The 243,793-nt window shown below is 40.1% G+C and overlaps 4 protein-coding genes and 1 long non-coding RNA gene across 12 annotated transcripts; 4 read left to right on the top strand and 1 right to left on the bottom strand.

Annotated features, from left to right (window-relative positions):
* Positions 1-11,469: 11,469 nt before the first annotated feature.
* Positions 11,470-98,887, top strand: FAM135A (family with sequence similarity 135 member A). Of its 6 annotated transcripts, none has more exons than XM_061358557.1 (22): positions 11,472-11,975; positions 26,735-26,820; positions 30,724-30,844; positions 52,404-52,483; positions 55,381-55,520; positions 55,637-55,707; positions 56,028-56,201; positions 58,635-58,761; positions 59,129-59,282; positions 61,740-61,817; positions 63,701-63,750; positions 65,410-65,565; positions 71,615-71,688; positions 71,985-72,139; positions 72,404-74,681; positions 76,938-77,098; positions 78,433-78,524; positions 80,512-80,609; positions 86,131-86,282; positions 87,578-87,688; positions 96,461-96,574; positions 97,314-98,887. In XM_061358557.1, the coding sequence occupies exons 3-22, from the start codon at positions 30,768-30,770 to the stop codon at positions 97,517-97,519; spliced, it is 4,548 nt and encodes a 1,515-aa protein (XP_061214541.1). In that variant the 5' UTR covers positions 11,472-11,975; positions 26,735-26,820; positions 30,724-30,767; the 3' UTR covers positions 97,520-98,887. The 6 variants fall into 6 exon arrangements, with proteins under 6 accessions (XP_061214545.1, XP_061214541.1, XP_061214543.1 ...); XM_061358558.1 differs by lacking the exon at positions 11,472-11,975 and adding an exon at positions 12,528-12,621; XM_061358559.1 differs by lacking the exon at positions 61,740-61,817.
* A 4,456-nt stretch (positions 98,888-103,343) lies between these two features.
* Positions 103,344-109,216, top strand: SDHAF4 (succinate dehydrogenase complex assembly factor 4). The gene is made up of 3 exons (XM_061358571.1): positions 103,344-103,424; positions 106,152-106,304; positions 108,942-109,216. The coding sequence occupies exons 1-3, from the start codon at positions 103,385-103,387 to the stop codon at positions 109,049-109,051; spliced, it is 303 nt and encodes a 100-aa protein (XP_061214555.1). The 5' UTR covers positions 103,344-103,384; the 3' UTR covers positions 109,052-109,216.
* A 9,777-nt stretch (positions 109,217-118,993) lies between these two features.
* On the top strand, positions 118,994-119,817 carry LOC133214992 (uncharacterized). Its single transcript, XR_009726292.1, has 2 exons — positions 118,994-119,314; positions 119,448-119,817. It is a non-coding gene; the product is annotated as an uncharacterized LOC133214992 (long non-coding RNA).
* A 13,480-nt stretch (positions 119,818-133,297) lies between these two features.
* Positions 133,298-220,149, top strand: SMAP1 (small ArfGAP 1). Of its 2 annotated transcripts, XM_061358566.1 has the most exons (11): positions 133,298-133,595; positions 162,535-162,668; positions 163,385-163,470; positions 167,295-167,370; positions 181,605-181,682; positions 183,145-183,225; positions 202,086-202,170; positions 212,340-212,467; positions 215,783-215,948; positions 216,572-216,900; positions 219,179-220,149. In XM_061358566.1, exons 1-11 carry the CDS (start codon positions 133,478-133,480, stop codon positions 219,311-219,313), a joined length of 1,416 nt encoding a protein of 471 aa, XP_061214550.1. In that variant the 5' UTR covers positions 133,298-133,477; the 3' UTR covers positions 219,314-220,149. The 2 variants fall into 2 exon arrangements, with proteins under 2 accessions (XP_061214550.1, XP_061214551.1); XM_061358567.1 differs by lacking the exon at positions 181,605-181,682.
* B3GAT2 (beta-1,3-glucuronyltransferase 2) lies at positions 219,897-239,819 on the bottom strand. 2 transcript variants are annotated; one of them, XM_061358568.1, is made up of 4 exons: positions 238,901-239,819; positions 227,745-227,889; positions 220,824-220,972; positions 219,897-220,744 (listed from the first exon to the last, which is right to left on the bottom strand). In XM_061358568.1, exons 1-4 carry the CDS (start codon positions 239,447-239,449, stop codon positions 220,658-220,660), a joined length of 930 nt encoding a protein of 309 aa, XP_061214552.1. In that variant the 5' UTR covers positions 239,450-239,819; the 3' UTR covers positions 219,897-220,657. The 2 variants fall into 2 exon arrangements, with proteins under 2 accessions (XP_061214552.1, XP_061214553.1); XM_061358569.1 differs by lacking the exon at positions 238,901-239,819 and adding an exon at positions 228,411-228,542.
* Between the last annotated feature and the right edge of the window lie 3,974 nt (positions 239,820-243,793).

Here is a 243,793-nt window from a genome sequence, read left to right as displayed (position 1 = left end):
ACTGAAGGTCTGCATTCTTCTTCCTTTCACTCCTTTTGAAAATATCACAGTGAAAATGGGATACTGCAGCAGTGGGGACCTGAAATTTCTGCAGTGATGAAACTTTTAGGGGGTTTAACCGTTGTGCTAACCACTGCTCAGAAATATGTTGCTTTCACTCTGTGAGCCTGGCAAAACAGAATGAAATGAACTGAGTGTTGGCAATTCAACTGCTGGCTCAGCAGTCACAGATGTTTTCAAGGCAGCTCATGCTGTGCTGTCCACAAGCATAGTCAAACCCTGAAATATTCCCCAAACAGCTGTCTTTAATTGGGTTTAAATGGATGGGCTATGGACTGATTGCATATGTATCACCAGATATGAAACAAGAAAGCACATTAATAGAAAAAAATATTATTCTGAAACTTGGGGGATACTGTTCTGGGTGAATGGATTAACGGGATACAGTATGCCTTCATTTTCCAGAGATCTGTTATATTCCATGCATGCCAAGATTTTGTTCTCTCTTAGCAGCATCATAAATGATGTGTCCATGCCAAACTTGGTTTAGGTGACCCAAAGAACCATCTGCTGCCTTGATTGCAGGTGCCTTGTCCTGACATGTGCCAGCAGGACAAGTGACAGCATAATGGTGCTTGGAGTACCGTGGTGGAGTGTGATCCTGGCCAACTGACAACAAAAGGGGCTGTTTGCTTTCTTGTTTGGCACTGGGCATGTTTTCCTCTTCACAGTACCTTCGCAAAGAAACAGCTTTGCAGCCACCAAATATTTAAGGCTGTCAAAGGTACATTGTCTATCTCAGCAAAGATGATAAGGAATACCTGCATGTATTTAAATTCTCAGGCTTATCAGTAATGTGTTGAAACTCAGTCAGTGTAAGTACAGTTCACTGGTGTACTTGGTTTGTATTTAAACTCAGCATTTTTGCAGGTGCTCAATGTGAGTGAAATAGCTGTCCTACTGAGGTGAAAAATTATGGAAACTTTACATATAACTTTGTCACATCCTGGTTTTCCATTATTTTGACCTCACTCCTTGAAGCATGTCACAAACAGAAGGACTTGATCCTGTTGCATGTGAACCTGATAGAGCAAAATAGAATTTGGAAAGTGACAGTGTAATTCCCTACTCATAGTACAAAGCCATTACTGAGAAGTAATGTTTCTTATTTGAAAAGGAATTCATTGTGCTAGCTGAATCTGAGTAAGTTTCTGCACATTGTGAAACTTTGTAATAGAACTGTTTTTCCCATTAAAGCAACTGGAAAATTAATCATTCATTATCTGTGAATTATCCTTCAAGAATATAAATTAGCATAATGGTAGGGCCTAGACGTCAAGAGGAAGAGCAGTAACTGTTTAAAACCCTCTTCAATATGCTACAACTTCATAAATACTGTGCTGTTCAGATATGATCATAGACGAAAGCTCTTACTTAAGAAAGGAAGCCACCCACTTGTGCAGGCAAAACCTTCCCATGTCTTGTCATATAACTAGATATTGAGTTGCAGTGATAGTGAGACACTTTCTGTATCAAAGACACTCAGAAATACATTGGAATTTTTGATGATCCAAGAGTTACATTTTATTAATCTCAAGGAACAGGATGAGAAAGAGCAGCAGTGAGGGGATAATGTCTTAATACCACAAGTATGGAAACATCTCTAAGGACTGTTACAGTAAGTCATGCTTTGCTGGGGTATGCTTCATGAAGCTTTTTATTTTTTCATTAATGCTTTCCATTAAAAGATACTATTGCATTCACCCACTGCCTGCTGCCAGTTTGCAGGAAGGCTTTTCCCATCACCGCTGTAAGCAGAATAATAGCATGAACAAGGAATAAAGGCTGCACAGACTTGGCCTGTAGTATGGGGAAAACATCCTCTGACTACTGCTGCAGCAGCAAGGGATTGTGGAACAAAACCCACCCACAAATTTCACATTCTTTTCTAAAAAATAAATATAGGTGAGTCTATCATACCTCATGGTGATGATCATTTTCCCCTTCTCTTCTCCCTCAAGCTCCCTTACGTTCTTCCTTGTCTAAATTGAGTACGAGGTCATTTGAACCAAGTGGTCAGATCAGCCTTTCTGGAGGGCTGCATGGAAGGAGAGGTTGGGACATATATCTTTGCAGACATCCCAGTTTTAAGCATGTGCCCTTCACTAAATGAGATTTATCAGGTTTCTAAAGGTGTACCTACTAGCAGCAGTCCTGGGGCTGAGACGTTCATGTTAACTCAGTGCAAACCCCAGCAAATTAGTGCTGTCAGTGCTAGCTCACACATCAGTAAGTAGTATAGACGTATCTGCATACTATAATTCTAGTATTTTGTACCCTCTTTACCTAATTCTTGGACTCATGCCTAGTTGCCTTGACACCATTAGAATCCCCTTAGTGTGAAGACGTTGAAGAATTAAAACCATGTTTTATTTCTCCCTTTGGTCCAAACTTGCATCTTGCTTGTATCCAGCTAAGTAGTTGCATGGTATCAGTCCCAGGCGCACAGGATGGATGGACAACAATTTGTGAAGAAAACACCCTTTTGATCTGATTTTAGCAACAGTTAATTTGATTTACCAGAGGCAAGATAAGCTTTTTCAGTGTATATACATGTGTATACAATGATAGGGAAGCTTTGTAAGCATTCAGAAAAAGATCTCTTAATTCAGATTATATTATGCAGAAGACTAACTGCATGATGTCTGCAAAGAAATTAACACACCTGGATGTGATGGGCTCTGTGTGTACTTTGAGGTACTATACTTTGCAGAAACCCTGTTGTTCATTTATCTCCTTCTATATATCCTCTGAGAGGTTAATAGCAGCCTGCTTTGGATCTGGACCAGCAGTAGAGAAAGGCACCTGCTGCTGGCCCTGTGGTTCTGGATGGGAAGAGCCAAGGTAATGCCCATTTCAGCTACACCTGCTATGATAAAAAATACAAACAGATGCTTAGACTCAATGTCTGGGCATCCATAAGCAGGCAGAAAACCAATTATTCTTACCTTCTTGTCCTGGCAACAGTAAAAGCCATGATCTTGCCTGGAACTATTTTGCTTACCTGAAAAAAAATATTTTCCATAGTACCACTTAAATTATCCAGAAGATCTGGCAATTTAAATGAACTCACGGATGAATTTCATTTGCTTTTCAGCTTTCTCAGCTTTTGGGGCTCATGTTTTCCAGACTGTTTTTAGAAGTCGAGGAGCAAGAGACATTTGGTTTACTAAGAACTGACAGTACCTAAGAGTGTGTGTTTATATTCATATTTCTAGGAAAGGTGGTATTTAAAATCCCAGATAATGTGAGACTTGTAATAAGATGAGAAAAAATTACATTTTGTAGCAGACATGGAAAAGGACAAGGACCTTTCTTCCATTTTACTAGTTGGTTGCCAAATTAGTTTTGTGTCAGAACTGTCTGAAGCAATACAGTAGCATAAATTTGAACAATAACCTGCAAAACCTTCTTCTGTATTTGTAAGCAGCAGTATTTGTATGGCTTTTGGTTGTGAGTAGAATTTGTGATGTTCTTGCTTATCCTGCTTTATAAAATGAGTCTAATAGCTTTCCACTTCGGCAGATACCTGAACCAGCTCATATGTGACATAGATGAAGAGAAAAATGAATAAATGTTCTAACAGAGACACAAGGTGATGCACTCCAACACAGCATCATTCATTTTCCCAAACCTTATACTCACTTTTCTCCAGGGCAATTGAAACCTATACCACTTTCAGAGTCACAGTGGAGATGAGAAGACTTCAACGGTTAGAGAAATTTGGAAGTAGACCATCTGTACTAATAATGAAAGTATTTTCCCTCTGATGCACTTCGTTTTCACCTTGTAATGACTTTTAATGGCATGCAAGGGCCAGAGACCTTCAGAATAGTTATTTCTCATCTAGTAACCATGAAAAAAAACAATATTTTATTGCAAAAGCTCTTTATTTCCACTGAGTCTGCTGAATGCTGCCTTATACTAGGAAAAAGAAAAAACATAAAAGGTGTCTCTTTTAACTTAGCTGTTTCAGGATGGCATTTCGCCTCTGAATTTCCATTTTCATACCTTTCTAATTGTTTTGATCATTAGGATCTTAAACATAAACCCAACATTTCAGATATTCTTATCTAAGTAATTGTTCCTCTCTCAGGACATCAATTCATCCAAAATATACGTACAGCTGTGGTAGATGTAAATAAGCAACCTGACATTGTGCAACATACTTAAATTCTGCATTTTTTTAACAGTTGAGGTTGTAAACTTGACAGCAGCTTTTAAAAAAAAATGAATGAAAGACCACTGGGATGTCTAGGTGAATTTCTCATTCTAAGTAAATATAAAATAGGAAAAATGAAATAGAAAATATTTCACAGCTATTTGTATATAAAACCTCATATTAAAATATTTTTAAAATCAACTATAATAGATTTGAAATTATCTACAATTGTTCTACTCTATGCTTTAGAAACTTCATTGTTGACTGAAAGATGTTAGAGACCAAAAAGGTACACATTGCTCTTAACACATTTCCACCAACAAAGCTGCATTTTCAGGAAATCAGGTAATTATCTGAGGCATAGGCTTCACTCCACTTTCAAATCTCAATAAAGTCTTGGTTTTTCGCTTTTCTTTTCGTGGCTGTAATTCCAGTGGTGGGGTTCTTTTGTACCAGTCCTACAACAAACCTGTACAGGAGTCATGTTCCTAAAGCCTGTGGCCTCAGGGCATACATGACTGTTTAAATCCTCGACAAACACAAACAACTGAGCAAAACATGATTGAATCCCAACAGGTTTTTCTTCTCTTCTTCATGCTTGTTACACCATACCCCTCTCTTCTGTTTTCAAGCTTATTATGACAGCTGAGAGCTCATTTTAACCATCAGTCACATGCTGTAGAATAAATTCATGTGGATTTATTGTACTGCTGGGCTCCCTAGCTCTCAAAACCATATACTCGCATTCTAAAAAGAATAACAGCAAATCTTATACTACATAATCAGACAAAAATTTGGGAAAGATACTGTACAGAAAAGAAAATGATAAACAGCAACATGGAAAGTTGAGGAAAAGCATCTAGTTGAATATTTTAATCACTGGCTTTAGGTTTGGTCCTAACAATTTTCATGTCTATTTCAGAAGCAAAACCAAACAATACATTAATGAATATTAGAAATTATATCCGAATTAAGAAAAACAATCAGCACAAAGAAACTAGCTATATGGTAGAAATAAACACAGAGTTCAGAAAAATGCAAGCAAATACAAGAGAGAAAATACTTAAAGGAGGTCTACAAGAAATCTGGAGAGGAACTTTTTACATGGGCATGTAGTCACAGGACAAGGGGGAATGGCATTAACTGAAATAGGAAGATTTGGATTAGACACTAGAAAAAAAATCTTTGCACGGAGAGCAGTGAGGCACTGGAACAGGTTGCCTGGAGAAGTTGTGGCTGTTCCATCCCTTGCAGAGTTCAACATTGGATGTGTCTTTGAGCAACATGGTGTAGCGGAAGGTGTCCCTGCCTGTAGCAGGGAGGTTGGAACTAGGTGATCTTTAAGGTCCCTTCCAACCCAAACCATTCTGTGATACTCCAAAATATCATGGATTTGGCAAGAGATATAAAGTTATCCTTAAAGGTCTCATTTGATATTGCCAAAATGCAAATTAAAAAGTTTTGAGGCATTTGACTTGTATACACAGACCAACCCAACAGTACCTACGGTTTCTCTCTCCATCTGGCACCAGCAGGGTTACATCTTGAACACTGTATTTTCTTCCATATAAATGCCACAAAAAATTGGAAAGAATTCAGTGACCGTCAGTTACCAAATGAAGTGATCTTATGAGAATGGCTGATAGCCCTAAACTTGTGCAGCTCAACATGATAAAGCAGTGATTTCTAGTGGGAACATCAGTATCAACAGTACTCAACACAGACTGCAACAAGAGAACTGTTAATGCTAAGTGAAAAGACTCAGTATTAAGGTGGGACCTGTTAGGCTATGAGATATTCTTCCAACAGCCAGGTCAGTAGGCTCCAAGGTAAAAACCACTGACCTGGCTGCAGGCAAGCGCACTTTCTGCACCGATGGGTGTTAGCAGGACCTGGCCCCAGAGGACGCTGAGATGAGGGGGAAATTTCAGTGTGGGTGCAGCTGGGACAGAGACATGAGAGCCACGTCCCTCCCATGACAGGACCAGGGAATGACCTGGAGAGGGTAGAGTGCCTCTACTCTGCACTCGTGAGACCTCACTTGGAGTATTAGGTACAGTTCTGGTGTCCTCAACATAAAAAGGTCATGGAACTGTTGGAACAAGTCCAGAGGAGGACCATGAGGATGATCAGGGGACTGGAGCACCTCCTGTATGAAGACAGGCTGAGAAAGTTGGGTCTGTTCGGTCTGGAGGAGAGAAGCCTGCGTGGAGACCCCATAGCAGCTTTCCAGTATCTGAAGGGGGCTTACAAGGGTGCTGGAGAGGGACTCTTCACTAGGGACTGTAGGGATAGAACAAGGGGTAACAGGTTAAAACTTAAACAGGGGAAGTTTGGATTGGATATAAGGAAGAAGTTCTTTACTGTAAGGGTGGTGAGGCACTGGAATGGGTTGCCCAGGGAAGTTGTGAATGCTCCATTCCTGGCAGTGTTCAAGGCCAGGTTGTTACAGAGCCTTGGGTGCCATGGTTTAGTGTGAGGTGTCCCTGCCCATGGCAGGGGGGTTGGAACTAGATGATCTTAAGGTCCTTTCCAACCCAAACTCTTCTATGATTCTATGATTCTAAAACCATTTTCAGAGGCTCCATGAAAGAGCATACCCATACCCCACAAACAGGCACTTAGGTCTCATCACTGTCTAAGAAAACTTCCTCTGAAAGTACTGCTATAGCACTGTGGAAGGTGTAATTATATCCTAATGCTGCTTTCCTACAAAGGACAAGAAATAAAATGGTTAGATTGAGATACTTAGGTTTGGTACGTCATAACTTGCTAAAGAGGAAGTTAATGCAAATGTGTCTTCTGCAGCCTCTCTTGAATCAGTGTTTTTAAATCAAATTTTCAAGCAGATTACTTTTGTAAGTCCTAGCTAAGAGATTCAGAATTATTTTTTTACCCTACTGGCTTTGACTTGATGAACACTAATACACTGTGCCCTTGACTCTTGCAGTTCTGTTTTACTAACTTCTAAAGAAAAGCAAAACTAAATGCAGATCTCTCTGTAGAATCTTTCTTCCCAGCATTTATGACTGACTGTAGGCATTTTGTGCCAGTGTCCTACTAATTGTATTTCTTCCATATCCTCGTTTCTCCTGTTTTTGAAGGATAATTAACATGGTGTATTTAAAATCTTTTTCTGCAAGCCTCAGGTTGCTGTCTTCTTGTGCTTTCTCTCCTTCTCTTTTCCCTTTTTGAATGAACTTCCTTTGCATCATTTCCTCTCCCTCCCCAACTTCAGCCTCTTATTGTTGATCTCATTACATTAATTCTGTTCCCATCTTTGCTTGCTCATTTCCAACACGTGTCCGTGCACTTAATACTGTCCCTAGCCACTCTGACACCTCCTGAAGGCTCCTTATTTAAAGTCAATGCATCTAAAGCTAAAATCCAGTTACTACCTCTGAAACAGCTGACTACAGGAGTGGTGTGAAAGGTTCCCTATATCACTGTTGGAAGGCAGTGTTTTAAAAAAGCAAGTTCCTTATTTCTGCATTAAACTAACAGCATGCAAGCTGAAGGTAGCTGCAGCAGCAAGATCCCCATTTTGAGCAGCCTCTGCTGACAACTGGAGGTCAACCCTTTAAATCCTGTACCCATCTTTTTATATCTCCAGATTGTTCTCTATACATGATTCATGATTCTTCACCCCTTTTGCTTTGCAATCCCCAAATGATCAAAAATCTGATTATTTGTCATATGAGGAAACAATCAGGGCTGTTAAAATGAGCTTTTAACCAACCTTCTGTGAATCTCGTAACTATATATATTGCACACATTTATTATGTAATAAAGTTTAAAAGCTAATTTTAGATTGTACTGATCAAGTTCTTTAAAGCAAAAATCCACATTGCAATTGTAATGCTTTCTATTTTAGCAGCATACTAGTTTAATTATGATTTTGTAATTATATCTTCTGATGAGAACTCTGCAGTCCCTTGCAGTACACAAAAGCATCTTTTCATTCACTGTTTTCAACACACAGTTATCAAAATGTTCTCAAGATGTAATTACTTTCTATGTTTTCTTATGATTAAAGCCATTGCAGAGGATGTTTCTCACAAATCTGTTATCTGAAAATGAACATGCTCAGTGCTGTGTATCCTATATCTGGATATTCATTTGGGGCACACAGCCAAATCTGGCAGTTGTCTAGAATTTTATTTTCATTGAGCAATCAGTTGAACGTTCATTCAGCATTTTTCCATATTTTGACAGCAAGGAAGCACAATCAACAGCTGCTTCTCTGTCAGGAAGCGTTCCTCAACTCACGCTAACTCCATCTTAAATCCTAGCCAGATGAACTATGATACAATGTTGACTCAAAATCTGACAATCTTTGTCACCCTATTCTGTATCAATTTTTTTCTTCCCTGGCAATTTTTCTGAGATTCAACATTTCTCTTTGTCTACCTCTGTAGATTTCTCAGCAAGACTGTTTTCTCTGTTTATTTACTCCAGACTCTCCTAAATGGCCTTCTGATACACCAATCACTCGTGCACACTGTTCCCAAGCTTCCTCGCCAGATGATCCATTGTGTTTTCTTCTCTCAGGAACCAAGATTAAGCTTCACCCAATTTCCCGAGACTTGCAAGGCTCCATCCTGCCTCTTCTCTCACAGGGTGCTTGCTATACTACGCACTGGAGTGATGTAGAGAGATCCCCAGGTTATCACTGCTCAGAGCTGCCCTGAAACTGGAAGCAGTGCAGTTGCTTTCACATAGTATCACATCTGGCTTCAGTCCTGCTTCTCGGTTCATCTTCTGGTAGCTACACAGCTTTTGTTTCCTATTCTGTACACATTTGATGCTATCTGGAGGATACAGACCAGTATTAGTGATGTATTGAGCCATACACACATACCCATAAATCTGGGAACTATTCTTTAAAAAAAAAATCCTGTACTAGTGAAAATACTCAGCAATATGAGCTTAGGATTTAATTTCCCATAGAAAGAGAGCTTAAGCAGAACTCAAATAGCAGAAGTGGGCTTCTAGGGTCTCCTGTATCATACCTAAGCAATGAATTACGTCTCTACGGATCTTGCTAGTGAGGGTAATCCATAACTTCCCAGTCAGTATCTCTGAACTGCAATGCTTACCAGTGCATCAGTCTTGAGCGGGGTATCCATTTTGGTTTTATGTTTTTATATACAGCACTCAAACTTTGTTTCTGGAAATGAACGCAGCTTTGTGCAGAGATTGCTCCAGAAGGTTGTCTTCACTCAGAAGGGCTATCTGACTATCCTTCTTTACATGAACAAATAGGGGGGCACCAGAATGCCATGAGGGGCGCAGTGGACCCCATCCAGTAAGGCAGTATTCACTGCCACATGCAAGAGAAGGCATCAGCAGTTGGGCTGATTGATGGCAGATCTTCACAAGTGGATTTTGGTGAGGGAGCAAATTAGATTTCTCTAATGGGAGCTCTGCCATTTATGGGAACAAGCTGCCAGTTTTCTGCTCATATCAGAGGAAAAGACTGTTGCCAAGAAATGCTTCCCCCATTTAATGGGAAAGAAGCTTGCAGGATACATTTTCCTAATAGAAGTCCAGGCAAGGCTTAGGAGAGATAAAATAACAAAAATAATGAGTCAGACCAGTATTTATCTGTGCAAATACATAAAGCCCATCCAAACTCTCAGCCTGGCCTTTGGACTACTCAGAAACCAGAGTATCTTCAGGAAAATCTGGCTCCTGATCCACAGGCACTATCTGGTGTTGAGCATCTTTTAGGAGTACAAAACTACCAGTACTACAAAACTACTAACTTGAGTTAGTACAAAACTCCTGTATTTCTGAGACAAGTTTGAGGTGTGCCATGGTTAGGCGTGGTGGGGCCTTCTGTGAGCCACACACAAACTGCTCCAGTATGTTTTTGGTATGTCAGAACTCACTCTGTGGGACCACAAAGCAGTTACTCAAGCCTATGGGACCACAGAGCAGTTACCCAAGCCTATCCTGAAACAACTCAGGGCAAAAAACTGCGAAACAGCAGTCATGTGTTTTCTGGTTCAAGGATCAATACCGATGCTTTCAAAACTACTTTTTTAAAAAGCCTGGAGGCACTTGCATGGCCCTGATAAATCAGATGCAGGTTTCATCTTAACCATTAACCTCCTGTGAACTGGGATTTCTTTCACAAAAATTAAATTCCCAGATAGCTGTGAGTTCAGCCGGCAGTAAATTTCTGCTGGCAGTGATCAGTACAGCCTCAATCTGATGCCACACAAACATACAGGAGCTAAGAGCTCTCACAATGTCTCACAAAGCCAGTCTTGGTACTTCATGGTGATCAGCTTCTCATTCCTCTGTCATTTATCCCAGCATCACTCAGGCTTCCTGCTGTCACACTTAATTACTTCTCTGCATTTTTGGATGCCAAATCACTCAGAGACAAAATTACGGAAAGAACCCTATCTGCAGACTAAGGGATCAAATTCAACATTGCTGGCCACCTGACTGGCCTGAAAGACTCCCTAAATTAAAGCAGATCTACTGCTTTGCAACCACTCTTTTCTGTGAAAACAAGCTACAGCCTTGGGTTCGGCTTTCAGATAGAAAGCCCACGTTGGAGTCTGAAAAACTATCCAAGTTTTCTCCACATCCAAGCTTATTTTTTTAATTTTTTTTTTTTTTCAGATGAAGGCAAGCTGCTGGAAGTGAAAGAACAGCATTTTATTATTTTTTTTTACAGATAGACCATAATTTTGTTTTTGGCAGTTCTCTGAGCCAACTAACTTCAAGCTATGCATCACACTTGTTAATAACTGCAGTACCCAGCATGTCTCCCCTTCAAAGACTATCAATTTTATTAGTGCATCTTATAGCCGATTTACTTGTATTTTGCTATCACGTACTGATAAAACGGTATTGCGGAAACGAGAACTTTTTCCCTGTAAGGGCTGAAAAGCAGCTCATTATCACCACTCCCGCACTCGGCCAGGTGGGCCCGACCCCTACAGCACCCTTAGCCTCTACACAGCAGCCCGGGGGCTCCATGCCAAGGCCAGGGTACAGGGTCCCGAAGGAGCGCGCTAGGTGCCCAGGAGGAGAGAGGCCTCCTCCGCCTTCCAGTACGCGCCATGAAGAGGGCTCTGGGGGAATGGAGCTACGGTGGAAAGCAGCCAGGGGCAAGCCCTCCATGAGTTACGACCCTCCCGGTCATGCCCGGCAGCCACCCCGGGGGCTGCCGGCTTTTCCCCTCCGGGGTCGCCCCAGTCTGGCCCCGCGGAGCCGCAGGAGGAGCCCGAGCCCCGGCCCGGTGGGGCAGCAGGGGGAGCACGAGCCCGAGCCGGAGGCAGCGGCGCAGCGAGCCGGGGCTCCGGCTGCCAGCACCGGCCGCGGGAGCTGCGCGGTTGACTCCTCAGAGCCGCAGGCGGCGCGGAACACCCGGCGCAGAAGCCGAGCATGCGGCTGCCGCGGGATTCGCCGCCGGCGGCGGCCTCTGCCTAACGTGGAGCGCAGTCCCCCGGCGGTAGCTGCGAGGCTGCCGCGCTCGCCGCCCCTCAGCGCCGGGGAGCAGGAAGCGGCTCGCGGCCGGCGCCTAGCGCCCCCCTCCTCCCCCCGCCACTCCCCGCCCAGTGCAGAGCGGGCGCCGGCGGCACGGCCCGCCGCGGGAGCAGGAGGCGCTGGCGTCGGATGCCTGCGCTACGCCATCCCGGTGCTGCCGCGGCCTGGACTCCGAAGGGAGCGCGGGCGAGGAGGAGGCGGCGGGCGATCGGCGGGCAGCGGCGGCCACGCTTTTGTGTCCCAGGTCGGTGCTGGGGGGAGCGGCGAAAAGGCACGGGGGCCCTGAGGGCGAGGGGCAGGGCGGGATGGGACGCCCGGCGGGAGCGCGTCCTGGCCCTTCCCGTGGGGCTGCGTTGGGGGCCGGCGGGCGCCAAACACACCCCTCTGTGTCCTGCCTGTGCCCGCCGCGGGCATGGTGGTCGGGGGGCTTGTGTCAGGCTGACCCCGCTCCTCGGCAGCAAAACTCCGAGAGCTTCTCCGCAGCCTGGCCTCGGGAAGGGGGGAGCGGCGAGGCAGAACGGGGGTCTGGTGGCCGTCCAGGGGCTGTACCAGTTCAGCCGTGGGGCAGGGGACGACGCCGCCCCCCGCCTTGTCCCCTCTGGCCTCTCGCCTGCCGCGGCGTCCCCTCGGGGGGGGCGGCATGTGGCCGTCGGGAGTGGCTTGTGTCGGGGGAAGTTTCAGCCCGGGCACCGCGTCGCCGTTGTTGATTGTTTATCGCTGTGAGGCGGTGCCGAAAATAGGTCAGAAATAACGTCCACCCAGTCCCCTCCGTGAAGTGCAGCTCGAGTACCGGCCGCGGTGCTGGGGGGCACTCGGAGGCGTTGCTGCCTTCTCCCTGCTTGCCTTCCTAAGAAATGCCGGATTCTCCCAGCGTTTGAAACGGTGCTCGTGTGGGTTTCCATTTATTTATATATTTTAATGTCGTTTCTTAGTGCGGTGTGGAAAGTTGCTGGCCGACCTTAGGAATAGCTGCCGGCTATTTCCTGGTGCTCGGAGGGCGGTAATGCCGCCTCCCCCACCACCGGCGGTGGCCGCTGCTGCCAGCCCTGGCTCTGCGGGCCCACTGCGAACCGAACCGAGCCGGGAAAAATCCTGTTTCTCTGCTCGGAGCAGCGGGTGTGCGCTGCGGTGTGTGCGCAGGGCAGTGTGTGTGTGTGTGTGTGTGTGTGTGTGTGTGTATGTATGTATGTATGTATGTATGTGTGTGAGGCTGGGCACCGCAGCTACGCGGTGCCTGCTCTCCGCAGATGACAGTCGCGACGACTGTTGCCATCTGTAGGGGTGAAATACCTCAGGACGCTAACGGCAGAATTTGCATGATGTGTAAGCGCCCTCGTGGATAAGCTTTTCTTTCTGTTTGGTGTTGCTTTAAGCAAAATAGAACTTAACTTGAAAACTTTATTTAATGATTATGTGCCGCGGACATGCCACTTCGAAGAGGAATTTCATAGCATAACATGTTAAAAAATTATAATTGGGGGAATTTACAGTCATGTTGTTATTGTAAGTAAAGAGGTCGTTTGTGCTGAAGTGTTTAAGCCAACTTCCCGTTTACGTTCTTGCAATGGGTTCTTCTCATTGAAAGGTAAACAAACTTTTGTTTGAAGTCTTCTGTTTCATCAAGAAAGTGTCCATAAATGCCTGTTTTCTTCTACTAGGGTTTGCTTTGTTTTACAGAGTTTTCAGTCAGCTTATTGTTGTTTTATACATGGGAAAAGCCTGAGCTAAAACCCTCATACACTTTTTTCCTTGTTTGCTGGACTCAAAGCAAACAGGGAATGCTACTGGGTGTGATCTTTATTACTTTGGAAGGGAATGTATTACATTTTCATCCCTAAAATATCTTTTACTTAGCATTTTGATTGTGAAGAAAAAGCTGCTTGGCCTTTGCTAAAGGATAACTGTCCCTGTCCAAATCTAGTTCAGTAAAATTGTGTTTTGCTGGCAATTTATGTCTTTTTTCAGGATGTAAGAATGCTGGGTTTGTGGAGGAGTAAATCAGGTACTTCTGATGTGCGGATTGACTCCACAACTTGTTAAAGTTGTAAAGTAGGTATGCTTTTATTCAGCACTGAGACGCACGGGGATAATTCCTCAAAGTCATGTGTGCCTCAGTGTTGTTTCCCTCTACATTTATAAGGTTGCACCATACGCCTATACATATTCATGTCCTATCCCCACTTCGTATTACAATGAGCTAGAAGGTCCTTTGCACCTGCGCAGTGCCCCCTCTGGTCATGGGCAGGGGTCTCAAGATGAAGTAAATGAGTCTTCCTCCTGTGGATAGGGGTCTTCAAGATGAAGTAAATGAGTCTTCCTCTTCTTGAACTTTTCACCTTTTAGTCTTCACACATATGGCCTTAGGGTTTGGTCCCAGCCATAAACCATCTGCTTCTCCGCCTTAACAGATTCAGGGGGCTGCTTTTCCCTATCAATAGATGCTTATCGGTTAGAATCAGGTGTCTGCTTTTCCTTGTCAATAGAACCAAGTGTCTGCTTTTCCTTGTCAATAGAACCAAGTGTCTGCTTTTCCTTATCAATAGTTACTGCCTTTGTTCTGCTTACTAGGCATGATAGGTACAGACAGTACCTATGCTTAAGCAATGGAATTCCTCTAACCCCCCTGTACAACCCCCCTGTACACCCCCCCAGTACACCCCCCAGTACATTGGTCAACCCTCTGCATCACTTCAGCATAGTTTTAATTATTTCAGTCAACAATTCATAGAGCATTAGAACTGAAAATAGTGTTTTGTAGCAAATGAACAATAATCCAGGCTCTGGCTGTATCTTTGTGAATACTTTGCATGAATGAAACACAGAATCATCTTACTCTCTTTCTTCCATTTGACTCTGCCAGTAGTCACAGTCTGAGTTACCTCGATTTGGTGTGTAAGAGTACAGCTGTAAATCTTAGTCGACGGTTTCTGTGGATGGACCAACTTGTTCTCCTTTTCCTGCCTTTTTCTTTTTTTTTTTCTTTTTCTTTTCCCCCTGTAAGCAGCGTAAATCAATTCTTAATTTTTTCCAGTAATCAATAAAAATCAGATTTTTACGTCATTTGAGCTCATTCTTTGGAAGGCTTTAAATTTCCCTTATATTAAATACAGTCCTACAAACCTGGTAAGAATTGGCTGATATAATATGTGAAAGTACTAGTTTTGTTCTTGAATTAACACTTATCAAGAAAATTGATCTGTTAACCTTCACTTCAGATTACAGTTGGTACAACTGGCCCAGTTAAGGTTTGGCATGCACCGTAATCAGTAACAGTAAAGTGCACACAGCAGCCGGAATGTGTCTTCGAAACTTCTTTGGAAAATGTGTCAGACAACACATTTGTTGGTTCAGTTTAATTCCATTGCTATAGAACTTAGTTCAGGAAAACCTCAAAAATAACAGCACTGGTTCTTCTCAGGTTTCAGATGAGCAGGTGTCTCTTCTGAAGCCAGGGAATCTGCAGTAATGGATCTGAAACTGTTACCTGGCACTCTCCTTTTTTTGGTTTTAATGTTTCCCTTGGAAGTACCAGGGTTCTGAAGCCCAGTTCTGGAGATGTTTTTTGCATTTTTATCCCACATAGTGGACACAGTTCCCAAGCAGGGAGAAATGTGGCAATTGAGATCCATTGCTCTCTCTAGCTCTCCTTGTTGATTTTGCTACTCAGCTCTCCACTGAGGAAGACTCTTGACAAGTCCTGGTGGACTTTGTTGTGATTAGAATGGGATATGTATGCCACAACAATCTGGCTGGCTGTGGAGATATATAGGAAAGCAAATTCTGGCAGAAAGGTGGGGCAGATTACTGAGTGACAAGGTTTTGAGCTGCTGCAGGTAAAGTTACGGGAGTCCTGCCTAGGCTCTGACTCTTGCGGTGTTATTTCTTTAAAGGGAACCTAGCTGTCTGCACCAACTTAGGAGGCAGCACCTGAATGTTTCTTAATGCAGTGCTTAATACTGGTGTCTGCGTCCCTCTCTGGGCCTGGGTGCTGTCCTGAACAAATGTGGAAGCTAAACTGGTTACAAAAATGGACCTCAGTGTGAGAATTATAATAAATGGTTGACAATTCTTGTGCTGTTGACCTTGTTTCAGTGTCTGAAGTTACTATTGATGTGGACAGGTGCTTCTCACCCCTGCCTTCTTCTTCAAAGCATAATGATGCTTTGTGTTTTCTGTCTTGAAATCCTTTCATTCTTTCTCAGCCCCCATCCCTACAGACTGTGGGATAGGCTTGGCAGAATATATCCTCTTGTTAACTAAGGTGGAAGGTTGCACCCTTTTCCTCCATATGGAAAAATACAGTCTCACTTAGTGCTTTAATTGTTTTCATGACAGGATAGAGGAGTAGCATCTGTCCGCTGACCAGCAATTGTTCCTGATGGGTATTTGTTTTGCCAGCCTGCTGTTGTATGTCAGGTACCTCTGCCAAGCCCTGGGCTCAGGGAGCTTGTAGCCAAAATAAGTACCTGTGTGAAGTACCAGCACATTCAGTTTCTCTTTTGGCTAAACTATGAGCTTAACTTAAAGAGTTTCTTGAATTACAAATTATTTAATCTTGCATTTATTTTCCCTCCTGGTGAAGCAGCTTGGAAAATGTGATTTAAATTTTTTTTTTTTTAATTAAAAGTTTGTTTATATAGCAACCTTCAAATGCTTTGTATGTAGGATATAGGATCCTATATAGGAACTTTCAAGTCACAATCTTGCTGTTTTAGATCAGGAGTGAGACACAGCTTGACTGGTTAAATCCACATAAAAGCCACTGTTTCTTGTCCCTGTGAATTTGCTATGACCAGACCGTGTTTCTGAATAAATGCTACTTCTGTGTTTTTCAGCCACAGCTAGGCAAACCACTAAAGTATGTCCTTACATTTTGCCAACATTCATGCACTGTGTGTTTTCTGTCTGGCAAGACATGTGCTTTTTTGTTTGTTAAGCATCTGCTAATTTTGGCTTGCTCTAGTGTTTTACCAGACACCTTTTGATCACTTTCATTCATAGTATGCATCTCCTGAAGTATTGTGTATGGAAAACTACATAGCTGTAGAAGTATGAACATAGCAGTTAAATATTTATCCATTCATTTCTAGTAAAAGCAGTTGGTATGTTGGTAATGCAGTGTCACTGGTATTTATAGAAGTCTGTTGCACAAATTGTTTTCCTCAAAGAACAATACATGGAACATTCTAAGTAATAAGAGTATACAACAGAGAGTATACAAGAAAAAAAATCAGAAAGGGGGGAAATAATTTTGATGTAGTCTGGGGTCAGGGAGAAGTCAGGTGAGCCAACTGTGTTTACTTCAAGCAGGAAATTGGTGACAGCACTATTCTTGGAAAGAACAGGCAGAGAAATAAGGAACAGAATGAAACCTCACAGTGCAACTTACAAGCGGAACAAAAGTTGCAAATGCTAAAGCAGACTGAAAGGAAATCAGTTCTGGTTTTCGTTAGATGGTTCCAGTGCTATCTTTTTTCTTTTTTTTTTTTTAATGGATTTTTCTATAGAAGTTTTGGAATTGGAAACATTTTCAGTACTAAGAATCTTGAACTTTGTATTTTGCAAGCAGTTTTATTGGAAATAAGATAAAAAGTTTCCCTTACCAGTATTTCTGAATTTTTCTGGGCAAACTCTAAGGTTATACCAGCTATTGGATAATTCTAGGACCAACTATCTGTATTTTACTGCTTTACATGTAAAACAGCATTGAGGGAAAATCTTAACAGTTGGGATCAATATTACACCTCAAGGATTGGATTTCCAAGTTCATGGCCATTCTGTTAGGCTGGACTTCTCTTTCTAATGAAAGCCCTTGCTGCTGGGGCAGAAGCTCTGAGCTACTGAGTTTCACCTGCTGTTAATTTTACATAAGAGATGATCTTTTCTGTGGAAAGTACATTGAATGGCTCTGAAATATGTCTGAATGCCAGCTAATGCTACAGATGTTTGGTCTGGATTTGGGTTGGTGACTACCGGCTCTCAAAGTTGTGTACCTGCCTTTTAACTCATGAAAGGTGTAAAAGCTGAGAAGAGTTTAGATGGAAGGATGAATTCTTATGACTGGCTAGTATGGTCAGCTACCAGTTTGTCCTTCTAAGATAGAAAACTAGGACCTGTTTGAAAACAAACAAGCTACGCTGTTGGCAGGGTACGGAAAAGCCTCTGATGACTTTGGTTCTCTGTTGTTGGGTCTTTTTCCACTGGATGTGTTATGTTGTATTTAATAGGTTTTTTTGCTTGTAGCAAGTTTGAAAGTAGCGTATAAGGGATTTAATGGTAACCAAACGTTAGTACAAGAATTTCTGACTAAATATGACAAGGAAACAGTAGGAGAAAAGGAGTGAACAAAGCCTGTCCCATATAAAACATTGTCAAAATTTGTTTATATATTGTTGGTGACAGTTCAAGCTAATTCAGAAATCAGTTTACTGCTCTGTTTTGATGTAACCTTTCAAGTATTCCCATTGAAGCTACTGAAGGTGATCATTAGACTTCTTCTATTTTGAATGTGTAATTTCAGAAACAGAGCTATGCCATTTTAGGTTTGTGTCAGTTACTCAGTGGTTTCTCATGCAGCAACCTTGTTCTGCCAGTTAAATGGCACACAGAGTTTAACTGACAGAGGGGCACAAAGCCTTCAAGCCGCAGAATAAACAAAAGCAAAACTTGAATTTGATAAGGCTGTTACATCTGTCTAATAGCGACTCTTTAAGCAACTTCTATTTTGGCAGTATAGCGAGGGGGAAAGCAGCACCAGCCCTGTGTCTCTCTTCCTCCACGACAGGGAGCAGAAGAGCGCTCCTTTAAGAGAAATAGTTCCTGTTCCCCAACACTGATCTGTTGGTTGGTAACTGTGAGATGCTTCTGGGCCTGTTGGGGCAGAGAGCTGCTGGAAGCCACTTGGCTTTCCAGCCTCCCATGCCTCCTTCAGGAAAGAAACATCCCTGACCGGGTTGCCAGGGCGGGTTCCCAGGTGAGCGGTTGCGTCCCTGGGAAGCTGAGCTGTAAGGAGGGGGCAGGACAAGCCCTGCTGAGCAGGGGAAAGGTTAGACTGGGCTGGCAGTCAGGCGCTGGGACTGTCCCCTTCCCTGAGCAGGAGGAGTACTGTCTCCATCCCCTTTCAACTTGGAAAACTAAATATAAGGAAGAAATGGAGGGTATTTTACCTCAGGAATGTCTGTGAGAAGGACAGTTTCTATCACCCTGCCACTTAAACTGCCTTGCTGCACTGAGGCCATGGCCTAAGGAGATGGGCATGCTTGGGGGATGGCTGGTTAGAGGATCCACTGTGTTGTGCTGCTGCTCACCTTCCTTTCCTCATTGCTGTGTTGTGCTGCTATTTGTGGAGCTGTGCTCTGAAACAGGATAAGGAAGTGATCTGATCAAGCCCTGCAAAAATAGAGTATTCTAAAATGGTAACGAATTCATTTTAAAATGCTGTCCCACGAGAACTGTGTTGGCAGTGTTGCAGGGGCGATGAGCTGATGCTGTGAAGATGAGAACGAGCACCTGGGGAAGGAACTTCTGAAGCTGTTGATGGTGTGGAAGACACTGTGTAGTTTCATGGCCAAAGCTGGCTGAAATTCTTGCTATGCCTTTGCTCACTTCGTCAGAGTTAGATATTAATATTGGCTTAGTCTTTCAGAGGTATCAGTGCAGCTGTTTGTGGAGGCCGTACTGCTTTAAATCGGTGAAATGTTGCGGTTTAAATTGAAGACAAACAAACCGACCCAAAAAATTCATAGAGTAGCCTCCAAAATACCCGTAAAGGTTTGTTGTGATGGTGGTAGGCTTTTTGCCCGTCCCAGCTGCCCGCACAGAGATGACTGTTCATGGAGTGGGTGGGAGCAAGTCTCCAAGGGTAGCAGAGGGAAATCCTTTGAAGACTTTGCTGCTAATAATACATAATGTGCTTACTGATACCCATTCTTCATATACCATATATGCTGAGCTGTGCTCAGTTTGTTCAAGCTGCCATCACAGTTGTCCACTGTTACTGGTCAGCCTTCTTTACTTGACTCTTGTTTCTTCAGAAGCTTCTTTTGCTGAACATTTGTCCATCAAAAAGCACAAAAGCACATAAAGTACTGTGTTTAGTTTGTTCTCTTCTAAAGCAGATGAAGGAAAGCAGGGAGTGATTTAATTTTATTTTTGGGTTGGAAGTGTGTGTTCTTGGTTGGTTGGTTTTGTTGTATTGTTTGTTTTTCCTAGTAGCTGTTGGGTCAGATCTGGTTTGCTCCAGGCTCAAATGGTAGAAAAGAAGGTGAGGGACATCAAGGGTAGAGCACTAAAGTCTGGTGCTTGACTGGTTTTGGTAATAGCTAAGTAAACTTACAAAGCTAGGAATTTTTCAACTTGATGCTTTTAGATTTGGAGATGAGCAGGGAATAATTTGCTGGAGGTGCTGCCTGAGGTTGACAGAGAAAAGTATAGCTCTTTCTCACCTGGTCAGTATGAAGGTAAGCAGCAAGAGCTTGAAGTCTTGCACCAAACTGACATGTAGGTATTTGATACAGTATGTTCTTGAAAAGCTTTAAAGCACATTCTGAAATACTTTCCTGTGTCCATGTTAGGTCATTGCTTGCAATGGCAGTCTGCTTAAATGTTGTTCAGCCTTATGCTTGTATCATACAACCATAACTAAATTGTGCTTTGTAGTAGACTAATACAGATTTGACTTTAAAATTAATGCATGCTTTGTGGACAAGAATTGTTGCAGGGAGGGTCTTAGAAGAGCTATAGTCAGAAACTCATGAACAAAGGAAGAAAAAAAGAAGAATCTGTGACATTTTTCTGGTGAGTGGCAGTGGACAGAAATTATGAGAAGGTGAAATCAGTGTTCTGTATTTCCATAGTTTTTAGATTTTTCTTTTGCATTGCAAATCAAAGAATCAAACTTCTAAAATAAATTTATTTGCTGTAATGCTTGTCTTGAATTGTTTTGTGAAAATGGTAGGAAACTGGGAGCCAAACCACAGGAAAAAATATGAAATAAAGGATTATGTTTTTAAAGATGTCGTAGTGTAAAGTCAACCCCAATCAGCTGACTTTATATTAGGTTTGTAACATTAGGTGTTCTAAAATAAAATAGGCTTTGATACAGGACTCCCATGGGTTTCTAAATTAACTTTAATGTGCATGGAAGTCCTAAGGGAGTCACTGTTTTTCCATCTTGGCCCATCCAGCCTATCACCACAGGTGATACTAGTGTAGAAACTACTAAAGGAGTGGTTTTGTGACTACTGATGCTGCATCAGATTTACTGTCAGTTTATCTCCTAATGTAACTTTGATGAGGTAGGCAAACTATCACGTTTCTTAATAAGAGTACACAATATATCATTTCCTGACTTAATGCCTACTGTAGGAGGAAAGACAGTAACTATTTGGCATAAAGACAAAATCAGCCTGTCAAGTCTGAACTGGTTTTACTGTCTTGTCAAATCATAACCTTGGAGCAGGTACTGGAACTCAGCTCTGTAAATTGTGCTGTTCTATTTACAGAGGACAATAATACAGAATTATATATTAAAAATAATCTGAATGTACAGTTAGATTTATTTTTTATTTCTGTTGAAATCAGAGTTTATTTTGCAGTAATTTCGCGTGAGGTGGGAGAGAAGTTGTAATAATTTTCTTTTAGACACTATTCTGATTCACAGAATATGGCACAGTAATGACAGTCGTTGTAGACATTTTAATGCCAAGTTCATCCATCCATTTGAGAGTTATTTTTCATTTGATGTCATTGCTTGGGACATGGAATTCAAAGAGATACTGCATTCTTTGTATAAGTAGGAAAATGAAGTATATTTAAGTATATTAAGAGCCCTAATATTTTATGAAGAACCTATTCAGTTGGGCAGAATTAAAATTATTTTAGTAAGCTTTCCTTTCCTACTTTACTAATTCTTACCTAGCACACCTTTCATAAATTGTTGAGATTATGAGAAGGTGAATGTATTAAGCTATGCAATTTGTTCTTTAAGCCAACATACTGCACGTTGCAATTTATTTTCTTTCTAGTTTACTAAAGATCATTACATTTTTTAATGTAAATTCAGAAGACTTTTTTTCAGAATAGATCATTAGGAAAAGATAGTTTGATTACATGAATTGAAAATTGTAAGCAAAATGTAAGTAATTAGTTGATTTGCAGATGTATTTCTAGTTACATCACTTCTGCTTTAGTTAGAGGTATTTATCTTTCATCACTGTTGTTAAGGTGGCTTGGTAGTGAATGGACAGCTTAACTGCTGATTTACACTGTCCACTCTCGTTGGTAGTAGTGCATTTGTTTTTCATCAAAATGCTGCATTTTCGTGGTTTTCACTCAAAGGCAGTCACGCTTGTGCCAGTTATTTCATTCCCTTCTAATCATAGCTTTTAAAATGTGGGTTTTCTTTTTAGGGGAAGGCTTTGCAGAAGGGAAGTAAAGCAGTTTGGTTTGCTCATGTTCTGTTCCCTCTTTCTTCGCAACTTGCTGTTGAAACCATTGCTCAATTCAGGCTAATGTGGAAGAGGAGGTGGGATCTTGAAGATGATGGGGTTTTTGTCCAGTGTAAATTGGTGGCTGAAGAGAGAAAACACAGTAGTGCCCATACTGGGAGTTAAAATACACAGGTCAGCTAGCATGAGGTCTGTTTTGCAGCAGCTGGCCAGTTGCTGTGGATATAGCTTCATCATACCTGCAGGGTGAGTGATTTGTTTTGCCTAGTCATGGGCCCATGAAAGGTAGGGGATTATTGTGGCCAAGGATGAAGGACACATGAGAAGGAAAGCAAGCTCTTAACTGTGCTGCTCACGGAGCTTTTCATGTTAAACTTTTTAATGAAGAAGCTTAGAAGTAACACGTCGTTTGTCAGATGGACAAAGACCAGTGCTAAGGTAGAAGGGAATAAGGCTAATTAATAAATGTTCAAGATGAATTATTGAATCACAGACAGGATCTATTAATATGGGAGAAAAAAAGAAATAAATGCAACATATTAATGACTTCCGTGCTCAGTGGGAATAATCAAGTTATCAGCTTAAAATGTGTTGTTATCAGCATGATGCATGGATGACCAGTTATTGGTGCTAAATTTAAATTTTAATTTTTAATTAAAAAAAAGTTTTAATGCTTTATTAAGCTGGTTGTTTATCTAGTCCATTAAAATGTCATAGATACCTTGCATTAGGTTTATTAGAAATGGTGAAACAAATCTTGTAGTGGCTGTCTGGGAAGTAATATTAGGCTTAGAGAACCAGGCAAGAAGAAAATTATAATAGTTGAGTTTTGCCCTGAGCCCATGAAATTAGGTCATTGTTTAACCATATTTAAGTAACTGTGGTTATTTACATTAATATAATTTTTTATAACTGTGAAGGTTTTAAAAGAATGTAATTAATAATTCCAGATATAAAGTAGTCTATTCTTCTGTCTTTTTCTGAGTTGTGGTCATGTTGCTTTTTAAAATTGGGATAATGGATTGAAGAAGGTATCCTGGGTATTGCAGTTTAAGTTTGTTTGTTTCCTTGTTTTACAACATTGTTTTCGCAATCCAGAATTTAATTAGTATTTCTTTTCTACCCCTTAACCTTTTTAATTATGGAGAACCAGGGTTTATTTGTAGTGCTGGAGAGCTCTGCAACCAGAATGCTGTGATACCTGGTGCTGCACAGCTGTGAAAGGATTTCAAAGGAGAACAAGACAGTTACGCTTGATGCAGTAGTCCAGGCTGTCTCTGCAGGGAATGCAGACAGAGAGGTGAAATGATCAAAATAACAGACTGGTTCTTTGGAGCACCATGCTGAACTGCTGCACGCAGTGAATTATGCTTTTTCAGCCTCACGGTGACTTAAACAAAAGACGATACTAGCTTGGGTGAGTTTTAGCTATATGGATAGATGGAATATATTTCTAACCACATGCAGAAAAACTTGGCAGGTCTTGTGTATATTCTTGCCAAAGTCTGTGAGAACCCAGAGAAAACTAAATGAAAAATACTGTCTAGGTTTACAGTCAGATTGTGCCATTGTGGGTGCTCAGGAAGTAGCTGTTAGCCTTGCAGGTCAGGTCAAAAACTCTGTTTTGGCCTGACAGTTTCAGCTGAAGGCTGCGTCCAAGAAACAGATAAAATTGGAATTGAAGACAGTTCTCAGGTGGAGGGGCAAACCTATGAGTCATTGGCACAGAGGTGGATGGTGGCTGAATTTGTGTTGGCAGGTGCCGGGTCTCTGGGTGTAAAGAAGAGGACAGGGAAGAAGAGATCAGAGGTGGAGCTGCACAAAGCTTCTACAGCAACCTACAAGAAAAAACTATCTGAAGACTGTGTTAAATGAGCAGCTAGAGGAAGACTGGGGGAAAATAAACATTTTGTATTTTCATTTATAGGATTCTGTATTTTGCTTTGACTTCTACTAAATACAAAATATTAAAACTAAGGCTGGAACAAGTTCAAATACTTAGAATTTTTCACGTTTTCTCTATTTAATAAAGTACGTAGTCTTTTTTTTAAGGAGAACTGGTGTGATACAGGCTGTATTGCATTGTTAAATGGAATGAATGTCATTGCCATTTTGATGCCACATTATGGTATCAAGATATTACTGGGGCGTTATTGATAATTTGTGGTACCAAAGATGCAATATCACACATCACATGCACTAGTGACTTCTATTTTTAAAAATCCCAGAGAATGTATTTTTTATGCTCCACTTGCTCTGTCACCTTCTCTCTGAATCTGAGGCAAAGCCAGTTCAGTTTCGTGGCTTGCCTGCACAAGCTGTGGTAGATTTTGTGTTTGTAATTCTCTGAAACTTACAGAAAAGGATGCAAAGCTTCTTTAAGAAGGGCTAACTAAGCATTCTCTTTTCTTTCTGTCAAACATCTAAAGGTCATCAGGGGAAAAAAAAGGGAGACTTTGGTTGTTTTTCAGGGTGTTTTTTAAATACCCTAATGATTTAAGAATACTGGGGAGATAGACTGATTCTTAACAAACGGTTCTAAGGTAGAGGTTTAGCAGGAGCTTCAAGGGGAATTTCAGAACGTTAGGTGGTGTTGATCTACCTGTAATGTTTGCTCTGAGAAAGTGAATTCTTGGTCTTAGAGTTCTCCCCCTTGTCTCTTGAATTTCATCTCCTGAGTAGCAAGGAAATGAGATTTTACCAGCAGAATTTCACATGACCTATTGTAATTTGTCTCCTTCTTGGTAGCTATATAGACTACGTGGGGGCATCAGCTGTGTTTGAATATTCAGGCCAGAATATCCTCCTACCTCCTCATCACTGTGTTGCTGCTGGTGAGCTGAGAGACACTCTGGAGGTCATAGAATCTGCTAGGTTGGAAAAGACATTTAAGGTCATTGGGTCCAACCATTGTATCAGGACTGCCAAGACTGCCACTAAACCACGTCAGTAAGAGCCTCATCTATACAGTTTTTGAACATTTCCAGGAGTGCTGATTCCACCACTTTTCTGGGGAGCCTGTTCCAATGCCTGATCACCCTCTCTGTGAAGAATTTTTTCCTAATATCCAGTCTAAACCTCCCCTCGTGCAGTTTGAGGCCGTTACCTCTTGTCCTGGCACTTGTTACTTGAGAGAAGAGACCGACACCCACCTCACTATAACCTCCTTTCAGGTAATTGTAAAGATCAGTAAGGTACCCCCTGAGCCTTCTCTTTCCCAGACTAAACACCTCAGTTCCCTCAGCCATTCTTCACAAGGCACATTCTCCAGACCCTTCACCAGCTTTGTTGCCCTTCTCTGGACCCTTTCCCTCAGTGTCTCTCTTGTAGAGAGGGGCCCAAAACTGAACACTGGATTTGAAGTGTGACCTCACCATTGCTGAGTACAGAGGGATGATCACTGCCCTGGTCCTGCTGGCCACACTGTTGCTCATACAGGCCAAGATGCCACTGGCCTTCTTTGCTGCCTGGACGCAAGCTGGTTCATGTTCAACAGCCATCAGTCAGCACCCCCAGGTCCTTTTCCTCTGAGCAGCTTTCCAGCCACTTTTTCCTAAGCCTGCAGTGTTGCATGTGGTTGTTGTGAGCCAAGTGCAGGACCCAGTGCTTTGCCTTGTTGAACCTCATACCGTTGGCCACAGCTCATCAATCCAGCCTGTCCAGATTCCTCTGCAGAGCCTTCCTATCCTTCAGCAGATCAACACTCCCACAGAACTTGTCAAATGCTTTAGTTAAGTCCAAATACACAATGTCCACGGCCTTTCCCTTATCCCATCAACCAGGTAGGTAGCCATATCATAGAAGCAGGTCAGGTTGGTCAGGCAGGACCTGCTCTTCACGAATCTGTGCTGACTGGGCCTGATCCCCTGGTTTTCCTGCATGTGCTGTGTGGTCGCACTCAGGATGATCTGTTCCATGATCTTCCCTGGCATGGGGGTCAGGCTGACAGGCCTGTAGTTTCCAGGCTCTTCCTCCCTGCCCTTTCTGTAGAAAGGCATCATATTGGCCAACCTAATCCTCTGGGAGCTGCCTGTTAGACCAGGACTGCTGATAGATGATGGAGAGTAGCTTGTTAAGCTCCTCTACCAGCTCCTTCAGTGCTCTTGGGTGTAACCCATCCAGCCACATATACTTGTATGGGTGGCTCCAGGGTATGGGTGACTGGGGGTGTACAAGAGTTCTCTGGGAGCTGTATTTTAGAATTCCTTGCTGAAGATGGGGGTAGTTTGTCTGAGCATGGCAATGTCGGCCTTGCCAGAGCATTGGCTGCACAAGAAGTTGTATTTTTTCACTTTATTTTGAAAAAATAGGTGTCAGACTGCTATATATGCAGAAAGCTGCAAACTGCAGTGCAGGAACTGAGGGCAGATAGGAGAATGGTGGTAGGTGGTATATATGTGTAGTTACTTCAGTAACTATACGTGTATAGTTACTGGAGAGGACATGATAGGCCTGTTATTAGGATGCAGGAAGAGAGAATGAAGAGCATGAGTACTGAAAAGCTCTAGAGATATTGCTCTTAGTAAAATGTTCTGTTTGTTTGTTTGTTTTTTAGTTCAAGCAGTATGTTTTTGACAGCAGTAGCGAAGAACTGGAAGACGGGTTAATTAACATACTGAAATGGAGCATTTACCAATGGAGGTAAGAGATTCTTTGAATGTACTGCGAGTTTGTTTCTTTGCACTGTCTGGCAGTTCCCAACAGATCAATGGCACTGTTACACAAGTATTTCTCTGAGATCAAAGCTGGTTTAGGAGTTTTCTATAAACTGGCATCCATCTTTCCATTGCACTGTTAGCTGCTCTGATGCAGCTGCTGTGAAGTATCACTAAAATTATCAATTAAAAAAAACCCCAAAACCAGAATCAATAAGCATTTTTTCCTTCTGATAGTCTATTAAAATCTGATATCCTATGATCCATTTTGTATTGTTGTCTTAGAAGAGATTAGTTTGGATAACTAAAGAAGTGGTGAGCTAGTGTAGGGACAGCATGACCTGACTAGGATATGTAGGAGGTTTTCCAAGTTATCAAAATAAATAAACCCCCAGAAGTGTAAAGGAAAGCAGAGTTTTGGGCCCTCAGTATAGGATCAGGTGGCTTTAACTGACATTTGAACTATTGGAGATGTTCAGTCTCAATGATTAAATATTTTTTAGTATTGAAATGCTGTTGACTTTATATGTTAAGTAACTGCCAAGTTATGACCCCCTCCCCCTTGTTCTAACTTGTATATTAGGATTTTTTTCTCATTTTCATCTTCTGATACATGTTTATATGCTGCATTAACCTCTGTTGCTCATATGTAGAGACCTGCTGAAGGAGTCTTCTGCTTCTTATATGCAGACAGGACAAATGTGCAGTTCAGTAGCTTGGCTTCTGAATGCTAATTATATGCTTCAAAATACAACAGTAAGCTCATTAAGTATTAAAATGAGTGGCGAGGATTTAATGTCATTGAAGTTAGTGAAGTTTAGCTGTACATTTTAATGGAATCTATACAAATCAATACTTCTGCATGTGTTTAACTATTTTGTTTGCTTTCAGTTTCTCCTTAAAAATGTTTAATCATTGCATAACACTTTCTGTTGTATGCTTCAGAGAACACTGTTCTCCTTTGCATTGATATGAAAGACCTTGACAGAAAAGTAGTGATTTGGTTTATGTTAGCCCAGGGCAGTAAATGCTCCCCTTCTCCCACGTTAAGATGCATGTGGAACAGGTTCATTCTTGGTGAAGAAAAAGCCATCCTCAAAGGTCAGCTGATGGACTGCAGTCCTGGGTACCTGCAGTGGCATGCAGGATTGCTTCTGGACACACTGAACTGTGGCTCAGTATTTCTTACTAGTTCTGCAGTTGATACTGGAGCAAGGCATGAGTGATGGTTTTGCCAGTACTGTTGGTAGTTGAGCAAGGGCTGTGTTCCTGGAATAAAACTCACGGTGCTCTGTTGTGCAGGCCTGTGTTTGCTGGAACATGTGTTTGGTCTGCAGGGGTTACCTGCCTATGCAATGTTTTTGGTGGACTGGCTGGGGATGCCAAGTCAGCTCGACAGAGGGAGGGAGTGGTCTCAGCTAGAGCCATGTTAGGTAGACCGGAAATACCGCAGGGTCACTCAACAGCCCTTTGGCAGTAATGCAAGATGTGGCTCTCTCCTAGGGTTTTTTTCTGGTTAACTCATTCATGAAGTGGGCCTTTGAACTTGTCTAACAGGACTAGTTCTGTGTTGTTCTGAGTTTTCCTACTGGGGGCTTGTGGGATGCTGAAGCATTTGAGGGAGTGATTGCTCGGCCCATCAACTCCTTCAGGAACAGATTTCCTTCTGTTAGTGAAGGCAGGCTGCTCAGGGACATTGTGCCACTCATTGTGCTGGGGAGTCAGAGGCATGTGGTGTCTTCCTCCCTTGAAAATGTAGTTTCATCAAAATGTAAGCAGGTTGAGACTACCCCATGTCATCCTGTGTTTAAGTCCTTTTGCTTTTTCCTGACTGTTTTAAGGTAGGCTCTTTTCTGAGGCAGTGGACAGTTTATCACAGGTTTTTATGCACAAGGTTTGTTGCCCAGCCAGTGAGCCAAGGATCATGGCAGGTCTAGGATCTCTGGATCTCTGCTTAGTGGCAGGTTAGTGTTCCATTTGCAGAAGATACATTTGCATTTGGTAGGTGAAGTACATAGAGTCATAGAATCATAGAATAGTTAGGGTTGGAAAGGACCTTAAGATCATCAAGTTCCAACCCCCCTGCCATGGGCAGGGGCACCTCGCCCTAAACCATATTACCCAAGGCCTCGTCCAACCTAGCCTTGAACACTGCCAGGGATGAAGCACTCACAACCTCCCTGGACAACCCATTCCGGTGCCTCACTACCCTAACAGGAAAGAATTTCCTCCTTATATCCAATCTAAACTTCCCCTGTTTAAGTTTTAACCCATTACCCCTTGTCCTACCACTACAGTCCCTAATGTGAAAATCTGTTATGACAGTCCAGGAGAATTAGAATGCAGAACTTCTTGGTTCTAGATTTAAAGACCACTGAAGACATCTCTACACAGTCCTATCAACAAAGCAGTGAAAGAGGGAATTGTTCCAAAGCCCTGTACATTATCAGGGGCAGTCCTAACACTGCATACTGTAGAAAACTTGTGGCATCACTCATTTAATCTGTTTAAATCCCTTGATTGAAATTTGAATGATGACAGGATTTTTAGATAAGCTGAGTTAGTAGCATCATCTAAATGCTGTAGTTTTGATCTTACAGTAAGGGCCCTTGATATGAGTTCTTCGTATTGTCATAACAGCTTCAGAAGCAAAATTCCTCTTCAGTAACATACTGTTCCATGGTTTTGTAAAGGGCATGCAAAGTCCTCTCCTGTTAAACCAAGGTCAGAATTAACTTCTTGTTTATAGTTAAAAACCTAGATCTGTGCTATGATGTTTGAAGCCTTCTGGCTTCTCTAGAGAGTACAGAAAGGTAAATCTTACCTTGAGTTGTATGCCAAGATAATTTAGTTGGTAGGCTAGAGGTAACTTTGCTTTCAAGTGACTGCTAACTGCTGTGGTGCTGACTTTTTTGCCAGCTACTCTTGTTTCAGTCTCAGTAGTACTGCCTGCTGCTTCACAAACACCCAAATGTTCAGAATTTTAGAAACTAAAACCCCCATAATCCACTCAAGCTCCAGGCTAAGTTTTTGTTTGCTGTTTCTGCATTAGACCCAGAAGATGGACAAATGTGCGTGGAGCATAGTCTGGTTTAGGTCTTCTGGTTAGCTTATTCTTCAGTCCAGATGGTGCTTGTGGGAGCTGCGAAGTTTGAAGACGAGTGTTTGCAGAAAGTGTGACCTATTTTATTAATCTGGTTGGTAGCATTGAAGGAAAAACAGCAGAACTTGGTAAAGTCTGTAGAATTTTAATTTAAGCATCAGCAGGCAGTTGTAAATTAGCAGGAATGTGCCAGTCTGTGAGTGACTGAAGAAGGCAGTGAGAATTAGCACTTTACTACTGACAAAGACTGACTGAAAATGAGCATGTTGGACTCCCTAGATCCTGCCTGGATCTAGAGATCTTCCCTCTAGACCCTCTCCACGTAAAGCACTACATGACCTGGTTATGCACTTCCTCTGTACTGTTTGGCCATGCTGTAATTCAGCTGTCCGTGTCCTCATCAGAGTTGAGGCACTGCTGCCTGCATAGTCATTCTGTTTCAGCAAGGGCTGGAAGGAGACCATGCTCTTTTTCTCCTTGTCAGAAGTAATTTTCCCTTTCCAGCCAAGTGCCAGAGCAAATCTGCAGTGTAGAGGTACCGGCAAGTGCCAGGATTGTATTATGCTTATGGTGTGTTGTGATACTCTCTGATAGCATTTGATTCCTTTGCAGCAAAAACAAGTTACTGTGGGCCAGATTTAGTACACCCTATATTCTTGTTTATTCCTGGGCCTGTGTTTTTAAGGAAGCTGTGCAAAATTGTGTATAGCGTTGTCCTTTTTAGGGACCAAACAGGCATTATCCACAGCTTGTGTTCTAAAAAGTTTGGTTTCTGTTTGTTTTCAGTAACTAAGGTGCTGACAAGTTTTGACTTCTTCACCCTCCTAAACATGAGTGAAGTTCAGGCTATGGTAGAATTCTCCGTGGAGCTCCACAAATTCTTCAATGTGGATTTGTTTCAAAGAGGGTAGGTAGTACGTTCTTTTGAACTTTGGTGGATGGCTGATGCTGGAAAGACCTTAATGGGTATTGTCATGTAGCGTTGCTTCATGTGTTACTGACTTGTTATAGTAACTGGAGAAATTTTTAGCCCTTACTGGAAAGGCATATACTTTCTAGGAATTAAATGCTCAAATAATTTGTCCTAAAACTTAAGTTGTAATAGAATAGTTTGTTTTGTCTAATTGAAGGAGACGGAAGCTTTTATCCTTTCGTATCTTAGTTTCTGTGATCCCTTTTGTTTGAAATCTGACAGGTGTCTCTCTTGAATCTTTAAAAAGTGTTGCTGCCCCAATAATGTACTCATTTATCAATTTGGCAATGGAGAACTTTACCAGCTTCTCTCTTCCTCACCCTGTGCTGTGCCTCCACAGTTACAGTTGCATACTGCCTCATTAGACTCTCCTGACCTCCTCTGAGTCCACCTGGTCTCTGTAGAAGGCTTTTTCACATTCCTTTTATTTGATATTACCTGATTGTTGCCAGATTACTTTCTAAAGTTATCCTTTTCCATGGCCACATAGGAAATAATCCTTTGTAGTTTATTTTTGAATTATTTAAGATTATTGGTCAGCCAGTATCGTGGTACATTGCCCTTCTGTCAGTCTTCTAACAGACTACAGTAAAAATACCTGTCAGTGTTGTAGTTCTTAGGATGTTTGTTTTAGATAAATCTGGTTGAGGCTGTATCAGTATTTACAGACAGGAGACAATATATATCAGTGTTGATTTATGATAGCTCCTTTTTCCAGAGCATCATAGAATAACTTTGCTTAGGAACACTTTAGTAATAACAAAATTCATTCTTGGTTTTAGCCTTGTTCTAATTTGAGGTGTGGGGGTGGTATTGGTTTTGGTAGGGTTGGGTTATTTGTTTGAGCTTGTTTTATTGTTTGGGGTTTTTTTGACAGAGTGAAATGATGAAGGTAAAGTAACTGAAAAATTTCATTGCTTTGGTATGTACCTAGTTTCCCCACCTAGTATTAACCCTCTGAGGTGGGTCCTGGGGAAGAGTGGTATAAACGGTAGGATTGAGAAGTTGCTCAGGAGAAAGAGGCATAAAATAATGTTATAAAACATAGCTATCTAGCCTCTATTTTTGCCATGTTACTGTTAGTTTTTATCTATATTTTATTAAAGCTAGCTTCTCTCTAAATTTGACCTGAAGCTGGTACTGACAGAAGTGATTACCTGTTATGCTTGCCACCATTTGCAGTCAAAGTATATGCAACAGACTGTGTCCCCTCTTTAGGGAAAATTGTAATTTCTCTCTTCATTGGAAGAGGAGGGTTAAGGAAGTGTTAAGATGACTGGGAAAACACTGAAAATGTTCTTATTACTTCAAGAAAAAGCACAGTCTGTTAAACTGTAGCCTTTTTTAATCTCTGAAATCAGTGGGGAAGGAGAGGGTAGAATGTTAACATGGCAGCATGTTAACTCTAATAGAGAAGAGCTTGAAGAGAAGAAAGTGGTTTTGGTTGTCTTAACTTTACAGTTCAAATGATTCCCCAGAAATGTAGTTGAGAAGCAAAGCACAGGAGTGTAATTACCAGTGTTCTATTTGACATGTTTCTTTTTAGCTTACTCTTTAAAAGGCAGCAAATTCACAGGGCAAGTTCAAGAGAGGTAGAATGCTGACATAGTGAGAAAAGTGACATCAGTAGATACTACCTCTACTTTCAAGCTAAACCTTTAACTCTGGGCAAGATCCCTTAGAAAGCAATGTTGGGAAGGAGAGGGGGCTCGCAGGATAATTTAAAAGAGTGAATAATGTGACTAGTTTGATAATTTCTGTCAATTTGGGTAAGTTCTAGTATTTTTCTAGGGAACTGTCTTTGTTTCTACTGGAGACAGGATGTAGTATTTACATTGCCGGAGGAGCTCTTGGGTGAAGGATTGAATTAGCAGAACAGGAAATCTTTAGCTTTATTGTTAGCCTCCTATTTTTGAGATACTGTGGTGTTTAGCATGGTTTCTCTCTCCAAAAGTCAGCTATATAACTGACTGTATTCTGGGTTTGTGTGCATTCAAGCAATTCTTAGCATGCCTGTCTCATGGTGTTAAAAGCATTCTGAATTGTGTAAAATAAAATGGCAGCTATTGTAAGTAATCACATCAAGCTGATCAAGCTCCTTTTTAAAACTTAGTTGATTTTTATACAAACTAGTTGGTTAGAGAGTAAGTCCAGATTCTCACTCATGCGATTGAGACATCATAATTTCCAGCTAAAATTCCCTTCTGATCAGTTTTGTTTTTCTTAACAGCTTTGCCTTATGCTTTCAGTGGCTCTGTCAGTGCTTACCCTGATCTATTTTTAAATGTCAGTCTTGTGAATCTCTTATTAAATATGAACTGAGTCAGTTTGGTCATTTGAATTTGTGGCACATTCCCCAACCCTTCCTGTAAAGCCCACATATGCCAATATCCAATCAAAACCAGATATCTTTTCCTGGGTTTATAACTAGTTAAATAAATCTGCCAGCTGTACCATGTTTTCTTAGATCTGTACCTTTAGTGACACTATTGCCAGAAGCAGTTATGACGGTATTTACACTAACCATTAATTTGGTACTTTAACAGTGATTAACTAGAAGCAGTGTTGATGTCTCTGTATCGGTGTGGTTCCAGGGTTACTTCAGACTAAATTTAATCTCATCCTCTGGACCAGTTATTTGGCTTCATGAGTATATTTTGAAATTGTTCATACCATAGTTGGTTGAGATCTTTTTGTTCTGCCTCCCCCCCCCCGGGCTGAAGTACATTCCGTGACATACAGATTAGAGCCTGTGGTTTAGCTTTCTCCAGGAGACTTTTAGGTTATGTACATGGAAAGCTGTCAGTGAATTGAACCAGTGTGCAGCAAACCCGGATCACTGGGGAAAGTGGCTCAAAACCACTCTGCTGACCTAAACCCATCAGTAGCGCAGACTCAGTTCCACTCAATATCAAATTTACCAGAAGGGTCCTCTGACAGACCCACTGTTACAACCATGTTATTCTTGTAACTGACCCTTTAAAGCAGACTCTTCTTTTCTTTGTGTTTTATAACTTACTATTGTAAACAAAAGAGAACAGACACTTCGTTCTAATACATGAGACTTGTCTTTATGTGTGGCTTCCTCCTTCTCATCTAGGTCAAGAAAAGTTGTTCCTGTGTCTGTGGTGATTCTGGTGGTTAGCGTCTTCTGAAAGTTGCACTGTGGCTGTAATCACAGAACTATGTAGTATAATAAAACAATAGTTAAGTAGAATTCTTATCTAACACAGATACTTCCTTGTATTTTCTTAGAACTCTGTGCCAATTGCTTAGAACCCAACTTGCTCCAGGTAGTTGGGCTAATTTATTTTAATCTCATTCTGTTACATTCAAATAAGGCTTCACGTATTTTCACTTTTTGAATTAGTGGGCTGTGATGATGGGAATTTTTGCCCTAGCAGGGATTCATATGTGAGTACTGTGTGACAAAATAAATAAAAGAAATGCAATTGCTTGGGACCTGTGAGAATGACGCTCTTGAGATAGCAAGGCTTCGGGCTGTTTTGTCATTTTAGCTCATTAAAGCTCCAGTTAGATTTGGACTTTGTAGTGCTAACCTTTTATAAATACAAAGGGAAACATAACAAAGCTTTAGTGAAATGTGGACCACAGAAGTGGTGAATGAGTTGAGTGGAAAACTGGCTAGATGATTGGGCTTAAAGAGTTCTTGTCAGTTGTGTGAAGTCTGGCTTAAGGTAATGCCTGGTGGCATGCCTCACGGTCAGTAGTTTAGTGTTTTGATTAATGACCTAGACAGGGTGTCTTCTCAGCAAGTTTCTGAATGATAACAGGTTGCAGGGAATGGTTGGATACCCTGGAAAGCTGCTCTTTGGAGGGTCTAGCCAAACTGGAGAACTAGGCTTATAGGAGTCTCAAGGGTGAATGCAGAGTACTCCAGATGGGATTGAATAACCCCATATGTGAGTGTACCTTGGGGGACAGATGGCTAGAAGGCACCTTTGCAAAAAAAGCATGTGAGGGTCCTGGTGGAATACAGATTAAACATGAACCAGCAGGGCACTGTGGCCTGTTGCATACCCAGCTGTAACAGCCAGAGTGTAGCAGGAAGCATAGTGTGGAAAAGCAAGGACTGCATCCTTACTGTGTTATGCTGCCTGACTCCCACCAGTAGCTGAGCAGTGCTGTCAGGGTTGCTCAGTTTTGAAGCCAGGATGCTAATCTCTCCACACTGATTTTCGTCTTTGGAAAAGTCTGCAAAATAGGTCACTAGTGCATGTATTTTTTTTTTTTTTTGCAAAAATATTGTCTTGCACAGTTGAGAGCTATGAGAGATAAAGGGTTTCTCTATGATAAGAGTTACTGACCAGAGTGTGGGGTTTCTGGACATGTTAGAACGGTTATTATCACTTTCTGTGCTGGAGATGGGGAAAATGTTTTCTCTTTTTTTTTCCTGTTTGTCCTGTATCTTTGGACAAAAGCTGTTTCCTGAAATCTTTTTTTGCCACACTGACAAATATTATGTCTGTGTCAGTGTGCTTTCCCTATTTATAGTTCCATTCACATGTTGTCTCTTAAGTCCTTTAGCATAAGGACTGTTCTCTGTTTGCACAACAGACAGCTAGTTAATTTAGTAGGTTTGTTAATGAAAGGCCTATTCTGCCCACTTACAATAATCGTTAATAAGAATAACCTTTTAATACTTTGTGACAGGCTTGTTCCAGGAAGCTGAAATGCAAATCAGTTGACGTAGAACAGATGACAATGTTCTCTTGAAACTTTCTCATATGCTCTTTGAGGATTGCATGATGTTAGCAGCTTTAGATAGACAGAATATATGATGTCCTGGTAACATGATTTTGGTCTGTCTTTTCTTGATGTTTAAAAGTTTGTGCTGGTAGAAGGCTGGGGGACACCGGTGGCAGCTTTATCGCTGGTTGTAACAGAAGTTTCTTATAACAACTTTCTGCTCTACCTCCTGCCACTGCCTTCTGATGATTATAGATGTTATTTACAATGTTCTTAAAAGACACTACTGGAAGAGCAAGTTGTCCCTTACCTGTTTTTCCTCTGTGGATGCTTATCCTCCATGTTTACATATATGTTTTGTGTGAGTCAGCATCCTGAACTGAGGTACAGATGTATTGAGCATTTCTCAATTCAAACAGCTGGTTATCGAAGGTGTAATAGTGTTGTAGTGTTTCGGTTAAGATGCAGCGTTCCACCACCGGGTGATAAATCCTTATGTCTAACTTAGAATAGTTACATCTTTTCTTTGGGTAGCAAGAGAAATTTCCTGGTAACCTCAGTTGTGAGAAAATGAGATTTTCATTGTTTTAGAGCTCTCTATTGCTTTTTCACCTGTGAAATGTCAAATTAAGCTAAAGAAACGAGTGATGGTTTGTAGTTTAGCACAGCGCACACATTGCTGTGCAAGCTCTGCTTTGAAAACAGCTTTAGTCTATGTTTTTCCCTGTCTCTGTGCATTCTTGTAATCCCAATGCTAACTTCTTACTTTTCCACTAATCATTTGTTATTGTGTCAGTAGTAGCCATGCACACACATGGCCAAAGCTGGATTTACATGATTTTTAACAGTAATGTTTCCATGTGGTTTTCAGAAACGGAACTTGGTAATGGTTATTTCAGCTAAGTGTAAATTCTTTGTTAACCCAAGTAGACTGTGAATGGTGAAAGTATTAACCATAGCTTGGTATTATAGCTGCAGGTTTACACTTGTTTTCAATGCATCTAGTTATCTGCTATTTGACTTTGGTTTGGGTTAAAGAGTTCTTTCAAAAGCATATCAAGAGTTTACATCAGTAACGTAAGTCTACCACACTTTTTTTTTATGTGGTTTTGCTTTATAAATACTGACTAACAGATGGAAAAATAATATTAAATAGCTTCCACAGAAGAGACTTTCGCAGATTCTAACGTAGACCACCTTTTTGAGGTGTATCATATCTGAAGTTAGGTTACTGGTAGGATTTCAGTAGCACTAAGTTGCTTGTGAACCTAAGTCCTATTGAAAGTTGAAGGAATTTTGAGCATCAGAGACTACTGGAAATTCAGCCTTACAGTGTTCATTGTTCCACAGATTTATGTTTTTTCCATATGCAGATACTTACTGATCTATCTCAGCAGCATTGACATTTTATGCTTCCATGTGTGTGGTTGTCTAATGTAGCGTAAAAGAAAATGCACTGAATCACAGTGTGAATTTTAATGAATCCTGCTATGATTACACAGTAATTGAGTAAGAAATAATGCAATATATGAAAAGTAGTCTTTTTTTTTTCTTTTCCTGGACCCAGTGGGTTGTCTACATCAGTTTTATAATTTATTAACAAGAAATTAAAATTTGAAGAGTACACTTTCAGTAGGACCACTTTGCTTTCTCCTGGCTATGTCGAGAGTCCTTAAATAAAGAAATAGCCTCTGCTGATGTTTTATGTTGTTAGCATATAATCAAGTAACAAACTCTTAATCACAGAATCATTAGGGTTGGAAGGAATCTGTAGATATCTAGTCCAACCCCCCTGCCAAGGCAGGGCCACCTAGAGCAGGTTACACAGGAATGTGTCCAGGCAGGTTCTGAATGTCTCCAGAGAGGGAGACTCCTCAGGCTCACCTGTTTCATTTTCAGTTCATACAGCCCAGTCATACTTCTGCTTTCCACCTACATTTCTGTATGATGCAGCTTTCTGGAAATACGTGTGGTGAACTGCCTTCTGAATATGTAGCTTATCTTCTGAAGTATTGTACTATGATCTTTACTTAACGTAATATGGCCTTTACAAGAGGAGAAGAAAGCTGTCAGATTTGTCTAACAGTTGCAGATGAGCTCTATTCTTCAGAGTTTTACAATATGGTTCTTACAGTTTTGCAGTAATAGAAATAGCAGAGATATGAGTGTAAGGTTTGGGGCTGGTCTGTAAACTCAGCCCCAAATATGGAGGAATAAATCTATCTAAGAAAAACCAAACACTTTTTTATTTTTCTTTCTTAAAAGTGGACCAGGTTCTGGTTCAACAGTAGAGGCACACACACGGGTCCTAGTTGCTCTGAGACAAGAATGGGTAAGACTGGGAATGAGTAGTGGGGAAGCCATGTTTTAAGCTGGTATTGCTTCAGAAGTTGAAAGCTAATATCATCAGATAGCTCATTAGCCCTTCTGATGCAGGATGTCAGAGAATCAATGACATAATCTGGTCCTGAAGGGCACTGACAGTTTGAAGTACCTTATGATGGTATTTCAGAATCTTGTCTTTTTGAAATAAAAAGCCTTGTATTTGCTAAGTGGAAACCTGAACACTGCTTTGAGTTAGCTGGGAAATTAAGGCTTTTGAAGTACTCTGCCTTAGCTGTGAGTGGAACTGAAGAAATATACGAGGGTTGTACTGCATGCCTTCAGATACCCAAGTACAATGCCTGTATTAGACTTCTAGACACACAGGGAAACTTATCTGGGGGTCAGCTGGAGCCATGGTAAATTGGGCTTCTAGTCTGAAGCCTAGAGAATCCTGCCTCCCCACCCCATATTAATTCTTAGAAGAGTAGCCTCCAATTCAAGACACTAAATCAGATCCTGGTTTAGGTACACATTCTGTTATTTAAAGATGATGGTACAGGTGCTTATTTCTTCAATCATTATTCACAGAGGTATAGCTAACAGTTGGTTATTGCAGTTGTCCTGAAAATATGTTTTATAAAAACTCAGGTGTGTTGGGGTTTCTTCCTGCATAATCTTTGTATTGGTTAAAAAATATACATTAATGTTTATAGATACTCATTGCATATTACAGACTTCTCAGATACTGGGTAAAAATTTCACATCACCTGGATTTTGTTCAGATGTTAGCTCTTAGACCCATGTAGTACTTTTGGGAATTTTAAAACATCGTAACTTTTGCAACTGAAATTGTGACTTTGCAATTGAAAATATTTTGTCAGCTCAGAAGTCAAGCTGTCTAACAGCATCTTTTACCCTCCAGGCATTGAATTTGGCAAAATTCCTTTTCTTTAAAGAAGAAAAAAATAAAGACCTGAGATGTGTACTTACACTATCTTAACGTCTTGATGGAGACTGACAGCACTGTGATAGGTGCAGCTGTTTTGTGTGACAGTGAGGTTATATATAACTGTAATACAGCTTTATCTCGTTTGCCCTCCTTTGAGGACTACTGTATCTGGTGGGGTCTGTGTAATTCCTTCTTTCTTCATTGTAACAAAGAAAGATGTGTTTTGTGTATGCAAGACCAGATACCCATTTCACATTGTAAAATAAAGATTGTTTATCAGCATGCCTTGCCATGAAGGCTTAGCAGAAGCATGACCAGTGAGTTCTGTCTAGTGAGGTACTAAATGACAGTGTAAGACAATACTGACTACAAAAGGAGTTTCTCTGGAGAAGGCCTATTCTTTTAAGCTGTAGGCAGCTAGTTTCTGTGTGTAGTATTGAAGGTAGAATGGGAGTAGCATGAGTTAAGACATCAGGATAATGGTTTCTTGAGTATGTAACTTCTAAATCTGAGTTTTAGTGAGTTCAGTATTCTGGAATGGTATGTAACAGCAATAGCAGTTTTAACTTTGTATTAAATACATTTTCAGTCATTAAAGTTGCTTATTTTGAGTCTTTTTCATAGGTTAGCACTCTTCTAAGTTAGTTTACAATCTGCTGCTCTCTGAAGGAAGGGAGAGAAAAAGGTACTCATTCTGTGTTCTAAAGTCTTGACTGCCTCGTGGTACAGGCAGAAATTCCTGGTATGGTGTCTTTCTGTGTCTTTCTGCTGCACTTTCATCTGATCATACCCATATGTATACCTGTATCTGTAGTCACAAACAGCAGTTTACTGGATAATCATATACTCCAGAGAACATATTGCTTTGTCTGAATATGGAACCAGGCTCAGTCCCACCACCAAACTCAGACTTACTGCCTCTGCTTTAGTCAGGTTCCCTCTCCAGAATATCTTCCTCTTTTGCTCCTTAAACCTCTTGTTGTACTCCACATAAAGTAACTTCTCAGATTTTTGAATTATTTTTAAAACTTATGTTTAACCTTATAAATGCTGATTCATGTTTTAATGCAAGAAGTAGCTTCCAAGCTATTGGAGATCAGACTGGGGAGTAAAAAAAGCATGTTACTCAGTTGTGCCAATTTCTTTGCTGTGGATGGTTGTGTAACTGCATGGGCACTGATTTTGTTGCAGAGAGAGAGAAAGTGCACCCAGTGACCCAGTGTGACCCACTTGTAGCACTATGAACCTGAATGTGTTGTGAAACAGCATTCTCACCCATGGATCTGTAGTTGGCTTGAGCCAGTACAGATGTACTTCTGGCACATATCTGCCAAAAAGTGTGATATGCGTGGTCTTCTGTTTTGTTTGCTCTTGAAGTTATCTTCTGTGGTCAGTAAGGTAGGCTTGCTTTTGGCAGCTGTATAGTCAGAAAGTGGGTTAAGCTGGCAGGAACACTGTGCTAAGTGTCTAGATGCTACAGGTAGGGAGATAGTTGGATAGCAGCTGCCTGAACCAGTGTAGTCCTTCTTCAGGTGTGCCGAGCGTGCCTACGGTAGTCTTCTTCTACCTTACAGTTGGTCAGTTCAGAATGGTAAGCCAGCAGAAAACAGAATACGATTTAGGTTTATCTCCCTGGCCCACATCAGAATGAGATATTCTGTCAGTGCAGGTACAGAAGTATAAATTACACAAGAGGAATGGGATCCTGTCGTAGTTTAAGCCCAGCTGGCAACCCAGGACCACACAGCTGCTCGCTCACTCCCCCCTTTCCTGCCCCCGCTCCCGGGTGGATGCGGAGGAGAATCAAAAGAATGTAACTCCCACGGGTTTTGATAAGAACAGTCCAATAACTAAGGTAAAACACAAACCACTGCCGCTACCACCAGTAGTAATAGTGATAAGGGAAAATAACAAGGGAAGAAAACCCAGGACAGATCCCTACTTCTGTCAACTTCAGGTTGGTTTAACTGTAATGCTGGACCTTGTCCTGAGAGAAATATCTGTAAAAGTTACAGCTTCCATGTTAGAAAGATACCTCTTGCTCAGGAGAGGCCATTATATCAGTATGACCTACCGAGTGAGAGCAGCCCACAGATAAGCATGGTTTGAAACAAAACCTCTGTTTGACCTTCTGCATTCATCTCAGCTGGCATCCCTGCCCCTAGGATACAGATAGACACTAGATATGTCAATTCTGATTTCCCTAAGCTCTCCTGTAGGGATACAGAGCTTGCCTGGCAGTGCCTATTCACAGAGCTTCCATCTTCATCGCTGCTGGCTGCTTCATGCCACTGCCCTCTCAGTTGTGTGGCCTGAGCGGCTGTGGCTGCCTGCTCTCAGTTGAGCTGCTGAGTCGGGCCAGTTTGCACAACTGCTCTGGAAGTACCATGTTGGTGTCACTGAGGAAGGTTCAGTGTATTGCAGAAGAGGGGCAAGAATGAGTGCCTGGGAGGACAGGTTAGAGGAAAAGTGGAAAACAGAACCCCATAAACTTGATTTCTTGCAGAAATTCTTACATTGTAAAAGTAAAGTCTCATTTTCAAAACATTGTTCTTGGTATTTCCTTATTATGGGAAGGGGCAGGATTTCCCAGTTGCCAGCTTGCATGAGTGACAAGGAGAGGGACTCAAGACAACTGCAGAAGACAGAGGGACCCACCCCTGATACTTGCTGGGAAAAGGACCCTACATTCCCAGAACGCTAAGGCACTTTTGTAGGTCAGCTCTGAAAGGAGATGTTAGAAAGGCAAGTCTGTAGACATCCAGAGCAGCAGAGACCCTCAGTTTCCAATTCCCTGGGGAGAACTTGGATTCTTCTACAGTGAGTTTTGTAGAACCCAGCTTTTAGGGAGCAGTAGTGGGAGGTCAGCCTCATAAGGGGAACACAAGGGTTCAGATACGCATGCCCATGGAAAAAGTTAGGCTCCTCAATGTGCATGTATTCAGCAAATCACACTGTCAACTTGGTGATCACTGTCACCTTGATTAGACACTAGGAAGAAGTTCTTCACTGTGAGGGGGTGAGACACAGGCACATGTTGCCCATAGAAGCTGTGGCTGCCCCATCCCTGGCAGTGTTCAAGGCCAGGTTGGATAGGGCTTGGAGGAACCTGGTCTAATGGAAGGTGTCCCTTCCTGTGATGGGGGTGGGAACTAGATTATCTCTAAAGTACCTTCCAGCCTAAACCATTCTGTGATTCTATGATGATCATCTCCACAGTTCAATCCTATTACTATAGTTAGTGCTGCTTCTATGGACTCTTTCCCTTTTCCCCATCATACTGTTCTGCCCATCTCAGTATTTTTGCATACCTTCCCTTCATCAATTTGTTTCCTACCTTTCCTGAATATGTGCCTGCATAAAATTATTTCAAATTATTTTGGATACCTTCTAAAGTTTTCTGCAGTGCTCATTAGGGTTTTCTGAAGGCAAAAGCCTTTGACAAAATGTAGACTTCAGAAAATTGTTTGATTGTTTAGTTTTTTACACTTGCTAAACAGGTTCAGTGGGCACTGTGTGTCTTTGGGGTATACAGGTTGTGGAACCTGGCAGGAGAAAAAGGGGTTTGGCTAATTTGTTTGTGCCTATGTAATTTGTTTATTTTATTTAAACTGGGATCAGAAGGTTAACTCTTCTGAGTTTGGATTTGTAACTTTGTTCTTTTAAGGGTGTATTTGCTGCCATGTACTACATGGGGTATGTGTTGGGAGACCAAAGATATTTTTGCTGTAGGAGGTGGCTCTACTGGGACAAAAGCAAAAATTCTATTCAAGAACAGCAACTTCCTCCTTTTCTGAGGGCATAAGAAGTAGAGTGCTTTGGAGTCTCTTGCTTTCAAATCTTGAATGTTAACCTTACTCTTTGACATTCACGAGCTTTCAAGAACATCTTAATAAGAATTTGAATTTTGGAATTTAGAGAAACAGGTCTTGACTTCTGCTAACTTTTCATACTTTCTTGTAATGTTACTCTGGTAATAGTGTCTGAGATTGTTCCTTATGAATTAATAACAAATGCGTAAATACAGTACACAGTGAGCAGATCTGCTTCTCTCAGTCTTTTTGGAGTTGAAGCAATTGAAGTTGAGATAAAAAATATTTTCCAGGAAGTGGCAGTATAATTTCACTTGATTTCTGAGTGTGGAGGCCCACCAGTAGCTCAGCTGGACCTAAGTACCTGTCATGTCACTGAAGGGAATGGTTCCGCTGTCTCCTGCGCTTGTGCAGTCCTGCCTTCTGTAATAGCCCCTACTGCAGTTGCCATCCAGGTGAATGAACATGTTCATCTGATTTACCATCCAATTTGTTTGAGGAGGGGCAAAAACATATAAAAGGGGTTTTGGTCTGCAAATCGCTCTTGCTGTTGGCAGCACTGTCTTGGGCTAACTTAAATGAATCATGAAGCAGTGCCTTTCTTGAAGGAAAATAGAGGCTTCAGATTCTGAAAGACTGCTTTTCTTTCTTAGTGACCTAATAACATTTCAGAGCGGTATGTCATATTTGAAACTATGGTGATTCAGTTTAAAATATTGAACCGGAGGAGCTAATGTGACTTCCTTGAATGACGTAGTTGGTAAAGTGGTGAAGTGATGATCTTTATTTGATGTATCTTGCATCAGACGCAACAGTAGAAATGGGATTTTTTGTCATTATTTTTTGCAGGAGTTTTCTTCATGGTACCTGAATTTCCATCTCTGCTTAAATGTATGATTTATTTGCTATTTAAACAGAGATTGCCTTTCATTAAACTGCAAACAAACTGAATTGTAAGGCTTGAGTACTTGCTTATTGACAGATGAGAGGAACAGAATTGCACAGCTGCAAAACTTAAAAAGTTTGAAAGACCAGTAAATGCCAGAAAATGATTTGTCAGACTCATCTTCTGGTCTCCTATCTGCTGTGTTTGCTAACCCTTTATTTCAAAACGTGTATGTTATGTGTCTGGATAAAAACTGCTGCCTGTTTGCAAGGAGGGGGGGGGGAACTTTGAAAAATTGTGATCCTGCCTACCAGGAAAACCCGATGCCCCATATATGTGTCCCCACAAAATGGGTATGTTCAAGACACTTGGCTGGAAATAGATGATCTTAAGGTCTTTTCCAGTCCTAACCATTCTATGATTCTGTGATTAAATACTTGCGATGTGTCATTTACAAGGCTAGTGCTGAATCAAAAAGTCAAATGAATATTTTCAAGCTAAATAAAAAGTTGTCATTCAGGAGAACATGGGGAAAAAGTAACCCTGAAGATGAGCTTCACGGAGCTGTTATAATTTAAAGATGAAAGGTCATTTAGTATTATTTCTGTCCTGTTCCCTTCAGTAATAACAGGAGATAAAAAAGGAACTAAAATTATAAACATAGACTAATATAAGTTAAGATATATTTGATTAACTAAGAGATAATGTAGTACTGTATGTTTTTATGGCTCTTAAAAAAAAGCCGTACTTATTTGAGATTGTTCTCATTTCAAGTTTTTAAATAAATATTCATAACCCCAGCAGAATTCTGCTGGAGTGTATCTGTGGTAAGAACATGGAGAAAATACTTTTGTAATAATAAGGCAAAATACCTACCTGCATTTGCTTTCCCTTCTCTCCTGTCTTATGTGCTTGATTGTGTTTCGTAACAAGCTGCTGTGACTTACTTGAGGTATTGGTCTTCCAAATAGTTCTCTCAAACTTTTGGTCCAATAACTGTTTTGTTTATATCTTTAATTGTTAGACATAATGTGTGCCATAGACATGTGAGGTACTGTTAAATTAAAAGTAATTTACTTTCAAGGAAGTTTGTTCTCAAATAAACGGGAACTTTTAATCTGTTTCCTGTAAACTTGCCCTTTGTTTTATTTGTCTTAATAAAAATGTTAGCAGTTGGGAAACTCCTGGGTTGTTCGTAGAAGGGATTGATAAAAGATTTTAAACAAAGTCTTCTGGGCATCGTAATTTTCCTGCTTCTCAAGTATCTGAATTAGGATTTGTTAAATGAGGCAAACCCCACAATTACAGCAGATGTGTTGGTCCATACAAGAAGTACGTATTAAAAAGTGTTTGCAAGATAAGAATCTTTCTGTGTTTTCTGTACCTGTTTTGTTCCCTCTCTAGCTATTCCCTATAACTAGTTTGGTGGCCATGTAGTAGTCTGTGGGTCCCAGCTGGGTTTGGTAGGATTAAACTTTTATAGATGAGTGTGCGTGTGTCCTGGTGGGGAAAATGAAGGAACAAGTCTATCCAAAGCTCTTCTATTTTTACATGTAATTTCCAGATACAGCGTTTCATTGCCTGTGCTTTATTCAGTGCCTTTTTCTATTCTCTTATTTCTGTTCCCTTACACCTTATTTTACTCCCTTATTTGTGCCTTTGCCTGGGTTGCCGTTTTGCAGAATACCTACAAGGTTAACAGAAAAATTCTGACGAATTTGTGGTAATGTTTAAAATAGACTGTTTGTGTTTCATGACCATTTGAAATGCATTACACATCAGAAGCATATCCAGATTGCCTTGAAAAGTGCATATATGCTGGCATTTGTCAGTACAGGCTTGTGACACAGGTTGTGTTGAGTTGCTAAATACCTTTACTGGTTTTAAGATGGATTTTTATAAAGCCATGAAATAATAGTTATGTGGGGTCTCCGTAGTAGGAAGGGGCTTATCTTATAGAGCAGGGGGATGTTGAACAAAAATACAACGTTCTCTCATTCTCTGGGATTCTTTCAGTGTATTGCTGACTCAACCTCTCACCACAGCAGTAGTTTCTGTCAGTGGGGGTTGCTTCTGTGGGAAGAGGTCTGACCTGAAGAGCTCTGCTAGGGTCAGTCTGACACAGCTATTACAGCAGCATTGCTGCTTCCAGAGCTGCGGGTTCCTCAAGAGACTCTCTCTTCTATCCAGTTTTCTCACAGTTCCTCACTTAAGTGCCACATTCCGTATTTACAGAGCACTGCTGTATCTCCAGCTCTGTTTCTGCATGCACCAAATGAAGCATGCTTGCCTGAGCCCACTGCTTACCTTGGGAAAACGAGAAGTCTTAGTGGTGGTCTGCAGTAGAGGATGCCTTTTCAGCAGGGCCTTGCATTCAGCAGATCCCAAGAGCTCCCTGGAGGTTTTGCCTATGCAGGGTCACAGCTGTTGCTTCGTTTGGTGAACTGATAAATTTAGAGTCTGTCCTGCAGGTGACCTGATGTGCATGTGAATTTTGCAGTCCACAATGTTCAATGCTTGCTTGTCTTCATGTGGCTGAGCACATTAAAGCATGCAGTGAGTGCACTCGGATTCAGGGAAGAGGAAAGGTTGGACTCTGGCATGTGCACTTCTGCCTTTCCTCTGCCTGGCAAGAGGAACTGCCAAAAAACTTTCACCTCGGGGATGAATTAATTGTATTATGCAGCTTTTTCAGGACATACATTTCCCTTGGAATGAACTTTAACTGGCAAAGTGAGCGTGTTTTCAAGTAAAAGCTTGCAGCTATCTCTGTAAAAGTATGTGTGCTTCTTTACTGCCTGAGATTTATTATTTTTTTTTAATAATGGTTATCCTTTAACACTGCATTTGCACACATTACTGCCTGTGACTCCATGTGACAGCATTAAGAAGTCAAATAACTGTCACTTCCTACATTTCCTTTTTTGTTAGTACCAAGTTACATTCCAGCTATTCATAAACCTACTTCTTGCTCAGATTATAAATTACGTTTTTCAACAAATGTGATGGAAAAAACTTACTTATGCCCATATAAGTGATGATTCTAGTGAAAAAAGAAACCTGTCCATTTTCCTATGTGGGAAATAATTTTCTGGCACATGTCACATTTTGAATCTTTGAGATTTTAACGAAACTCATTGGAAAAGATTTAATCCCCCATGAAGTATGGACAGTAGTGGTCTCCTCTGCCTAGAGGAGAGCAGTAATTCTAACTACCTTTCTTGGAAGACCCTTCTCCTATGAGGTCTGTAGTAAGGACACTAAGCTTCAGATATCCTTGAACCTTTTCATAGTGTGTTTGTGGATTTGCAGGACTATATTGAGAACCAAATGAGATAAATGGACATCAGCAGGTACATTTATTTACTGAAGAAAGACTGCATAGGCTAGGGTTGTCAGAAATCTCCTGGCTATTTATAAGCTCTACACTGATGACTTTGGCTTTGCTTATGTGTGCTGTCTCAATAAACATCTCAGACATTTAGAGTGTCTTACACATTGTTAAGCAAATGTGAAGGTATGCCTTGGGGGATGGATGTGGAACTGTTTCCAGACAAAGCCTTTAAGCAGTGCAAACAGGGCAGGAGACCTGTGTTCATCCTCAGCATCATGTCTGCAGATAAGTAAAAGTAAATGCTGGAAGCATTTAGAGAAGGAGAGGTTGGTGGATTTTCAGAGATACTGTTGTAAATTGTCTTCTTTTTTCCTCAAGTCTATGATACTGGAAACTTAAAAGGAAGTGGGAGATGCTGCCTTTCAGAGAAGCAAGCACATCAGCTGTGGGGAAGTATTTTGACTGTGTACATGAATGTCTTCCTGATTTTAGATGTGGGAAAGACAGGAGCTGGAGGATGTTCTATTTGCAGATGTGTCTCAAGCTTGTTGTGTGTACCAGCTCCCAGCCTTATACACTTCTTGCTGTTATCATGTTGAAAATTGGTGAACCCTGTTTCCTTTAATCTCTGAGATCATAGACTGATTGATTCAGGGTGGAAGGGATAGCAGCATGTCATACAGTCTTCCTTCATGCTGAAAGAACCGTGAGCACGGAGTCCAAACCATATTGCTTGAACCTCTGTCCGCTCAGGTCTTGAAAGTTTTCATGGGTGAAGATTCCACAGTTTATCTGGAAGAGCTCATCTGGACAACATGTTCCAGTGCTTAAGTATCCTTAAGACTGTTTCAAGTCTCAGTGTACTCAGTCTTTCTTGGGAGACTGTCCTTCAAATCATTCTTACCCTAGCAACATGAAAGTCAGGCAGTTGCAACCTGCTCATTGTCTAGACAAAACGGTGTTAAAGACTCACTTGGAATCTTTTCTTTGTGTGGTGTCAGACCTTCATCCAACAGTCAGTCTGCTGTTCATCCCAAAGCTGTTCCTTGCACTGCCCATACTGCAGTGCCCTTCATTAGCTGCTGTTGCAGCCAAGGCTTTTAAAATGCGGAGCTGTAGTTGTATCATCAGAGATGATCCAAATGCATCCTGCTGAATTATTAGGTGGTGATTGTAAATAACACAGCATACTCTTATCAGGGTAATTTAGTAACTACTGTATGTCACGTTCTTTCTTCTGTTGCATTTTTAGTACATTTTTCATCGTATATTTAAATTGGTTCTTGGTGGTATTTCTGTTAGCTTATTCTGTTTAGTGAAGTACTTAGCTATCCTGCTTCAGGTAGTGTAGGAAAAGATAACAAAAGGTCCTTACACTGATGAATGCTGCCGTTCCCATGCATGATTAATGTGTGTTTTTACAGTGTACCACCTTCTGAATACAGTCGTTTATTTTCTTCAAAACAGGTAGCTTTAAAGCATCTTTACCAAAATATTCCTCTCTTCTTTGTTATCTGAAATTTGCAAGCCGTGATAATCTGAAAATGGTGTTTTCCCCATTTAATGCAGTTGAAAGAGAGATTGAGGGACAGGGAACACAGATTTTTATTTATTTGTGTTTCAAAAATCTGCACAAAAAATCACTACTAGTGTAAGCTTTAAACCCCAGCCCTCTTCTGGAATCTTACCGCCAACTGCAAAGCTTCATCTATTTCCTGTCTTAATATTTCTGCTCTGGAAAACAGTTGTACATAAATCTTGAAGTGAACATAGAGCCCCTGTCTCTGTTATCAGCAAGACATTTTTCAGGTTGCCGTCAGTGAGGACTTGGGAAGGACCACACTGCTGCAGCAGGGTCAGTTTGGTATTACTCTGTCATGTTCCTGGGACCTACAGTTGCATGTAAGACAACATGTGCTGTAGCAAGGTTGGGCATGTGAATCTTAATGGCTGTGCTTTAGCACAGGCCATGCCACTTGAAGTAGTTTTAGCATGTTCTTCATTCCTGTGGCCTTCAGAAAGGCATTTTAGTGTATACATATTGATAGACCCAAACTGTTACACCCTCTGAAAAGTTGTGGTAGTCAGCCTGCAACTGCCTGGTTAGGTCTGCACATGCTATTTCTTGGGAGACACTGGGCTGGGGCTTGAAAGTGTTGGTAGACCCAAGCTGCTTTAGCTAATTGGGTACATCTGTTGTACCACTGGGGGCATGCTCTGTAGCATTGTTACTGTCTGGGATTTTCGACTACCCAGGATACCTTCATTCTCTCATTATATAGGATAATGGAGAGTTGATTGTATTTAGATCTAATTTATGGAACATTTTAAGGATGTTTGGGATAGATGAATGTGATAGGTGAGTAGCAAGTCTTCACTACTGATTTGTTATGTAGAGGCCCAAGCAAGTACAATACAGTAGATCAAGTTTAGGGGTCAGTTGTGCATATGAGAACTAAAGAGTGTTTATGGTACAGCTGGGAGATAGGTGAAGGTGACTTGGGGTTTTGGGGGGTTGTTGGTGGTTTTTGTTTGGTTTCGGTTTGTTTTTGAATAGAAGAAGAAGCATTGGAACACCAGTTGACTGAGTTGAAGAGGAAGATGAGGAAGGCAGGGCTTGGGGGCAAGAGAAAAAAAAATTGCTGTCATCTTAACTTCAGAAAGCATTCCCTTATTTTATGTATTACAAATGTAATTCCTTTGTGAATAAAGTACCCTGCTTCTGTATCATAGCTTTTCATTTGCAGATAGATCCTTAATATATATGGCATTTAAAGATGAGTGACAGTGAATAATTTGACAAAATACTTTGTAGGAGGTTGTTTGTTCATTTAAATGCCTTAATGCAGTTAAATGATTGTTTCAGAGATCTTGGCACAAGATTTTGAATTAATGTTTACATATTTGCCCTGAGCTGAACTGTGAGGGGGTTTCATTACTGAGATTAACAGGTGAATGTTTTGTTATAAACTGCTTAAAGTGTAAACCTGCTGAAAGTCAAAGCCACCTGTCTCAAACAAACAAACAATATACCTTTATTTCCCCATTAACCCAAATCAGGCAGGTAAAGTGCTTACTGGATAAAGAGTAGAATAGTGTGCTGTTGATTAATTGCTAGCAAGTAATAATAGGAGAAGAAGGATGTCCTAACAGCCTTCTGATTTCACAAATTACATTCTAAGCACGAACAGTTCTGTTGATTGCTTTCTTTGAGGCCCAGATTGTAAACAGTCACTTAATAGAATCTTTAGGGCATATGGGTCTTACTTTATTAAGTATTGGAATATCACATTGCACTTCTGTTGGGTCCTCAGGTTTTATTTTGCCTTTCATTTTACCCTGTTACAGTCCTAATTCATTAATCTATCTGCAACTGTTAAGCATTAGTTGTTAAGCATTAGTTAAATTTATGCTCTGCAGAGCTGTCATGTGGTTCTAAGCGAGAAATGAAAATGATGCAGATGTTGGATATTTTGAAGACAAAGTTTGGTAGGTTAGGAGGAGATGAAGTAAAATATCTGGCATGTCTCTAAACTACGGAGATATAATATTTAATATAAACCATACCAATGATTTTGCATTCATAATACCTGAAGTAACAAGCAGTATGCTCTGCCATGACAGGCATTTGCATCATGGGAGGATACAGGTTATAATGGTAGGGTGTCAAGCTTTTGATAAATGTTTACTGTTGATGCAGAAATGACACTATGAAGTTGGGGCTGGTGGAAGGTATCTCCATGCTGAGGCTATTATACATTAGAATGTTTCATGTGTCATGACCTCAGTGAAGGTGAAAAGAGTAACTAACTGAATGATGAATGTCACATCTGACCCAGAGAAAAGGAGTACATCAGTGTACTTGGTTGCATCCCCATGGGTTAATAGTTGAAAGGACTCTCTTAATCTCCTCAATTCCTTACACTTTTAGAGAAGATGACAGTGAAAGCTCATTATTTTATTTGTTTGGGTTTTTTTTTAATCCAATAAAAAATTAATTCATTTACTGTTTATGAATCAGCTAAGTGGTATGGAATTGTGTTTGACATGTGGATTTCTAAAAACAAAATACTTTATTGCTGGTTAACAATAAGTTGTTTTATTTGATATTTGAAAGGATAGGAATAATTTTGCTGTCATCTCTTGCCTCTAGCAATATAGTTCATTAGGTTCACTAGTTCATTAAGTATCTTCTATTATAAAACATTCTTTGATACATAGTTCTGACCAGACTAAAGTTGACTTTTTAATTTTGTGGAAGGGTTAGATTAAGAACTTTTTTTACTGATTGATTGTTAGGCTAGTACACAGTTGCATCAGTTGCTAGCAAAGTTCTGGATGGTCAGCTTTAGTTGATGTGTTAGAAGTCAAAATCAGAAAACCACTATGGATTAGTAGAGTAGTTTGCATTTGGATAATGGCAGTTATGATGTACTGTAAGACTATGAGCGCGTGTACACATACTCACGAGGGCACTTAACACTCTGTATTGCATTCACATGGTCCATTCACTTAGGACCATGTGTTTGCCTAAAAAGGTGTTTTAGTCTTCCTGCTCTCTCCTTGTGAATGTTGTTGCTTCTTCCCTTTCGTTGGTATGTTTGTGGAGCATGTGGCAGGTCACTTCAGCTCACTGAGGAGCTAAAGCTAACCCCTTCAAACAAAAATAAATGGTCCAAAAGGGGATGAGATGGATGGAATGTGTCCTTTAAGTGTATTTATGGGTTATGTAAAGACTACCATGAAATCAATATGGGGGGCAATTAGGGTTTTCAGAGATGAAAATCAAAGTTGTAAACAGTATGGAGCTGAGTAAGATTGGAAACTGTTTAAAGATGGGGGCAGAGACCCAAAATACTTTTGTGTTTGTTTTTTGATCTTAGGCTTTAAGTTTGCAGTTCGTGCCTTTGGTAGCAAGTATTGTCACATTTTGCATAGTGTTACCCTTTATTTGAACTTTTTAGTACCCAGTGGCCACAAGCAATGTAGAGAGTGTCTGGTAAGCGGTGTGTGTTGTACGGATCCTGGAGGGATAAATGGGGGCATGTTGCAGTTTCACAAGTAGATCCTTCAGCAGCAGAACTGACTATAGCAGCCCTATACATGTGCTGTGTGATAGATCCTTCTGAGATGGTTATGGTGTAGCCAACAATCCTGATTTTTCATTCATATCAGTTCTTCAGTGTAGTTTACCATGTGTCTCATAAGTTACTTGCCCCAACAATGAGGGAAATGGACAGACTAGCCCTGTGTGGAGGCTTCCTTCTTCCATTCATGTTTGGCTGCTGCTCTGGTTAAGGGTTAACAAAAAAGCCAACAGGATGAAGAGTCAAAATAAGAGTTTTAAGCGCTGTAGACTTCCTTGCCTTGTTCTTCCTTTGCACTCCCTGATCCTGCCTTTGTCATTCTGTGTATCTGTATGTGGTTAATGAGATGTCTGTGCCACATGTGTTACAAATCAGTGTCTTTTGCTTTAGTTTTTACCAGATCCGTGCATCTATGAAAATTCCTCCAAGAATTCCACACAAATTAGAAGCTAGCTTGTTACATGCAACTGGTAAGTGCAAAGTCTTTTAGTAAATGATGTCATTGTTTTGCCTTGCTAATTAAGAGAGTGTGTTTTTTGTCTTACATTGTGGTAACTAATATAAAAGTGGTTTGGTTTTGTTTTTCTTTTATTAACACAGCAAAAAGATAAATTGTTTTATGATGTCCTGCTGAAAAGCTAGCCTGTGCTTAGCAGTGAGACTTAAGTGTTCCTTACAGAATTTGTATTACCGTTTTTCTCTGTTGATTCTCTTTGCTGGCTGGTAGCAAAACATGGTAATTCCTTTATATTAGTGTCCTGTGATTCACACTGATCTGCTCAGCCTTTTCCATGTTTCAGGATAAGATGATGAAGGGCAGATCTCATTTAAGTAGATATCTCAGAGTAATGGAGACCTTCAGGTACAGACTCTTACGCAGGTTTCTACGCCCATTCTTTCTGAAAAGACGACTTTGAAAGGATCCATTGTTGTTGTTTTGAGACTTGCTCTGTTGGTGTCTGGTGGCAAAGCTGAAAATTGATTTAACCTTCTGAACAGAATTACCCACTCCCTCTTCTGTTTTTTTAACCTGGCACTCGCTTTTGGTTTCTTTGTCCCGGCAAACTGAGCCCAGAGGAACCTGTTAATGCTTTCCTAATTTTGTGAAGCCCACATCTCAGCATGCTACAAAAAAGAACCAAACTGAGTTTTCAGATGTTAGGCAAAATTCTTGGAATTTCAAGGAAGAAAAACCTACTGCAGTCTGAGAAAATGTGGTAAGAGATTGTAATTGATTGGAGGCTGTTTTAAAAGTAACTCTGAGTAGAGCACCAAGGTAGATAGGAGTTCTTGTCAAGCTTCCTGAATATTTCTTGGATTTTTGTGAAATAAAAAATTCTTATGAGCCAAGATTACTCCAAAAACAAAGTTTAGTGTGGTTTAGGGAATTTAGCTCTGCTAAACTGATCCTTTAGTAAAACACACCTTTTTTTAATAAGGGCGCTTACTGATCTGTCTGATATTTCATGGTATATTTTAGAATGTACTTGAAGTTTGGTTTTTTGGTTTTGGTTTGTTTTTTTTTTTTTTTATAAAGCTTCAGTCTTGTTAGTAAATTGTGGCACATGTTAGCCTTTCTGTCTCTTACTAGGCATAAAGGATGTAAACATTAAGACTGCAGTTCGATGTGAGTTTAGGTCAGCAGTGCTGTCAAAAACTAAATCAGGCCGTGACTCCCCCTGCCCATTCCTTACCTTCATACAGCTCTGTGCCTAGCTGACTTCAAAAATAGTTCAGCCTTGTTGACTTCACAATTGTGAGACCTTGCTCCCGGCACAGATGTGGCTGAGCCTGTTCCTGGTGTCAGCGTTTCCTCTTTAATTCCTCTCTCACTTCTGAGGGTGCTGTTTCACGTTACACTAAAGTCAGCAGAACTGAGTGCTGTAGTTCAGAGTTGGATGCTGCATAGGAAGTGGGACCTCAGCCACATGTCTCCATTGCTTCTGTATCAGACTGGAGTGACAGATCCCTTCTGCTGATGCTGTGTGGCTATATCAGATTACGTGTCATGTGAAACCATACCTGCTCTGCCCTTCACCTGTAACAGATTAGATGGATGGATACAAGCTAAAAGTGGCATTATATATAGGAGAATTACACTTTAGTGATTAAGCCTTTGTAAGAATTTTGTCCGGAACACCTAAATTGATGATATGTGTGGAAGCACTTAAACAAAACCCCGTATTTTACTTGTTTCTAGTTTCTGAAGGGCCATTGAACTAAGATATTATAAAGATTAATTATAGGGTGAGAATGTTTGCCAGGTGCAGTGATTTTATATCAGAGACCTCTAGGTCCCAAATCTGTAAAGGACAAACTTTGCAGGTTTTTATTTTCTTTTGTGGATTCCTTTGACATAATCTATTAAGTAGAATCAAAAGAATCAATTCTACCCCCACAAAACACCCCCCCCCCCAAAAAAAAACACAACACAAACACACACACACAAAAAAAACAAAACAAAAAAAACTCTGGAAAAAAAACCGAGAAAAGACCCAAATATTTTGCATTTACACCATTTCTAAGACTTTGGGTTCTGTAAGAGGGTGATGTTATTGAGCCTGCTTGTATATGAGTAATAAGAATGTCTCAGTATTTCTGTTACTTCTGTTCTATCCTCTTTATGTGTTGTTTCAAAGGAATAGTGCCCATCATGATATTTCCTGTCTGATAACCCCTTGCTATTAAGCTAAATGATTCCTCAGTAACTGTTTTAAACCATTCCCTTTCTCATTTCTTCTACAAGGCTTTTAACCTTTTCTTGGCAAAGGATTCCCTAACAATTTATCACACTTTTGTGAACAATTTGTGATGAACAGCCACTCGACTGAAAGCAGAAGTGTCAAATTGAATGAGAAATGTTAAGGTGATACACTTAGAACTGGTCTGGCTAGAGTAGTATCCAAAGATCTGGAAGGAAAGAACAAACCACCTTTGTTCTTCATTAATTCAGTGGAGTGGTATATGTCATTTAACCTCTCTGCTGCATCTGTGGGTAATTAAGAGTTCTCAGCGAGGTTAAACTTTTCAAAATCAACATGAATACTGGATGAAACAAGACAGATTTCAAGATTTTTATTACAATTTTTGGTGCCTAGAATGTTTTACTCCAACTTGGAGTAAAGATGAAATTCTTCAGAACTTACATTAAAGTCAAATTATGTTAAAAATATCAATACAGTGTTTGTTTGAAACAAAATGCACTCCTTCAAACTCCAGCAGTAGCTGACTAAGATGGAAACTGCTGATATTGGTGGTGTTAAACAGTAGTCATGAAACTCGTAGGAATGATATTTCAACTCATTAGCCTCTCTGGGTTTCCAGATTCTAGGCCAATTATATTAATACTTGTCTCTCTTCTTTTCAGGCACAGGTCTTGCCTTTCCTGCTTCAGTCCATGACAATATAGTTTGCAGTAAAACATTTCAGATTCTTTACAAAAATGAGGAAGTTTCTGTGAATGATGTGATGATTTTCAAAGTAAAAATGCTGTTAGATGAGAGGAAGGTAATCTGCTGTTCAGCTTTACTATACTCAGCTCATTAAGTCTTTGTTATGTACAGTTTGGACTTGTATAAATAAGGCATCTGAAAACATTTCATGCTTCTACAATTTCTTTTTAGATTGAGGAGTCTCTTAATGAGATGAATTTTCTACTAACATTAGATCTGCACTTCACAGATACAGACTATTCGTAAGTTTAAATATAGAAGATTTCATTAAATCCGCAATATATGTTAACTTGTTAAACTGATTAAATCATGTAGATATAGTATGTTCATATTAGACATATATCAGGGTAAAAAAGAAACCCAGCGCTGAAGTCTGTTAAGATTTCATAACTGGTGTGTCTCTTTCTAATTTTTTATTTTAATTTGCTTTTCCTGGGGGTGATATCATTGCATCCCAAAGTATAGACGTGTGCTGAATTGCTGTCTGCATCAGATGTTAAGGACTTGCTCTTTAAATATGATCGTTCTGATTGTATGTTGTTCTGTTTGAATTTCTCTTTAGACCAGATGACCTGAGCACACTACAGCCAATTAGTAGCCGAACTTTAAAGTTGCACTTTAACTTACACCGGGGCCTTCATCATTACATCAATGTTATGTTTGATTACTTCCACCTTTCTGTCATATCGGTTATAGTTCATGCTTCTTTGGTTGCCCTGCATCAGCCATTGATAAGGTAATCTGTTATTAATAAAATGCAGATAAATTATTGAATGTCCAAATAGAAACGTTACAAAATTAGAGTACTTAAGGAGTTAAATTCATAGCAAATACAGTTTTCTTAATGATGATTTTGGAGCTCAGGGCCCAGACAGATGAGAAACTTCTTGTTTTCATGGAACAAATTTTGAGTTTGCTTTTGTTAGAAATTAGAGTATATAGTGCAGGAGAGAGATACCGAAGACCAGGGAAGAGGAGGAATGTATAAGTATATGTATTTTTACATATATATTTGTAGGTATAAATATTTAACATTTTCTTAAGCAGGAAGATCTGTTGCTCTCTCTAGTTAGTAACTGCAATAGGTGCCATTTAATACAAATAGGGTGGTTTCTGTTAGCTGTCTTCACAGTTTTCAGTTATTATTGTAATGGCAACTATGTTGGCAAATGCTGCATTTACTGTTTCCTAAAAAAAAAGCTTTTACCTAATTTTTACTGAAGCCTGTTTATTTCATTGACTTTTGTCACCCTTTGCAATCTCTATTTACTTCACTTCTCTGTCTCAAAAGTGAGTGTGAAAAAGGGCCGTGCAGTCAGCCACATATAGGAAGTGTTCTTGGAACAGCTTTTTCTTTATCATATCTATCTTTGTCTTCTTTCACAGCCTTCAAATACTACATGTTACTCCCCTCAAGTTCCTTCCTATTCAAATTCTGTTTGTGCCGTAAATGTCCAAACTCTTCGCTTAAAGTATTCCTGCTGCTTGTCCCTGTCTTCGCATCATGGAAAGCTGTGTCTTTATGTGTGTTAGACAGCTGGCCTGTGGTAGTTTGGGGGATGCAACTGGATTTTTTTCTTTTTTGACTATTTTTCCCCTCCAAGTTGGATCGTTGTGGTAATGGGTTTTAGGAACAGTTATATAAAAACTGAACCGGCACATCTGAAGGGATGGTGTTCCATTATCTGGGAGAGGAACAGTTAATGAGGAGGTGGGAATTATCTGAAGCTAGTATTGTTGCTGAAGATGCCCATCTAATAAAATAATGCACTTAAAGTAGCAGTGTGTGTGTAAAGTAAAAATTTTCACACTGTACCACAAGTCACATTCAGACATTTCACTTGTATTTGTCCCATAGCTGCAGAGTCAAACTTTACTTCATTGTTAGAAAGCAAAAACCAGGTTTCATTGCTGATTCTCAGTCAGAAATGTATTTGTCCCTCCTAATGAAAATCAAAGCATTTTCATACATTTTTCTCCTCTGTTTCTGGCTTTTCAAGTTATGATACAATTATGCGATTTAATTTTAAACCAGAACTTGATGCGACTTGTGTAAGGAGATAATGGAACAAAACAGCAACTTCCATGATACTTCTGTTATCTTTAGAGCACAATGTTACTGCTGGCCACAGAATTATTTTGAGGATCTGAGTTGTCCTTAAAATCTGTCTGGAGGGGGAAAGGAAGAAACCTTCAAATTTAGTGTTTTATTTCAGCTGGGCTACCCCATATCCAGCTCACTTTTCTGGAGCAGTTCTTTCTGAAGAACCTGAACATAGCAGACTTCACTCCCTTTCATCCTTTGGGCTTTCCTGAGGTGACAGTTTACTCTTCTGTTTGGGTCACACATTATTGGCACCCCTTCCTTTTATAGGGGTTCATTTTTTGAGTATTTTCTTTTTCAGGGTAGCATCCACGTTCACCTTGTCTTGGGAACAACCAGTATTACGCTTTCCTTGAAAAAGAGGAGATAATTCCGTTTGGTTACAGCCTTGGAGTCCTGTACAATCTGCTCTTTTTATTAAGCTGTCATTGCTTATCTCTTTCTGCCCATTATCTAAAAGTCTGCACTTTTCTGTGTTCATTCATCTTTCACTCATTTTTCCTAGTTCTTTGTTCTTGCAAGGTGGCTTTGTTGCAGGAAGCTCTGTTCTCCCAGGGCTCAGGATGGGCTCTTCTCCTCAGTAGGCAAAGGTCAGGTATCCTGTAGGAAAACAGCAGCGGTAGTTTGTGTGAAAGCTTTCCAGCTGCTTGCTACTGCTTCAATTTTATCGTTTCAATTAGATGAAGTTTGCATTGGAAATGATGAGGAAGAACTGGCACAAAGTCTCCTGACACAAAGTCTGCTGACCTTCATGGTGAGAGATGGCAACAGAACAGTTGAGGGTAATAATTTCTTACATTTCTCCAACTAGCTGGAGACTTGCTTTGAAGAAAACTGTTTCAAAAGTGTTGCTCCCTTAGCGCAAGCACCAGAAACTTAACTGAGGTATCTGGGCCATCCTAAGGACTTTTAAAAGGGCAGCCAACCATGCTAGGAGCTTCCAGGATCATACTGAGGGTCCTTGTTTATCCTACCTTTCAAGAAAAGTCAAGAACGTGTTTAAGTATGATAGTTTTGTGGCATACAGTATGTTGAAATTATTGGTTCATTTGTGCTTTTTTGCAGTTTTCCTCGCCCAGTGAAGAATACGTGGTTGAACAGGAATGCACCAGCACAAAACAGGGACTCTGTGATTCCTTCTCTTGAAAGTGTGGTCTTTGGCAATAACTACACAAAACAGTTATCAGCAGATGTAAGAGTGGATCAGTTTAAGATTTTCTTTTTATGTTGTTGGGCAGTGTGAGTTTTCTATTCTGCAGAAATATTACTTGATAAAGAATGAACTCTCTTGGAGTTACTCTGGTTTGCCCTTTGATACGGGAAATGACAAAAATTGTTCCAAAAGCCAATGTTACATGCTTCAGAAACACGCAGATGAAAGCTTACCATATTAAGTGTTTAACCTATTCTTTAATATATTGCAGTCCATTGAAAATCATAAAAATACAGATGAGGTTTGTGAAAAGAAGCAATTTGCTTATCTGTCTCTTTAGTCATTCTGTTAACACTTTATGTATTATACAAAATTAATATAAGCCTTATCTATCTCCTTTTTTTAGGGTTGCAGTTTTGTTGTTTCAGAGTCTTTTCTCAGCCATGCTTATAATTTCCACTACACGCTTTGTGCCAGTTTGCTGCTTGCTTTCAAAGGATTACATAGCTATTTTGTTATGATAACAAAGGAGCTCCCCTCTTCTCACCGCATTGAACTGGGTATGTAGAATGTAATAAAATGCATCACTTTCTGTCAATGTTTATTAAAAATAACACTCTTTTAGCGTAAACTGGCATTGATTTCGTACATCTTGTAGATCTAAAATCTTTTTGCTTGAGCTGAGCTGGAATTAATAACTTTTTTTTAAAAAAAGAAGCAAGTACTGTCAACATTACTAATAAAATGAGGAGACAGCAGCCTGATTTCATGCAAATATTTTCTTGTTGGTCTCGATTTACTCTGTTATTTTAAATCACTGTGGTTAGTGGTGAGAAAGAAATTTTTAATCTGAGTAGCATGCTGTATTTGTTTGGTTTTTTATACGGAAACATTGCATATTTGTATAAAAATTGGAGCTCTGTAAGCTTTGATTTGAGAAGAATATTATAATGGAAACTTACCTTAAAAAGACCTCCAAGAAAAAATTGCTGCTGGCTCAGTTTTTAGTGTAACTTTTAGGCAGCCTTAGTTACCTAAGAATTATGAAAATATTTGAATAGACAAGAACTGTTTCCATAAAACTGAGTAGTTAAAATACAGTTTCAGAGAAGCTGTTTCTTCAATAAAGTTAAAATTAAACTCTTACAGGGCAGTCTCATAGAAAGAAGCTTAAGTTCTGTGGCAAATAAGACTTCCGGTAACTACATTTCTTAGAAGTAACTGTAAAATTGCTACATTAAATATATAGAAATGTACATTACATTTCTGTAGAATGCAGGTATATTAGAGAGCTTAGCCTCAACTTGTGAAATAAGAGAGGAGTGGAAATCAAAAAGAAAAATAATTAGCATTATAAAGGATGATTTAGACTTTCTCCTCATCAAGCTTACATATTTTTAATCATGTAAAGTTCTATTTAAATCTGAAAAATAGGTCTTTTGGACTTTACATTGATTTCAGGCAGCATTTATTGAATAGGGGTGTGGAAGTTTTTTTTGGTATTGGTTAATTTTACCAATGTCAAAACTAAACATTATGAAGCAATAATGTTGGAAATTGAGATATGAAAGCTATTTTAAAAATGTGATGAGATCAGTTGGTGATTCGAACAAAAAAATGTTTCACTTGTATATTACAAAACACAAAGCTATTACAAAAAAAAAAAAAGAGGGAGGGAGTGCATTACAAATTTGAGCATAGAAAAATACCAAAAGCTGAGGCTTTCTCTTTACAGAAGCAGAAATACTGCTACAGTTACAATGCAAAAAGTATTTCTGTGTCAGTTATCTTAATCTTGATATGGAGGGGAGCACCCTATTAAAGGAATGACTCAACTCTTAGTCTTCCTTTTAAGGATAAAATGTGCTTTTTCCCAAATAGAGTCTAGTGGCACTGTTGTTGTAAGGCTAGGCATGCACTAAATCTTCATACTTCGGTGTTTCAGATAGGACTTTCAATTCCTCTAAAATGTTCCTGCAAAATATACCTGTAACAGAAAAAAGCCAGCCATTGAGTTTCATAGTTGGATTGTATCTTTCAAACCTCATTGAAGTCACTGAAAATATTTTTGTACGCTTCCGTGAACTTGAGTCAGACCTTCTGTCATTTCTGTGGGTCATTTAGCTTACCTTTAGAAATGTAAGCTGGAACAGCAATGCTTAAAATAAATACATGAGGAGAAAATTACTACTGACATTTAACATTCATTGTACATATTTTGCTGATGGTTTGTTTCTTGTGGAGTTTTTATTTCTTTTTAAATCTCTGCTAGAACTACTTTGTTTTCTTATTTGTAAATCTGTTTCATTTATTTCTGTTAATTTTTATATACATTGATTGGGACAATTGATAGAACAAAAAGGACTAATAATGTAAAAGTTAAGCTACTTTTGCTCATGAAAAATAACTCATGCCTACCATTCATGCTAATTTTTCTAAACTTCATCAGCATTAAAATGTAAAAGCTATGTTTCTGTAATGCCTGCAAAGAAACTGAAGCTCTTTGGACTTTCCAACGTACACAGTTGTCATTTGCATTTATTCTTTATTTTTAAAGTAGATGAACTGTTTTATAGCGGAGATCTATGTCTGAAGTTTAAATGCGCATTGCAGAAAAAAAGTTTCAAGTCCTGCTTAAATCCCAGAATAATCACTCTTTGTTTTAAATTAAATTATTACCTCTTTAATTTTGTTTCTTCTATTTGCTTTGCTGTTGCTCTGTTATATAATTTTAACACAACACAGTGATTTTGCAGAAGCATGTGCAGACAACTGTGGGACTCCATAAGCGTAATTGAGCATTTAAGTATTATTGGTTTCAGGCAACAAAATATGCTAGCTCAATGTATATCACAAGTGTTCTAATCTAGAAACTACATGCTTTCATGTACTGATCTAACTGCACTAATTGCTAGGCTAGCAATAAGCTTTTTTACTAACTTTAAGGCAAATAATAAATCTCAGATGAAAAAAAGGAGTGTAGTAACTAGCCATGTGTGTGCAATCCCTATAACTAGCCAAGGCCAGCATGCAGGTCCTTTATGAACGCCTTCTCAGAAGAAAATATCCACGAACCCAGAGAGACGCCTACCTAGGTATGTTTTCAAAGCAGGTGATATAACCCCTCAGCTTTTATTAATACCATAAAATACTATATTCTTACTCGTAATATAAAATATTACATTATTTTCTAAACAGGAGCACTATTTCACTATTTGGCCAGAGTGAACATATCTTGAACTCTGATGAAATCTGCAGAATTGAGCTGCTTATTTCTAGGCTGAATATAGATAATAAAAATGAGAAATTATTGCTAGTTTTTTATTTAGTGTTGTCCTAAACAAAAATGATTAAAGAGGTCAGTCAGTTGTTACCACTTAAATAAAATAGCTAATTATTAAAGTTTTACATAATTTATCACATGCAAATTTTTTAGGTTATTAAAGACTAACACCTTTTCTTCCTGAGAAATCTTTCAGGTTGCCTCTGGTATCTTAAGGCTTGATTCTTCCAAACATTGCACAAAACATTTTCAAAGTTTGACATGAATTTGTCTGTATCTATATTGCCAATTTCCCCTTTGGAGAGTGTCAGTGTCAGCCTGGACAAAAGATGACAGTGGTGTTCTTAAGCACAAGGGAGTTTGTGATGGGAAAAGAACAAAATGGCAATACAGTCTCATATTAAGTCACCAGCTTAATCACTTATAACTGTATTTTGGTTTTGTTTTTAAAAAAAGTTAAAACTGGCTTGTAGCAGAACCAGCAATATTGCATCAGATATTTGCTGTGTAAACATTATTGCTGTAGAATGTTATGATTAATTTCCTTTTGTCTTGTATTGCCTCTATTTTTTTTTAATATATATATATATTCTGCAGTTTGCATATTTTCTCAGAACTTTGAGTTGTGTGAATTAGATTTAAACTTAATGCCAAACAAATTAAGTGTAATGGATGCAATTAGTTGAAAATCAACATATACTTACCAAATCTAGGTGGTATCATTGGAAGACAAGTAATCACCCTGTTGCCTTTCTGTAAGCCCATGTTTATTACCTGTATCCTAGATTTATTGTTGTGGGTTTCAAGGCATGTTTTGTTATGTATGTTTTCAAGAAATATTGTAGGGTTTTTTTCCTTAATACTGTCCTTCAGAAATGAATTTAAATATAAATAGTTGTTTCAGACAATTTTAGGGCTTATAAAGTGTTCCCTTCATGTAGAAGAAAATCAAAACATAGGACTAAATTTTTTGATTAATTAGATTCCCTTAAGTAGACTAGGGATGACTAACAAGAAAAAACATCTTACATGAATGAAGAAAGGTTTTCTTTATATAGAAGTCATTCGAGGTTCAGATTGAGTTTAAGCTGCCATATCATGGAAGACTGATTTGTTCTTAACATTGAGTTGTTGAGAGAAAGGTCAATTAATGAACAGTATTATTTGACTAAAACATGATTCCTCAAACAATTAAAGAATTGTATTAATATTAATGTAGCTATCAAATCAGGTAAATAATACACCTGTGGAAAAATGGTTTTGGCATAAGGTATCTCTGGAAAATCAGAAGTAGATGAGGAATTGCATTACCTTGGTTGTGAACAGTGACATTGCTGCTGAATAGCTGAACTCTGTCAATGCATAATCTGCAAACTGTATCATCTAAATAACAGTATTTTCAGGTATAATTTTGAAGGAAAACTTGGTGTTCTTGACAAGGGATCATGAGTAATACTCAATTGCAACCCTTTTTTTTTAATCAATTCTATCCTCAGTCTCAGAAATTGCTAAGAAATTATTTCAATAGGAATTTATTATTTACTTGATTTAAAGTAGACTGTGGCATTTATTGCAGCTTCAAGCTTTATTTGATGGGTTCATTTTCTTGTTTTAAAATTATTTTGTGGGATAATTGGTTTTATTCTGCAAATTGGAAAATACATGTTTCACGGATATGTCTTCTCATCTTTCCAGAAAACATAGATGTAGAAGTTCGTCTTACAGAATTGTGTGAAGAAGTAAAGGTACAGGGGTTTTTCATGTATTAACTAAGTGAAATAACTATAGAGTATGCTCATTTCATGTGCTACTTGGAAGTAAACTCTTTGTTTCAGTGATTACATTCTAAATGGTTTTTGCCAACACTTACTTCAGTCTTTTCTCATTCAAAGAGAAATGGCTCAACTGACTCTGAAACTTGGCTATTGATCTGGTGGCTTGGTATGTCAGTAGTAGCCATGGTAGCCTTTGTATATCATGAAACTGAAGCTTATAGAAAGGTAGATTACTTGTATTAAAATAACATTTTGAATTTTCTACATTTAGAATTTGAATTCTTTGGTTTTGATGGCATTAAATAACAATGTTAGAAAATCAAGCAGTAATAGTAAGTTGTACAAAAGCAGATTCTTCAAGTGATCCCCTCACCTGGAAAGACTTGTCCTGATGCTGTCTTGTTCTGTTTTCCTCCATTTGCAAGGAAAAACTGTCTGTTTCCAATCCCAATGGAGAATCTCCCCAGCTCTCTCCTTAGTCAGAACTAGGCCCAGTGAATAGCTAATTTCCTTGTCACAGCAAAGTTTAAACCACAGATTTTAAAACTTTTTTGAAAGATTTTCCCTGCTTTGCTGGCTAGTGGGCCATCTGCCTGGCTGTTGAACATTATGCTTAATTTTCATTACTGAAGTACTAGTATAACTTAAAGGGTATCATTAGTGTATGCAAAGCCAGCAGTTAGCTCTATGGCCAGCTAATAATCTTGCTTTATATATCAGGTTTTTTTACATGTACATTCTTCTGTTACTCCCTTAGCTTGCTGAAGTATGTTCATATTGTTTCCCTTTTCTCCATTCTCTTCTTTTGTGCAGTTCTCATCAAAAATTCCTGTTACTTCCTCTGTCATCTGCTAAGTTGGTATTTCAATGTTTGCAGTCCTTTTTCTACTTGCTGGTAATATTGCCAGGTGTTCAGTCTTTGCTGTCTTTACTTTTTAAACCCTTTGCCTCAGTGCCTTATATGCCAGCAGTATGTTTCTGAAAACTGGTGTTTTTTTGTAAAATCGCAGGGAACGTACACCTGGCAGGCTACGATTGACTGCTGTGAGACCATAGCAAAGTATTACACTGCGTTGTTAATAAAGAAAACCTTGTTTCAGTGTTTCACACCGAGTTTGTCTTGGTGTGATCTGTTTCTAGGAAGCCTGTACTATAACACTGAGTATGCTTAAAGTGTATGTAGATACATAGCACCATATAAATGTTATTGGGAGTTGGGACTATTGGAGATGTGTCTGTTGAATTTTTACTATTGTATCAAAGTTGTACTAACACAGTGAGTATAGATTTTCTGTTTCCTGATTCCTTTTCCTTTCAGGCATACTGCATGTTAGAAAACGCAACTGTTGTAACTCAGTTATTGTGGCCGTAAATTGAATTGTGCATTAATTTAAGGTCAAGAGTCCTAATTCTAAAAGACAACTGGATAATACTTAACACAACTTAAAATAATCTACTAGTGTTGTATCATAGGTTAATTCAATTCTGATACTTGGGCAAAGCAGTTCTCATTTGGAAGTTACTTTTTAAATTGAAATTCTCACTGAGATAAAGTAACCTTTTTATGATTCTTGTCAGTAGATTATGGTCTCATCTGTTAGTGATGTAAATATTTTTTCCTGACTTTAGAAAATGGAAAATCCTGATGAACTGGCAGAACTTATAAATATGAATCTTGCTCAGCTTTGCTCACTTCTGATGGCTCTCTGGGGGCAATTTCTGGAGGTCATTACCTTACAAGAGGAGGTCACAGTATTACTAGCACAAGAGCATCACACTTTAAGAGTAAGTATTGACTCTGTCTTTAAGACCTCTGAGACACTCATACTCTTACTGTGACCCATTGTTGTGGAAATGTATATCAAAATGAGACTCCAGATTCTAATGTTTCTAGTTTTATTTGGGAAAGTTAGTTGGAATCATAAAGGGAGCTGTCGTATTGTGTATGTTGCTTGTGTATCATGTTGTTAGAGCTTATTCTTGAAATACAGTTCATAAAATACATTATTTATGTTTACAAACCAACTAATTCATTCATCTTTTGAGTACAAAATGCAATTCAGAAGGCAAATTGCAGTCTGTGGAGTAAGATGTATTTGTGCAGAATGATGTATTTTTCTGTAGGAGGTATGCCTTGCGTGGCTCCCACCCTACGTTTGATTTCCCTGCTGTATTTAGGCTACCTGCTTCCATCATAAAACAAAGCGTACTTTCCTTCTGAATTAAGAATTTATGATGTTCATAAGCTCTGAAAAGTCTCTCAAGTGGGAATTTTAAAAAAGATATGTATTAGAAACTATCTGGCATGTAAGTATTTGTATATGTGTATAAAAACATGCATATAGTATGTACCTACACACACAGTTGATCTGTGTATATGTGTATACAGCTGCTGTGGGCTTTTTACATGAAAAACACAGCAATGCTTTTTCCAGTAGTGAAATATTTTCAGATATGAGCTAAAGTGTTACTCTTACTTTCCAGTGAATGTGTTTTCTGTCCATTCTTTTGTGGGCAAGGATTTGAAGAAACCTGACATTCTAAAGTTTTCAAAGAGTATGATTCATTAAAACAAAAAGAGATGAACAATGACACCCACCACCCCTACTCATCAGACGTACAGCTTGATCTTTGGCTGGTCTGGTATTGTTACTGTCTGACTTCACAACCTGTGCCTTTGTATCACGTTATAGAATAGGTGACTTTACAAGATTATCTGAAGGTGGCTCTTGTACAACCTTTTACAGAGAGCTTTTTATAAGGTCTGGTTAATAAAAATAGACATTATCAGTGCTTCATAATAGTCTCAATCCAGAACAAAGTCTATCTTAAGGCCTTAGCTTTCAGAGATTTGATTTGTCTCGTCAGCATTTCTGTCACTTGTATCAAAACTGTTTCTCTTCTAGTTCTGGAGGGAAACGTATGAAGGATACTTTGACTGTGGTCTTATGTACAGACCTGATAAATCACATTGTTTAATTAGGGAATCATGGTTGTGGAAATGTCGTATTTTGGAGAATAAATGGAATCTCAGGAAGAGCACAAGGCTTATTTGTTAGATGTGCTAACCGGAAGAAGGTATAATCACTGTACTGGCTATCTGTGAAGCTCACCTTTCTTCGCTTTTCATGTGAATTCTGGAACCTTTTCACTTAACTGTTGGAAGCTGTATGAAACAAGAATTCTGTTTCACTTAGCCTGCACTTGCATTCAACTGCTGGCACTTTAGTGTTTGCTCAAGTATTTATTTAGTAAAACCAAAAGAAGTATTAATATTTTTATTTCTACTGCTCCAGTGTTGGTGTTTTTTTTAAAGGTATAGCTAATGATTAGGTATTTAGCTTCTTAAATGTGGGTCCTTTCAAAATCTGTGACGGAATTAATTCTCTCTAGCTCTAAAATACCTTATTTATTGAATTTTACTACAGTTGGTTTTATTTTTTAATTTTTTATTTTTATATATTTTAGGGAGTATAAATCAAAATAGTTGATTATGCTATGTGAATTGGGATAGTGCAGATATTCAAAGTATTTCAGTGATGCTTTTCAGTTTGCACAAAAGTTGAATAAGGGTTCCCTTCCCCCTTCTTAAATAAATAAATAAATAAATAAAGGTAGAATTCCAATTTCTTGCCTCCATTTTTTTCTCTTTCAAGTTTCTGTTATGCCCACTTCTTTTGTTATCTGTCACTATGCATAAATAAACTTTCCTAAGCTGAGCCTCAGGGGTGATCTCTCTTATACCTGAAAAGCTTGTTTACTTTTTCAAAGAAGTGCCTGATTGCTATTTCTTACTGAGTTCTGCAGTTACTGGATACTTCATTATCTACCCAAACATCAGAGAGTGAAAAGGAGATGCAGGACATGGGTAATCTTACAATTACCTTTTTATTTAGGGACTGATAGCAAAGAGCAAACAGGCTGACTCTTTAAGAACTGAATAAGATGGCATTGGGAAGGGAATTTTACCTGAGCTAACTTAGAGCCAGCAATGTGATGGTACTTAATTTTACAAACAATTTGTAAAATTGTTTGACAAATGTGACACTTGTTTTCTGTTCTCCAAGATGTGAAGAGCTTGTGTGAATACTTTGCAAATATATGTAATTAAAATTCATATAGTAAGCCATAGCTCCACTGGATTTGCCACATGGCAGTAGAGCAGGAGCCAGCAGTCCATAAACTTAGTAAACCTTGAAGTTAAAAAGAGATGGTAAATTTGAGCCTCTTCTAAGAGTATGCTCAGTTGTTGATTGTGGATTCTGTTTTGCAGTGCTTAGCATAATTGTAATTTGTATTAATAGTCTCTTGAGAATTTATATTCCAAGGGTTCGTACGAACTTCTTTTGGGAAACCTACAATGATCATGTTTCACCAGAGGCATTATCTGCACATATCAAATGATGCATGCTTTCTGGTTACTGAATGCAGTTGAGATTTGAGAGGTGACCTACTAATTCTCCCCTTGAGAAAGTATCTGTCCTTTGTAGAATACGAGTTTGGTACTATACAAAACTGTTATAAATAATCATTTTTATTTTGGAAACTAATACTCTGATGTGTTTACCACTGGATGGATGTCTCTTTTTATTTTGCCTTTTCATCTTGCAATATTTCCAGACTACACTCTCCACTGTAAACGTATCTCCAGGGAAGTTTAGTATTAATCTAAGATAAATGAACCCTTTTAGAAAGTCATTAATCTGACTGGTTTAGATATTTGTGTTAAAGTACCTCTAGAAATGTCTGTCATCTCTGTTTGGTAAATTGCTTTCACCCTCTTTGTATGGATGCTTATAAATCAAGTCTGCTGAAGTGTTGTTAGAAAATAGAGTTATAATGAAATAACATTTTTAAGTATTTAAAATTATTATTTTAATCACTAATTTTTACTTGTTTACTTAATATTTAAATAAACTTTTCAAATACTGTGAATGTTGAGCACTACATTAAAAAAACAATAACATTTCAGGTATCCTTGAATATCTGTCGACTATATTATCACACCAACAAGGTTTTACAGCTGTGTTTTATTGGGAAAAAAATACTTAGAGTATGTTTTTTATATTACAGTTTGAACACTAGTTCACCTCTTTGTTCTATAGTGACATCTTCTGGTAGGTCTGAACATGATCTTCCAAAATGATTTCTTTCAGTTGGATTAGTCATAAGATAGGAGAACTGAGAAATAAGATCTCAGACCTTTACACATAAATGTGCAGGGACTCAATATATTCCATGGCAGGTTTTCTGTACAAATTTTTCTCTTATTTACACTGGAAGCACCATAAAAAACATAATTTGGGTAAGTCTGTAGGGACTAGGATAGTGGATACAATTTCCTCCTGCAGAGTCACTGTGGAGTCAACCCAAATTGGTAGTGCCTCAGTCAGTGTCACCAGCTGGTAGTCATTCTGTTTCTGCAGAGCCTGTTTAACATTGTGCTAGCAAATGCCTTGGTCCTTCCATTAGTTAAGCACTGATTAAATGTAATAAACTACTGTTGGTTTGGTGGTTTTTTGTCTCCTTAATACTGATTTATGGGGCTTTCAGAGTTTGGTTTTGGCTAGTTTTATACCATTGCTATTGTACTAAGAGCTGTCTGGAGCTGGTAATCAGATTTTCTTCAAAAACACTGGAATTACTTAAGCAATTATGAACAGGATTTATTGCAAACAAAAAAAAAAAGCATCTTCCTTTTTCTCTTTGAGAGAGTAGCAGAATTCTAAAGATCCAGTGTCCATATAACTCCATTTGCTTTCTGTGGTAAAGTGATTGCTTGCATCTAAAGTCAAAACTACCTGGCTTGAATCCTGGGAAACAGCTTTATGCTCTTCTCTGGACTTGAGCCAGATACACCTACTAATTGGGCAATATTCCTGTTACTGCTTTATTTCCTGTTACCTGATTGATTATGATCTTTAATTCATTTTAAAATTGCTTAGTTTAGAATGATAACCAGTCCGCTCTCCATGATCAGTTGTTCTCAAATCTAGATTTTAACCTGTAAAATTTTCTTAAAGTCTATTGTGCAACAGTCCTCTCTTCCTGGGGGAAAGATTGGGGATTAGCTCTGACAAAATAACGTATTTGGAAGATACATGTCTGTTCAGGAAAGCCAGCTGGGAAAATGTAGAGGAATGCGTGGGAGCACCAGTTCTGACCCCATATCTCTATGCATGAACGCCATTGTGATTTCTGAAGGAAATCTTTGTGTCTGCTCACTGCTGAGTGGAAGTTGCATTTACAAGAAAGTATCATATTTAGTTTTTTCTTTTTACTTCAAAATACTTCCCGTGACTATTCAGAGATGATGTTATGACTGAGATTAGTTTCATATAATACAGTAAATTGAATTCTGGGAGGTTGGGACAGGGCTTTCAATTTCTGTTGCAGGTTAGAGATTGGAGAATTAATGTTTGTGATTTGGGCTTGGGTTTTTTTCTTACACACTGTGGAGCATTTTTTTTTTCTGGGTTTTTCTTCTACCAAGTTAAAAAGTAGGAAAAAGTAGAAGCTACAGAACATAAATCTTCATCCAATCCAAACAGTACCCTTTAAGTGTATACTGGGCAGTGTATCAGGAGGGAAAACTAACTCCACTGCAAGTGTTTATCTGTGAACAAAAGTTAATGTGGTCCTGAAGGACTGCTGTTTGGCAGGTAAAACACAGGATTTTTCTAGTGCCATCAGTGCTCAGGGTGGATGTGGATGCTGGCCGCAGCTCTGAGTGAAGTGAAAGAGCTGGGGGAGCTGAACTGAGTCTGCCAGGTACACTGCAAACTCATTATCTGTTTGGGAAATAGGTAACTTAAGAGGAAGACCAAGAGTATATTGAAGAAATAAAGGAGTAGGGGGCCAGTAAGTGGTTGGTAAATTAAGTAAATTAGCTACGTATATGGTATCCAAGTGGGATAGAAATTTTGATTTAATAATACAAACAAATGGATGTTTATGCCAAAGTTACTGCACAAGCACTTGCGAGCAGCCACTGTACAGCACATTCTTTTTTTTTTTAAATGCATGTAATTGGGCAGTTGCAAAAATAAAAATTCTAAAAATGCATCTAGATTGAATTAATTTTTTTTATGTAACATCAGGTATGTGAGAAATCTCATCTTGCAAAACTAATTTGGGGGTTTCTAGATGCTGCATTTTCAATACTTTCATTATGTTTTTACTTGTAGTAAATTGCTGTATAATTCACACTATTTGATGATAAAAAAAATACATTCCCCTATGTTACAAAATACCATTTCAGTATTGTATGGTTTATTGATTTCAGGCATACAATTAAGTCTTGACTACAGTCCTTGTAAGTAGCATACATTTTGTTACTGTCTTTAAAATGTGCATGTGAAATCTTTAGAAACAGAAGATTTTTTTTGCACAGTATTTTACTGTGAGAAGTTTGAAACACCTACCTCTGTATTTGAGACTGCAGGATACCTAATGGGTTTCTACTTCTAAAGGTAATCCTCAAACACGTTCAGAAGTGTACATCAGTCTTTTCCTTCTTATAAACATTTCTTCTAATATATTTGTGTGTTATTGTTTCAGATGATCCCGATTTGGATAATTGATTTCTTGGTAGTCAAGCTGTCAGTAGGCAGCTGAATCTAATACAGTTCCCCTCAGTCCCAGTGCACAAAATACACATCTCAGTCACTAGTCTTGTCTGCGGCATCCTCTTCCCTCCCCCTCAGGCTGAACGTTTTTTGAAAAGTAACTGTCTATACAATATGTACATGTTAATAACGTGTGGGAATGCTGCTGGGGTTTCAGAAATTGTGTGTAACATAAAACAAACTCTGACTTTATTTGGATCTTACAGGTGCGCAGATTTGCAGAAGCATTCTTTTGTCTTGAGCATCCTAGGCAAGCTGCCCTTGCTTATCAAGAACTACAGTGAGTAGCCTTTAAAGTGCACAGCATGTAGCATTATTCTGTAGCTTCTGTTGTGTAGAAGTACTGTCTTGCAAAAATTCTTACATAACAATTTCAAGAGAAACTTGCATTCTAAATTGAGATTTTAAATCTTTAATGAAAATTATATAAGAAGCTTTTAAAGAACTATTATAGCTATCAGATAATTAATTACTAGAAAAGCTTTCTCTAAAGTGAATGAAACTACTGCTAATTTCTCTTAATGTAAAACCAAATAGTTCTATTTTTTTCATATAGAACTAATTCCTTTTTTTCAGTGCTCAGAGTCATCTACAGATGTGTGCAGCTATCAAAAACACTTCCTTCTGCAGTTCTCTTCCACCCCTCCCTATTGAATGCAGTGAACTAGATGGAGATATGAACTCCTTGCCTATAATATTTGAAGATCGGTATTTAGATTCAATTACTGAAGGTAAACATACCTCACAGTGTGTTTCTTTTTGAAAAAATGAAAAAAAATATATGTAAAACCTGAGTATTTTTCTTTGCATTTCTTGTTGGCTTTAAAGCTTTTTATTTGCTGGGAAAATTTTCTTTAGTTTGAGTTTTGAGGATGTGTAGAGTTCTGTAATGACTAGTGTCTTATAGCTTCAGTTACCTGCATAATCTTGTTATAAACAGTCCTTTTTCTTTTCTTTTTTTTTCCTTTTCCCCTCTTCCTTTTATGTGGTGAAAGATCTGGATGTGCCCTGGTTGGTAGTTCAGAGTCTTCCAAGGTCAGAGTCCAATAAACTGGATAAATTTGAAGCTGAAGAAGGTTTTGTAGCTGGTTTTACTAGCCCGGAGCTGAAAATAAGAGGTGCCTCCAACATTTGGTATTCAGAAAGTGAAAAGATGCTAACAAAAACTTTGAAAGGGAAAAATGAAGATGCCAGTAAATCCAAAGTTAAGGTTACTAAGCTCATGAAAACAATGAAACCTGAAAACACAAGAAAAGTTGTGAAACAGAACTCTAAGGACTCTGTGGTCTTAGTAGGCTACAAATGTTTGAAAAGTGCAGCACTGGAAGATGCCTCTAGAAGCTCAGAAGGCAGGCCTTCATACAATGCTAACGAAGGGCTGGACCCTACATTAGGTGGACTTCCTTGTGATACAAAGACATGCACCAGACAAATAAGTCAAGGAGAGCTTCCATTTTTGCCATCTGGAACTGAGGAAAAGACAGCCAAGAGTGAAGGTGTCCAACCAGGTCCAGGTAGCCCTGTGCACTGTGAAAATGTGGCTGGTTTTGACAGACTTAGTATCTCCCAGCTGGGCTCTGGAACTGTACAAACAGATAGTGCTCTACAACCCATAGGTGCACTTGAAGGTTGTCTTGGAGGGCAACCAGCTTCCTCAGGAGTCAGGACAATTGAGGTTAAACCAAGTAATAAGAATCCCTATGAAGGGGGGAAAGTAACTGTCCACATTGGATCATGGGCAGAGTTTCCACAAGATGGAGTGCAAGGAGAGAATTTGCAGACACACAATATTCAGTGTTCAGAATCTGGAAATAAAATGAATTTGGGAGAACAGGAACCAGTGCTTGAAAAGGAAGATGTCCATGAAAGAAACTTCCAACATACCAGTGACATCTTGACAAAAAGTAAAAGTAATCAGCCTGCCCTTTCTACAAAAGAAAGTCAACTTTCTGCAAGTGGAGACATGACTAAATTGCTAGAAGTCAGTGTGACATATGCCTCTTCTAGGTTTTCAGATTCAGGTGTAGAAAGTGAACCAAGTTCTTTTGCAACCCACCCCAACCCTGATCAGGTTTTTGAAAACGTTCAAGGGCAAAGTGCATACAATGGTGAGAGAGCATTTCCTCAGCTTTTACTAAAACCAGACTGTGCTATAAAAAGCACAATAGAAAGCCATTGCACTGAGAGTACCAGCGCTGTAAGTGAAATACAGTCATCCCTCACATCCATAAATTCTCTGCCTTCAGATGATGATGAGCTGTCACCTGATGAAAATTCAAAGATATCTATTGTACCTGAGCTCCAGTTAAGCGACAGTAAAATGGTATTAGATCTTGGAGCCACTGACTTGCCAAAATCAAACACCAGTTTGCAGCAACAGTGTGTTGTATTTTCAGGGCCTTTGGATAACAAAACTCTATCTATACATTCCCCACTCTCAGGAACAGCAGAACTTTTGCACTTGGTTGTTTCAGATGAAGATACATCTTCTCATGTGAAAAGTTACAGCCCACAGGCAGACCTTGGCACAACCTGCAAGGACTCTCAGGACATTGAAAGGCATCTTAACATTAAAGAAGAAACAGTTAAATCGCATTTGGAAATTACTTGTATGGGTGAGCCATCTGTTTCAGGTTCTTCATCCGTAAATGCAGTGAAGGAGGTTGAAAAAAAAAGTGAAGGAAAGCATAATGAGCCTTTAGAACTAAAGGAGACTGCTGAAGAGCTGTCAATAGCTCATACAGATAATCCTTCTCCAACCAGTAGTACTGACATGGTAAAGCAAGGGCTTGTTGAAAACTATTTTGGGTCTCGAAGCAGCACAGATATTTCAGATATTTGGCCTGTGGACAGCAGCAATCCTGTTAGCCCTCAAAAGGAAACATATGAAAAACAAATAATTTGCTCTTCCCAACAAGATGAAGAAGAAGAGGATGATCAGGAAATGATTGAAAACGGGTATTATGAAGAAACAGACTACAGTGTATTAGATGGAGCTTCCAGTGCTGACCAGGGTCATGGCTCAGCAGAAGAGAGAGGCCTGAGGTCTGAAAGGATTGATAGCGGGCCTCTGCGAGACGGAATGAGCATGCCTCCTGTCTGTACTCCTGGTTGTCTCTCTTTTCCTTCTTCTCTGAGAGACTCTCCTTGCAATGTTATCTGTTCCTCAAGGAATAAATCTGATGCAATTACACAACAGCCATGCAGCACATCCTACAGCTCAGCTTCAGCAGTATCCTGGTATGAAAGCTCCCCAAAACCTCAAATGTTAGCGTAAGTGACTGTTTTAAACCAGTTTTTTGCTTTTGGAAATTATGTTAATATGGCATAAAAAGAGGAAGAGTTGTTAGGTTCTTAGAGTTTCCCCAGGACTGTGCTTGTAGATTCTGCATGCTCAGTAATACCACATTTTAGATGTTCAGATAGAAAGTGTGTTAGCACTGAATTCCTTCTAACATTATCTTGTCATTTCATGTGGTTTGACAAACTTGAACCAAATCACAATTATTTTTTTTTTCATTTCACTGATACATTGCTTTTAAAAAAAAAATCATATAAATCAAAAGTGATGTTGTAATAGCTACTGAGCCATAAAGATGGTGTTTTATGAAATGGAAGCTGTTACAAAGAGGACTGGAGCACCTCTTCTATGAAGACAGGTAGAGCTGGGCTTGTTTGGCCTGCAGAAGAAAAAGCGGCTTTGGGGAGACTTCAGAGCAGCCTTTCAGAACCTAAAGGAGTGCTACAAAAAATCTAGAGAGGGGCTTTTTACAAGGACGTGTAGGGAATGGCTTTAAACTGAAATAGGGTAGATTCAGATTAGACATTAGGAAAAAATTCTTCACTGTGAGGGTGATGAGACACTGGCACAGGTTGCCCAGAGAAGCTGTGACTGCCCCATCCCTGGCAATGTTCAAGGCCAGGTTGGACGGGGCTTGGAGCAACCTGGTATACTGGAAGGTGTCCCTGCTCATGGCAGGGGAGTTGGAACTGAATGATCCTTAAGGCCCCTTCCAACCCAGACCATTCTGTGACTCTGTGATGATTCTATGAAAATAGCAAGCATAGGAAAATACACTTTGAGTTTAAAAGCATAAAACCCAAACCAGTCTGTAACTAGTTTTCCATCTACCTAGTGAAGTGAAGCAAATGTGCAATGCAAGCCAAGGTAAGGGACTTATTTTTAAATCTTAACACAAAATGTAACACCTCAGAGCCCATAGTGCTCTAAATTACACTGCAGTTTGGATACCAGAAAAGCCAAATTTAGAGGAACATCAGGGATCCCAGGTTTCACCTCTTCTTGCTGATACTCCCTGCTGCTAACAGAACATGGGAACCAGCAGTTTAATGTGTTGTATTGGAAGTAAAACGTTGCTGTTGGAGAGAAGAAAGCTTAAGAAGAGAAGTACAAAAAAGAATGCTGAGCAGATAGAAGAGATAAAAGACCAGATAGTTTGTGGTAAGCAGCTGAGAACAGGAGGGAAGGTTTTTAGCAGTAAAAGAAAACAGTTTAAAAGTGGTCAGAAAAATAGTATGTGAAATACTGGAGAGTAGGTACTGGCATGGAATGGAAGTATTAAAAGCAGAGGCTATTTCATGTGTTCTGTAAAAATAAAGGAAAGGGGCAACTTGGAGTAAAATCAAGGACTTCACCTTGGGGAAAGCAGAGAGTCCCGAGGCATGGGTTAACTGGGATTTCTAGATGGCATGATCTGCTCCACAGAGAATCAGCCTTTGTACGTGCAGTTCAGAAAAGATGCCTGGAGTGCAGACTCAAGTAACTTCTGTTGCAGAGTGATAAGACCAGCTGCCTGTAGTGGTTTCTCTTTAGGCTGACTTCATTGAGGCATACTCCTGCCAGTTAATGGGGAATGAGCTAAAGATAAAGCTGGGGAAACAGAACAAAAATTAGAATGGGAGGAAAACAGTGAGCAAGCAGAAGAGGATAGTATACAGCATGATGCTGAGAGGGATCATGTGGAACAGACAGATTAAAGAGGGAAAGAAGCGTAAGGAAGCATAAAGCCTGAAGTGCTGCAGAGAAACTGATACGCAGTTAATTATGTAGGGAGGTCATACAACTGCAACAAAAAAAAAAAAACAACGAAGGGAAAAAGAAGCAGAAAGGGAGGAATGCAAGGAACTCCCAGCATGTCACAATTCCTGTAATTTTGTTACTACATTTAAACAAAGCTGTTGCTCACTGAAGACCAGAACTAAGCCAGAATCTTCAGTGGTTCCAGAAGTACCTCATAGTTTGCAGAGATGTTGAACAGAGAGAGGAGAGTAAAACTTGGGGTATGGATTTTGTTACAGAAGAAAAGGGGCTGTAGGAAGCTGCAGTAAAAAATATTTAGAAGGAATTGGTTTGTTTTGTGAAGATACTAATTTGCTAAATATATTTTCCTTCTTATCAATTACATAGAAAATAAAGTAAAAACCCACTATAAAACAGTGTTCTAGGAGACCTTACATTTGTCTGTCAATAGTAAATGTTACTTTATCATAAATACGGTTTTGTTCCAGTTTCCTACAGGCTAAAGAAGAATTGAGGCAACTTAAACTTCCTGGATTTATGTATAGTGATGTTTTCAAACTGGCTTCTTCAATACCTTATTTCAGTATGGAAGAGGATGACTGCTCAGAAGAAGGAATACATCTTATAGTCTGTGTTCATGGCCTAGATGGTATGCTGGGAAATGTGATACTGAATGAGATAGCAGTTCGATTAACGGTCAGGTTTAGTGTTTGTCATTCGAACCCTGAACTGAATGCTTCTGAAATAGGTTTGCTGGAAGGAAATAGGAATCTGACATTATATGGCTGCATTTGACAGTATGTTCCATAAGTTCTTTTAAATTAAGTATCTTATATAACATTTGTTTTCTGCAAAACTTTTATGCCATTAAAGCCATTTTATGCAATAGTGTCTGTCCATATCATGGGAACAGAATGAAGTTACTAACAAACCAGTTTTGATTAAAATTTGTAATATTGCAGTGTAAAGGAAAATGAAATGTATGTGTGTTGTTAGGAAAAAAATAGTGTATGTAAAATGCAGTCAAGTGTTTATAAAGTTTTAAAAAGTTGGCTTTGTTTAATCACAGAATGGTTGAGGTTGAAAGGGATCTCCGGAAACTCTCTAGTCCAACTCCCCTGCTAAAAGCAGGGTCACCTGGCAAGGACCCAACCCACTTGGGGTTTGAGTATTTCCAAGGGCAGAAAGCAGCTTTTGTTAAGCACTTTTAAAACAGAATTACCTCTTCTTACTGCTATAGTTGTTCAAATGCTGTTGTATGCCTAGAAAGGACACTAAATATACATGGGGCAAAAAATGTGGTGTTAAAAAACCCCGTGTATTTTAAGCCTTAGAAAACCCCATATGGTTAGTATTTTCTGATTAAATGGTGGGTTCATACAAGTTCTTTCCTATTAATAATAGGTTTAAATAAAAATCTTGTGCTCTAATTAAGGCAGAAAGGGTACTCTTAAAAGCATTACAGGATCATTGATGTAGAGAAATCTTCAGGATGTCATTGAAACTAGCATTTGTTAACTTACGTACCAGTCTAAATGCACCTTTATCTGCTAACAGTCCTCTCTGCCTTTTATGCCATGAAAATGTTCATGGCTTGCCCTTATTCCTTGCTCCTTCATGGAATTATTTAAGCTCTTTAGCTGACTTTTATGAAAATTGATTAGATTTTCAAGAATATAATGTTCACAGTGCTATGTATGTGTTGGATGCTAGGACAGAATCAAACAAAACTTCCTAAATCCTTGCTTTTTAAAAACAGTGTCTGCATTGAATGTCATTTTTATAGACCATTTTGGCATTGCATTTGGCATTGCAGTTTATCTGTTGAGGCTTACTGAATTTTAATTAGGGCTGAGAATATCATTAGCTGTGCTTAAATAGAAAATTCATTTTGGTATTCTAAGTGCTTTTATTGCAAGTTAACTTCACAAGTTAACTTGTGAAGTGTTGCAAGTCTAACTCTTGGTTGTTTTTCCTTTTAAGGTAACAGCGCAGATCTAAGATTAGTGAAGACTTACATTGAACTAGGGCTGCCTGGAGGGAGAATAGATTTTCTTATGTCCGAAAGGAATCAGGTATTTGCCAACAAACCAAGAATTTTTGTAAAGCAATAAGCAGTGCACATCTTCAGATGTGTTTATTTAATGGCACTGTCATGTGCCAGTTTACCACATTCTCTGTGTTTTTATTGTGTTCTCACGGAATCCATGATCTGATCTGTGGCTTGAGTTAAAGTAATTACAAAGCATACTATGATGCTGAAGGTAAATATATAAGGAGTAACATTTATTGCTGCCATTTTGTTGTGTGTACTGATATATCCTAAGTTCTCAGCATAATCAGTTAGGACTGTAGATAAATAACCTCAATGGTAAAAGTAGCGATAGTGAAAACTGGTGTGGCAAGAAGGGAGATGTGTCATTTCAGAGGATCTGAGAAATACAGCATACCTGTCTCTTGGTCTTTTATCAACTGTAGGATCCTGTAGGATCCACATTATGACACTGAACCGATATCAAATTGCCTCTTGTGTTAGACTTTTATGAATTTTATTATTTTCAGCTGAAGTAAACTTGCCAAACTGCAGAAGACTGCAGAATACTTTTTGTGTATGAGTTACATATTGTATTAGACATACTTCAGGGATTAATTAGAACAAAGAGTCTCTCCGATGGCTCAAATGAAAGGTTCATTTAGTGCAGTAGTGTTTTTCTGGCAATAGCTGCTGGGACAGTCTGGGCAGGCACCAAGCCGTGCTCCCTCTTCTCTAGCCCTACAGTTTTTGGCAGTTTGCATTTCTGAAACTTTCTGATGTGGGAATTCCATTGAGACCACTGAGCCTAATAGATACTGACAGATGTTCCTCCTTAACACTGGCTCATTCTTTATGAATGTTTTTACTTGAGTTTCCACGGCATACAGTCGAGATTGCTTCTATGGTACATACACGACTAATTAATTCAGTAGCAAACAAGGGTATTTAAACAAATCCCCTTACAGCCTGTTTTGGAAAAATAATAGTTAATAATTGTTCCCCATTTTCCACTTCATTTAATTAAGTATTTTATAAACAAGTACAATTTCTCCCTCTGGAGGCAACGGAAGAGACTTAGTCCATTCAGTATTTCTCAGGATCACATGAGAAACAGTTTCTGGTCATCTGTAATACCCTTCCCTGCCCCTTTTCAAGTTTCTTGTCATTTAAAATAAGATGATCCAACCAGACAGGGCATTTAAGATGCTTTTTTTCTGTACTTCCCTTACTTTCCTAGTGTAGCTGATTATATAGAGCAGATGTATAGCTTATTGTTTGCATATATGTTTAGGACTGTTCCCCTGTGTAATACTGTTTTGCATTTCTTGCCATTTAATCACCCAGGCTTTTTCTGAAAATCTGTTTGGTTCTAGATTTGACTATTCTGGATATTTGCTTTTGTCTGCAAACTCTCACCTATCATCTCCTCCTTTTCCTTCCCAGATTATTTATCAGTATGTTGAACACTACAAATTTTAGCACAGATCCTTTGGAACTTGTGTTGAAAAGTTTAAGGCATCCTTTGCCTATCTCTTTTAGTTCCTTGCTGCTAATCATTGTAGAGAATCAGCTGTGAACTGGCAATAAGGCTTTAGGGGTTTTGGTTTGTTTTGAATAACCAGTACTAATGTAGACTCTTTCTGCTGTTGCAGTAATTGTCTCACTTCTGTTTCATGGGCAGTGTGATTTAGTTCTGAATATGCAGTTTGGTCTTCTGTTTCACTACAGATAAGATTATGTGTATGGGAAGGCTTAGAAGTAAGGCTGGCTATGTAATGTTAAGATTTGTTTTGGTATATTAGAAGAAAGTAGTGTTACAGTAAATTGTGTATCACTTTATTCCATGTTACAAGAAAAAAACCCTTGAATTATGATAACTAGCTGTAGTGTTTGTGTTCAGAGTTAATATGGATGCTTTGTGTGCTGTTGATCAAAACACTGGGGAATAAGAATTCAGACTGAATGCAGAATGTATATTGCTGCATTAGAAAATACAGTTATTATTTTTTATTTCTTTTATTTTACAGAATGATACCTTTGCTGATTTTGATTCCATGACAGATCGCCTTTTAGATGAAATTATACAGTACATACAAATTTATAATCTAACCCTTTCAAAAATCAGGTAATATCTGTTCTATACTATTTATAGAAATAAAACTTAAAACTAGAGCCCTGTGTTGTTCTGAACTGTGATGCTCAGGAGCAAGCTAAAATAGAGATGGTAAAGTGAAATTCAGGGAGGGGGAGGAATAGGGGAAAAGAGTACAAAGAAAAGAAAGGGACTTCCCAGCTGACTGCAGTGTTGTAAGCTCACCTAGTCCTGTTGGTGTTTTTTAAGGCAGAGCTAAGCATTACATATAAGGAACTGCCGTCCTGTACTTCCTCAGATCCTGCATGATAGGGTTCTACAGAAAAAGAGATAATATTTTGAAGGAAGTCAGAGGAAACCGCAATAGTGCTCTGTTGAAATGCAGTTAGCTTTCTTCTGATTTTATAGTCTCTTCACCAAGTATGACATAGCAGACTGTCTGTTTTGTCATTCCTACAGGGAAATTCCATCTTATCAGTGATGTTGAAGGGCAGCTGCATGAAAAAAAAAAATCATCATTCTGATGTTTTCTGATTGTTTCATCCGCTAAAAAGCATGTTTTACATCTTAATAGAAGGCTCACCCCAGTCTACACATTCCTGCATCCTTTATCAGTTACTTCCAGGGAAATACCTGTTCCATTTATTTTCCTAAAATACAGTACACCATTTGGGCAGACTACCTTACTAACTCAGCTGTGCTGCTGAGTTATTTCATTGATAGATGAAAGGGGCAAAATCAAGCCCAACTTCATACATTTGTTTAGACATCTTCGAGTTATACATCTGGAAGTTTTTTGACGTGAAGTCACATGAATTTACTACAAGTTTTTGAGTACTTGTGCTTTTGGTAGGCCCTATTCAGCTAGAGAAAACATCTAACATGTTTAAACATAATCTTGCGTTTTAAACAAATGTTTCTATTTTGAGAAAGGCAAGATTTAATTAACATGGTGAATTTTGTCTAAATTTATTTATTATTTTACATCACTGTGTGGTCGTATTTGTGTCAAGAGGACTGCGTGTTAGCAGCCTCAGCACAGGAGAGGAGAGTTCTGTAGCCCCCCAGGCCATGCTGATACCTTCTCTCCCGTGCTGTGGTCTGAAGGCTGTAATGAGCGCACTCACACTATGACCTTCTTGTTGTTCAAACCTGACAACTGAATTCTGTTTTGCTTCTCTCATAATACTTTAAATTTGGAAATATTTTTTCAGATTCATCTATTATTTGTCACTTGAAAGAAAAAAGAAATTGTCAATTTTTATTTTAGCTTCTTCTTCAAGGTGTATACTTGTCTTTGGCCCTTCCAAAGCAGAATCTCCATTTCTCAATGGCAGCTTGTCTTGTGAGAAAGTTAAACCTATCAGCTAATCCTGCAGCTGTTTCTTAGCTGCATGAGAGAGCTTTCAAAAAGGTGTGTTCATATGCAAGTCCTTGAAGGGTCACCCAGAAAGCCCAGGAAAGTACTGTTGAGAAATCCTCTGCTCAAGTAGCCAGTGTTTTTCTATTTCATATTGACTGCCCCGCTGTAAAGAAAACAGACTTTGTGCTAGTTACCATGGTCCCCTGAATGATGCTAGTTTCTTCTAATAAAATTTCCATGTCCACTGAAGGAAGTGTTCCCTATACAAATGTTGATCAATAGCTGAGTCAAATGAGATCTATACTGATTTTGTATGACAAGAAAGCTGACAGCTTTGTGTGTCAGAAGTACTTGTTCAGCCCCTTTTAATCTCCAAGACTTGTTATGGGGAAAAAGAAACACACTTCACATGCAGAGCTAAAAGTTTATTGCTAGTCCAGTTAGTGATCTAATAATCTCATTAAGAGTGCAGCAAAAAATTACTGTTAGTCTAGTTACAGTACTACTAAAATTCATAGCCTGAATTAATGCAGAAAAGTCCTGTTAGTGATATGGCTAAAGTTGTTATGCAGAAACTTCGCAGTATCTTTCTCAGGTGATAGGCTCCCCTTCTAGCAGCCATCTGGGTCCTAAGACTGGTGGTTTCTGTCTTCCTTAAGCAGTGGGACATCAGCATCTTGGGGCTTCAGTGCAAGGAGAATGATGTTCACGGTGGGTGGTTTTACCTCCTTGGCCTTGGGTCTGACTGGATTTATTTTCATGCCTTCATATTTTCAGTCTGCCCACATGCTCTTTCTTTTGATTCCAATGTATTCTTTCCCCCCATTCTTTGTTATCTCTAATACTGCCTTCCTTTTGTGAGCTGTAAGACTGTGCTGCTGCAGCGACCATTAACAGACAGTTGGGGACCTCTGGTATACAATACCTCTGTTTGCACTCTCCCACACCACACTTTCTTCTAGTGATACACAGTTCAAGCCACACAGAATAGCTAATTGTTATTAATAGAAACTATATCGAAACTAAAGCAGTTTTAGGCCTGAGTTGTTTCTTCACTGTACCATGATTGTTATCATGGCTAAAACAAACTGCAGTCAGCTCAGGCCAAGACAAAAGAAGTTCTGAGATTCTGCACTGTCAGGTCAATGCAAAGTCTCATGCCTTCAAGTAATGGCAAAATCCTGTTTATTGTGCTATATTCTTGTACTGAGAAAAGGTGCTCCCTGTACCATCAGGATGCAGAGCCTTATGGTAGTGCCAGCTTTAGTGAACCAACTGATTTTGCCAAAGCTACTGCCAGTTACTGCACCAGGACGCTACCCAACATGTGCCTTGATCTCTCCTCTGAACAAAATCTTTGCGCTCACTACAAGTGTGTAGCAAGCATGAACTGGAAACTTGATTCAGACCAGCTGTCTTATAAAACAGCTATTTGGTAAAGAATCAGGGAATACTTTAGGTTCAGGGGACCTTTGGAGTTCATCTGGACCAGTTAATGCAACTGAAGCAAGTCAAATTGCTCAGTCATACCCATTCACGCTTTGAGTACCTGTGAGGATGGAAGCCTTTCCGGGTCAGCAATAGCTAGGAAATCACCTTCTCTTGCAGTATAGTTTCAGAAACTATTTTCCTCAGGTCTTACATAAATTTCTGATGACATGTGTTGTAACTTTAACCTCAGTTGGATTAATCAGCTCATCATCCTTTTCTCTAAGTAACATTGGTTCACACGAAAAAGAAGATTTTAATGCTATGCATATATTAAAACATCTGTTCATTGTTTTAGCACCTTTCTGATGATGGCTTTTGATGGATTTCTTTTTTCTTTCATGAATTCTTATAGTTGAATAGGATTTTTCATGTGTTAGGCCAAAATAATGAGGTTTTGCTGTGTCTAATTTCCAGTATGATCTGAATGGGCAGATTTATGCCATAAAGCACATAAAAATACGGCAGTATTATTCTGTTACTTCAGCGTGTTAATGTCTTGTATTCTAAAGGTGGCAATATTGCCACCTACTGTTAAGAAATGCATTGTTTTTTGCAGAGCATCCCAGTTGCAGGTATCTGAAGCAATGAGTAGGATGGGTTGTGCTTATGTTTTACACAATCAAAACACTTTTTTGAGGGGTTTTCCTTTTCCTCTGCTTTTCTTTCTGATTTGAGCGAATCCTTAAGCCTTTCTCTTACTAGAAAATAATATTAAAGGCATACTACATTTTCACCTAAACATCCGAACTTGAACACAATACATTACTGTAACCTTTGTTATTTTTCTGAATCTTTCCAAATTAAGGAGTGTTTAATCTTTGAGCTCTAATTCGCTTATCTGATTGTGACCACCCTTTTTTCCTCAAATGGATCTTCCCTGTTTCTGAAGTTGTGGTTCAGGTATGCCCATATTCCTGAGGATGGTGGGATTGCTGGATCAGTTTGGTGTTTTTTTCTAGTGATGAAATTGTTCTTTACTGTGGTACAGTATAAGAGTTTCTCATTCCTTTATGACATTTAGTAAATAGTGGATAGACTGTCATGAGAACATCTCTGCTAGTGTTCAGATCTTCTTGAGAAAGTAATCTCTTTTACTCAAGAGCAGTCATGTCATGCAGATCATCTTCAGGATAAACTCAGTTTCTATGGACATTTTCTTATTCCTAAAGAAATCTACAAGTTTTGTTTTTCTTGTGCAGACTTTATTATATACTCTGAGGAAATGGTTTAAATTCTATTATTCAAGAGATTCAGCAGCTCAGTACTTTGTTTTGCAGATGCAGTGCTGTTGTGCTGACAGCGCAGTGGGTACACGTCTTTCATTTCTAAATTACTTAGGCAAACATAGCAAGCTGCAGCAAAAAATTTCTGATGTTGCAGCAGTTTTGAAAATCTAGTAGTACAAGTGAATGGGAATCATACACACATACACTTCAGCTGTGCATTGGTAAGAACAGCCAGCCTGCTGTGTCATAGAAATGTATGGTTGTGTCAGAGTATAGGGGCCCAGGGGTGGTTCTGTCATTCTGTTCCCTAATGCTTGAATTTTTTCATTTGGCTTTAAATTGGAATTTTCAGAGTCAGTAATTCTTGCTTGGGAAGCCACTGAACAGTCAAGTCATTTTTTAGCACTGTGTTTTACACTTGGAGCTTTGTTTTAGCTGTTTTTGTTGATGAATATAGTGGTACAGAGCAAACAGGAAGGACGATCTTACAGGTTTAATGTTGTGGCACATATGTGATCCAGCCATGATAGTTCTGCTATGTATTTTTGAATGGTTGTCCATTCTCTCCATGGCCTGAGATTACATTTTAAAACAGGAGGGTGCTTTTTCCCTCTAATTTTGTGAGTCTTGTCTCTGCAATATCATGTGTAAGTCAGTGCATAGGATGGTGTAGTCCTTCACCTCAGCAGGGGTCTGTAAGCGTAATTGCAGAGTAACTAGAATTGTTTGATCTTGTAGTGGCCCCTCTGAAGAAATGCTTTATACAGACTTGTGAATATGACAGCACCTCAGATTGAGTAATAATTATTCTTAGATATGTGAAGCTGAAGAGTCCCATCCATCTTCCTCCTAACACACTTAACCAGGAAACAGCTGCATGTGCCATTCTCCTGTCAGATACTCTTCAATTGCCTTGCTCAAGCTGATAATTATTTCTTTTGCTGCTAAGCAGGTTTGAGGTGTCACTTCTGTTTTAAAGTAACTAAATTCAGTTAAATAATGTTTCCCCTCCTTATAGGAATACTTTTGGAATTCTTCTCCAATAGGTTTTCACGCATTTACCGTATCGAACACCATCACATGCCTAAGTAGTGATTTATTCAGTCATGCAGAGTTCATAAAGATATGAATACTTGGTGCAAAGAGAAATACACCCAGAAATAAATCTTGGGATTGAGTGGGGGATGCTGGTGGAAGGATAGTTTGTCTTGACTAGCTTTTCAAAAACCATGTATGAAATAATTCTGGAGGAGCTCAGAACATGCTTGTAATGACGTTGTGCAGCTTGGGAGATCTGAACAAGCTATGCTTTCTGTGTGACCTAAAGTACACGCTTCTGAATGGAAACTTTACATTAATATTTTCCCTATGCTCTTTCAGCACTGTATTACATCAGTTTTATTTTTCTCTTGTTTAATGGAAAAATAGATTGCCATCACATTCTGTGTTATACTGTTTCTTCCTTTTTAAACAGCTTTATTGGACACTCACTGGGTAATTTAATAATCCGTTCAGTGCTCACAAGACCTCGATTTAAATATTACCTCAACAAACTTCACACCTTCCTGTCTCTGTCTGGACCACATCTTGGTACCCTCTACAACAGCAGTGCTCTTGTTAATACAGGTAAAGTAGTATTTTCAGTTGTACAAGTTTAGATTTTCTTTTTGAAATGCACTTAGAAGTTTCAGGTGGGGTACACATTTCTGCAGTACTTTGATTATGAGAAAGTGCATGTTTCACTGTCATGTGAAGAGTTACAAAAATATCAGTATCAATATAGGAATGTGCAAAAGATGGTTGACATAAGTGTTTTCAGTGTGTTTGATTCAGGTTTTCTATTATACCATAAACAAACTCCAGTTTTAGTGTGTTGAGCTCAGTTTATTTAAAAACTGAATTTTAATATACTTAATTGCAAAACCAATAGGTAAAATTCATTAAAATAATTCTGAACTACTAGTAGTGTCTTACAACCTCATAACCTGCAGTGTGTTTCTGCAGATGCGTTTGTACCTTATGAATGTGTGTCTGTTTTCTAAAGAGTAAGTGTAGCTCTCGGAGAACTTGTCAAAACTGCTGACGTTTGAAATAAACATTAGAAAATATTTTCAGGTAGCATCAAATTTTAAAGTGAAAACTTGTTTCTGAGATTAGCCCCTTGGAGAGCCCAAACCCCAGTACATGACACTTTCACTAAAGAGGAACATGCTCATTAAACTTTTTAAATACTTTGTTTAGTGCCAGTTTATTTATTGGTTTATTATCTGGTTTCATACAAAAATGAGGAGGCAAAAAACTTGTGTTGCGCTTAAGAGAAGTGGATAGGCATTGTGGGCTAGCTGGAGTTACTGTTGGAGTTTATAGAAGCAGGGGAAACATGAGAACTCTTTGAGTTTTGTTGAAATGGTACCATTTATAGCCCTCAGTATGCTACCAGTGAGATTCACTTCAGGTTTAAGACATCTATAGTATTATGCATTATAGGCATCTGCTGGGTATTTAACATAGTGTATCATTGGATAGCTTCTTTCAAGTGTTTTAATCTGTAACTGAATCACTTAGCATTACTTTGCTTTTAGAAATGGCAGTTTTCCATGAGACAAAGAGGTAGGGCTGTTTGCTCATTTATATAGTCACCAGCAAATGGCTTTCAGTTAATTTACGATTAAAACTATCAAATTATAATCCAGAATATAATCATGTACATTAGCTGAAATAACAGTCTTCATGCTTTGTTATATATATAAACAGGAAAGAATAATGAACAAAAAAACTTCAGGGTTTCTGGGCTTGACAGTGCTGGCATGAAAAATAAAATTAATATCTGAGAGGCTAAATATACAGACTTTACATATTGTACTTAAATTAGTTTTCATATTTTACTCTGATGTGTACTCATGTTGTACCTAACAATGCAGGACTGTGGTTTATGCAGAAATGGAAGAAGTCTGGTTCTTTATTGCAATTGACATGTCGAGACCATTCGGATCCACGACAAACATTCTTATACAAACTCAGTAAAAAAGCAGGTAAGCTTTGTTAACACTTCCTATCTTTTAAAGCCCACTGTACATAAAAGTGAATAGGAAACTTAAAAAAAATTAAAATGTTTCAGACAAGCTCCTGATTCAGTTTATTTAAGAGTTACTTTCACTTTAGTCTCATATTCTTCAAGTAAAGTAAACAGTAACCATTTTCGTTGCAGAGGTGCATCATTACTGTGTGACTTTCCTTCCAAGCTATGAGCAGAAGTTGCGAGTGCAGCTGCTAGACTGCTGTAGATGTATCAGCTTGCTCTTGAGCCACTGAAACTGGTTATTTCAGTGTGATGAGTCAAGTACCTTCATTACCTCTTTCTGTCTGCCTTTCTTACGTGCTCTATAAACATGAAAATCTGCCTTACAGTTTTTGCTAACTAGTTGCTTATTACCTCATTGAGATTCTTAGGTAAAATAAAACTAATGTTGTTGAAGGAGTTGTAGTTGCTATAATAGCTAAAAAAATACCCAGGCTAGATTATTCATATGATGTCATTCATTCCATTTTCTCTGGTTTGAATATTCTTATTTCAGCTTTTGGCTGTGAGGAAGTTTTGCAAAGTGGATAATGTGCCAGTTGTGGGGTAGTTTCTATTAAGCATTGTAAAGTTACTGAGGATTCATCCCACAGGTGTTTCTCAGTATGTGTCAGCCAAGCAGTTGTGGAGCTAGAGATGCTTATGGAGCTCTGTGAAAAATCCATGCGTGGTTCTCCCTCAGAATATTCGTAGGTTATCACAGGTGATACTGTGTTGAAAGCAAAGCAGTACAAAGGTACAGGCAGGAAAAGACTGACATCTAGCTCTTGAGATGTTTGAATGTAAAACTGGGGTGTTGAAAGAATCAGAAAAGAGTAACGAGCAAAAGAAATGTCATGGATTAAGATATGAATATTGATCAAAAACTGATTTTGGAAAAACTGTGGGATTTTTTTTCCCCTTCTGTTCAAAACCTTCTATCAGAAAGTAATTTTATTGCCAGTTAAGTAAAACTTAAGGCTGAACTAGTATTTAAAGATTTTGAAAAAAAGTATTTCCTTCTGAACCGAAGTTACAAGCTGATGAGAAGTTACACAGTGGATGTTGGGTACAGCTGTGGGACCTCTGTTGTAGAAATAATCAGATGAATTAGTTGGCTTTAAGGAATTTGATAGTCCTTGCTTTTATGTGTATACCTCCCAACATGACTAGAGACATTGTTGAGTATTGTTGTCTATTCTAGAAATACAACATACATTTCTTACGACAGACCTCTATATGACAGGCTTTTTGAAAGACATGGATAGCATCATCTTAAGAGTCACAACATGCATTTCAGACTTCATTCCCCATAAACTGTAGAAGGAGCCTAAAACTCTTAGGGCTCAGTCTCTGATTTCTGCCTTCTTACTGAAGAGGTGGAAAGAGCTGTACCTCAGGCCACAGCCTCATACAGAGTCTTGTTTCCAGGTCCTTCAGTAGGCTTGGTTTGAGGGCGAAGAAAAGGCTGGGGGAGAAGGAGAAAGAAATGTGGAAGTTTGATAATTTTATTTCTGGAGAACAGAAAGCAGGCTTTATGCTTCCCTGAAAGAGAAGGAAGAAAGCTTTCCTTTGAGGGGTGAGTTAATATGCTGTATGTACACTGTAGGTGTTGCTGCCTTTAACTCTTGATACCTGTACAGTGCATGCTTCAGTCCTGTCATCAGTTTGTTCATTCAGTGGACATACAGTATTGGCCATGTTTGACTCTCAAAACATCAGGAGAGAGGAGTTTGGGATACCCCTAACTGTACCATTCCTCTTCTCAGATTTTCAATGCAGAATTTGCGTATCGTTCCCTATGGGGATTCTAAGCATAGCTGTTCACAGGCATCACTTTGCCCCAGGCTCCATTCAAGAGATGGACAACACTGTTGGGAGGTATAACCCTGATTTTGCAGCATCTGTTTTTCTCTATCCTATAGGAAAATAGGAGTTTAAGATGCTGAAACATCTGTTGCTGCTGCTTCATGTGGTGTCTTCTTCAGATGTTGGCTTGCAGCTGGGAAAGTCCCTAGGGCAGCAAAACTTGCTGCTGTTTCAACTGTGCTGTGGTCTAGCTGATTTTCAGATCATCCCTAAAGCTGGCTGTGGATCCACCAGGTTATGTTTTGAGGACCAAGGTCTCAGTCACATTGTTGTAGGGTGCTTTGTGGCTCTAGTTCTCAAATTTGCCAGAGAACGTACTGTTAAATATGTCATCTTGTTGCTTAGACTCAAAATGGATGAAGTTCCTGCTTTCTGTCAGTCACTGTAGGTGGAAGTACAGTATGGTATCTCCTCTTCCACCCTTTAAAAGAAGCTCTAGTACATGCTGATGCTTGAAGCCATTCAGAAAAAAAGATTTGTGCTCATTTCTGTTCTCTGTTCTGAATTCTGGAGTAGTACCAGTTGACAGCAGAAATTTTGCAGTCTTGAACACATTTCTGATAACTCCTTTTCAGAGCTGCTTCTATCACAGTAGCACATCTGGGAGGATCTATGACAAACATTTTTGCCAAACTTGCTCTTTTCTCAAAGTTTGGGGCCAGGTTGTGCTTCATGGCTGAAGGTCAGTCACCTCAGACTCTTGGGTCTCACCATCAGAAGAAGCACTGGTTATCTTCCCTGCCACTCCCAAATTTTTTGGATTCTTTCTCTTCCCAGATCTCTCTCAAAGAACCTGTTCTGGAAGGAGTTTTAATGCTTTAATGCTGAGGGCTTGCAGAATGAGCTTCTCCTGTTAAAAGTGTTTGTGACAATAGAAAAAGAAGAATTGTGAGTCTTCTGAACATGTACAGCATTCTCAGTAGTAGCTTAGGACTTTAAAAGAACCTTTGCAACTGAAAAATGAAACTGAAAAATTATAAATATACCATTAATAAATCTCTTCCATCTATCTAATCATGCAGCTCTTCCTTTGTATAGTGTAAGTCATTCTGTCATTACTGGTCCAAGGAACAGTTACCCAGAACTTGCTCTTTGCAGCTTCTTTAAGTTCTCTACCTCAGTTTTCCTGTACTCCAAAAAGCTTTTGATAGGGATTTTTTTTTTTTAAGTGGCCCATAAGAAATAAATAGGTTCTTGTACAGTTACAGTTGTTACAGTGCTGCCATTTGTTTATTTAGTTCATCCTTTGATATGAGTGAATGATAGTTACCCAGTTCTGAGATAAAAGCTGAAAGTGTGACTGGCGTGTGTGGTTCAGACTCGAGCAGTAGATGCTTATTATTGTTAGTCCTGATCACATTAATTTTTGGTTTGAAAATAGCTGGTACTACCTCGAGTTTGTTATGCACACCAGAAAACTTGGTGTGAATTGGTTGACATGTTCTGTTGCACCTCGTAAATATAACTATATGCTATATAGTGATTGATCTAAGTGACAAAACCTAAGTTACAAAGTTGTTGCTGTCATTAATGTTGTTAGTGTCCTTAAATTAAAAGGGAATGCATTCGCTGCAGCATAGCTATCTGTGATTCAGAAGGGGCTCACTAGAGTGTTCTCTCAGAAGTATATAAAGGTATGTTTTGTTTGCAGAATTTCCTCAGATGTAGTATTGGAGGTACAGTTAGCTTTCATTTACAGGTGAGCTCTGGGAACATTTCAGTTCCAATCTGTCAAGGCAGAATGACAGATAACTTATTTTAACAATTCTCTTTATCCTTTTCTGGTGTATAAATAGGAATTGATTCTTAAAATGTAAATGCCTTTTAAGGTGATGCATAGATCACAGCAAATGACAGGTGATGATGGCAGTTAATTGTCTGCTTTTGTGTAGCATTGTATGCAGTTTGTCTGTCAACTCATTTTGCTTTTATGCATTGAGTGTTACACTTGTAGAATATTTTTAAAAGTCAAGTACAGCTCTTCATTGCCTAGCTGTCAAGTTTGTTAAAGCAGAAAGAGTGACCGTGTTAACTTGTTACAGCAGCCTTAAAAGCCTACATATGTGTTATCTTCAAGTGTAAGTTATGACACAGTATTTTTTCAGGCCATGTAATAGTTCATCCAATGAAAGTAAATCTTTATTTCAGAGAATGATACCAGGTAGCAGCGAGAGAACAGTTTCATTGATACATAGGCTGGTTTTGGTGTTCTGATAGTCTAAAACAAATGTCAGTGACATGTAACATTTGGCTTTACTTTGGTTTCAGACAAGACTTTTTTTGTGTGAATACCTTGTTTAGGATGCCAGTACACTGCTCAGAACATGTACTAAAAACAAAGAGTCCAGTTCCATCAGTTGGTCTTTGCCTGCAGAATCTTGAACTTATCAGTCCCTTGAAATAATATTAAGTGAAAACTCAGGAGGTAGATCCTAATTTGATACAAAATATGATTGATCATTTGCAATTAAGGACTTGGCAAGTAGACTGACTCCAAAACTTCGTACAGAACTTATTATCTTATCATGCATAAAGATGTGTGTCAGAAACATGGTTTGCTGAGACAGGCTTCCATAAAGCAAACCTCAAAATGCTGTTTTCTGTCCAAGTTATAATTTCTCCTTGGTGGAAATGTTTCCTGCAACAATCTTTGGACCAAAAACCTTCAGCAAGTTTTTCTACCTCAGCTTTAATTCTGAACTTAATTTAAGTCCCATTTCTCAGACTTAGAATATACCCACATTAGCACTCAGGAATGCATCCAGAAGCAAATCTCTTCATGATCCCTGTTTACATCAGAACACAATGAATGGCCTTAGGAGCATGTTACAATCACAGGATCAGACTAGACCTAGTCTTAGAATCATACAATGAATCATAGAATAGTATGGGTTGGAAGGGACCCTAAAGATCATCTACAGGGAGGTTACAACCTCCCTGCCATGTGCAAGGACACCTTCCACTAGACCAGGTTGCTCCAAGCCCTATGCAACCTGGCCTTGAATACTGCCTGGGATGGGGCAGCCACAGCTTCTCTGGGCAACCTGTGCCAGTGTCTCACCACCCTCACAGGGGAGATTTTTTTACTTAATATGTAGTCTGAATCTACCCTCTTTCAGTTTAAAAAGTTCAAAGTAAACTCTTCTGAAAATGGGCATTATGATGGATGAGGGATTTTTTAATACCAGGAGGTTTGCTCTACAGTCCTGATACTCTTGTGCCTTGGAGTTCTCAAATGTGAATGTACAGCCATAGTCTCTTCCAGGATATGTTTGTACTTCATAGAATCATAGAATAGTTATGGTTGGAAAGGACCTTAAGATCATCAAGTTCCAACCCCCCTGCCATGGGCAGGGACACCTCACACTAAACCATGTCACCCAAGGCTCTGTCCAGCCTGGCCTTGAAAAAGGTCAAAGTAGGTGGGTTTAGATTCGTATGTCTTAGTACTTCCAGAGGTCTCAATTAGAGTGGAGTTCTGGTGTGCTTTTTTATTGCCTTATCTTTCCCCTTTAAAATGAGCATTTTCCTGATCTCTGAAAGGAGGAAAAGATACTTGTTTTGTTTTTTGTTTGCATCCATGTTAACAACAGATGAGCTTCAGTGATAAAGCATGGTTGACATGTTTTCTTCTTTGAGATGTCTGTTCTGTACAGGATGTCAGCTTAGCTTATTTGGTGCTGTTGAGCTTTGCGGAGGCGAAAAAGCATTTCAGCTCTTAACTTGACATAGTTCCTCTTTGTAACTCATGATGAGGATAAGGCTAGAACTGAAACAGCATCCCTATTGGTAGCACGGCATGGAGACTAACCTAATCAGTTCTGCAAAGAGGAAGGACTTCCCCGCCCTCCGTAGCTCTCTTCCAAGAATTCATTATGGTCAAGAACTCTGTGGCACCCCACAGTGAATACTCTCCATTTCAAATTACTTGGTTTGGATTAGTTAAAGGGCAGTGGTATGGAATTTTGTCATCCTTTTTGTCGCACAAGCCTCAAGAGATTATCAGAAGCCCATTGTGCAGTGGCTGCACCTCCCGTCACTCCATCTCCCATCACTACTTGGATTTTGGCTACAGCTAGAGGACAGACTGAACATCCAATTCTGGTGCCTGAACATATAAATAGATTTATTCTTCTGTGATTGCAGTTAGTTGTGAGTTACCAGGTCTCCAAACCACCTGTTCCAGACAGATTTTTCCACTTGACCTATTAGTTGGAAAAATTGTAAATGAATTTATAAATATAATTAATTTAGTAATGACCAATGCAGTTATTCAGAATTCACTGCTGGACATAAATGGTACGGTGGTTGTACTCTCTGTGTATGCTTAAATTCACTTTGGCTGAGACTGAGATTCCATTAGGTGACAGGAATCACCATAAACATTTGGAAAGCCAATTAAAGGTTCATTACTACAGGAAAGAACATTCTATTACATAGGACAAAGGTTGTTACTTCAGCAGTGATCTTTCCCTTGGATTGTTCTTTTACAAACTATCTCAAATCCTATTAAAAATTTTAGTCAATACTTTCTATTTAATGACAACCTCAGTGTTCTTTACAGTACTCTGTGAAAATGTGTGATCTATTCAGTAGGTGATGAGTTCAAATGTATGTGTTCTGACAGAGTTAGGTTTTAATCTTCCAGCATTTCTGCCTAACGACAACAACCTGAAAGTGTTAGCCTCATGAGATTTTGGGAGTGAATTCACTTAATTCAGTGGCTGAAAATTTTGCTGCACAAGAAAAACTGGTTCATTAATTACTCAGAATAGTTTTAATATGGTATTCTTTTTTTTAATCCTTACAGTACGCATGACAGTATTATGTGGGGTGTGGGAGAATAAAGCTGTGGATCATAGGAATTAACTGAGCTATATTCTTGTTCAGAATTTACTGATGTAAACTGTTACGAGGCAGTAAGTGAAAAGAACATGTAATGGTGACTGGTGGTCTAGTTTTTACTGCTGCATAAATGAAAGATCGTGATACGTTACTTCTTTTTCCACATGCACACTTAAGTACGGTTTAGCACTGCACACTTCCATATTAGAGATTGTTCTATGCCTGTGTCCTAAGTAGTCCCATAGCTTGCCTAGAGAGCAGGAGGGATGCTGTGGAACACCATGCAGTTCCTTCTCATTGGCAAATGGCTTGAGTTATCTCACGTTGTAGAAATCCATGGAGCTGCTAGCCTCTATACATTTTTATACACCATGTTGACTCCTCTCTCTCCCGTCTATATAATCATATGCAGTCTATATATATCACATGAACCAGGTCAGAATAAAGAACTTCAAGATACAAGACTAGGACTTTTTTCTTCACAATAGGCACAAAGAGCTGCTGAAAATAAATATTTAACAATAAAACTTGTGTATGAAATACCCTCCTGGCTCCTACTGAAGAGTTCTTTCAAGCACTTTTTTCATAATGAAGGATTCCTGGTAGGGAAGTGCAAGGCATTATTTTTATGAACCAGAATATAAAGCATAAAAATGAGTCACTGTGACCAAAAGGGGATGCCTAATTTATTACTCTGTGATGTCCTAAGCCTAGTTTTTGTTTTGTTGTTATATCTGTGTTATATCACACACACTGGTGAAGACAGTCTATTTCAATATTGATTGATATAGTCTGATGTTCCTCTGAAGATCCCCCAGGATATCTCCTCCTCCTTCAGGTTGATTAAAACATCTAGGCAGTCCACTTAGAATCAGAGAGAAGCTTGGTTTGGAAGGGACCTTTAAGGATCACCTGGTCTTCTTTCTACCTTTATATGAATGCTGATGGATATTTCCCTAGGGAAAGTGCATATCAAAAAAGATTAATACAAGATGTACAGCCTCCCAAAGAATTTACAAAGCTATTACAGATTAGCCTGCAGAGAATTCCTATCGTTCTTTTCAACTCGGTACAGTTTCAGAACTGGCATCCTTGTCTTTGTGTGATTTGCTGCAGTCATTTTTCATCAGATGTCAGATAAAAAACTCCCATTGATTTAGGTGATCTTCCGAGAACATTGGTTCTTCAGTGAGCACAGGCAAAAAGCAAACAAAAAGCCCCAAACAAACAAAACAAAATAAACAAAAAGGATGCTGGGGAGGGACTCTTCATTAGGGACTGTAGTGACAGGACAATGGGGTAATGGGTTAAAATGTAAACAGGGGAAGTTTAGATTGGATATAAGGAAGAAATTCTTTACTGTTAGGGTGGTGAGGCACTGGAATGGGTTGCCCAGGGAAGCTGTGAATGCTCCATCCCTGGCAGTGTTCAAGGCCAGGTTGGACGAAGCCTTGGGCAAGATGGTTTATTGTGAGGTGTCCATGCCCATGGCAGGGGGGTTGGAACTTGATGATCTTAAGGACCTTTCCAACCCTAACCATTCTATGGTTCTATGATTCTGTGATTCTGTGAAACAAAACACAAACAAAACCCCAAACAAAACCATAAAAACCCACCTAAACTGATTTCCTATTTGAAGACGACTGAAACCAGGATCTAGTTTGGATGTCTCTTCTGTACACTTATAGATTTGATAGATTTTGTTGTTGTTTTTTGGTTTTCAATTTTCTGTGAAATCCTGGAAGATGTATTTAGGTTTTTACATACTGAAGTTGTTCAGTGTTGTTTCTGTAATTGACCTGGTTTGGAGATGTAGTCTTTATCCCATGGAGTATACAAAATACTGAAAACTAGGAAATAACCTCTGAAAAAAATATTTTTTTTTCACTTTTATCTCTACCAGCAGGTTCAGGAACTTGTAATGTACCTTATAATAAATGGGTACTGAATTTCGGTTGTAAAATGTTCTATTATTCTGTAGTATTTGTCAAGGGATTTGTTATAACAGATCCCTTTTTCTCTTTTCCTGTAGGTCTTCATTACTTCAAAAACATTGTGTTGGTAGGATCTCTGCAGGATCGTTACGTTCCTTATCACTCTGCTCGTATTGAGATGTGTAAAACAGCTTTAAAGGATAAACAATCAGGTAATAAATATCCTGCAAAATAAGCAGACTATGCAGGTTAAACCTCATCGTTTCAGATTCATCCCACTTAATTTTGCTTGCTTAACTGAGTCACCTCTATTATGTGTCTAGACACCCTGGGCTTACTTTGTAGTACTGGAGAGAGAAAATCCATGTGAGAGCTGAACTGCTTTCTGGATCTGTCCTGTTCTGTTACATGTAAAAAGATACGAGTCTGAATAAATTTTGAGCTTACAGACTTCATTGAAAATTAGGTGGGATGAACACAGCCCCTGTTTGTTTCCAGAATAGGGAAGACAAATAGCTTTGAGTTCTGAGGACGTCAAGTTACAGCATTGAGCACATGGCCTGTATTTAGCTGAGGCTTAATACTAGCGCTGAAAGAAAAGATGGTTTTCCCATTTCCAGTGATAGTTGGTTGTTGTATTTACTGTTGAGACATCCTAGCACAACCGGATTCCAGCATTACAGGTTGACACATAAATACCTTTTACAGTGTAATAAATTAATATTGATGAGCTCATTCTCGATATAAATGCACAAAATTAAAATGCACAGCTTAAAAATATTTTTCCAATATTTCTGGTAAAATTAAGCTTCCTGCATATTCTAACAGAACACCAGCATAACACGTATCATTGCCCCTCTTACTGTGGAACGTATTAACTTTTGGGTTCAAGGTCAAAGAACTGTTTGTTTCTGGTGATTCACTCAGTATAACTTTTCTGTTCCTCTGCAGGACCAATTTATGCTGAAATGATACAGAACCTGCTTCTGCCAGTTCTCCAGAATAAGGAATGTAATTTGGTTCGTTATAATGTAATTAATGCATTACCCAATACAGCAGATTCTCTCATAGGGAGAGCTGCACACATTGCTGTTCTTGATTCAGAAATATTTTTAGAAAAATTCTTTCTTGTTGCTGCCCTAAAATATTTTCAGTAGAGAATAGCATTCTAAGAGACTTGGTTATTACCTCATTAACAGATGAATCAAATAGTGTGTGGTATTGAAGTATAGCTGCAGCTGTATTTTAAGAGATATTTATACTTTTTATATGGAAGATAATTTATATCATCCACACTTAAGGCTTTTTAACATCAACTTTACTTTCTAGGTAATGTGGCTGTGCAATATTTTTTTATTTTGTTCTTTTTACTTTTCTATTACTTTTTCTTAATTTGGGGTACCTAATTATTTGGACATTGAAGCACAGTGTGTACTTCTGGTTGGTTTATTATTGGCTCTCAGATGACAAAAGTCAGTGTCACTTGGCTACCTTTTACAAGAGGCTTTGGATGCCAAAATAAATTGGGGTTAAAAATCCTGATAAGGTCGTACATGTTCAGTTGTCGTATTTTAGCACTGTAGGAAGTTTAACTGGAAACACGATGAGCTGCTAAAATACTGGATATTTGAAAACGACTCTACCCATGGGTCTGGCAAAGACCACTGCCACGTTGTCTATCCAGATACCACTACAACGTAACAGTGTTCTACAAAACCATTATCATTGTTGTTAAATACATCCTGCCTGTGGGAATATATTTTCTACTGATCTCAAAACCATGTTAGTTTACATACACGATTACTGGAACTTTAGTTTTCAGAAGCAAATGGCAACTAAGGATTTTTGAATGTTTCATGATAGCTGCCTTCAAATAATTGGAGTTTTGCAAACTGTATTAAAATTGCTCCTTACTCTGTCAGTTCTTCAGATGAATATGGACAGTTTTACATGGACTTCCTTGTATGTACGTAAAATAAGTACATGTTAAAAATTTCTGCAATACTTTTATGAATTAAGCAATTTTTAAATATTGTTAAAATGTTTTATTGACTACAAAGTATTGTAAATATAAATCGATCCATCTTCAAATGGGACAATATTGTAAACTTTACCTGTTTAGTGATACAGACAAAATGTTTTTGATATACAGGAATGTTAAAGGTCTATTGACTTTCTACTGGTGCTGAATAGCATTAAGTTTGGTTTCTCCTCCCTTCCCTTTTCTTTCAAACAATAATTCACTAAAGGTGGGGGGAGAAAGAGTTACCTGTGCATTCACTAATTGTACACTAATTGTAATGAACATTTTTTGAAAGATATACATTTGTTGTATAATGCATGTTTATTTTTAGCGTTGTGTTATTGCATCTGGTGTTAATAAAATGAACAAATTACTCTAATAGAGGCAATTAAAGAAACTGAAATGTTCTGCTAAATACCAAAATTCTGGGTAGGCTTTTTTGTATATAAGTACTGACTTTGTATTATTTGAAATGAATATAGCAATAATAGTTTATAATGAAGTGATTTGGCATTTGATATGGTTTGTTGTACAATACAATCTTTGTAGTAATTTTTTTCTCTCTACAGCTCCCAAGGTGCTCAGATGAGCATCTACAGTTCAGTGACATGCACATTTGAGAGGGTATTTTATTAGAACTGTGTTGGGCAAGTCCTTATGACACAAAGATTACTGAAATACATTCCCACTATAACAATGTCTACCTTTATTAATAACTTTTATGATGGTGCTACTAAGTTTTAAATACTTAAATTACGTTCTGACATCTCAACTGTCTTATTTAACAGTAGTATAGTAGTCAGCTAGTGGCTAAATTTTGAATATCAGTTGAGGAAGGGAGATACACAGAATTTCCCTTGGTTCACAGGGAGGAAGGTCAGCTGCTCTTAGTGTATAAGCATTTGGATGTTTCTGTCACTAGTGAAAAATATGTGTCTTGCTGCATCTGTCTGAAAATCCGGAAGTGTAAAGTGTGCTTTTGTGATGAGCAAAGCAGAAATATCCTGGCAGAAATAACCATTTTATTTATTTTTAATAGTAGATCCTGACTAGTTAAGGAGGTTTGAATTTGCTTTGTGCTTTGAGGAAAATGGGTGGTGCAGGAATGAAATCATGTGGTATTTGCATCTAAGTTTTATCAAGCAACAGGGAAAATTAAGAGAACATTAAATTCATTTCTCTTGCCTAATTTGTATTGCCCACTGCAGCCCACATGTGGTCTGGTACCCCTCTCAGAGCTGCAGCTGTTTGACATCTCCAAGTCCCAAAGGAATGTGTTGTAAGAAAGTAATGACCCAGACATGTCCTGAAAGCATATGAAGTCCATATTTGCACTTGCAGACCTTCACAGTTGCAGTTGCTCTCTGAACAACACATGCAGTCTTGGATATTTTGGACAACTGCACATGTGTTGCATAGCACACTCCCCCTACTCCCACATATTTCTATTTACTGGATGGGAATATGGACTCATACATAATTCAGTGTCATTTGATGCAGTAGCAGCTATGAAGTGTTCCATCTCGCCCCTCTTCTGCTTGAATGAAGGCTTCATCTTCCTGTAGTGATGGTGACCTCTGCTTTATGTAGGTATCCAACAGCAGCTTGAAAGAGAATTATGCTACTTACAGAATGAGAGATAAAAATTAAGGTCTTAACATTCCTTTAGATAGCTTCCAGTCTCATACTCCCTGAAGGCAGTAGCTGCTGCTGTTACTTCACAAAGCTCTCAGCAATATTATTAGGAGGTCACTGCATAAAATGAGCGTCAGAACTCTTGTTTGCATGTAGTGTATATAAAGAAATTCAGTGGTTTGTGTTTGAATCTTCCATCAAAATCAAGCTTTCTGATCCCACAAATCTAGCAGTGGCTGCTACTTGTAAGAACTCATGTTTTACTGTGGAAATCACCAGGCTTTGCTGCAGAGCCAAGAGATTTCATTATGGAAAACAAAACAGCTTTCATTCCAAGTCAGTCTTGTTTGCACGGTCCTGACCAGGTGTGGTACTGGATAACCAAGCTTCTTGAGTTGGTAAAGGGGAATAGGAATCATTTAGGCAAAGTCAGCACACTTGCTGCCTGGCTAACCTGCCTTCTGCTCTGCTGAACTGACCTGCTGCAGAGTTTGTGCTAGCACCAAGTCTTTTATTCTTGGCTTTTTAGAACAGCAAAGCAAAATACAGTATCGTTTGAGTCTTCCTGGCAAGGCAAGCTGCAGTGTAAGAGAGAAATGATCAGTAAACAGAGGCAGGGAAACAGAAAACATAGCATTGAATCATAAAGTAAAAAATTCCTGTGGCATGTGCTACGTTTGTATTTACCAGTTTTCACGCTTACTATCTTTCAGCCACAAGATCTAGAAATACATAATTCAGGAGCAAGAAGTGAATTTTGCATTTTTACAGCGATACAATAAATGTAGACTAGAAAAATATCTTGAAGACCTCAGCTTATTTTTAGAATCACAGAATGGTTTGGGTTGGAAAGGACCTTAAAGATCACCTAGTTCCAACCCCCTGGCATGGACACGGACACCTTCCACTACACCAGGTTGCTCTAAGCCCTATCCCGCATGGCCTTGAACACTGCCAGGGATGGGGCATCCACAACTGTGGGGAACCTGTTCCAGTGTCTCACCACCCTCATGGCAAAGAATTTCTTCCTAATGTCTGATCTGAACCTACCCTATTTCAGTTTAAAGCCATTCTCCCTTGTCCTGTGACTACATGCCCTTGAAAAAAGTCCCTCTGCAGCTTTCCTGTAGGCAAGGTAGTGGAAGGCTGCCATAAAGTCTCTCCAGAGCCTTCTCTTTTCCAGGCTGAACAGCCCCAGCTCTCAGCATGTCTTCATAGGAGAGGTGCTCCAGCCCTCTCATCATATTCATGGCCCTCTGGACTTGAGTAGGTCCATGTACTTCCTATGATGAGGACACCAGAGCTGAATGCAGTTCTCCAGGTGGGGTCTCATGAGAGCAGATTAGAGGGGTGGAATAGCCTGTCTCAACCTGCTGATCATGCTCCCTTTTGATGTAGCTCAGGACATGGTTTCTGGGCTGTGAGCACACATTGCTGGCTCATGTTGAGCTTCTCATCAATTAACATGGCCAAGGCCTTCTCTTCAGGGCTGTTCTCAGTCAGTCTCTCCAACCTGTAGCTGTGCCTGGGATTGCTCCAACCCAGATGCAGGGCCTTGCACTTGGCATGGTTAATCTTCATGAGGCTGGCATCAGCCTATCCTCACAAGCGTGTCGAGGCCCCTCTGGATGGCATTCCTTCCTCCAGCGTATCAGCCAAAACTCACAGCTTGGTGTCATCGGCAAACTTGCTGAGGGCGCACTCAGTCCCACTGTCCATGTCAGTGACGAAGATGTTAAACAAGACCAGTCCCAACACCGATCCCTGAGGGACACTACTTGTTACTGGTCTCCAGTCAGACATTGAGCCACTGACCACAACTCTTTGCGTGCAGCCATCCAGCCAGTTCTTTATCCACCAAGTGGTCCATCCATCAAATTGATGTCTCCAATTTAGAGACAAGGATGTCATGCAGGATGGTGTGGAACAGTTCCTAGTTAATCTTACATTGCTGTTTCGTAACATTTGAGAGTATGTATAAGCATTATCTTTTGGACTGTGTTAAGCTGTTTAGGAACAGCTTAGGATTACCTGATACCTGCAGACAGCTTGGTATGCATGTTTTTAAGGTAAGGATTTCAGGACGGTTTTTACTGTATTGAGCACATACATAAATTCTTGAAGTTGGCACAGATGTTGGGTTTTTTCTTGCTGCTTTTGGCCAGGGGGTGTATTTTTTCTGCATGAACCACCAAAATTCCTCTTTCTGAAACAGAGGCACAGTATCTTGCTGTCAGAATAAAGAAGGGGGTTTCCTATTGTTTCTGGTCTCTAATGTCCAATTAACCATGCTATAAAAAGCTGATTGAGAAAATCTCACACATAAAGCAGGGTGTTAAATTCAGTCCCTTTCGGTGTGTAGGCAGTGCCAGATGTAGTGCAATAAACTCAAGGGAGTGTTGCTGCTGTTAATTTACCAAGGACATTCACTTTCTTAAACTCTAGATTTGAACACAAAATGCTGTTTTAGACTCCAAGAAGGGCTGAATGAAAGCTACCTTCTGCAGCTTAGTACCTGTGGACAGAGTGTTTTGAATTCTGTTCTATGGAAGAGCAAGAGAAGTTGGGAATGACAAAAAGCAAATGTTTCCATATTAAAAACAGTAACTGGAGAAAATTAACTGCAGCTCCAGCCCATGATTAACCTGTGTTACTTTTTCCAGGGGCAACTGAGAAGACTTGGTCTAAATGTTCTGGGTCGGCTTTTGGGTTTGGTTGCTGCTTTCTTCCTGGGAGGGTGATGATGCCTGTTGGAGTGCAGAAAAGCCACCAGCTGGGGCATAGGACAGAGAGAAAGTTTATTATTAAATTACTGCTATTCAAGTGGTTTTCTGGTAACTTTGATTATATTAAAATAATTACAGTATGTAAATAATTCTCTGGTAACTTTGAATTTATTTCAATGATTACATATTTATTTCCTCGTAACCTTTTTTCAACAATGATTTTAATTTTCATTTTATATATCTATATGCAGACGTTTGGGAAAAAATAGGTGCTTTCAGCCATAAACTATTGTACGGAAGAGACGAAGACGCCTTTGTTGCGGGTTTTGGGGGTGGCGGGAGTGGGGAAGGAGAGTTAGCTTATTTCCCGAGCATCTCCAGGAGCCAGGCGTTGCTTCCATCAAGCACTTGGATCCCCAGGCTCCGTTCCGCTCCGTTCATGGGAGACGGAGCGCGGCGCGGGGAAGACTGGTGGTCCAAGCTGCTTAAAACCACGCCGCTCCAAGCCACCGCCATCACCTCAACCGCCTTCCCCCCCCCAAGGCCGGCGAGCACCGCCTCCTGCTTCCGCATGCACATCGCGCCTGCGCCGTGCCTTCGTCGTCCCGCTCTTCCGGGTGTTTTGAGTCGGCGGAGCTATGGCTCTGCGAATGCTGCGCGGAGTGACCGGGGTAGCGAGTAAGAGGCGGGCGGAGGGCGGGAGGGGACGGCCTTTGCCGTTGAGGGGGTACTCAGCCTCTCCTCCCCTTCCTCACTTAGGGAGTTACGAGCGAGAGGCTGTGGGGTGATTACTGCCCGCGACTGTTGGCGCTGGGGCTGCTGAAGGGTGCCTAAGATGGCGGCGTGTGAGGGGGGACGTTCCCGATCCCCGCTTCTTCAGCCCACAGCTCCCTCCCCCTCTTATTCTGTTTTTTTTTTTTTTTTTCTACAGGATTTCTGTTTGGGGGTGGGGTTTTTTATTAATTCCAGATACTAATATTCTCCCCTATATTGCAAATCTATTGCTGCCCGGCGTCATTGTTCTGAAGGTTTTCTGTCGTTGCTACAAACTTTTAAACTCTAATAAAATACTAACGCGTGGTTTTATATTTGTAGAGTAGCTGGAGGGAACTTAACTGAGGCTTTGGAAGCTGGTCTGTGTCCTTTATGTGAGGAAATAGGTGATTTGTTCATGGAGAAACCCAGGCTGGAGGGCAAATAAGATAGCCTGTAGCCTGCCTAACAGTGTATGTCCCACATGCACACACATCTTAGGCTGTTCCAGAGCACTACAGCTCAGACCACTTCTCCATCCGGTTGAGACTTCTGTGATCTCTACCGATACAGTATTCCTGAAACAGACAGGAGGGGTGTGCAGAATGTTAGATGTCTTTATAGGCTCTATTTGGCCATCAGGTTCATGGCAGGATTTGGCTGGTGCTCCTCTCTTCACCCCGAGCATGCCCCGAGTGCCCAGCTCCTGCCACAGGGATGGCTTTGTTTTGATAAATTGTGATCTGAGGACCACTTGGAAAAACTGTATATTACAGGTGTTGGTTGTGCAGCAGCTTTAAAAACCTGCAATTCTCAACTTCTTTTTAAATTCAGGCATATAATAAATAAATTGGTTGGGTTTGTGATAGCTCATAAAGGATGAAGGAGTCAAAGATCTGCTTATAGAATGCTGTTTACTGACAGTAGATTGTTGCTGTCGCCTTTTTCAGAGGTACTTAATGCTGAACTTCTGTCACCTCTATGTCAAGAAAAATTTTGATCAACAATATCAAGCATTACAAATAGGAAAAGGGATTTTGCTGCTTCTCTGTTGACTGAGATCATCAGTTTCATATCAGTACCTTAACCTGACTTTTATTTGAACTTGGTCTAGAATATCAGCTATAGTTTAATTTTGTAGCTAGCTTCTCTTTCAGCTTGCTGAAGAATGACAAGATGCTTGGCAGGAGTAGAAAGTGCCCATGTTTGTGGAAGGAGTAGGTTCCTCACTGTTGATAGTCCATTATGTCATGCTTAAGGCAAGAAAAAGTTACTCATTCCAGGGATTGGCAGCAGTTGGCAGCATAGTACTGTTTATGTGACTGTACGGTTTAACCTTAAGGCTGTAGTATCTTAAGATGAATGAATATGCTGATTGTGGGAATACAAGTGGATTGTTAGTGGGTGTGTATATATAGGTGAGTCAGGTCCACACTGCTTGAGAAGGTTTCCTGATACAATCTCTTCAGCAAGGTATAATAATAGTTCTTGCAAGTACTTTGCACCAAGGCCGGTACAGGGAGCATTTCTGTTTGAGTCTTCCTTCTTAAGTCAGACCCCCTTTAGGCACTTCGATGTAGCTGAAATACTTTTAGAGGGTAGTTTATGTTCACTGCGGACATTTGGCTTTTTAACCAAATGAAGAAATAGAAGTCATTTTCAGTGATCTTTGTAAGTACTTGTTGGCTTCTTTATGACTCCTGAATTGTTTCTTGAATTTATTGGAATTACATTATTATCAGGGTGGTGAGACACTGGCACAGGTTGCCCAGAGAAGTTGTGACTGCCCCATCCCTGGCAGTGTTCAAGGCCAGGTTGGATGGGGCTTTGAGCAACCTGGTCTAGTGGAAGGTGTCCCTGCCCATGGCAGGGGAATTGGAACTAGATGATCTTTAATGTCACTCCCAACCCAAACTATTCTGTGATTTATGACTTGCAGTATTTGTGCACCTCCATTTTTATTCTACTTGTGAGAACTTTAGGTATGGATATTAATAGGTTTTCTCCTACATTTATGTTATAAAAGTAGGGCTTTAAAGGAAAGATGTTTATGTTTGTAATTAAAGCATTTGCATGCAGTTACATAATTTAACTTAAATGTACCGGAAGGTTGTCCTGCTTTTGACTACCAGCTGAACTCTTTTACCATCATAAGGGAAACCTGGCTATTCTCTACCAGCGTTCTGGAAAAGCTCTTACTGAGGGGACAGCGTTTTTATTTTTTAAAACTTTCTTTTGGGAAAGCAGAAGCTTTTTATGACTTCAGAGCTGCTGGAAATGAGCCAAGACCTGGAAATCGGCAGGTTTCTTGGGGGAGGTTAGGACTTTTCCAGGAAAACAGAATGTACTGGCCTATGCTAGCATAATTACTATTTAGAGTCTAAAATACAAGAAGATAACAGTGAAGATAAGTTTAAAATACACTGTTTATGTGAACACAACTCACACAGTTTTGCCTACATATGTTTCTAGGGCCAGAAATAATTATCGGTGCTGATTGCTTAGGTGTTTGTGAGTTGAATGTCAAACTAATATTTGGAGTTTGTTTTCCTTCCCTCTGCTCCCTGTTTCTCAAGTTTTCTGAGTTTTTCAGAGGTGCTCTGAACAGTATGACCCTCACACTGATGCTGCACATGTCCTTTTGTTTGATAGAGTTATCACTGTTGTGCAGTTCTCAGAGGAGCACCAGCTGTAAGACAGGAGGAAGATCGGAACCTGCTAAGCAGCCACTCAGGAAACCAAAGTTACCAGTAGGTCGATTTGATGAACCGGAGGAATTCAGTGTAGAGAAGGAACCCTTGGAAAGTAAGTCATATTTTACAAACTGCAAGGCGTGTTTTAAAAGCAGAACCTGAGGTGCAGTGCTGATGTTGGTTTCAGAAGAGGGATAGGCTTGCAGCACACTTCATATTCACTTGTTAAGCTTAATGGCTCTGAAAAAAAGAGGGGGCAGTGGGGCCAAGCTGCAGTAAATGGTGTATAAAGGAAAAAGTCTTCAGGACAAGGGTGGTGGAGCACTGTGACAGGCCACTGAGAAAAACTGTAATCCCTCTCCTCTTGTTGCTACTCAACTTTGAGCAAGGCTGGAGCCAGATGTCTGCCAAAGGTGCTTTCCACCATGAACCATGGCATGATTCCAAGTAATGTAGCTGGTATTGGTCTGTTACAGTACAGCTGTAAATTGTGGTGCTAGACTGATGAGGGCACCAGTTACTTTTTGTCATCCAAAAAGCCTGTTCTGTTTCTTAGTCCACAAAAGATTTCTGATTCATGCTGTATTTCATGGACAGCCATTCTCCTAGGTAGTGTTTTGGAAGGCAACAACAGATACTGAGTTGATTGAGCCACCAAGAGTGTCAGGGGAGACCTAATGAACTGCTGCTGTTCGTGTTGTGTTCCAGGGAGCTTAGTGGGGCTGCCTTTAGAGAACCTGACAAGATTGAAGTACATGTACATCGCTGCTGAAGTCACTGGAGACAATACTCTATTTTCATTAGAGAGGAGAAGAAAGAATCTCTTTCTTCCTTGGTTTTAATTACCCATATTCCCATATTTGTTGGGTTGACCCTGACCCAATACACCTCAACTAAAAGTGCTGTCATGCTTTGTCTTATTCACCACAATGTGATGTTCTGCTGCTGTTTGCTAGGAGTGATAACATATTTATCTATTTCGAGCCTCTTGGACAAGCTTTTTTAATACATAAGTAGATTACTGTGAATTACCAGATGACAAAATGACTGAAAAATTATAGTATCATCTCCAAAATAGTTGCAGTTTCACATTGTGACTCACTAGAGAACTGACTCAGAGTTGGAGTTACTGTGCAAGCAGCTATTTAATTTCTTGTCCTTTTATTCCCAAGAAGAAAAATGTCGCCACTGCTTCATTTAAAACAAATGCATAATCATTATATTTTGCTTTTTGCTTTGTTCTAGGTTTAGTACAAGACTCAAGGCTTATTTTGGCTTTAAATTTAGTTGTACCTGTATATTTTTCACATGTAATGCCAGCGATGGTTTGTTATAATGACTTCCCATTGTGTTGTTAGGGAAAAGTGTAAGGGTTTCAGCTGGTGATTTGAATTCCCAGTGCTGTGCAGCTATCATGGAGAAATGTTTTGAGCTTCTGCATCTGCTGTCAGCATATCAGTAGTAGTGCATATTGGGATGATGACATCTATAAAACAATATTGGATGCATTTGCGCTTCTTGTACTGCCAGAGGAGTTCATACACTGACATTTCCTGTCCTGATCCACATGAATTTTTAAACAGGCATCCCAGTATATCATTCTGTACAGCCTGTAGCTGCATGAGTTTCCCTCCATCACTGTCCTTTTTCTCTGCTCTCCAGGATTTCTGCTGTTTTTTCTCATTTTCAACTCTGCTTCTCATTACTTGTGTTGCCCACCAGGGCTGAATGAGGAATACAGCTGAGGGAGCCCCAGGTTATGCATGTGTACGGGAGGCTCTGGGGAATCAGCGGACCAGGGAGGTTGTGGGATACAGCAGCTTTGGGGAGCCCTGCCGTCTAATGCAGGATGAGAAAACACTCAGCCCAGGATGGTGCTGTGCCAGAAACTACTACATGGCTTGGTGATGCCTGGTGGGATGGCCACGGTGCAGCACAGGTGGCGTGAGTTTACTACTCTTCAGAGAGAGCCCTGAGTAACAAAGCACTGAGTAGCGTAACAATATTGAATGTGAGGTGCAGAAAGCTCCATGGTGTTGGAGTAGGTGGCATGAGCTAGGAGGGTATTGGGAATAGAAGCAGCACCTGCTCATATGCAAGCTTAGCATGTTGCTTACCAGAGAGATCTGAGAGCCCCATTCATACCCCACTAACGAAGAGTCGCCCTCTCCTGAATGGGCATTGCAGGAACTTACAGAGCTTGAGCTGTGTTTTAGAAGGTAAAAACTCTAATTTTAGCCATTTAGGATTTCATAGTGCCTCCTGTGAGAGGGACGTCTAGTCTGGTGGTGATGAACAAATCAACAACCATGAAAATACAGTGCTTTAGAGACAAGAATAATAAAATCTTGACTAAAATTCAAACAAAAAACCTAAGTGCTTAAAATTAGAACCTAAGCAAACACAGAAAGTGAGCTGGTGGTTGGATGTAGTGAGCATAGGTACAGTGTACCTGAAGAGCATGAGTTCTCTCTCGCAATTAATGAGAAGCTGTGGTGCTCCAGTGCCTTTGGACAATGAGTTGCTTTTTATTTGCATAGCTGAGTATGATCACATGTGTTGCTGACTGGAGTCAAAAAACTCTTTGACATCACTTTTCTATGACTTGGAAATGTTTAACTCAGGATTGCCTTTAAAACAAGAGAATTTATTTTGTATTTGAAAATGGAGAAGGCAAACATCGTAGGTGGTGACATTTTATATTTGTCAACATTATAGGTGTTTTAACAAACTTCCCCTGTCATTTTAGAATTCCCTGATGGAATCAATCCTGTCACAAAAGAGAGGGGTGGACCGAAAGGCCCTGAACCTACACGTTTTGGAGACTGGGAGCGAAAAGGACGTTGTATAGATTTTTAATGTATAAATGTGTCTGTATAGCTAATAAAACATTTCTAGTTGTTGAAAAATATAATGTACAGAAAAATCTTACCTGTGTTTATTGTGAAGCTGCTTGTTTCTGTCATGTTGATGATGAATTTTCTGAGAGGTGTTATGTAAATAAACATGATGGTGCAACTCAAATCTTGGAGCCATTATTTGCTCAAGGTACACCTGATCTTTAATGCTGTTTCTTTACATTATGCAGATGTAAATAGTGATCTGAAATTAAGAGTGAAATGAGATGTTTAAGGGCTTGGATTTCTTTATGTATTTCAACATCTATGTAATGTCTCAAAAGTGCTGGCAGAGTTCTGCAGTTTGTGACTTCAGATGCTGTTTATCAGAAGTGCAGCCACCTCCAAGTAGATCAGAATGGGGTTGATCTCAACCTTTTGCACAGTGGTTCATTGGTAAAAGTGACCTTAGGCAAGAACTGCCCCCTCTGTCTCTGTGAGAACAAGTTGGGGTTCCTCTTGCTTGTGGGGAGGGAAGGGAAACTTAATCTCATCTGGCTGATGGCTGTGAATGGCAGGATGGAAATGGAGGCTTAATTCTGAGAGGATCAGCTTCTGATGCTGAGTAGTGTAGGGGTGCTCTGTGCTGGTTTAAAGTACACTGCCTGTTTGTCAGTGCTATTTGCAGTATCTTTTCCTTGATGAATGGAGATGCCAGCTTGAAAACAGGCTAAATACTGCTTGGAGAAGGATACCATTGCTTTCTGACACCGCCTGGTGAAAGAGGACTGAATACATTAGAAGATCTGATATCGTAGGTCTTAAAACTAAGTTACCTGGCATTGAACTAAGTATCTTTCAGTCACTCTGAGATCAGTTCATAAATCAAGACTTTGCCCAGTTGAAAATAATGTAGCAGAGTGCAAATTTCCCACTTGTGTGGGTACTTACTAATATGATCAAGCTGTCATTATTAAAATGTGTGAACATACGCCCAATTTGTTTCTGTGCTAGTTCTTTTTGATAGCCTAAACAAATGGATCTTCTCCAGTCTTCAGCTGTAAATGTTTTCTTCATCCCTTTGTCTTTCCTTCCTAGTGTTTTGCAGATTTTTCAACCTCTTTTACTGTACATGCTCCAGCTGATATATTCACAGTTCCTATTAGCTGGTTTTGCCACAGTACCACAGTGGGCATTAAAGCTGCATACATTTCCTGGAGAGCCCGGGACCACTTCCCTTTCTATGACCCACGTTTCTTTTCCCTATATGTACTTTTTCCCTTTTGCTGTGCCAAAGCAAGTTGTATCTAAATTGAAAGACAGCTTTACTTCGTGGTGTCTGTTCTGCATTGCTCTGGCTATGTGTAGGCAGGCATGGCTTTGTTCTGCTTTGCCTTTTGCATTATTTTATTAGAGCATTAGGGTGTGTTAGTCCTATCACAGATGTGTACGAACTCCCTAGAACTCACTCAACTTGCAGCCAGTGGGGGAGCTCCCCACTGAAATCTACCTTGTTTGTATACCTGATGTGTGTTTTATCAACATAGTATTGTCCTGGTTGCAAGTCAAGATGTTTGTCTCACTGCAGCGATGCTCTACTAAAGTATTAAGACTGTTCAGTGAGGCTTATCAACCAAGTACCTCGCTGAAGAGCAAAATGAGGTTTACTAAAGCCTGTTTTCCATACGAGATGGTAACTGGTGGTGATTACATTTTGAACCTTTAATCTTCTACAAATTTAAATTCTGCAGCATGGTTTGGATGGTGTGTTTATTTGACCAGAGTTGGTCTGTTTTCCTGCCAAAGCCATTTTAGTTCCTCTTCGGTAGTGTAATAGTTACAATTTCACAAAATCTGTTGTCATTTTCATTTATCTCAATATGTGATGGGTCAGCTGTCTTTAAACCTTAATATATACAGTTCATTAAAATGCTGCTAGTAATGCTTTGCCTCTTCACTTGCTGGTGGGTTGGAAAATGCTTCATCACACAACACGCTATGTTTTTAAACAGGAAGCAGAACTTTTAATTGGAAACTTCTGCCTTTTCTGCATCATTATTAACAGGCAGAACATCTTAACTGGGGAAGAGGCAGTAATGCTAACACAGCTATTGTGGTTTTGAATTCTGAATCTGACTCTCCTCATCTACGGATGGTTGCATGAGTTCTTGCCAGGTTCTCACCTTCCAAGCATACACTGTAAACCTTTACCTACCTCAACTTCCTCACATTCCTGGTTTTCAGTTCGAGTTGCTTCCTTCAGCACGGACAGCAGCTGCAGAATTGCACCTGTTTAAATTAGCACATAAAGGACCGGCCTCACTTTTCCTTGCTTTCCTTTATGTTCCAGTTAGTTCCCTCCCACCTCCACCTGCTTTGTGATTAAGGAAAGACCTGAGTGCTGTCCAGGCCCCTCCGTATCTGCAGATGCCTGCCTCTCAGCACTCCTGGCACACCCTCCCATCCAAGGAGGATATGGGATTTGAAAGTTACTTCTCAGTGCTGTCTGTACCAGCGAGAGTGCCTCAGAAAGGGAGGGGTCTTGCTTCCTTTCTCAGAATAAGAAGGCCCTTGCTATCAGTGTTGTGAATAGCTGTCAGGGAGTCTGTGCTCAGGAAATGGAGGATACTGCTTCAATCTTGAGGAGCTTCAGGCCCTCGTTCCTGGCCAGTGCCAGTAACCACCAAGTATTTGTTTCATTTGTTTAGGGAATGTGTCAGGAAGAGATAAGAAACTGAGCTTTTGGGCAAAATAACACATAACCAGCAAAGGGGAAGCCAAGGCTCCTTTCTATGTGCTCTGTCAGTCCAGCATTACCAAACAGAGCAGCCCTAGGCTCTGGTCATGATTAAGTCTAAAATAACATCCCACAAAATCACTTGTCCTACCTGTCAAAGCCAGTCATGGTTTGAAGGTTTGAATGCAACAGCCAACACAAGGATAGGGCATGAACAGTTGTCTCTGCATCATCTGCCAATGCAAAAGCACTCCAGCATGTTTTAAGTGCTGCCTTCCTCCTCTTCCCAGATGATTAATGTTAGTGATTCAGTGGGATACAGCATTAGGCTACAACAATGGCTTATGGCACTAGCCATTAGATTGGCCACAGCAATGTTTTTATCATAAACACTGATTGAATCTATTTTTGTAGCTCTCTGTTGGTATAAACAGTGCAAAGCAACAGGGGTTGTATCTGCTTGCTGTTACATTTTTGGGAGACAAAGGAAAGTTGTTCTGCCAGCATGAGCAGATTCTGGGAGTACTGGAGGATGCTTTTGCTGCTCCCTTCTGGTTTCTTTACCGAAAGCTGCATTTCTGCAGGAGGTTTTCTGTTTTAAAGTTTAACTTGTTTCTGCTAGTTTGCATAGATACATCTGGCACATTATTAAAATGACAAAGCCTTTATTGTTTGAAGGAATTGCTCTGTGATTACCTTATTACAAAATACATAAAGTTACACTCTACAGTTAATGTTTGCTTTATATTGCCTTGTTTGGAAAGTACATATTTCAGTGCTGATTTTACTGAGTTATAGCGCAGGGTTTATTGTCTAGTGAATCAGTAAAATTACCCTTTATGGCAGCAGATGTTTGTAAAGAACTGTAGAATGTTGTTATAAAACTTTACTGCTTTTTCAGTTGACTGCAAGAAATGATCACAGATTTGAGCGATCTGTAGTGATGGCTGTTACATGCCTTGTCATGACACTTTGTTTGGTATAGTCATTTAAAAAGGACCACAACAGTTTGTTCTGTAGTGTCAGGAAAATAGTAAAACTGTATTCATTCATAAGAGAGGAGGACTTGGAAGTCCTGTGGGTTTTGTCATTGTTCATTAATCGCTAACATACCAAAGCGTAAGGAAATGGTTTGAGGTGTGTTTCTGTGTGCTAATGGCGATCAAAACCATCAAAACTTGTGGCTGCTTTCATGCTGTTGTAACATGCAATATGACAATACTTCTGTGTAGCTGGTGGTTGGTGTTTCACGTCAGATCAGCTGAGATGTGCAGTCTGCATTGTAATGTGGGCACGGCATTTCTCACTCTCACATTGTGGTAGTGTGTAAGCTTCCCAAGGACTTCTGCTGCAGAAAGGGTGGCACAGTAGAAACTGGAGCATCATTATAAAATCAGGTTTTGGCAAATCCTGAGAAAAGATCTCTATTTAAAACAAGTGCTGTGAAGAGCAGAACTAAAGAAGTCTTGTTGCTTGTGAATGTCCTACATCTCCTGTAGCTCCATTGTCTTCCTCCATGTTTCTCTGTTGATTGACATTGTCCCCACCAGGCAGGAGAGGGAGCATCTTTCTGCCCATCCTTCCCTGCCTGGGGCATTACTTGTTCCTCATTCCCAGCTATGGTAACTTAATTACCTTGGAAACTACTCTCCTTGACACCTTTTCAGAACAGTTCAGAAATTACTCACTGGCTTCTGGAGTCGTGGGGCAGTGCAGATATTGGCTTCCCATCCTCTGGAAACCAAGCTGATGGATAACTTTGACCATATATATTTTCTTCAGAAATATTCAGCATCTCTCTGCATTTTTCTACTGCGAGCAGAGCTTATTTTTTCCCTTCAGAGAACATCCAGAATGCCAGTTAAAGCTTAGAGCAGTAGGACTTTGACATCATTTTCCAGGCATTAAATCTCCCAGTCAGCTGTAGTCTCTGGCCTGTAAAATACCATATATTTTAGTGTTGCCATTTTTAGGATGAGAGTGTTCAAATAAGTTCTTTAAGGTTCATACTTAACAAATAAATTTATAATAAACTGACATACCTGGCCATCAAAACACCATTATAATTTTCAAATGTTAGTCTCTGACAGAATTAGGTGAGCTATGAAGTGAACTGGTGTTCAGGTTAATTCTAATAATGAGCTCTTGTTTATACTGGGACTCTCTCCTAATCAGCTCTTTTAAACCAAAGTGACTTATGTAGCCATCTGTGCTTGCTTCATAATCAGTTGCAGTGGAGCCTCTGCAGAGTAGTCCATCTTAGCACAGGGAGATGAATTCTTCATTACAGATGGTGAATGGGAGGAAGTTTTAAGTGCATCCCCTCCGTTAAACTTCAGAGGCTGCCTAAACAGCTGTCCTAAGCAAGATGCCATTGGAGAGCTGTCAGCTTTGTGGTGGGGACAGCAGAGAAACTGGGGTGTTCGTGACACCGAGGTGGGAATTGCCCACTGCCTTCTCCAAAGGAGGGAGGGTTGCAGCGAGGCAGCGGGACCTGCAGCTCTGCTGCTGCCTGTGCCCATCCCCAGCACTGCTGGCAGGAAAGGGGGCGCTCAGGGCCAGCTCTTGAGCACCTTGCCTTAAAACGAGAGGAAGAACGCTGAAGCAGGGACTTTCCTTCTGCCTGTCTACCTCCCAAACAAATGTCTACCACATGATACAGCCAGGAGGGTAACACTGAATATATTTATACTGGGTGACAGCAAGTATCTCAAACCTAGGAACTGATGGGGATTTTTTTCCCCAGTAGGGAGGGGATGGAGTGTCAACCTAAAAACTAAGCTGCCTTCATCTGCTGTGCTGCTGAAAGAGGGGGGGCCAAGATCAAGATAAAACTGGCAGACTAGGAAGAAAAATACATATTTGCTCAGCAAAGCCTTGGTCTGTGTGACTTCCCTGCGAGAGGTCAAAGAACAAAGGGTGATGTGTTTACCATTTGAAAGCTGGCGAAAAATTTACCATCACCCAGAAGATACATAAGCAAATGTTGCTTGGCTCAGGGAACATCCTGCTTTTAGCCTACTCTTTACCTCAGGGCTTTCACTTGCAAGTTCTACAGTATGTCTGTGATCTTCATACAGGGGTTTTTTTGCAGATGTTTTCCTTGCGATAGGACTGCAGTATAATGACAGGTGAGTGTTTGGTCTGGCAGGCCTCTTATATCATCCTCCCTGTATACGGTGAAGTAATTTTTTCTGCCTGGTAATGACAGCTACAGCTCTTTTATTATGAAATTTCATGCTATTTAATCCTGCTTTTGATTTTTGCCATCCTTGCAGCCATTTCTGTATAGGTACCTGTAGTTCCTCTCGAGTAGCAACAGGATACCTCATAAAATTAATCCGACATTGCAGGTGCTTCTCCCTCTTCCTCCTTTCTCTAAAGGAAATCTTCTGATAATTTGTATTTTGTATGTGAAGATCTTGTTGATAGTCAAAGAAAAGGATAAGCCCATGGACTGGAACTCCTCCAGTTGCTTGTGACTCTCAAATACAAATTCCTCATTAAAATGTAGCTTTTGTGGGAAGTCAAGGATGCAAAGAGGGAGAGAGAGATGCCTCTGAGAAATAGCACCAGTCTTCCTGAAAGTTTTACACATAAACACAAGCTCATGTTAAGGTCTCCTTGCACTGGCCATTGATGAAGGTCCCAAACAAGCTGGGACAAGGGCAGTGCCAAAACAAGTCACTTGGGTGGATTTACAGGTTGATGGCTCTGTTTGCAGAGAAATCCCATGCTAAGGTAGGACAGTCTTGGCTAGCAGTACATTGTAGGGTCACCTGTGAATGACTACTGTGGGCAAAACCATCTCTTAAAAGGCACAGTTTTGAGTAAATGGGCTTCACAGAACAAAGTGATACCATTAGTGATGCACATGGCTGCTGTGTGTGATGTCAGCTCAGGCGCTGGGCCTGACCGTCTCATCTGAGTACCAACACAGTTGTTTGTAATAGTGCAAGGTCGCTCTCTGGGCCAGGCAGCTATCTTCTGGTCCTGTACATCGTCTCCGTTTCGAAGACAAGCTGGGCTTTATTCCTTCTTAAGAACAGGGGTCTGGAAGAGGTCCCTCCACCTGCTGCTGTTTTGGGGGTGCTGCATCCTCTTGTCCCCTCACCCAGGAAGACTTCTGGTGGGAGAGCACCTGGCAGGGAGAGGTTGAATGACACACTGAAAAGGAGAAGGGGACAAGCAAATGCGCATTGGGCAGCTGATGACCAGATGGTCGGTCCTTCCTGTAAAACCATTTGTGGTGAAGTGTGGATAATACCTGTTTCACTGCAGCAGCTGCTGCTGCGCTCCGCAAGCCCTGTGCAAGGAGGAAAACCAGAATGCTCTGAGCAGGATTCGCACAGTGATTGTGGTGCTTTGTAGGAAGCCAGAAAGCGCAACAGTGCAGGGATGCAAAGGAAGAACAAGTATTTTATTTCCCATATTATTGGAAATAAGGAGAGGAGAATGAGATGACCAGAGCATTAAGGCAGCATGCTGTGTCATCATACCTATCTGAGGTAACCCTCTGTGTGGATATACTACTCACTTGTTACATGCTGCATTGTATCTTAAAATGCCTCATTGTTTGATTTCTACCCCCCAGCCTCATTCACTTTGGAGCTGAAGAGAAAATAAATGTTTTGATTGTTGCCACCAAAGGCAGGTGAGTTGTGCCAGGGCAGGAGAAGTGGATGCTGGGGAGGGGATCACAACCATTCATCTATGGAGTGTTGTGGGAGCACCTCTGCTGCCTGCCTTATGTGTACTGGGTAGAATCCATGAGCACTTCCAGCAGTGCTGGGCTGATCTTTGCCAGCGGATGCTGGCTGAAGGCATGGAGAGCAGAGGAGGGGAGGGAGGCAGGAGCAGGCATCCCTGCCTCAAGTGGCACCAGGCCTGGGCTGAAATGCTGCAGGGGCTGTACCCTGAACCCCAGCAAACAGTTCCTTGTTTCTGGAGTCCTTGCTTCCATTGCTGAATGCCAAGGTCACTGTAACATCTATTAGAGAGTTTCCCCTAGCCTTTTCCTTGTTGTATGAAGTCCTGCAACCCTGCACTGGCAGGGATTCCTTCAGTTCAGAAACCCACAGCTGACCAAGGAGGTCGCTCAGCATGTTCATCAGCAGTGTCACTGGTGGCATACACCAAGAACAAGTTCTGTGGGAAGCCAGTCAACTTAGTTCCCTGTGAACAATAAGACGTGCACAGTATGACCTAGCATACCACTAAATGTCACAGCTCCCTCCATGCTGCATCCAATTCCCAGTACATCATCCTTTCCCACCGCCTCACTCCCAGGACTTTCAGCTCTCTTCCCCCATTCCTTGGCTGTGGGCTAGGCAAACCCAAGCAGCTGCAGACAGGATGACTCACTGATCTTTCCTGCTATCCCATGTGGGTGCAGGATAGCTGAGTCTGGCTTAGCTGCACCCCCACATTGTCCTCTCCAGGGGCAGGCAAGCTGCAAAGCCCAGGTTGTCCCTGGAACTACCCGAGCACTCGCGGCTACCCTACAGACAGTGGGCTGGACTCCTGCATCTCTGGTACTCTGGACAAGTCCCAGATATGTGGTTCTCCTCTCTGGTTGTCTCTGGCAAAACAAAATGTGTATGTTGTTCCTCTCCATGGAAAGAAATTCTTTCAATAACAGCCTCCCACACAGAGCTGAAACTGAAACTGTAACCATTTCTAGAACATGAATATCTACATACATTTGCATATCCTTATTCACGTATATATACACACCTAATCCAGAAGTGTTGGCAGATTTCATCCTTGTGTGGGAGGTTGGCACTTCATGAAACCATTTCACAATGTATCAAAGCTCGATAGCTAACAATTATAATAAAATATTTTAGGTAGTAAAACTAAAGCTAATGGTGTTTCTTCTGCAGCTTGGTTATCTATAAATATTTGATACCATTTTAAAAACTGAAAAAGTTACAGGGAGATTAAGACTGGTGTACAAGGCAAATACTGATGTCTCGTCTCCACTGCTGAGGAGTTGTTTAGCCAATGCATATTTTTGTGGTCATGAGAGAGGAAACCTGATGGCAAACACCAAACTAACAGAACAATATCTGCTGGAACTATATTCCAGATCCAGCTCAGCCGGTATCCTTCACCTGACAGAGGTATCCCCCAGTGCTCTGGGAGAGGTCCCCCCATGGCAGACATTGTAGAGCAGCGGTGGAGTCATTTTCTGTTTCAGTCTTCCATTACCTCTTACCATAGTCTTATAGTTCAGCTATTTTGCATGCATAGTTTTCAGTACAATTCTTTCAGGTCCCATGTTGCTCAAGCAGTCCTATGTCTGGTACACAAAATTGACTGGCAAGCAACAGAAGTAATATACAAAAGTATAAATTGCCTTTGGAAACAATTTAAGGAGCATTTGATCAGCTTCTCCTTTGAAATGGCTTCTTACAGTTCATTTTTTAATGCTTTAATTAGTCAAGAGGACTTGTAGTGTTTCCTGAGTGGAAAAACATAGTAAATAAAAAGATGAACATCATTAAGGAAAGTAGTATAGAGAACAAATTTGAGATACCAGAGACCTGAGTAAGTAACATTTCTACTGACTTTAATGTACGTGAGGCTGGATCCAATGTGAATAAAGAGTTTGGTTTTTTCCCTTATTGTAAATACTCAACTGAAGCCACAAGAAGGCATGTCAGGTATTTCTTACTTGCAATAACAGCATCATTCTCTGCCTCTGCTCCTCTCTGGTGGCACCCCACCTGGAGTTCTGCATTCAGCTCTGAGGCTTCCAACACAAGAGGGACATGGACCTTTTGGAGCAAGTCCAGAAGAAGGCCATGAAGATGGTCAGAGAACTGGAGCACCTCTCCGATGGAGACATGCTGAGAGAGTTGGACTTGTTCAGCCTGGAGAAGACAAGACTCTGGAGAGATCTTAGAGCAGCTTCCAGTACCTAAGGGGGGGCTACAGTAAGTCTGGGGAGAGACTTTTTACAAGGACATGTAGGAAATGGCTTTAAATTGAAAGAGGGGAGATTTAGATTAGACATTGGGAAAAAAATCTTCCCTGTGAGGGTGGTGAGACAGTGGCACAAGTTGCCCAGAGAAGCTGTGGCTGCCCCATTCCTGGCAGTGTTCAAGGCCAGGTTGGACGGGGCTTGGAGCAATCTGGTCTAGTGGAAGGTGTCCCTGCGTGTGGCAAGAGGTTGGAACTGGGTGACCTTCAAGGTCCCTCCCAACCCAAATCATTCTGTGATTCTGGATTATGCTTCAGAATAACGGCAGAACAAAATTTGAAATGCTGTCAGATGCAGTTTTACTTCTCAGTGGAGAAGTGGAGATTATTTTAGTCTTTTGCTTAGTTCTGTTTTAAAAATTTACATTCATAGGTGAATCCTCACTTTTATGTATTCACATGGCATTCAATCCCACTCATATATGTTATTTAATTACCTTTATTTCCACCTGAAATTCTAATATGAACAGCATCTTATTTCCATGATCTTTATCCTGCCTTTTAATTGCATGTGCCAAAACAGGAGGTTGGAGGACTACGTCATTCTCAGTTTCTCCCCAGGTATGCACAGTCTGCTGTATCCCTGACATTAAAAAACAATTCCTGGCCAAATATAGCCCATACCTTAACCTTCTTATCCAGCTGTGGCTTGTGCAGCTTCTGCACCTCGTGGTGTTTGCTCTTCTACTTACAGGCTGCACTGCTGTTCTGCAATGGTCACAGAACTGGCACAAAACACTTCCTTTGCATCATCAGGAAACAACGGGAAGAATTTGGAAAATACATAGAGCCTAACACTCAGTAATCAGTGTTCTCTCTGTTAATAAATGGTCAGCAGTGCTCTGAGGGCTGGGTCATGTGAACTCAACCACGTCAGTTGTGGCTGAAGTGTGTTTAAGAACAAGAAAAACAAGAAGAGTGCAAGAACAATGAAGATTGTGTGAATGAATTTATTCAGGCTGGCTGATGGTGGGGAATGCCAGTTACTGCATGGGGTAAGGAACGAGGGTCTGCAGAGGACAGGAGTAATTAAAACTTTCTTTGGAAATATACCTGTACATATACCCCTTGCTTACTACTTGAATAAGAATCAACTCAAATGTGATACATTCACATCTCTAAAAAGTGCTCAGATGTTAGTACTCTTGGATATTTTTAAAGGCAAAGAACCATGGATACTGTGTACAGCCTGAGAAAGCAGCAGGGCAAAGACTAAGTCCCACCCTGCTCCACAGGCTGCTGACACTGTTGCTTGGGGGTTCATTGTTGCATTAACATGTGTTTGTCCACTCCCTCAAAGAAGAAATAGGTATCAACAGAATTATGGATAAATTATTGATCTAAAACCTTACAGTAAGAAGATAGGATTATTTTCACTGGACACACAAGACAATGCAAGCTGAAATACATGAGGAGAATCAATGCTGAATGCAAGCATCCTGGCCAGGGTGACACATAACATCGTAACATGGAGACATCTGAACAACATCTGAGGTAACGCTGTTCAGAAGGGTGCAGATCAACTTGTTTGTGAAGAAAAGAGTTTGTTTCTCAGGCTTCCTAACAGTCAACATCTACAGGCTGCTCCATGCAGCACAGGGGCATGCCTCAGCTACAGCTGTGTAACAGGGCTCCACTAAAGGCCACACAGGAGGAGAGAGAAAGAGAAGATTGGTAGGCTGCATCTACCAGTTAGACTGAGGTGAAAACAAGCACAGCACCCTCAGCACATGACCTCTTGGAAGCATCAACTAAACCCCTGATTTTGACACACTGAACCACGGTGTCACATTCACAGACTGTCTACAGTGTGTGGTTACTTTGTTAGTTCCTGCGTGTCTTCCTCAGATCAAGTATGTCTGTGACCGATATAAAACTTGGAAGGAGCAATCTCACCAGTGCTTGTGCAACACCTTAGGCTCTGTTAACCACTTAAAAGCAGTTCTTTTCTGTAACATTCAGTATTATTCCTCAGTTTTTACCCTTCCTGGGGATTTTTTTTTTTTTGTCAGGGTTTCATTAACATTAAAATCAGGTTAGTTGCAGGAGGAGAAATCCCATTTCTTAACTTCAATTGACTCTCAAGTTCTTCACTTTTCTAATAAAAGCCAATATTTTTTCATAGTGTTTATGATAAAAGTATAGTTTAAACAAGTTGCAGCTATGGAAGTTCTTTATCTTCAAAAGTTTAAAGGAAAAGAGTAGGACTCCTCACAGCAATCGTGCCCTAATAACAAAGCACAGGCAGATTTCACCTGATATATTTTAAAATATTCTCCTTCATCCACATTTGTATTAATAAAAATAAAAATGCTTTAAAAAAAATTGTTCTCTCTTTTTAGTTAACCAACAAGGGGCTTTTCCATAGCAAACAATACGACCTTTTGGTTCTGACCATAGATGAAAGGTGGTAGCTTTAGGACTAAACCAGAAGGCTCTGCTCCACACATATAAGCACCACAGCCAAAGCAAGACATAGAGAACCCAGCATGCATTTTCAAGCCCAGCTAGCACCCACTGACTGGGTACCTCTCAGCTGCAGACCAGCTCTGCAGTCTCTGCAGCTTTCACCCTGCTTTTTTGAGAGCAAGAACTTCTCAAGCATCATGAAATACTGCTGGCTGCAAGCTGGCTGTAGCTGTAGCTCAGGGTCCTGCAGCCTCCTCCCAGGTACTCACCTCAGAACACTGGGGACTCAGGAAGCATCTTTCCATAGATCCCCTGCCTAAGCTGGCCAAACTGTTCACATGTCATCAGGCAGCCGCAGCATTTTTCTGTCATCTGCTATTTCTCATGCTGATGGCTCCTGTAGTATTTCTCACAAAGTAATCTGGAAATATGTGCCAGGCTACTTCCTAATGCCCCCAAACTGATTTGTGAATTACGTACATCAAGAGTACCAGTCTTCAACTTAGGCTGTGTGGAATACAAGTCACATGGGGTATTTTAGTCTCAGCCAGAAATGGGATCAGAAGTGAGAAAACCTGCTTACCTTCCAGTTCTGCTCTCCTGATTCTTGGGAGCTTCAGTTCTAAGATGAGTCATTGAGTCATGCCAGAAATACTCCTATATCTGAGACAGGTTGATGCCATAAAGGGTCAGCAAAGGAAGACAGAGGCTCTCAAGTGCAAGAAGCATTTCCTTGAATCTCGAAATTCATGCTGTCTTCTAAAAATAAATACAAAGCAGATAGGTATTTCAGGAAGAACAAATAAGCACAAGGCAAATGCCTTCAACTTAATCCAAGCTCCAAGGATGCAGAACTTGATAATAAAGTGTTCTTTAGCAGCACTTCACCTCTATAAATCTGGTAACACTTTAAAAGGAGGTCAGTACATTATCTTCATCATATAGATGGAGAAACTAAGCTGTTGGTGGTGAAATGACTTGGCTAAAAGCAGACCTGGGTCTGTCTGTATTGGATTAGACCCATTTCATCCAAAGATGCTGTCTCTGAGTACAACCCCCAGACACATCACAGGGAAGTACAAGAAAACCCACGTTACGTGTGTTGACAAATCTTCCTGTTCACAATATTGTGCAGAGCAGAAGTGAGGTAAATTAAATCTTCAGTCAAAGAAGAAAGCCATAGGAAATTATTTTTTCTATGATACTAGTAGGTTTTGGAAATGCGTGATATGAAAACACGGAAAAAGCTCAGAATTGTATTTTTAATTACACCATCAATGTCAAGCAAACTACCCTGAAATTAGGGAGCAATTTAAACAGTTTAGTTAATCTGTCATGTCTCTGAACATTGCAACTCAAAGGACATGAAACCTTGTCTTTAACTATTGGAATGCAAAGCAAGTAAGTTATGGAGAATATAAAGAACTCTCATAACACTGACATGGATAAATTTCAGTACTGGTGTGACACCCAGGGCCATTTGCTGCTTGGTTATCTGAGGCACAGCTGAAACCAGAGGAAGTTATGAATTGCTTGCAGTGTTTTGACTTACAGAAGACTTCAGAATCATCCGGGAAACAGAAAAACTTACTGCTGATCTTGTGAGATTTCATGGAAAATAGACCCAAATTAGAAATGAAACTAAATATTTGTTAACATCCAAGTCTAATCAAACTGGAAAGCACCATCTCCCATGGAAACAGCAGAGGAAGACACCTGTCCAACAACAGCTTTCCATCAGATGCAATTTTAATCCATTTCTATTCTGTCTTTTTCCAATGGTTAAAAGTCACACAATGATCCTAAGTCTCCCCTGAGTGAGTTGAAACGATTCAGCAGTACATTTTAGCACTCCAATTAGGATTTCTACTGGATAGCGTGGCAAAAGGATGACAGTTTACATGGCTGCATGATTATCAGAATTTAAGAACTGTTGCACTTAGGTAAAATCTCAGATTTGTTAGAACTATAAATTTGTATTACTTGACATAACTTAAAAGTGTATTATTTTATATACTTTTGTATATTATATTTTATGTCTTTGTTAAAAATAGATACTATTTACTTTTATATTTATATATTAATATATATCATTTTATGCTCATTTTATTTTAATCTTAACTATTGTTAATTTGCTTGTTAAGAGCCTTCTGCTAAGGCTGACCACTTGTACTGCATAACAAAGAGAACACCAAAAGTCTTACCTGGCACTGAAGAGCTGTCATGGACACAAATACTCTATGCATGGATTAAGACAATTAAAGACAATTCCCATCAGGCTAGAAGATAGCACATGATAGTCCTATCAGACTGTACTGTGAGTCTTATCCAACTATATGTATAGAATACAGTGCGATAATGGCTGGCCTTGGGTGTGTCATTTAAACTAAAGGTTCAGGGATGATCTCAAATCAAAGTTGTAAGGGCAACATTGCGCATTACAAATTATCCCCCAGAGGGCAAGCAATTATGTCCTGCCTAGCACTAGTCTATTATTAAATGTGCTGTATTAACATAACAATCTTTAAATAGAGCTTTGAGTCTAAATTATCCTAACACACAATATCTTCAAGTGTTGCACTGACACTGTATTTCAATAGTCTGCATGTCCCAGGTCATTCCTAAAACTGGCCCAATTAAGAAAGGCCCTTTCTGCACAGCATCCAAGAACATGAGGAGGGTCTAAGCAACACACTAAAGCTGTTAGTATGAAGGAGCAGTTGTTACAGCATCACAACAGATGCCATAGGAAATGTAGAAACCACTCCATATGATAGGATCTGACCTGCACTTTGTGAGGAACAGAAAGGGTAAATTCTGTTGCTCCACAACCTTAATCTGCCTTCACAGAAACACATACTGAAATGAAAAACCCAGTGCTTATTAAACAATGGTCCTCTTTAGTAGACTCAACATCACATAGAAGACACACTTCTTTTTTTTACATTCTTTTCTTTTAGCCTAGAATCTCTCTGCTTTCTTTTTTCTTCAGTGTTTTAGAGTACTCAATAACATGCTTCATATATTTCAGGAGACAAATCCCTCCTCCAAAGACCTGCAGCGCATACTGGAACTCTGCATGGGAGTAAAGCCTGAAAATAGACCATCTTTCTGCACTTCAAAGGCCCTAGAATAGTCTGGCAGATTAGTGACATTAAAGAACACAAAATGAAGATTCAAAAGCAAGCAATGAGTTATGGAAAATAGATCTTGATTTTGCAGTCGAACAAATGGACATTGTGTAGATCGTTTTTAGAAATAAGACACGGGACTTGTTTTGGAGGCTCTACAGTCTTTTTTATTACTAAAAACTGCCTTTAAATCTGCCCTGTGATTTTTATATGCTGAATCTTTTCCTTTTTATCTCTGTAACTTCTGCACCCGTTATCTAGCTGGATTTTTTTGTTCTATAACTTTCTCCTTTCACTTGCTAAATAAAAAGATCATTTTATATTCAGTAAATTAAACACATGGCTTTCAATGTACTTGGAACAGTACACTTTTCTCCAAGAAAAAGAAATATGGTTTCTAGATAAAACATCAGAATGAAATAAACATGGAAACAATGTGCCTTTGGGGAATAAGAAAACACTCCATGGCTGATTGTTTGCCAGAATGTTGAACATGGACTCATCAGATTGATTAAGTCTGTCATAACAACAAATCACTAAGCCATAAAAGAGAAAATTCAATGTAGTTTCTAGAGATAGAAGTCTATTTTTAAACAATCAAAATAGTGTTGCTTTTAGAAAATCCTTGTTGCTTTACTGTACTAGTATTTTGAGCAGGACTTTGATGTCAAAGATGCTGTAGTGATATAAACACAGACATTGCAGCATCATTTTTTCTTTTTCACTGTATATCTCTCTAGGCCTGTGTCAGTAAAGACAATACGCCAGGTAAGGAGTAACCAGTGCCATGCAGCATAACAGGGAATGGAAACAGCTGTGGGGTAAACCACCAACACAGATTCTGTATGGAGAGGAAAACTGCTGTTGAAAAGCAATGCTGTTAAAAGGGAGTTTCTACAAAAAAAAACCTCTCTGTTCTGTAAAAAACTGATCTATAGTGGGAGAGAATTCCAGAGTCAGCCTAAAGTGAGGCAGTAAAAAGGTGAAGCAAGTTAAGGAGCTGGAGGGAATCCCAGTCAGATGCCTGTGCAAAGACCGCAGTCTTGCACACACTGTGTAGGGACATGCAGCTCTTCAAGAGCTGCAAATTCTTGGAGTCAGAGCTCAGACTCTCTGACATCACATTTCCTGTGCAGTGTAACTGCACGTTTTGTACACAAAACAAGGAAAACATCACAGTAACCATCATTGACTCCATGATGCGAGGGGCAGTCACTCAGGAGATTTCTTCAGTTGCCAGATGTAGCCACTGCCCTGTGAACACATCCAAGTATGCTTCTCCTTAAGTGGTGGATCGCAGTAGGGCTGAAGGAAGAGATTACTTTTTCCTCTTTCTCACAGCAAATCACTTTTCTCATTTTTTTTGTGTATCCAGTGGCTAGGGCAAAACATGTTTTCCTGCAGATAGGAGCTCAGCTCGTGAGTGCTATGGACATACTTTTATTGATAAAAGACTCGCTGCTCACTAAAAATATCCAGCTTTTGAAGCATCTCTGGACTTCAGAGAAACTCAGAAGCCAGTATGATTTGCTACGACCCACCCCCTCTGTCTGCCCCAGTATGAAATTATCTTAAATGAGAAAAAGTAAAATGAAAGTACTGAAAATGTTTCTCCAACATTTCCACTTCCCTGAGGAAGATTCTAAGACAAAAACAGGTAGCACAGGCAGGACCACTGCAGACTTTTAAACAGGTAGGATCTAACATGCAATTATTGCTTCTCATCATAAGGGGCATAGAAAAGATACACACTGATCTATTTACACTGGTATTTCGTAGAATCATAGAACAGTTTGGGTTGGAAGGGACCTTAAAGATCATCCAGTTCCAAGCCCCCTGCCATGGGCAGGGACACCTTCCACTAGACCAGGTTGCTCAAAGCCCCGTTCAGGCTGGCCTTGAATACTGCCAGGGATGGGACAGCCACAGCTCCTCTGGGCAACTTGTGCCCGTGCATCACCACCCTCACAGTGAAGAATTTCTTCCTAATACCTAATCTAAATCTACCCTCTTTTAGCTTAAAACCATTGCCTCTTGTCCTGTCACTAAAAAAAAGTCCCTATCCAGATTTCTTATAGACTCCTTTAGGTACTGGAAGCTGCTCTAAAGTCTCACCAGAGTCTTGTTTTCTCCAGGCTGAACAAGTCCAACTCTCTCAGCCTGTCTTCATAGGAGAGGTGCTCCAGCTCTCTGATCATCTTTGTGGCCTCCTCTGGACTTGCTCCAATATGTCCACATCCCTCTTCTGTTGGGGGCCCCAGAACTGAATGCAGTACCGCAGGTGGGGTGTCACAAGAGTGGAGTAGAGGAGGAAAATCAGCTTCCTTGACCTACTGGTCACAGAACAGTACCATAAAAAAGAAACACATAACTGTTACAGAGGAAAAAACATTTCAAAAGCCATGTATATAGAGATTCTCTTTTGTCTGCCACAGTCTGAAGCTTGCAATTCATGAGGTAGTCTTTAACCTGCACTCTCTGCAAGTTCATGATTTCACTGGGGTGAAAAACTGGGCTGCATGAATAACAGTTCCTATTGTAGAAAAGCTAAAATTAAGATTTGTTCCATGTGAAGCCAAGATCAAAAAGTGTCCTCGGCTTTAGTGTCTCTCCTGTCATTTACCCCATCAACAAAACATTTTTAAGCTTCAAAGACTGTTTTTTTGAATCAGTAATAACAATGGAGCTCAGCTGAACCTCTTTGTTCTTCATATTTCTCTCTAACCTTTCGAATTTATTATTTTCAACTGATTTTACATCTGATTATTGCTCTTCTTCTTGGCTAGATGTTAAGGACTACTGATACCTAAGGCTGGTATTCCTATCCTCAGGCCCTGAGGGAGCTAAATGCATGACTCACAATGTTCCATCTAACAGGCGCTCTGTTCAAAATGCCCAAACTTAGACTGAGATAAACTGAAATGAAAAGATTCAGGCTGAACCATACACATAGCCTTAAATAGCTGAAAATACACAGTGAGCTTGGAAAGTGCAAAGCATTTAAGTTTTAAGATCTCTTCCATGCTTCCATCAGAACCATATGGAGCTTCCATTTCCTTATATTCTACACCTACACTATCCCACACTGTAATCCACAGTAACAAATAGTGGCCAAATACACGCAGTAATTTCAAACATAATTATATATGTGCGCATTAGCTCTACAGCATGGAATTTTTTTTTCAGGGCTTACACAATTAAGACTGACAGCAAAGCTCATTGAAATGTATTTAGTCATTTGTATCCATCTATTTAATTAATGGCTACTTCCCAGGTACTCATTTGTATTTACAATTACAATGCAGATTTACTAATAACTCTCAAGAAAACAAGATTGTTGGTGAAGCAGCATCATGTGCTGGGATGTCCTTCGATGATGCCACTTCAGAAAAGATGCAGATCCCCTTCTAGGCTGAAGAATTTCTGTTATTTTCAGATGTGCAAGCACACCACAGCTTTCCAATTTCAGTGTACGTCAAATGCTCAGCACCTACAGAAATTAGACTGCATTATCAGGGATGCCATAACGTTGATAGTTCATCCAATACCAGGTGCTCAATCTCTGTAGAAGGAAAACCCAAGAAACTGGAAGAAAAATTTACTACCTCTAATATCTCTCTAGTCAAGTTGCTGTACAGAAACCAGCAGCCATTGAAAATGCAGCCTCACCTATAAATCTTGCTCCTTTTATACCTTATAACCATCTCAGGGGTGACACTAAGAGTGTTTGCTTCATGGGCGAGGCAGTGAGTGCCCAAGCTCTAAGAACACAACTCATGCCACTCCTGGGGCAAGCCCACAATGGTTGTTGATCAAACTTCCAATAGCAGCAACCCTCCAAGGCTGTTAAACATTTGATAGCCATTCTGAGGATTATGAGGTATAATCGTGTTACTTCTATGTACATAGCACTTTCAGCTATCGTTTAGACAGTCTTGTCCCCAGCAACTTTTGTATTGCATAAGGACTTTTTACAGTATCAGCACATTCTGTCCTGTACAGTTGAAGTTTTGTAAAGCGTAGATTAATACAAGTATTATGTTCAAATATACATAGAGTTTGTATATTAACATTATAAAGGTTTATCAAAGAATTAAAATTGAGCTTTGAAAACTAAACTTTTTCATTTTCAAATGCTGGGGCTTGTTTTGTTTTTTTTTTTTGTTTTTAAAGATAATACATTTTTTAGCACTGTTGGATTTGGTTGTGGGGCTGTATTTTCCTTTTAAGCGAAAAAGAAGAATATGAGGAATCCCTTGGTATTGTAGATTCCCTGATATAGATGTTATTTTGTATGACATGAAGTCATTATGGCTTCCTCTCTTTCTATTTTTTTTTACTAAAGGTATCAGAACTTGAAACCTTTAGTATTGAGGAGCAGGAGCTCCCCCACAGAGCAGGAGCTTCCCTACAGAAAGAGCATGGCTGAAAAATTCTCATTAAAAACAACACTGAGAAGTCATTTCTTAAAAGTCTGAGTTTTGTACACTCCGGTATGAGACATTCACATCTCTAACCTTTACAGACAACGAGGAGACACAGAAGATCAAAAAACTGGTTCACCTCCTTCTAGCACAGCCCCTTCCAGACAGGAATTCAGCTCACCCCAGTCAGACACCTGTCTCAGAACAAGACAAACCATCTTCAGGAATATCTGTTTCTCTCCACTGGTTATCAAGGGTAGGCAGGGTGACTGGCTCATAGCTCAAGCTTTTTAGTCTGTGATAGAAATTCCATCTAAAGTGTTCGCTAAAACAGTTGTTAAGATTGACTTTGCACATTCTGCCATTCACTGCCTGCCAAGGACTGCATGTACCATGTTGCCTAACACCATGGGCTGCTCAGACTCTGCAGCCTGGGGAGCCAACTTCCAAGAGCTGAGTTTCAGAAACGTTATTGAAATGTCCATTTCCCATGAAGTTATACATCATAGAGCCATAGAGTGGTTTGGGTTCAAAGGGACCTTAAAGATCATCCCGTTCCAGCAGGAACACCTTCCACTAGACCAGGTTTCTCCAAGCCCCATCCAACTTGGCCTTCAACACTTCCAGGGATGGGGCAGCCACAGCTTCTCTGGGCAACTTGTGCCAGTGTCTCACCACCTTCACAGTGAAGAATTTATTTCTAATATCTCCCCTCTTCCAGTTTAAAGCTATTCCCCCTTTGTCCTATCAGTACATGTTCTTGTAAAAAGGACATGCAGTGTATATATTTATTTAATTTATTTATTTATTTATTTAATTTTTTTTTTCCTTAAAAGCATGATGACATCTGAAACACTGAGGTTTCTTATGAATCAGAAATTCTCAAACTCAACAACTCCAAGTGGAACCCAGTTTATTTCTGGACTTTGGTATTTGAAGATGAGGCATGAGAAAAACACAGCTATTTTAACACCTGGTTTCAATCCAGTTAATAACTTTGCACCTGATACATTCTCTGCCATTAAGTCAAATTTATGCTAATACTGTCCTGATTAGCAAATACTATTTAAAGCGGGTTTATGGGATGATTTCTGAGTAAGGTGTCTAGATTCAGTGAATTTCAGCCAGGAAGCTTATATCCAGTGAATTTCAGATATCAGATTATAAAACAACATGGATTTCACAAGTTATTTATAAGTATCACTGCAAACAGTTGAATAGCCTACAGATTGACAAGTAGTGACAGCTTAGAAAGGGGTCTTTTTCATGCTGGGTAAATCTGCTTTTCCTGAACACAACACAGTCTCTAGCATTGGAAACTGCAGAAGTCCTGTATTTAAGTTACTCTACGGAAAGTTCAGTTAGCCATGTGAAACTCACTCAATTTTGAAGATAGGTCTTGATACACAAATAGGTACTTAAGCAGTTCCAAAACTGGATTGCACAGGCTGTGCTCTGCAGGGTTTAATGAAAGGTGAAGCAAAGGGCACCGAGCTGACAGGCTCAGCACCAAAACTGTATGTCTCCATCTGAAAGAGCCTTAGGTGGCGACATCTCTGGCCTCTGCACTTCTGTGTCACAGCATGGTGTGGGCAGACTTTAACTCATTTGATAAATCATATTGTATCCTGAAAGACATCCTTTCTTCTGTTTTTTGCTTGTGGCAATAACTTCACATCTACAACACTCTGCTTCCCTTCAGCATCTAGAAAAAGCAGCAAAGGCACACAAAGGATACATTTTTGTCCTCCTTAGATTCATTTCAGCTCTCAGGGAAATACCTAGTAATGCATTTACAACATGCTGTTTTCAAAGCACTGTCTATTAAAATATTAATAAACTGTGCATATCAGCCCCATAGTGAAGCAGGTGATTCCGTATCTCTACGACTTTAGAGAAGCATGGGTACTTTGAAGGAAAGGATAATTTTCAGTGCTGAACACAAGCAGCACATCTTCCTGCTCAACAGAAAAGGACATCCCACATTAATTCGCCCAAGCATGCACACAAAGTGGGAGTTAGACCAGGAAATGTGCAATCAGGTCACCCAGTTTAAAGGCACTAACGGCCAAAGCACACACCAAACAGTACACTTACTCTGCACTTGGGTAGGTTTTTCCAAGCAAGGGAACTGGATCAGTAGCTACTTTTCATGGCAAGTACCACTGTATTCGTTTTAGAATCAGAGAGACTACATGTAATTTACAGGCCAAGTCTGTCACAACATACAAAGCAGATACTATTTTCTTCCAAAATGACAGTGCTGCTGCTTACCTAGTGGATGAGAGGCAAGACTATCTCCTTTTCTCTCTCAGGGAATTCTTATCCACAGCTCCTGACTTTCTGAAAATCATTTTGTTCCTCAGAGCGCCCAGATGATGATGAGGATTAGAGGTATTCACTGCCTTTCTAGCTGAAGCTGGTTTTCTCTACAGAAGACCCAATAATTAAAGACATTTTAGGCTAGAACACTATCATATGTATGCTTGTTGGTAACGTATTCAACTAGAAGTCAGTCCTGTTCAATGTCGTGTTTAAGCAGCTGGCACTACAGCGCCCCAATAACTGAGTCCCCAGCCAAGTATGGCTAATATCAGGCTGAATTAATGTTTGTTTTATGCTCCTTCTGGTGCAGTAAGTCCTTGGATTTGAGCACTGTGGTAAGGCAGATGGAGCTCAACCTCATTTTGCCATTCTGCATTTTTAGTTCTAACCCCTAATGCCTGCCTCCAAGTAGGATGCTAAGCCATCTCTTGGACATAAGCATCAATACCACATCCTCATTTTGCAACCTCATGCCCAATAGCTCAGTGGCCAGGACACCCTGCCAGTCTATGGGCAGATCTTAACTCTCTATTTGAGGGAGATCTAAACACATTCTCCCATGTTAGGTGCTAGCTTAAGTACTCATTAACTTGATGTGCAGTATTCTTGGTTCTTTCTGTTGTAACTCTTCCAAACTTAGGGGATAATTAGTTCGCCATTGGATCTGGGAAAAAGAAAGATTCAGAGAATGATTCAGTGATTTAATGGTTGGGAGAGAAAAGACCTGAATTTCCATCTGCCTCACTTAAGTATTTTATGGGCTATATATAGGCTTCAGCTCTTTCCAGAAGGGTTGCATTAGAGAGAAAAAATAAAGCAAGCTAAAATTGAGCTAACAAAAAGGATGTTATTTGTGAACAGACTCAACAAAGTACCCAGCAGAGGAAAAGGGACCTGATATAATATTACAGAATCATAGAAGGGTTTGGGTTGGAAGGGACCTTCAAACATCACCTAGTCCACCCCCCCTACCATGGGCAGGGACATCTGGCAGAGGGGCTGGAACTAGAGGGCTGGAACTAGATGATTTTAAGGTCCTTTCCAACCCAAACCATTCTGTGATTCTATGTCAGGTTGCTCAGAACTACACCCAGCCAGGTGATGGTACATCTATGGAGAAAGGGACACTACAGACATGTTACTTAAAAGGGGGAAAGTGTAGATGTGTGCAGCCTTGGTCATGGAAAGTCAGCCTGGGCTACAACTTCTGCAGGTACTTTGGGTCCAACCGACACAGCAGCCTCTGCATGCCACAGAGCCTCTCCCAACCTCAGCACTGTAAGGTCTCTGCTGCCCATAATGCTATTTACAGACAGAAACACATATTCTTGGAGAGAGTTCAGAGGGCAAAGTAATGCTTGATGACAGTGCCCATCCAATCAAGAGGCTGTGACAGCATTTCTTTTCCCCCAGCACTGGCCTGGAGAAAGACACCTGCCTGCCCCAAGAACAGAGGACTACAGACCACCACCGAGCCTGGCAGACCACTGGGCTGGGTGTTTTGGGGTACTTCTCACACACAGGTTGCCACCTGGCGAGGCACAGACTACCGGATACTGCATAGGGCATCCAAGGATAAAATAACTGCTTTGACCTGCAGAAGGTGCAGATCCACCTCCCCACAGGCACATCCCTGAGTCCAGGCAGACTACATCGTGTGCTACCGCCGCCACGTTCTGTGGGGCCCTACCCGGGCAGGGCTTCCCGACTGGGGTTCCCCAGTGGGGAGAGAAGAAGAGAGGCAGGTTAGAGATTTGGCAGAGCCCGAGAGCCCTCACAGCGAGCACCGGGGATACCACAAGAGCCGGGACGTCCAAGGCGCTGCACAGAGCACAGGGTCAGGAACAGTGCGGCTGCCTGAGGAGGTACCGGGGGAGCACCCGGAGACGGGCGCTGCCCTCTGCTCCGGGTCGCTCCAGCCAGGCCGGGGTGGGCCGCCTCTCAGGCCAGCCCGGCAGCGGGGCGGGGCGGGGCTGGGCGGGGCACACCGCCCCGCCCGTACAGGTGCTGCGGCTGGCGCTACCTGCGGGGCGGGGTCTCCCCACGGCGTAGGGATATCACCACCTGCTGCAGCGAGGTGACCTTTACTGCCGTGCCGAAGACAAGCCGTGACTGAGCCGCCTCGCCGCCACCCTTTGGGAAGCCCCGCGAGGAACGGCGGCGTGCCGGCGCGGCACTAGGACCTCGGGGACTATTTTTTCACACCATTTCCCCGCCCCCCCCTTCTTTCACTCCCCGAACAGGGCTGCTGTGTGAGCTCAAGAGAAAGGGGAAGCGGCCGGGGAGGGAGGCGGATGTGTCTGCAGTCGTAAGTAGTTCCGGTTGAGGAAGTCGTCGGTCGCGGCAGCCGGGTTCCCGTGGCTGCGGCAGGGCCGGAGCGCCGCGTCCGGAGCGGTGCCGAGCCCGGCCCCGGTACAGCCGCGCCGACAGCCGCCATGGCCACTCGCTCCTGCCGGGAGAAGGCGCAGAAGCAAAACGAACAGCACCAGGCCATCCTGGCCAAGCTGCTGCGGGAGGAGGACAACAAGTACTGCGCGGACTGCGAGGCCAAGGGTGCGGCGGGGCGGGCAGGGGAGGAGGGCGGGCAGGCTCAGGTGCGGCGAACCCGGTGTGTGCCGGGGCGGGGTGGGAGGCCGGCAGCGAGGCCCGGGTAGCGCTGCCGCCACCCCACCCTGCTCCACGTCCGCTGGGGCGGCAGGGCGCTGCCGGCAGCCGCCCCCCTCTGGGCGCAGTGGGAGGCATATAACCTCCGTTGTCGCTGTGAAGCGTTTTCCGCCCCTCCATCAGCTGAGTGGTGGCAGCTGCGTTACCCAGACTGAGGACCCCCGGCTGAGGCTGTGGGCAGCGGCTGGCCCAGCCCTTTCCTGAAGTTTCAGTGCCGCGTCCTTTTCCTGCGCCGGCAGGTATCGATCAAGAGCGGCTGTCAGCGCGCCTTCGGGAAGTTGCTGGCTGAGGGTCGGGATAGGTGCCAGATGAGCTGAATACTGGGCGTCTAAACCCATGCCCTTGAATATAGACTCAGTCACGTAAATGCCAGGCTCTTTGGGTGTCTGTGTCTGGCTAAATACGGCACAGGTTTAGCTTTGGTGGTGAATGAAAAATCTAAAGACTTGTACTACTGACAAATCGTTAGTCTAATAGTTTTATTCTCCAGCAAAGTAGATACTTATTTATGTTTGTGCCTACCTTGGCTTCTGTGGCTTTGAAATGGAAGAATGTACACACTTCTCATCTGGAGTTGATTCATTAAGATGCTACCCTAAATAAGATGATTGCACAGTAAGTTCTTGTTTTAAGTATAATACTTCCTGAATAACAGCCAGGTGTTTGAACTGTATGGTTAGCTCCAGAATAACCTTGCTTGGTCGTTTTCCACCTCAACTGGAGGTTAAGTACAGCAAGCCAGTTTGAGCAACCAGGATTGGCCCCATGTCTGTAATTTCCCTTTTTTCCCCCTACTGTTTTCCACCATGGATGTAAATCATGTAGTGCCTTGCACGGTGCTGTTGTTTGATACATCAGAAATAAGACTTTATTTTCCTAGTATGTAACCCAAAGTAGTATGTAATATGGATTACACCGAAGATGATTTTTTTTTTGCAGGTAACTTTTATTATCATTTTATGGCACAGCTATCCTTGCTCCCAGGCTTGCAGTTACTGTGTAAAAGACTTGTCGTCACCAGTCATTTTCTGGAAGAATCATGCATGTACGTTTTGTGCATTATTGGCACTTGAGATTTCTATGCTGAACAGTGCTCTGAGTGGCTTGCTGATGGAATTCCATATGTGTGTTGTTCCTTACCATATGCCTCAGAGCTGGGGTTGCTCTGGGCTGTTCCAGAGCCTGGAATTCTCCAACTAATTTTTGTTGTGTCTTCTGAGTTCCCTCTTCCTAACCATCACCTCGTCAAAGGATCATTTATAAGCCTCTATAATCTTTGGTTTCTCTTGTTATTTCAGCAGTGCTGACACTGCCACCTTCCTCCTTCTTGTATTTGTGTTAAGGAGTCTCTCTATCCACTGTTCTGATCTTTTTGATGCTCCCTCATGTCACAAGAGCATTCTTTCATAAGGTCAAGCTTTGATGTGTCTTTGAGTTTATTTTTTGTCTGGTCAGGTTCTGGAGGATGTACCCTTCTCATGACCAGGCTGCCTTCTGCTAGTATCTGTAACTCAGTTGCCACCTTTCTACCTTTCTAAAATCTGACAACACTTCTGAAAGCTTGTTTTCTCTTCTGCTCAACCCCACTTCACTCGTGCTGTATGTCAGAAGCGTGGTTTGCTTTTGCCCTGTACCTCTGGAAAGCTGACATGAAAATACTGTGTGATGCAATGTCAGCTTACAATATTGAGGGAATTGGTTTTCTTATTATCTTTCTTCTGTCAAGTTTAATTCCCACTTGCCTTCTGGCAATTCTTATTTTAAGTCTTGTATCATATTAGCTTCATAGGGCCATCTGCCTTTGCCTGTGCTGCTGTAGTTAAGTGTATGATTTTCTTACAGTTGAGGGGAGACTGTGGAATGATAAACTTATTTTAGCTTCAGCTGTTCTAAAGACACTTGACTTTGTCTGAGAGATGGTCTTATATGGACAATCCATGTAGATTTCTTAAGTTTAGGAAACTTCCTTGTAGGAATGAGAGTTGTGTGAACAATGTTGAGCTGTCTCTTCTGTACCTTGAAGTCTAGGTTTCTTTATACTTCCAGAAGACATGGCACAGAAGAAAAAACATGGTCAGTTTAGCTGAAAATCAGGCTTTCCATGCCATGAACACATAATGCTACTGTTGAGCTCTTCCTTGTTGAAACTTCTTCGCTTTTCCTCCTCTTTCGGTAAAGAAGGATGCTTCTTTCAGTTGCAGCCAGCTGTTTTATCCTAATGTTTCACACTTAATCTATGCTGGCTGAGTGCTCATGACTTACTGTTGTCTGGCAAAGCTATAGTTTTGCTAGTCCTGGTATGCAGTGATGTCTGAGGCAGCAATTTTTAACATGTCTCTGTTAGCTAACCAGACTGTGTCAGCTGTTTGCATGGCTTTCCTCAGACTGGCAGTGTTCTTCACCTCTTGCATCACTAACAACATCCCTTTCATCTCTGGTCATGTTTGTTATTAGTCTGGAGTTCACTGAGTGCCACTAGAGATTCTCTCCAGCCATGAGCATGAAACTGTTCATGACAAAATATCTAGGACTTCTGTGGTGTCAGTCCTAGGCTGGAACATATGCTTTTACTTTTGTTAATCTAGTTGGTTCTTTTTTCTTTGAAATGCTGTCTGCTTTGGTTTTTTTTTACTTTCCTCTCTTGTGTGAGCTTTGCTCCTTTATCATTCTCTTTTCTTGCTCAGTGGGATCCCCTGAGTTCTGGGTTTTTTGCCTTTTTTTTTTTTTCTGTTTTTTTGCTCTTCTGGTTCACCTAATTTTTGGTAGCACTATCTTTATGATTAACTATTAGTTGAGTTGCAGTTGTATTATTCTGGCAATACTTAAACCCCTTGTTTTCAGTATGGTCATTGAGATAGGTGGCAGTTCAGCATGGGTTCTTAAGCAAAGCTAAGAGACTGTCATCACTAATACCTTCCTCTCACTGTATATGTTATAGTCTCTGTTAAACCTTGGGTATTAAGTTTACGCTAAGCTTCTGTCCATATAGTCACATCCAAGGGATACTGAAATTTTGCAGACTCTACTGGTGTGTCTGTTTTAATTGTTTTGGTTTTTTTTTTTTTTTTTTTTTAGGCTTTAGGAATACTTAGGTAGCCAGATATCACTTAAAATCTTCTAAATATCCTTTGGCCCTAAAAAATTTAATGTGGTCTTATTTGCATGTTTATCGTTCATTGCTTTCAATTTATCTACTGTAATGCCACTGTTGAACTCTTCCTTCATATCATAAAGGCTTCTTTAATGGCTTTTTACTTCTAACATCAAAAAGATAACCTGAATTTACTTCTGTCCTATTGTTCTTTCAGTCCTAAATTAGTGAGTTAGCTCTCCTTGCTCTTAGTATGAGACTACCACCAGCACTGCTTGTGAGGAAGTTTTAAGCATGCATCTCTTCTGTATTGTCACATGCTTGCTCTGTGTAAGTATTAAAAAACCTACCTCTTAATCTTCCTCAGAATAATCTTGCTGTCTTTAATAATGTCCTTGTATCAGGAACAAACCCATCCTTTGTTTTCTGACCTACTTTTTTTCAAGTATGAGGTACGCAAGTACATTAGACAGCTTTGTTCTGCAAGTCTTGTAGAAGGTGGAGAATACAGCTGAGGACACATCTGCCAGAGTGAGCATTAAGTAATGATTAGGATTGCTGACTCTGGCAGCAGTTTCTGGAAGTGCTTGTTATGCCGTATTTGCCTTTTTAACTGTTAAAATAGCTGCTATGGATCTGACTGTCCCTGGTGAAATTTGTTGGAAGCTACCTGCTGTAGGGCCATACTGTAGTCACCATATGTCACCTTCAAACTGTAAGTCTTTACAGCTGCCAGAAAGACTGGATGACACCTCTGTGGGGAAGAAGCCTAAAAAAATCAAAGGTTCTTGAAAAGTCTGTGCAATCACTGAGATTTTTGGTTGAGTGAGGAGGCTGGGATGCATTTGACAAGGCAGTGTTTGTCTGTGTACTGACTCTTCTTTACATCCCTGTCTGAAAGCAATCTGCATAAGGCAGTAGATGTCTTCCCAGTGTTGTACTACTGGAAAGTAGGTATACTACTGTTCCTAATACTGGTAGGAAATAGTAAGGCATGTTGTCAGTAACATAAGTCATCCTGATTTTTTGGAACAGATAAGCAACTGAAATTCTTCTTGTGTTCCTTTTGTGTGTATAACTAGGTAAAGCTAGCAGGAATTGGAAGGATCTAGGAGAAGGAAATAGCTATAGATCTGTCTTGTGTGTAGATCATGCTGAAAGCTGTTATCAAGCATGTGGCTTTTTTTTTTCCCCTCTTTCACTGTAGAGAGAGATTAAATGCATTTTTATTATTGTTGCAGTTCTGGCATTTGACTCTTTTAAGCAAGAGCACCTCTTACAGATCTGTCAAATGGAGTCAAATGAAAAACCTGTTAACTTCAACTGGCAACCCTTTACTCTAGGAGCTATAATTTGCTATTTCCATATACTTAGTTCCTAGTTATAACATGCTAAGAAGTCTCCTAGACTTGTGTTACTGCCTGGCAGCAAGGCTGGTATTATTTGGGTACTGATTAAACAATGCTGAATCAAGTACTTGGAAATTGAAGCATGTTATGAAGCACAAAAGGAGATGCTTTTTCTTAGAAGGGGACGATACTCAACAGCCATCTAAGCAAGTAGATCAGTCAACTGAAGGCTGTCAGTCTAGTTCTGGTGTGACTGTCTCTGCAAATGTGGACCATAAGGCTCCTATTACTGTTCATAATGATGTTTCAACAAAAGTTATGTTTGAAACCGGTGTGAGTGCTCTCTAGAGTACCTTTTCTTTGTATGCTTGCATGTGGATGTTGGCTCATTAGGAATGGATTGACTGTTGAAGTCTGCTTGTAAATTAACCTCTGTCAAGAAGGCAATTACCTGAGATATCAACTGCTTTAGAATTTTAACTGTAACAAAGTTAAAATACCATAATTGAAAGCTTGCAGGTCTTTGTATAGACAATTTCAGATGTCTTGAGCCTTCAGAAAAGGTCAATAAATTCCTGTATCCGTGGAGGTGTTTTGTTTTTGCTTGTGTTAATGTTTACTTCATGCCTGGTACTGCTTGAAGCCTGGTTAAATGATCTCTTACCAGAATCCTAGAACAAAGAGTCACGTTGGCACTGTTGCTTGTTCAGCCAGATTAAAACTGGTTTACTTTGCTTATAATATTAATGAAAATAATTTTCAGTGTTTATAGTACTGTATGATTGGATATCTGTATATGACTGAAGACTTGGTCTTTTCTGTCTGAAGAATGGCAGATACAGGCTCTTAGGAGCGCAGGGAAGATTGTGGTACTGAAATTTGTGTGGCCATTATTGTTGCAGTTTTGGCTTCAAGTAAACCTAACTTAACTCCCCTAATAACTTGCCAATCTCAAATAAAAGTCTCTTAGCAGTGGGGGAGGAAAAAAAAATCAGCTTAAATTGAAACAGGCAGAGTAGCTTGCATATGATCTCTTCTGTGTCTGGAAGACCAACTTGAATGTGTATGAACACCACTTCTGTGAAGCTGGTTTTGCTGTTCACTTGTTTTTATGGCTGGTATTCTCACTGTGTTAATCTTGCTTGTATACTTTAGTGTACTTCATCAGGAATTAACCTGAAGTAAATGGGTAACTCTTACAGCCCACTCCCTGTGCAAGACTTTAGGTATTCCCTCTGGCTGTCACTGTAGGAAAGCTTTGGGACAGCTCATGTACAGTATTGGCTTGCTCTAGGATAAGGCACTGGCTGCTGTACCTCCCCAGGTAAAGATCTTCCCCGTCTTCCTCCTAAGGTGGAGAAGCTGTTGAAGTAGGACACCAAGGGAGAGGGAGCACATGTGGGTTAGGTTGGAGGTCAGTTCCATACAGTGCTCAAGTGCAGCTTCTAGCCCTATACTGGTGTTCAGACACAGCTGCAACCAAACAGTACCTGATTACTGCTCTATGGATATCTTGTGCCAGTGAACATAATTGCAGATACCGGATATGACTTTAGGTTACTTAGATCAAGAAAGAGATCTCTGTGTGGTGATACTGTTGCAAGGTTGATACTTCTACTGTGAGATCAGATGAGTAAAGATCATACAAGCATAGCAGACTAAAATATGAGTAAACAGATTCAATAACTGGAGGCTTCTAGCTGTCCAATTAGGCTTTGCAATATCGTTCCACAAGGAATAATGAAAGTAAACTGCTTTGGGTCAAGGTAGGTCTCATTTAATCTTAGCAACTGGAATAATGTATCTTGACCTTAATAATAGTAAGGAACTGTATATCATTAGAAATCCTAGTAATCATCCAGTACTTACACTGTTGTTTTTCTTGCCTCTTTGTGAAAGATAATGCTTTCAAAGACTGTAAGGGACTAGAAACTCCCTTCAGCCTCTCCTGACATTGCATCACCAGGGTTGTGGGCTTTTTGTTTGTTTGGGTTTTTTGTTGATTTTGTTTGGTTGGTTGTTTTTTTGTCTGTGGTTTGTTTTTTGTTTTTTGTTTTTTGTTTTTTTTGCACCAATTCCCTGCTCTTAAATAAAACTAACCCAACGGTCTGGTTTTATTCTATACCCTTTTACCTACTGCTAGCACTGATTCTATGAGACTGAAACTATTAGGATTTCGTTATTGTTGCAGCTCTGAGAGCTACAATTAATTGTCTCACCCAAGAAAATAACTCTTGAGAAGACACCTCTCTTGCTGGGAGGAGAGGAATGTGTGTGGCAGCTTTAGCTTAGAACTTGTAAGTTGGTGGGGTGTTGCAGTATTGGGTCACTCTAGTGGTGTGTTTTCTGCCTGTAAGGAAGGGATTTATTTCTCTCTCCTGACTCTTACACTGCAGAAAAATATTCTGAAATAAGTCACAGGAAATCTATTTAGCTTGTAATAGAATAGGGTTATTTGCAAACACAGGCTCCTGCTGTTGAAATTGTGTGCTCAGCCTGAAGGCTTTCAAACAAAGCCCTGAAATCGGTATTGTGGGTGCAGTCTCCATTTTTCAGGACTTAACTGAACTTGATGGGATGAGACCCAAAGTGGCCTGATGTAGCTTTGAAGTTAGCTTTGCTTTGACAGGAGGCTGGGCTAGATGGCTTCTGGAGGTCCCTTTCAACCTACATTTTTCTGTGACTACTAATAAAAGTATTTGTAGGACTTAGGGGCTTTTTTTATTATTTTGCAATTTTTTTGGGTTCTCAGGTCGATTATAGAGATACAAAAATCCTTACGTGCTTAGTTTGCTGTCCCACATTCAGAAGTTTAGGCCTTGGCAATTTAAGCTGTTTCCTTTCTATGAACCATAAAGGTAGGACAGTTCCTGGAAAGTGATTTAGTATTTCTTACCTTTTGGAGTGCAGCACACCCTAGTTCATCTGATCAGGGGCTACTAGTGTGTCTTCTAATGGTATCTAACCTGTGGTTCTGCCACTCCATAATGGCATGGAAAAGATGCTACTGCAGGATGCTGTTGATACAAGCTGTTGACTTCTGCCTTTTTTTTTTTTTTTGGTTTTGTTTTTGTTTCATAAGTCTTCTATTTGTGGAGCTGAAACTGATGCTGTCTTGCGAATCTGTTCTCTTCAGTTTGGATGCTGTATAGAAAGAGCAACTGTGCTGCAGCTTTAAGAAGTTCTTGTCAACAGTACAGAGGAAGCAATTAGATACAGATGTGATAATAAGACTTTTAGGGAGGTTCCTTTTCCTAGAGGAGTGGCTCCCTCTTTAATCCATGCTTCCTACAGGATTTAGAGTCAATTACAAGCCATTACTCAAGGAGTAGTTGGCAGTTAATTTAGCTCAGGTGTCACATTGTCCTAGGGTTGCTCACTAAGGTTAATTTGAGCATGATTCAGCTTTAGATTGGGAACTTAGATGCTTTGTATTCTCTTGTGGCCACAACTGAATTCCCCAAGATTTAATGACTTTGCCTTATGAACAGGTAAAGTTGTCTAGTGGTACCCTATTCTCATGTTGAGGGTCTCTAAGAGCAACACAGTTGAACCTATGACTAATTGAGTCCATTTGCACTGTATTGTCAACCACAAGTAATTTTCAGATATGATGGAAGACTCAACAGGAGTTAAGACTCTAATGGGATGCACTTACGAGTGCAGACTGAGCTGACCAATGTCATTTTGAGGCCACTGTAGGTCATAGTATGTGTAGGGGAAGGTCTTGAGGACTGAAAGATAGCAAATGTCATTCTGATCTCTGAAAAGGGAAAAAAATGAGCATCTAGAGAACTACAGGCCAGCCAGCTTTGCCTCACTCCCTGGGAAGACAACAGAACAAATAATCCTGAAAACATGAAGAAAAAAAAATGATGGGGAATTGTCAGGGTGGATTAGTGAAGGTGCTGTCATGCCTAACCAACTGATAGCCTTCTACGATGACCAGGCCAGATGACTGGCTTGGTGGATGAGGAAAACAATGGATATTTTTAATTTTTAGTGAGGCTTTTGAAACTGTCATGTAACTTCCTCACTGGTAATGTGATGAAGTGCAGTCTGGATGAAAAGGCAGTGAGGTGCATTGAAAATGGCTGAAATACCAGGCTTAGAGTTGTGATCAGCTTAAAGCTGAGCTGAAGGCCAGTTACTGTTGGCGTATGTCAGGGGCTGATACTGAGGCCAACACTTGTTAACATCTTCATTAATGATGTGTGTGATAGGACAGACTGCACCCTTAGCAAACTTGATGTGATGTAGAACTGGCAGGAGTGGTTGATGAGCTAGGTGCATGTGCTGCTGCTCGGAACAGAAAAACGGACAAACTGAAGAAATGGGCCAGCAGGAACCACATGAAGTTCAACAAAGGGAAATGTGAAGCCCCACCCTTTGGAAAGGAGTGCTGGAGATGCAAAAGAGATGCGGTGGTCCTGTGGATCACACATTCATGAACCAGTAATGCACCCTTGCCACAAAGGACAGCAGCATCTTGGACTGAATTTCAGGAAGAGCATTGTCAGTGGCTGGAAGAAGGTAATACTTCTCCTTTCCTAAGCACTGATGAGACTACATCTGTAGTGCTGTGTGCAGTTATGGGCTCCACATTACAAAGAAACACAGGCTGGAGCAAGTCTAGCCAAGGGGTACAAAGGTGAAGAGGTTGGTGTCCTGATGTACAAGGAGAGGCTGAAAGGGCTGGGATTGTTTAGCCTGGAGGAGAGAAGGCTACTGGGGAGATTTTATACATGTGCGTAAATATCGTGACAGAGCAAAGACAACAGAGATAGACTTGTCTGTAGTATCTGGTGATAGAACCAAGAGGTAATGAACACAAATGGAAACAAAGGAATTTCCACTGAAATGAAAGATTTGTATTTTATTATATTTTACATATTTATTTATTTTATTTTTTAATCCTGTGAGAGCTTGAACATGGGAGCAGGTTACCCAGAGAAGCTATGGAGCCTTCATTCTTGGAAATACTCAAAACTCAACTGAGAACAGCCCTAGACAACCTGCTGTAGTTTGCTCTGCTCTGAGCAGGGGGTTGGACTAGATAGTCTCCAGGGTTCCCTTCCAATCTCAGCTACTTCAGACTCGGTTCAGCTGCTGCATCACTTGTAAGCCTCTATGGAGACCTGCTGCAGATACCATGTAAGTTTTTTTCCATTTTTCTTTGCAGTGCAAGCATCTGCGTACATAGATTTGAAAGTAGGTTCTCTGTTTAATATTAAGGGTCTTTATGAGAAAGGAAAGTGATTGTACAGCAGTAAATACAGACTGTAGTACAGTCTTGACTTTTCCTGAAATAGCTGATGCAGAAATCTTGCTGTAGTTTGTACATGCAAAGGTAAAAAGGACCAAACCCAGCCATTTAGAGTAAGTGGGAATTGGGAGTCTACACAGAAAGGATAATGATTTTTTGTATTTGAAATGCTGTTTGAGTTTTGCTAGGAGAGTGCCTTCACAACCACTTCCTAGAGCTGGTAGGAAGTTGCTCAGAACAAGAGTCTTGTGTCAGAAATCTCCCTGGATCTTAAAACTGCTGGTTGGAAGTCTGTATTATGACTAAAAGTGATGTGCCCTGGAAGACTGGGGCAGAACAGAAACTACTGTAGGTTCCTGTTCTTCATTTTAGCCTCTTACCTGGTTGTTTACTGAAAGCTTGAGCAATATTACTGATCTTTTTTTCTCTTGAATGGCTTCACAGCCATTTACAAAAACCAGCTTTATTTTCTTCGTGAAGACTTGGGAAACTTAGATTTGGATGGATAGCTATTTCATATTAGTCTGTTTACAGTAGACTGATTATATAGTATAATGCTAACCCTTACTTAGCTTCCACTCCCTTGTCTTGATCACATGTTGCTTTCCAGTAGCTGATGACCTTGTATGTCTAAGTACATACTGTCAAGGAGCTCCTGCTTGGTGCTGTCAAACTTGACCCAGTCAACAGAATCCAAGTTCTTGCTTTGTTTCCAGCTTATCCAAAATACTTACGAGTAGGTCTGTGTTCTAGAGTCACTCTCTGGTTTGGAAAGCACCCTACTGCTGCAAGCCTGTGGTGGATGTGGATAGGGAGAGCACTAATTCTGTAGCTAACAGAGATGGTGACAAGTTTTATGGGGGAAGGGAAAACCACACAGGTCAATGTGCTGCCTATCGCAATAAACCTAGACTGTCAGTTGCCCCCTCTGTCTTGAGAAAAAGTATTTACTTCCAGTAGACCATGGAGGAAGAAGAGGTAGAGACTAGCTCAGCCCCTGTCAGAATGGAGCTGTGGACAACCATGTGTTATACTTAGTTGCTTGGCAACATTTTCTCTAACTTTGCAGCTGTGGTTTAGTAAAAAAGCAGTTTTGTTTCTCAGAGCTATGCCTGGCTCTTGATTTTGTGTAAGAAAATGCATATATTGATGAGAAGTAGGGAACTGGCCCTCTTGTATGGGTGAGGAGTGTGGTACTTCACGTTTGGCTATCAGTTGCAATACTCTTCTTTACTGCCTCCTTTTTAAGGAGGGAACAAGAATCTTATGCAATTTTACTGAAATGCTTGAGTGATAAATCTTCATAGTACAGGACTTCATTAGTAGTACTAAAGGCAGTAGTAGTCCTACAGGAATTTCTGAAAAAGAAGATAAAAGTGATTCATTGTGTGTAACTTGCTATTCTTGAATGCAACTGAACTTGCAAGTGGATTGAAAACACTGTAGTAAGTGGCAACTGGGACTGAGTAATTACTTTGAATAAGATCCTTGTAATGTGTACTCAAGTCTTTGGGTTTAAATTTGTCATTCATAATTTCTAGAAACAGCCAGTGTATTGGTAAGTAATGATGCTTCTAAGTATAGAGACTGATTTTTATTTTTTTTTTCCTATTAGGGTATGTACCTGTGGGATGTTTCTTTCAGTTGCCTGTAGATGTTTGCAAAAACATCCCTTCAAACATGGCAAATGCTATACTTAATGTTCACCTTTTGCATCTTCAACAGAAACATGCATTTAATCTCCCCTTCTCAGCAGCAGTTAAACCAAAGGGACATGCCAATAACATATGAAGTGTAGGCTTTTTGGTCGTTGTTCTCATTGACAAGTGATATGTAGGTGGGTTATTCTCAGCTTTAAATGTGTTAAACTGCTGCATTGGATCTGGATGGGATGGTGTTAACTTTCCCCATAGCACCCCTCATAGTGCTGTGTTTTTTAACTAGAAGGGTGTTGATAACACACCGATGTTTGGGCTGTTGCTGAGCAGTGCTAGGGCAGCATCAAAGCTGGCTCTCAAGCCTTCCCCCAGAGGCCACTAAGTGGGGGATGGGCAAGAGGCTGGGAGGGAATGTAGCCAGGACGACTGACCAAAGGGATATTCCATACCATTTGATGCTGTGCTTAGCAATACAAACTAAAAGAAGGGGTCGGGGGAAGGAAGACATTCACTGTTGAAGTGTTTGTCTTCCAGAGCAACAGCTATGCATACTGAAACCTTAAGGAAGGGGGCATTGCCTGCTGGTAGGAAGTAGAGAATAAATCTGTTTTGCTTCTGTGCATAGTTTTTGCTTTTCTTTATTAAACTGCCTTTATCTTGACTCATGAGTTTATCCATCTTATTTTCTTACCCTTGGTGGGCCTGTGGCAGCCAGCCAAGGTTAACCCACTTTACTTGTGTGTTCTAAGTAAAAAAGTAACTATCATTTCCCTTAATAAAGATTGTGAGGCCTTGGTTCACTCTTCTGGGTGTTATGTAGCCCATAGCAAGCAGCCTCTGAAAGAAGTGATACTAAATGCTCCTTCACACTTTTCTTGTTCACTGCTATTTCCATGGAGTTTGGGTGTTCATGGAGTGCTTGCTTAAAAAGGTTACTCCAGTAATGTTATATGGCAAAAGGACTGTCAAGTGTTTGGATGGTTTGGAAAGCTTGAGACTTTAAAAAACACAAGAGATTCAAGATCACATGCTAGAGAATCCACCAGAGTATTTTGAAAATTGATATTTGTCAAGCAGCCTTAATTCCACTCTGAACACTCGTAATTCTAAATTTCAGACTAAATGCAGCAAAGTTCTTTGGTATTGTATTCAATTTCTTTTCCTGGCTTTTGACAAAGGTGGTACTTTGAGGCACGGTATTTTATAGCCACATCTTCTTTTGGCTGCAGGAGGTAGCAATCTTATTTTTGTTTGTTTTCTTAAAAGTAAATTTGCTTCTTCCTTTCCCAGTCATATGTAGTTGATGTAACGGTGTATGATGGCTGAGTGTTGATGATTGTCTGTTTTGCTGGAATGCTTAACTGTTAATTTGAGTTCTATTTTAGTATTATCTCTGAGAACACTGCCATAGTTTTAGGAAACAAGAAGATGACTTTAGAAAAATGCAAAGTGCATTTCAGTATTGTCTGGAATGATACATTCTGATTGAATATAAGCTACTTTTTTTTAAATGATAAAGTTGTCAAATCCTGGACCAAGTTTTCTTGAGAGAGGTGGTGGAACATACCTTAGAGGTGTTCCAGACAACAGAACAAAACTCTGGTCTAATTAGATCTGATTGGAGCATCATATTAGCCTAAATGACCTTGGGAAGTACATTCACGCCTAACCAACAGCTTTTATTCACTGACTGACGAAATACAGTAGCTGCATCTTTTAAAGAGCAGGTGTTAAGCATCTCCCACGGCTTGCATCTTGTGGATTGGCCCAAACCTGGCTATGAGGATGGGTACTGAAGCTGTCCAAGGTCTGAGCCATTTGCTAAGACTTTGGCTGAGTATAGTATTGGGGTCTATCTGGGCTAGCATACAAGTCCTGGGGATTTGTGGGAAGGATTTGCGTCCATGTCAGTTCTGGCTGTGTCCCCTACTTCCTGGCAGGGCAGTTGGAGAAGCAGAAAAGTCCTTGATGCAGTGCAAGCACTACTCAGGAATAGCTAGAACATTAATGTGTTACCAACACTATCTTGGTCATAGATCCAAAACACAGTGCCATATGGGCTCCTGTGAAGGAAACAAACTTCATCCCAACACAAACCAGTATAGCAGGAGAAGACTGATACAGGAAGCTAACTGGCCAGTCTTTACAGATATCTTTAGTGTAATTCCACAGTCCAGAGCCTGAAATTCGGTACTTTCTGTCTAAAGACTTGGATCTCTAGCTTCTTTCTGCCAAACATAAGTTCATGTGGGAGAGGTCATCATAGAATAGTTCGGGTTGGAAAAGACCTTAAGATCATCAAGTTCCAACCCCCCTGCCATGGGCAGGGACACATCGCACTAAACCATGTCACCCAAGGCTTTGTCCAACCTGGCCTTGAACACTGCCAGGGATGAAGCATTCACAACCTCCCTGGGCAACCTATTCCAGTGCCTCACCACCCTAACAGGAAAGAATTTCCTCCTTATATCCAATCTAAACTTCCCCTGCTTAAGTTTTAACCCATTACCCCTTGTCCTATCACTACAGTCCCTAATGAAGAGTCCATCCCCAGCATCCCTATAGGCCCCCTTCAGATACTGGAAGGTTGCTGTGAGGTCTCCATGCAGCCTTCTCTTCTCCAGGCTGAACAGCCCAAACTTTCTCAGCCTGTCTTCATACGAGAGGTGCTCCAGTCCCCTGATCATCCTCATGGCCCTTGTCTGGACCTGTTCTACCAGTTCCATGTCCTTTTTATGTTGAGGGCACCAGAACTGTACACAATACTGCAAGTGAGGTCTCACAAGAGCAGAGTAGAGGGGCAGGATCACCTCCTTCGACCTGCTGGTCATGCTCCTTTTGATGCAGCCTAGGATATGGTTGGCTTTCTGGGCTGCAAGTGCACACTAAAGCCGGCTTATGTTCATTTTCTCATCGACCAGCATCCCCAAGTCCTTCTCTGCAGGGCTGCTCTGAATCTATTCTCTGCCCAGCCTGTAGCTGTGCCTGGGATTGCTCCGACCCAAGTGTAGGACCTTGCACTTGGCATGGTTAAACTTCATGAGGTTGGCATCAGCCCACCTTACAAGCATGTCGAGGTCCCTCTGGATGGCATTCCTTCCCTCCAGCGTATCAACCGAACCACACAGCTTGGTGTCATCGGCAAACTTGCTGAGGGCGCACTCAATCCCACTGTCCATGTCAGCAACAAAGATGTTGAACAAGACCGGTCCCAACACCGATCCCTGAGGGACACCACTCGTTACTGGTCTCCAGCTGGACATTGAGCCATTGACCACAACTCTTTGTGTGCGGCCATCCAGCCAGTTCTTTATCCACCGAGTGGTCCATTCATCAAACTGATGTCTCTCCAATTTAGAGACAAGGATGTCGTGTGGGACAGTGTCGAACGCTTTACACAAATCCAGGTAGATGACATCAACTGCTCTACCCCTGTCCATCAGTTCTGTAGCCCCATCATAGAAGGCCACCAAATTGGTCAGGCAGGATTTCCCCTTAGTGAAGCCATGCTGGCTGTCACCAAGCACCTTGTTGTTTTTCATGTGCCTTAGCATGCCTTCCAAGAGAATCTGCTCCAAGATTTTGCCAGGCACAGAGGTGAGACTGACTGGTCTGTAATTCCCTGGGTCATCCGTTTTGCCCTCCTTGAAAATGGGGGTTATATTTCCTTTTTTCCAGTCATCAGGAACTTCACCTGACTGCCATGATTTTTCAAATATGGTGGCCAGTGGCTTAGCAACTTCATTTGCCAGCTCCTTCAGGACCCATGGACTTGTGCACCTTCAGGTTTTTAAGATGGTCTCGAACCAATTCCTCTCCTACAGTGGTCCCAAGGTCTTCATTCTCACAGTCCCTGCATCTGCCTTCCAAGGCTTGGGTGGTGCGGTCAGAGCTTTTGCCAGTAAAGACAGAGACAAAGAAGTCATTCAGAACCTCAGCCTTCTCCAAATCCTGTGTAGCTAGTTCTCCTGAGAGCTTCCTGAGGGGGCCTGTGTTCTCCCTAGTCTATTTTTTTATTTGCTACGTACCTATAGAATCCCTTCCTGTTATCCTTAACATCCCTAGCCAAGTTTAATTCTAACTGGGCCTTAGCTTTCCTAACCTGGTCCCTACCTTAACGGACAATGTCCCTGTACTCTTCCCAGGCTGCCTGTCCTTGCTTCCACCTTTTATAAACCTCTTTTTTCATTTGAATTTTCCTCAGCAGCTCCTTATCCATGCAAGGAGGTCTCCTGGCCCTCCTGCTGCACTTCCTTCTAGTTGGGATGCAACACTCCTGAGCTTGTAGCAGGTGATCCTTGAATATCAACTAAGAGTCTTGGCCCCCCCTGCCCTCTAGGGCTATATCCCATGGAACCTTACTAAGCAGGTTCCTGAAGAGGCCAAAGTCTGCTCTCTTGAAGTCTAGGGCAGTGAGCTTGCTGCCCCGCAGTGCCACATTTCCAACGAGCCCTTCCCTGTTGGTGAGCACAAGGTCAAGCATGGCACCTCTCCTTGTTGGTTCCTCTATTACTTGCAGAAGGAATTTGTCTTCCACACAATCGAGGAACCTCCTGGATTGCTTGTGCCGGGCGGTACCGTCATTCCAACAGATGTCAGGGTGGTTGAAGTCCCCCATGAGAACAAGGGCCTGTGACCGTGAGGTTTTTCCTATCTGTAGAGTGCTTCATCCGCAGGTTCTCCTTGATCAGGTGTTCTGTAACAGATCCCCACAGTAATGTCTCCCATAGCTGTTTTACACTTAACCCTGACCCACAAGCTCTCTGTTAACTGATCACCTGTCCCCAGACAGAGTTCCATACTCTCCAGCCTATCCTTAACATAAAGGTTAACTCCCCCTCCACGCCTGCCAGGCCTGTCTTTTCTTCTAAAGAGCCTTTAACTTTCCATTCCAACACTCCAGTCACAGGAGCCATCCCACCATGTTTCTGTGATGCCTATTCTATCATACCCCTGTAGACGAGCACACATCTCTAATTCCTCTTGTTTGTTCCCCATGCTACGGGCATTTGTATAGAGGCATCTGAGCCAAGCTCCAAATGAAGCTGGCTCATTGGCTGGAGCAGCTGGAATATCTCTACATTGCTCCGAGCATTTATTATAGGTGCTGGCAACTGACTGGGTGTGTTGGGATGGAATGATGCCCCCCTCCCCCAACACATCTAGTTAAAAGCATCCTTGACCAGCCTGGCAAGCCTCCTACCAGAACTGCTCTTCCCCATCAGCTCCACCAGCCCCCAGTAGACCTGGCCTCTGGCCTACAAACTTGGGTCCTGTGTTCAAGACACCCAAACCCCTGACTGTGACACCACCCTTTTAACCATTTATTAACCTGGCTAATCCTCCTAGCTTTTTTGAAGGTCCTCCCCTGTATCCTGGAGAATTGATGAAAAGACTGTCTGAGCTCCAGAGCCTCTCCCAGGGCTCTGTAGTCCTTCTTCATGTTCTCTAGGCTACTGCTGTCTATATCCCTAGCACCCCCATGTATCACTAGAAGTGGGTAATAGTCCATGGGACTTACTAGAGCAGGCAGCCTCTCAGCAGCATCCCTGATCTGTGCCCCTGGTAGGCAACACGCTTCCCTTGAGACCGGGTCAGGCTGACAGATGAGTGCTTCTGTCCCTTTCAAAGTAGAATCCCCTACTACTATGGCCCGCTGATTTTTCCTGGCAGCACCAGTAGAGATCTTCTTTACCAGTGCACCAGCCGGGTGTTTCTGGTGTGAGTGCATTTCCTCCTTAGCCCCTGCAGGACAGCAAAGTGGTTCTGTGTGGGGACAACAGATTCAGGAGGAAGCCTGTTGCTTTTAGTTGTCCTCTTCCTCCTTTTTTTTTTTTTTTTGTTTTGTTTTGTTTTGTTACTAATTCCCGGGTTAATGGCCTTCTTCTTTCCTCCATGATCTAGAAGGGAAGCTTGAGGTCCCTGCACAGTTTAGGCCTTGAGCAAGCAGTCCTCCTTCCTCCCAGATTCCCTGACGTCTTGCAGCCTATTCATAGCATCCCGCAGGTCCGCCCTTGCTGCAGGAGGACCTCCACCAGGGAGCACCGAGTGCACCCTCACCTCACCAGAGCAGTGCAGGCACTCTCTACACCCCGAAGTCTGCACTGCAGCCCCCCCTCTTATCGTCTCTTTCTGATTGCCTACCCTGGCCACCGCCAGGCCAGCCAGAGCAGAGCTCCCAGACCGGGCCCTGGTCATACGGTGAGTACTCACCAGCCCGCTCCCGTGCTCCGCTCAAGCTGCCTCGGCCCGCTCTGTTTGCTGCACTCCTAGTTGCTCGCGCTCCCTGGGGCAGGTTTTTACCCAGTCAGGGCTAGCGCTGTTCCTCCTGGCTCCCCGCCTTGTGAGTCCCTGCTCGCGTCAGCTGAGCTACCAGCTCCTGGGCAGGTCCTGTCGAGGACTTGAGGCTCCCTTGGTGGCTCTTGTCGCTCTGAGTTGAGGCTTCTGGATGCTGAGCTTCCCCATGCTCAGGTGTTGAAGGCGTCTTCTCTCGAGCTGCTCACCTCAGCAGTTGGAGGTGTGTTTACTTGCTTTGTAACACAGAATGTGTAAGGGAGACCATCTCCAGAGTCACTGAGGACTGCACAGCGGTTGTATAATTTGATGAGTGTTTAGTTTGAGATGTGTTTACTGAAGAGTCTCTGTAGTTATATTTGAGTAGAAATGCTAATGCTAAAGGGAAGCTGATTAATGCGATTACGAGACACCTTCTCTGGTAGAGAAAGGCAATATTTCTTTTTTCTTTTTCTTTTTTTTTTTTAACGGCAGATAGGTTGTATTATAAGCCTATATTGTAAGCAAATCTTATTTCTGAGGTTTTTTTGTCATCACTAAAGGAAGAATTTAAATTGCTGGCTGAAGGTGTTTTTGGTTTGTTTTTTTGCAGCAGATGCTTACGTAGCCTTTAGCCTTTGGCTGGCTATGCAGGGGGGGGCTCTTGCTACTTCCCAACAAAGTAGTATAGATTTACACCTTTTTCTTAGCATTGGTGCTTTTAGTTGATGCTCAGCTATCAGATTATGAAAGCATTATGTAAGAGCTCAGAGTTTCCCAATTTTCTTTTTATTTCTGCATATAAAATGATACACATTGTACATTTAAGGCAGTAGGCCTTTTAGCAGTTTCATGCTGACAGGGGAAAAATTGCAGTAAAGGCCAGCTCCAGAAGCTTCCTACTAATATTTTAACATGCCTATGTAATCTTGTCTTTTTTTTTTTTTTAGTAAGTACCAAATGCTGCTGACAGGAAACGACAGCTCACACACCTTCTTGAAGCCTGAACTCTGACACAAGCAATCTTTCTCTTTACAAGTGAAGAGGCAGAATAAAATTAGAGTGCTATTCCTTAGCCAAATTGAAGCTGTTGGCTTACTGAATGTGCCAGGGTTGGCATCTCTGTTATTCCTCATTCTTAGGCCAGTGGCTTTACTTTCTGAAGGGTGTGCTGTAGCAAGCCAATATCCCAAGGCTAAGTAGGAGTGCTGTGGCCATGTCCAATGTACTCTACATACACATGCACAGTATGCAAGCATGAGCATGGCAGTTATGGTTGCCAGCTAAGGGTCAGGAGCCACTCTCTGATGGTTTAGTAGCTGGTTATGGTGGTGCTTGCCTAGGCAGTGAGGCAGTGTTAGGATGTTTGGGGAAATCTGCTGTGTGAAATACTTCCAAATCAGAAATACAATCTTCGGAAAATTGTTTTAAAGGAAGCTTCATTACAAAACACTGAATTAAACTCATTTGCTATTTTTTTTTTTTTTTGGAAGGTGTTCTGTTTAAACCCTGCCATCTTAGAAATAAAATGGAGGAGGCCTTGGTGATGTTTTGGGAAACAATTCCCCAAAAGCTATTTGTGATCTCCTTTTTCTCTGAATATTAGTTTAGACAGAGAGTGATTAACTATGTATGTATATAATGTCACAGTGAACTCAAAATACAGTGAACAAATACAGTGAACAAGTACTGTATTTGTTTAACAAATTAGTATTTGCATTTTATTATCATCACCTAATGTTTTGTAAACTTATTTCTGTTTTTGAAAAAAAAATTTATTCTCACAATCTTATTTAGTCAGAAGTCAGATTTTTAATAACTGGTTGTTCATAAGGCCAAAAATCTTCAGTTCTTTCACTTTGTCACCTTACAAGGTTGCTTGTGGCAAATGACTGTTGGAAAAGGGCTGCTCATCTGAAGAATAAACTGATGTTCCCTGTGTATCTTCAGTAGCTGTAACTAGCCAGTCTTCTGATTGAAAAACTATGCTGTTTTGGGTTTGGTTTTTTTTGTATTCCTAACTTAGTTTCCTGTATAAAGCTTTTTGAGATGTTATATGACTTAGCTACTTAAATTCTGGAAAATATTTGTCAAGCCAGCCACTTCATTTTGTGACTTGAACGTAGAAATGAAAGAATATTGTCTTTGCTCTACTCCTTTACTAGTTAAGGCTTTATACATTCTTTGAAATAGAGACAGTGTCTCTCTCTTTCTCTCTCTCTCTCTCTCTCTCTCTTTCTCTCTCTCTCTTTCTCTCTCTCTCTCTCTCTCTCTTTCTCTCTCTCTCTTTCTCTCTCTCTTTCTCTCTCTCTTTCTCTCTCTCTTTCTCTCTCTCTTTCTCTCTCTCTTTCTCTCTCTCTTTCTCTCTCTCTTTCTCTCTCTCTTTCTCTCTCTCTTTCTCTCTCTCTCTCTCTCTCTCTCTCTCTCTCTCTCTCTTTCTCTTTCTCTATCTCTTTCTCTCTCTCTCTCTCTTTCTCTCTCTCTCTCTCTCTTTCTCTCTCTCTCTCTCTCTTTCTCTCTCTCTCTCTCTTTCTCTCTCTCTTTCTCTCTCTCTCTCTCTTTCTCTCTCTCTTTCTCTCTCTCTTTCTCTCTCTCTTTCTCTCTCTCTTTCTCTCTCTCTCTTTCTCTCTCTCTTTCTCTCTCTCTCTTTCTCTCTCTCTCTTTCTCTCTCTCTTTCTCTCTCTCTTTCTCTCTCTCTTTCTCTCTCTCTTTCTCTCTCTCTTTCTCTCTCTCTTTCTCTCTCTCTTTCTCTCAACACTTTTACAACTACGGATACTGTTGAAGCAGACAGAAACATGAGCTTAAGCAATAATTGAAACTCGTTGATAGTGTTTCTCTCTGACTTTTTGAGGTGGGCCAGGTTGTGAAGACGAGGAGTTTCTTTCAGAGTACTTTTACACAGCTTCTTCAGAGTTATGAATAGGACTGAATTTAGTGTATTAGTTGATGACTTTCATGAAAAGTAGTTACCCGTGTAGAAAAGACAAACTTGGAGGTGTTCTGTCCCTGAAAATTCATGCCACTTACCAGACACTGACTAAAACCAGGCAATTGATGCTTTGAAGGCTTGTCTTCCCACTGTTCTTGCAATACACCTTGAATCACAGTGTTATCAAGCAGGGCTCTGGAACAGTGTGTTTGGTTACTTGAATTGTCTGCCTGCAGTGCAACTTTAGGCTGTTGAGTTTTAGTGGTTCTAAATAAAATCAGCCTCTCTTGTTTGATCCCCCCCCACCCGCCTTTTTTTTTTTAATGTGGCCATTTTAAACTTTGGTGTTGACTATCAAAACACAGGCTTACTAAGCCTGCTATGAGACCTCTAAAGACTAGAGCTATGTTTGAGCTACACCCTTTTATTACTTTTGTTTATATAAAACAGTATTTTGCTGCATACTTAGACTTTGACATCTGAGAAACACATAAAGGCTGTGCTTATATGGTTTTCCTAATCTTTGGATATGGACGTAAAGCACGGAAGCCTCTTGTACTTTACAGAAGAAGAAATCAAGCTTAATGTAAGGAAGAGATGTGACACAAACGTGCTTCATGCTATTTGTTCTGTTTAATCAGAAACTAATTCTGAGGCTCAAGTGATGGGTAAATAGTCCTGTATCAGTAGTCTCAAAAGACAAAAGTTCCAAGGACCTTGACAAACATTTTATTTGAGAAAAGAGATTCTTGTACTATGGTTCTTGCACTGTTTCCTTTGCTTTCAGCACATTTATGCAAGATCTATTCTTTTGAAGATTGGTTCTTTAGCTCTCAAATGCTGATTCAGTGGACATGATTAACATTGCAGTTAAGCTTTTTGTGGGGTTGGGCTGGGTGTGTTGTTGGCTTTTTCCCTCTCTCTGCCCCCTCTCCCCATTTTTTTTTTATTCCTCTGATAGTCCGTGATTCAAAAAATGCTTGGAGATGGTGAATATGATTCTACCTTTTTGGAGGAAAACTAAGAAGCTTCCAATGAAGTTAGTAAGAGATGGTCTTTGAATCAGCAGGTTTAAACTGAAAATGGATGATAGTAAATGTATTGGTCTTAAGCATTTTAGTATGACTTTGCATTAATCCCTGTCTGTAGTATATTATATTTTGAGGAGAGAAATTCAAAAGGATCACTACAATTCTGCCATTTTCCTTTGTTCTTAACTGGGTAGCCACTGGAGGAGGAACTGTTTGTGTCACTTGGCTCTTCTTGTATTGGATTACATAATATACAGTTGCTGCTTATTAGTTTTCCTTCATTTCTCTATATCCGATATGTAAGAGTGCTTGTCTTCTGTTTGCAATCTTTATCTGTATCTCAGCTGGAAGAAATCACGGATTTTCCTGGAAAATATTCATTGTTAACCTGCCTGAAATCTTGAGTGGAACAGCACTTGTGCAGTATGAATTTCGTGGGGAATTAGTGCAGAGAGAGCAAGCACTGCGCGGGTATGCTTGTACTGATACAAGTGCTGAGGCTTTCTGGTAAGCCTTCGGCCGAAAAGTTTTTAGGAGCTGGCTAGCAATCTTCAGGCCGAGACTCGGTAGATATTCTTGCAGTTAATTCTCTATTCCACAAGATGGAGCCAGTTATTAGACAAAGTCAGCCAGCAGAAGAATTTGGAGAAACAGGAGAGAATTGAAGTAACTCCACTGCGCTTTATGGTCAAAGGACAGGTAGGGTGCAGTTGAGTGAAAGGAAGAATTGTAGTCTGTAAGAAACCTTTGAAGATGTTGGCCCAAGATAAGTTTGTTGCAGACTATTGAGATGCAAAGCTGTTAGTGGTGTTATATGTAATACTTGCCTGCCTTCCTTGTAGAACTGCTAATTGGTGACTGCAAGAATGTAGAGTGAAAACTAACTTTGTTTTTATATGCCTCCGTAATACGCACCTTATTTAAACTTAGTCTTTGGCAAGTCCTCTTCATTTAAAACTTTGTCTCTAACTTTTTAGTCTCCTGGCAAACTGGTCTTACTCACATAGTGTAAAGGGTTCAGAGTAGTTTGTGATGTAAGGCAGTCACCTTTACTTTTGACAGCAAATACAAAATTGAAAGACTGTGTGCTTGCGCTTTTAACCCCAATTCTGCTTAGTAAGAGTGGGCAGCACCTGGAGCTTCAGTAAGCTGAACAGGTGGTAGTGGACTGATGAAGGGAAGGAAACTGAATTATTGTGGTAAGGAAGGCAAACGTCATCATTCTCATACCTTAAAATAGTCATATATGCAGTAATCTCACACTTGTTCCTTTGTGGACATTAGCTATGCCTGTCATATCCCTGTACTTTTGTTTTCTGTTGTGTGTTTTTAGTTCGTTCTGGTCCCTACTACCTGTTTGTTTTTAAACTTGCTTGTGTGATGGGTAGTCCTGCTCCTGCCCAGTTTTGATAGGTAGTGTATAAGCTTTCTCACAAATTGCTTACTGCAGGTAGAATCTCAGTAGAGGATAGAGTGGTGACTGACATGTTTAAAGCAGTTAAAAAGATTTTTATACGAACTAATCAAATAGAGAGCTAAAACAGTATTTCACACTGTATTGACCAGTTGGTTTCACATACAGTTACAGAAATTTATGAGGCTTCCATGTTTTTTGTAAGGCAGATGAAAGTACTTTTTCCTTAACATTTTAAATGAGCAGTATCATGTAAGCCTTGTTTTGTACCTGATATGGTATCATGCATCAGCTGATGCAAAATGAAGCTTGAACAGTTTGTAGTAAAACTTAAGCCTTGGATTTATAAAAACAAATGTGCTTTGTCTTTTCTTTGGAAATGCACCAGCATTTGCATTACCATTCCTGTTATTATTCTTGCCTAAAGATCTGTATCAGATGTACCCTCAAAAAGTTGATTGTATCAGCTATAATTACATTAGAAGCATGTGTCAGCAGTGCTGTGAATGTTGATTGCAGCTTCCTCAGTCAGCTTTATAATATGAGTAGAGCATATGGTCCTAAGTGGCTGAGTTACTGGGATAGTGAAGAAAGGGATATATGGGAGTATATGCACACATATTCAGCATGTGCAAGCTACTAGGGCAGTTTAATACAGAGGGGAAATAATCTTATAAAAATCTCAAAAATAGGTATCCTGAAGATGAGAAAGTATGAAAAAAAAATTGAAATATATTGGGAGAAAAGCTTTCACCTCATGAAGAATACATAAAACCAGTGCCTCTGCCTCCAAATTCACACTTTAAAGTGCATTTTAGAATAAAAGAATGCCTTGTGAAGATGGATAACTTTTTCAGCAATTTAAAAAATGTCTTGAAATTGACTTATATGGAGACTTGTGTCTAAAATTATGTAAATTACTTTCAAACTCCTTATTGCTTAAGTTTTAAACAGCTGAAGCCAGTGTTTGAAGTGTTCTCGGTTTTTTAGTAGCTGTAGATATTTCTGCAAGTCATGAGGGTGTTGGTTCTATACAATAACTGTATTGGCATGGAAGTCTACTGCAACTGGAAAAAGGTCTCTTCAGTTGTTTCTTAATTTGCAAGTTATTTAGCAGTTCTAAAAACTTTAAGCATACCAGGAAATGTTGTCTGATGGCTGTGTATGGCCTTCATTCTTAAGAGTCTAGATGGTCTCTAATAAAGGACTCCTTAAATACTCAAAATACGTCACAAATTAGTGCTGCTTCTCTGCATCTAATTGCATCCTAGTTTTTGTTAGAAATTTGATACACAATTCCTGAACACAGACTAATGTAGTAGCTGGTGTGGATCCTGTAAAGCAGCTGAAGACTCACCCCACTTCTTATGTGCTCCCCCTCTCCTGCAGAATGATGAAAAAGCAGAAGAGGAAAGACTTATGGCTTGAGATCATGACAGCTTAAGCAAAGCAAAAGATACTCACTCAAGTGAAGCAAAAGGATAATTTCAGTCAGTGCTTCCCATCAGCAGTCAGATGTCCAATGGTTTGGAATGTCCCTATGGTCAGTAGGCACCCCCTACCTACTGATTGGGTGAGAAGGAAAGCCTTTCTGCTGTGGAAGCATGGTTCAGCTGCAGCCAAAGCATTAGTGTTACCGGCACTGTTTTAGTCACAAATCCAAAGAACAGGTCCATATGGACTCCTAGGAGGCGTGTTACTTCCATCCCAGCAGGACCAGTACAGCAGGAAATGTTGCTTGGTATTCTCCATTTAACATGTAATAGCCTAAATTACAGCCTAAAGACGCTAAATTAATTTGTGTCAAGCCATGTGACAGCTCAAACCCATCTTTCTGTTTAGCCCTTACAGGAAGTTTGCACTTGTGCTCTGTTTAAACTTCAAAGCGAAACTTCATCGCCAGCTTTTATGAAGCTAACTGAATTACCGTTGCCAGTCAGAGTAAAAATGTACAGTAAGCCTTGAGGGTCTGTCGTGGTTTAACCCAGGACAGGATCTTTATTTGGTATTAGTTATTTTAAGGGTTACTTAAATTGTTAATGTCAGGCCATCCTAAGGAAGGTTGTCAGGTTTTCACCAAAATGACCCAATGCATTCAAAAACTTGTATTGGTAATTTCCCTGGAAAAGTGTACATGCCTTCACAGCTGACCTTACCTAACTGCCTATTAAGAGCTGAAAAGGAAATCTTAAGTCTAATCAGTAGACACATATAGAAAATAAAGTTTAGGTTGAAGGAAAAAAAAAGATTCTCATCTTGAAAGCAGTAATCTGTTTAGGATAGCTGAAGCTTTTTCCTTGGTTCAGCCAGGCAGTGTTTCAGGGACTTCACAGTATCCTAGCACATAGTGTAGTATAAACTGTCATTTTCAGTCATACAGCTTTTTGCCTTGAAAATGAAAGATACTGAAAATGTTTTTAAGTGGTTATCTGTTTCTTAAATGACTGAAAAATTACTTGAAGTGTATTTTTATATCCAATGGGTGCACTGATTCTGGTGCAGCAAGCTGCTGAAGTGCAGCTCTGTTCTCCTAGTAAAAACCTTGTATTCAAATGGCTTTCAAACAAATAACATTACAATTGTATTAAAACTGATGTCAAACAGTATTTCATGTTAATATTGGCTGATTGGAGTTTCACTGTATAATGCAGTTCTTTATAGGTAAGATAGCATCACTACTGACATGGAAAGGTGTTCTAAATTGTATAAAAATGGTTGTCATCTGAATTCCTGGTGTTCAGTCTTCATTTGTGAAGCCAAATGTCATCCTAACTGTCTAGCAGAATACAGACAGAGATACACTAGGCTACTTTTGTAAGTTTTGCTGGAGAAAATTATATCTGTCTTTAAGGACATGAAGAGAAGAAACCTGTGAGTATTGAAGTGAAAAATACTTCCTGAAATAAATAAGGATCGTGACTTCATGCAAAATTGAGATAACTGTAAGTTGCTTATTGAATCAGTCCAAATTACTGTTGAACGTTTCTCAATCAGGAAGGTTTACAGCTTTAGTTGACTGGTTATGTCAAGCCCAGCTGGTTTGCCCACACAGAAATCATTATTTTGTAACTTCTTTTGCCTGCCACTTACCTATGGATGTAATTGATTTGTAGTAATTAAAACATTTTTCATTTGAAGTGTTTAATATTGCATATTGTCATTAGTCTGAAACTTGGAGATTACACATGAACATTTTTCTCTGGCCTGAGGTTTGTCTGTTATTTCACTCTTAAATTTACTACTTTTTTGCTTGAATATATTTGATTTCCGTAAGTTGTTTCAGAAACAAGTACAAATTGATGAAATCTGAGCTTCTGGGAAAATACAAAATTGTTCCATTCCAGGAGAAAACTAGTTAATTCATGAGCTGTGTTATGATCTTTCTTTTTATTAACAAAATTTGAAGTTAATGTTAAACTAGAAAGGTAATGATCTCCCTGTTCATTTATTGAGATAGACTTCAGTCATGTCAAACCCTCATTCCGGTTTGTCTCTACATAAATATAGAACTTGCCAATCTGGGATATTATAGTTGAGGAAGAACGTGAAGAATAGGAAACTCCTGTGATACATAGTTGTGCAGTCTCTGTTGTGGTGAAAAGCTTTTAGTGTTAAAGCTCTTTACCCTATAGGATAAAATTACAGACATCATATAGACACTACAGATGAACATCTCTTGTCCTTATAAGTAACCTGATCAAAACTGCCTTCCCTCTTTTGAAGGCACATCCCTGGGTTATAGTTTTGGAGAAAAGCTGGATAAGCTGTTGGGCACATAAGACTGTGCCTTACCTTCTTTCTTCTAAAATGTCATGGCTACATGAAGCAATTGCGTAAGTTGAGGTGCTTTGTCTGCTGGTGTATAAACTGTAGTTGAAACTTCAGATGTAGAAGCAAATGGCATGAAAACCTCTATCCTGGAGCACCAAAGCGTAAAGTAGTTTAAATTGTAAGTGGGATCTTCCTGTAATACAGATATACACTGTCTGGAAGGACAGGGTGAGTATTGCTTGTCTGTATTTTACAGGGAAAAATAAAAAGGCAGGTCAACAGGCTGCTAGTTGTTGAACTATACAAGACACACATGACAGACAATTTTATTGTTCTTACTTGACAAATAGCAATTTTAACATAGAAGTGCCATGTGGGAAATTGTGTTAGCTTCGGTGAGCAACTGTTAGATCCCTTGACTTCTGAAATGGAGCACTTACTCTAAAAACTGCCAGTCATCTTAATCATTTGGTCTTGAAGGTCGAACAGTGGACACTAGACACTAGAGGAGGGCTTCTTGCAACAAGTCTGTGGAGCTGTGACTGTGTCTTAGAATTTTTGAGTACTAATTCAAAAGAGTGAAGTCCAGCTGAAAGGAACTACGCCGCTTGTTGCCTTGTTTGGCATTTGCTGAACAATGCTTGCACACTGTGTTCTGCCTCACCACAGATGAGTATGCTAGGGGTGGCTGGGCAAGAACCTGGGAGGAGACACAGCTGGGACAGCTGCTGACTCTAATTGACTGTTCTATACCATGTGATGATGTGCTTAGCAATAAATGCTCAAGGAAAGGAGAAAGAAGAAAGGACATTCTTGGCTATGGTGTTCCAAAGCAAATGTTGCATGTGTGGAGGCCCATTTTTCTAGAAAGTGGCTGGACATCTGTCTGCTGATGGGAAGTAATAAAGAAATCCTTCTCCCCCCACCTTGTTCGCAGTGTGTGCTTCTCTTATTAAAACTGTTGCTGTCTCAGTCTGCAGGTCTTCTTGCCAGCGCAGTCGTAAGCTAAAGATCAGGAGACCTAGGCATGAAATTCTTTTCTATGCCCCAGGACAGTGTTTGAATGATATATGGGAATGCAAGCTGCTGCATTTGCATGAACGGTCTATGTGTGTGTCAGTTGTACAAAGGCAGAAAATACTTGTTTGAAATGTTTTCCAGCTCCTCAATGCTTTTTCTTGCTTTTTAATTGTGAATTATTTGATCTCTGAACTTCTTGGAACTCAGAACTAGATGGACATTAAAGCAATACCTATAATAGCTCAATAAAATGATATACATGTGCTTAGTCTGAGACTGTGTAGTGAATTCAAGTCAAACATCCCAAGTTTCACTGGGAGTTCAGGCCAGCATACTGTAGGTGTGTCTCAGCGTGCCAGCACAGCTGAGAAACAGTGGTGAGGTTCTGTGAAGTAACCCTATTGGGCTGTGAATGGAAACTCATACTATAGTTTAGGAATCAACTGAGTTTTCCACCATTCTTACGGTATTTTCATTGATTGGTTTTGCAGATTGTTCCCTAAGAGCTTGCATGCTGCTGTTGTAAAGTCTGTGCTGTATGAGGTGTTGAAGGATTCTTTGCATTAATGTAAGATTGCCTCGCATTTAATTCCAAGTTAATTAAAGATGCATGTCTTGGGAAGCTTTTAATTGAAGAAATAGGGGCAACTTCTACTGATTTCTGCTGATGCTTGCACCTGATGCGCAACCCTAAGGATTATTCAAGATGTTAACAAAATCTTGTTGCTACTAGTAAGACAACTTTCTAAATTTTGTTTTTGTTTCAGGGTTGGTTTTTTTTTGGCAGGGGAAGGCAGGTTGTAACCTGATTAACTCAGATGTTATGTGACATCACTTAGAAGCAGAAAGCCATAAATAAAACCGCTGACAGTGGAGATTGTTAGAAGTAATAGAAATCCCAGAGAACAGTTGTGAGTCTTATTCAGGTGTGTTTGTTCCTGTTGTCAGTATAGAATTATGTCAAATAACATCTTCACAGGATATGCAATTTTGAAAATAACTAATTTATTTCTCCATTCACTTTAGGTCCAAGATGGGCGTCTTGGAACACCGGTGTTTTTATTTGCATCAGATGTGCTGGAATACATCGAAATCTTGGGGTCCATATATCAAGGGTCAAGTCTGTCAACTTGGACCAATGGACACCAGAGCAAATACAGGTAAAATACCTTAAATATATATTTTCAATTTGGATGGAATGCCAGGGCTCGTTTGGTAAGGATTTGAGTTTATCATGGTGTCTCTGCTTGAATGCTTTACAAGGTAGTTCCTAATGTGTTATATTTCTGCTGTAATGAGTTTAAGTTCTGAAAACTCACTTCAGAAACTGGTTGAGTTGTCTCTTCTGGATCATTTTAGATCCAGAAGTCCCTTGCCACTTGGACTCTGAAAGATGCTTCCTCATTGTATCTGTAGAAAGTGTGTTGTAAGCCTTTTCCTTTTCAGGAGGGCACAATAAAGTAGCATTCACACATCTGTGTGATTCTCAAATTACATTCTTTTGGTGTTCCAAGTGCTGACTTTTCCAGGTATGTTCCACTCTGAAGCATTTTTCTATTGCAAGACAATTTTTCTTATTCCTTTTCCTCCTGAGCATCCTTTTGCTCCTGAGGAGCATCCTGAGAGATGAAAGCCCATCTTTCACTGGATGGGTTAGTTTACACTGTTAAACAGCATCTGTGTTGTTAGCTCTTGTCCAGCAAGTATTGGCAGGCAGCCCTCCTGTGCAATGGGAGCATCTCCCAGGACATGTGGCAGCAGAGAGGTCTCCAAGTTAAAAACTTGCAGTGTTATTTAAGCACACCAATAGCATTCTGGCTATTTCACGATTTAAAGTATTAGTGGACCTGAACTGTTTCTTCTCACTTTTCCTTAGTGCATGCAAGAAATGGGAAATAGTAAAGCAAGACTACTCTATGAAGCTAATCTACCAGAGAACTTCCGAAGACCTCAAACAGATCAGTATCCTTTTTGATTTAGCTTTCACATTAAAATGACTTTTAATGCGTTTTAAATGTTATAAAGGATTGCTGCATTTAGCAACTCGCCTTATTTATTTCATTGATATTGTATAAAAAAAATGACAGTGGAATTCGGGAACAGTTCAGAAAAGGTTTAGATTACTTCAGTTATAGCAAATCTACTTTGTAATGAGATTTGTCAAGCCTCATTTATTTTTGCTTTCAGAAAAGGTGACTTCATAAATTCCTTGTATGTAGGAAGTTAGAGTGATACTGGAGAGCTCTTGAATATTCTGTCTTTGTCTTGAGTAACTGCCAGCTGAAGTTAGAAGCATTTGAACAGGAAATAATGAGATGAATGGTAAAATAAAATAAGCCATTGGATCTTACTCAAGTGCAGTATGGATTTCTTCAGCTAGATAAAGTACTCTAATTTTTTGGAGTTGAAATATATACAATTCTGTGAACTCTGCAAGCACAGATGGGAATATCTTAAATAAACAAAAACCTCCCTGAGAGCCACCACTTGTGTTGGTATGTGGTTATCACCATATAACTGGAAGGGGAAGGTTGGAGGAAAAATTGTCATCCACCAGTAAGTATCTTTCCTCAAAAAATATGTTTTCCAAATGTACTGAGTCATTAGAATAATGTATAATGGCATTAATTAAGATTTGTATTCACTTCTGACTTAGTGAAAGTTACTCTGCAGGTGGGATTTGCTTCATCTAGCCTTAATGGAACTCTAATAAGACCCTAAACAGCTACTGTTAAGTGAGCTGAATCTATCTCCAGTTCTCTTGGCCTGATGATGATACAATCTATGGAGGCTGGTAAATGCACTTAGTCATAACTGGATCTGAATTTCCTCTTTCAGTATCTCAAACTGATTTTGATTCTCCTGTTTGTTAGATACTATGTATGATATTCTATGCGCAGAAGATATTTTTTTTTATGAGTTAGGTTCCTCATCATAAAATGCACTTGAGCAAAACAGATATGTATTTTCATGTTCCAGTAGCTTTAAAATTAAACATACATATGTATAAGAAAAAAGTAATTGGAACCAGGTAGCACTGTAGTGTTCCAGCTATAATATTCTAGAACTCTGTTTCAGCCATAAGGTTGAAATACTTTCACTAAAACTTACTCAGAAGTGGATCTTGAAGATGTATGTTTTGTTCTTGCTGCAGCTAACTCAAATTCACTGGTGCTGTTGCGGGAGAAACAATAATGCTTTGCTCTAAGCTTTCTTGTCAGACCAGACCACAAGTCTCACTTTTAGATTCTCAAGATAATTCTTTTGTTGATACTGTATACCTTTAAATAAATATACTTTTGAAGAGCTGACAGTTTCTAAGAGGTGGACTTGGTCAACTGAATATATTTCATTGTGTGCATTTTATTCATTAAAAATACAGGGCCAGGAGAGAGGATGCCACCATTTTCTGTTTGATTTCTCAGCTTCCCCATAACTTTGTCAAGCTACTTACCTACTTGGCATTTGTGATAAGCTGTTTTTTCTGCCTTTCCTCTGTGCCCTTTGTATCCCTACAAAATCAGCATTGTGCCTAATCAGTATCTGGTTATGAATATTCTCAATATTCTGAATAATCTTTTGGAGGTATTACGGAAACTCTGCATGTAATGACCACTTTTGTATATGTTCTCCTATATGATATTTAACTGTAGCACTATAATATTCTTATTTTTATTTTTTACGTAGTAGAATGGAGGCACAGGAAAAACATGTATGTTGAATCCTCCTAAAATCTCCCACTAAAGGTCCCCCATCAGTTCTGCTGCTTAGTCACAAGACTGACCTTTCTGGGCATTGGTTTATTTTTATGCTTACATTGTACTTGGCAGGGATGCTCTGGTATAGAAGCTGATTTTGAGGATCATTTTGACGAGTTTTTTGTATGACAGCTTTAGCTTCCTGTTTGAAAGTGGTTTTTTTACAAGAGTAGAGTGAATCAATTTGTCTCTTCATTTTACTTGCTTCTTAAAACTGTTTTGGCAACTGTTAATGTTGCTTTAAATTCTTTTGTTAACAAGAGCACAGTAGGTTACTGATCTAAACAAATATAGACATGCTCCGAAAGTTCACACATATCAAAGTTCCAAAATAATAATACTCCAGTTTAATAGCATCCCAAGAAATTAAACTGTGTCAAATTTAAATGCTTGTGATCCTCTGAAATAATTTTCAAATTAAAACTTTCTAAGGACTGAAATATCAGGTGAGCATCCTGGGAAACTGCTAAAAATAGGGAAATATTTATGCAAAAGAACTAAAATACCTAACACCAAAATCTGGGCAACCAAAACTTAGAACACTTAGTATAAATGTGCTATCTGAAAACGTTAATTTTGACAAATAACTAAGATCATATAGAAAGGATAGGTTGTTTTAAGGTATTTTATAACAATCAAGTTTTAAATCTTTTGTATTTACTTCTAAATTAGTTATAAATTAATACAGCTATCCAGTTGTATGGATAAAGCATGGAAAAGAATCAAATACCCTTTCTATATCTCCTTCCCCACTGAGATTATATAATGCAGTAATTTGTGCTACAAGTTGGAAATTTTTTGGGGAACCCTATTTAACCTTATCTAAATTTGCAAGGTTGTGGAAGTAGCATATTATACAACTTCCGTTCATCTGTAGTTAATATGCTTTGATTTTTTGGGGGCAAAGTGACAGTTCTTTGGGATGTGTAAAGAACAGTGCAATGTTAGTGCTAAGATAGTTGTGCATTCAAAGCACTCCAGATGCTCTTTAGAATGTAGGTATATTTGAAAAGAGGTAGAAAAGAATGTTTTGGTTTCTGCAACTTTTAGGAAGTATCTTCAGGTGACACATTCAATTTGAAACTGAATATGATTATGGACAATACAGACTGAAGGAACAGATTGCTGTGACCTCAGAGTTAATCTTGAGAGATAGTATGGAGCTAAGGTATCTTTCCATTCATTGAGAAAGAATTGCTATGGAGAGGCAGTGAATCAGCTTCCACAGTTGCAATTTTGTTTTTTAAATGGATAATCACATTGCTCAACTAGTCAGTTAAATTTATTCACAGATACGAGAGAGTCAGCTTTACTAAAGTATCCGCATTGCTTTGGATGAGCTGCTTTATGAAGCTGAGAGAATAATTGAGGAAAACAACTACTTGTCCTTTTTGTGTTTGAGCTGTCACATCTGGTCTTCTGCATCAGTATGCTTGCTGCTATTTCCACCTTTGCTTCAATATATTTTTATCACTAGTGTTTTGGTTTTCTTTCCCTCCCACAGAGATGCTTCTTGTAGTAGGAGACTCTTGTGGAGGATTTAATGATCTCAGAGAACTGTTCATGACCAGCTTCTGTAGCATGATACAATTTATGCAAATCAGAGAATGGGTTTACGTACATTTCACCTTTTATACAAAGTATTTTTTTGCAAGTTATGATAGTAAACTATACTTTAATTATTGTATATGAGTACCTTTATTCAAGTGTTTGGAGTATTACAGACCTGTAGCTAATAAATACTAAGTGAAAATGTCCTAACTGTGGAACACTGAGTTAATCCTAGTATATCTTTCTCATATTGCTTCATTAAGAGATTAAACTGATTAATTCTCCATAGTAAAAAGAAGCTTTTTTTTGGATGCTGCAATAGCAATTATTGTGTAGAGCAGTTTACTCTGTTGTTTTAAAACTACAAAATGAGAAGGAGCAAGAATCTGGTGCGATTCTTTGACTGGCCCATCAGCTTTGTAGGTTAATGTTTCTATTTATCTGGATACATATTTTCCTTAAACTAGCTAATTCCAGAGCTGTGGAATTTTTCATCAGGGATAAGTACGAAAAGAAGAAATATTACGATAAAAATGCAGTTAATACCTTCAATGTAAGTAAACAGTTTCACCAAGAATTCCATCACTCTTGTTTTTTGAAAGCTACATTAGACAAATGCAGAAAACATTACATGTTGAAATGCGTTCACAGTCAAAACCTTTTTGATTCGGTGCTGTTTTCTTTTGTGTCTCTTGAAAGGTATTCCTAGCTTCTGTAAGGTCAACATATTATCTGTTATATCTGTAACAGCAAATTGTAATGATTCAACAAATAGCTTGCTTCTGTTTCTTTATATTGTGTTTTTCACTTTTGCTGATCAGTAGTTCTTCAACAGTATATTTTGAGTCCTTTCTGAGCATCTTTTTCATGGGACAGGGATAAGATAGGATTACTGTTTCTGGTGACTTTGTCTTCCCTCATTCTGTCTAATACCATGATGAGAAATCCTACGGTGTTTTGGGTTCCTTCTTAAAGGTCTTAGTGCTCTGCTGAATTCCAGACTGTTGCATTCAGTGAGATGCATTGAAATAGCAAACATGGGCAGTACAGCAAACCAGGTGTTTAATCATGTAGTTGTCTGCTCACTACTGTAAGTTCATGTGTGCTTTGCTGGCAAAGCAGTTTTGAGAATGTCCACATTTACTGAAGTTGTTCCTTACACCCTTGTTTGGTTTTTTGGATATTGCTGTTTCTGGGCCATACAGTCTAGTTTTAGCATAACTAAAACAACTATATAAATAAAAATATATAAACACGCACTCCTCTGTACCTACATTATTTAATTGTGGCCTAACATGTAACTTACTACTGCATCTTACTGGTCAGTGAACTTTGACAGAGAAACCAGTGCATGGGTGGTTGTGAAGAGTGGGATTTATGCTGCCTTTCCCACCTGAGAAAATGGATCTTTGAATGATAGTTTCATTCTAGGAGGAAAAAATTACCTGGAAACTAGACAAGTGTATTTCATTAAACATGGTTGAATTAGAAAGAAAATTGCTTCACTTGTAAAATACAATGTAAAATACAGTTGTGGTTTGAATTGCACTGTCAGTTACCCTTCTTTCCTTTTATTCCGAAGTAGTAAATAGGAAGAATTGCTTACAATGACACTTCTTTAAAAAGTTCAAAAGAGTCCCAAGATCATTCTGAACTGAAAACCTAGGTGCCTAATCTAGTAGTCCACTGCTGCCTTAATATCTTTGAGGGAGTAATTGAATTTTGCTTTATTGTATTGTAGACTAATATGAATTGCTTACCTACCATAGAAGCAAAGATAGAATCCAGACAAGCTGAAGAGATGCATGTTACTGCTGAGTAGGAAACACCATTTAATTTCTTTTTACTTGGGCTTTTCATTGACTGACTAATGTAAATGGCATAATCTCTCCAAGGTAGAAACAGAATCTGATTATGAAATAATTTAGCAATAGATAACTCATGCATTTTGACATTCATCTGCGTTTCTTCAAGGCCACCAAACATGGTTTGAAGTAGACAATCTGAAATTGGTTTTGGCAAAATCCTAAAGGTACATGATACCAAATCAGTTGAACTAGTGTAGTGCCTGAAGTCCTAGTCTGCTGCTTGTATTGGGTTACTCTCCTTGGCTCTGGCCCCAGCCCAGCTCACACGTCTGGGAAGTGCTGTGGCTGGTATTCAGTGATCATCATTCACCTCTGCCTAACAGGGAAGAGGAAGAAAAGGTGAGGTTGGGCCTCCATTCTGCACTTCTGTTATGCTGCTTTTCTGCTTGTGGATACTATTGACAGGGAGGAGGGGAAGTTACTCTACACTTGTTTTTTGTTTTACTGTGGTTGGTTTTTTTTGTGTGTTTGATTTGTTTGGTACTGGGAAACATTCACTGTCAGTTAGGCCTAATTCTTTAACATGGTCATTGGCTTTATCCTTGAAAAAAAAATCTTACGGAATGTAGGAGGAGTGGTAACACCAGGTAGGCAAACTACAGTGCTCTCCTAGTTTGCCTAAAGTTAGGAGATGTAGGTTGGGAATTTATCAAAGTGATCACGCTATGCCTGTCCCTTGGTATCGCAGATGTACTTCAACTTGTACTTGGGGTGAAACAAAAAGCAGGAGCTTCAATTCAGAATAAGCTGGGGGAGAAGCCTGGGAAAAAAATACCAACAGAAATGATGTGGTCATTATTTTTTACTAACACTGATAATACAGTTAAGCTCAATCTGGTATTTTAAGAAATATGGATGTTAATGTGGATGGATTTTATGTGTGCCTTTTTAAAATACTTTTTTAGCTCCTTCTTGGAACAGAAATCTTTTTCTAATCTTAAGGTTTTTTTTTTAACTGTTAGGCATTCACTGCTTCATAATGTTGTAAAACAAGAAGGAAGAGGTTTAGAAAAATGTCTAACAATGCATTTGTAGAAATGCTTTATTTACAGAGTAATGGAATATTGCCATCTATTCTTTTTTTTTTCATTTGGCTGTTGTTAAAGTAGCAGCTTTGTTCTGCTCAGTGTGAAGAATTTTGAATAAATTAGCTGACACAGGGAGACAAGCTGATGTTTTTGTACCCCATGAAAGTATCTTCAGACACATCAGCTTTTTAAAAAACTTAGAGTTGAAGTGATCTGCAAATGCTTACAGATAGAGTTGTAGGGTTGTGATATTATGACTAAAACTATGAAGACAGTAGTATGGTATTTCTGATATTTACATCAAAGTGTATCCAATTTAAGCAGTGTAGCCCATGAGAGAGTTAAAAGTAGCATTTCTCAAGCCCTACTGCCTATCATAATTTTCTCCCAACATTAACAAATCACATTGATGTAAAAAATCAGCACCTTCTTTCTCAGGAAGTAGTTCATAGTTCTACTGTGGTGAGAGTCATGCTTATTGAGACTTCTGAAGACCAACTACTTAAGAAACCTGAATTTCTTGATCTGTCCAGCTGCTTTCCTGTTTTGCTCTGCTATGATAGAATTTTGAAACATGCAGGACTTCATGTTTTGTTTATTCTATTTATGTATGCTTCAATTTAAAAAGAGTAATACAAGTAAAAATACTTGAAGCTGATAGGATGTTACTTGGGAATTTGTGCTGTGAATGACATGTATGATTTTGTTTTGGTTTTCTTTTTTTTGTGGGTTTTTTTATTCCTCTTTGAATAAACAATTTAAGAGCAACAGTAGGTGTCAGCGAGTCAGCTTATTGTAAGTATCCTCAGCATTATACTATTGTTCTAGAATTAATTTTCTGCCAAACCTCCTTTTCAATTTTGGGGCGTACATAAGATTTGAATGATGCAAAGTATAGTACAGAATCCAATAAAATAAATTTCACATAGTAGTGTAATGATTAGGGCATTTTTATAAATGGCGTATCTATTATATAGTAACATGACCAATTTACTGTACAATATGTTATGCTGTTTGACTTGATTTATCCCTGCAGGTTTGTACAATGCAACTGAGACCTTGCATCACTTCTGTAGTTAAGTACACAGTTACTATAGGTCAAGTGGTGTGAGATTATTTTGTATGTTAAAACTCTTCTTCAGGCAGGTGCTGACATGAAGCTGCTGAGGAATATCATTGCACTTCAGAACTGCACCTGATTATTGCTTTCAAGCATAGGCAGAAACTTTTATATTCATTGTAGGGTTTTTTGTACACAAGAATCCTAGAACTGAAGGGTAAAGTATGCAAAGCAGTTTCTCGTCTAACAGTCTTAGTTGTGAAGACTGTTGCTTATTAAATCTTTTGTTTGCTTTGGGCTCTCTTTAAACCCTTTATTTTCCCTTAGTTCACTGTTTCCTGGAGCAGGCTTAGAAGAGCACAGTTTATGATTAGACAGACACCTTTCCCTAAGAATTTTAACTTGTATACTTAAATAAATTACTTGAAGGACTTTTTCAGAATTATTGCAGTAAATATAAGTGGAGCAAATGTAGGGCTTGTTGGAGAGGCACTTTGGGATGTTTGTTTTTATGAAAATAATGTCTAAATAGGCTGTTCGTCCTGACTGATCTGTGTATTGAGTCCCAAATACTTGTAATCAAAGCTATGCACTGATAAGGTGGAGGCACAGTTGTTAATGAGGCTCATGATCTTAGATGCAGTGGCAAAGAGAAATAGCAGATGTTGCTTGTTGTAGGTTTTGGAGAATTAGTAAGAATCTCCCAAAACTACTGGTTACAGGAAGCAAGCTTTGAAGTAGAAGATCACACAGTTTTCCAATAAGCTAAGAGGTAATGTGTATTTTGGTAGAACCTGTCTAAAATATGCTGTTGAGTAATAGCTGCTGGTGTGATTTTTTTTGAGGCACAGGACTGCACTAATAAGGGGTTTCTGGTACCCAATCCAAATTGTTTGACTGTGTCTACATACTGCTAATTTAAGTGTCCTAAAGTTGCATGAAGATTCAGGAAGTCAACTTTGAAGCAATCATATTTTCCAGATTTTTAAGAAAGATATGGCTCCTCCTCTTTGACTTTAAAAACTGGAAAAAGACAATCTTTCTTAAACTATTTATTTTTGTATCTAATACAATGACCCTTTCACCGTACAAGTGTTGGGTAAAGATTAGCTATATAGGTATTATCACACACAATCTCTGCAGTTTTTAATAAAAATGAATATATAGGAGAAGAAAGAGCACTAATTCTCAGAATGCATATGGAAAATACTTTATTCAGAGTGAATCAACTTAAGCAGATTCCATAAACTTTAAGTTTCCAAAATTACAAACTGGCACAGTCTATTTCACTACATGAAGTAGGAATATATTATCACATCTTGACGATGTTTAGAGAATAGTAAACAAGGTTTCTGTTTTAAGAAAATGTGTGAATTATGTATGGAGCAGAAGATTCATATAACTCTTAAGATGACTGAAGGAAAAGAATGATGGGTCTACATTTTCCATGCTTTCTTAAGACATTGTGTATAATGTAAGTGTGAACTTAGGGAAATGGATAAAATGTGATGTAAATTTAGAGATTGTGATGGTACGTTTTCCAGAAAATTATCTTAAAGGAGATTAAATCCATAATATATTTGCCACATTTGGGCCCCTTAAGATGGCTAAATTGTGGGGTATGATAGGGTACATGAGCAGTAAGTTTGTAGTAGCCAGCGTTCAGAAGCATTCAGTCATTGGCTTGAAAAGAGGTTACCAGATACCCCTCACAATACTGCAAGAACCATAGTGGGTTTTTTAGTCATCTATAAAGAGTTTGTGAATCAAATTCTATGAAGTATTTTTAAATATGCTAATGAAGTGTTGTGATAGGCATCAGTAGGAAGCACTGAAATATAAAATAATTATGACTTGAGGGCAGAATAGTGAAAGTGGGATAAATTATTTTTCAAGATCATACTGTTAGAATGAGTTGAATTATAGGATCACAGAATAGTTCAGGCTGCTGGAAAGAAGCCTTGGAGATCATCCAGTTCTCCCAGCTCCAAGTGTGGTCAACTAGAGGTTTGCTTAGAGCTGTGTCCAGCCGGGTTTTGAGTGTCTCCCGGGGTGGAGACTCCGCAGCCTCGCTGGGTAACCTGTTCCAGTAATCAGTGACCCCCATGGCAAAAAATAAAGTTATTCTTATATTTCACTGGAATTTCCTGTATTTCAATTTGTGTTCAGTGCTGCTTGGTCCTGTTTCTGGATACCACAGGCAGCAGTGTGTCTCAGTCTTTGCTCCCTGCCACCAGGTATTTATACACATCGATAAGACTTCTCCTCTGTCTCCCCATACTTAGCTTTCTCTTCTGCAAGCTAAACAGTCTCAGCTCACTGAGTCTCTTATTGTCTGAAAGGTGCTCCAGTCCTTTAAACATCTTCGTGTCCCTTTGCTGGACTTGCTCCAGTCTGTCTATGTCTTTCTTGTACTTTTGAGCCCAGAACTAGCCACATTTCTAGCTCATATTCAGTTCCACCAGGAACTTCAGGTCCTCTTCTGGACATTTGCTTTCCAGCCAGTTGATGCCAGCCTGAACGAATGCATGGGGTTATTCCTCCCCAGGTGCAGGACTTGGCACTTCCCTTTGAACTTCATGTGGTTCCTGTTGGCCCATCCTGTCAACAGAGCTCTGAATGGTAGCACACTGATCTAGTGTTTCAACCACTCCTTATTTTGTGTCACCTGCAAACTTGATGATGATGTTCTTTGTCTCAGTCGTGGGTCATTAATGAAGTTCAGCAATGTTTGCTCCAGTATCAGTGCCTGAGTGGACCACTAGTGACTGCCCTTGAGCGGGACTTTGCTCAGCAGTAGTTATAATGAATGAGTTAGAGAAGCCTGGGTGTGGATTTTCAGTATGCAGGCTGCATTCCCATGTGCAGGAGCTTGCTTTCCTCACTTCCATAAGCTCTTTCATTTGAGGAGTAGTTCACACTGCCTAGCTACAATTTACTATGTCTAAGTAAACAGAACTTCTGCCAAAGCTGAAATCTGTAGTGACTGCATTGCCAGTTTAGCATAGATCATGAAAATGTAAATGATCCTGCTTGCAGCAGGGCAAACCACTTAGGAGGAAAAAAGGTGGTGTGCTGAAGTGTTGGGAAGCTCTCACTAAAGGCAGTTTTCACTGGAACAAATACAGAAAACATTGGTTAGGGTGGACAGGGGGAATGGAGGGCTCTCCAGTAAGAGACTAAAAGCATCCTTTTTGTTTATCCTGTGTCAGCCTTCAATTAAACCATTGTATTTCAAGAGGTAGTTATCTAAGGGAGAAGCTAAGTCATCTAAATAATGTGGGTAAGGAAAGGTATGGGTGCTTTTGGTTAGAATTAGGAAAATGTTGCACTCGAGTCTAATACTGTTCAATATATCTGTATTTCACAGTATCACAGTATGCTAGAGATTGGAAGGGACCTCAAAAGATCATCTAGTCCAATCCCCCTGCCAGAGCAGGAACACCTAGATAAGTTTACACAGGAACGTGTCCAGGCGGGTTTTGAATGTCTCCAGAGGAGACTCCACAACCTCCCTGGGCAGCCTGTTCCAGTGTTCTGTCACCCTCACTGAGAAGAAGTTTCTTCTCAAGTTTAAGTGTAAACTCTTGTGTTCCAGTTTGTACCCATTACCCCTTGTCCTATCATTGTTTCCTAGAACATCAAGTAATTGCATCTCTGTGTGATGTAAATTTTATGAACATCCGTAATTCTGCACACATTCAGGACTACAGCTAGCTTGTGCACAGGCTTTGCTGTATTCCTGTAACAATATATGGGCACTCTGGGGGGAGGATTGGTGAGCATTTACATAATATTGACACAAGAGCAGTACTGGCTTCCTTAAAAAGCCATCTACTGCTGTATTTTGTGAAATGTGGGACACTCACCTTTTATTTGTGGTGCCCAGTGGTTACAGCAGTGAATAGAAGAGACATTTTAGTATCTTTAAAAAAAGCCTTGCTAGTCAGCCTAAATAATTTCCACAGAAATTCATAGACAAGTGTTATTAATAGTACATTAGTATTCTTATACTCCTTTCAGTATTTATTTTGAGAATAGGCCTTAAAAAATGCCAAGCTATTGGTTGTGTTTATATTATATGCAGCTAATAGTCTGTAATTGCTGCTGCTTTAAAATAAAATATTAATTTTAGTGTTGTCAACCTTCATTGGAGATGCACAGTAATAAAGTCAAAAGTCTGCTGAAATAAGAAAAGCATATGTAGTAGCTGAACTTAAAGCCTGTCAAATCAGTGTAGAGTACTCCTCTTCATTTGGGTTCTCTGTATATTGTGCACACATAAAATGGCCACTCGAGGGCACCTTTGTATTTGGTTCAGCTGCTAATTTCCTGAATATATTGAGGTGGTTTGGTAACTCATCTTTTAATCTATTGAATCTTCTGAGTAATAGCACCCTACATTTCATATTTAAATGGAAGCTTAGTATAGGTTTCTAACGCTTTAACTTGAATCCTTTTTAATAAAAGGCTAAATTACAGTATGCAGTGCATCAAGAACAGGACTTTTTAAAAAAATAAAAGTCAGTGGGCACTTTATTTAGTACATTGACCTTAATGGCCAGCAGTGTTTCTATGACTGTTATCTACAAAATCATTCTGAGATTCTGTATGTTATGTTCTCTGATAGCTTCATTTAATGCTTCCTTTAAGCTTATGTTTTTCACTTGAAACAGTAGTCTAGTCTGATGCACAGACTACATCAGTCATTGGGCCAAATACTGTTTGTATTGATGCTTGTATGTGAATTATTACCATAGCATGTGTTTGCATAGTTCCACTACTAAGTGATGACTTAAATACTACAGAAGTTTCTAATGGAGGAAATGGGGACAGGTGACACGCTGCCAGGCAGGAGGGGCAGGGAACTGTAATACTGTGAACCTGCAGATTCTTTCTTTGCCTGTCTCATGTTTTCTGTGAACTAGACAGTCTCTCACAGAGACAGGTGAAAATGAAATCACAGTACTAGTGTGTTTGTATGTATTTTCTCACTCAGCACTGAATGCATGTGATACTTCAAAGACAGTATTGACTTTCATTATGCAAAATGTTTGGGGTTTTTTACTTTATTTGCTTTCTAAAAAGAAGTCCCAAAGCACAAACAATAAATGACTACAAGTCTTTTGTTCTGAAATGCAGTTGAAATATTGTGAACATATGAGTATAAATGTGGAAACTTAAGAAACAGCTCCTTGTCTTCATTCCCTCCTTTATGCAGTTCTGAATTTGCTTAATCAAAAGACCCAACTACTTTTAAGTTGGAAACTAAAATGAAATATTCAGATTCTGGTTGTCAGTTTGCAGTGTGTTTTTAATGCACACAAGCATGTCAAATTTATTCTTTTTCTAGCAGCATGTATGACTGGTTGCAGGGGTTGCCATTGGTTTTGTCTGGTACTTTTAAGTGCCAATAATCAAGGACATCTTACTTGACAGCTTTCCAGAGCGTAGTGTTGACATATATTATCAGAGTCTATGAGTGTGTGCTTCTTTACTTGAATTCTGGAAGGTGGCTGATAATTGCTTTTCAGATTTTGTTGTGGAAATTTAGATGAATTTATTGTGTTAAACATGTGGCCAAAAGTGCAGGAGATTTTGGTCACTTGTCTTTAGTGGCTTTGATGACAAATCTTACTCTTAATACCTTCTCGTTGGAATATATTTTGCCATTGGATCTAAATTAGCAAAGATATCTTCTACCTTTCCTGCTGTCTGCAATTCAGACTTCAGTATTGGCCAGTTTTTCTAGAAACTGATTCTTTAACTTTTTTCCTCTTTGTTTCCACTTGAATATAGTAATTGGATTAAAATGGACAAATTAGAAAAGCGGCAACAGCAATTATTGCTGTGCGATAGTGTATTTTTGCAAGCCAGATTTCCCCCCCCCACACACACAATAAAGAGTGGTTGTCTGCTTCTAAATGACAATATTTTCAGATACTTGGACTTGGATCCAACCATGGAATAATATTCCTTTACTGATGCTTCTGATCAAGTTTATAAAAACAAATAACTCTTAATAAAGGCTGATGAATACTAAAGAGAAGCCTGTATATTACTTTGATGTGGGATTACATAGTGCTGCTTTTCAGTGATCTCAGTCTCCTTAAAAACAGTTTTAAAATTATTATTAAAACCTTGCTTGGCAGTCCTGAGTGATAAGGGTTCTGCTATAAATATTTAAAGTGCATTTGTGGCTTTCAACTAATTAAAGGCAGTTTCACCAGGACTGAGTGCAGCACTTACTCTAGGACAGTTGGATGTGTATACCTGTCATGGGTGAGTGGTTTGGTACGTGGGTTACCTCAGCATTCCCACTGCTGACCATGAATGCAGAAATAGGTCAGCGAGCAGATGCTTTCTCATTTGCCATTTGTTGACAAGCTAATGAATCTCTTTTGACTAGAAAGAGAAAAGGTTTTGTGAGCCAATTTATCACTGCAGTAGTTTTAAGAACAAAGATTTACTGGAAATACAAGCCAGCAGCACACAAGTTCTTGTCAACCACTGTTCCTTATTGGTGTTTCATCCAACATGAAACATCCCCCATAGCTAACGGTATGTCTGCAGTGCAAACAGGATGTAGAAGGCATTAATGCAAACTTTGAGTGGTCTAACTTCATTGTGGCAATGAAGTCAATAGCCTAGGGGTTGTTTAGGGTTGACTTATGCTAGTGAGGGGTTTGCTACACAGTATACCTATAAAGTGTGCTGCAGTTGGAAATACAAACATCACAACCTTTCAAAGGAAGAATTTGGTGACAGTACAAGGGCAAACAAAACCTCTGAAATGCTATTGACATCTCATAAGAATATCAAGCAGGTTTGCTAAAATACGGGGTTAAAGTTTAGAAATGAATGTTTTGAAATCTCCTGAAAATGAAGCATTTGATGAATAAAGTTTCTGTGTTTGAAGAAGTTATTAGCATCCACAGTAATGACTTCCATGTTAGTGAAAATTCAGTCTTCCTACTGAAAAAAATCCCAGGCTAATAAAAGAATACCCTTACATTGCAGTGTTCTTATAGTTTTTTGTTTTATTTGGTGCTAGTTTTGATATATTGACATGACACAGTATGACACCTGAGCACAGATGAGAATACCTGGCACTGAAGGGACTCTATTGTAGCTGAAGGGCACTGCCTGTCACTAAGGTTCCTGCACTCAGCATGGGGCATGCTGGGTTGCTCTGAAGTCAGAAGGCAGCTGATTCAGTGCCAGCAGGGAACCTGAACAGGGTTATCAGGTCAGCTGTCTCTTAAGCATCAGTTTATCCTAATGGCCAGTGTTTTAGTCTTCCCTGGTACCCTGACCAGCTCTTGATTGCTTAACCACCTGCTGCATTACACCAGCCTCTGTTTTAATACTGTTTTATAGAATCATCTAGGTTGGAAAAGACCTTCAAGATAACCAAATCCGCCTGTTAACCGAACACTGCCAAATCCCCCATTAAATCATTTATATAAGGACCACATCTATTTGTATTTTAAATACCTCCAAGGATGGTGACTCCACCACTTCCTTGGGCAGCCTGTTCCAATGATTGACAACTCTTGGTGAAGAAATTTTTCCTACTATCCAATCTAAACCTCCCCTGGTGCAACTTAAGGACATTCCTTTTTGTCCTGTCGCTTGATATCTGGGAGAGGAGACTGAGACACACCTCACTACAATGTCCTTTCAGGTAGTTGTAGAGAATGAATAAGGTCTTTCTTCCCTGACCTCCTGAACAACCCCAGTTCCCTCAGCTGCTCCTCCTAAGACACTGTGCTCCAGTCCCTTCACCCGCTTCATTGCCCTTCTCTGCACCTGCTCCAGCATCACAGTGTCTGTTTTGTAGTGAGAGGCCCAGAACTGAGCACAGGATTGGAGGTGCAGCCTCATCAGTGCTGAGCACAGGGGGATGATTACTGCCCTGGCCCCGCTGGCCAATTGCTGATACAGGCCAGGATGCTGTTGGTTTTCTTGGCCACAAGATAACTCATGTTCAATGGCCATTGACCAATGCTCCCAGGTCCTTTTCCTCTGAGCAGCTTTCCAGCCACTCTTCCCCAAGCTTGTAGCATTGCATGGGGCTGTTGTGGCCCAAATGTAGGACCTTGCACTTTATCTTGTTGAACCTCATACCATTGGCCACAGCCCTTCGATCCAGCCTGTCCAGATCCTTCTGCAGAGCCTCCCTATCCACCAGCAGATCAACACTCCCATCCCACTTCATGTTGCCTGCAGACTTACTGAGAGTGCACTTGATTCCCTCATCCAGATCTCTGATAAAGATACTGAGTAAGACTGGCAGCAGTACTGAGCCCTGGGGAGCACCTCTTGTTACTGGCCACCAGCAGGATTTAACTCCGTTCACAACTCTTCAAGTCCATCCAGCCAACCAGTTTTTTATCCAGTGAATGGCACACCCATCCAAGCCATGAGCAGCCAATTTCTTCAGGAGGATGCTGTGGGAAATGGTATCAAGGGCTTTAATAAAGTCAAGGTAGACAACAACATCCACATATTTAGTTTTATCTAGCTGCACCTCTAGATTTGATTGGATTTTTTCATTTGTGTTTCCTTATCTGGTGCAGCATGAAAGATAACAAATTTAACATGATGCAGTGGTGATAAAGCTGTTCAGCAGCCCAAACTCATGCTGTTGCTTTCCTTATATAAACTTAATCAGTTCTTCATACATTGTAATGTGTCTTCTCTTAAAGATTATCTTCAGTAATGTGCCTTTATACTCTTACTTAGTTGAATATTTGCATATGTGAAGCGTGCTTTCAAGTGCTGCTTTTTAGCCTGAAGTGAATGTAATGCTGCTGTTTGCCTTTAAACATTATGCTTGGGCATTTCTAAACTTGTACATCCTGTTCTCTATCCCAGGTTAGATGGCAACTGCTTTTTACTCTGTCTCCTGCTTGAAGCCTGCATGACACTCCTCCATAGATCCTATGGTTCTGTGATTCCATTACTTGATTGGCAAAACGATAATAATTATTTCCAGGCCTTTATAGGATTAATTTATCATAGGTTAGCTAATCCCTTAATTAATGAAGCTGATAGGCAGATTGAGAACTGTTATGTGAGGATGAAACTGTGATACAAGCATCTATAGTGCTGATATCTCCCCACCCCCCCAAATGAAATTTTGCTTACCTGGTTCTGTGTGGTGAGTAGCTGTCACCTGCTGTGCACCTGTGAGAGCTGTCAAGCTTGAATTTTATTAAAGTCTGAAGCATGCAGAAGAACATAAACCCCAAACAAAAATTTCACTTTAGAAACTTGAAAGTAAACCTAAGATGTTCCATTATGAGAATTTCACACATTTGCAGTTAGTTGAAGTCTTAGTAAGGAATATGGTGGTAGAGCTCATAGTTTAATATATGTAGTTACCTGATCATTTTTCTGACATCTTTATTTGGTTACAATGTGGTGTAATTGGAATAAACAGGGTCTCTGTGTTCCTATAGCAACAGGATGCTACAGTTTGAGAAACTGCTTCATTGCAGCAGATACATCCATAACTCTGCTAATAACCTGAGGATTTTGAAACAGTATATTTAAAAATGAGGATTCTGTTTCATATTTCTGCAGGTAAAATTTGGTTTACAATTTAAGCGTTATAAATAATCTTTCCTGAAGCCCTCCACCACCTACCAGTACAGACATAGTTGCAGAGTTTGTAAAAATATTGAATATATATTCTATGAATATTCCACCTATATAAGCTGTGTTACTAGTAGGATTTTCTATAAGAAATATGGGGTATTTAGACATGAGGAAAGGGTTTTTTTTCGGCTTTCAGTGCAAGCTGTTTTTTTTCTTTAAACTAAGTGAAAGCAGGCCGTGTAAATTGGTATTTTGATCCAACATATTGACCTGCTCTGTAATAGCTTCATTTATTTTTAAATTTTCTTTGTGGATTGTAGAGGTGATGCAAGACAGTGTAAAAGTGTCAGCTCTGAAGATCTTCTACATGTTTGGTAAATGTGATTCATTTGCTTTTGTTGTAGTAAGGGGAATAGAAATACAGTGTTTCCATTAAAGTGATCAATTATGCATAAAGAAACAGGATATGAAGTTGTATGAAAATGCATTTGGAGAAACCAGATTTTCTTGAGCAAACTGCATCTGTTGCATGTGTAAGATACCATTTAGATCATTCTGGAAGTCTAGTGATGCTAATAGCAGTTTTACATACTGATTTCCAGAAAAGAGGTATCACCTGTCTGGAAGATCTGGCATCCTCTTGTTAGGATGCAGCTTTGTATTAACCCTAAGCTCTTTACTCATTTGGAATGCTCTTAGAGAAGAGTTAATTAGAATTTGATTAACGTATAACTCTTAGAGTTATTTTGTATTCCTCTTAATAAAAATACTCTTACAGTGCACGATAGTGAAGACACTCTCTTCTCTCCCCCTCCTCTGGGACAGTGTGCCTTCATGCTTCAGGACATTAATATTTCAATAGTCACACTGGATAAAACTGAACAAAGGATGAAACCTAATTATTTTTCTTAGGCCTGTGATATGATCTTATCCAGGCTCATTTTCTTACATTCTATTCTAGTGAATTTCATTATAAGTCAGTCATTCCTATCTGACAGATTTGCTTTAAAAATTGTGCTGATAAAAATAAAAAAAAAAAAGAAAAAGGACCAAAAAAGGAAATATTTTGTCTCCTCTTTGTTTCTTCTATGTTGTGTTCTCCCTCACCCCAAAATTATTGGGGGAAAAAATGAAAAGAAAATCCTGTCTCAGCTGATGCTGCTCCCTCCCTTCCTACCTATTCTTGCTTATTTTCTCTCTCATTTCTTTCCTCTGTTTCATACAGATATCCTCTTCTGATGCTGCTCAGCCTTTGGCATCCTCTCCTTCTCTGCAAGCTGCTGCTGAGAAGAGCAAAGCAGAGGTATATTGTTTTCAGGTGTAACTCCTGTCAGGTTACTGCTTTGCACAAATGTTTTCTGTAGAGTAATTTCAGTGAGCTAAGTAGAGAATATAAACTGCTGGTAATACTTCAGTCACATAAATACTTCTTTCCTTGCTTCCTGCACTAGATAAATGAAAAGGGCCAGTACAGTGGGACAAAGTACACACATGATTGTTACCTCTTTGTTTCTATATGTTTCTGGCTCTGCTCTGGTTTAGTGTCACAAAACTGAAACTACCGTTTCATTCCCAGCTAATGAGCATGAGTGGCGTTGTCCTGTCTCCTCAGGAATAATTTTTGGTTTCTTTTTTTGGTTGCTTGTTTCAGAATCTAAATTATCAGTACTCTTCCAGCCATTTAGTTCAATCTCCTTGGAGATAAATACATAATTATTTTGGCAACACTCCTGTTAACTCACTGTAGTTTTAATATCCCATCTAGCTGGGATACATGTGTATATGCTGACATTACATTTACTGTTTAGAAAAGTCTTTGAAAATCTGAATACAGGTAAGTAGATGAGGCATAACTTGTATGAACTTTCAGTAAATGTCACAGTTTGCAACAATACTGAAATACTTTTGTTTTAGAATATGAATGCTGAGCTCTTTTGGATACTTCAGTCTAAATGGAGATTGCATACAGTATATGGAATAACTTATGATCTAAACATAACTCATGTTTTTTCTTCTAAATACATAAAATCTGGACAGATGTTATAAATTATTTTAGTTCAGCTATATTTAAACATTAGTTAAAATTCAGATGACAGCGTTATGGACTAGTCCATGTGCCATTGTGAATTTGATGTGTTTTTCAAGTTGTACTAGGAATAGCAGCAGCCACTTAGAACAAAACTTGCCTTTTCTTTCTTACCCGCCTCTCTTGATGTATTCAAATTTGAAAGTTCCTCTGTGTAACCAGTATGCTATGTTGTTAGAAATGAATCCTGGGGGGAGGGGAAAACCCAATGAATAATTTTTGCTTAGAAATTTAGACCAGTATAATGCCAATTTCATTTCTTTGTCTTCATCATGCTTTTTGACTGCTTGTGCAAGTAATGAAACACTTGAGTTAAAGTTGCGACATGAATACAGCATCTGAGAAATGTTTTCAATTAGTTTGAATTCGTTTTTATCTAATGGAGCTGAAGCAGAAAGCTTGCATATTGAAATTGTGAAGTGTGAAGATGAAGGACTTGGGCATTTTCAAGTCTACAATGAATCTGAAGTGAATGAAAATAAAAGTCATTGGGAATCAAGAGAGCTCCTGTAGGCTTTGTGCAGTGTGGAGGCAGAGGCACTGGTGAACAGTTTAAGTCTTTATATATTCACTATGAATGAGGAACTGAAGATCTCTTTATATTGTATATGACTGTGGACTTTCAGTATTTGCAAATGCACTGTTACTGAGTACTAGCAAAATCTATTTTTTTTTCCAGAAGGAAAAAGAAAAAAAGAAAGAAGAGAAAAAGAGAGAGAGAGAATCTGAAAAACCATCAAAGCAATTGGCAGTTGAAAAGGTAAGAATAGTTCATTTTGTCCAGTTACTTAAAAAATAAACACAGTATTAGGCATGTAAAAAGCTTTGTAATACGTGTGTTTGTGTATATGTGTGTGTTTATATGAGTGTATATGAATAATAATCAGAATCATCCACGTGATTATTTGTGCTGTTGCTTGCATCCAGAGGTAGGTTGACCATACAATGAGGAATATGTTTTGGGGAAGAGGGATCTGAGTTAAGCTTTGTTAAGATTGAAGCTCAGATTAAAAACCTAATTAAGGTTTTTAAGATGTACCATTGCAATTCTTGCACAGAAAATTTTCAATTTTAGTCAGTGCTCTATGATCACCTAATTCTGTCTTTCATAAATGATCCATTTTAAACATGAGTGCATAATTTACAGCATTTCATTAATAGCTCTTTGAAAATATTCAACTAGATCATGTCACAAAACATGACAGGTAAATGAGTTAAGGTACTTCTGTGTGCAACTGTAGTAAAGCATACTGAGTAGCCTTAGCGATATAGGTACAATTAAAATTTCATGTACAGCTCTGTATAAAGTTAAGCAAAAATGGAATGGGTAATTTAAGTATTAAGTACAATAATTTCTCCGAAAACAGATGTCCTCTCTCAGATGATGTGAATCCATTAGTATGTTTTGATCTGCAGTGCAGTCCACAGAATGCATTGGAGTCTCCATCTGTCAGTTTATTCCCCAGTAGTGCTATGTTACAATTATGAAAAATGTTATGTATTCATACATAATGATTGCTGACTTATTTCTAGTTCAGCTTGCAAATAGAAGTTTTTTATTTTGCATAATAAAACATGATACAAAAATATGTGCACACCTGGAGGAGAAAAAAGTCCCTACCCAATACCAGTATATTTTTTTGTGAAATTAGAAAATCAGATTAGCACTTTTGAATTAGGTTAGTGCAGAAGCAAACTTTGTTGTGACAGTTCGTGTAGCTTCACTGAGCTAGTGGAAAAGGATATCCTCATTCACCTTGTAGGAGGTTAAAGCATATTTATGGATGACAAAAATATTAAAATTGTTCATTATTGGAGTTTTACAAGGGCATCCAGCCCAATTAAATGCTTTATTCTAGTCATTTAAAAAATATACTTTAGTTATGAAGGCTGAAAACACTGCTTTGTTTTAGAAATCTTAACTTTATAAAGCAAAAAGTCTAGTTTTGGTCTGGGGAAGAGAGGGTTTCCCTTTGCGAGGGTGCCTGAACCTTGTCCCATGCCTGGGAGTGCTTGGTTAGGTGAAGAGAAAACATGATAGTACATAGTTACAGCTGAGGCACTACCCCAATACCTGAAATAAAAACCAATTCAAATGCCACTGATTAGATTTACATTAATTTATCATTAGATTACTAGTTAATGATTAAGCAAGTGAAAACAAGTGTTTTCATTTTAAATGCTTGCTCTACAATATGTGGAATTTGGTAAATGTATCTGCATTAGATAATAGTGCTGTTGTAACAGATGCAAAATGTTTGAAATACCGCAGTGTATTTTATTTCATTATTAATGTGTCAGCACTGATTGCTCAGATGGTACTCATCTGCAGGTTATCTTTCTAATTTAAAAGATTCTTTAAGCTCGAGCTTTTTGAGGCATTTAAAGATGGCTCAAAATCAACTATTTTTAGATGCAGCCTGTAAACTTGACATATTTTAAAATCACAGTCACGTTCTAGAATCCAAAGGAAGGAGAGCTCTATGGGATGCTTGTGCATCCATTGGGAAGTACTGGTGAGATAAGAGAACCAAAAAGTTTTATTTCTGTATATGGAATTGCTGGTTTTGTGGTGTGATTCTGCTTCAGAGAGCTGATAAACATGAATATTCTTCTTAGCTTGACTGATAATGATACATTTCCCATCAGTTAGAGACTATCTATGAGATACTTTAAATATCTCACGTTGATGTATTCAAGGCCAGGTTGCATGGAGCTTTGAGCAACCTGGTCTAGTGGAAGGTGTCCCTCCCGTGTCAGGGGGCTGGAACTAGATAACCTTTAAGGTCCCTTCCAACCCAAATAATTCTATGATTATAATCTGTGAATCCGTAGGGGAATGCTGGCATCTTGACTGTAGTATCATGTTTTCAGCAACCACACTGCGCACACCCCATTCACCTTGTGCCTGTTTTCCACTGAAAGGAAGCACAGAAGGGAAGGAGGTGGGATGCAGTCTGGTCATTTGGGCTGAGGGATCATGGCCAGTGTGTGTGGACTGGGGAGATTGTGTGTCCCAAGGATAAAGAATTGACTGAGGAAGTGTTTGCAAACAATCAGTTTGAGGAATAACACTTCATTTCGCAAAGACCCTTTATGAAACCACACTTGACTGCACTTTTTAGAACAGAGAACTTAGACTGAGCTGACTCCTTGAATTTCAGAGCAACTAGGGCAATTCCGGTCTTTTTCAAGATATGCCTTTTTATGTCCATCTGCAGTACAAAGACAAAAAGGCATAACTAGTCATGAGGCTTTGGAGTGTTCCCAAAGTAAAGGGGGAGAAAATTCATATGCCTGAATGTTCAGATTTTTGTTGGGTTCAACTTTTTATGTAGTCTAATTTTAAATGAAGAAAACAATGTGTGTCAGTGCTAGCAATCCAAGATTAAGCCAGAAGTGATTTGGAAAGCTGTCTGTGGAAAACTTAGTAAGTATTTCTGACTCAAAATCAGAAAGTTCAGCTGAGTCCATGGTACTGAAGGGTTTGGACGTGTTTGGACACTTAGTATCTTTCTGTGCTGTTTCTATTTTAGAGGTTTCACATCAGTTGAAAACTACAATGAAAATATTGTGACGGTTTCACAGTAAAATATTGCATACTGAGGGTCATAGCTACCATGAAACCATATTAATTTATGGAAAGTAAGCCCTTTAAAGAGGAGATTGTGTTGTAATCGGGACAGTAATGTTAAAGGGTTGCAATGTAAAGAACAAACTCTTCTTTTTTTTTTTTCCAAAACTACTTGTGCTTTTGCAAACTAATATTGGCATTCAAAGTTAAGATTTTTTTCATTCTGTTGAACGTATTGGGATGGTAAATGTTTCTGAAAGATTGCAGCAGTTAAACTTGATTAAGTGAAGTACTATTTGACACTGTGAGTTTAGTTTTATTATATTGCATGTAAGTTTGAAATTGGCTCTTGTTTGTGTATAGAGTTGATTTAAGTGACAGTTAGAGGTTATTTTTCAATGGTAGTATTCAAATGCTGCTTTTCTTCGCCAAACTGGAGACAAATTGCCAGCTAAAACTCAGCAGTAACAGTGAGCTGCTACCTCTCAGCTGGTACCAATCAGCACCAGATGGCCCACATTATGGAGGCACTGACATAACTTTATTAGCACTTAAAAATTGCTAGAGAGCCCCTCAAATAAAAGTGAAGACAAATCATATTAGCAGCTTTTTCCCTTAATGTAGGAAAAACAATATGTCAAATATTCATTTAACCAAATAAGAAGAAGTTAATGTAGCTTATTAGGGCAGTGTTCTCATTCGTTTTCTCCGAAAGACAGCTAAAACTTCCGCAAAAAAATCAGCCTTTTGAGTTGCAAGTGAGATGAGGAACTATTAGTCCCCAGTTAGTTCTCTGATACATTTTTACTTAACCAAAGTATTCCAAATAATCATCCTAATAATTTTGTTCAGGGGGAAATGAGTTGGAGCAAGTAGTGCTCTAGTGTTCTTCACTTCTTTAAAACTGAGTAGCATCGTAAGAAATCATGGAAGAATGAAAGCCTGCAACATTTTCAATGTCCACCTAAACATCAGTGAGGTGTTTGGTTTTAAGTTGTAGGAATAAGTTGACTCACAAATATTGACCTGAATAATAATTTAAATACAGAATTACATTATAAATATTCCAAAAGCTTGCTTTATTTGGACACTGTATTGGTGATATATTTGCTAAATCACTTGACTAATAATATTAATAAGTTTTTTTAGACTTTTAAACATTATTTGCTTTTCTGAGTGATATTATTTTTAAATGATTCTTCTTTGTATTTTTATATAAAATGTAATATAAACCTAAATTATAATATATAAGCAATCAAGTGTTTATCACAGGAGCAGAAAAGCAGAAACATGTTTTGCCCTGTGGTGGAATACATAGTCTTAGTTATACTTTTAGTCTTTGTTTTTGCAAATTCAGACTAAGTAGATAAGAGATGATCATGAGTATATGATAAAACATAGGAAAACCTGTTTCCCTGCCTTCTACCCCCACAGAGGGTGAAGGGTTTTAAGGCTTCTTGTTCTCTCAGTCTGCATTTCCTGGACCTGTCCCAGCCTGGTTTTACATTTCTAATCATACCCTTTCAGTTTTATGGAAGAGATCAGATTAATTTGGTTTCTTTGGTTGCTTCTAATGCTAATCTGGAGAAAGGCAAATAAAACTGGAATCTTCCTGAAACTGTGCGATTCATTCCTTTTGCAGGTAACAAAGGACTCTTTATGTTTGAGGATTGCCTTGAAAAATAGTCTTAGTTAATGAAATTAATCTGTCATGGCTCTTATTACGTATTGGGAGTTGTAGACAAAGAAATTAAGAAATTGATATTGCAGGTAGAAGCAATTGAAAGAAAACCCTTTTTTTGTCAGATGGGAAGAAGGGTATTTGTCTTTTTAGTATTATAAAAGGAGTCAACCTACAGGAAGAGTATCACGGGGGTTTTTTTGTCCTCAGCCCAGTGTGTGTTCTCTGTATCAGCTTGATAAGCCTGATCTACAGAGGAACAGTATTTTAATGTAATTTATTTATTTCTTTATTTAAATTCGATAGAAACAGAATCTTAAAAACGACAAGAACAAGCTTGGGCTTGGGCTGCTTTGGTTAAAGTGGCCTTTGTTTTACTTGCCAAACTATTTTTAATAGTAACTGTGCTTAGTTTTAATTGATCCTGTTACATTTTAGAATCATAGAATCATAGAATAGTTAGGGTTGGAAAGGACCTTAGGATCATCAAGTTCCAACCCCCCTGCCATGGGCAGGGACACCTCGCTCTAAACCATATTACCCAAGGCCTCGTCCAACCTAGCCTTGAACACTGCCAGGGATGAAGCATTCAGAACCTCCCTGGAGAACCTATTCCCAGTGCCTCACTACCCTAACAGGAAAGAATTTCCTCCTTATATCCAGTCTAAGCTTCCCCTGCTTAAGTTTTAACCCATTACCCCTTGTCCTACAACTACAGTCCCTAATGAAGAGTCCATCCCCAGCATCCCTATAGGCCCCCTTCGGATACTGGAAGGCTGCTATGAGGTCTCCACACAGCCTTCTCTTCTCCAGGCTGAACAGCCCCAACTTTCTCAGCCAATCTTCATAAGGGAGGTGCTCCAGTCCCCTGATAATTCTCGTGGCCCTCCTCTGGACTTGTTCCAACAGATCCATGTCCTTTTTATGTTGAGGACACCAGAACTGTACACAATACTCCAAGTGAGGTCTCACGAGAGCAGAGTAGAGGGGCAGGATCAGCTCCTTCGACGTGCTGGTCATGCTCCTTTTGATGCAGCCCAGGATACAGTTGGCTTTCTGGGCTGCAAGCGCACACTGCTGGCTCATGTCCATTTTCTCATCGACCAGCACTCCAAGTCCTTCGCGCAGGGCTGCTCTGAATACCTTCTCTGCCCAACCTGTAGCTGTGCCTGGGATTGCTCCAACCCAGGTGTAGGAGCTTGCACGTGGCATGGTTAAACTTCATAAGGTTGGCATCAGCCCACCCCACAAGCAAGTCAAGGTCCCTCTGGATGGCATTCTTTCCCTCCAGCGTATCAACCGGGCCACACAGCTTGGTGTCATCGGCAAACTTGCTGAGGGCGCACTCAATCCCACTGTCCACGTCAGCAACAAAGATGTTAAATAAGACCGGTCTCAACACCGATGCTTGAGGGACACCACTTGTTACTGGTCTCCAGCTGGACATTGAGTCATTGACCACAACTCTTTGTGTGCGGCCCTCCAGCCAGTTCTTTATCCACCGAGTGGTCCATTCATGAAATTGATGTCTCTCCAATTTAGAGACAAGGATGTCGTGTGGGACAGTGTTGAACGCTTTACACAAATCCAGGTAGATGACATCAACTGCTCTACCCCTGTCCGTCAGTTCTGTAGCCCCATCATAGAAGGCCACCAAATTGGTCAGGCAGGATTTCCCCTTAGTGAAGCCATGCTGGCTGTCACCAAGCCCCTTGTTGTTTTTCATGTACCTTAGCATGCCTTCCAGGAGAATCTTCTCCAAGATTTTGCCAGGCACAGAGGTGACACTGACTGGTCTGTAATTCCCCAGGTCATCCATTTTCCCCTTCTTGAAAATGGGGGTTATATTTCCCTTTTTCCAGTCATCGGGAACTTCACCTGACTGCCACGATTTTTCAAATATGATGGCCAGCGGCTTAGCAACTTCATTTGCCAGCTCCTTCAGGACCCACGGATGGATTTCATCAGGTCCCATGGACTTGTGCACCTTCAGGTTTTTAAGATGGTCTCGAACCAGTTCCTCTCCTACAGTGGGCCCAAGGTCTCCATTCTCACAGTCCCTGCATCTGCCTTCCAAGACTTGGGTGGTGCGGTCAGAGCCTTTGCCAGTAAAACCAAGGCAAAGAAGTCATTCAGAACCTCAGCCTTCTCCAAATCCTGTGTAGCTAGTTCTCCTGAGAGCTTCCTGAGGGGGCCTACGTTCTCCCTAGTCTTTTATTTGCTACGTACCTATAGAATCCCTTCCTGTTATCCTTAATATCCCTAGCCAAGTTTAATTCTAACTGGGCCTTAGCTTTCCTAACCTGGTCTCTAGCTTCCCGGACAATATCCCTGTACTCTTCCCAGGCTGCCTGTCCTTGCTTCCACTTTCTATAAAGCTCTTTTTTTCATTTGAATTTTCCTCAGGAGCTCCTTATCCATCCAAGGAGGTCTCCTGAGGAAATTTTGCTCCATGCAGGGTCAAAGCCTAGAAGTGCCCTGGGTTTTCAGTTGGTAATACTTATTAAGAAATGGCATTTTCAGGTTTCTTCTGCTTCCTTGTGATAAGCTTCACCCTTTTTCCTGGTGTCTTTGAGACAGTTACTAAGGCACATACACATATATGCATATTGAACAGCAGTAGAGAATGGGCACATTGAAGTAAGTGTGAACTAAGTCAGCCTTATTCATGGATGGATACTAAGCTGAGATAAAAATACCTATATGACCAAGACTTGCTAATTCTGAGACTTTTGAAACCATACAGGCATGCATGATTGAAAATGCAAATATACAATCTCACCTAAAAGTTTTAGGAAACTATAGTACTAGTTAGGAGATCGTGTACCATTCACCAAATGTGAAAGAACAAAAGGCAGGACATTTTTACAGAAGTGGTACTGGTACACAGAACTGAATGTAAAGAAGAGTAAGGATTGGATGAGATTGGTAACAGGAAAAAGACATTTAAGTAATGTCACTCAAAATAATGATCTTATCTTGGTTTGAATAATAGGCTTCCTTTGTTTTCCTAAAGGAATGCAAGAATTGGAGCATGAGCAAGGTAATCAAGTGTCTTTGTGTGTTCTATTTCATTTTACTGTGCTGAAGCTAGAACATACTTAAACTCCTCAGGGGAGAGATCTTGCTCTGGTGTGTGACCATCATGATAGGGCAATGAGGTAGTGGGAGGCACTGTCACATGTGCAGATCTTAAGAATAAAGATAGTAAATCTGTTTTGCATTAAAAAAATATTTTTAGATGCCACTGACAATGCTAAAAGCTCCAACATTCACTTAAGTTTTCAATTGTTCAGGAAAGAAAATAATAAAATGCCATAAGAGGTTTCACCAAAGCTTCCAAACACCGTCCTGCAACTTTCAGTGTCTTGAAGTTTAAATTCAGACTTGAGATAGGTATTGATTGTGTGGCGTTTTACTAGAAGGAATAAGAGTATTTATTTAGACTGTTGAATTTATTATGTTTTGGTAGTTGCTCAAGGCACTAGAACAGTTGCACTGAAAACCTTATGGCTCTCGCATTCATCCTGTTACATAATTAATGTCTTCACAAAATTAACTCAGAGGTATTTGGAAAACAGCACTGTAGTCAGGGAAGAAATAAAAGCAAGGTATAAAAGGTTCTTTTAACGTGATTTGAAGGAAATTGAAAAGTTTCTCGCTGGAGGTAATTCTGTGAGATGAGAGGTATGGTACAAAATGAAGTCACCAGTTACATAGCTTTCAAATAAGTAGCATCTCTTTAATACTAAATTTCTTATGTATCAATCAAAACTGCTAACCCACCTGTGATCAATTTTCTCCTGTCTTCGTTGAAAAAAGGGTTGCAGGTGGATGAGCTTGTCTTTCAGTTTTACTTGAAATTTTTGTTTTATAAAATTGGAGCCTGCAGTTCTGAGGTTGGTCCTCATGCATGCCAGTGTGTTGCTGAATAGTAGATCTGTCCACTTCTGCTCAGCAAGTTTGATCTCTCTCAAATTGAGGATATTTTACTTAATCTCAGAGTAAGGTACTGCAGGTCTGTCAACTAGGCAGATAGTGTATTTTACACTGCATAGCACCATGGGTAACTTCTGCTCAAGATAACCTACAGGTATTTTTGTCTTTTATACTTAATCCTCAGTTTACACCGTAAGTGGATATCAATAAACATTTTTCATTTGTTTAAAGACAGACTGTTTTAATTGTGTAAAAGAAATTGGTTGTGTTAAATATCAGCATAAATGTTGAAATGGGTGCCTGAACAAGCAAGTCAGAGCCTTTGTACTGTCACTTTGAAGGCAGTTAGAAATCTGAATCTTTGAAGCTGTGAATCCGAAAAGCTTTAGCAAGCCTTATATAAGGGTGATTTAAATATTCATTTTCAGAATACCCAGAATTTCATGTAGATTCGTAATATTTAAACTGGGAGAATAAAAGCAGAAATATGTTTGACTCATTTCCAGTTGAGATGTAGACTGCTGGACTAGACTGTGGCTAAAATGCTTCTTGATGGTTGGTGTTAAAGATTATGATGATATGGAGGGTGAAGACAAAATAGAGTTTTCTCAAGGGAAATCCATTTTGGAATTGCATGTGGTGGGTTGAAATTAATTAGCTTCTAAAGCAATTGTTTCAAAGTGGTTAACTTTGAAATGAGAAGAAGACTGAGGGGAAAAAGCCTCAGTAGCAGAAGAAAATACAGCTAATGGTCATTGACATGAACTAGTGATGTATAAGTGTTTATTAAATATTCTTCCTGTAAGTTCTGCATTTGTGAAACAGAGTTGTGTAATTGTATGTGATAAAGTTCTCCTTAATTCACTCCTAACTTCTGTAGCAGCAAAAGAAAAGCAACAAACTGATACAGAAGTAAGAAAAACTTAACCTCTGGGGTTAATTCTGCTTATTTCAGTGTGATGAGCTGCAGTGACAGGATTGAATTTCCATGGAGCTTATTGAGAGGCCTTTTTTTAAATGCGTCTCTATAGGCATAGTATGCTTAGATTTCATAAAGTGTTTTTATTGTACTGCTTGCCAAAATGATAGAACAGATGCCAGTATAGACTGTCAGTCCAACACTCTAAGAAACAGAACTCTATTAGAAAAAGTCCTAATTTATAGGTGGCTTGCATGAAACAATGTTCAGTGCAATGCTGTAAAGAGTATGTGATTAAAACACAAAGACTGCAAGTGTCAGAGACACAATGATAGAGAGGAGAACTGGAGCAATCTAATGAGTAAAGACATAGTGCAGAGATCTGCTTCTAGGTCCGTCAAAGGAGAGCAGTGGGGTGGGTCAAGGAGAGAGATTCTCTCCCAAGAACCCCAGGCAAGTAAGGGTTAATTGCATACTAGTTATAGCACTTGTTATGGGATGCAGAGAGAGAAGAATTTGGAGATGGGGAAGAGAATATTATACGAAGCTTATTATGGGATGTTTAGGTGACAGACCAGAAGAAGGGAAATAGAAGAATCAAGGTGATCTGGGGTTAACAAGCAAGAAGCAGCAGGGGGAAGAGGATAAAAGGGAGCAGTCACATCCCTGCAGGTTACTGATAAGTATGCTTGTGTGAGCCCTGAACTTGATCAGTGCAGGCTATCCAATATTCTTACAAATTCTGTTTGTAACCATGTTGTGTGTGAGTGTTTTGGATTATCAGACAAGTAGGATTTAAAAGATTGTTGTTGGCAACTAAAAAGAGACTGGAGGGGTGGAGAACTTAAGGGTCAGCAACTGCAGACAAGCATCTAGAAGCCAGCTGTGGCAAAGGCAGTGTTCCTAAAAACAGCTACTGGAGATACCTGTATTGTGTTCACACACGTGTGTCTAACATGTCACAGATCTGACTGGACTAGCCAGTGAGTAGGATATCAGCATTTGGAAAGATTCCTGGTCTGAGCTGACTGGCTAAGGGTGTGTAGGGTCTTGATACTGGGTGAACTTAAGTTTCATGGCAAAAAGCATGTTTCCAGCAAAAAAAAGCACTTTTGTTATAATTAAGGAAAAGATTGCAAAATGTACCTTCATGAATAGCAGTGGAAAGCAATGCCTGTTGGATTGTTTTTTCACTATGAGGTCAGTCAGTTGCAATGTTTGAAACGACTCATTTTTGTCTGGAGATACGTGAAGAAGGAATTATAAATACATGCCTCTTAGTTCTGATGTATACACTGATATTGTATTATGTATTGGAAGGGTTTTAGAAGGAAAGTTATAAAAGAAAAGTTTAATGAGGAACTGGAACTAATATAGCTGTATTATTGTAATCTTGCCCAGACTAATGAGGTCAATAGAAATGGAGGAAAAATATGTAAGCTGAGTTCATATAAGCATAATATATGGTTCTAAAACTGAAGATGTATTTAAAACAGCTTATGAAAGGACAAACCATGTGTACTGTATTTCACAGCTTGCAAACTGAGACACATTAAAACACTTTGACCTTAATCTGATGTCATAATGGGATGCTGGATCAGCTACAGATTTAAGATGGATCTGTCTACATTTTCTATTTCATAATGATTTCTTGTAAAAGATTTAAACCCCAGGTTTTATTGGATTAAAAGTAGCATACTTGAGTTTTATCTAAATCTAATTCCATGACAACACAAAATAGGAAAAAGGTTGACAAACAGTTTTTCCCTCTGCTTTTGTGTCCTTGTAAACAGGTCCTTGCTTCTGGGCTGATCATTTCAAAGATTTAGAGCTGCAGCAAACTCTGCTCAAATTCTGGCCCCCCAGAATCCCTAGAAAAAATTGGTTCATTTGCACTGAGACTGTTTGCCTGTCCTTCTCTGCAGTTCTGCTGTCTGTAGCACGTCTTCAGGTTCCTACTTCTTATCGTGACTGTTACCTAGCAATCATCTCGCAGTCTTCGGGTACTTTTCTTCAAGTACCAAACTTAGGAGAAGGACCTTGCCTTCTTTTTTCAGACCCTATTCTGACCTTGTCAGCTTTAAGAACATAACATATTCGAAAATGAATGCATACTAGTATTTCATGTATGGTTGTTATTATATAAATTTAATACATGAATATAAGACTTTAAAGAGAAAGATTTAATCTTTGATATTTTGCCATAGTCCCAGCAGTAAGTATAAAGACAGCTTCGTTTTAAGAAACTGGGCTTCTACAATCACATGACTTCTTTTGAGCAAGGTAAAAGGGCCTCTGAGATTGTCTGATGCATTAGAAAGGAGCTAAACTGCTCCTTTCAGCTACTTACAAGACACGAAATGTTTTAAGCCTTCTTGGAATACATTGCTTGAAGTAAATGAGATCTGAGCTGGCATTTTAAATTCGTTTAAAGTAAAATGGTAGTACAGGGTGGTCAATAACTAGTAATAAAGTAATAGTCTTAATCCACTTTCCACATAAATTATTAGCATATTAGCCTAGACCCAGATAAAACCATATGAATGGTGTAAGATTACGGTGCAGCTGTCTGTTAGTCCTACTATGAAGTTTTTAATTCACATGATTAGAGATGCAACACATTTTACATAATCTTATACAAGTATCCTGTCCTAACTGTGAAACTGCAATGAAATCCATATACTCAGGGTTTTAAAGTGGAAATGGTGATCAGGGACACTTAAAAATATTTTCCTTCGGGCGTGTGTTTCATCTAAATGACCTTCATGTGTACAGAATCCTTTTTAAAAACAACATCTAAATAAAAAAAATAAGGCAGTTCAGGTTTGTTGATTTGCTTGGTATAGATGGTTTAAATTAGCTTGCCTACATCAGCATGAGTAGTTCAGTGTCCAAAAGCAGTTCATTGGAATAATGGCCATGTACTTCAATAACAGACTTTTCCCCTGGGGTTAGATGTTTGTTTGAGGTAATTCTATTTTTATAAATAAGTGGTAATTCTATATTATAACTATTTCATAACTAAGTGGCAGGTTTGGGGTTTTTTATTTGACTCACATACATTTTTTTCTGGATTAGGGACCCATCAGAATATGCTTGCAGAGTCGCTGTAGTCTGTACAACTTCATGATACCACTGCAGTGTATCTTCTAATTCAATATAGTATATTTGCTGCCTGGCTTTTTTGCTAGCTCTGCAGAATAAAAGTTCATCACTTGCTAAAAGTATCCTAAATTTTGAACAGTTAGTTTGATTCCAAAGTTTCTTAAAAAAAAAGGCTGGTATCTTATATGAGGGTAAACAGAATATCACATTTCATCTTTATAGCGATTTAAATTCAATATTATGAAAAGATTAGTTTTTACTTATTTTTTTACTTATTTGCATGTCAGATACAAAAGCTGTAAAAGCATTCTTTAAAATCCCTAGGATACCCACGTGAACAATGCTTTAAATAGGTACAGATTAAACTAACTTGTGTAGTAGAAGTATGTGAGCTGTCAGGAAAAATCATATGTACAAAACTATTGCAATCTTACAGTAAATTACTAACATTATTTTCTCTTATGGGAATTCTCAAATGTTTATGCTGTCTTGCAAGTTTTATTGCTAGCAGGTAATGAAGAGGGAAGGAATCCAATTACTTTATGCACAAGCCATGCAATTCCTACCTAATAAGAGCAAAGGAGGACTTTTGTTCAGTAACCGTAGAAGCATCTGTGAGCTTTAGTGAGTAAACTGGAAATTGCTTTAAGTTAGAAGTGCTTTTTACTAAATTATTTGATGGATCTTCCGCTTTCATATGGTTTCTTGTAGTTAAGATTGGGTATAGAAATAAGGAATGCATGGGTAGTCAGCTGTTTATGAAATAGACTGAATTCCAGATTCATTTTAATTTTTCATTGAAGTAGAAAATGGAGGAAAATGTGCAGAGAAATATTTTTTGTGTGTGTAATATTAAAGTATGAAAGAAAATAGGAGCAGATAACTGGACTGGACAGCTGATAAATCAGATTTTTGACAGTGGCTGATATCTTGCTTCAGAATAGATGTTTCCTGGAAACTTATGATTGCTCTGGCTGGAGAGTTTTTGTCCTTCAGAGCTGTTAGTCCTGTGGCTTACAAGTTGCACCATGTATGCTACCTCTTGTAATGCTCTTGAGTAATGTGAATGAGAAGGATGTCAATGTTAATCCTAAATGCTGGTGATGAAACCTTGTATATTATTTATATTAATATCTTGTACTAGTGAATTCAGCAAAAGTTCCACTTGTTTTTAAAGCACTGGGGGTGTGTGTTACATTTCTATTGGGTGTCATATCTTTTTAGAACTGTTAAACCCTTAAATTTTGTACATGTGAAGATAATTACCATAAGGTTACAGAAGCAGAAAATGGAAACTTGAATTACCTAATGTTATTCTTTTTTCCCCGAAGTCACTCATTTACAGGGAAAAATAAGCACAGTTATTTTCATTGTGTGCTGGCACTTTCAAACCAAGTTTGTTTCACCATTGCCAATTCCAGTGCAAACTGCCTTCAGCTGCCTCTGTCAGAGGAGCATCATCTGGTAAATAGGGAGGTGCAGAAGAGTAGCTCACAAATGCAGAATTTGGACTGATCATATGCTCTGGAGTGTATGGTCGTATTAAAAAATGTTTTTAAAGGAGTGTAGTGTCCATAACAATTTTGCAGATTTAGTTTGTTCCCCTATTTTACTACAATAAAAACAAAGCAGTGTAGTTGCTGCTAGATACCACTGCTGAATATTATTATTTTTTTCTCCTTCAAACTCTTAACACTTCTGAGACCTCATATTGTTGTCTATTCAGCCAACCAAGCAAGCTGGTGTAAAGCTTTCCACTTCCCTCTTGTCTTCCCCTACCCACCCTTCTACGCCAGTAGAAGTAGCCAGACATGCTACTTCATGGGCATGGTGCTGAGAGTTGAGAAAGGAGAAGCTGTTGTTTCACAGAAAGGGACCACCGGTAGCATTAGCAATAGACCTCATAGTATTCTGCTATGTATATGAATTTAATAGGTGACTGCCTGTCAGTCATAGTGGTACTGACCCTCCTTTTTGTCTTCCTCATGAGATAACCATACCCCTTGTTGACAACATTGCATGTGCTGCACTGTAATCATTGCCCAGAGGAAGAAGGAGTGCTTTCATTATTTTTTTCTCTCTGGCAGAATGAATTACTCATTTAATGGTTATCTCCAAAAATAGCTGGCTGAACAAAATCTTATGAAATGCCTCACTGAGACACTGGACTTCCTGCAGTATGCGGCTTACGCTTCAGGGGTTACTTAATGTTCTTCACCATCCCATCTGCTGCAGACTTGCTGTCTGCGAGAAAACATAGTTGCCCGTTCCAGGGAATGGGAGTTTACCTTTGGATGAGTTGACTGCAAAGCTATATTACTCAGATTCAGGGCTTTGAGACTCGTACACATTAGGCTTTAGTGGGAAAACACAACATGGGAATTCACTGTGGTTTGTAGGGCAAGTCCCATATATAGGTTGATTCACTTGACTAACGTCCCCCTTCTATTTGCTTGGCAAAATCTGTAGAACACTGGAGAAAGGGAAGAGAAGGTGGTTATGAAGAAAATAGACCAACAGTGGTGGAAGTATTGCTGTATGCATATATATATATGTTTGTGCCTATACAGTCCTTGAATTTATCGAATGAGGTGCTTAGAGGTTGACTTGCTTTAAGTAGCAAAAAAGCAGTATGTTCATGCAAAACAAAAAAAGCTAAAACGATAGGGTTATCAAATGCATTACATCAGTATGGCATCTGTTGATGGGGCAAAGTTCAGAGGGCACATCATCATATGGTATTGAGCAACCTTTTGGTCAGTTCAGGTCAGCTGTCTCATCTGTGTATCCTTCCAACTTCATACTTGCCTCCAGCCTACCTGCTGCAAAAGCAGAGCAGGGAAAACAAAAAAGCCTTGATGCTATGTAAGCACCACTCAGCAATAGCCAAAACACTGGTGTGTTACCTTTCATGATGGAATGGAAGGCTTTCTCATTTTATGTAAACTGGGAAGCTTTCTACTATAATGTTCTTTTGATCTTTAAGGAATTAGTCAGAATTTCAGCAAAACAAAACTCAAAACGTCAGTATGATTCTTTTAACTTTTCTTCGAAAACCTGGTGGACTAGAAATCTAAAAGAGATTAAAGGGTAGGAAAATGAACAAGATTGATTAAATCATGGCCACTATCTCTGTGAATTGGAAGCGCACTGGTAGTGCAGCTCTCACAAATGAAGGCATCAGCTCAATGTGTCTAAGAAATCTACGTTGCTTAAAAATATGCTTTAGCAGGCTTATGCACTGGCTTGCTTTAAACTATCAGTTTTAAGCTCCTCTGCTTAAGACATGTGCCTCATCAGTGAAAATATTTATGAAAGGTTGCAAGGTTAATTCTTTATTTGCCTCCTTAAGTTGGAGGAAGTACCTGATACGTGCTGAACAAGGAATAACTTAAATGGGTTATTGTGTCTCTTCTCAAACCAGGGCTCAGTTTTACTTAAGGCAGAAAATTCCAAGTCATGCTGCACAATAAGCTGATCACGTGGAGGATGCAAAAGAATCGAATCCCTGGAGGCTTGTTCTGGCTTCAGTCTCTTTCAGTGATATCTGCAAATAGACTGTTTTTCAGTAATCTCAGAGTAATTTAAGGCAGAGGACATTGCTTGCTTTCACTAGATATTCCAACATGAGAATAACCTTGAAGTGTATGTGAACATTTGTGTGAAAAAAATGGAAATGTAAGGCCTGCATATCAAAGATATTTTGATGCTCTGCTGCTTGTGAGGACAGTGTCTCAGAGGCATGTGCTAGTACCATAATGAAGATTTTGAATGAGAAGCTCTTAATATATGACCCAAAGTAAATATATCTAGGAATTGCTATAACTATGTACTTCACTTAATAAAACTACATATGTTGCTGAGTCAAACTTGAATGTTGTAAAAGAATAGTAGTCCCAAGTAACCTTGAAGGCTTCACTTAAAAATAATTGCACAAAATTGTGTACCTGTTTCCTCCTACTTGTTTTTTCATAGCAGATTTTTAATGCTATTTTCAGGTTATTTAATATTGCTTAGTCTCCTATTTTTATGCAGCCTTTTTCCAAAGGACTTGACAAAGAATAGTTTATCTAGGACTGGTGTCAGTACTTAAAAATAATTGATGTGGGAGTCAAGCAGACCTAGTAATAGAAACTGAGATGAATCTTAGTGCTGCTGAATTCCCAAGCATTTGTCATGCTATATTGTACCTCTACAAAATGCATTAATTTTTAGATAAAGCACAAAACTAAATTAAACATTAAGTTTAAGAAATGTCACTGTCTTGTTACATGGCGGTTTGGCTTTTTTTTCCTGTTGCACGCTTCTGTGCTTACTCTGCGCAGTATTTAGCTTTAACATCTCAAAAGACCACTCTACAGAAAGCTTAGTCATGTATGAGTCCTGCTGGAGCAAAACTACCAGAAAAGAAATTAAACATCAAATTTCTCATTATGATTTGGAATAAAATTTTCCAGTAGCTCCAGGGTGACTTCCCTTTCTGTTCTTTTTGGAAAGTTTCAACACCTTGTTTGTGCCAAAATTATATAGGGTGAAAGGAACCACTGGAGGTCATCTGCTCCAGACCCAGAAAGATGGTATGATCTCTACTATAGAATGCTTTATATAGTAAGGCATTGGTTTCCTTATACCTTCTTCAGCTGGACCATTTTCTGCAGTGGTAAATACTAAATAAACGAAAGGGCTGTTTGAACTCTCTATTTACTTACTAATATATGCAGAAGTGTTGTGGTTGTTATGAAAAGTTTGCATTCTAAACCAGCCCTGTCAAACTTTAATTTACTCCAAGCTTGTGCTTTTAGGTACTTATCATAAATCTAATCTGGAGGGATGAAAATTTGCACATTTAATATAGTTCCAACAGTTCTGCTTTTTAGTTTAAAGAAGTTGTTCTATATTCAGAACTGTTAAGCTGTTTAAGCAAAAATGTCAGTTTTGTGAAATCAAGAAACACATCAGAAATGCTTCTTTTTACAGCTTCTATGACCTGGGGTGTTCCTTACAGAGTTGGAGAAGAACCAAATGTGTAAATTCTTAAATAAATTCTGTTCTGAAATACTTGCTGTTAATTCTGATGTTAATAATAATGTAAGTTTTATGGCATATTTACTGAGGTATGGTAAGTTGTAGAAAGCTTCATTTTGAATGGTCACTTTAAAAAAATTCTTGATATGCAAAAATCTACTTTCAAAAACCATACATTTTTTCTCATACCAAATAGGAGGTTTTTTTTTTCTCTGCAGTATTAGGTAGCACTTGGAATTAGTGTGCTATTGTTCTTATCACGTACTTTAAGATGAAAGTTGTAATGCAGTATAGAATCAGGGAATCTGTGGAATAGTTTTCCAGCACACAGTTTCCCAGTTTTGGTCTTATATAAGGTATGTAAAGTCAACATAATTATTTTTGGAAGAGGAAGCAAGTATTTCTCCGTGAGATTGGAGAGGATCAGTTTGAGTGTGAAAATACCTGTTCCCTAGAAAAATGGAGCTCAGTTCATCGCAGCTCTTTGAGGTTTTCAGTGAGGTTTGCTCACGTAACAGGAGTGTTACTACTGTGACAGGCTTCTGTTCACTTAGGCCATCTTTGAATACTCTTGAGTTTTGTGGCTGCTCTTTACAAACACTATATTATATCACTACTATAAACCTGACTGCTCTTTACAAACACTATATATATATCACTACTATAAACCAGTTTGTATTAATTTTAAAAATTGATATTTTGATGGGCATGGGTGGTCAGCTTGATATTGGTATGAGAACAACTGTAAAGATTTATGCAATCATTTTCGTCATCAAATTTCCCGTCAATGCCATCTTATATTTTGAAAGTCTGTAGGCAAGAAACAGCTATGAGTTCCCTTTTCCAAAGGAGGGGAATGCTGTTATTTGCCTTCAGGTTTACAAAGGAAAAGAGATCATGAACACAGATTGTGTCTGTTGGTGCTTAGTATCTAAAACGTCTGCATTTTCTGCAGGTGCTCTTTTCAGGAAGGCTAAATAATGTCATTAGTCTGCTTCTGATTTTTACATTTAAGGTTTTTCAGCCCTGCAGAACTGTATAATTTGAAATTGCTGAATTTAGTCAATAAATCAAATTATAGATGGCTTTTTGCCTAGCTTATGGTATGCAGTGGTTCAGTTTAAAATTTCAGCTTATTTTTAACCTATCCTGGAACTCAGATTTATTTTAAAATCGATTAAGTACCATATTTTTACAGTCATCTGCCATGTCCCTTATGACCATAACTGCAACTTCATTAAAATCAAAGTCATTATGATAAACGAATATGTAAAGAGATTTAACTTCTGATAAAGGAGCAGCGTCTTTAATGAGATTTGTTTTTAAGCCCTCTCTTTTTCAGAAAGGTTACTTGTGTTTGTTTTGTTTCTTTTAAAGCCACAGAAGAAAGAGGAACAGCAATCAGAAGCTAAAGCAAGTCCAAAAAAGACATCAGAACCCACTATTGACCTTTTAGGACTTGGTAAGCAATACATAATTATCTGTTCTTAAATCAAACACAGATACATCATTTTATATTTAACAGGTATACTTTTATTTTCTCTGTGCTTACTGATAGTTAGATGAATTTGAAAACCGTAAGATTGAGTCTATGAATTTGAAACTATAAAGGAAATGCCATAGGGGTCTATCAATAGTTGTGTTTTCGCTAAGGAGAGTAATGAGCTCCTGTGGGAAAGGGAAGTTATCAAAGTGATTTTCAAAGGGCTTATGGGTTGTGGTATTTCAATATTTATGGTACAAGTGTACTTTTTATTGAAAATGTTGAGGTCATCTGAATTGTGTATCTAAAGTACCTCATATCATAAAATTCCTGTATTAGAAGAACAGTAAACTGGTTGCAGCTGACTAGTACCTTGTGAAACTTAATGCATTGGGCATTTCAGTATTGTGTTCTGACTGTGGCCATCTCATTTTTATCCAATATACCTTTTGTTTTCTGACTGGCAGGTAACTGTCTATTTGCCTTGTAAATGAACTTGTTTGGACCTGAATAATTTAAATTGCACTATCTAGCTATACTTTTGGGGGTTTTATGCCTTTTCTTTGCTTGTTGAAGGCCATAATTATAAACTCTACCTTTCATTTATCTAGTGTTACTGTAAGTGTGGGGGTTTTTTCCATTTGGTAGAATCTTAAAATGGAACTGGAGGAATGAAATATTACAGTCCTTTTATTTCAGTGGAAAATTTTCTGAGAGTTGTGAGTGGATCTTAGGAGTATTCCATTTATAGCAGTATGATGTTGGAGATTTTTAAAATTTCTACATAATTTCTACAGGATATTAGAGCAGGCTGATGAGTCTTTCAAATGTAATTATTTTAGAAACTTGACTTTGTAAAAAAAAAAAAGTGGGTTTTTCTTAAGCTTTGATTTTCAGGTGTGAATAATGTTGCAACAAAACAATGTTTTTCTCTGTTTTAGAATTAACACTATAATTCAGAATGCATGTTGTTTTCCTAGAGTAGCTGTAAAATACTGGTTTTGTACCAGCTATGTACGTGTTGTGGTTTGTATCTCATTCCAAGTAATCTGCTACCAGAGGCAAGCAAATCTTAGTTAACGCAGTACAAATTAGGTTATGCATGTAGAATGAATCTATTTTTAAAAAAGGTAATTTAAACTTGATTAAAAGCTGATTCTCCTTTATTTTCCTTTAGCAGACCAGCAAACTAATTAAGACCTAAAATTTAATCAATATGTGGGTTTGAGATTGCTAGGCTTCTGTACCCTTTTAGTCACAATTTGAAAAGCATCTTGGTAACAATTTTACGATATGATAATGAACATGGATTGCATAGCCTAACTTTTGAGATGTAATGTGCAATAGAAGGAGTTTTATAATTGGTGTTCAACAGCTGTGCTTCTTCAGTGAGTTATACAAAGGGCAAAGTTTATAATTTGTATGTTAAAACCCTATAATTTTAGAGGAGGGAGTGTTTAAAGATCTTTTAAACAACAAATTGAAAAGCAGTGTAATAAGTTAGTAGCACTTGAATTCCACTGAGCTGCTGTGGAAATGTGGTTAGTGAGAGCAGACCTGAATATTTCATTTGGAGAGCTGTCTTTCAATTAATGTTTGCAGTAGACTGCTTTAGACAGTATTAAAAGAAAGATCATTTCAACCCAATGTATCAGAAACCATAGAGTAGCCCAGGTTGGAAGGGACCTCGAAAGACCATCTGGCCCGACTTTGGGAAAGGGAGTCTGTCTGCATGTGAATATCTAGCATCCAGTTGCATCTTGGAAACCTCCAGAGATGGAGACTACCACATCCATAGGGAGGTTGTTCAGGTAGTTGATCTTGCTGTAAATTATTTTTTTGATGTCGAGTTGAAACTTCTTCTGGGGCAACTTGTACCTGTTGCTGCACATGTGGCTCCTTGTGAAGAGAGCTTCTGTCCTCTTTGTAGCTGCCCTTCCTAGTGTAAGGCTGGCATACCAGGGTGAGATCCACCCTTAGCCTTCTCCTCTCCAGGGAGAAAAGATCCAATTTCTTCAGTGTCTTCTCATGGGGCAGGTTGTCCACCACTTTGACCATCTTCACAGCCTTCCTTTGGACCCTCTCCAGTCTGTCTGTCTGTCTGTCTATCTATCTATCTATCTATCTATCTATCTATCTATCATCAGTCTAGAAATCTATCTAGATTTCTATTAATAAATCTTTCTTAAATTGTGGGGACCAGAACTGCACACAGACTCCAGGCCTGTGCCTGACAAGTGCTGAGGAGAGTGGGATGATCACATCTGATCTCAGTAATGCCCCTGCTGATGGCAGCCCAGAATCCCTTTTGCCTTTTTTGCTGCAGCAGCACACTGCCAATTAAGATGTCTGATATGTCATATCAAACAATATTAAAATGGATATGATTGCATAGCTCATTCTTCTTACTGAGTTGACATGTTTCTAATGAGGATTCATTCTCTTACAACTTCATTTCTGCAAATGAAAAGCAGCAGTACCTTTTTTACTAGGGCAGGTCAGAATTGCTTGTGATGGCAAATTAAGTAATTTTAATGGATGACAATTCATGCTAGAATAATTTTGGCTTTCAAAACATCCCAGCTTCATGCAAAGTATTTTCTTGAGTAAGCCTCAGTGCTGGCTTTGGGTATGGGGTTAACCTTTGGATCATTGCTCATTATGTCTCAGTTGGGTTTTTAACAGTAACCTTAGCAGAAGGTAAACGTCCTGTGAGATAGGACTTACTCAGTGAAAGCAGTAGTTAGACAATGTAAATTGTTCTTCTTTTTCTTTGCAATTTTCAAATTTTTCAATATAGTATGCTTAGGCAAATTGTATCTTTAAATCTTGTAATAGCAGAAGTGGCATAATATCCTCAGTGACTCTACTGTTACGTTTGTGTTTCATCTGAGGTTTTTTACATAGATGCATGTGGTTCCTTGGAGTTTCTCTTCAGTGTGTTTATTATTTAGATGCTATTTGGATGTTCTCTTTCTGATGATCCAACAGGATTCGTGGCTTTTGGCCTTTTGATTCAGAGTAGATTTTAGTTCAGTGCTCCAGACATAGAAAGGTGGGGAAATGCACATGTACAAGCTAAGTATTCTTACGTTCTCCACAAGCACTACTGTCAGTGTTCTTGCTGTGCAACTCCAAATTCCTTCTGTCTCTTTCTCACACTGTGAGAAATCACAGCCTATTTCTGTCGGCTAAAACTGAAGCTGCTTTTTTAGTACCTCTTCAATTATTTGGTTCTTGTCCGCAGTGAAATTGTGCACTACTGAAAATGTGGGGACTTAAAATTGATTCTTACATCAATAGTATGGGATTTTATAACATTGATTTTTAATAGGAGAATTATGGGAAACATTTTTCAGTTTGAAAGTCACAGCGTGTAAACCATGGTTTTTCAGCACTTAGGTCATTAACAGTGCTGTATTTTAATCTCTCTGGTATTAACCTTGTGCTGTCTGCTACTTTTGCAGGTTTTGTGTTTCAAGGTAGCTTTCTTCACTTAGGCCAGGTAGATGTAAATAGATTTCTTAAGTACTTGTAAAAAAGTGTATGATAGCTATGTGTGATAGTGGGAATCTTTCTTTGAAATATTACACAGCCAATTTTTGATCATTCTGTTTGTCAAGGTGCATCACTTGGAAATTATTTCAACATACAGAAAAAAATGAAAAATTAGTATTTTTAAACTATTAGTTTATAGAATTATCAGAAAGAAAGAATGTACATTTTACATATTCTACATCCTTTACCATGTTGTCCCTAGACAATAGGAACAGATGTGCCCTTCATAAAATAGACAATTTTAAATTCTGGAATAACCATTGTTAGTAAGTTACAGTGAATGAGCAGAAGATAAGAAATTTACTAGGCTGTTACTGTTAACTGAATGTGATGTATGGGGCATTCGTCCAGCGTAGTTGGAGGGGAAGTGCGATATGCTGAAAGCTGCTTATCTGCTTGTGTGTGAGAAATGTTCGCTGAAGGAATCCTGTGAGATTTTGAGAGCTTAATCATGATATGAAATGCAGCTGGATGTTGCATAAGTGAGAAATGTACATTTGTTGGTATTATTTGGTAAGTGCCAAAGCAGCATGTTTGGTCATGAGTTGGAAAGCTGCATTTAAAAAATTATAAAGATCTATTTAGAAGTACATAAATATCATGAATGCATCTATAGATCATAGACTCATAGAATCAAAGAATAGTTTGGGTTTTAAGAGACCTTGAAAGGTCATCTAGTCCAACCCTGCTGCAGTAAGCAGGGATATCTTCAACTAGACTGGGTTGCTCAGAGTCCTGTCCAACCCCACCTGACCTAGAATGTTTCTAGGGATGGGCTATCCACAACTTCTGTGGGCAACCTGTTCTAGCACCTCACAACCTTAAATGTGAAAATATTCTTTTTAGACCTAGTCTGAATCTACCGTCTTTTAGTTTAAAACCATTGTCCTTTGTTCTTTTGTTACAGGTCTTGCTACAGAGTTTGTCCCCATATTTCTTATAAGCCCACTTAAGATACTGGAAAGCTGCTATAAGGTCTCCCCTAGCCTTGTCTTCTCCAGGCTGAACAAGCCAAACTCTCTCAGCCTGTCTTCGTAGGAGAGGTGTTCCAGCCCTCTCATTGTCTTCATGGCCCTCCTCTGGACTTGCTCCAGCAGGTTCAAATCCATCTTATGCTGGTGGACCCAGAGCTGGACACAGTACTCCAACTGGGGTCTCATCAGAGCAGAGTAGAGGTGAAAAATGACTTCCCTTGACCTGCTGGTCATGCTTGTTGTGATGCATGTCTAGTCATGTCCAGCTTTACATCCACCAGTATCCTGAGTCCTTTGCAGGGTTGCTTTCAGTCCCTTCATCCCCCACCTATTACTGATACCAAAAGCTGCCCTGGCCCATCTGCAGGACCTTACACTTTTCCTTGTTGAACCTCTCAAGGTTTGCATGGAATCATTTCTTGAGCTTGTAAACACGTTAATATTTATAGTATTGCTGTTATGTTAAGACTATGCTTAAGTAAGCAATGTATCTACCCAAAATGGAAACCATTACAACCACTTAAAGCATACAGTATTGTTATCTTTCTGGCTTTCCACATTCTATTTTAAGAAGTATTATATAGAAATGGCCTCCCCATGAATGCTTTTTCACTTCTGCAAAGGTTTTATCAGTAAACAAAATTTTATTAATGCAATAAATAGCTCTACAATAATTTCAGACAGGCAAATATTGTTTTGTATCTTTGCCCCAGTATTGAACCATTTCTCTCTGTTCTGTCTTCTTAGTAATTTGGTATAATAAATAATCATATGCATATTCTCCCTCTACTGCAAGTCTTGGTATGGCTGCCATAAATGGTTGTATATATAAAAATACATGGCAGCTTAGTAACAAACTTCTTGTAAATAGTTTGCCCCATAGGAAATGAGTTTCAGAGGCACAATGCAAAGCTTAAGAGCAGACCTTCTTTCTTGTGTTACCTTCTCGTGCCTTTAAAGCTCTTCTGCTGGTCATTCTCACTGTTAGGACAGATAAATATACCAAGGATTAATGGTGTATATGAAAGGTTTCATAACTAAAGCCAGCACTGAATTGGAAATTGTCATGTCAGGCATTAATAAAATGTATACAGAAAAGAACTGTAAAGGTGAACTTTACTAGAACCTTTCACTCACTAAATATCCCAGTAAATAGCTTTTGTTTCTGCTGTCAAATTTAAACAATACTTCCTGATCTGAATTCAGAGGCAGCATCTGCTGTTGCACAGTATGGCAGACAGCAGTTGGATGTTTTCTGTCATATTGTCATAAATTGTAAGAAGAGAAGTTTGGGGACCACAGCTAAGAGTTTGAAATGAAGGACAGCATCTATTGACTTTCCATGTTACCTTCTCTGACTGAGCATGGAAGTTCTGCCTTGCCTGTGCTCATTCCAATGGCTTCTGCCACATCTAAAACTTCATTCCTAGCTACGGATGTATTTTCCATAAAAGCAGTGGAAGTACTGTTGATAAGAAATCAGTTGATTCAGAGCAATTTTGTGATGGTTGAAACTGTAAACTTCTCAAAATATTCATACAGGTCTGTATAACTTAATCTGATTTTCACCTGTTTCCTGGAAAGACTACAGCCACGTCTCCTTCTGTCAAATACACGCCACCTCTTCTAATCAGTTTTTAATGGTAGGCAGCAGAAGTTGAGTGAAAAGTAATTTACTTACAATGATTTAGAACTCAGAACTCTGCTGGAGTATCTTTCTTATATTGCGAAAATACTTTAAAACGAGAAAGGAAAGGAGGAAGTGCTTCCTGATCCATGACCTGATGCATTGAAATCGCCAATACCAGTAATCATAGAATCATAGAATAGTTAGGGTTGGAAAGGACTTTAAGATCATCTAGTTCCAACCCCCCTGCCATGGGCAGGGACACCTCACACTAAACCATGCCACCCAAGGCTCTGTCCGACCTGGCCTTGAACACCCCCAGGGGTGGCGCATTCACAGCTTCCCTGGGCAACCCATTCCAATGCTCTCTATATAAGAAGTGTGAACTATTATGTTGACATAAAAGTCTTGTGAATGCCTGCATGCATATGTGTATTTAAAGATACTAATATTGATACAGGTAATAAACTGAAGTGAAACCACTGTTAGGTTTCTTCTGGATTCTGAAATATAGTTCTTTATGGAATCTTTTTGATTCAGGGGAGGAGGGAATGTTTTCAGAGTTGCTTTTTAATAGGTATAAATAGGTATTCTATTTAATACACTTTTTGAGAAATCAGTAAGACAGGATCATCTGTTAATACTACTCATTCAGGCTTAAAATTGTGTTGTAAACAGTAATTCAAAATGTCTGTTTTCTGTACTCATAGAGACTGTGTATTTATTTTGTATTGTAAAATTCAGTAAGAGATAAAAGGTATGTACATTACCAAATAACACTTACAGAGGCAGTCTAGCAAAACCCTGGGTTTTCATAGTTTTAATTTATAAGTAGCATTTTAAATACTTTGTTCTTGCAGATGTGTTTTCTTGTGAATGTTCTAAATGCATGAAATGCTTGGTTTAATAAATGATTACATTTAAATTTTCAGTTAAACTTTATGTTCAGCGAAACTGAACCACTTTGGAATATGACAAGAGAGACTTTTTTTAATACATGTGCCTTACTGAGAAATTTAGAACATTAAATTATTAATTCCAGACAATCGTTTTGCATGAATACTATGCACAGTTCATTCCTGAATTTATCTGAAACAGTGAGCCTTTGGGGAGATCTTTTTGGAATTGTCTGTCAGCAGAATGACTTCAGAATAAGCTTGTTAGTTAAATTGCCAGTACGTTTACACACATCTGAAAACACTGGTGTAGATGAAATGGTGGAGCAGATGGTCGTTTTTCTGTCCACTAACTTCCATTTGTCGGAACAGAAATAAGGGAAGGAGACCTTTGTGCTAAGATGTAAGTAGCTTTGTCAGAATCATAGAATAGTTAGGGTTGGAAAGGACCTTAAGATCATCTAGTTCCAACCCCCCTGCCATGGGCAGGGACACCTCGCACTAAATCATGCCACCCAAACTCACAGATGAGTTTGTAACTTCAGTTTGCATAGTTGTTGGAAAGGCAGTCCTTCCAGCAAAGTCAAATCACGACAGGGTAGTGAAACGGGCTTAGGTAGGTACTTTACCCCATGGTCATTGTTCAAGCTGCTCACTGTTTACTCAGCATTGAGGATCAAATATTGCCAAGCTATTCCCATGCTTGTTTTGCCTTTGTGTTGTTTGGTCTTTCTTAATTCTTGCAGACAGTTATCCTCATGAACTTGGCACAAGTTTGGGTAATAAATACACTTGCTAAGATTCAGTTTCTTGTGAAGGCCACTCACTTTGTGCTTCTCATATCCCTGTCTTTAGTGTATTTTGGTCTTTGCCATTGGGTCTGCTTGCTATTGCTAGCAAGTGCAATTTAGTTTAAAGTTCCCTTTGACATGAAGTGGATTTGAGAATTGGCAAAATCAAGCTGTTAATGTTCATGTTTGATACTAAATTAGACTATAAAATAATTTGTGTATCTGTAGTAGTCACCAAAGCAACTACTCACTCTGAAGGAATTGCAGACCAGCACCCTTACGCTTGGTTGTTTCATAATTCCCTGTATGAGAGAGTAAGTGTTTAAAAAATAGGCTGGGGATTTTACATATGCTGAAGTCAGTTTGACATTGTGGCTGCTGTAGCTGCCCTACATTTCCTATACATACTAAGGCACAAGTTCAGTATGTCCCCTGTAAGACCTGAATACAGATATGCACGGATGTTGGTAGCTCCTGACATGTTCCATATTGCCAGATTTTGACGTTCATGACTTCTGTGTCAAGTTTTCAGATATATGGCAGTCACAGTCTTTACTTTTAAAATAAACAAACACTTTCATGCAAGGCAGCTAAAGGGTGGCCAACTTCCACTGGAGTTGGAAAGCAGACAGAAATGAGAAGGCATCTCTGAGTGTAATCTTCTGAACAGATTGGCTCAGAATGCAGTGCCATCCCATATGAGTTAACAGCCAAAAATCTTGTTGGTCTTCTGTGATATTTTCCCAGTCAAGTGATTTCCAGACTAGTGAAGTGGCTGGTTCTTCTTACTGCTTCTGCTGTGTTGCTCCAATACATACTAAGGCACAAGTTCAGTATGTCCCCTGTAAGACCTGAATACAGATATGCACGGATGTTGGTAGCTCCTGACATGTTCCATATTGCCAGATTTTGACGTTCATGACTTCTGTGTCAAGTTTTCAGATATATGGCAGTCACAGTCTTTACTTTTAAAATAAACAAACACTTTCATGCAAGGCAGCTAAAGGGTGGCCAACTTCCACTGGAGTTGGAAAGCAGACAGAAATGAGAAGGCATCTCTGAGTGTAATCTTCTGAACAGATTGGCTCAGAATGCAGTGCCATCCCATATGAGTTAACAGCCAAAAATCTTGTTGGTCTTCTGTGATATTTTCCCAGTCAAGTGATTTCCAGACTAGTGAAGTGGCTGGTTCTTCTTACTGCTTCTGCTGTGTTGCTCCAATACATACTAAGGCACAAGTTCAGTATGTCCCCTGTAAGACCTGAATAAGATATGCACGATGTTGGTAGCTCCTGACATGTTCCATATTGCCAGATTTTGACGTTATGACTTCTGTGTGTTTTGTTGTGGGTGTTTTTTTTTTTTTGGGGTGGGTGGTTTGGGTTGGGGGTGGGGTTTGGTGTTTTTGGTTGGTGTGGTGTTTGGTTGTTTGTTGGTCTTCTGTGATATTTTCCCAGTCAAGTGATTTCCAGACTAGTGAAGTGGCTGGTTCTTCTTACTGCTTCTGCTGTGTTGCTCCAATTTGTGAGTATCCTGGGCTACTGGGGAGGATAGTCTCCAACTGCAGTGTGCAGAACAAAGTAATGAAAAATTACACTATTTGACATGCAGGGAGAAAAATCTTGCTATAGGCTGACAGTTATTTTTGTTTTTTAAAAAAATAGAGAAGAGCAAAGAGAAACCCTCTTTCTAAGTAATAAACTTACTCTATTGTTCTGTTCGGTCTTTTTTTCTTTATTTTTTTTTAACTGGGAAAGAATGTTGTGGTTACGTAAGAGATGGCATTGTATTATTTTAAGTAAGTGTTGGAAGCTTCCTATAAGTTTAATTAAATACTGCATCTTAACCATGCACTTTAGTAGTCGGACTCCACAGTAGACTTCCAGAAACATTAAAGTGCCTAAGCCTCACATCTGCCTTCAGCCTTATGTGTTTCTATGGTGTAGTAAGACATATGTTTCATGCGTTATCATCAAATTGTTAATGCTGGTATTCCAGTGATTGACCTCTGCTCTTGAAATTGATCTTTTCACTCAGGTAGATAACTTTTGTGGGTGTAAGACACTGGAAAATAACTTTTTATTGTTTAGTAAAAGGAGAAAGTGACTTTTTCTGAAATACGTATCAACTATTTTTTAACGTTCTTAATTCTTTTTAAAATCAAAGGGTGGCAATCTGTATTCTGTTGTGTTGAAAATTTGGAATATATTGCCATGTTAGTTTGTCAGTGTATGTCTGAAGCTTTAATTATTTAAAATATTAACAATTTTTACTTTAAATGTGATTCTCTTGTCTGTTTAAGATGGTCCAGCTGAAGCATCTGTTACAAATGGAGGCACTGCTGCTGTCACAACGCTGAATGATGACCTGGATATCTTTGGTCCAATGATCTCTAATCCTTTACCAGCAGCTGCTGCACCTCCTGCTCAGGTAAAATTTATTTAGTTACATGTGTGCGTAAATCTGTGCACTCATGTGCATATTTTCCTTCAGGGAATTGTTCATTCACACAGAAAGGATTCACACTTCTCACACAGAAAAGATTCATACTTCTCACACTTATGGCTGGAAACCCTTTAAGCAGTAATGGCTAGATTTTTTTCAACCCTTCAGACATCTATACTGCTTGGTTATATTATAGCATTAGGAGGTAGTGTGGTCTGCCCTTCTGATTCTCCCTGGTTATTCAGCTAAATTGGATTGTCTTACCTTGGTGATGGTAGTCATGTTTTCTTTTCAATTATATTGTTTTGTCTTGTTCTTTTTTAGATGCTGTTCTTTTATATACTTTATGTTCTCAGATTATTGGGCTCTAAGTCATACTTTCCAAGACTTCTTACTGCTTTATGATGCTGATATTTAGGAGAGGCTACAGCAGATGCTTCTGTCTTAGAGCTGGTAAAGATTTGGGGTCTCAAGTTTCTCAAATCAAGAATGGATATCAAGAACAACTAATACAGCTACCTGTGCTGATCTTTTGTCTCATCTTGGAACTTGTATACCTGTCTTTCCTCAAGGAAGGGTAGCATAACCCCTGTGCCTGGCCTGTTCCCTCTCGTATAGCTATAACAGTTTGGAAGCAACCCCATTACCTGCAGTAGCTGAGAAATGCAGCTTTGGGACACAAAGAAGCTCCTTAAAGCTGCAGCTGTCTTAAAGTACCTCTCAGCCTCAAAGAATGTTGGTGTTGAACAGGGCTGGTACAGATCAGAATGTGCATGTGCAGGCTTCCTTACCCAGAGTGGCTTCTGAGAGGGAGGCTTTGGAGGAGTACTCAGCTCATCTCCCCATCTCTGAGGCCCTTTTAAGGTAATTTAGAAGCTTAATTTTGCAGAAGGCTTTGTGTTTCACTCTGCTGAACTGGAAAGAACTGTTTGTATTCTTGAATTCATGGTTTGGGACCTGTGATATGTACTTGTTTATCCAGTAGTTTTCATAATACATGAAATGGAAGGGATGATGATGGAAAGGAATTCTGACTGAACTGGCATATTGTAATTTCATTTCCAAATTTTCTGTTTGATCATGTTGATCACAGGATATCCATGTTGTTCAGCAGATTTGATTGTAATTTTTATTCCTTAACCATTACTGTTCCTTCCCCTACTTGTTGCTGAGGGCTGTCTTTGTGCAATGTGCTAGATAGGATTTTAGAGACTTAAACCACATTTCTTTTTAATCATGAAGCTATAGATAGAGCAAGCTTCCCACCACGCCTTAAGCCACCCAGGTTGTTCAGCCACCTGGGGATTTCTGCAGATGAGCACCCAAACAGTGAGTTCCTGTCTTTGGAATTGGAAAATTTAGACTAGATATCTATGGCAGATTCTTAAGTTGAGATGAGTAGTACTTGCTTTAATATCCATTAACAGAATGCATTAAAATAGAAGGGACCAAATGTGGAGTAGTGTGGCTTGCTTTCTTACTCAGAAGATATTTACCATGATGTTCTACAGAGTGTAAGTGCTTCTGAGATGCCACAGTGGGATTTCTGAACATAGAAAAAGAAGAGAATTTAATGTTGTTCCTCAGTCTGATTTGTAGAAGCAATGTATGACTTAATTTTTCACAGAATTGCTTGTCTTTTCTAGCTTAACCTGGAAGGCAGCATTTAGTGCTAAATGCACATGGTTTTATGGCACTCTGGTGCACAGAAATGTCTGCTTGAATGTTTTATTATGAGAGTAAAACAATGTGATGTCTGCAAACCTGAGGATTTATAACCACTGACATAGCCAAGACATGATTTCAAAATGAAAACAGACCTGCTTGTTTTTGCTTTTTCAAATGTCACTTGAGCATTCAGAATCATATGCACTTTGACTCTGCTGTCAAGATATGTGTCTTTATTACAGGTTTCAAAACCGCTTAGAGTATTTCTTCCTGCTCTTTCCTATAGCTAGATGCTAGTAAAAGCTGTTGAATTTATAAAGGACTGGTAAAGAGCAACATGTGACGGAATAACTTTTTTCCTAGAATTTTGCCCATTAGTAAACACAAGGGGGTTTAAAAAGAGTTGATTTAACCAGCTCCTGCTATAAAACTAGACAAAAGGCATATGCTATAGATTTATCTGCTATGCAGTATTCACGGAGAGAAATGGTATAGATTTATCCACTATGCAGTGTTCTTGGACAGAAAAAAGGATGAAAGACATTTTGTATGTTTAGTGATGTGTATGTTGTATGTACGATATGTGTTTAGTATGTAAAGTGGGCATAGCTAAATTATAGCTCTTACAACAGGGGTTGTGTGGCCAAACATTGTATAGGAACTGAGTGAAGGTCTGTCATTCTTAGCTAGGATGGTGTCTGCCATCTCTCTGGGCAACCTGTTCCAGTGTCTCACCAGCCTCACAGTGAAGATACTCCTTTCTCATGTCCAACCTGAAATCTGCCCTTTTTAAAAACCATTACGCCTCATCCTATTGCAACAGGCCCTGCTAAAATGGCTCTCCCCATCTTTCTTCTAGGCCCCTGTTAAGAACTGAAAGGCTGCTCTGAGATCTCCCCAGAAACTTTTCTTCTCCAGGCTGAACAACCCCAGTTCTCTCAACCTTTCCTCATAGGAGAGGTGCTCCATCTCTCTAATTTTTGTGGCCCTGATCTGGACTTCTCCAACAGGTCCATGTCTTTCCTGTACTGAAGACTCTAATTAGGCCTTCTCAATAAATGCAATGTGCTTAAGGAACTTTAAGCCAATTATAAATTGTGTAATTTAGAAATTTTATTACTTTAAGTAAATCAACCAAAACTTTACTTTTGCCCTTTCTCCAAAAATACCGTTTTTCTTGTAGTAGTTTATTTCAAACCACTTCTTCTTTTGTTTTAGCTCTTCTTTAATCTATTCTGCCTACATGAGGATTAATGAGATGTGAATTGCAATCTCCTTGTGATTTCCTAATTATTTTTCGTAATCTAACTACAGCTCATGATTTATGCTTCTCACTGATGAAAAACGTCGGAGCAACGGGAATTAATAATCTGTATGTGTACACACTGGAGCTGGTTGGGGATTTAGTTTTCCTTGTAACCTCCATTCAGTCTGGTGGTTCTTCTGTATCATATGTATTGCATTTCCTTCTTTGGTCATACCACATCCTTTTAAATCCTTGTTTACTTAAAGTTAACTTCTGTAGATGAACTGGGGTTAACCTGGTTCAGGAGTGAGGCTGTGTAGTAAATATTTAATGTCCCACCTTTAGCAGGTTTCATTCAGTAGTCTGTCTTGACCTTTATTTCCCAGAGCACTTCCACTAAACCAGCAGCTGCCAGTTTGTCTGCGGCACCTGGGGACCTTGATCTGTTCACTGAGCAAACAAAATCCGAAGAGTCAGCCAAGAAACAGCTCTCCAAAGACTCCATCTTGTCACTGTATGGCACAGGAACCATGCAGCAGCAAAATGCTCCTGGTAAATAATTTTGCAAAGCTTTCTACGTGGTCCTATTGTAAGCTTTACCTAGAACAGTTATCTGCTACAAGTGTAAAACTGCAGTTGGCTACCTGCTGCCTATATTAAAATGGAGATTTTTATCAGTTATAAAAATGAGAAAGGTACTGAAATGTAATACAGAAGCTAAAGAAAAACAAAGCAGTGTGTGATTTTATTTATAGCTGTTCAAATTATCAAGTACACAGTTTACTGAAAGGTTTGTGAATTCAGCTTCTGCTCCCTAATTCATCGCTTGAGGTGAGAGTCTCCACTGTGCAAAGCGACTGCCAGGATCAGGACAGAGGTCGTATCTTGATTTCAGCTCCGTTGGTGGGAAAGCAAAGACCTCCAGTACTGCCATTAAAAGCTTCTGGTTCACCAGAGGAATTTGCCAGACTCTTTTTGGTAGTTAACCTATGGTGACAAGTCACCTTTGAGAGTTTTTAAGCAATTTTTTGCCTTTACCAGAAACTACATTAACAGCTTTGATGTACAGCTTGACAAAGTTATCCTTTAAAATTAGTGTGGTGCACTTCAGACTTAGGTGATGAGGGAGAACATCACAAAACGCTTTTGCTGAAATATTGCCTTCTCTGCTGCAGGTATGTTCATGGGGTCATCTTCTATGCCATTTACCACACAACCACCAACTCATTTTCAAAGCTTTCCAGCCATGGGAGTCCCTGTGCCTGCAGCAACTGGGATGATGGGAAACATGATGGGACAATCGGTGCCAGTCATGGGACAGAGCACAGGCGTGATGGTAGGAATGGGAATGCCCAATGGATTTACTGGTACTACACAAACTGGTGTGATGGGACTTCCTCAAAATGTCGTTGGACCTCAAGGTGGAATGGTGGGACAGATGGCCACGCCACAAAATAAGTATGGATTGCAGCAAAGCCAGCAAGCTCAATGGAACCTCTCTCAGGTAAAGACTTGCTGTTCCCAGACAAGAGTGCTTTAGAGAAGATGCTGCTTTGCAGATACACAATGTGGGCTGTAGGAGGAAGGCAGCGGTGTGGCCAAGTTACAGACTGCTAGGAACTGCTCATAGGACCATGTAAAAAAATCAGTGGATAATTCAACTGAAGATAACTGATACTTAAGCAGAGAATAAATGTTGCCAAAGTAGAGCAGAGTCAGCCCAGGTTCTGCAGCTGCTCTCACCCTGGCATCTGAACTAGACAGGTACAAAACTAGCTTAGCTGTAGTTACAAAATACTGAAATATAATCACTGCCTTGTAAATAAAAGCAAAATTTAATCGCTTGAGAACAGCCATTTACAATCAGTACTTTCATTTACAGGCTTCAAGGTAAATTTCAGGGGAACGTGGAGTGCTGGGCACTCTAACCTTCTCCTGTAAATAATTTGCTTAGGCTAATCTATTATTTATCTGTAGCATTTCTCTGCTATGTTCTTAAATTTCTAAAAGATTCTCTAAAAGTGTTAGTGTACTCTTACTCATATGCTAGTGTTACTTAGTGTACTATATTTGTACACCATCCAATGAAACATCTTGGAACCTGGGAATTTGAGAGTTTATTGGGTAAGAGGGGAACAAACCTAAATGATTCCTTCAGAGTTCAGTGTGGATAATAGCAACTATTTTTGTCATACTATCATTTGAATTATGAGAACAATATAATAATTCCATGCTGCTTACTCTGGTAATTCAGGGAGTGAGCCTTAGTGACTTGCTCAGACTGGTTTATGTTAATTTTTACTGTTCTGCTTCAGTCCTGTGGTGTGACCATTTATGAAGGTGAGCAGGATTTCTTACATGGATAAACCAGGCTGTCATTCTGCTTTGAAAAGTAGTTTGTAAAAGGTGAGAATTTCAAAATGTCAAGCTGAAAAAAAAAAAAAAAAAAAAAAGCTGTGGATTTACTGCTAAGTCTTTTTTTAGGTATGTAGCTTTAAAAAGACCTGCATCATCTTTGAAATTAAAATCATGCTTCTTATTAAGTATATAGTAAAGGTTGGCTCAGAGAACAAGCTCTTACATGTTTCCGTACTCCTGGCGCATCAGGTGTTACCAGCATGCTGACATCCTCCAGTCCGTAGGGGAACTGTGATCTAAGCTCTAGCTCAGTTGAAAGGGGGAGAGCTTGCTTTGCCAGTTAGCATAGTGTGCTTTATAGAGTCTGCTTCCTAAGAATTCTTCTCCAGAAGAGATTAACAGCTAGCTAAAGCATGCTTTCATCTGCTTTTTAAAAATGTCCATGTTCAATAATGGGTTGTTTTTGCAGGTACACGTGTAGAACCACAAAGCTGAGCTTTACCCTGAAAGATTAGTTTGTGTTTACTTTTATCTGTAACTTGAATCTAGTGTTGCTTATGCAAACCATCGGCTCTGGTTATTAGTTGCTCCAAATGCCTTTTTGCTGAACATCTCTTCTGTCTGTACAGCTGGGTTCTGGCTTGTCTGTAGGCATTAATTTTTCAGAAGGCAAGGGAGATTAACCTGAAGAACACTTTTACATTAAGCACTGAAAACTACAGTGACTAGATAGTATTTGTAGAGAGTAGAAATACTTTTGCACCATTCCTGAAGTGAGTCGGGTGAATTTTGAACTCTTTCCAACCTTTAACTAGGTGCCATCTTTAATTTGATGTTAATGATTTCACTTGTTTTGAAAAATGATGTTATCTTGAGTAGATTCTTTAGCAAGAATGGTTAAAATTAGGTAATACTCAAGTTTATAAATCCACCTCAGTCTTTGTTGATTGCCACCTAAATGGACATTTCTGTAGACTCATGCAGTCAAAATTATGAGGTCTCCAAAGAAATATTGCTAGAACAGAAAACATCTGGAGTTGCAGATGTAGACAAGGCTGTATTACTTACTTTGGTGTTTCTTTATCACAGTTTTGTTGGTTAGCTTTGAAAACTGGAAAGCAAGATCTTCTCAGCTGGGACACATCAAACTCCTTCTTGTGTCACACTGTCTGTAAATTCACTAGTGAAGTGTTTATTCAGACTTGATGTCAGACATCAAGTGCTACAGCCAGTCAGCTGATGTATAATGGTGACTGAGAAAAATGCTGAGAAACTTGCATTGAGTCAATGTTTTATGAATTTTAGGAAAACATACTTCATCAGGGTTGCTAGTTGGAGGAACGATTGACTGCTTTGTGGCTCACAGCGTGTCGTGTTTCAGCACCAGCACTAACTGGACTTGTGTGTCTCTGTGTGCTTCCCAGATGAATCAGCAAATGGCTGGAATGAACCTCAGCAGTTCCAGCAATGTGATGGGCTTTGGCCAGCCCTCCAGCACAGCGGCAGGATGGACTGGAAGCTCCTCTGGTCAGACTCTCAGCACACAGCTGTGGAAATGAAAGCTGCGACAGAAGTCTCACCCAGAACAGCCACCTAACATTCCTTGTTCAGATGCATTTACTTTCACTGTTCCTTCCATGTACATACTCTTTTTCTTTTTCCCCCAGCTGTTCAGATTAAGAATATAACTGACTGACCGTGTTGTGGTCTATATTGATTTAAATTTGATGTAGTGAAAAGCAGATCAAGAATACATTTATACATCATTGGCAGCATTTTCATACAATGCATATGATTTCATAGACCATGTATTTAAGAAGCTGCTTAATCACATACTGTTTTTTTCCCCTCAAAATTCTAGATCAGATGTTCGCATATAAGGGATGTAGCTATCATGTTAGTAATATCCAAAAATACGAACCCTGACCCCCACCCCCCAAAAAATTACCCAGTAATCCTGTAGAAGGTACTGTATGAACAAATGTTTAATCATATATAAATAGAATGTAAATGTATCACTGAGCAATGTTTTCTAGTGTATCAAACAAATTTTGTTTCATCATACATTTCACTGTGATGTTCCTATGGTGTGCATAACAGGGAATATGGTTATGGAAAGGAAGGTAAACCTGGATGTTACTGTAGTTCTACAAATCAGTAGTTTATTCTTTTAAAAACGAGCTGTGACAAAGTCTCCAATCTGGCTCACGAGGCAGGTACACAGTATTAATGCAGAGAACTGACAGCACAGTATGTACACAAGGTACCTCGGTGTGAGCACATACATTTTTCCTTGCAGAGATATCCAGGTTTATGACAGTGATTTGTGTTTACATTTTATGGTGCCTCGTAATGATAAAATGTTATTTCCCAATATTAAAAGGATAAATCCATACATGGTTGTGCGTTTTTATTTCATTGTTGTATCACCTATTTGACAGCTATTTCTTCAAGAAGCCTACTTTTAATGAAGGAAAACATGTTCAGTTTGGAGGAGGATGCAGATATTTAAATCAGCAGTTCATGAGTTTTAATCAGTTTATAATTACACCATTGAGCTGGATAAATACAAAAAGTATATACATAAATGGTGACTTTGAAAATACTCCAGTGCAGACAGATTTCTCTTAGATTCTTTTTCCTATGTGGAAACAGCCTTAAAACGAAGGTAATTGTCAGTTTATTAAGATGAGAGTTCAGAAATGCATGCAAACAAGTTAGAACGAAGCACACCCACTTGCTTTGCTTACTAGAGTATCTGACAGCTTCCTTTTGCTTCCACAGGAGTCCATCAGATGCCTGTTAAAAGGTCTCACACAGAAGCAGACTGTTTTAACTGGCTGAATCAAAACACCTTCTGACACATCCACTGTACTGTACTTCTCTGTAACTGTATCTCTGCGTCATACCTCAATGGTGACTGTGTCCAGGTGGTATTTTGGCTCATTAGCTAGATTTACTTTTTCTGTTCGTGTGTGCCATACAAGAACCTATAAAATAACACTTGTGTTAGTACAGGCATCTACAGAGATGATCCGAAAGCTCTTCAGTAAGTGTGAAAATCAGTACCTTCGTGCAGTTGTTTGCTTTTGGCTCCAGCTCCTCCACTGTTGTTATCTGCTTCAGGAAATCAGATTCTTGCATTCCCGGTTGAGAACCGCGCCGCTTGAATACAGCTTTTGGATGCGACAGAATCACTTGAAGACTCACAGCAAATCCTTGGAGGGGAAAAAGGATAAGAAAAACCTGAGGCTTTGCATTTTTGTGCAAGTTGCGCTTCAGCCTAGACCTCTCCCATATCCTTTTTTAACATGACTAAATTTGATCATATGGATAGATAGTATTTGGTAGGTTTTGTACATCCTACATTGTTTTGTTTTGCCCTGAAGGTGCAATCAGATTTTTTTAATTGCACCATATTTTCAACATGTTTAATCAGTGTCCTGTCATGTGGAGAATATAGGCTTTTTTGCTTGAAAAGTCAAGTATTGCTAAGATCTTGGACTGCCCTTCCTCTCTACTTCTGAATAAGAAATAAACCTAAATTTTAAGTAAAATGTACGAAATATATACTGTACTAGCCCTCCTGCATTTGAAGGTGAGAGTTGGAAAAATAGGTTAAAATGTTACTTATAACAGCTCTAGCCTTTAGGGAATTCTAGTCTTTAGAGAGTTCTAATATTATCAGATGAAAGACAAACCATATTAATCTTGTGCCTTGCACACTGTGTGGTTACTGTAGACTTGTGAATCATTTTCATCAGTGGTGGTCTGCAAGGCAGTCTGCCACTGGTAACGTGCACTGCACAGCACTACTGGAAGGACTTCATCAGCACACATGTCTTTCTGCCATGCATTCCACTAGTAACATACATTAGGGCCCTTTGGGGGGACATTACTAATTGGGAAATGACTACTTTGAGCAAACTTGCCCCCTCTGAGGCAGCTCCCGTCAATCTCCGGTTTGCCATTATTTATAGAACTCTCCAGTTTTCATTCAGCAATGCTCAGTCACGTGTACCCTTCTTCAAGCATGACTCAAAACTGGAGCGATACACTTGTAAAGAAAAAATATATTTGGAACTAACTCCTTATGTCTAATTGTCAAGCCTACCAACGAAATCCTTTGTGAGTCCGTTCAGTGTGGTTCCAGCTGTCTCTTTATGACAAAAGTAGTAACAATTTTGACATCTGTTCTGGAAAACTGCAAGAACATTCAATTCGAAAGCCAGTATTAAAATTTTCTCAATTCAAACATGAGCATAACTTTCTGTAATGGAATATAAATATGCCCCCTTTTTTACTAGAATTATCTTGTTACTGTATTTTCAGTGGCTTTTATGGGAACCTTTTAAAGAGGAAAATATAAGGAAAAATGTAGTTATTTATTTTCCTATAAAAAGGAAAATATAACTACATTACATATAAAGAAGGTGTAGGGAAACCACTTTAATCATGTGCTTGCTTGTAGCAAAGCACAGGAAGACACCAGAAAATGTTTTTTTTAGTATTTTTTAAAGAGCTAGAGACAGCAGATGAAGACTAGCAGAAGTCTGGATGTAAACTGAGGTCCCAGTTCACTGATGGACATAGTTGCAAAAAACATGTTTAACCTTAGGAAGGATATAACCTATAAGATAAAGAAGAGCAGGTGTCTAGAAGGAAAGGGCTTATCCACAGCTCATAGAGTCCTCTGGTGAATAAAAGACTTGCAGAAGGTATGAGGCTTGGCTGCAGCCTGTCCTTGCCCCCTGTGGTTAAGCCCTGCAGACTGGCCCACCCACCAGCAGCAGTGCGATCCAGCTGTTCCCTGGCTGCAGCTGCTGGGTTGAGGTAAGTGGTGCCAGGCAGAAGAACAGCACTTTGGCCTTTGCTTCCCAGGTTAAGTGTTTCTCCTTATCAGGCAGCAGGCCTTTCTTGCCTCCTACAATGTGTATAGTCTGGCTATGAAGGAGCAGAGGGTGCACTGTGTCCCAGCACTCTTTCTAGCCAAGTGCAATTTCTTGTGAAGAGCTGAGGTTGAGAGTTTAAATGCCCTCAGCAAGAGACAGCTGCAGTGCAAAGCCAGCTGTCTACAACTTGAGAGATGACTCTGTAGGCTTATGACTGATGAACAAATTGGCCTGGTTTAGTATTTTTGGTTAGGGTTTGGGTCTGTTTTTTTTCCCTCAATTAGAACAAGTTATAAATTCTGCAACTGGGCTTTAGTGTTGTTGGTATTTTGGGCACAAAAACCCTAATGTTTGTTTTGGAAGGGAAGGCATTGGGGGAGATCAGTTGTATGAGCTGCTGTTTCTTTTTAAAAATACTTCAAGTTTAAGATTTAAGCTGGTCATCTGTCCTGATTTAAGCTGAGCCCAAAACCCTAAAGTTCCCCATGTTTTCAGGCATCAAATAGAAGTCAAATTATTAAACTGAGTGTTGCATGTGGCAAGGACATGGACTACTGTGCACTGGCTGGACTGTGGCCTGAGGTTTTGTTCCTCCATCAGTGGTCATGCAGTCTTTGTTTCTTAAAAGAATCCAATAAAGCAGCAACCTGGAAAGAGAAAATAACTCAAGGAAACTCACTGTCTCTAGTTCTTCAGCTCTGCTTTACCACTGCTTTAATTTCACATGTATGATATTTTTATTAATGTTGACAGACTTCAGATGGACTTGAGTTAAAACCATTTTCCAGGGACAACTTTCAGTTGACTTTTTATCAAAGACAGATAATTTTAGCATCAAAAAAAGAGGAGACGGCTCAGGTTTTGACAGTCTGGCACTAATTTCTCTCAGTAGATAATGATCCTGTGGTAACAGATGAAAAGATGCTTATTTTGAATTCTGTCCCCAAACGGCTTAATCTGAGATTACTGCCTCCAGTGTAGCATAACTGAGCAGCACTACACACATACAATTCTTTCACTTGATCATTATCCCTAACAAGGTCATATTGGGCTTAAGTTTACACAAAATGCCATAGGAAAATTTCATAGCTGTAGTGTGAGGAAGTGTTTTAGGGGTTTTGTGGTTTATGCGAGGCTGTAAATTAAATCTAATTGGCTGCCGAGCCACCTGTGTAAGAATTAATTTGTTGGAAGACAAGATACCTGGGAGACAGGGCAAAGATTACATCTGTGCTTCTTTCTACAGAAGCTGTTTCTGTTAATTCACACCTTGACTTGTGTTAGATCAATGGCTTCTGTTAAAAGGCAGAACCATTCTTCTTTATCTGGTTAGACTGAGCTGGTTTTTAAAGATTTTGTTGCTGTGATTAATGTCTTTGCTTCCCAAATGCTCTAGATAGGATAGTAGCTGAAGGCAAGCTAGGAACAGAGTGTTTATCACTTCCAGAGTGTCTAAATGCTAATGCTTAGTGCTGATGCTGAAACCTATATACTGGTTTCCACACAGTTCAAAGTACTACCCTTGGTGTGCAGAACATGCCACGGGTTGGGGTCTACTTCTTTCAAGTTACCTGCTCCCTGTGACATACTTTTTGGGTTGCAATAAGGCAAAGAGGCTCAACCAGAATGAAAGTGTTTGCTGACATCACCATGGAAGAGGTTCTGAATTTGAAACTCAGCATTTAAAACAGTTGTTACCCTTTGATGGGGGGATGGTTGGGAGGGGGTTTTGAGTGTGCTGTCTGCCATAGCCACTCAAATTTGTTGTTTGTACTTGTGACATCCAGCAGTGGCTCTTCTAGATTCAGACAAAATATGCCATGTTTTACAGTGTCATTAATAGACCAAGCTTTTTTCTCAGGGAACTGTAAGAAAGTTGATGTACTAAAGATCTTGTAAATATAGCAAAAGGCTCAGACCGTAGCACAGGAACTTAAGGCACAGGGGATGGGCTCTGGACCACAAGTCCAAAATCTGCTCATCCAGTAGTTCACAGGCATGGGTTAATCTCTGCAACTGTAGTAGCTCCTGAATGCTAATGCAAAGCATGCATCTGTTTTCCTTGAACCATCTTGGCATTAGGAGAATCATGATCTAACTTCTCATGGGTGGCCAAAGCCTTCAGCACTGGGAACAAGCTGTAAGTAAATCACTAACAGCATCATTTAATATGGAAGATTTAAAATCAGGTCCATAATAAACAACAGCCTACCTCAGAATCAATGTTACCATTTGCTTCCAACACTCAACTCTCTCTCACTTTTCTTCCCTGAAGGTAAGGAAGTCTGTGTCAAACTTCAGAACCCACCTACAGTTAAAACTTAGGCAGAACTTACAGAAAAAAACACCTGAGCTAATTCATCTGGTGTGTTGGCTGCCAGACAAGAAGCTACACAGGAAACAACTACTCCACTTTCAGAATGCAGTTCAGCACTGGAGAACAGCAGTGTCAACTGGTGTTTACTAAACTGATCTAGTGTGATTGCTCTGTGAGAGTGTATTTCAAAGAATCATCTAGGGAAGCTGGCCAGCTAGACTCTTTGAGCTGGTCCCAGTGAAATCAGCAGGACCTGGCTCCACTCGCAGTAGAGTTGAATTTGGCTCTCTACTTTGAAGTCTAGAGTAAGAAGTTTATGTGCTTAAAAGCAAGGATGTACTTCCTCTGGACAGCCACAAGTTAAATCAGTGCTTCCAAACCTTCTAAGCAGTTCTTTTCACACCCAGCCCAATGATCAAATCCCTGTAAAAACCACTATGAAAAGACAGTTCTGTAAACCAAAGGGAGCTTCCTTACCAGTGCTTTGGGCATCAGAACATTCATGGTAAACAGCTGTAGGCAGCTCAGCAGTTTCATATATGTACCTATTTTGCTTTTTCATGGTAATATTTTCAAAACTGATCCTTAATTTTCCTTATGCACAGCATATGGCATAACCTAAGTTGCTTGTCTATTTGGTGCTGACAGATGAAGAAATGCCAGTGATGCACCACAGCATGGACTCATGTTTGCTAGCAAGTCCTTCAAGTCCCCGGGAGTATGTTGGGGATTCAGGCAGGGAGGGTCAGGGACGGAAAACCAAGTGTGAACACACATCCTGTACACGGCACCTGTTCCGACACTGATGCAGTTCTGGATTTACAGGTTCTATTTGTCTTCTGCCACATTCCTGGGGGGAATGAAGGTGTGAACTTAACATAGTTTTTTGCCAGTCTACACAGCATCCCCTGCTCTCCTTGCTGAAATTAAAAATGTCATTTCATTCCTTCAGTTATTTTTTCTGAAGACTAATACAGGTTCCCTCACAAAGCAGTAATTCATTATTTGTGGATCTGCAACACTTTCCTGTACTCTCAAGGCTGTATCCTTGTCTCTATAACCCTCCTTTCTGTGACTTGGGTAAAAGTATGAGCAGGCAATGCTCTTGATGGACCTACATTTCCCTCACGACAGTGTTTCAGCCAGCAACTGCACACTGTAAACAACAGCTTAAGAACTTCCCATGTATGTCTCCATGTCTGGGTTAGTCCCTTGGCCAATGTTGTGTAATGGGTTTTTGCCTCCTGCTCATGAATTATGAACCATGCTGTCATCTTTATAATGCCCATAAGTAACCACTTCTACAGCATAGTAGCAATATGTACATAAATCCACAGGCAGAGGCTGTTCAAATACACAGCTGCAGTCCTCGAAAGGCTGCACTGGTCTGGGGACTGACATACCTACCCCCTGAGGAATGCCTCTGAACACTCAAATACTTATTTTCATGCCAGGTGATACTATTAACTTGAAATGTTTCTACAGTGCAGGAAAAATCCCCTGTTGATGTTTCTGTCTTTGAAGTGTTAACAGCTATTAGGTCTCCTTTACTCTTTTTAACCAATTGTACTGTAAATACTGTATGTATTTTTCATCAAACATTTCAATCCATATAAAAATATTCTGTTGAAATGAGAAAGCACTGTTCTTTTCCCTCTCCCAACACATAAAAGGATCAGAAAAAAAGAAAATAGCTCTTTCTACCCCATTCTTGCCCTTGTATTCCTACCTTTCCCCCCTTCCCTCTCCATCCTGAATGCAGAAGATACCTAAGTGCAAATACTGTATTATTTGCTGCGAGACCAGCTGCTGCTACCTCAGGAATCAACTTCTGCACAGTTGTGATACATGTGGCAGATGTGAATATATGCAAAAGGTTGTCTAAGTATGGACAGCCAGACAGCTATGTGGTACACTGACTTCACAACAGAAGATTGATTAGGTCCATTTTGAAGCTTTTCCACCTTCATCTACTAGACTGTAGCTGTAGTGATGTTTTTCCCCTAAGCCCAGTGTTTCAAACTCTATCTATCTACAGTTATCACTGTCATTCCAAATAACCGATAAGAGCAAATAATTTTACAACATGAGGTCCAAGAAGGGCCTGCATTCATACTGCCTGGTGTTGATTGATGACACAATGAAAGGGCAGGAGCTCCTTGCACAAATTAATTGGATTAATTAATTTACAATTAACTTGTTTAAGACAAAAAATGTAGACAACATAAAAACCAAGTTGCTGCATAAAATTAAAAACAAGTGGAAGTTCAGACATTACCAAACAGCAACCGAATTAGGTGAGGCGTGAAAGCTGAGACTTCCCAGATCCGTAGTGCTGAAGGGCACAGCAACTACAGAAGTTTTAAAAGCTGCTTACACTGAGTGATCAAACGTAGGAGAAACATGAATGTTTCTCTCATGTTTACTGCATACAATACATTGTATCATGAGACTTGGCACACAGAATCACAGAATGGTTTGGGTTGGAAGGGACCTTAAAGATCATCCAGTTCCACCCCACCACCACTGGCAGGGAACCTTCCACTAGCCCAGGTTACTCCAACCCCTCCAACCTGGCCTTGAACACTGCCAGGGATGGGGCAGCCACAGCTTCTCTGGGCAACCTGTGCCAGTGTCCCACCACGCTAACAGGAAAGAATGTCTTCCTAATGTCTAACCTTTCAGTTTGAAGCCATTCCCCTTGCCCTATCACTACATGCCCTTGTCAAAAGTTCTTCTTCAGATGTCCTGTAGGCCCCCTTTAGGTGCTGGAAGACTCACCTGCCATGTCAATAGCAAAGGGCCTGTCAGCTCTCCAGCCCGTGTACCAGCCGACCACTTTGCCGTTCTCCACGACCGGGCGCTCGTACCTTCGTCCTCCTACCAATCCCACAGGCCACACGGATACTTTGCGGGTCGTCCGCATCTGCAAGAGGCAGGCACAGAGTCACTGTGGGCACTGTTTCCTAGCAGCCCTTTTCTGTCAGTGTGGGTGGAAAGCCTATACATTAATCATCAAAACCAGGTATCTAAAAGCAAATCTAGCTTACAGATTTCAGCCCAAGAGAGTAAGTACTTGAAAGCGGTACGTGCCCACTCATTTTCTCTGAAATCTCCAGCTCTCTAGCCCACAGGCACCTGAATGCTACTGAAATTACCCTATTCTTTTTATTTTTACACCAACAATTTTAAAAGCCATGAAAAAAAAAAACAGTATTTTTTTCTTGTTTGTTTGGATTTTCAAAGGTGTAGTACATCTCTTTTATCTGCAAGACTACAGCATTCTGGCAGTAGGCATATTTCTATAGATTGCTGAGGTGCTGTACAAGCCCATCAAGACAGGAGATTAACAAATACACACTTCATTAAGACACATACCATTTGTTTGAGACTGGTAAAAAACCCACCGAGTACAGCAAACAGCAACACACGCAGCTCTTCCCCAACCTGCAATGTACCAGATTTGAACAACAGATGCTGCTCAGATCTCTTAAAGGCTCACAAAAAAAGATGTGGTTTGGGCTAAGTCTTTTTAACTTCTACATTTTTTCTAGAAAAGCTCTGCTAAGTTTCCAAGCAGGACAGCAAGCCGGTTAGGCTTGTTTGCCATCGGTAATGGGAACTATTCCCAGTGGTATAAACGTAACTAAATGCAATTCTGGAAACACGATCCTCATCTAACCTAGAGGAATCTATAGCTACTAAAAAATTACTCCAGCAAAAAGCATGCATGACTGGGAGCCGCTTCACTGGTTAGCAGACCATTTTCATCAGTAAACAGGAGGTAACATGACAGCACCCCTGACATGCTGCTCCCCATGGGAAAAATCACTGACAGTCTGGCGTGGGAACCTGAGAAAAGAAGTGCATGGACACAGCAAATCACACAGTTTACCCACACTGATTCAAAAGTCACTGCTTTAACTACTGAGCTTAAGTGTGATCCTATTTAAGCAAGGATTACTCTATTTCACTGTAACCTGTGCTGAATTTGATCAACTTTTAAAACAGTCTTTTGTCTTCTGTTGCAGTTGAGGCCTATTCCTTCCAGAAAGGTTATACCTTTCTCTTTCCAAGCACTCATCTTAGCAAAAACAAACACAGTTTTACATATCGGTAACTGCAGTCCCCTATTCCTAGATGCTGAAGTGAAAGACAACCTTGGTTAACTATTAAACACTTCTGCCAAGGTGAAAGATTTATCATGCGTATCATCTAGACTCCCAGGAAATGCACCAGAAATAAACAAAGACACCACATCACTCTGGTTCACATTTCTCAGCTAGAAACATCAGCAGATTCCAGGGAGAACTTCTACATAGAGGAGGTATAAAATGAGTATGTAAAAATCCACAAATACATATGTATGCACAGAAGAGAGGCATGTGCCTCCTCTCCCTCCAGTTCCTTGTGTATGTGAGAGAACAGCAGAATTTTCCCACTTCCACCCTAATAACTCTTGCAGCAAGTGAGACCATCTCACTCCACAGCCTCAGTCCATACTGCGTAAGAACAGGGTATATGTACACTTAGCAATACAGGCGTTTCTCGTGATAAGGATTCTGTCCAAACCACTATTTAATTGCCAGTGAGAGACTGTCACGAATCTCCCTACAGGTTATTTTAAACATGTTTGTCTGTAGCTGATCTCCCTGCTCAAGATTATTTTTCCAATCTCTCCCATTTGGGAAATACAGAGTTAGGAATTAATTATTTGGATATGGAAATCAGTCAAATCTTCTCAGGAAGATTTGTGAGCTCTGGTTTTGATGGTACATCCATTTCACAAGTTTTTCTAACAGTGTATTTATATTTACATCCAAACACATCAGACACGGGCACAGAATATCATCCCGTTGGGCTTGTCTACACAGGCAAGTTTCCAACAGGATTCCAGTCAAGCCACAATACACTCAACCGTGCTACACCAGTATTAACCACAGGATGAACACAGATGCCCCCTAACCTTTTTGTGTTGCCATTAACACCTCTGCAGGGTGCGGATACCTGAATAAATCACTAGTGTACTGGTTTACAGCATTTAGCTATCCTGTGCCAACTGCCTGTACCCATGGTAAACATAAATGCTGCAGGACAAGGGCAGGCACGGCTCGAAATACAGGAGAGCAGCTGATGCATGGTAAGCTCAGGCACTGCCTTTTCTCACAGTGTTTGGGCAGCTGCACTGCAGAATGAGCCAGATCACACGAGACTCCTGAATTGGGTCAACTGCAGCCACAGCATTAATGCTAGCAGAACCAGGCTGATTTACATTAATACTTCACCGCACACAAAGCGTAGTAAAATCCCATCAGTGAAAAGTGTCTCACTGACCTCATGAAACCAGCATGAAATGACCCAAGAAGTTTTAATTACTACAGCCTTGTGTCCATCTCAGTGCCTGTGAGTTAAGTCAGTAAAGCCACTACACACCAGAGGGAAGTAACCAACCCTTTACAGAGCTCTTTATTTTGTCCTTGGGTTGCTTTCTTTATTCTCACAGGTGACATTTTTAGAGAATGAAATAAGCAGGTGTCAAGAATACAGCAATCCGTTACAGTAAAAATGGAGAGAGCACAGCTGGACCCACATTTATGCTAACTCTGGAACACCTTACAGCCTCAGGATACGCTAGGCAGACAAGAGTAGGAATGTTTCTTTTAATCTTCTGAAAACAGCATTACTGCAGTTAACGTACTGATGTGTTAACACCATATTTATGTATGACGGGGAGAAGGCTATTATTTGGATTAAAAGGGCAGCTTGTGTCTGGAATTTGATGTTGCTAATCACTGGGACACAAAAAGGTGATCCAAAACCATGTTAATTCTAAATAGCTTTATTGCTGTGGGTTAAACTGCCAAAATCCTATAACGTACAAACAGCTTCCTGAACTATTCTTCTATCTGACATTTTAATGCACAGTAGCACATGCTGTCATACTCAGCTATTGAAGTCCTGGTAGCTTACATGAATGGTATTCCACTTACACTTAACTCTCTAAGTCACCCATCTGGTCTATCCTAGCTAGACTTCTACAGTTAAGTGGGTGACAGGAACCTACTGACATGACACATCCTGCCTAGCCTAGACAGCTATCTTAAGGTAAAATGAGTCTCCCTCTGGAAATGTTTTTGTTTTCTATTTATTTTTTTGTTTATTTGAAAGAAGTCTTAGGCAAAGGAGGAGAGTGACATAGGAGGAAGATGAGAAAGGAGGAAGATGAGAAAAGGACTCCAAAAATGGTAGAACAAACCTGAATAAAGGGGGGAAGAGAGCAAATGTCACACACCCATGTATGTGAAGGAGCGGGCTAAGAAATGACAGGAGAAAGCAGTAACAACTGATGAAAGAAATCCCAGTGAGGTGATGGCCATGTAACAGCAAATACAGCGGCAACAGAGGAACCACTAAAGGATAACAAGAATGCAGGAAATGTAGCTGAGCAATAAAAGGCAGTGATAAAAACATTGCCAAAAATAGCATCTCATTAGTCAATCAAGAAAAGTTGCTTAATGAGATGCACCAGACTGATGGATAGGGAAGATACCAAGCTAGAAACAAAATATAAAAGCCCAAGAGGAATGAAAGCAAATGACAGAGGGAAACACGGCCATATTCCTACACTGAAACGGCTTCCAGATTGGAATAACCATCCTAGTGTTTCTGCAGCATGATGTCAGTGGTCTTCTATCTGTGATTCAAAGCTCTCAGCAAACACAAACTTGGCTGCCACACACAGTAAGGTGTTTTCCTCCCCCTCTATCATTTCAACCCCTGTGCAATCTGTGATCTACACCGGTCAGGCCACAGCCTGCCGTCGAGGCTTGCCCCAGAGAGACTCAAGCAGATTTCTGTACAAAATTCTAACTTATTATTACCAAAGATAGGATCTCAAGCTTCTTCAATACAGCTCTTTTGCAGGGGAAGGTGATACGGGTTAAAGCAGAAGCACAGCCAGGTTCCCTATCAGTTCTCACACAGGCATCCTGCACCACTCACAGGTCATTTAAAGCCAAATTCTGCTTCAACAAAACTCATGCACTTGCACAAGTCAGAGCAGCTCAGCTGCAGTGATGCTACTCAGGCATTAAGTGGAGCTTCTGCCCCTACTTACCATCTCTTCAAAGGAAGCACTGAGTCATAGAAAATCTGCACCAGTGGTTTTTGTGGTTCAGGGACTGTGATGCTCAGGGGATAGTAACCTTAAAAAGCAAGTTTACTGTTGGTCTCCCTGACTGTAAAGGGCATGTCCTCATGGCAAAGCTCATAGAAAGCGTCTACAACTCAAAAAAATAGAAGTCACTCATTGATGCAGCCTGCTCCACAACCATCACTGGTCAATGGGTTTAGTGCTTCACCATCCCACTATTAGAAAGCTTTCCTCCAAACATCTGCCTTAAACCTCGTCTCCTGATTCGAACCCAAGCTACACTGCAGAGGGAGGATAGATTAATTTCCCTGTCTCTCAAGCAACATTTTACATTTCAAATACCAGTGTTTAATGCTTCTAAGTTACACCAGCACCATGTTTCTAAAGTGTACCAGCATCTGTGGGCACAAGTGTCAACACTGTTTCCCTACAGGAGAAAACTATACTAAATGTAGCTAAAGCAGTTTGGAGCGAATTTCCCTGGAGCAGTAAGACTTCCAAAACATTTGCTATTCACGCTTCCTTTGACCCTTCTACTTCTTAACTTTTTTGCATCCCTCTTTCTGTTCCTCTGCTAGGTTGTGTTCCCTGTACCTCTGAAGAGCTGCTGACCAGTCACAATTAATTTCATAGCATCGGTTTCACAGGTAAGAAAAAGACAGCTGCCAAAGTGCAAAAACTGACAGCCCTTGGTACTCTGCCACCCAGAGTCCCTCACTTGGGTATATCTGTTTCAAATAGCTTATTCTGTCACTCTTTCCTCTCATTTTTAAGCTATTTCATTTTTTACCAGTCTTTTCTAATCCAGACTCTTCTGCATAGGTATTACATGTCTAACAAGGAGAATGTCAGTGCACATTTAAAATCTGTCATGTCTCCTTAAATCATTTATACACTAGAAAGGTATTTAAGGCACTGCTAACTCATATTTAGAGCCTTTATTATGAAGAAAATAACTAATGACTGCTGGCTAATATTGAATTCTGTCTAGACTACTGAATGCTATTTTAAGACTACAGCAAAAATCTGACTTTTCCAACCAGCTCCAAGAGATACAAAAGATCTCCAGGTTTTGAAAGAGAAGGAGATTGACTTATGTTACTTTTAAATCCTTTGCATAAATATACCCATTAAAAATACACAGAATTTAGCTTAATGCAGTGTATAAAGATTCAGTTATGTAAAAGTTACCAAAGGAGCACTAATCCTTCCCCAGTCAAAGCTGGAATAAATAGTGAATATTCACCTCTTCTGCAGTGTCTTTTGTGAGTTGGACTCAAAATGTTTTATGAAGATGATCACGGGAGAACTGAAGCCTGTGAGACACGCAATGCCTGCAAGTATTTCTGTGCTATTTTTGTTCACAAGGATTTATCTTTTCAGGCTACAAACTGTAAAGAGCCTTTAGAATACCTGCTACCTCCATACACACCTTTTGGGAGAGTAAAGGGCAGGGGCATAAGAAAATGTTTTCAGTCTGAATCAGTCACAGAAATTGCTCTCTGCTCTATGGGGGCCACCATGAAAATTGCCAGTCAGACAGCCCTAGCCTTCAGTGAGAAGGTCACGTCCATTAGCTGAGACAAATTGTTTCCCATTTTCCCTCCGTTCTTCATGAATCTTTGTTCCCATCTGGCTGATTTGCAGTTGATCCTACCTGGGCAATTTAGGCCAATACATACCCAACAGCATACATTCAAAATACTAGGGAATTTTGTTTAATTTGATTTTTAAGTTACTCCTGCAAAAAGCAATCCAGCCGACTATCCTCTTCCCTGATCATACTCTCACTATCCTCTTCCCTGATCATACTCTCACCTTCTCGGTGGCTCCATGAATCCTGAGTTACCTGCGAAGATCTCCTCAGCTTCAGGAAAAGGGGTTGAGGTCTCTCCTCCTACCTCCTTTCCAACTTCAACTCTGCGGTCACAGTCAGGGTATTCTTGTGCAGGCAACAGCTACAGCAGACTGAATTCTGGCCCCCAATTCAGAGGGCAGCAAGGCTAACTACTAAGCTATTAAATAAAAGTTTGTTGGGTTTTGATTTGGGTCTTTTTTGGCTTTTTTTCCCCCATCTTCAAAATGACAGTTAATGCTGTGATTTACTTTGAACTCCATGCTGCAAGGCTGTATTCAGATCATACCTTATAGTGTGGGGTTCTAAGTAGACCCAGTCTGCAAATCCTCAGTTCACACTCAGATAAGACAGTGGTATGCGCCATACCTGCCTGTTCCAGGCACCTACCAGACCTGGCTATGAAATTCTAACACCAGTGACCAAAGGGCTGGGTGACAGTGAGGGAGATCACAGTTTAGGTACAAGCATTTCCATTTCACATGCATCTCAGTTTAGGTGTCTGAGCAAATTACAAGCAAACATTACAGATAAAACCTAGACAGGAATATCTAAACACCAGTGTGCTTCTGAATGCAGCAAGCTCACTTTCTCTCATACTCCTGTTCTTTGTACTCCTTAAGCAGCTCATCCCTCACCCTCAAAGACTTCAGGGGAGTCTGCACAATCAACAGTTGAGTGGACCTTCACCACTAATTGCTCCATCTTGCATACAAATTCCATACACATAGACCAAGGAAGTGGCAGCCTTTGGACAACTGCCTGAAATACAGAACATGGAAAGGGCAGAGAAAATGCCTGACATGCAGAAAAACATGAATGATGTGAAGAGTTAAGAGAAGTGGAAATGAGCCAATTCTATCACTGGTTTCCAGTGCTTAAGACTAATCTTGTTTTTAAAACCTCTTTATGAAGGTGGAGTATCAGCTTTATCTAAGGTTTTCTTTGTGGAAGTTTAAAAATATTAAATTGGCAGTTGCTAGGCATTAGTCACAATATTACAATAACTGGCATTCAGGAAAAAGATGAAGCACAAACGCAACAGATACTGTAACAGAGTCACTCCAAAAGGAACAGCCTATAGTAAAACAGAAAGGGAAGTTATGATGATTCATGCAGAAACATCTGTAAAGTATATCAAATACAGGAGCTTGGATTCCAGGGCTCGCAATGGCTCTGTTATGAACACAGGATGATGTTCAACTGATAAAAGACACTTTCAGACAGCAGACTGTTGTTTCTGATGAAGGGATGCAGATGGGCACCTCCAGGTGAACAGGTCACACCTGAACAGGAAAACCAAATCATCCTGGAGGTCTGATCCCAAAACAGTAAATGACAAAACACAACACGACAGAACCACCAGCATTAAAGTAAAATTTTTTTCACCTGACCACCGCTATACTCTCAAGCAGAAAGAGTTGGGAATAATTTAAAGGCCACATTTCCATTCCTAGAAATACTTCTTCATCATTGCTGCAGCACTGCACAACACTGAACAAACCAGTCCTTTCCCTGAAGCCTTTCCAGGGAAGCTGAGGCTTTCCTAACAAAATGTTCAGCAGATTCAATGCTGAATATAAAGACAAACCAGGCTTTCCACTCTGTTCTAGAAAGGACAACTAAGTCTGCTCAGGCCCTGCCCATATGACTTTGAGGATATAGGTTTGCCATTCAAAAACTAAGGTATACACCCATATGCCACTGAACATCCTTGGAAAAAAGACAATTACAAACAGCACCAGAGGGTTCCAGATTTACTACAGATGGTGACATTTTCCAGCAAAACACTACTGTAAGCTGTTGCTTTGGGTTTTGCTTGTTTGGGTTGTGTTTTTTTCCTAATTTCCATCAAACACATTTTGCCCAGGTCTATTGGGCCCAGTTCACTCCATATGAAATATATGGTACCCACTACTATAAGTAGTACTTATAGTACTTATAAGTAGACAGAAGTACTTTGGACAGAGATTAGAATTCCCTCATCAAAAGCTCTCAGAAGTTTCTTATGGCATTTCATGTCAAAGCATGCTCCTTTTTGATCATGCCCTTATGGTTTATAAACCTCAACTGTCAGTAAAGCCTTTGTTGACTTTGTTTTGTTTAAAAGGCTCCATCTTCTGTCATGGCACAGGGAAACCTCACAGCAAAGGAGCTGCTTTAAACATGTCCCTTCATTGAGTGCAGTTCTGAATGAAGCACAACCCTAACACCAGTGATTCTCTCATGTTGGTTCTACAGTCCTAACCAGCCTTGGTTCCCACCCTCCCAAGCTGGCTGCTGTTGCTGAAAGCAGCTTTGACTCAGAAGAAAGCCATTATAAAGAAGGCAGAACTACTGTTTTGTAAGCCAGCAAAGGTACATAACTGCTTGCAAGCAGATGCTAGCAGACATTGCCGCGGGCAGTTTGGGACCCACATGTCCCGGAGCTGCGTCACTGACATGCTGAACATCACCCAGCCAGCATAGGATGGTGGTAGCACCAGAATTCAGAGTTCCTGTCTCATCCCTCTACATTTACACTACCCTCCCTAGTGAGCAGACTACAGTTTACCAGACCTCCTTTGAGATTACGTGGCTGCAGGTCTGGAAATTGTTGCTGGCAGGGTAGCATGATGAATAAAACCCCCTCTCAGGTATCCCTACCACCACTTCCATGACAGGAATTACTACCAGATTTCATCTGCACACAATGCATTCAGAAGCTGTTCTCCTCATGCTTGGAGAAGGCAAGCATAGTTTACCCTCGTAAATCAATCAATTCCTGCAGGAGAGGCTGGGATTTACTACAGAGCTGTCGAGCCAGAATCCATAAAGACAGAGGTTTGTTGTTTTGTTGTTTGTTTTTTTTAACAAGAAAAACATAAATCCCCCACCCTCAAGCAGTGACCAACTGAAAACAAGAGTACTGGCTCTCTCCAGTCTCCCACTCGCTGTAAAGACACATTCCACTGGCAAAGCTGCCAAGGGACTTCTGTTCACTTTGCCAGGTCGACACAGCATTCCCCGTGTTACTAGTGGCGTGTCCCAGAGACCCTGCACACAGCCCGTTACTGACCCCAGAAAACGGTCATGGGAACTTGCGGTGGTCACTGAAGCAAAAACTCCTTTCCCACTCCTGTAACAGAGCTTTCCAACCACCGCACTTCACAAGGGAAACTCACTCATGAGTATTTTGCCTGTGAAGGCAGGGCTCCGAATAGCCTCCTCTTCCCCAGCAGCTGAACCCTGCCTGGTGAAAGAGAAGCCTTAGGGCTGTGGAGCGGGAGGTCTCCATTCTTGTTAGCAAAGGGAAACAGACTGCTTATTGTGCTTGAAATTGTCAAGGTTAACCCTTCAGACAGATTTATCCCCTTGCTCTTCTGCGCTGCCTATCTGATCAGAGAGGTGATCTGTACCTTTTTGTTTCATCATTCACAGCAATCAGAAGAATAATATAAAAGGATAAGAGAATAAACGGGACAGGACCCCCTTTCAATAGCTGTGGGTCACTCAAGTGATACATCTACCCAATACTGTTTATTTAGCCTGCCTGCCCCTAAGGTTGGTACAAAAACAAAACAAAACAAAAAACAAAATAAAAAGTAGAGATTCATCTCAAAATCTCTTTCATCCTACACTACTCACTGTGGCAAAGTGTATTTTCGGTATCAATTTTACAGACTCCTTAAGATTGAACCAGGTTAGTGTTATATCCCCTACAGAGGTGGGCACTCCCATCACGAATTACTCTGCATTATAATGCACTAAGCACAGCCACAAGGTTTTAAGAAAATCAATTACAACAAGGGTTTAGCCTCCAGGCAAAGGTCTGCAAATTAGCAGCTTCAGTGCTGAATGCCAAATGGGCAAAGTAAGTAGAGCACCCCTGCTGAAAGGGGACCTTGAGCCTGCCCCCATGCTGGAAATGGAGAGGGATGCATCACAGACCTAAACGCAAATGAAGTGTAAGCATTGCTACAACAACTTGCTCTCGGGAGTTTCACGTGCTTCACTTCCCTGCGTATCGCGATCGTTTTAACCTACTGACTGTGAAGCATGTGAGAAAGCGCAATGCTTCCCAACTGCAGAAGATGGGTAATGCACTACCATCTGCTAGCGGACAAGACGACCAGGACCACAGTCTGAAGTCCTGCACGTTCCCTATTTGCTGCCCATCTACTTTTCCGTTTCCCTTCCACATTTTCCTGCCAAGTTTACTCTCTTAACTGTCACAGAAGATGTACACGATCTTTCTTTTGCTGTTTTACGCTAATTTACTACACACCCCTCCTTCCTGCCTGGAGGAACCCAGAAAGAAAGCTGGATACCCTTTCCCCCGCGCACTAGCCAATTCCCACCGAAAAGGAAACAAAGCCCTTCACCAAGGAGCTGCAATAAAGACAGAAACAGGTCCCTTCACAGAAGAGGCTCCTGAAAGGGTGTTTGGCCACTACACAGACGATCTGCTGCCTTGAAAAGCGTCAGATTTCAAAAAAAGGCAACCCCGTGTGAAGGAGCCGGCTCCGGATCGATTCATTCGCGCCAAGAGAAAGCTGCAAAGGATGGCGAGTGCGGGTTTGCCCTACGGGGGGAGAAATGCAGCCTGAAGACAATAAACATCAGAGAGCGCTTCTCATCCCAGCTTTAACAAAAGCACAGGGTTCCTTGTATAAACCCTCAACTTGCCTCGCTCTGCAGGAAAAGGAGCAGGCAGCAGTAAAAAGTTTCGAGGAGCGTGGAAGAGAGGGACAAGAAACTTAAAAGTCCCGGTGTGGAGGGGCGGTCACACACCGGCTGCGCTGCCGAGACCGGGGGCAAGCTGGCTCCGCTCTTCGATACCCGGGTTTCGGGCACCGGGCGGGGCGACGAAGGGCAGGAACGGCGAGTGCCCGAAGGGAGGCCGGCGCTGTACCGTCCCCCGCGCCCCCCGCCCGGCGCCGCACGCACCTCCTGGAACAGCTCCAGACTGTAGGTGTTGTCGTCGTCGGCGAAGAAGAGCACCCCGGGCTGGGGGGGCGGCAGGTGCTGGTGCCGCTGCCGCAGCCAGGCCAGGCCGGCGTTGCGCTGCTCGGTGGCGCGGGGCAGCCCCGGCCGCTTGTAGCGGCGCGGCGTGGGGACGTGCAGGTGCGTGCAGGGCAGCCCGGCGCCCGCCACGAACCGGGTCACCAGCTCGCTGCGCGCCGCCGCGTCCTCCACCAGGATCCAGTGCAGCCGCGCCACCTGCCGGAAGGTGTTGGCCAGGCGGGTGAGCTCGGCCTTCTGCACCGGGCGGCTGTAGGTGGGCGTGATGGCATAGATGGTGGGGAGCGCCGCCTCGGGGCGCCGCTGCGGAGGGGGCCGCGCCGCCGCCGAACGGGGCTCCCCGCTACCGCCCCCGCCGCCTCGGGGGGCTCGGCCGGGCAGCGGCGCCCGGCTGCTGTCGATGTCCAGCACGATGATGACGATGAGCACCCAGGGCAGCAGCAGGAGGAAGCGGCTGAAGAGCAGGGACTTCATCCTGACCCCCGCGCCGAGCCGAGCTGTCCCTCAGCGCCGCCCCATGGACGGGCGCAGCGGCGCTCAGCGCATGGCCGCGGCGGGGCTGCCCTCGGCCCGACCGCGCTTCTCCGCGGGGCGGGAAGCGCTTCCTCCTGCGGGTCGGGGCGCCCCGCGGTGCCCTACGGCAGCCGGCGGGGCAGGTGCCCGGCCCCGCTCCCGCTGCTCCTCTATTTCGTGAGCGGCCGCCCTTGCTCCGCGGCCACCTCCTCCGCCCTCAGCATGGCCGGGCCGGCGGCGCCGCGCCGTCGCGGCTGGAGCTCGGCGGGGCTCTGGGGAGAGGCTGCTTCTCCGCCGCTTCCCCGGGCGGCTCTGGCGGTGCGCAGAGGCGGGGAGGGAGGGAGGGAGGGTTCCCGCGGGCGGGGGCCGGGGGGGCTCCAGCCCCGCCCCGCTCCACTCCGGCTGCCGCCCCGGACGCCGCCGGGCTGGGGAAGCGGCTGCTCGCGGGGCTCTGCCACCGGTGCCCTCGGGGGGCGGCGGCGCGGGCTCCTTCCCCCAGCGTCGGGCGCCAACTTTGCCGGCGGCCGGGACACCTCCAGCGGGACAGCGCCGGCCCCCCGACAGGCGGGGCCGGACTGGGCTGGGGCCGGAGGGGTACGAGCCCGAGAACTTACCCCTCGCAGCCGCTCGCTTCATGTTTGTGTCGGGCTTTTTAACGGAGGAGCATTTTTGAGCGCCGCAGAAGTTGTACATAAGCGGCCGCTTAGTGCGGTTCCGCTCGGTTTTCCGCTGTATCCGTCAGTCGGGGCCGCCCGCCCGTCTGCTGCCCCCGACGAAGGCACGGGGGACCCCAGCCGGTGCCCTGCGCGCCCGCAGTCGCCTGAACCGCAACCCCCTTCTTTTCCTGTTGTGCTGCTTCCCTGTAAATCAGGTGGGCTTGCGAGCACCTTCTTAAAAAACATTCTAGTATGAGAATTTTTTAATAATCCACCAGTCTGTATTTTGAGACAAAGCCATTCATCAGGTGCCGCGACACACGTGAAATGCACCATCTACAACCTCTGACGAACCCTTCCCTAGCAGAGAAGTTTCCGATGCATTTTTCAACACTGCCATAACTAAACACATACGCACAGCTTAAATACGCTTCTAAAACTTCACGTTGCATAAAACCATAGAGGCATAGGATCAGTCTTCACACATTACCAAATTCTCTGTAATCTTCTGATTAAAATGTTTACCCTTAAATCAAATCATGGGCTCATAGACTTGCGGACTATTTGAGGTAAGAAACAATGATTCATGGCTGATGCATTGATTTTTTGGTAAGAATAGTGTGGGGTAGAGAAATCAGTCACGTCTTCACACCAGCTTTCTTGGCTTAAAACTACTGCTTTTGTTTCTGGTTTATATGCATCCTTCATGTTTGCATGTGTATAACAAATGCAGATAATGTGGACACCATGTATATGTGGACACCATCTATACCTATCTGCAATCAATTTGTTATTCAAAAGGACATATTAACCCAGAGGGCTCGCACACAGAGAGGACACTGAAGTGATGCAATGTAAGCTGAAATCCGTGTCAAAGTGAGGGTGACACCGGACCGGGCACTGAACATCCAAATGAAGGAACATCTGTGTGGCAGAGAGCTAATTAGAGTTAGCATGTTCCTTGAAGGAGTGGAAGGGTTGTTACATGATTAATGAAATAATACGGAGGAATGCAGCGGGCATAAGTAGTTCAATATATCCAAATCAGAAACATCTCACACATGAAATTACTGTTGCCTGGTTTGTGCTGATGCAGTTTATCTAGAGGACAATCATCTCACCACTGTCTTTCTCCAGTGACTGAATTTACTGCTGTTTTCTCATTTACAGTACAATCCTGTTTACAGAGATAATTTGTTCCAATAATGTGAGCATACGTATTAAAGCAGCATACCACAAAGCTGTTGCTCACTCTTGTTTGGAAGTCAGTAGCCATTTGGAACAGTCAATTCAAAGCTAGTCACTCCCAGATACTCTAGGATACCATGTCAAGACCCTAAAAACCTTTTGGGGCAGAACGTAGAAACTAAGGGTTACAAATGGATGTGTTTAATTGACATTCTTTATATCCAGAAATACTGTAATATTGAAAAATGCTTTTTTTAATCTTTGGTATTTTTCATTCAAAATTATTATCTCTAGTGGACTTGCGTGTTGTATTCAGAGCTTAGCCCAGGGAGAATACTTAATAATTTACGACTATAAGACCTTAATGAAGGCAGCAAGAGGCACAGCTGACTGTCATTGCAGCAGTTTAGGAAGGAGCGCAAACAGTAACTCAGTAGCAGGGAGGTGTCTCGATGCACTATTTGGTGTTCTTCCATCTCTTTAATTGTGTTTCTGAAAGCTGGTGACTGTTTCTGCACACTTGCTAACATAGCAGTTACTGCTTCTAACTGTACACAATACCTGTAATGTCTAACATAGGAAACACTCGACAGTTTGATCATAGAATCACAATGATTTGGGTTGGAAGGGACATTAAAGATCATGTAGTTCCAAGCCCCCTGCCATGGGCAGGGACACCTTCCACTAGACCAGGCTGCTCAGAGCCCCATCCAACCTGGTCTTGAGCAACACCCAGGGATGGGACATCCGTAGCTTCCCTTGACAACCTGTGCCAGTGTATCATCATCCAATGAAGAATTTCTTCCTAATATCTAATATAAATCTCCCCTCTTTCAGTTTAAAGCCACTCCCGCCTGTCCTATCACTACATGCCCTTGTAAATAGTCCCTCTCCAGCATTCTTGTAGGCCCCCTTTAGGTACTGGAAGGCTACTCTAAGGTCTCCCCACAGAGCCTTCTCTTCTGCAGGCTGAACAATGACAACAAATTTGATGACAGATCACAATAACTATATTTTTATCTGAGAGCCACTGTAACATGTTTTCACGTGCCAGAGAGCAGGCTGGGGGTTTGTACATCACTTGTGATAGCAAATAATGCAGACGCATTTTCTGTCAGCTTTAGGTACAGATGATCTCAGATGGAAAGGTGAAAGATAATGAAGGCACTACATGCAAGCCAAATGCTATTTATTAAACTGTTGCTTCTTGATAAGCAAAGCAAAACGTTCTTCCTTTGGAAATTGGAGTAACCCAAATAACGACTCAATTTGTGGGGACAAACTGTCTACAGAGATAGCTTTTTCTGCCAAACACCTTAGCCCTGGCTATTATGAAAATTGCCACATTTGATTTGAGGCCTCAGGTGCAACTCCAAAACAAAGGACAAGTTTCTAACTTGTGATGGATGGTACCAATCATTGTGTGACTCAGGCTGTTCCTATGGTTTCACACGCAGTATGCAGTACAGTGTATATTCTGGGTTGTATCAGAGCATGTGGGCAGGCATTACTCTTCAGGATCTGGTCCAGAATTGTTTGTTTGCAGTAGTTTATGGCTTGGCTCATCTGTTATGGTATTTCTGATTGCTGCCTCTGTTCTCCAAAGATTTTTGTTAGAGGTGTGTGAGGACTTGGCACCCAATTTTTCATTTCCTTTACAAAAAACAAAACAATCCACCTCTGCTTCAGTTCCTTGTGCTTCTTACCAGCAGAGGATGCCTGCCTCTGGCAGCAGAATGCCTGACACAGCGTGTGCGTGCCAGTGTGCATGTACATATAAAAGAAATCTCATTCCTGGGAACATTCCCCACAGGCCCGTGGAGGCTTTTTTCAAACTGGAGCATACTGCAGACCTTAAATCTCCTGGCTGGACAAAGTCAGAAGGGATTGTAATGCTAATCAGCAATTGTGTGCCTCAGTTTCTTTCTTCTTCATCGGTTTCAGTCTTTCCAACATCTGTGGAAGGGGATAGGCATGGTGGGAGAGTTGCTGTAGCTGTGCCATAGATGTGCTGTTCCACTTTCCTGAAAACAGCTGTTTCTCCCCTCACTGCTCAGGTCACCCACCCACCAGACAGCTCCATCTAGACCCTACTAATGCCACCCAGCCTACCTACCCAGCCTCACCACTGGAGGTGACACGGGGGAGAGTGGGAGGCAAACCTGCCAAGCCTTTTGCTTGCTCCGTTTGAATTTCCCTTCAGTTTCTGAACACCAGGATTTGCTCAAGCTAGGTGCAACATTACAGACTGATCTTTTTCAGATATTGGGAAGACAGTCAGAGTTATATTTGAAATAAAGCTATGAAAATTCATTGGTTTGTAGTTTCCGCAGCTGATAGAACTGTAACAGTCCTGTGGGAAGCAGAAGCAAAACCAGTTGGATAAACATATAAAAATGTGCAATTATTTTTAAGTAGTGGATAAAACACTGCAGAGAAATAGTTCCTATTTCATGTGGCT

This window comes from Neopsephotus bourkii, unplaced genomic scaffold (assembly GCF_033783945.1).
Source record: "Neopsephotus bourkii isolate Nb327-2 ecotype Australia unplaced genomic scaffold, CSIRO-AGI_Nbou_v1 NB_947, whole genome shotgun sequence".
NCBI classification, from domain to species: domain Eukaryota; kingdom Metazoa; phylum Chordata; class Aves; order Psittaciformes; family Psittacidae; genus Neopsephotus; species Neopsephotus bourkii.
The sequence above is the reverse complement of the archived record's forward strand: the minus strand, read 5'-3'. Positions and strand labels throughout refer to the sequence as shown.

What these genes read in the sequence shown, in the direction of transcription:
- FAM135A (XM_061358557.1), top strand. Translation starts at nt 30,768, where the DNA reads ATGAGTGAAGTTCAGGCTATGGTAGAATTCTCCGTGGAGCTCCACAAA. An exon ending in TAGCTTGTTACATGCAACTG is followed by an intron (nt 52,484 to 55,380) that starts GTAAGTGCAAAG and finishes TCTTCTTTTCAG; the next exon opens with GCACAGGTCTTGCCTTTCCT. An exon ending in CTTGCTTATCAAGAACTACA is followed by an intron (nt 71,689 to 71,984) that starts GTGAGTAGCCTT and finishes CCTTTTTTTCAG; the next exon opens with TGCTCAGAGTCATCTACAGA.
- SDHAF4 (XM_061358571.1), top strand. Translation starts at nt 103,385, where the DNA reads ATGGCTCTGCGAATGCTGCGCGGAGTGACCGGGGTAGCGA. An exon ending in CGGAGTGACCGGGGTAGCGA is followed by an intron (nt 103,425 to 106,151) that starts GTAAGAGGCGGG and finishes TTTGTTTGATAG; the next exon opens with AGTTATCACTGTTGTGCAGT. An exon ending in AGAGAAGGAACCCTTGGAAA is followed by an intron (nt 106,305 to 108,941) that starts GTAAGTCATATT and finishes CTGTCATTTTAG; the next exon opens with AATTCCCTGATGGAATCAAT.
- SMAP1 (XM_061358566.1), top strand. Translation starts at nt 133,478, where the DNA reads ATGGCCACTCGCTCCTGCCGGGAGAAGGCGCAGAAGCAAAACGAACAG. An exon ending in GGACACCAGAGCAAATACAG is followed by an intron (nt 162,669 to 163,384) that starts GTAAAATACCTT and finishes ACTTTTCCTTAG; the next exon opens with TGCATGCAAGAAATGGGAAA. An exon ending in CTCAATGGAACCTCTCTCAG is followed by an intron (nt 216,901 to 219,178) that starts GTAAAGACTTGC and finishes TGTGCTTCCCAG; the next exon opens with ATGAATCAGCAAATGGCTGG.
- B3GAT2 (XM_061358568.1), bottom strand. Translation starts at nt 239,449, where the DNA reads ATGAAGTCCCTGCTCTTCAGCCGCTTCCTCCTGCTGCTGCCCTGGGTG. An exon ending in CTTTGCTATTGACATGGCAG is followed by an intron (nt 220,973 to 227,744) that starts GTGAGTCTTCCA and finishes TTCCCCTCCAAG; the next exon opens with GATTTGCTGTGAGTCTTCAA. An exon ending in AAGCAAACAACTGCACGAAG is followed by an intron (nt 220,745 to 220,823) that starts GTACTGATTTTC and finishes GTTATTTTATAG; the next exon opens with GTTCTTGTATGGCACACACG.